The sequence below is a fragment of the Struthio camelus genome, chromosome 2, assembly GCF_040807025.1.
Source record: "Struthio camelus isolate bStrCam1 chromosome 2, bStrCam1.hap1, whole genome shotgun sequence".
Taxonomy (NCBI): Eukaryota; Metazoa; Chordata; class Aves; order Struthioniformes; family Struthionidae; genus Struthio; species Struthio camelus.
Genome location: NC_090943.1, coordinates 94,135,403 through 94,381,930, shown reverse-complemented (window position 1 = coordinate 94,381,930; position 246,528 = coordinate 94,135,403). Strand labels below are relative to the sequence as shown.

Below are 246,528 nucleotides of genomic sequence, written 5' to 3'. Positions count from 1 at the left end.
CCTCCTCACACCGCCCTCCTCGCCCGCCCCCTCCGCGGGGGGCGCCCCTGGCGGCCATCGCGAGATCTCGCGGCGTGACGTCGCCCGGGAGGGGCGGGGCGCGATGATATGGCGCCCGTCATGCCAAGGCACCACGTGAGCACCCAGCAGCCCTGTCCTGATTCGCGTGGAAGGTTGGGTGACGCCTCATTTGCATCTGCCGCCGGCTGGAGGCCCCGCCCACCTCCAGCAGCCAATGGAGGTGAGGCGAGGTCTGGGAGCCCCGCTTCCCATTGGAGGAGGCCGTGGCAGGCGGCCGGCATGTGGCTCACACCTCGCCTCCTCCGGCCGGCGGCCATGTCGGCGCTCGGGGGGCCGCCTGGGTGGGAGCCCGTCGGTTGAGGAACGCTCCGCCACGAGGCCGCCGCCGGCCGCGGCAGCGGTGCGCCGCGCACCTCCGCACGACGCCTGCCACCTTGTCCTTGGTCCGTGAGGACCTGCCCTACGCTGCTGTCCTGCGACAACCTTCAGTCCTCCTCTTCCCCACAAAGTCGGCTTCGGCGCGGACTCCCTTAGCCTCGTCTTCGACGGGTGAATGGCTTCAACTAGAGTTTATTTAAACGTTCCCTATGTGGACACAATGCCCGGCCCGTGGGAGCCGATGGGAATGTTGCCGTTGGCTTCAGCGGCCCCGAGATTTCACCGTTTGTCTCTGTGTCTGTCATTAGCAGATCAACCTGTTGGCCAGCTCCTACCGAAGCCCATGAAAGTCACAGCCGTTGACTGACTGGAATCTTGTTGAAGAATAATACCAATAAAATGTGGAGAGATACAGAAGATTATTCTGTTGGGTTTTTTTTACAGTAAAGACCACAATGACTATTTATCTTTGTATTCAACTTTCCAATAGATACATTAGAACTTCATCAGTTGTAAAATTTTTAGTGTGATACCTTCCTGTTATTAAAAATTGATACGACATGATTTGATCAGTCAAGTATTTGCTATATTTTTATATGTTCAGTAATGGTGTAGATACGTAAAGACTCAAAAACATCAGTGTAAAAAGCGGGCAGCCATCTACAAAAGATAAATTATTCATAGCAGATGTATGACCGCAATATAAAGAATCTGATGTTACTCTGTACCAGGAATTATAACGTCCTGGTTGATTAAAATGTAACATTTATAATAAAGTTATTAGCTTTTAGCTAACAATTCATAAAGTGAAATAATCAAATATGGCCGTATCTTAGAATCGTTTCCAGAAGGGAAATGCCCAGTGGCTTCCACATAATCAATAGCATTAAACTCTTGATGGAACAAAACATCAACAAATAATTAGAAAGCGTTTCAAATAATGAGTGTGTTAAAAAAGATTAAGTCAAATAGAAAAGATAGTTGTGGAGGGGGTCTTTCACAGCCGAACATTACAGTAAAACTGGAATGTCTTAGCTTTCAAACAGTATTTTCTAGCACTGCAGCAAAAATGGGAGCTGCTTTATAAAATGTGCAATTTAGTCTACCTATATAATAACTTAGTTGTATATCTTTATTATCTGCTTATCTCCAACTGTCAAATCCCGCAGTAGGCTCAGCAAATTTGACTCCTATTTCCATTAGTTGGAGTTACTGCTCATTCGCTTGGAAAAAAACTGATTACGTTTTCACACTGCAGGATCAGCGTTTAATTATGCACACTAGAAGTAGGTCCATTAGCCTCCAGCAAACACTCAAGACTTTCCAAAATGAGACCTAAGACTAGAATTCAAATTCTTCTGACCATAAAAAACAAACAGAAACACAAACAGGATAGCAACGTGCAAAGTTAAGAGGAGGACGAGGAAGAATAAAAATGGATAAGGATAAAAGGGAGGAGCGAGTGATGCAGTCATTCTTTCCATAAGTCAACAATAATGTCAAAATATAAAAATAAGCTGTTTTGAGGGCAACATAGAGAGACGAGGAGAAAGAAAGGTCAGAAACACACAATGTAGAGAAGAGAAAAAGACGAAGCATCGATGTGGTCGTTTCCCTTAGATAACAGTAATAGCCTTCATCAGCTCCGTCCATTGGGATTATACACTTACACTGGAAGCAAATTTCAAGTCAAGTAATTCTGCAAGGTGTTTTATATGGCCATCAAGAAATTTGGGGGTGGTATTTTGATTACATGTAGCTTTGCTCTTACACTGGAGTTAAATATTTGTTTGTTTTAGTTTCGCCACTGAACTAACGTGTGTAAAGGCAATACTTCTCGGAACAGTTCCACTGATAGTATTGGACAGTTCACATCTGGAGTAACTGCACCAACAGCAAGCAAGCAAGTGCTTTGGCAACTTTCACTGGCTTGGAAGCACCTTAAATCTGTCTTCCCCTCCCCGTGGGCTACACTCGCAGCTTGAGCTCTTTCCCACTAGCTCTGTCCAAGCGGAACGAGAGCAAATAGTGCCTGCAGGTGCAGAGCCAACAGCTGTGTTGGCAGACGGGAATTCTCTGTGCCTATAATATAGTCATGAGAATCAATTGCTATAGCTGCCTTCCTCAAGTGAGATCCCAAGCCAAGGCTGGCCTAGATGCCTCTTCCAAGGGGAAGTGGATGAGGATGGAGGGAAGTTCGGCTCTTTTACAGGCTTTTTCACCCATGTGTTTCCTCTTATGAACCATTACCAGCTGCTGTAGGTTTAGACTCTTCTAGGCTGCTTTGTATTTATGCACAGGCCAAGCCTGGTGCTAAAGCACCTTAGTAATGTGGGAATTACAGACAGGGATCATGCCTGGACACAGAAAAACCCTGTCCTTACGCTTTATTTAATGCTGCAGCAGCTTAAAATAATGGTAGCAAAATTCTCCTTGCCTTTAGAAACAGCAGACGCTGCAGCACACACCTGTCTCAGCGTTCAGTTTCAAAACTCCCTGATGAATATTTTCATTGACCTATTCTAGAACATTGAAGATGAACGTAAATTACTTCACAAACTCTCTTTCACAAACTCTCTTCCACAAAGTCCCAAGTTCTCCCTTTGCACGGTCCATACGTTTAACATGTTAGAAAAAAATACATATATTTTGTTGACTGTCATAGTGTTGCCACAATTCTGGAAGAACAGAAGACCTAGGAAGAGTTTCCAAAGGAGCTGTGCACCCGTCTCCTGCTGCCGCCCTTCTCCATTCCCCGCTGCAGGCCACATTCTCTAATCCTCCTTCCTAAGCAACACTACCCACGGTTAATGACTCCTGAACTCCTTAGTTCAAACAAAATGATGTATTAAGAGCTGAAGTGCAGTCTTTCTTTTCGGTCCAATAAAAATGACAGGATGTCTGGGTCTGGTGTCGCAGGCTGATAAAACCTGTTCCCTTAGGTCCGTCCCAAATACCTCTGAAGTCAAGGAAGCTTCTTATTGAATGTAATAGACTTTGAAGCAAGTTTCTACCAAGAAGGAAAGAACAATAGCTCTAGAAGATGAAAAAGAAACCAAGAAACAAAGCAAGAAGAAAAGATGGAAGGCAAGGAGAGGCTGTGCGAAAAAATAACCATATTCAAAAAGCCAAGTTGTTCTCACAGCTTAAAGCTCATTACCAAGTCAGTTCTGGAGTAATTAAAAGGGTATGTGGTCACCTGGATGACAGAGTCAAGCAACTGAGTACCCTTGTAAAATCAGCAACATATAGACAAGCTCTTTCCCAGGAGGCTCTTCTCTCTTTTACCATAAAAAAACTTCTTAATCACAATTTCCCATTTTTACTCTCTGCTCTGAGACTCTCTCATACCTAGATGGCATGAGTTTTGTTTTAAGTCCTCTTCCTTCATGTCACTTGTTAACATTTATGGGAACAATTTAAAACCCAGACTCTTATTTGGAAAGTTCACAATGGGTCTTTATTGCTACATTGAAATTAGATGTGTTACTAACGATACAATATTCATCTGCCAATCTCTAGCCTCAGTCTTCCTTAGGCAATATTAACAAAACTAATAGATGATGTCGTATTTTAGAACAAAATATCTAGGCCATATTAGCTCGTCCTTGGTATTTATGCCTAAAATTGGTTAGATTGTATACTTACCGATATTATTTCTCCCTGTAGTTTTCTTTTTAGCTAAAAAAAAACATTCTGCTTTATACATTTCTGCATTCAATGTCTACTTCGTTTACTTATCTTTTGCAACTACTTACAGCATGAGAAAATGGAATACTTCTTCTATATGAATATTCTATATGAATATTCATGTTCTATATGAACATTTGTCTATACGAGCACACATTAAAGATTTCCAGAGGAAAAAATGTATCACAATTAGTTGTTAATTGTCAGATAATGCAAGGTCATCTTATTTACTGAAGAAAACAATAGAAAAATACATTAAAAATTACTATTAAACTATGTAACATGTTTGGCCAAAAGAAAGGTAGGTGCTAAAAACCTACATCGTGCTGTACGAAAAAATTAATGATTCAGACAAACTAAGAAGTAAAGGTAACCAGAAGAGGACGCGGAAGTTTTCAAAATCTCACTACTATTTAATATCTCAAGTGCTAATTCACACTTAAAACTGAGCAAATTTCAGTTGTACAGTTTTACAGAACTGATAATTCTGCTTTTCAGATACCATCAGCAAATTTTCAGCATCCCTTAAATTAAAAGCACTTTACCCATATGTGGAAAAATTATGTCTATGAAGATTAAATATATTCTGTCAAAAAAAAAAATCATAAAATGTGCACAGTAATGCAGCAAATCACTTCCAAATAGGTTCAAATATTTCCACTTTGGAAATTCCTTTGGAAAATGCAGTTCAGTCTGCCTTTCATGGTTTTTAAGATCTAGAAACACTGATTTAAAGTTCAAAAGAACAATCACTACTTTAAAGTCTGCATTTTCCAACACTCAGCATACAGAATACCGATATTTTAATCTGCAGATGTGCCCTCTTCTTAAAAGAGGAAATAAAAAGCAATTTTAACAATGTGTTAGGTCTTGCCAGTCATTGGCTTTTTAATAGTAATCATCCTATTGCCTTCAAGTTTGATCCAATTTTCCCTGGGTTGTTCTGGAAGTACGTGGGAGTGTTTCTACCAACGTCAAAGGGAGCCGAATAACAATTTTTTTAGGAGCACATGCACAGTGTAGAGCTAAGAAGGCTAACGACGTCTAATAGAACTTTAATATTTCTACATTATTTTGAACTTAGTGAACTGAGGAACATCTGCGAGGAACGATCTGTATTTTTCTCATCAGTATTGTTTTTTCCTTGTTTTATCAGCAAGTAAGTTTCCTCTAGTGCTTGACCTTATCCCACATGCATATGTATCACATGAATTTGTGTGATAAGGAAGTGTTTATACTTGCAGATTCTTACTAACCTGCTCCACCTTTCCGCTGTGTTCCACTGAAGGCAGTGTTTCCATCAAAGGAGTATTTTATTGGAGAAAGCAGCAAGCCAGTATCATATTGCTTCTTCCTAAATTACCTATCTATTATCTATGTAAAGATTATAGGTATTGTTCTTTGTTCAGAAATAGCGTTTAACAAATTCTTAGAATAAATATATAGCTACGCTAGTGACCAAACCTGGAGAGGGTGTGGCACTTAATGTAAGGCAACCTTTCAGGAGCTGTGTCCTGTGCAGGCTCAGCTGGGCATTCGATGGGAGAGAAGACAAAAAGAAACATAGAATATCTGGTGTTTAACAAAGCTCCAGGATAATCTTGGAGAGTTTAATAAGACCCAAACATAGCAGCTCATTGTCACAGCACTTAACATTAAGTGGAGTTTTTAAAAGTACCTAAGCAAATAGATAATATGCCAAGCCCTTGATCAGCTGGAAAATAAACATATTTCAGGTAATTCAAGGAAGCTAGGCTAATTTTGGCCATTAGTCACCCAATGTTTTTAACGCTCTTTGAAATGAGTTACAGCCTTATTTTTCTAATTAGCATGCTAGATGCTTACTTTAAATCATTGAATGTTTAAAGATTTGATCCTATGCTTCTCATATAGAAAGAAAATTTCCCATTCTCATTTGAAAGGGAATAGCTCTAAATCCCAAACAGTTGTATTAAATAGGGGGGTATGGACTTTCACGGTCAAACTTGAGCAGTTCAAAGCTCCTTCACTTTAACAATATAATAATCCCATTTGAATATTCCTAGGGTTTAAACTGTTTTCCCCTTTCCACAAGACAACAGGCATTTACATTTGCAATTTTCATGCTTTAGCTACATAGCATCCCAAACTATCCCTACTCTTTGGAGCGTTCAGAAATTAATGAGATATTGCTGGGGGAAAAAAAAGAAACACATACAAAGGAAGGTTACTGTGGAAACGTAGCAGTCTCTCTACACAGCTTAGCCAGTGAGGAGTCCAGCACTGATGGCTGATGAACATGTTCTTGGAAATGAGACATTTCAGCTGCATCAGTGAAAAGATGGTTGTGCTGCTCCCTCTTCCAGAGCTGACAGATAAATCCAAGTCAGTAGTTAGAAGTTAAGAGCTTATCTTGTGTTGCCACCTTTCAGATTCCTGTTTTTGATATATTCCTAAAGCAGACGGAAAGGTTTACCTTATATTTTGTGGGAGGTGAAGTTGATGTTGAATAAGAGAGAGGCACAAGTCAGCTGGCGATACAGCAAGGAGATGGCTTGACCTTTTTTGATGGCTGGTCACGACTAGAAATATCTAGGCTGGAAAAATGAATGGATTGGCTCTATCAATGAAACAACGCAAATGCCGAAAAATTTAGGTTTATGCAACTTCTTTTCTTCAAATTCTAAGTATGGCTTGAAAAGAAGACAAGTTAAGTCACTGATTTAGATGCTACTCCAAGACCACCTTAACAAGATCAGGGTCTTTTTATGTCACACACATGTGGCTAGAGGACCCTGAAGTTCAAGTGCTTTACTGGCTAAAGCAAAGACCACTTTCAGAGATGATAGCGGAGAGGGAGAGGTCCAAATGAAAGCTCTGGGAATCTCAGGAAAATTGTAAAGGCCAAAGACAGAAGCAGATTCATGGTCAGTGAAAAACTGTTTGAGAAAGGTCAAAAAGGAGTGAAATTGTTAGGAAGTCAGGCTTAATGCAGCTGACCAGACAGATTAATTTGGATTCAGTGCCAACAAAGGGGAGCAGCCTGGTGATGGTGAGGAAGTGTGTGTTTCTTCAAAGTGCAGCTCAGAACAGTGATCGCAATGACCGTTGCTCTGATCATGTTTTCAGTACTGGGGGTGTATTTGGAGCTGCTGACATGAATGCCTTCAAAAGATGTCATTTGTTCATCCCGCTCAGGTCTCTGGAGTTCTCATCCTACCTGACTGCTTAGGGACTTTGCCTTGGGGAAGCACTGTTTCACATCCTCCTGGCCAGGCTAACAGATTGTGGAGCTATTAGTGAACTTTTAATCCAACTATGCAAATCAAAGTCCTATTTACAAGCAGACACCAAAGCTGCCTTTCCTAAAGTGGCTGCTACAGTTAGCAGAACAGCCATCAGTGAGATAATTATAGAGTCAGGGAATCCTCAGTTGATGCTGAGGATGTCAGGGTTTAATTGGCTGTTCTTCCTGGTTCCCCTCAGAAGAAGGGGCACCAATGTCCTGAATGAGAAGTAGCCTAGATGAGAGCGAGACGTGTAAGCCAGAAGGGTTTGAGTTCACCGTGAGCCGTGACAGCTGGCCCAAGGTCCTTGCCTCCCTCCATTGGCTGAGTCGGAGAGCAACTTCTTCTTCGTAAAACCCGGAGATAGATAACATTTATTCACCAAAAGCTTATAAGAGAGAATCACGTAGTGGACGAGATGATTGATGAGTTCAGACCTGCAGTCCCAGGGACCTTGGGGAAGGTGGCAGCTGTTGTGCTTTTTGTGACCTTACATGAAAGTATGTTTATTGAAGCAAACCCAGTATCTCTTGGGAGGCACTTGCATACCTGGAGTAAAATCCATGATGATGACATTAGCGTTCATAGTGAAAAGACACACTATGGGCTTGACTAGATACTGCTGGATGGTACTGCAGGCTTCATGTAATGGAAGTTCAGTCACAAAGAAGAGTGTGAGATCTTTGCATCACAGTGACATCTCTTAACACCTATTTAAATGTGACAAAGGGAGTGGAAAGAAGAAAACAAGCAAAGAGGATCAAACAGTTTTGGGAAGAGATGAACTAATGAGGTATGGTTTCCTATGGAAAACGTGTTTCACCATGGGATTTCAGTGTCTAATAAGGTGAAAGCATCCCCCACAGCTTCTACCGCAGCTGGGGCTTTCCGAACACCTCGCTCCTATTTGGATGCTCTAGAGCTGAGCACGCCCTGAGTTCATGCTGCAGTATATTTTGTAGTGGGAGTCCTACCAGCCCTCTCATCTCTACAGGGCTTTCTAAAGACTCACTATTATAGGTAAAAAGATGATGTCGCTGACAGCTAAAAGGAATTGCAAAACAAATAATAGACCTCTGTGTTTGGGCCCTGAGGACAGCAAGAGACTCTGAACCTCTTGGCTCACCTCCCCAAGGGGTTTGGCTGCCTGCGCCCAAGGGTGGCTCTGACATAGTACAGGTGCGTAACCAGGTGCCAACTGCTGGGAAAGAGCTGGGCGAAGAAGGGCTGGGAGAGGCTGTGATGAGGGCTGTACCCCTTGGCCCAGGTACACCTTCTCTCTCAGCCCGGGTCCTCACCTGTGCCACCTATGCTGGTGGCATACCTGTGCCGGGCACCCTGCCCTGCCGATCCTGACCATGCCTCCCTGATCTGGCTTCCTGGCTTGACCTTGGACCTGCCTTGTTGCTCTGGACCTGCCTGGTGATCGCCAGAGGACTCACCTGTGGAAGAGTGCTCCTTGTCAGCGCCCGTGATGGGAGGAAATATGTGAGCCAAGTTCTCTTTCTCGGACAAAAATTGTAGCAGCTGAGAGTAGGAGTCTCATTCTCCACTGCAGCCTTCCTTTCTAGCAGAGCTTAAGACCAAGCAAAGAGCCCTACCAGAGGTTAGGTATCCCCCTGTCTTTCTCTAGCTTCCAGTGTCCCTGGCAATAAATCAAATGGGTACATTCTGCAAATGCCAGCTGGGCACATCACAAAATCCCTGGAGAGTTTGGCATTCAGGGGGTGCTTCCTACCTGGACATGGCAGATAGCTTTACTGACTCATGGCGGTCACTTGAAGATTACTCTTTCTTTCTCGCACCTCTGTATTATCAGCTCCCAGATCACTTCATCCAGCTTGGACAGAGACACGTGCATCAATCCTTTGGGTCCTGCGCTCTGCATCAGGGTCCAGATTGCCGGTTAAAGGGTTTGCCATCCCTTGGGGAAGAAGGGAGAGGGCTCTGAAGTTACTACTTTCAAATCACCCTTATCTCCAGTCAGCTAAAACAAATAGAGAATTTATTTACAAGGCCTAAGAAAGGCAACACAGTCATAAGTTTTATAAAGACAGCAGCTAAAGAAAACTGTGTTTTTATCTACCTCCACTAAAACCTAACCCAACAGGTCTCTCTTTCTCTCCTTCTAGACAGCTGACAACGGCAGATGCCAGATTCTTACCTAATCCACGTGGGCAGTGACTCAGTCCTCTTGTATTTCCCATCCTCTGTTGGCAGAGCAGGCTATTTTTAGACCCAGAGGGTCCAGTCGTATTTGCTTCCTGCCCCCAGAGATTATTGAGATATAATAGCGTCTGGGAGGTCATTTTAATACTTTTAACACTTTTTCCTTATGCTATTGACAGCCTTCACCTCTTGGGAAATGTTCATTCCTTTGGCATGGTTAAAAGTAGTTAATAGCTGTCCGGAGAGTACATGCAGGCAGTCAGCAGTTTCCCCAGCGCTTAGTTAAGCTACAAGCAAATCACCAAACCACTGAGAAGATAATGTCTTTTTGCTCTGCATGGGACCCTATGAAGTTCACTGGGTGAGGTTTGTTTACCCTAGAACCACATACATAACATAAAACATATAATTTGATCATTATGCTTTACATGATCACGAGCAAGGGAGTGCTGCCTTGAGGTCCTGTTCTCTTGAGTGGGACCATGGCAAGGCAGTACAGGTAGAAAAGTGTATAATCTGGACCAGTGGCTCCTAATCTTTTCTACTCACCTCAGTTCTCTGGCCTCTTATGCCTTGTGTTGGACCACTGCTGCTACTCTGTTACACCAGCACACATATACACTTACACATTGAACCCGCTCTGGGCTGGCACTGTCTGCTCTGCATCCCATCCCCCCGTACTCAGCTCCAGCAGCAGCTGCTTGCTCGCAAGGGCTCCATTCTGCTCCTCACTTCAAGTGCTGGCCTGCATAAGCATTGGGAATGGGCATCCAAAGACTGATTCCTCATCCTGCCTTTTGCATTCCCTCGCCGCACGGTGTGTTGCAATCAGCCAGTGCAGTCTGTGTCTTCCTAAAAAGGAGACAAACCTTGTGCTCCTTACACAAAACACAGGAAGAGATAGATTACTCAAAATGGGATTCAGAAATGATCCATAAGCGGGAGACTGTACAGCTGTCCGATAGCCCTTGTTTTGGTTTATAGAAAGCTGCTCTATTCGTAGACAGAGCCATTGCACTTAGGGAGGTGTTTCTTACGCACTTACAATTGTCACAGTATTTCTCAGTCACCCACACTCCCATCATCACCTCTGTGTTTGATCTTCAGCCTCAGTCAGTAACGTGCTGCAAGCATTAATCCCAGCCAAGCAATTCTAAAAGATATGGTTACATATAATACAGGGTTCATATAAAGCAGCTTTGCCTGGGGAGTTGAATGTTGCTCAGGGAATTCTGTTCTGCAGTCGGCTAACAAACTGCTTAGGAGAGAGCCAAGCATTATCTGGCCAGTTATTAGCAAACCCAGTTTGTAGGATGTAAGTGCTTCCACAGTGGGACAACACAGTCCATGGTTATTTGGGAACAAGCTCAAAACTCCTTCTTATTTAACGGAAGGATTAATTTAACAGTTCTCCAGAGGACTGCAGATGGTATGAACCTAAGTAACCCCCAGCAATGACTGAAAAGGACAAAAAGAAGCGGCAAACCCTAATTCCAGATAATCTCCCGTGAAGGTAAGAATGCAGAATTGCTGAATGGCTTATCCATCTGGAGGTTGTGAGCAGCAAGCAGCCTGTCATCTCCCAGGTAGGAGGAAGCTGATCTAAGCTGGAGGAAGATACAGCCATGGCTTTGCTCTCCTTTGATTTCTGTTCAGCTGTTTCTGTAAATTTTGCGCCTCCTGTGTTTGTATTTGCATTTTGTAAAGAAACTGCGTACTTCACATTTACCTTAACCTTAAATATGATGGGTGCTTTCAAGGAGTGGTGGGAGTTTCAATACTCAGTTCTTCTGTGATGCTAAATCTTATGACTGTGATATATAAATACTGCAAAACGGTGCTCTTCTACTCAACTGCCAGGAGAGCTGGAAATGAAGAGTTCTCTGTGGAGGAAATATCTTCTAGGGGTACCAGGTGTTTCCTGGCTGCAGCTGCCCATTGAAGAAAACAAGGAAATTTTGAGGGACCGCTTGTTATTTGTGACAGAATTGTATCCTTGGGTTCAATGTCAGAAGTTCTTCAAAATGCAGGGTGAAAAGCTAGGATGGAAAGGATGGAAAACACATGGTTGTACTTCTACCACAATTAGTTCAATATGCACAATGCCATTATGGACCTCAAGTCTTTATTACATTGTCAGCTGGGTCATGAAGCTGTCAGGCTGTCTGTGGCTATAAACTGAGGGGTTAGGGGGGTGGGAGGTGTTTCATACTTATCCCTGCTGTAGCATGAGCCAGTTCAGATGTCAATCCCGGTGCAGACGTAAGTCCAGTCAGACACACATTTGACTGATCTAATCAGCTTGTAAGCCTGCATAGAATGAAATAGCTCTGCCAGCGACTTCCAGTGATAACACAATAACACTGTTCTAGCCAGTTATGCAGTTAGATACTTTTCTTGGTCAATATTAACCTTTTAGACTTTAGCTAAGTGTTTATCCTGGCTTCACTGTGGTCTGATCTCGCCTATAAAAGCTGAAAGCTAAAAGCTGAGCATGAAGATTGAGAAATTAGTTTTAAAATATTTTTCATTACTTAGAAGTTGTGCTTGAGCTTTTTTAAGAGAAGCAAAGAATGGCTTTTCTTTTCAGCTTTGTAAGCATTCTCCCTACACACTTGTCTCCCTTGCCAACATCTTTTCCTAAAGGAAGATCCCAATGGATCCTGACAGACCGTTGATTGATCACACTTTTTGATGCTAGAATTCACAGAGAGCCCCCATATGTCGCTGGAGACATACTGAGAGTCTCTGGGTCAAGATCGGAAGGGAAAGTAACTTTTGGGATGTTGTGGCGGAGTTTGTTACAGACTGCCTGACCAAGGTGGTGAAGCAGATGAGCTACAAATGACTAGCAGAAGTCCCTCAATTGCAAGCCCTTGTCACCACAGAAGGTTTCAGCCATCTAGTTGTCTTTTAGGACGGCAAAACAGCACTGTGCAAGCAATCCATGAGGTTCCTAGACTGAAGTCATGAAAACTTCTGAATGCGAATGCTGCACAGGCTGCCCAGATGCTGTACTTGACCTGCTTCTAAGGGAAGAACTGCTAACAAATTTGGCTGTAGATAGCAGTTTGGGTTGCTGTGACTTCCTAATGATTGAGTTCAGGATCTGGAGGAAAGCAAGGAAGGTAAGCAGCAGACTTAGGGCTAGGAGTTTAGGAGAACGGACATTGGCTTATTCAGGACAGAAAAGAATCCGCGTAGGTAGATTCATCCAGGAAGCAGACCTGCCTGCTTGGCTGTTGAACTGAATGGCAAAAAGAGCATACCAGAGGGAGAAACAACGGCAGGCCATGAAGGAAAAGTATAAGAGTAGTCTGCATGAAATTAGGAAGACCAAAGCCCAGCTGGAACTGAAACTTGCTACGGACATAAAAGTCAACAAGAAGGGAATCTATAACTCGGTTGGTAGCAAGGATGTCAAGAGATAATGTGGTCCATTGGTGAACGGTGAAGACGACTTAGTGATGGACAGCATGGAAAAGACTGAAGCACTCAATGTCTTTTAACCTCACTCTTCATAGGTAAAGTCTTCTCTTAGACCTCTGTGCATACCAGCATAGTTTGGGAAGGAGAGGGACAGCAAAACAGCAACTACTTAGAGGAGCTGGATGTATTTAGATCTGCGGTGCTGGGAAGGGTACACACAAGATGCTGAGGAGGCGAGACTGGCTCAGTCTGGTGAAGAGGAGCCAAAGGGACAATCTAACAGCGGCCTAGGGCTACTTAAAGGTGAATTACAAAGTTGACAGAACTAAACACTTCTCAACAGTGGCAGATGGTAAAACAAAGGAAAATGGCCACAAGTTGCAGTTTGGGAGGTTCAGATTAGTTTTAGGGAAAACGTCTCCAACATAAAGGTAGCACAGTACTGGAACAGCTTGCCCAGGGAGGCTGTGGAAACTCCATCCTTAGAGGTTTCCAAGGCTTGAGGAGGCAGAGCTATGGCTGGCCTGAAGTAACGTTGGCAACAGTCCCACATCAAACTGGAGGCTGGACTAGGGATCTCCAGCAGTGCGTTCCAACCAATATTTCTGTAGTTCTCTGGTTTATGCTCACCATTTCTTGTACTCTAATCACAATTAAAGGTGAACACAGGATACAGAAGAACGGGTCTCCAGTATGTGCAGTATTTTGTCTGAACTCTGTGATCAGTGTCGTTTTCTGATACGAGAGCCTTACTTCTGTTCAACTTACAGATTCTGTACCCGCCTTGGAAGGGCAGGAAAAAATGCCCATTTGTTAATTTCTCTTATTGTAAGAGAAAAGAGACTGTAGCTACTACCTAAGAATAATATAATGAAGCATTCTCCACAGTTATCATGATTTGAATATTACTGAACATAAATGCACTTTTCAAAACATAAAGCGCATGAAGAATTAGAGCTTGCTGTATATCTAAGGTCAGTCAGCCTGCATGTGCAAGAAGTTTGGATGTTACCACTAACCACAAATGGAAAACATGAGTTTAACTGATCTTTTAGTTTCCCAAATCATTTAAAACTTTATTTCCATTGAAAAAAAAATGTTACCTTCCTGGCTTCCTCCCTTTCTCCAGTGGTTTATAAGCGGCCATGAGTGAAAATATGCAAAACAACAGGACTCCAGCCCTTGCCCCTTTTACCTCTCTGGGACCTGACTCTGGGACAGAGTACCAAACACGCCACAATGAGCTGCAGAGCAAGCAGTGAAGCTATTTCGGCCTCTTCACACTGTTATAGTCTGCATCCAGTGAAACACTTAACGGAAAGACATGCTACCTGTCATTCCTTCTGAAAGGAAGGTGCCTGTGCACCACTGACTCGGGTGGAAGAGCTCCTGTCTCCAACAGCCACACCGTAAGCCGGCTGGCCATTGTAGCAAATGTTACTGCGTTCATTTTACAGTAATTCAGTTGTTGAAGTGACCCTCATAATAAGAACTCTTTTGCAACTTAGACTCAGAAATGCAATTGTGCAATTGAGTTCCTCGCTTTAAAACTACACATATGGATAGATTGATCTGTCCTGGGCAATATACAAAACAACCACACGGCTCATAGTGACATTCATTATTTTAGTCATATATCCACACACTCATCTCAAGACTGGATAGGTTTAATGTTTTAAACCATTTAATATGGGCCAAACTAGCCCTATGGCAGACCAGTACCAGGTGGATTGTGGTTGCAGATGTCATTCCCTCATGTTCTTCCTTAAATAAAAACAGCATTGTCTTGGGTTTCATTCTGCCCTTCATAAACAAGATTCTCGATTCATTTCATTGCAGAACTCCTGTTACTCATCTTCTGCTCTATAAATCACCTACGATCTTCCCATCTAAGCAGCAAGGAGTCTGGTGTTTTTGCTTTTACTTTGTTTTGTTTTTGTTTTTTAATTCTGTGGCCAGATCCTAATTCAACCCCCTTAGGTTCAGCTAGGCAGGAAGGGATAGGATGAGAGTAGCAGTAGAATGGGAAAAGGAAAAGCAAAAGACAACTCAGTTTTATAATCCTCTTGCTATGAAATTCCAATTTACTGTTCTATAAACAGAGCTTTCTAGGTTTATCTACACCGTACAACACTGCAGGATTTTCTGACAGCCATCAATCACTCATAGGAATACTAAAAAGCAGCAAAGCACTTCAGTAAGGTTTGTTGGGTTGCCCCCCACTGACCTCAAGAGCCCTAGTCACGGCTCTCATGCCATGGCTGTTTTGACCTAGCAAACTGCCTGAGGCAGTTAGCCATCATTATGAAACTACAGAAATACTTTGGCTATTATGTCCAGTATTAATGATCCAAAGGCAGACCTCAGGGATAGGCTAGAGGAAAATTCATGTAGTTTGTGTATTCATTTTCTGTGAAGAGCTGTCACTCTTTCCACCCCATATCTTGCATGTGTGAAAACACAGCACAAGTGAGCGTTAAGTGTATTAATCACAAAACAGGGCAAGGCACCATGGAATTTTACGTGATTCTTGTTTTTATTTGCATATAAGAGATTTGAGAATGACTGTGGGGATGTCCGTTTCAGAACAGAAATAGTTCGATGAAAACTGTACAGAATCAGTCTAAATATATCATTGGTTCACATCCAGTTGTTCTTAGTATTCCAGAGAGCAAACAGCTGGTGGAATCCCTCTACTGGATTATCATCTATCTGAAAAAAAAATAAAATAGCCAATAAGATTTAATAATGGAGTAGGCAAGTCCATGGGTCTCCTGAACTTAAGTTGTTTGCATTCACAATCCTCTGAGTCATGCAAGCATGGTGGTTTAGCATGTCTCAATTACACATTTATGGCTCTACTTTAAAACTATTGAACTGAGGCCAAGAGAGAGCATTAGCAGGGTTATCTGGAGCTCATCAGACAGAACTCATGCTTCGAGTAAAAAGAGATAACAATAGGAAGAGATAGCAATAAAAATAAGGAATTTAGAAGAGTAAAAACACCTAATATGCAAATCCTGCAGATTATTACAGTTCTCACCTGGAGCTGACCAACCACCGTACTCAAAATACAATTATCAGGAGCAGGCAGGTGATCTTGGTAAGTTATGCTGTGTTGAATATTTTGGAATTGAAGTCTCTATTTTGAAGACACAAAATTGTTGTATTAGTATACCTCTTCCCTGAGGTAAACATACACATTAAAGCATTTCTTTCCGTTAATGTACTCAGGATTCTCCACCAAGAGGAACATAGTCGTCTCGTAACTCTTGGTGGGAGGGCCAAGAACAGTAAGACAGACATGAGCCACCGGAGTAATAAACTCAAACTTATGCATATTCTGCACAATCTTTGTTGTAGCATTTCTATAATTAGGACAGTTAGCTGTGTGCAACACACCATTGCATTTTAGAAGGTGTATTACTGCAGCACAGCTGAGGAAATGAAAAGCTGTGTTCATACCCTACAAGTAATGCTATAGAGGTCTTAACTGGTAGTTCAGCAGAAGGCATTCCTAAAAATTTTATCTCATGCCACATGACAATATAGTTCTCTAAAAAGGGCCTACCGGTATGATAACTCTAACAAATAGACTAAAAAAACAACAAAAAGTGGGAGTTCTACCAGTTTGATTTCTTAATTTATCATGTTAGTTGACCGCTGTGTACCCCCAGAAAAATTAAACAACGATCTAATTAAGAAATGGCACCTCCTTTTTTGCTCTCACCCCAGTCCTTTCATTTTTCAGAATCATGTATGTGAAATTTCACAGTATGTTTACTACATCCACTTCCAGTCGGCAAAGCAGGCACAACTAAGAGTCTAACGCATCCAACACTGTGACATTCATCCAAAGAACTGCTTTCACCATCTCTTGCGGCAACAGCAGATCCTACAGATACCACAGAGGCCTGTGCGCCTCCTAAGGGAATGGGAAAGCCTCTCGCCAACATTACTCTGTTAGGAATCTGGAACAGAAATACTGTAGATTAAACAGATCTTGAACTAGTTATCCAATACCACAGCAATAAACGTGGACATTTCTGAACCGCAGAAATGCTTTGCAAGATAACCTATGCTAAACGAGTGTGAACTCTCTTCGAACTGCAGTTATCTGGAGAACTTTTTATTTTTGTTAAATAGGCTGCATGGCAGATGCATGAAAGCAGTATTTTGAACTGTATTCTCCTCTTTCTCGCCTACTGCAGATAGCAGCGTACCATCAACTTTAGCATAATGGCTGTTTTTGATATTACTGTCTTTACCATGTCAAGCAAGAAGCATATGTCTGAGGAGAGAAAGAAAAATAAAGACTGTCAAAGCCACTTCTGTGTTAACTCTGTAAAGATAAGGTAAGGTAACAATATTGGGAAGGTAGCCTGAAAAAAAACCCAAAAGCCTGAAACAAATGTGACACAATGTTATTTGGGCAGTAGAAAACAAAAATTTGTTACATCTGAGAATCATCCAGGAGATGGCCAGTATTAAGATATTAAAAATGCTAAGACCTGGAGATCAGAAAGGAACAAAAAAGCACAAGCACAAGCAAATGTTACTTTATAGGCCCGTTCCATTCTGCCCCTCTTCATGTCAACTCACTTCACCGAGATTATAGAATCCCATGCTACTCTTAAATCCATTAGAAATTTCCCCAGAAAAATCAAAAACCTGAAATGGTAGCATAGTCCATAAAATTGAAAGGAGAAACCTACCGGAAAAAGCAGAAGCAAGTCTAACAGCTTGTCCTTTCGAATTTTGGTGTTTCTTCACCATGAAAAGTGTCTCATGAATCTACAGCAAATGGCCTATCAACATAAATAAAAGGAACTCGATATGCAATGCACTCAGAATGATTTTTTTTAAAGAGTATTATCCCATAGATCTTAGTAGAAATGGGGAAAAAATTACCAGGAATCATATACCAAAGGGTAAATAGTCTGAGGATCTGCAGCTGACCCAATAATATGTATTCATTTCTATTCTGACAGAAGAGTTGGCTCTCACCAACTGCTGCAGTTGTGACAGAAATAGAAACAGAATGTCAAGCTGTTAAACAAAGCAGCGAGAAGTACCAATGAGGAAGTTAAAGTTCAAGCATCCAAATCAAAGTGATACTTACGCAAAGAGCACTTAGCTGTATTCTGTTAACGTTCAAATGCTGGTGATACAGATACACAAAGCTCAACCTGCTCCCGTGTAGTTTTTTTCAGCCATTCTTTGTTACAAACTGCCAAGAAAGCAAATACTTTTTAAATTTTAAGTCTAAGTTCCAGGGGAAACTTTGCAAACAAAGGACACTTTGGAAGAGGAAAGAGTGGAGGAGGACATTTCTCCTTTTCTTGCAATATGATCATCATTCTTGCAAATGAGAAGAGGAAAAATACTGAAACTGTTTTCCCATTGACCCAATATGTACAACCTTGCTGCTTCTTATCAGCTGCTCAATTCGTGTCCTACAGCAAAGATTCTTTAAACAAACTAAACTGCCAAGTTTAGGTTTCAGTTTTGCAACAGGCCCAGTATTAGCAGGATCTAGTAGCTCTGGGCTCTGCTCTTGAGCTCAGCTAGTATCAGGCTTGAGCACAACCCTCTGCAGATTCAAGACCAGTGTCTTTTCATTCAGCTAGGGTAGTTTTGTAAACACAGCCACAACCTAATTTGCTTTTATCTGAGCTTGAAATAGTCAATTCAAACTGAGCTTGCACTCATGTAGAATGACAAATTCTTACAGCCCATGGCTAAACAAAAAGCTACCGTGGAGTGAATTGACAGACTTACAAAAGATCTACTATAGTATTAAGAGTAAAATGAAAAAACAAAAAATTTGGTCAGCAAATGAGGAGGGATTAAATGGGTGCTAATAGCACGGTATTTGTTATACAGGATTTGGGAGCATGACCTTGTGTCCCCAGCCCCATCCCAGGCAGGGTGGTGAGGATCCGCACACTGCCATGCTTCATTTCTGCTGTCAGAATTTTCCGCACATTTTCCAGCTACAAAAGCAGCAGCCCAAGACCAAGACCCCAGCAGGCCCTCAGAAAAGCTAAAATTGCACGCTGCCTTGGCACGGGCATCACCCACTGCCCTCCTCACCCTCTCCACATCCAGCCCGGCAAGACATTACTTTGCTTAAAACAGCTTTCTCTTTAAACAGCAGAGAGAAACAATATATAAGAGAAAGAGACACCAGTGTACAGGGAGTAGGGAGCCTGTAGGAGTCCAGATAGGGGTGTTATTGGGGTAGGCCCTTTGAGGTAAAATGAGCGTGCCCAGGTTTAAGGATCCCTTGCTCAAGCGCCATTTCCACCCAGAAAAATGGGTCTGCCTAAGCCTACGATGTGGACAAGCGGTGTGGGGTAGGGGTGGCCTCTGGGTCATTACAATCAGTCTTGAACCTGCCTGGTGCGTTATGCTGTGACTTGCCGTTTCTTTCTAGTAAATGTGAAATGGCTCCGGAGTGCTTCAGAGTGATGGTGGCTCTCTGGTAGGTGCTAAATTTGAATACGTTTCAGGTGAATAATTATATTCAGTCTAGAGAAAATCGTGGTGTGTTTTGTGCAGGGCACAGTACTTGCTTCTACCTCAAACTTTTCCGTGATGAAATCGTATCCTGGGCAACATTTCCTGCCTTCTGTGCTAAATGTCACTGCTTTTTGATCGTAGATAAAAAAGGGTCTTTTTTTGTGCTGCAAGCCTTCCTCAGCACAAGATAAACTATGGGGGCAAATGATGTGGCTCTCCACTTCAGATGTTTTGGGCCTAATGTGTGCTTGCTGGGAAGCTGCTGAGTGCCACTCCGTTTGCCCGTAGTGATTCCTGCAGCGAGGAGACAGAGGCTGCAGGGGCCATGAAGTCACCATGGGGTCAGGCTCTGCCTGTATGTGTAAGAGCACAAAGGCGGGTTTGTGCCATTCTTTACAACCTGGTGTAACGGTGTTTCCTTGACAGCTTCTAGAGTCTCATCAGCTACTTGTACACCTCCACATTTCTTTCAGGGTTGGATGTCCTGCAGTGGTGGCAGAGACCATGTTTCATGAGTCAGAATGTATCACGAATGATTTGGCTCTCATGCTCTTAATGAAGAGGTGGCATCTGAGCCACCTGAGCCACCTCATCTGAGCATCATTTACCTTTCAAATAAACACTTAGGAAGGTGCAAATTCTTTAGGCAGTAATAACCACTTGACCTCCATCCAGCAACACCAGCATTGCTAGCAAAGGCCATACCAGTCAGTAAGTCAGTTCTTTAAATCCATTTTCCGGCTTGTGGAAAGAGAGTATGTGAAGGGAGCATTATGGTGAGTCTTTCATCATCTATGAATCGTGAAGAGTTAGAAGAAACATAGTCTTTATCTTGAGGGAGTTCAGCGTCCTTCCAGGAAAGACTGGCGATCACTGCAGCTATTTGGAGTCCATTAACTGACCACTTCTGTCTTTGTGTTTTGAGGGTAATCGTTAAATCCTGGCTTGATTCAAGCTCTGGAAAAAATGATATGGTCCTCCAGCCAAACACTTGGGCAAGGTAGATTTCCTGTGTGAGCAGCATTCACTCTGCCATTGAAACTGCCTTATGATAGCATCAAAATATTTTTTCATAGATTGTTTATTGCCTGAAAGCCTCGAGATAGGACAAAATTATCAGGCACTATTTTTGGTGCTCAGTTCAGCATTTAAGAAGGTTTAAAATTTCTGTACCACAGCCCATCTTGAGTTCCTTTCTATCCACTGGCCTATCAACTGAGAGACCCAGTTTTCTTTCCACAGCTTGGGATTTGTGCTGGCTAGTTATTTTATTTCTTTAGTTCCACATCTTCTCTAGACATAAGTTTGTTGACTTTGGGATTTTTTGTTACCTGGCCCAATGTCCTCCGGAGTTCAGGAGCGACAGACTATTAAGCTCATCAAGGACTGAGTTATTGTGCCAAAGGTGCTTCTGGACCATTGCTTAAGGAGTTGCTCCTCAGATCAACAGAGATGACCCCAGGTCTGTTGTGCTAGTTTTTTATTTTGTCAGGAGTCACCTCATGTCCCTCTGATCTGATGGCAGCCAAAGAAGATGCATTAGGCGAGGAGGTGGGTGGGCTGCCTGGATTCTGGAGGTAGCAGCTCCTTCCTTGCTCTTTGCTCCAAGTAGATAAACCTTAGAATCGGGTGATGATTTTCTGTTACAAGTTAGCAACATGAATAAAGTCCTGTGAACAGCAACTGTGGCCTTTGCACCCTGCTGCAAAATCCCAAACCAAAGTTTTTCACTGAAAAAGTAACCATTAGTAACATTGAAGTTTGCTTCCTACAAACATCAGTGGAGACACTAGCGGATTTATTTCCTCTCTCTACTGCAAAGAAAGCACCTATCATCTTTGAAACCCTCATGTCAAAGGGAGTAAAAAATGACTTGTGGCTTAGGTGGGGGAGCCAGAAACATATATATATGCGCATTGCTTTCCTTGGAGAGCTGGTCGAGATGCCACCAATTACAAAAGTTTGTGAATCTTATGACTGTAGGTAGTTCAACTAAGTGTAAAGAAAGGCTACAATTGTTATTTGAACCTGCGGCTAGAATGAAATAATCATCACTGGAAATGATGCCATGTTGTCCCAGGTAACTTTCTCAAAACCATGAGAGCCCAGAATCCATGGTCTTTTCGAGAGGCCAAACGGCTCAATGCTTTTGCTGTGGCACTGCCATTTTATTATGCCACATTCTCTATATTTTGTTTTCTGTCATCTCTTGCTTTTCTTGCAAGGAGGTGACTGCATAGTGCCTATTCCTTGGAGCCAGAGAGAGAGTAATTAGCTGAAATGATATGGTCCTCCAGCCAAACACAACTACAAGCTTAACTACAAGCTTTCTCCATTCGAATTTATTTTCCAGTAAGCATGAGCAAAGCCTGCCAAGTAAGGGGGACTCCCTGGAAAACATACTACAGGCAAAAAAAATTGAGAAGTAATTACCACAACAGACAAATATTACATTTTAACCCGTGTATTGAGATACCGTATTTGGTTGTCTATGTGTTTATGAGAATGACTGATCTTCCACCATAATAGACTATTTTTAATAGATTTTAAAGTGTAAATGCATGTAGTACAACTATTTGCGATCAGCAATAACTGAAAGCAATAAAAACGTGTGTAACTCAGTATTCATAGTTAGAAGATTTTCGTTCGGTTTGATAGGCCACAGACTACAGAGCTCTGAGATCTTTAAAACTAATTACAGGTTTTTGTCTTCACTTACCTTATTGCAGAGCTGATTAATGTGATATGCAGGATAGAATGACAAAGTATTGGGCAACACACTCATTTCACTTCGTTGAGCTTTTACTCCATACTTCTTGGCTTTACATACGCAAGCGAGGCTTAACAATACATTGGCTTCCATGATAGATAAACAATTCCTCGGATAGAAAATCAGATCTTTCTGATTTCCCTGGTGTGATGTCATTTTTGCCAGTGGTTATTCTGACTCATATGAGGGAGGAGACTGTGGTCCCCCTTGAGTTAGGCATCTCAGAGAGGGCTGGTAAAGTTCTCACCAAGTCAGGCTGTCTTCAGCACAGCAACGTTATTCAGCAACTCTGGGGGTGAGGCACTTCTGTTCTGGCAGGACATACAGCGCGTAAACACTTTCACAGCAGGGAAGGGGGAGCAGGGGACATCAAACTTATTCGCCACAATAAAATAGAGGAGGTAAGCACCCTCACTTACCGCCCCCCCCAAATCATCACCTTATAGGACTTCAGGAAAAGAGTCAGACTGAAAGAAGAATTGAGGTACTTCACTTTCATTATGAAACTTGATCTTACCCAGAGACTTGTATGAAGCCAGCATATTTGGGAAGGTTTAGTTTGATGGTCAAAGACAGCAAACACTTTTTTTAAAGCTAGCATCGACTATCACATTCATTCAAAAACTATTGGTGCAGCAGATGCCTATGTGGGCATCAATATCCTAAACTCAGCTGTGCTTTTGATTCTCTCACCGTTAAATAAGTTACTCCTATTTACACAAACATTCTTGACTAGGATTCACAGCTGAATACAGGATTACAGCAAGTGACTGTCTTTAACAGTAGGGGACTGAGTTTTGGGGTTCCCAAGAAGAGCCAAATACCCTCATTCCCTCCCCCCATCATCAATCCAGCACCTTATAGGACCACATCTTACAGAAAATAACCAGATTGAAAGAAGATCTATGGTTATAGAGTGGAAAAAAATAGCATCAAGGCATTCAAGCACATGATTAGAGGTCATATTGCTCAGGTAAGTGTAACTTTTCATTTATTGTCTTTCACAGCTGTGGAAGTCTTGAAGTTACCATCACATTGATGATGGGGCAGAGACAACTTCTGACCCTGCTTCCCTTGGAAGTCTGCAAAAACTGAAGCCGAGCTTTAGCGCCGGGGGCAGGAGCTGGTACAGAGCCGCAGCTTCTGCCTTCTGCGTCACTGTCACCCACCCGCTTTTGTGCAGCTCTCCAGATTTCCCCTGGGCCGCTTCTTCAAGCCCTTCCAGTCTGGCTCACAGTACAGTCTGCTCTATTCTAGGGTTTCCATCTCCTCTAAGCCTGGTTGCTTTTTCTTTTTTCTCCCTATCATGAAGTTCAGAAAGGCTGTCCCAGCACTGGAGCCTCCGGTCAGCTGGTAGGCCATCCCTCTTCTCTAACTAAAGTCTGGTTTCTATGACATTGGTGGTGGCAAGCAACATTAATGGTGACAAGCAGAAGACCCAGTAGCCCTCACTTGCCCAAGGGAGTAAAAGTATTAGGGTCTGAGAGTGAGAAGGGGTTTTGTTGCTGATTAGAGTGACTCTAATTTATAAATTGCAGCCTAGTTTACAGACATCCAAATCGTCAGTGAGAAGACACAGGGGTAATCTTTGCCCTCTTTGCTCTTTCAAAAGCCTAATAATAGGTTGTTTCTTCTTTTTTAACCTGTAGGCAGAATTAAGAAAGTCCCACCTTTATTTCAGTGGAAGTTGAAGATGGAGATACTAGTATTTGGTGGATTAGTTCAGCAAGTACCAATTATCAGGTTCCTATCATTCATTCAAAACGTTAAGAGCTTCGTTGCCGAGTTTCAACTAATTCATGGCTAGCTTTAGTAGAGAGGGATATTGTACACGAACAATTTCTGATATAGTAAATACCTGCACTCACTGGAAAACAAACTAAAGCATCTACTTCAAAGCGTGTCCCTCCCAGGGAATTTAGGAAGAACTCTAGATATCCAGAACAAGGCACACTGAAATATAGCGGATTATTCACCTGCTTCAAGTTAGGTGAGTATTAACGTGGGCTATGGCTTCAACACGGATCCTAATAAAAATGATGCACACATGTATAGGTCCTCACCCATTCAATATGAACTTTCAAGTAACTTAAGGGAATATCCTATTGACATTCTTAGCTCCTATCTTCTCCAAGTTCTTAAAAGCAATCCTTAATTTTCAAAATATGCTTCAAGTGGATTATTAAACACACTACAGTGAATTTCAGTGTACCTTACTGACCTGACTTTATCTCATCTACCTAAAAAATTCCTTTAGAACAATTTTTGGATTCTGGAGCCTACACTCAATTGTCTTTAAATCTTTTTGAAAGACTAAAGCAACATACTGTTGTGCAGCCTCCTTTGCATTATCTGTTATTTATTTTGCTTCCTCATTAACTAACAGAATCAAGTATTCCTTTTTTTCGTGTAACTCTTTACTACCTTGTTAATTGTAATTTATTTTGCAGTTTCAGCCTTTCTGACTTCATACACTCATGCTATTATTTGCACTTGTTTTGAGTCAGAGAGCTTTATTTTTGCTTTTCATACAATTCCTTACCCTTTTTCTGTAATCTTAAACAGTTACTAGGGCGTTCAAATTAAGCCCCCTACTCTGCTTCCCTGCTGCCTTTTTTCTGCTTTAAAGCTTTTAAGATTTTTTTTTTTTAAGACAAAGCACTGGCCATTGCTAAATTTAGCCCAACAGATGAGTAGTTCCTAATCCTTTTCTGGTTGCAACTCCCCCCTTTCACAACTGTAGATCTCCAAATATTGACATAAATGAATTGATTTTCTTTCAGGATTGTAACTTTATTTGCCACAACCTCAATGGGTTTCACCCTCTTGTGGAAAGTGCCCCATTAGACCAGGTCCTCTGGAGAATACACTGTCCAGGTCTTTGTGCACTGCAGGCTGCTTTTTGAATTCCATTGTCATTATTCTGCTTCCTTCCTGCCCTTAGAAAAAAAGGCACCATCATTTTATGTTATTTTTATCCAAATCACCCCAAAAGGTTTTTCTTTTAATCACACAGAAACAAGAATAATTTTATTGGAAATAATCAACAGAACTGCCAGAAGTTTTAACTCACGGTGTTGCCCACTGTATATTTTGTTTTTAGCAAACTGCTATCTGGCTGATAGCAGCTATATAGCTAACTATAGCAGCTTGAAAGGTTCTTAACAGATCATTGCAAACATTATTTTCATCTTTCTTACGTAACTTCTGCTAGCAAACCTCAGCATGTGTGGCAAACCCGTTAGTTTCAAAGAGGAAGTGGCGAACAGACTGTACAAACCTAATCTTTCAGTATCTATGTCAGTCTTTTTTACTATTGACAGTCTCCATTTTTAAGGGAGTGGCTTCTTCACTTCAGTGTAACAGTAGGTTGACTTTCAGTTTCGCCATCATCTGCCTCCAATTTGTTTTCCTCTTCCTGTAATTCAAGCTCCAGCTCATAGTCTGAGATTGATTCAGTGCTGTCATCCAAGTAATCAGCTTCACATTTGTCCAGTAAGTATTCCTGTGGTGTAACGTCATCATCAGGAGGATTCCTTACTTTCTTCTTTTTCATTTTCTTCTGAATCATAGACAGCTGCTGCTCCTGCTGTTCCATCCACGCAATGCTTTCTGTATCTTTGGACACTTTCAGTCTTTTGTACTCCATTATCTGCTTATTCAGCAGTTCATGATCAATACCAAAAAGATTAGACCGGATGGGTGAATCTGAAGATTCTGTTGTTGAAGAGCCTGATTTACTGTGAAAAGAAAAAGATTTTTGTGTTTTTTTTTTCTTTTTCCCCTCTGTGTATATTTTAAGCAGCAATGTTGACTGTGACAGTTTGGGTAATCCATAAATAAACTGGAATTTTCATTTGGAGTTTACTAATTCACTGTGTTCAGCATTGTGCTCCCCATATTAAAGAGGAAGAACTACCACTGGACTAAGTTTCTAGCTGTTGTAGAGAGTGGGTTTTGCAGAAGAGCAGGTTACCCAGAAGATGAACAAACATCAGTCTTAAAAGCTTCAACCTGAGAAACTCAGGAGGATGTACAACACACTATCATTAAAAAAAAAAAAAAGTTTTATTGTACTCCAGCCATAAATGTACCTGGATAAATAAAGCATGACTGGCTTTGACATCTTCCTCAAAGTCTACATATCTGTCCGCTGCTACCAACCCTTTGGCCCTGAAAAGATGTACCTGTAAGCCAGAGTATTAAGCTAGGGTTGTGCTCTAGGAAAAGGCACGCATAGACGACAGAGTTAGCACTGGATCTGGGAGCCCCAAGGAAGTTAAGATTACTCCCGCTTCTCTAAGGAGTCGAAAAAAGCAGCCTATACCCAGAACATGTCAGACAGACACATGAACAGTGCAGTACCTTAGGCTGGACCGAAGCATTTCCATGAGACAAACCGAGCAAGCTGTTAGGTGCCCTGCGGCAAAGTCTGTCCCAACTGTGATTTCCTCTCAGAATTTATTCCTGATTTGCACCTGATGAACAGTCCTGGAGCCATTAAGGCACAAAAGGTGACGTTCTTTTTCACCAAGAGACTCCAGCACACAAGTGGAAGGCTCTTGCTGGTTTCAAGAGTATCCAGCCCATATAGTCACTGTCCTAACAGCTTGCTCAACCCAGTCCCCAAGAGCCAAAAATCCCTCAGAGAAGAATGCGAAAATAAGTTATGTTTTATTAACCTAGGTAGGTAGATGTATCAGTAAACTATACTGACGTACATGTACAACAACCCAAACTTACACCACAATAGGAGATGCCAAATGGATAGGATAATGGTATGTTTATGCTGGTAAACACAGGGCTTTTATCTACATAAGGAAATCACCAGCAAGAAATAGCTATTACTGCTATGAGGCATTTTTTTAAATTTAATTATTGCAAATACATTGAGTCCTGAATTCTAAGAAGTTCTAGAAATGTTGCTCTCATAAAATTAACGACACCAATACCAGAACAAGTATTGGGTCCACAAGTGACAAATCCCACGACCACATCACTCAGAGTAGAGCGGTCAGACACTGCTGATTGCTGAGACTATGTTTTGATATCACCTTATGGGTTAATCGCCTCCAAGAGCCTACACACACTGTTGTTACATGTGACAATTCCATCATTCTCCACAGCTTAACAGAGGTCCACTTAAACACAAAAAGTAGATTTTCCCTTTTGTTATTTGCAAACCTGTGGTCTGCAGCAAGATACCTGTGCAGAAGAATCAAAGACAAAATAGCCCATAAAAAACATCTCAGCACTAAAATATAAAAATAAACCAGAGCACATACAATAAGAAATATTTTCTGCTAGTTTTAATAAATGGGTGCTACATTCGTAAAGAAAGTTTAAAACACAAAATAAAAGGCCACCCTCTACATATACATTTGTGGGATGATAACATATTAGTTTTGTCCTTAGTTATTCTGTAGTCTTTTCTGTTACAAGAGGCCCACCTGAGCCTTCTAAAAGCCAAGGAGCCTTACTGGGGTAAGGTCTTCCACAAACTCTCCCTCTTCTACTTTGTACTTCCTCTTGATAGCACTTTCCTGAATTCTGATATAACAACAACATTTTGCCATGTCAAATAATACTCCAGTTGGCAAAGACAGATGAAAATAGACACTTGTCCAATTTTGATTTTAAAAGCCCACCTGGAATCATTTTGAGGTAACTCTTCTTCTTCTTCTTCTGGAGGTCCAAAATCAGCAATTGACAATAACTCATCAATCTGTAAACACATGAAGACAACACATATCAAAGGCCCTGTACTAAAACCTACACAAGAAACAGACAAACATCAAACAGGAATTATAAATTTCTTTTCTACGTGTATGGGATATTTAGCAGAATCATTTCAAAATAGCCTTTTCTTCCATTTTCATTTAAATAGCTACTATGAAATGCATGTTATGGCGTAATTTTTCACTGGCCATGAGATAAGTTGGATCAGTCAACAGATCTCGCACACTTTTTAAGCTATGAGTGTGTCAGGATCGGCTTATCCTTCTTGCCTGCGAATTTTACACCAAATAGCATAATCAATCCATAGACTACACTTCCTTCAAAATTTTTTGTCTTATGCATATTCTGAACATATACTTTTTGATTTGTTTTTACTTTAATCTTGCAAATTCATCCTTATGCCGGGATTTTTGTCACTTCTTCCCTCTTTCTGGAAGTTTTTGTCTCTATCTCACATAAACATTGAACAGTTTTCCCAGCATCCTTTTAACATCATATCCAGCTGGTAAGAGCTACAAATTGAGTGAATCTGATGCTCACAGACTGTACCCATTTGTGAAAATTTTATCAATTTGAAATTTTTATTCCTACTTTTCTTTACATCACTTCCCTTCTAATTCAGGGTGCTCTTCTTCTAGGAGTTGAATTGCATGGTGTTTCCCTGTCTTGCAACACTTAAAAATCAGTTTCTGCTACATTATTTCAAGCCCTGTTACTCAAAATTGTGGATTACTCAAACCACACAGTCTGCGAAGCATGAGAAGATGATCCATCTACGTGTTTCCTAGTGCCATTCACTGAAGGAGGATTTTTTACTTTTCTTGTGTGGTTAGCTTAGCCTAGCATCAAGAAAGGTGCCTGTGCACTAAAACTTGAAGGCAAAGTAGGCCAAGGGGTTTTCTTCTTCAAAGAGAACAGGTGGTCATTTAAAGAAGACTGGGAAACGGTGATTAGCAGAACAGGTTCCATAATAACAGACCTAAAAAGTAGGACTTGCAAAAATACTGTTGTTCCACCTAGATATGCTAATAACAATAGTAATAATGACAAGGTTCCTTCATAATCACAGGTAGATTGTGTAGAAATTCTTGTATTGAGCTGGGGAAGGCATAAGAATGAATACAAGCAGCTTTCAGAAGTGCTTAGTTCATCTTCATTCTTGTGCTTTTTGTTAATCCTAATGCAGATGAGAAAGACGTACAGTATGGATCAGAATATTGGCATGACACCCTTTCCGAATTTTTCTGACCAAAGAAATTTCAAGCAGTTCACTGCACTTCTAGAGAGTAATGAAGTTATCCTCATCTCTTCCTAGGCTGCTAAAATGCACTGTATGAGCCCAGGAGTTATTAATAGTAATTGCATATGCTAGTACTAATAGCAACACATCTAAGAACAAGGCACTTTAAAGAACATTAGCCGAAGTGAGCATATTCACATTTCTGTGCCCTAAATTCACATAAATAGCTTGAGGAGCCTTTTTTTTTTTTTTTTAAATGAAATTCCATTCATTAGTGTCATTTTTCTCTTCTAGAAACGTCACCTTTTAAAAGAGCTTTCCCTTCACTGTCCTAGTAACAGCAAATTCCTAGAATACACCATTATTCCAGAAATATTTCTGCTAGTTAAAACTGTCAATACTTTGAGAGAAAATGCGGAACACTGAAGATTGAAGAAAATAAGAGTATCAGTGAGCTTAATCCTCTATGGAAAAACATGCACTTCCCTAGAAATTTTTTTTAACAATTCATAGATGGAAAAAGGCTGGGGTAAACAACAACAACAAAATCACTAATTAGATTCAATGGCATGTTAAGAACATTTAATGTTTCAAGTGTGGAACACAGTTCCTCAGACCTCATTCCTACAGTAGTATGTGCCAGACAGGAGATAACTGGCTACCTTGACAGTGTAATTTCTTTTTTTAGGCCATTTGATTTACTTATTCTCTTACTTATCTGGCACAAGACTCCCTAAATCACTTGAGAAATTTTAACAGATAAGCATCAACAAAATTCATGAGGACGTAGCCACAAGGATTCTTTTACACTGTATACAAGCATCAGTATCAGTTAAGAGTCTTTACCAAAATGCTTTGGAACATGAGTACGAAGAGGAAAGGTTAAAGACAAAGACTGATTTTTAATGTAGATTGCCATTGCAACTGAATGATCATCTCTCTCTGTATTCCAAAGCACTATGATATGCTAAGTCATCATGTAATGCATATCGTGATATTTGTACATTGAGTCAAGGACAACCATTACCTTTTTCAAAGCTGCTGCTTCTTTGTCTTTTACAAATACTATTGGGGGTACATTTCCTATAATCTGATTACTCATCAGAAGATACCTGGCAAAAATACAACATTCACTTTAATTAATAGTACATTATCTCCAGGACAGGCAAAACATTCGTTACTGAATTACATTAGAGCAGTACTGAAAGTTTAAGGATACGGTCCGGTCTTATCCTTACAGTCCGAAGGGTACTCATTCAGGTTAGCGCTCAGCAATATATCATTGCAGAACCTCAGCTCAGAATGTATATCGTCTTAAAACTGTTAGCTGCAGACCCTACTGAGTATCACTCTTGTCCCCTGTACACACACAGGCTGGCCCAGGTTTTTCCCCACTCCATTTGGCTTGCCCAACCCCACTGTAGTGGCAAGAGCAGGTGGAGGTTACAGCCCTCACCGTGTGGCAAGACAACTAACTAGTCCTCCGTGCTGTCTGCAGGAGGGACTGGCTGTGCCCCCTTCAACTTTTCTCCAGCCAGCAACACTCCTTCTCAAAGCGTGGAAGCTGCCACCCAGATCCGGTTCCTGGGTCCCAGGTGAGGAGTACAGGAGGGTATTGTGCTGGAGTGGGAGTTACACAGCCTTGGGAAACAGGGGAGAAGGAAATGGCCCTTTAAGCATGTTCCAAGGCCACCTTCCCCATGGGGTGAAGTCCTGACACTCCAACAAACCGCCTGGATAGCACAGGGTAAGCAAAGGAAGAGAACAAAATTTGCGTAATATCCTGAAAACTCACTAGTCCCTCTGCCAGAAACAGGTAAAAGTATCACAAAACCTGGTGGTATCCTCACACTTATTTTTTGGTAGCAATATTGTGAAGGATTTCTGCGTATTGGTCATCCCTTCCGGCGGTCCGCTGTCTAGAACGTGCTATCAGTAAGTCATTTCCAGAATTAAAATCCAGGACACTTTTAGCTTGTTAAATAAAAATGCAAGCTACCAGACACCTTACATATGGGACATGGTACAAGCAATACTTGCAGAGGTTACTGCATGCAAGATGTTAATTTGTATACTCAGAGCAATTCTATTAATTTAAATGCAGGTAAAGGAAAAAAAAAAAACATAGGGACAACAAAATGCACAGAAATGTTTACTGAGACGTAAGGGAAAAAAAACACTCTGATAAAATGGCTCTGTGAAAAAACAAACAAACAAAAACAAATTGTCTCCAGCTACCAGAACTGCACAATGAATCTGGAAGGAGGTAGTTCATATATCCAGAAGTTCTCTCTTGTGCAGCACATATCCTGGTGTATTGTAGGGCCTAGTATGCCCAAAACGCCACCACTAATGCAATGAAATCACACTTTTGCTAAACTCCTCTTTCTTTCTGCCAGCCCAGTACAAACTGAGGAAAGCAAAGAAGCCAAGTAAGCCAGCTATGCTCCAACAGGAGAATTCACAGCTGGCCTGAGACTGCCATCCATCCCTGTGAGGTTCATCACAGGAGACACTTTGACCCTAAATATCTAAAAACCTAAAGTATCCCAACAAGTCAGATTTAGATTGTTAGAAATGCTTAAGAAATGTTCTTAATATAGTACATGGCTATGAATTTATGAAGTAGTGTAACAGTTTATGGTATAGCAGTACCGTATACGTGGAGCACTCTTCCGCAATACACTTTCAACATAACTGTCTTTCTCTGTAGTAGAAGTAGGGTTCCAGTAAATACGACATGCTGAAAACTTTGATGCCATGGACACCTGCAAAAAGGTAAACCTTCTTTCAAATTTATACATACCTATGCGTGCGTGTGTGCATACATATATATACACATACTTCATATACAACAAAGCATCCCCTTCATAAATAAACATGCAGCAACCCAATTTGGATATATAAATGCTTAGGAGAACCTTTCCTTTCCCCTTGCTCTTAAGAACCAACAGGACACAGTGTCCTTACAGCAGTATGATTTAACACTGAGTAAGATTCACATTTTGTATGTGAGAGCACTTTTTAATTTAGGAAAATCATTGCCTAATCACCCTCCTTAAGCGAAATTAAATGGAGAAGTCCTTAAACACTTCTATGTTATTGACAGTGCTACATTTACTGAATGTCATGCTACTGCTGTCACCAATAGCCCAGAAGTACTATTTATTGCATGCTATTTTGGAATACAGTTCTTGAAAAGTGCATGTTTCTGCCACAGAAGGAACGGTGACAATATCTGGTTTGTTCTCACCTAGAGTTTGGTTTTGATAGTCACAGAAAAGAGGATGCCATTGTAACTCAAGAGTCTTCAGTTTGAAAGCCCTCATTGAACTGGGAACCTCCAGCATTTGAATCTGTAGCTCATAGCTGTCGTGCATGCAATTGAAAACACATATGCTTCTGTCCCTGCACAACATGAAGTAGGCTGACTACCTTCCTGAAGAATACATTTTTAAACATAAATTGAATTTTGACAGATTTCCATAACTGTCATTCATCTCATCTAGCACTGTCTTAACAAACACTTCACACTGACAGAGTACATTCAGCAGATTTCTGCAAAGCCAGTTCTATTAACCTGTTCAGGTCAACCAAAGAAGAGTTGAGAATGAGGGAAGGAAAAGTATAAACTACCAATTACAAGGCACAGTTCAGAGATCAAGAAGCTGCCTCGTCTAGAAACTCATTCTTCAAACAAACAGCTGTCTACAGACACTAGCAGAAAAAAACAACTCACAGGAAGGATATTCCTAGGAACGAGAACTGCATGACCATCATGACCATTTGTCATCTGCTGTTGACAAATTAACAGCACCTGCTTTTTCCTGTGGCAGTTATTTTAGGGCAGAATGGACTGTCCTCACACATGAGGCTAGACAACGATTGTTTTCCACTACCAAAGAACTCCCCCTTTCAGAAAGCCACCACTCACTGAAAATGTGATCACGAACAATGATCACTAACTGGTTGTCCCTGTTGCAAGATCAGCCTTCCCCATCTCCCAGACTAAGCCTAACATTAAAGCACATAAACATCCCAACCCAAAACAAGCCATTTCTTGATCACATGAGTAATGTAATTGAGTGGATAAAATTTTGATGCATGAAGCTTGAAGAACGATTCTTATCATCTTATATTACTACTAGGTGACTTTGACTTTAGATATGAGAAAGCAAATTCTGCTGTATTGTAGAAAGCCTTCTAAGAGCTTTCTTCTGATAATGGAAATAAGGATATCAGATCACAATTAGCTCAAGAATAAAACAGGACTGAGTCTCTTCCATGTCCCAGTGGAGCAGGGGCAATAAGCACAACGTAGTTACAAAAATATATCTGTACTGTATTTGTAAGAAGGTTGTTTCTTTCCCTCCCTTATTTCATAAGTCAAATCTGTTGTTTCATTTACAGCAAAGTCTCCGGAAAGTGTTGTGACTTGTCTACACCAGCCAGTATTTTTAAGTGTAGACATGCCATTAGGGTTACACAGGCAATCCCCAAAGCCCCAGAGAGAGAAATAACATAAGAGGAATGCTGCACATATACATCCAAAAGGCTACCTCACCCATGTAATTTAAATCATTTGCCTGAAGGCAGAACGGATTCAGCAACCATAAAGATCTGTTTCTATCATAACTGACAAACCCCTTGTCACAGATACAGCTATGAGGTACTTTTCTGTGCTTCTAACCAACAAAGCTAAGTCTATAAAGTTTTTATGCCAAACCTTGCTATTATTTCACCTGAAGAATACAGCAAACACAGAAGAGAAAACTACAAGCAATAAACAAGAATGCTGAGACTGACTTAGTTTCTGAATCACAGCTTTAATGTCCCCCTCCGATCTGTAAATTACAACACTAGCTACAAGTAGGTTCAAACATATCTAATTCTTCTGGAAACCTGTTTGCCAATGCAAATAGAAGGTAAAAATTATTAAGCTCGCCTTCTTTTGAACTAAGCTCATTCACTGTTTAAGCCTTCTACTGTGTAATTGAAGCTGATGAGGGAACAAGGAGGCATCAGCTCTCATACATACAGCTGCATCAAGAAAAGCCTCTGGTAAAGGTATAGTTATGTTGGTAAAACCAGGCTCCTTCATCTGAAAGGGGCAAGGTGAGTAATATGTGTTCACATAACAGAAAAAAAAAGTCATACCAGCAAAACCCACCATTTCGTTGGAGTAAATGACATTTGCATTACTATACTGGCAAACTGCACTGGTACAACAGCAGCAAAGCTCTCCTAGCAGGCAAGGCGAACCCAGTGTCTCCTCTTCAACTGCAGTGCCACAGTTGGCAGGGCTGCAGCAAAGCCCCCTGGCACATGTCAGCCCAGGGGAGCTCCTTCAGCATGCGGCACCAGCCTCAAGGCATAATCAGAGCAGCTCAACACAAGCTGTAGTTTTTGCACTTGCCTTGCAGATTTCTAGCTTGAGGTCATAAAGCTCTTGATTAATTTCACAGGTATTCATCATCTCTGTCACAGCTTTATAAATAAGATTATTCAAGACTCTGCAGCGTATGTTATCTTCTTTTCTAATTTTTGTCTGGTCATCTTTCATCACAGAGGCCAACTTGGTTGGTTTATACATCTTCCAAAAACAAAGCAAAGAAACAAAAATTAGTCAGTAGTTACAAACTTATACTAGGCGATAATACACAGTGTTACTAGGCATGCTCTTAGAGTGCCACTGTTGCAGCTGTGCTGGCCTTATATCAGTCTTATATATCAAATGTTTAAAGAATTTCTCCTCACAAAACTTTTGATCTTTATGAATCATAGTCAAGGTTTCTTATTTTCTTTAGTATTTTGCAGCTAGTTTTACAGCTCAGTAAATCAGTTTTCTAAAACAGAGCAGGTATTAACAAGAAAATATTGCTGTTCAAAAAAAACATAAAAACTTGTTTTCCAGATAAGTCTCATGTACTTCTTTTTTGCAGTGTACTTTGCCCAGAAAGAGAAGTTTGAGCACAGTATAATTTGTAACTAGAAGAAAAACTAAAAAAAAAAAAAAACAACAAACCCAAGTAATTAAACTCAAAAAAAAAAAAAAGAGAGGTTTGTCATTCTGTGACTGGGACCCCGCTCTCCAGACTGATCAGAATTTGCCTCATACCAGTAAGAATTCAAAGCGATTACAATCAGAGATTCTTGCAGCATGGACACCATCCTTTTCAATATAGGAAAACTGGTCTGGAAAGGCTCTCTGGGGTCGTCGAGCCTAGCAGTTCCTTGCAATGGCAAGCAACCATGCTGTGGATGTTTCTTCCAAAAGGATCCAGAGAACATCTACTCCATGTACTGCAAGACTACCTCCCCAGTAACCTTACAGCATCTACCTGAGCCAAAAGCCTCAAAAATTACAGCATGCCATGGTAAGAGAGTAAAAAAGCTAAAGGTATGAACCATATCCATGATCCCTACAACTGCAGAAAAATAAGTGAAAGCACATAGGGGATATCAAAAAGTGGAACATTGTGCCCCATACTACTGTAGGAAATAATGAGGAAAGAATAATAATTCCTGCCAATCGAACATAGAAAAAAATATTCTCTAGTTTAACTATGAGCTTACAATAATTGGCTCTGGAACGTCTTTCAATACCATTTGGAGTATCATCCTGCATCCTTTATGCCTGCAGCTGAACAGGCTTCATTATGGAAGCAGATCACAACACTGTACTTGACCTAAAAATAACTTTTTTTCAGTTAGCCACCGTTTCATGGTTGTTTTAGCTGACGTTAGCCAGCAGCGCCATTTACAGAGGAAGCTGTGGCCCTCCTGCTGAAGGTTTCTTCTGCAGTGATTCCTCCTCTCTGTGCTGATACGTAGCCTAGCCTCATTGAGTGTCACACTGGGAAAGCGATCCAGATTAAAACTAAGCAAGTATACAGAATTTTCAGTATGGATCAGTTCTCTGGCACAGGCTCGAGCGCATTGGTGCATCCGTAACATTTTGCTATTTCTCCACCAAAAAATACTTTTCCCGAAGTTACGTGCAGCGGCAGAAGTACAAGTTTGTTCCTCCTGGCACAGATAAACACAGTACTGTAAAAGCTTGTACTTACCATTTTGGACTCCAAGGCAGGACTGTCATACCAAAACTTCTTTCTTTTGGGGGGAAAAAAAACAAAGGAAAGGAATGCATCTTTATCTTTAAGCAATTCAGAGAAATAACGGGTACCCCGCGCAATTAAAACGTCACCTGCCTGAAAACACACTGACATAACACCCACCACCACCGGATTTTGTGCCCACAAGCTTTCAGGTTTGCACGTTAACATTTACAAGTTGTTTAAGCGGGCCGTGCAGGATGCAACGCTTCCCCTCCGCGCAAGCTGCTCCACGTGGAGGAGGGAGAAAACCAAAAACAAACAAACAAATAAAAAATCACCAAAAAAAAAAAATGTTTGTTCAGGAAGCGATATAACTTGGCACAATATTAAAATACCTCTCCCATAACCCTAGAGCTACCGGACGCTGCTGTTCGCAGGGCAGACTGAAGGTGGCCTACGTCCACCCCTGCGCATATCTGAGGGTATTTGAGGGCCAACAGGGTTTTTACTGCGCTGGCACAGACCGCTCGAGCCCGGCGTCTGGCAGGGAGGCGGCGGCGCAGCCCGCTCACGGCCTCCCGCCCCGAGGCCCCAACAGTCCCCGCCGGGCGGCCCGGCCCGGCCCGGCCGCAGCGAGCGCCTCCGGCCCCGGCACCTACTTGGTTTTGTGGAGCATTTTCTTCAGTAGGTTCCTGGAGCCGCCGAGGGCGGCGGAGGTGCGCAGCGCCCGCCCGCCCTGCGCCGCCGCCGCCGCCGCCGCCGCCGCCGCCCGGGCACCCCACATGGTCTCGGCCCGGCCCGGCCCGGCTCGCGGCGGGACCGCAGCGCCCCCGCCGGAGGCGGCGGTAACAGCGAGGCCGGGCCCGGGGCGGAGCTGCTGCGGGGCCGCCTCGGCCTCCCCCCCGCCCCCTGCCCGCCCCAGAGCAGTGACGCTTCAGCCCGGAGAAGGGTTGTCATTTTTCTGGAGTTTTTTTTTTTTTTCCCTTCTCTTAATTTTTCTGATTTTTCTCTTGTTTTCCTGCGCTTCCTGCTCGCCAGTTAGGGGGAGGCGGGTGCGCGGGCGTGCTCGGGGCAGGGGCAGCCCCGCTGCCTCCCGCACCGCCCTCTGCTGCACCCCGGCGCGCCGGGACACGTAACCAGGGCGGTGGGGCAGTCACTGCGGCCGAGGAGGCGGCACGCAGGGCACCTCCTGTGCCTCCTCAGGCCAGTTTTGCTGGCCCAGCCGTGCAATTTGGCAGTAGGTCTGGGGGTATGGCAGGGGACAAATCATGCTCCCAGCCAACACAGCTAAACTAACCCCAAGCCCTGTGCAGACATAACTTATGCACGGGCTATATTATTTGGATAGCTGAGTTAGCTTATAAGCAAGAATAAATCTGTTTGCTGACATAAGCTACGTTTCCATTAAAGGGCTGTACCAGCAAAGGCCTTGCAAAGGAGTCCGCAGTTACGCATTGCTGCTGGAGTGAGAAATCTCCAGAACAGTCAGTCTAAAATAGTCTGCAGTTGACTGTGCAGCGGAGTTCATTAGTGGCACTGGAACATAGGGTTATGTAATGAGTTAAATGTCTTTCAATTCAGTGTTGCACTGATCTGCGCTTTCAAGAGAACACAAGAAAAATAAATCACACCAATGCTAGATTCTGGACTTTGAGGTTTTTTTACTTAAGTTCGGGATCAAACACTCCACTTTCCCACACAGAATCACTTTTTCTTATTAGAATAAATTAAAACTATGCCTTATACCTCTGTGTTTTATCTGTGTAACACACAGAGGCCAATTACATGATCACAGGCTATCACGTGAAGAGTGACCAAGTTACTATTTCCTCACATCAGGAGAAACATTACTAACATTAATATCATCATTAAATGGAAGCCACTTTACAGTAACACTTCATTAGGGATAGGAAGACCTCTAAGAGCAGCTTGCATGCTTTCAATCATGTTTTCCATCATAAGGCGACGAGTCTCTTTAGTGGCACTTCCAATGTGAGGAGTTACTACAACGTTCTTCATCTTTAACAAAGGATGATCCCTGCAAAAGGAAAGAAATATTGAAGCAGTCACTCACAGAGCATTTATCTGCTATTTCAGAACTTGAAGGGAGCCAGGGATATATTTAAAATAATAATTACAAATAGAAACTAATTGCATGATTCACGCATATTCAGAGTGGAGTTCAAACACCTGCCTAGCTTGCAGTTTTTAGGCAGCAAATCTTCCAAATAAGTCAGTATGAATCTTGTTTGTCTAGGACTGAAGGATTGGGGACATCATTTCAGCAGGACTAGTGTACATGCATTATGTTCTTCTACTAATTATTATAAAAATTACATAACTTCTCATAGGCTCACAAACTTATTGTGAAGTGCACACACACACATTTAGATTTAAACTTAAATGCGTGTTCTACCTTGGCAAAGGTTCAGGGTATGTCACATCCAGAGCAGCTGCCTTAATAACTTTGTTTTGAAGGGCTTCCACCAAAGCATCCTGATCCACAACCAGACCTGAATTATAATTAAAAAAAAGATATTCTTATCTTCATATTCCGTACAGATCTCTCACCACCCTTTCTAGCATATTGTTCAGGCAAATGGTAGAGCTAGTGATGTTCACAAAGCAGAAGTGGCAGCAGAGGGTGGTAAAGGGGTGGGAAAAGCTTGGGCGCTTACATCAGAGCTGGACAGTCAGAGATTTCAAAAGGCAGTACATAGCACCATAAAACAAAGTATAGTGCCAGTCTTCAGGGTGGGCTGTGCCACCTTGATGTATGTTAGCAAGAACAACGCACTAAATAGGGAGGAAAATAAAAGGCTTGGCTAGAAGGTTATACACATATACAAAGACTTCCAGCACTCTAAACTCACTGACATTTTAGAGACCACCCTGTTCAGAATTATGGAAATGCTTAAATGCTTTGCCAAGACACAGCCATGGACTTCTAAATAATCTAGTAATCGGAGATTTTACTGAAAATTTCAGGGTGACAGACTTTATATTAGGGTTGGGTTTTCCCAGGACTTTTAATGCTCCCAAAATTCATAACTGCCAACCAACCATAAAGCAGCTCTATTTACTCTGCACCTCACCTCTGCTGATATTAATGAGAGTAGCTGTGGGTTTCATCAGCTCCAGCTCCCTCTTCCCGATCAGTTTGCGCGTCTGTGGAGTCAGGACCACAGCCAGGATCACAAAATCTGACTGCTGGAGCAAGTCATCTATCTTTTTACAGTAAATAGCTCCAACAGCACTTTCTTCTTCCTTGTTTCTGCAGGGGGGGGAAAAAAAAAGATAAACTCCAGTAGCAAGCAACAAGTTACAGAAGAAGTTCAAATCACCTTAAGAGAAATGGATTCTTAATTGTTTTCTTGCTTCTCCTTTAGAGAGAAGCAGCTAGCTAGCTACTTGGCTGAAACACAGTAAAGAAAAATGTTAATCTCTGTTTCCCAGAACATCAAGCGCTTTGTATAAAAATGTGCAGTATTGTATCTGTGGGGAAGGAAAATAAGAAATGAATACCACATAAATGCACTCAATAAATATTTGTAACACAGCTTCCGGTTGCAACAAGGATTATTTTCCAACCCACATGTAAGACTGTTACGTTTGATGTTAACTCCGTTCCCTATGAAGAGTAACCGATCTGAAAATTGCTGAGAGAGACACAACTGGGCAATGCTTAAATCCTTAGAAATTTATGTCAATAGCAGTCCGCCTGGTCTGTGGATCAGTGCTGGCCCACAGAAACTATATGATGTAGGATATGCCATCACTTTACACCCATTTCAGGACACGATCGGGGCAGGTACTGCACATGCACTTCACACAGAGGATAGCCGAAGGGCTGGCAAGTGCTGCTCTCTTTGTTAAAGACAGCTGATTCGGAAGGGATGAGTTGTTTACACCTGGGTCCTTCCTACATACTAGTCACAGGAGTTAGGTCCTACTGGACTATTCCTCTATTCCTCAGTCTATTGCGATGTCATTGACGTTATGGAAAGGCTCAGGAAACTCTAGTTCAAAAGGAGATCAGTGAGATCTACCAGTTCTATTGTTTTCTGACTTTGTTATTGTATAAATTGTGTAATTAATGACCATCTTGAAGCAAGTGTATGTATTTTGCCACTTAAAATTAACAGCTGATAAAGAGATAGCTACTTACTGTCAGGGAACCAAAGGCACTATCAGACCTTGCTGCCCCTGCTCAGCCTCCCCTGGGGCCTTCCCTTACTCCTGCCCCAGGGCCCAGGATCTCTTTCCAGCCCAGCCCAGGGCCATCAGTCTCTGCCCCAGCAACGCACCCACCCGCAATGCCAGTCTCCAGCACTGCTACAGTTGTGCCCCTGCCTGGCCATGGGCCCTGCTGATCTGGACCCAACCTGCGGACTGACTGCGTGGCCCAGCCTCAACCCTGCCCCAGTCCCACGGCCCTGCCCAGCCATCACGGTTACCCTCATCAGGCCTGATCCTGACCCCAGCCAACACAGCTGACAGCCCAACCTGCCCTCAGCCTGGCCCTGTCCTACCTGGCCATCGCAGGACTTGATTTGCAGATTGACTTCCTGGCTTGACCTCAGATCTGCCTCATCGCCATGAACTGATAATCTGGACTCTTGGCTGAACCTGGACACTCTGTCTGGGCCGGTTCTGCTCGGGTACTGTGGGGCTGGGCCTTGGTCGGTGACAGACGTGTTATTTATTGTACCTGGCTCCCCTTCCCTTAGGGAACAGCCAGCCCTCGTTGCTTCCTGACACTTAGAATAATTAATAATGCTGCAGAGAGCGCATCATCTGGACACAGAGGGAACATAAGATTAGTTTGACAGTGAGAGCTCCAAGGAATTTTTAAAAGCACTGACAAAACAGATTTTCCATGGAGCAATATCTGTTTTTACCTCTGGTTCCTGTTGTGGTACAAAATCTTCATGTCAAAGGCTTTGGCCCTCTGAGCCACTTTGTAGCCAATGGTGCCCATTCCAATGATCCCTAGAGTTGTCCCAGAAACTTCAACTCCCAGCCAGTCAGCAGGGAAATATTCAGTGTCAGGGGAAACTGCCATCTGATAGCCTTGGGGGAAGACAAAAAGGAAAAATGTCACATTAAGGACTTGAATGATCCCTGGCATCTGGTTACCATTGCTTACTTTTTTATGATAACATAATACAGAAGCAGAGGACAGATAACTTAGTGTTACTGTGTTTCTGGCAAAGAAGTTGCACTAGCAACCTGATTCCCTAAATTGATTTCTTGCTTAGGATACAAACAGACCTCCCCCTTTGGAAGACAAGGGTGGTAGGACAATCTGCCTTTGACGTGCATACAAACCTGCTTGTCATCTCTCTCTGCCTGCAATACCAACTACTGTCCCATTCAGTGGCACCTCAAGCAACAGGCCTTCTTACTCATGGTGGTTGGCCCATAGGGTCAAAGAAGCTGGCAGCGCCATGGATGTCACCTACACTGTAGATACTGAATTGTGTAACTGATGAAATACAGGTTGCAGTATCACTGAAAGACTTCCAGTAAGGCCAGAATACGATTCCCGGCCATCTTGAAGATACATCAAAGCTGGCAGGGAAAAGAAACACAGAGCTGGTGGATTGATTTCTGGAGACTGCAGTGAATAAGCAGCATGAGGGAGTGGTTATGGGCTGAGACAGAAGAGATTGGAATTAGGTGTGTCTGGAAGAAGGTACATATCTATATTGCTGATTTGTCTGTGTGGAAATTGTATGGACTGTGTTTACGTTATTGTCAGCAAGACAGATTTATCTTAACTTTTTCCACATCCCTGGATTTTTCTGTATTTCTATTCTAAGCCTATTTTTACCTCAGCACACGTTTTTTTAATAGCATATTTTGAAGAGTCAGTCTTTCCATAGAAAGACTAAAGCCATTTCACTTATTACCTTCCACAAGTCTCCTGGCAGATGCCAGCATCAAAGCCATTCCCAAGTCTGCAGTGTCCGTGGAAACAACAAATGGAGTGTTGGACACTTTCACACCAAAGCTGGAGAGGAGGTTCAGGTCCAAGTGATCTATCCCCACCCCAGAGCTTGCAACTACTTTCAACATAGGCAGGCTCTGGAGCAGCTCTTTATCAATAACGGGCTTGTGATACCACATATAAATAGCTTTGATCTTTTCACCAAGAAACTTTTTGTTTTCCAGATATTCTTTCATGGTGATAAGGCAAAAATGTTTCTTCAGAAATTCAACATGGTCCTCATATACTCCGTGTTTCCCTCCTATACAGTCAATTAGCACATACGGCAGGTCCTGATCTTCCATGTCCTACAAAAGCAATGAGAAACCAAAATGACATCTCCTGTTATGCTTTTTTTTTTTCAAAAACAGGAATGGGTCAGCTCCATTACTTGTTGTTTTCCCACTTTATGACAGAGTTGGCTAAAGCCCAGCTATTCACTCTCACGTACAGAACTGTTCATGTGTTGTTCCTGTTTTATTCTGAAGGATGTTTAATTCTTGTATAGTCTTGTCACTTTTTCTTTCTTGCATACTAGCGGTGCTAACACTTACACAAAAGAGCTACCAGGTATGAGTCCTGTTCAGTTTTCAATCTATTTAGAGGCCAAGGTCTTGAAAATTTAAGAATTTAAATTTTCCCTGTGAGTTCAGGGCTATCTTTCAGCCCCCAAGCTCGGTCCTGATTGATTACCACTTATGCGGCCATGCTAAGTAATTGGCATGAATGAGAATACCAGAGGACAGGTCTTGTTTAATATAATGGAGTTACATACATGTATATTAAAACTTTTTTTTTTTTTTTTGCTTAGTTTCTTTCAATATCCTGACATCTCTGCACTCTGCCAACTCTGGAAAAATTACATCCACTTATTATCTCAGAGTAAAAATGAGAGATTAGCATGTTGTCTCTCAGCTACTTAGGAAAGACAGACAGCGTCAGAGGCACAGAAAAGACAGATGTGCATCGGACCTGATATCAGCTAGCAGTACTTTTTTCCTGGCTAAGAACAAACAGGAATACCTGCTCCAGGACTGCTGGAAACAGAGCACCTCTGCTGCCGAAAGGACAAGCAACACCCCTAATGACAGTCCTCCCCCCCCCCAAAAAAAAAAAAAAAGTCTCCAGTCTCTGAATCACCGTTTTAACGGCTAGTTTTCCAGACTTTAGGCAGGTGGAGCCCTCCAAAAAGCCATTTTAAAGCCATTGGCAGTTTTCGCCGCCAGCCTGCAGGTGGAACTAGAGATAGGGACATGCTTGGGTGACAGCTCGACCTCCCGGCAACGCTTAACTCTCACCCTCCGGGAACAGACCCGGCAAACCACCTCCCCTCCCTTTTATCTCAAATCAAGGGGAGTGTGTGGCTCCCCCCAAGCGGAACCGCCGCCGCGCGGGAAGAGCCGCCCGTTTCCAGTCAGAAAGCGACCGTTGGGGGGGGAGGGGTGCGGGGGGGGGGGAGCAGCCCTCCGGCCGCCGGACCCACAGGCCGGCGCCGCAGGAGGCTCCCCCCGCCCCAGCCCCACACCGACGCGCCACCCAAGGGGTAAAACCGAGCTCGCGTTTTCCGCGGCCAAGCGCAGGCAAGAGCGCGGAGGGACTCAAGAGGCCGAGCACCCCGCGGAAGGGGACCGCGGGCAGCAGCCGCCGCCATGGCGGGCGGCTGAGGTAAAGGCGCGCCACCGACCCCCAGGAGGGGGGCAGCTCCTTTAGCCTCCAAAAGTTTCCCTTCAACAACACTCTTTTCCCCCCCCCTTTTTTTTTTTTAACTTTTATGCCTGCTCAAGCCAGGAGGAGAGGGGCAGACGCGCACCCGGAGCGCGCAACCGCACGGCCCGCCGCCGGGCGGGAGGGGGGCAGGCGAAGACGGTCACTCACCTCGGCGCCCGCGCCGCTCGCAGCCCTGCGCCCCTCGCCGCGCTGCGGCGTCGGCCGGGCCGCGTCGGGGCGGAGCGGAGCGAGGCGGCTCCGCGGGGCTGCCCGGGGGCAGGGCGGCAGCCCGGGGCAGCGGGGACGCCGCCTCGCCGTGAGGGTCCTCGCCGCCGCGCTGGCCCCGTGGCAGGGAGCGAGCCGGCCTTCCTGGGGCTTTTTAGCTCTCTTTCTGGCCATAAAGTATGTGGATTAATGTGGCATAAGGAGTTATCTTTGATCCGCAGACACCAGTAACTGTCGTCCTGGCACACATACCCTCAATACCCATCTTCCACTGAGATCTAAGCGACTGGGGCGGCTGCAGTGGTCGGGTACTGCTGCTGTTATCCCAGTTGCAGGCAGTCCTGTGCCTATGCCAGCTGACGGCTGCTTGAAGGCTTTCCTGCCAAGGTTACTCGCACTGTAAATCCCATCACAGTCACGGAGGCTGCCAAGTGCTGTTTTAGTAGTTCGTTCGCCAAGCCTATACTAACTACAGTGATTCCCCCCCTGTGCAGGTGGTCAGCAGCCACTCGGTGGGTTGCCCGACTTCTTTAGTGAAAGGAACTGAGGAGCCTGAAAACACCACTTCTGCGTGAGGCCAGGGGACTTGTCTCCTTCCAAGCGGAGACGTAGGAGAAACACAGCATTTTGCAGTTGCTGGCTATCTAGTGTGGTAGTTTGCAAGAGACTGGAGTATAAATCATATTTTACCTATTTAATCCCCATCTTGAATTCTGCCAAACAGACCTTGATTTGCTCAACAGCAGGACTATCAAGTTCAAGATCAAGTTCTCTATAAAATAACTACAAAAAATAAAGCATAATGAAATGTTGTAATAATTATACAAAAAAACATACATTGTTATCGATGTCTTTTGAGTATCATTCATTTAAATGGATTTTAAAGTCACACCGTTAAACTTTAAACCGAAAATTAGCTAACTAGAGTTAGAACAAATTAACTGAATTCTTAATTGAATTTAAGGCATCTGTATTTTCTTTTTAAAATAAAGCAACAAAACTAAAAGTGCTTACACATTACCTGTTTCACATCAACTGCTTCCAAGTTTGCCTGATGAGACATAATGTGTGATCTTTTAACTTCTGCTTTCGTAACAATACCTGAGATCAAAGGACCATTGAAGAGCTCCCAATAAAGAGACAATCACTCTAGCTATGAATCTATGAAGGAAGTTTACTACATTTTAGTAGTGAACATAAAAAAGAACTTTGGCAAGAGATCACAGAGACAAAAGCAGACAAACAGAAACCCCCAAAACCGAAATCTGCAAATCTGTTCCAAGATCACTGGACAGCCTGAAGCCCTTTACAAGTTTCCTACCAGTCCAAAACGCTGTTTCCAGCTCTTTGTATAAAACACTCATGAACTGTTCTGTTGTACAGTAGCTTTCTCCTTTAAATATCAAATCAACAAAATGAAGCAGCAATCAGTCAAAGAGTAGCCAAAAATAAGTCAAATGAGTGTTACTCTTTTTTAAGCATAAATCCAGGATGCATATATCAAAGGTCAAGAAAATGGTTGCAGTTATGGAGAGAATCTCATGGCTTCCAAGTTTTCTTGCATAACCTGAACATTGAATTTTCAGATTGTGCTTCAGGAGTTGGTACATCTGTATAGGAGATACATCTGTGTAGCAAAACATGTGATGGAAGAGATCAAGAAATCATTTATATTTTGAATGACTGGACAGCTATTTGAATCACCAGGACAGAGGATATCACTGAGCATAGTAATTGTGGGTAGCGCTCCAACAACAGACACCATAAGGCTAAAGCTAAGCTAAGATAAAAAAAGAGAGTAGTGCACTAATATGTTCCAAGTAGTTTTAATTTGCAAAGTACCTCATAGATAGCTATGAAGTGTTTTAAGTTGAAATGTTTAATATTGCTTGCTATGTGCTGTTAGTTTTCATTAGTGGTATTTTGAGGAGATGAATTATACTAGTGTTGTGACAAAGTTCTCTAGAACTAATAATAACTATGGGTACGGGAAGAGAAGTATTGCACAGTTCATGAACTCCATACTAGCTGAACTATGAAATTGGAGAAGGACATTCACCTCCTATGTCTATGCTGAAAGCAATGTTAGATGCAACCAGGATTCATAGACAGAACAGCAAACCAGAGGCAGGAAATCTATATTCACATGAGTTTGTCTCGGGGAAGGCCAACCCAAGCAATGTGTGCGTTTTCACTAACTCTAAACTATCATCGAGTGTTATCACTAACCTGTCTGAGTGCCTTAGGTAAGGCCTGCTTTCCCGGTAGACAATTACAGCAGCATTTTGTGCTAGATCACGTACTGTTCACCCATCAAAATGTTTTGAACAAATCTGAACCAACAGAGTAAGCTATAATGGATTGGCTCTTTGCATCATGTGGCCACTGTATTTTTTGATCCATTTTTAGTGATCTTAAGGTTAGATGTTCTTTCTCTTCCAACCACAATTTAAATAGGATAACAGAGACGTGAAACAGCATCTAAAAAGCACAGGAAGGTGTCTTGAACTACACATCAGCTAATCTGATACTGTTCAATAAATATTCCTAGATAAAGGAACAACAGGAAACAATGGATCATTTTTGCTGTGTAGTTTGAAAGCAGAGTAAGTTGCTTCCTGGAGACATTTTGATAAGCTGTGCTTTAGGTCGCGATTTATAACCTGTAAGGCAATACTGGGGAGTTAGGTGTTGCGTGTGAATCGAACCCTTAGTCCCAATAACTTACTGGTGTCCTGTTGTCTAGCGTTGTCTAGTGTCTTTGTGTCTAAAGTAACACTCTGGCACGGAGCATTTTTATAGCAAATTGGCCCAGATTCTTGAAATGTCTACAAGAACAGAGGTAAAACTCCAGGCAAATGCCAAGCATGTTTTGTTGTTTTATGCAGTGGTGAAATTAAGTAATCTACCTGCTTAGAAGTTTGTTGCTTCTGCTTCACATCTAGAGAAAAGCTTGTACTTCCAAAGCTTGTCTGGTTTTTTTTCCAGTTTTATGATGTTAGTCTAATAAAAGGTATTTTTTCTCACTGGAAACCACGTTATTTTAGATTCTTGTAGCTTTGTTTTAAACTGTAATTTATTGCTCAGCTTTTTATTTTGAAAGCATAAGCTTGACTTTTTTGTTAAGGTTTTACAGGTGACAGTCAAAGGGATGCTGGGTGCCTCTATCTCAGAGAACAGGGAGTCAGTCTATGTAAAAGGTCCATGAAATTCTTGTCAGCCAACTTGCTCTTCCAGAAAAGCTGCAATGTCTTGGTTTCCCTGAGCTGTAAGTGTTGGTAACATTGTCATATGTTAAGTTGGTGGAAGGAAGTGTGTCTTGGCAAGCACCATTGACAACCTTCTGCAAGAAGCTGGAAGTAGAAATGGCTTTGTAAATATATATATAACAGCACTGGCAAAATCCTAGCTGTAATTAATGGGAATTTTTCTATTAATTTGCTGAGAGGTCAAATAATTGTACTGATCATAAGAGTGATACTACATAATAGAATGCACAGCACTGCCACTTTGAATTATGCATTGATAACTTATTAGCATTTTGGATTTCTATTAAGACAACAGAATACATTAACCCAACATAAAGATCTATTTTCCTAAAAGGCTTTAGTGAAGTGGGTGAGTGTTTTTCTGTTTAAAGAGATCCTTTTCCTGTAGAATGTGAATGCGTAATTGTAATATAGGTACCATTTCTAGTGAAGAAAAGCCACAGAATTTTGCTCTTAATACTCCATAATAATACTTGCAGTAATGAAAACAATAATGAAAACGATTTGTCAAGTTATTTTTTTCTTGTTATAATAGTGAAACTCTCTGTTATATCTTGTTCCAAATTTATTTGTTTTTGTGAATTGCTAGAAGAAGTGGTGCGCAGGAATGGCTTATATATTTGGAATGTTATAGATTTTTTGTGCACAGAATAGCGTAAGAAGCTTACAGGATTCCAAATAGTCTTCCAAATATTTTGCACTAAATTGAAAAATCAGAAGGGTAGACTACAAATAAACATGATGTAACATGGCAGCATGTTCATCTTGAAGTCTGTTTTTTGCTAGTGCTGCTAAAATCCTGTCTTGTATAAGTGGTTCTGAGTAAATTCCTGAAACCTAAATGGACTTTTCCCCTGCATTTTGTCTCAGAAGCTAGTTTAAATGAAGACTTCCATACAGAAGGTCAGTATTTCTAGCCTAGTAGCTTACTTTGTTGTTTTTGATATCTAACAGAATGGGAACAGAGTGAGTTATGTAATTCAAAAAGACTTCTTCTTAAGGACTGCTGTAAAAAATTGGCTGATGACATTTTAAGAATCATTATTTTCCCTTTCCCATTAACTATTTTCCTTAGATTGCAGTGCTATTTCTGAAGCTCTCCAAGGCTAGTACGGAATGTGGAGACATTTTCTCTTACCTAATGACAGTGCGGTTCCACCTTTAAAATGACAAGTCCACTGGAGTGCTAATTTTGAAGATCTGTCATCCAGAAAAGCTAATGTTTGAATCCATTTTTAACATAATAATTAAGAAGGTAAGTTAGGTTTCAACGGAGTAGACCTGTTGTCCCCACCTTGAAGTAGGCAAATTAACACACTGGAAAACATGTAACAGCCCCACTTCATGCTTTCTAGGGAGCCTAGCATGAACTGGAAGTGCCTTGGCAATCAGAGCCACTTTAAAATTTAAAGTTTTCTGTTTAATAACATCTGCAACTCAGTCAAACTTTCCCTGCTTGCTTGGAATAGGTCACTCTCAGTGGGGAAAACAGGAGAATAAAAGCATTTAGAGCTGTGATATCCTTTTGCACATCAGCTTGGGAGCACTTCACTGGGTATAGGGAGACCATTAACTGCTGCTAGGATGCTTTCAACTGCTTCCTCTGTTATCATGCGGGTGGCCTTCTCTGTTTTAATGCCAAGGTGGGGTGTTATAATAACATTCTTTAATTGTAATAATGGATGATCCCTGGAAGAAAAAAAAATGTATATTTAAGTTACCTACTGTTATTCATCCAAATGAAGAGTTTGGCTTTGGCTTTGGCTTTTGCATTGTATTTAAATATGTAGTTCATTTAATATAACTCTACTTAAGTCCTACTTATATCTGGGGAACTGATCATATGCTTAACGGGCACTGATGAACTGCATTCAAGTAATTCTGGGACATGAAAAGGATATGCTAAGAGTTTATACCGTGCTCTTTTGTCAAAGACCAGAAACAGTATTTTGCCCTTAGGCAGCAATTTGCACCACGTCAGAAGAGGGGATTACGCGCCCCTGAAGCATTAGCCCTACACAATCGCCTGAGCTTTGTTTATGTGGCTCAGATAATGGACAGCAATGTCCCTGGCCTGCTGACCTAACAAGCCTGAGCTGCCCCCACCCCAAAACCAGCCAGCACAGTTTACTCTGTGAGGTATCGTTTTGTCAGATGAGCCTTTCTTATTTTTTTTAGACGCTAAACTGCCTCTGCAATTAGAGAGATCTGCAGCACTTCAGCCATCAAGAGCCTTGTTTTGGGGAAACAAGCCTGCGGGGAGGGTGAGGGACGCCTGGGACAAGGCGGTGGGGCTGAGGAGTGGCGACTCAGGCAGCTTCTTCCCCCCATTCAGGCTCTTGTGTCCTCCCTTCCGATGACGAGATTTGTCCGTGAAGCACCGCTGCCGCTTCATATTGTGATTCTGCGGCGGGGACTTAACGCTTGCCTTGGCGTACGTGACCCTCCTGCTGTTTTCCCTGGCGCCCGCTTTCCCTCGGGCCTGTCATCGCCCCCAGGGTCTGAGCTGCCTCCCATTCGCATGCACAGCACCCTCAGCCAGACGTGCAACCCGGCGGGGGGGGCCGCGGCCACCTCCCTGCCCGTCGGGCCTCTCGCAGGGCTTGGGGCGCTGTCACGGGAATATTTCTGAGCAACGACTGCAGATGGCAACCCGGGCAGCGGCTCCGGGTAGGTGACGTCCACAGCTGCGGCCCCGATAGCACCGGCCTGCAGAGCTCTCACCAGCGCCTCTTGGTCAACTACTGCCCTTACGTTGGACTAGGAATGTCTCGGAGTGCCGTTTGCAGGCAACAATTTCAGAGAGAAAAGGGGAAAGAAAGGGAGAGGGAGGATTTTTGTTTTCCGTGGCAGGTCTGTATATTCACCAGCTGTGCAGTTCACGCCGCTTGGTACTGCATGCAGCGCAACAGGAGCTGGCTCATATTCTGCAGTCAGAGCAGCTAGGGATGTTACCTCCGCTGATGTTAATAAGAGTAGCCGTGGGTTTCATCAGCTTCAGCTCTCTTTTCCCAATCAGCTTGTGCCTCTGAGGTGTCAGGCTCACCACCCCCATCACAAGACCTGACTGCTGGAGCAAGTTGTCTATCTTTTCACAATAGATGGCACCGACAAGTTGCTCCTCATGCTCTTTCCTGATGGGGAAAAAAAGGATCACACTGTATTTCAGGCAGGCGGTCTTGGGAATGTTACTTTCTTTCACAGTGTCACTGGTGCACAAACTAAAGGATAGGATTGTCACAAGCAAGTGCCACAGAAGAGACTGGACGGCCTGCCTGCCTCTCAGCTGCTGCAGAGCAAAGCCCAGCGCCTTATTTTACCTCTGCAAGTGGATTGAAGCCAAGCACTGGAGCAGATGTGAGACATAGTCTCTCCTCCAGGGTCCCCACAGGGAAGGTGCACCTCATAGGGTGCAGTAATGGCTTAAACTGGAGCACTGAGGGTCACCAAAACTCATCTGCATGCGCTCTGAGAGAGACTCCGCCAGTGGCCCACAGGGCACTGGCACCCTCCAGCCAGGCTGCCGTTTTGCCAGGGGTGGAACCAGCGAGGCCACTTCTCTGGCAGCTTCGGGCCACTCCGGGCTGCTTCCAAGCTTACACATAATAAAGTGCTCAACACAAAAAGTTACCAAAGTAGAGAGAGACTTTTAGTTTGAACTCTTCGCCGTAAAAAAGAATTGTGGCCATTTCTCTTATTGTTTTTAAACCTAGCTACCTAAACTTTGAGAACTAAAGAAGCACTCACAGGAGAGGGGGATAAAAATCAGTACAATCTTTTTTTTTCCCCTGAATCCCAGAGAATGGCTTTCGAATTATCTTCCCCTAAAGTAGAAAAAAGGAAAGAAGTCACACTATGAAAATAACTTCAGTGTCACTTTGGAACATGTATCTGCTAAAACATTAATTATTTTCTTACAGGGTCCAGGGTTCACCAACCAGGGCCTAAGTGAACAAAGAACAGAATGGAATTACAGCCAGTTTTACAGCATGGAAAGTCTGAATACTCAGATAAACTTAATGTATAAACATACTTTAAAATAATCATGTTTTTCCTTTCTATTGCACTGTGCATTGATTATTCACCACAGCACTCTTTTACATCAATACTATTTAAAAGACTGAAAAAAATGAGACGGAGTTAGTGATAACCAACAGAAGAAACTAATGGGATTTGTGCCTTATTTCCTCTCCTTTGTGGTATATAAAGAAAGCATGAAAGATCTTAAGGAGTTTTTTTTTTTTGTACTTTTTTGTACCTGAATTTGTTCAGCTGTTTTCATAATTTCTGAAGTAACAGGAATGCCAGGTAAGGCTACTTATTTTTGGCCTCATCTACCCTGGTGATTTGGTTAGAGCTAGCTAGAGCAGTAACCCTGCTACTACAGTCCACGTGTGGAGCAAATCACTAAAAGCAACATGTACTCACACTGCAGCTTCTCTCAGTACCAGGGAGGAGTAAAGTCTCAGTGTAGATCATGGTTTACAGCAGTAAACATTTGCTCCACTTGTTGGCTGCATCCAACCTGCTTGCAGTGGTGGTTTCAGGGGTCTCGGTTTGTACTCTAGGCTCTCTCTCACCTTTGCACTGAAGAGCTCTTGTGCTGAGTCTCTAAGAAAGATCACTTTCCCAGATATGCGAGTTAAAAGACACTAGAAACAAAAGGTGAAATGCGGACTCCAGGGAAATATTTGGCAAAACACCTACTAGCTTAAAGAGACACCCCCCCCCCGGGAAACAGCTCTAATTCCTTCATCACTTTTCATATTTTGCTAAGTATACACTTTCTAGTTCTCCAGTCACTCAGTTTCAACAAGGTCCCTCCTGAACTTTGAGATGTTTGGGGGAAAAAATAAAAGATAGTGTTAGGTGTCACTATAGTAAGATATAATAAGAATAAAAAGCTATAAGCTGTATTTTTCTTCTTCTGGTCACATCACCAGGAAACCATGGAATTTCTAATATTAAGCCTAGATTAAGTCTCCAAGTATTGTTTAATCACCAAATAATGCCTTACAAAACTGATCTGAGGCAACTGGTCTTTTTTTCTTTTGTTTCAGTCTTGGCCATATTCTCTCAATTCTTGCAGGAATTATGCTGAAACATTTTCTTGAAAAGAAAAGGGAAATGCTGACCGTCTGAAAGGGAGTTTCTGCTCTAGTTAGGGTCAAGACATATCTTTACCTCCGTGTCCAGTTGTGGTACAAAATATTCATTTGAAATGCTTCGGCTCTCAGAGCAATCTTATACCCAATGCTGCCCATTCCAATGATCCCCAGAGTAGCTCTGGTAACTTTAACTCCCAGAAAGTCGACTTCACAGTACTCCGTACCTGGAGAAACCGCAACATGACAGCCTACAAGAGAAATGTTCCAATATGAGAAATGGACTGGGTCCGACACAGAGGAACAAGGCAAGAGAACGGGGCCTTGAGATGTGACTATAACACACGTTCATACGTTTAACAATTACAAGCACATTGTTTTAGATAGCAGTGATTTTTGTAATGTCCTAGATGGCTCTTGAATATATTGTCTTTCCTTGCTGTGCATGTGACATGCCTCATTTATTTCCACCATGCTACCAAAAAGCTTTTGATGACATCCCCCCTGCAGATCCTTTTACCGCTCTGCACTCATAAAATTGTTGTCCTGTTTTGCAACAATAATCAAAGTAATTATCACCAGTAAAACTGCAGCAGGGTTTGGAAATGCTTGTGAAGAATAATGCCAGATGTTTGTGTTGCTGTTCAGAATAAGAAGAGGTTGCCTGTTCACCTCTGCCATTCTAACTGGAAGAGAGAGTGTGTCTTCTTTTAAAATCACTACCCAGTAATTTCCCTAGATTATCTGTTAAACCTGCAAAATTTTGTATTTCTGCTCAATGCAGAAAATGAGCTTACATGCACAGAGACACACTGCTTATTGACCTGCCAGCAAGGTGAGAGCTTCTGATATTTCAGCCCTCTAAAGAAAAATATTCTATCTGATATTGTCAGCCCTTCTAAAACATAAGCAGAATATTGTGAAAACAACAAAAATGCCTCAGGATAAAACTCAGTCATGTCAAAGCAGAGCTATCAGAAATTCACATAGATAGAAGCAATCATTAATCTCCTTTTTAATCCATCTCCTCCTCGTGCAGCAGAAACAGATTTGGGGGAGACAAGCCTCTCTCCTTTGAGCTGCTAAGAAGCCTATTTTACTGCTGGTGAAGGAAAGGCAGATAAATTTAATAGGATAAAACCGACGGGTTTTTTTTCCTGAAGCAGAAGGCATTCCTGACAAGCCAAGGATAGGTCTATTTGCAGAAAGGCCAAGAAAAATGTGTGGAGCAAACTAGAAAGGATGCTATTAGGAGAAACTGCAGCACCCTGTCTCTGATGGCCCTTAAATTCATCAGTTTTGCACCAACGCATTTCAGTTCCTGAAAATATGCCCGTGTCTCTGTCAGCCCCAGCTTTCAGCTTATGTCCTTATTCTCCTCCATTGACATCTCCCACACTTTAATTTTTTCTGTCTTTCTGTGACCACTGTGATCCCTCCACCAATTTTGGTCAATAGCACTGTAATGCTACCACATCAAGAAACAAACGTCTTAGAGCCAAATGTCATAGTCACTGAAAAATGCACTGCTGAAGAAGGTCATAGAATTTAAAACTTTCATATGTAGGAAGCACACTTCAGTGTGTTCTTCAGTTGAGGCTATTAACGTTAATTCTACAGCCATATTTATTCCAAAAAAATGAATTACAGCTTCTAAGAAAAACATCAAGCCCCGTCAATAAAGTGCAATGTTACACTTGAAAATAACGTAATGAGATTCTGTTCAAATATTTTCAAGCCAAGCTGGTGATCTGCGAAAAATAAACTCATATGATTTTATACTTGCTTGAAATATATGTTACATATAAACTATATCAACATAACAATCATTCTATTTGGCACCCCAACATCTTTTCTGGAACCTAGATATTCACATTTTATGGCACTAAGGATAACTCTAGAAGAAGTCAAGCTAATAGCATGTAAATCTTGTATGATTTCTAGAATCCACAGAAGAATTGGAATGTTACCTTCTACTAATCTTCTAGCAGATGCCAGCAGTAAAGCCATCCCAGTATCTGTTGTGCTGCTGGAAACAGCATGTGGCGCACTAGCCATTTTCACACCAAAGCCAGCTATAAGTTTCAGATCCAGGTGATCCATCCCTGCTCCTGAATTTGCAATCACTTTTAAGTTTGGCAGGCTCTGGAGGAGCTCTTGGTCAATGACTGGTTTGTGTCACCACAAATAGATTGCTCGGACCTTTTTACTCACATGATTCTGTTTTCAAGAAATTCCTTCATGGTGATGAGGTAGAAATGTTTCTTCAGGAACTCCACGGGGCTATGCAGTACCCCATGTATTCCTCCTATTTCATTTACCAAAAGCCCAGGTAGCTCTCCTCCTCCCATGATCTGCAAAAAGAAGAAAGATGCACAGTGCTGAAATATTTCCAGACTTTTTAAAGAATCATCACTTTCCTGTCCTGTATCATGACAACTATTGCAAGAGATCTTACAAATCACATAGTTAAATAGGGAGGTGAACAAACTAAGACAAGAAAGCAGCTCTTATAAGTATACTATCAATTATATGCATCCCCCCTCGCCCCCCAGTATTCACATAATCAAGTCTGAACCAGTTCTGTTGCTCATGGGCTGTAAGGTTTCATATCACTATCACCAGGATCATAACACTAAGAATTATTTTTGATTAATTATTTAGTTTCAGACCATCAATAGTCTGGTGTAATAAATCTTCCCTATGCTGAAATCACAAATTACCATGTGCAAGTAGTTTAGAAAAATGTTGGACCAAATCCAATTCCTGAAAATAAATTGGACAGCTTCATCTTGAACTTTGAGTCACCAAGTTAATTTTTAAATTCTTCTTTACAGAGGTTTTTGCAGTCCCCTGTCCTGCAAATACACCCGTGAATTCTTAATTGCAGTGCATTCTCTTGAGGTTATCATAAGCTAACAATATAATAGCTGCTTAGGCAATTGTTTTCAAACAAGGATACCTAAACTTAAGCTCTAGAATTAAAATGCTTTTTTGCAAGAACCACTGACCATTTGTTTGTGGCTCCCAGAGGGTCTGTGAAATGGCAGCTCTTTTAAAGAAAAATTAGACTGTTTACAACTACCACTGATCTTCCTTTGGAAATTTGTGACGAGCTTGTGTGTGGGGAGGGGGAGGGGGAGTTGTACAAGGGCTGACGGTCTTTGAGTCCTCTATAGCAATACTTGCTGTTTTCTTGTTCATAGCATTTCAGTATTTGCATCTGAACGTCTAGCTCTGGGGCTGTCTACATTTACTGTGCTAGATCTTCATTTTACCATCTTTGCAAGAAGCCTGACCATATTGCAGAATAATGGAAAGGCTTCCTGAATTTGTGGAGGTCACAAGCCTTTCCTTGAGTCTTCTGACTTTGTTGTTTGCTCAAATTCAGGAAAGAGAGTATGGAAGAAGTATGGAAGAGGCAGGAAGAAGCCTACCTTCGGAATGGAAGTTAGCACTGATCACTAATTTTGCTTTAGGCTATGCCTTCATTGGTGTCATTTCTGTGGTAGCGTTAGCCTTGTTTCATGGACAGTGAAGATAAAAGCAACGTATTTGTCTGCATAGAGGAACTATATCTCTTTGGATTTACTTTGGTTTTCAAAAGATCCCCTAAGGAAAATCAATGATTGGCTTCACTTTGATTTAACAGTGTAGATGAAGCTAAGCTCTTCTTACAGTAGAAAACCTTAGGCTTAAGATCATTTCAGTGGAGTCTGCTTTCTTAAGTATTTTGATATCAAGATAGAATATTGCAACATTGACTGAAAAGTGTTTTGGGATATAGTCAAAATTCTGAGAGAATTAATGTTCAATCCACCTTTAATATATCTGAGAGTATTACACAAACTGCTCAGTATGCTTCCTTATCATTAAGTAGTAGCAAGTACTGTGACTAACGCACATGTATTAATTGAAATGCTGAACTGAAGATATCAAAGTATACAACTGCTCAGTTTACAAGTTTCAAATAAATTACTTTTACTTGTTCTCTTTGATTTTTCAGAATTGAAAATGACAATTCAGGGTAAGCTCAGTGGGCCAACAGCTTTGCAGTATCATGACAACAAAAGCAGCGCGGGGTTTTATTTATTTATTTAGAAGTGGTACTGTAGGAAATAGTGTCTTTTCACAGGTATGAGATTTCGTGATGTCATCCGATATACATCATCTGGGGAACACTTCACTGGGAACGGGTTGACCATTGAGAACAGCCAGCATATTTGCTATTGCTTCCTCTGCCATCATACGGATGGCCTGGACTGTTGCAGTTCCAATGTGAGGGGCTATGATGATGTTATTTAATTTTAATAAAGGATGGTCTCTGTAAGAAACAAAAAGAACAGAATATGTTACATAGGGCATTTAGGCTGCTGCTAGCACATGCTAGTTGGAAAGAACTGAATCTCAGGAAACAGCAACCGCGTCCTGAGGTAAAAGGGGCCACAGGCACAGAATTTGCAGAAAGCTGTGGGAAACTCACCCATTTCCTCTTTCTCTGTATAGGTCTTGTTGCCTTGCCTGTCAGCCAGGCTGCCAGATTGCTGGGAAAGGGGGACTCTTTGCCATTTATCTATGTTTGGGCAAGAAAGGTTGAGGTTTTGCCCTTAAAGAGTGAGAGGGACTCCTCATAGAGATAGAGATGACGAGCAGAATTTTACGGACAGTTTAAATCATTTCAGATTAATTGAAAGGAAAACAGGTTCCGCTACCTTGGCAGAGGCTCAGGGTATGTCACATCTAGAGCAGCAGCCATAATAATCTTATTCTGGAGAGCTTCTACCAATGCATCTTGATCAACAACTGCACCTGCATTTAAATCATAATTTCTTGCTATCATCACAAGTTAACACACACATTTTTAACTTTGTGGGTGGAGAAAGGTCTCAAAGCTCTAGCAAGAAAGAATTCTCATCTTGTTAGAAGATAAAATGGCCCTCTAGTAACTGTTAACCAAACAAACTAAAGAGACATTTTATTTATTAATGTTTAATTAGAGGACGATCACGGCCCAGTGCACAGAGCATTTCACGGGATGTGAGAGATTTAAGTCTGTTCCTCATTTTGACGCTGATTTCCCATATTATTATAGACAAATCATTTCAAAGCTCTTTGAGCTTTTTCACTTTCTTATCTCTGCTTTGTCTCCTGAAACTATAATCTCTTTAGGCCTGCTCTTATATGCTCATTTGGCATCAACAGATCTGTAATCTCCTCTGAGGCTTCTTTTCCAGATAGATGTTCCACTTGAGGCTTGTGTTTCTCCTTGTTCCCTGTTCATCATCGATGACGTCAACTATTTCATGATAATAAGGTTATTTCCACTAAAGAAAGTTGTCTTTAGGATAAGGCTAAAGAGATGCAGAGCACCTGCTGAGCACCTCCAAATTCTGCTGGAGGTCCACAGGACCTTGCGTTCAAACACATGGCATCTGATCTGCTAATACATCATCAATGTGCAGAGCGCCATCTACTCTGTGACTCAGGCAATATATGGAGAAAGGCTCAGTCTGAAGTGAGAGGGGGAAATGTCAGCACAAACAGACAAAACACAACCTTAACTGTTGAGCCACAACCAGTGCCTTCAGACCATCCTACCTCGGCTGATGTTTATAAGAGTAGCTGTGGGTTTCATCAGCCCCAATTCCCTTTTCCCAATCAGCTTGTGAGTCTTGGGAGTCAAGTTCACAACCAGCATAACAAAGTCAGATTGCTGTAGCAAGTCTTCCATCTTCTCACAGTAATGGGCACCAACTGCCTGTTCCTCTTCCTTTTTTCTGAGGGAAAACCGCACACTCAAATTGGCACAGCTGCTTAAATAATCAGTTAACCCTGAGAGAGATCTTGAACAGTACAGAGATCAAGAGATTTGTGGCCAAGAGAAAATCATACATAGGTACAGATGGTGGAAGGGAGGAGGGGAAAGATGTGGGACAGAGGGAGCAAGAGGCTAGAGGACTGGTGGGATGCTGACTGAGTCATGCAAATGCGCAAGCAAAGCAAGTAAGTGATACTGAGTATAGGAGGGTAAGGACGCTGCACCCTGAGTAATTACACATAGTAAGGAAACACTTTTACCTCTGGTTCCTGTTGTGGTAGAGAATCTTCATTTCAAAGGCTTTGGCCCTCTGAGCCACTTTATAACCAATATTGCCCATTCCGATGATCCCAAGAGTAGCCCTGGTAACTTCAACTCCCAGCCAGTCAACAGCAAAATACTTTGTGTCTGGAGAAATTGCAATCTGGCAGCCTGAATGTAAAAACATGCTAAACGGGTGCAATCCGACTATAAACTTAAGGTTAGAAATCATGAAAAAAAAAAGTTTCTAACTCTAATAGCAGTAGGGTTCTGGGACACCCCTTACAAAATATCTTAACCAATTTTGAGAGGAATTTTGGTCAGATCAGAGGGTTCAGATGGTGCTATTCCCTGCAATAGCCAGGACGGAAGTCAGTGACCCAGAAGAGTTTTTCAAAATTTATATTTTTCTGTGAGGAATAGCACCTCAGGAAATTAATTCTTCCATAACTGTAATAATCCCTTTGAAGTTTGAAAATAGATTGTTTGACATTTACCATCAGATATTGGTGACACTGACCTCACTGTTTTTAGCTGGGGTAAATCTCATCATCTATCTCAAGGACCAGCCCAAAGCACTACGACTAATTGAGTGGGGGTGAAGGAAAAAGCCACCCAAGCGATGTTGTGCTGCGGTACATTGCAGATTCCAGCTCTGCCAGAGGTCTCTATGAGTTTTTATAACTTGAGGTCCAGAGAGGTGCAACAGTAGGAAAACATCAAGGGGAAAGAGGAGCTACTTTATGCTCAGGGATGGAGCAGCGGTGACAGAAATGCTGTGAGACCCTGGAGAGAGAGGCAATTTCTTGTGACAGGCTCTACTGACACCTTCCTTCCCCTGAAGGGCACTGCGGAGCAAGGGCATGTATGTGGGGAAAGGATCTACCTGTGAGTGCACAAACTAATGTCAGTAGTACAGTTGGATGAACTTTGTCAAAAAGATCATCAACTATTTAAATAATAATGTTGGTGGTATTCTGAAAATAAAGCCCATTAATTTAGATGAACTCTTTTTGGAAGCAGGAAAGAATGAAGAGTTAATCTTTTTACACAACTATAAAAAACTTGCCCAGCAGGTAGCCAGTGGAGAATTAAGCCCCAGACATTATTTCAAATGGGCTATCATAGGTGATTTTCAAATGCTTAATCTAGACAAAGGCCTGACTGTTGTCACCACTGCCTTGAAAATAAGTGAGGAACATGAAAAAGTACAGGAAAAGCAGAACCCTCCGAGAATTCTGAGTCCTCAGAACTCTCTTTCCTGCAAAAGCGTCCCAAAGATTGATTCAGACAGATCACCTGTAACAGAGGAAAAGCAAGATATGCCAAAGACGTAGCTAAGACCCAGGAAAATTTAAAACGTTACCTTCCACTAGTCTTCTGGCAGATGCCAGCATCAAGGCCATTCCTATGTCTGCTGTTGAGTCAGCAACGGCATGCGGGGTGTTGGTCACTTTTACACCAAAGTTAGAAATCATTCTCAAGTCTAAGTGATCCACTCCAACCCCGGAGTTTGCAATTACCTTTAAATTAGGCAGGCTTTCCAGGAGCTCTTGGTCAATAGTTGGCCTGCACTCAAACACGAAAATAGATTGGATTTTTTTTCCCATTTCTTTTTTGTTTTCAAGAAACTCCTTCATGGTGATAAGGCAAAAATGTTTCTTCAGAAGTGCTACAAGGTCTTCTAGCACGCCATGAGTTCCTCCTATATCCAGAATCAAAACACCCGGCAACTCTTTTTCTGCCATGACCTGCAATAAAGGAGTAAGAGAAATACCGCCTTGTTTAGGAGAACATCCTTAAAAGAATGATGCTGTAATAATTGTTTAAATTCACATCTGTAAAACTGGAAACGAATGGATCTCAATACTGCTTTTGATGATGCAGAATAAAACCACGGTCACTTTGTACTAGTGTGATCTTCCACTACAAATCTTGCCAGTATCTTCAGTAAGTGCTGGATCAGGCTCTAGCACCAAGGAATATCCATCCCATTAAATAACAATCCAGTGCAAGTCCTACAAAGTGTAGTTGTCAAGTTAGTTTCATTGTAGTCCTGAATCCATACTGATTTCATACAGATCTGGTAGGTTCTCAATCTTATCCACAATTACTGTTTAAATATAAACAGTGGTATGACATAACAGAGGTTGCTAGAAAGTTACCTAAAATTTCTTGACTATGGATTATGGTTGGGGAAGCAGCAGGTAGTCTAGGGAGGCACTGGGGATCAAAGAGGTCTGACAAACAGCCGTCTGGAATGGTTTAGGTCTAACTTACATGTTGAAGGGCCATCCTCAGACAACTGCTGCACTGGTTGTCTTCAGTGTTTCAAACATTAAGATCTGCGCCTGAACTTACCTCCCCCCAGTTTAGCATTAAAAGCACTGAAACAGTACTTTTACAGCACCTATATGCCGAAACAGTGGTGAAAGAGTGCTAGAGATGCCAGTGTAAGTCCCACTGACAACACAGTCCTTCAGACTAGAGCTTTTGCATGCCCAGGCAGTTCTGAGCCCAGCTCTGTCTGCAAAAGCCCACGCAAATAAATCGCACCCTGCACTAAAACAGGGACTCCACAAATAGCCACGCACCTAACTAGAGGCGAAAATCTGCAGCCCTTATTGGCAAAAATAATAGTTGAAGATGAACCACATGTTTAACACCATTCTTGTCTAATTTCCTATGGTTCTCTTTGCTGTATTCCACTTACTTTAAGTGACTGTCACATACTGTGTCCTAGATCTGGGTCCTGGGAACCTGCCATACGACTATATGAATCAGAACTTATATTCTGCAGCAGCACTCTGATCAATTCTGGGCACACAGTGCTAGGCAGAAACTTCTTGCTGCCCCAGTCTTCTCACACAAATCTTCAGAGATTAATCAGACATTCAGACACTACGAATAACAAAAAGGTGTCAACGTAGAGTAGAAGTTTCTGTCGAGCTGTGTTTCCCCTTGTCCTGAGCAAACCCAGTCTTACCTCACCTGCATCACTTCAACGATTACAACCTCGGCGCTAGTCATATTGCTTTATTTATTGCTTTATACTGGCCTTGATCTGTATTTCTGCCTCAGTTCGAGTCTGCTACTGGACACTGGCTAGAAGGGGTCTAAGTGTTAAGACTGGGCCTTGACCGGCGTGTCTGCAGCTCACCATGAACAATTTATCCATTAACAGCAACTGGTTCTGAACAGTTCTGAATATTGCATTATTCATTCCGAATACCCTACTTCAGAAAAATACCTATCTAATTATTTCTTCCCAGATGACGTATTTTGAACTCTGCCAGCCCCACATGGCTGGAAAAAATATGCAAATTTCCCCACATGCAGTCAGTGTTTTGTAAAGTATCATGCAATATGACCTTTTAAGGATAAATCAAATTCATCCTCCAGAATTAACTGTCTGTAGAATAAAATGTAAGAGCTAATGACACACTGCAGCAGCACTGTCCAACTTCTTGATGAGCAGAACCTGACGATATTGCAGCAATTTATTTAGACTGGGTAGCAACTGAACCGAGCGCCAGATATGATCACTTGACTGGCAGATGCCGGGGAGGCAGTACTATATTACATCATTTGCTTTTGTCACGAGTTTCTCCTTCATTACAACACACTGCTCATGAAGGTCAGAGTCAAACACGCATTTATTTCAGAAGCAGTTCCTGAACTTTGCAAACAAAAAGGTGATTCATGGGGGAGCTAGTGCGCAACACAGTGAAGGCTGATTTAGCTTTAAACTAACCAGCTCATACATTAAAAACAGGCTAGTCTCATACAAACCATCTTCTCAGTACGGTAGACGTGCTGAATGTGCCACAATTTCAGCCACGTTTGATGTGCGTGTGAACCATTCAAACACTGTGGTTTTGGTTCAAAGGCTGGGTTTCTTTTAGTACTAAGTACAATGAGAAATTAAAAAAAAATATATATATATATAGATAGATAGCAGTAAACTAAAAACACTTAAAGGAATCTTGTGCAGGGCAGGGGTCTCTCCAGATACTAACCTTAGTTAGAGGAGCATTGAGTGTTCTTCCTCCAGCACTACTTGGGCCTGTCTTGTAGCTCTGTCTGTAATCCACACTCCTCTTTTGACAGGGATGTACATGAGAAGTAATAGCTGGATGAAATTTATAAGCCAAACTTGGCTGGCCATCCATCAAGTGAAGAGATTTTAACAGACCATATGTTCTGCCCCTGAACATAACTGCTCAGATATCAGATGTCCTGTTCAGTATGTTAAATGTAATACCTGTTAAGGATATGACAGTTTTGGTTTTGGACTAGTGTCATCTGCAGTATCGCGAACTCTCTTAATTCTTCTTAAAGCCTGTGACGCCTCACATTTTCTATTTACATAAGACTGTCTGCTTTCATTTATGGATGCATACATAATGATCTATATTGAAATAAGGTATGTATATGCAGGTCCTTAAGCATTGCAAGGGAAAACTTTGAAAGCACAACTCCTAGGTTGGGACAAACAGGCAAATAAAAGAACGGCGTATAAGTATTCATGTCAGTGTCACCGTTTTTCTAGGCTAGCCCTACTACTTTTGTGGAGCTTGACTCACTACCTTCAGATTTGTGGACTGGCACTGCTGCATCACCAGACTTACCCAAACGACAGCAAATTTTCCTAGCTCTATTTTAAATTCAAGTTAATAGCCTAAGTTACCCAGAGTAAATTCCTCCCACTAACTTATCTGTGGAAGAAAACCGATTATTTGGGTGGTAACAAAAGGATTAATCTGGATGGGTTTCTTTCTAACAGCGTTTCTGCTTATCTTACCGCTTCGCGAGGAATCAACAGTGAACAATTTCCTGATCTTTACGTCGCGGGCCCCTGTTACGTCTGGGTGCCGAGGTCCAAAGGTTGTCCCAGCTCCGCCTGCGCGCAGCTCCACGCTGCGCCTGCTCCTACCCTCGCGGGGAGATTTCAGCCAGCAGCTGCTGTGTACGTTCGCTTAACTCTTGCGCTGCCTGACGTCTCGGTCAGGAGGAAACCTCCCTCAAAGTCTGCGAATATTCCCGCTGAAAAACGTGACACACAGTGGGAGACGCTGAGGGAGTCTAGCCCGCAGATGGGAGGTCACCGGGCGTTGCTGCGGGGCCCTCTGAAGTAAGAGGGCTTTCTCCTGAGACCGGGTTAACCTTCCCTCCTTTCTCACTTTCCCGAAATTGAGTTATCTAGAAAGGAGATTGTGTGAGATGAGGATTTTGATCCAGGTTTCCGGAGAGCTTTGCATTTCTGTGGCAAAGTAATTTGATACAAATTCCATCTACCACTGTAGGACGATTCGCCAATGCCCTAGCTCAAGCTTGTGTGGATTTTTGGTAGTCAAAAGTATGGTTTTAGCCCTATTTCCTGCAAACTAACCTTTTAAATGAGAGTTACCATGTAAAAGTATTTATTTGCTTTTCAGGAAGCAAAAAAGATTGGCCGGGGATGCCCTACCTCAATGGTCAACTTGATTCTGAAACCTAACGATGGCGATGCAAAGCTCATGGTTTCACTGAGGACCACTTCAGCTGGAATATCTACCGAGCGGTGTTCAAGGACGCTCCTTTCGGTTGCAAGAGGAGACAGAACCTAGTGGTACCTAAGCAAGGCTACGGTCGGCAGCTGGCCAGTGCAGTTTCCCGGGCAGACTCCCCAAGCACCGGGGTCCCCCCACTCCGGCTGCCACCGGCCATTTTGGTTACCCTTCAATCCCCTCTCTCCGGCTTGGTACGGGCCGAGCTGTCTGCTCCTCTCCCCCCCCCCCCCCCAGTTTTGAGACTTGGTATGCGCCAACGGGCCTCCCTTCGGCCGGGCCGGCCCCGCCCACGGAGGGAGGCCCCGCCCCCAACCAGGGCGGAAGGGCTGTTCACTCCTCCCCCTTCCAGCGCCGGGCCCGGTCGCGCTAACGCATTTCGTCACTTCCGCCCTTTCCGCCGCCGTTGGTCGGTCGCTCTTTCCCGCTGAGCGAAGGACGCCCCAGGGGTGCGGCGCGGTGCGCGGGTGGGGAGAGAGGGGGAAGGAGGAGGCGCCTCCTCCGTGGCGCGCGGCGCCTTGTGTGCGGGCAGGCGCGAGCCGCGCGCCGAAGGTTCTGGAAGGGGCTGGGTGTGTGGGGTGGGGGTGGGGGCGACGTGCGCCATGGCGGCGGCGCCGCCGCCGCGGCCGTTACGCGCTGCCTTGGGCTTGCCGGGGTGCCGCTGCGGAAAGCTGTGAGCAGCGAGGGAGAGCGGGAGGGCGTTTCTGCCGGGCGGTGGGTGGCGTGTGAGCAGGCCGGGCTGTCTTGTCAGCTGCCGGGCGCTTGCTGTCGTCCCGCAGGCCCGCTCCCTGCCCTTCAGGATGTCGTACATGCTCCCGCACTTGCACAACGGCTGGCAGGTGGACCAGGCCATCCTGTCGGAGGAGGACCGAGTGGTGGTCATCCGCTTCGGGCACGACTGGGATCCGACCTGCATGAAAATGGATGAAGTCTTGTACAGCATTGCGGAGAAGGTAAACTGCAACTGTAACGTCGTACCCTCGCTTCCTGTACTCCGTGTTTCAGGTGGCTAACGGAGGCAGGTTACGGCTCAGTTTCTGGAGAGGTGTTTCTGCGTTTCGAGGCAGCAGCAAAGCTATTTTGTTTGCTTCCGTGAGTGTTTCCTAAAAATGATCGGCTGCCCTGCTGTTTGTAATGCTCAATGGGACAAAAAGAGTGCTGCAAATCCCAAAGTCGGAATTGCTGCTTGTTAATAATTCCTCATTTAATGAACGCCAGCGTTCAAACAGAAACATGCGCTGGGTAGTAGGAATGTTATGATGTTAGGTAACGCAGCACCGTCACTTTACAATTAGAATGCATAGTAGCTGCAGGTTTTCATTTGGATCTAAAAAACTATTCTAATTTGACACTTACAAATGGTAAGACCCTAAAACGTATAGGAAGATGTTGATTAGCATATCAGTGATGTTCTTGGTGTAAACGGATGCCATTCCGTTGAGTTGCATGGGCTGAATTAAATGTTAGGACCTACTGAGGCAGGCTTTGAAGCTTTTTCGTATGGAAATAGTGCCTTCTTACAGTAGGTCAGTCACTTAAGACACGTACACACTGAAGAAGAGTTAGTCTGTGTTAACATACACAATCAGGTATGATTTACCTCTTCATTTCTGTGGTAAGGGTATTGTGTAGCATCATACGTTGAAAGTTGACAGCTCTTCTTTGAACCGTATAGAAAAGGAAGCAAGAAATCTGAGCAACAAGTGTTAATATTTAACCTTAGGCAGGAAAAGGAGTTAGCTACCTTCGTATAAAATTGTGTGCGTATTGCATAACTTGGAGTGAAGTTGTGATCCTGGTGTACTCCTTTCTCTTTTAATTGTATTTTTAAGTAAATAAGCTCCTGTTCTGTTTTTCAGATCCCTAAGGTTAAAGATCTGTACCTGTAATCAAATATTAAGACAGAATAGGGTATGGTGAGGACTGCTGTGACATAGTTTAATTTAGTCATTTTGTATTTAAAGATGGGAGCTTTTTATAGTTGGATACTGTTAGTATCTGCTCTTGGCAGGATGCTTGGCAATTTGGCAGACATATTGGCACTTAAGGGTGATTGGGGGAAGAAAGAACAATATAACTTCTTATTTAAAAATCTCCCTCTGCAGAAATGGCAAATTAAAGGGGGAGATCCTTCCTCATCCTCTTGCTTACAAGCCATGTTTGGATCTCGCAGCTGTTTTAAAGAGTGAGTAAAAGTTCCAATTGTACAGGTGTTTATACTAGAGAATAATACAGAATGTTAACATGCTGTGATTGCATGCTACATTTGAAGAAAATGTAGCTGTATTTTATATTTGGTACCATGGTGTGTTTTTTCTTTTGTTTTTAATCTGCAGCATATTTCTGGGTAGCAGTGATGTTTTCTGTACTTTATACTTTGAAATTAGTTTTTTGTTTGTTTGAATCCTTTGGGGAAAGAGAAACTAGAACGACATACAGAAGTACAAAGCAGGTGATTTTCTCTGATATGTACTCTACATAGAGTTAACCTACGTTATTTTTTTCAGCGTTATATTTGAGAAGGAAGCAAGGCTTCACAATAAATCATAGCTATAGAATGTCTTTTTTGGGGGGAGGAGGGAAGAGTTAAAATCATGCTGAAGCAAAAATCTAAGAACTGAGTTGTCCAAAATTCCTCTGGAGCACTTTCTTTATAAAGACACTTTTTTAAAATTTCACTTTACAATAAGCTCATCCCCTGAAGTGTGGAGCTTTTACTGCTAAATTTCTGTAATACTTTTGTTTTTTAATTGTGATGAAAGTGCTTTAAGACCATGATTTGTTTAGAACATAATAGTGTAAATCAGGTGACCTTTCCTGAAGCCAGGTCCCTTTAACAGATAGGTTATATTGGGTCAGTGCTGGTCTAGAGAGGATTGTTCCAATATTTTGCACTTACTTGATGATAATCAGAAGTGTAAATAGCTGTGATTGGCTCAAACATCAGTTGTTCCTCTTTGCCTTTCTGTTAAGACTGCAGGAAAAGTGAAGAGGGGGAGAAAAAAGGAGGGAAGGGGCCTGTACAAATGGCATTGGTATTAGTCACTGGTGTTTGCAATTAAAGTTGAGGAAAGCTAATCCATTTACTCTTATCCATAGTTTTCAAATTCTTTAGCCATAAGCATTGCTCTTGGCAGGATGTCATCTTTCTCTTCGGACATATAAATTTAACACCTAAACTGCAATATCATATTCAGAATGAGGAAAAAAAAAAGTAAACAGTGATGGAATAGACCTTCAACTTTGTACTTGCTGTGTTTGCAGTCTTTTTCAGTTTAGTAATACAAGTCTGCTAGGCATCTTCAGCTTGAATGAACTGTTGCAAAAACTATTCTCAGTTACTGTATTTTTTTTTTCCCCTGTGGTTTCCATATATATAAGACATCTACACGTTAGAAATATCATCTAGGAACTGGGGAAGAAGGTCAGAAGAGGTATTCTTGGATTTTTTTCCAGGTTTCCTTAGAAATTTTCTGCACATATTCTGGGCCACTCTTGGCCATAAGCTAATGTAGGGTAGTGAGACTTACTTCAAGGGGAGTGGAAATCTTATCAAAAAAAGGAACACTGTTACCCTCATAAGAAATGTAAAGGAACTGCCTATGATTATTAACGTTATTCCTTGTCCTTGTGTTGCTGTGGCAGTCTTGTGTTGTAGGAACGCGCTAATTTTCTGGAATGATTCAGTTTTAATTGCGAGTGTCAGGAGGGAGAGAGGAAAAACGAGATTTATTTTATCTGATGCATTATTTTTTCCTTCATCTGTATTTCTCATTTCCCACCTGAGTGTGATCTTTGCAAGACAGGATTTACAGAATATGTAAGTTAAGTTCAACTGTATCTAGTGTTAAGGGGCCTACAGATTGCTCTGCTTTCCAGTCCTGAGCCATTCCATTTAAACATTTAATAGTAGTCCACCAAAACAGATATAGTTCTGTAAATTATTAAATATTGGCCTGTAACTATGGCTAGACAAAAAATGTACTTTTGTTTTCTGTGTATGCTTATTAAATAGTATAGGCTAATCTGTGAAGCTACAGTAACTATGGGGGGAGGGGAGAAACCAAAGTCAAAACTGAAGCGTAGTCCTCAAATCAGTTGATAAAGTTTTGAATGTGTGCTGCTGCGTGGGTGGGTTTTTTTGTCTTCTATCTTGTCCCCATGGTCAACAGCAGCTATGATAGTCTAGTCAAGCAGAGAAAACTGAATTAAAAGATAAATAAAGTCAAGTTGTTGAAAACTAATACTCTGAGATGTTAATATCTTGCTTGTGTTTCTATTGAAAGTGTTCTTAAATCTTCAGGTGTTGGACAAGTGTGGTCCTATCCAAAAGGAGGCATGTAATGGTATTTTCTTTTCAGAAAGCAGTTTCCCTGCTGCAACAGTTTTATTATATTTCACTATGTGTTACGAGGTTAAGTACTTCGTTTCTGAATACAGTTGTATTATTCTGTGTTCAGCTTCTAAAAATGCCACAATTTGCGCATTGCCTGGACACTAAAAGTTCAGTTTAGGTTAACAACCTCATTGGTGTTAAAATTGTCGTAAATGTAATGGCTTTTACTTAGTGCAGTACGTTCCTGAGAGTTGTATTTAATTCTTGTTCTGAGATTCCTTTGTCGCGTTCCAAGTTAAAATTTATAAGTTGTTTTGATCTTTAGCAGCCGCTGCCCTGAAATGATAGAGAAGCTTGTTGTCTATGGTGATATGATTTTGAGCAGACAACTCTGGGTGATGGATTCACATTCCAGTATATGGGGAGAGATTAAGCTTTGATTTGTCTCCATAGACTTATTAGCTCAAGCATAGATCAACTCCTCCTTCCATGCCAGCTCAAATCCAGAAATAGTTGAATTACTTTTGCTTAAAATGAAGCTTGAACTAAATAAGCCTATGGGTTCAAACTGGCTCTGTTAAAGCCAGCTTAGAGGCTCTGTACTGCTGTTTCCAAGTAGCTTGGGTCCAGTATTGTGTTCGAGGTAGTACATGTCCCTTCAGGCTGTGAAACTGCTTAATGCTGTGCAGAGACATCTGAGTAGTTCTGCAGGGCTTGTCTTGGAGGCATTTAATTTCAACATCATCTCTGAGAAGCATGCCTAGTCTGAAATGGCCACTAAGCAGTAGATATATGGCCACTGCAACGCTTTGGAATCGCCTCTTGTGTTTTTAGACTCTTACCCATGCTTTTATAAATTTCATTCTTAGGCCTGAATCGCAATCTCCTACCTCTCCGTTTACTGGAGAGTTGCCTAGCCAGGCCGATGTCATGGGCAGCCTTGTCAGCCATTGTCAAAACACAGAACAAAACTCATCCCTATCCAAACGTGCTTGCATGCTAAGTGATTTCAGAGCCTGGAAATGCTTTAAAACAGTATATTTTCATTGTGGTATTTGGTTTTCATCTTGTGAGATTTGAAATTAAAAAAACAAGAGAGCAGTTAGTAGCCATTTTTAAGTTCTAGGTTCAAATTTGGGAGTTCTGTATCTGTCTTTGAGCAGGTTACTGCATCATCAGTTTCACTTCCAGTGAGTGGTTATGCTTCTCTCCTTCCCATGCGGGAGATGAGGAAGATTCAGATAACGTCTGAGATACTTGGATTATGTTGGTAACTTGAATACATGCTTTGCAAGGGTGGTTTGAATGATCCAGTCGTTTTGAGTAAGATTTAGGTAATATCTCATTTAATGATTGTGTAAACTATCGCTGTTTCAGAACATTTGCTAACCTGTTCCTCAACTCTGGCTTCTTTTTCTAAAATCTTAGGCTGTTGGGGTTCATTGCTAGTGACAAGCATTTCTGGTTCTGCAGCAGCTTGACTAACTGTATAAAACGTCAAGCTTTCTTTAAAAGTCTTGCTGCTCCAGTACTATGTGGAGCACGCCCTTCTTGCAAGTAAAATCTTAGTTTAGTGATGTTTTTGTAGTTGTCTTCTGCTGCAGCATACAATCTTTTTGGATTTGTCTTTCGGTGAATTGGGGATTTAACATATTCATGTCTGTTTTAACTTAAAGTCATTTTTGATCTCCAAATTAACTAATTTTCCAAAGATGACTTATAGTTTAAGAGCTGCCAAATATATGTTGTGGCACTTTCCCATCTGAGCAAACCGTGCTGTTGATGCTTAAAAAAGTGAGCAGACTGGAAGAAGAAAAAAGAGGAAAAAATGAAAATGGACTCTTCTGGTGCTTTTGAAACCTGTATTCTGTCTCCAAAGGCTAACCAGAGAATAATTGTGGGTGCTTCTCAGTTAAATTACCAACTCTGGGCCTCCTCTTAAGTTTCTCAGAAATTTAAATGCTGCTTGACCCCAGAAGAGATTTGTTTTTTTTTTTTTTCCAGCTAATACTTATTTACATCTTTGAAGCTTTTTTTTTTTTTTGGAAACTTCCTTTAGGAAGAGTCTGTCACAGTGTATTTATTGTACGCTCCTGTTTTAGTTTAGTGTTTTTTTTTGTAAACAAGCATCTCTGTACTTTCACACTTAAAATGCTTGTTAGGATGTTTTAAGTACAAGGTACACCATACAGAATGCATGCATCTCATACAGTCTAATCTAGTTTTGTGGTGTGAAATAAAACTTATTTACATCAGCCAGAAATTACGTTGACCATCATATTTCTAAATGCTTGGTAGCAAAGTCAACGTATTGAAAGCACATTGAGGCAGTAAGTTTGTCACAAATCTTACCAAGACCACATGTGTTGCCACAGAATTCTAACTATGCGTAGTCAAATGGGGAAGACAAACTGTATTTGTATGTCAGGGCAGAGGCAAGGTTGTGCATTTCTGTTATAACGTGCAAGTATTTGATCATATACCTTACAGTTACTGGTTTCTGTAATTTAGATACCTACTGCCTTACATTTTAATTTATACTTATATGTATATAGATAAATTTCTACTGTACCTGTACAGATACAAGTTTAGAAATTGAAACTTTAGTTGTACCAAAAGTCCAACATGCCACAGCTGGTAAACAAAATTATGGCATGATTTTCTTTAGTTTCTTAGTTAATTTCTTCCTTCGTGAAAGGGGAAGGATGGTTCTTGTGCATCTAACTCAGTAACTATGCAAAATGAAGACCTATCTGAACCAGAATTACCGAGAGAATAACTCCTCATTGAGGTCTTTTTTCCTTTATCAATTAAAAATTTCAGTTGCCCATATCTCTCAAAAACCAATTAGTATTATTATTTAACCAGTCTCACTTTAAAAAAATAGATAATTAAAAGGGAAAAAAGATGCCTGGAGGAAGGCAGAAGGAAGGCCATTCTAGACCATTAGTTTTCTCAAGTGTACAAGCTGCTGACAACAGAGATAAAATGTCAGTTGGCTTGCACAAAGCACTTATTCTACTTGTTTGGAGCTGTTCGTGTTATTGCAGCGTCTCAGTTGTCTACAAAGGGCGCTTGTTTCCCTAAATGTTAATTTTTAGCACAGTCACTTCCCTCTTGATACTGGATGTAAAATTAGCATCTTGCCTGTATTTCAAAGTATTTTTCGTGTTAGTGGCTTCTTCTGTGGTTAAAAAGAATGGCAAGCCGATTTACCATTATTTCACGCATTAACATATTGCAAAACAAATGTTGCAATAGTAAAAGCCTATGCCTTTTAATCAGTAGTATGAATAACCAAAGACTTGGTAATATATATTGCTTTATTTCCTGTTTTCTTCTGTTTAGGTGAAAAACTTTGCTGTTATTTATCTTGTGGATATCACTGAAGTACCAGACTTCAACAAGATGTATGAGTTGTACGATCCCTGTACAGTCATGTTCTTCTTCAGGTACGTGATTCTTCTAGAATATAAGTCAGTTGACTGTTTTAGGGGTTTTTTGTGTCAAGTGCAGTGCCTCCGTAGATCCTTTCTGAATGCATATCGGCATATTGATACTTAAATTTTTATTGTTCTACAATGGAGTAAATGGATTGAATAGGAAAATGGCTCTGTTTTCCAGTTAGTCTAGTAACTTTCTTTTGATAAGATAACACTTGTTTCACTTCCTAAGCCATGACTGCCTGCGATCCTAAAACTTAAAAACAGTACTTCTATGAAATGAGATCCTAAAAAAAATTCTAATGGAACTGGGTTTTTTTTGTGTTGAGTTTTCATTTTGGTGTAATTTCAAATGTCAGGAATTACGTTGTCCTCAGTTTTGTTTTTTGTTTTGTTTTAATCTGCAAAAACGCTTCAAGGCTTTGAAATTGGCTTGGTATGCTTATAGTCTATTACATTAGGCTGCCTGGCTTAAATCACTTATGAATGAGCAAAGGCAAGGAAAATTGTTCTTAAGTCCACCCTCGTGGACAATAAGGCAATTCATTTGCTTGTCCACAGATGCTCACATCTAGGTTTGTTTGTTAAGTTTTCCCCTTTCAGCTACTGACCTGTGTGCAGTATTATTATCTACAAAATCATAGACTTAGCAGGTTTATGAACAAGTACAGTAGATGACTTGAAACCCATTCTGTCAGTGTATAACTTGTAATAGCATAAGGATTTTATTTTTAGAATATTTAAATTTAGTCGTATCAACCTATGTATTTGTATTTAAGGCAGAGCCTAGATGTAAAACTACTAGGCTCTAAATGAGCAGTCTGCAAAATCATAGGCAGTGTGGAAATCTAACTGGTAGAATGGAAACCATATGAATGTGTATTTACTAATGAAGTATAAATTAGTGAAAAGGAAATTTTGTATTTATTATCCATTTTTTCATAGTTGTAAATCTGAAATTCTCTGTAGAGATTACTGCAGTAGTATGGCAGTCAAGTTTGTCAATCTTACTTTAAAAGTATATGCAAAACATTCAGGTTCTGGAGCCAAGGCATCTCCTGTGATGAGATAAAATGTACTGCTGGCAAGCCTGCAAATATCTCTGCGTCAGGAGATGGTAGTAGGAAAGGAATACAAACTATGGAGAATACACTGAAGGATAATAGTGCTGAGTAACAATCTTGATGCAGGGGTGCTTGTACTCCTTGTTCTAGCCCTAGAAATAGGCAATAAAATGTCGGCTTGAATATGACAAGAGTAGATACTTCTGTTCCAGGCTTACTTGAAAATCTGTTCATGTTTTAAGGGCTTCTTCTTTTGAATCCTACAAAGCTTTTGGGTGAGGGGGAGGGGTAGTTGAGTTTTCATTGAATTTTCAACTATAATAGTGTATTAACCTGTCTGCTTTTTCTCTCCCGTTAAAGGAATAAACACATCATGATTGATTTAGGTACAGGTAATAACAACAAGATCAACTGGGCAATGGAAGATAAGCAAGAGATGATTGACATTATAGAAACTGTTTATAGAGGAGCCCGCAAAGGTCGAGGTTTGGTAGTATCACCAAAAGATTATTCCACTAAATACAGATACTGACATTTTCTTAAGTGTCTGCTTTTTTTAACCCTGCATCCACTTAAATTTATCTTTGTGTATGTGTGTACATATTAATATGTATATATTAAAAAAACCCAGATCCTACAAATTGGTGAGCATAGTTGGAATTATTTAAAAGCTTTAAATTCTGTTTGAAACAGTAGAAGACATGAAGCTTGGAGCTGTCTGCAGAAATACTGTAGCTGCATTTTTTTTAATTAAGACTTAACTCTGTCTAGTATGATGTATTTTTCTACACGAAAAGCCTATTTGCAGAAAAACATTTCAACTGTGTTTGTCTGCTTTGTTAAGCAAAAATTGGGGAAAAGTGTATTATAGCCTTTTTTTAAAGGAATAAAATGTGTTCCACTTACTTGTCTGTCTTTTCTTCAGTGCTTTAAAATTGAGAATGAAGATGTAATTCCATGCAAAATTGTAACCATGAAGAGGAAGGTTTATCACTTCTTTCAGGATTTTCTTGCGTAGTATCTCAGTCTTTCACATCCATTGCCAGATAGGACTTACTAATATTTAGCAAAACTCAATGAAAACATCTTTCATGACTCTGCCAAAAACCCCCCAAAACTGCTTGAGTTGTGACGATGGAATTTCTTTTTCATGGTGGTTATACAACCAGTTTGAAATACTTCCTTGTAGAGTGTGAGGTAATTGCAGTTTTGGAGCTGGCTGCATAGTTCACATCTGAAGGAGGTGTGAGCTGTGTGTTCTCATTCAGGCTCCCGTTTGTCCAATGGTAGACCAAAATGCATATATATTCATGAGACTAGACTTAAATTTAGCTATGGTATGGCTTTGGAAGTTTGCATTTGCATTTCTGACAGTTCCTGTTTTGTAGTAGTGGAGTCTGTGTGTGTGTGTGTGTGTGTGTGTGTGTGTTCTTTTTTTAAACTGATGAATGTGTAGAGTTACAGAACTAGCAATAAACAAGCTGGACTATGTAGAAGAGAAATACTTGTACTTTGCGTCCAGTTTGTCACAAGACAGTGTTCCAAACAGAACTGGAAATTGTACTTCTGCTGTCAGTTCTTGGCGAAATGATGAATATTAGTCAAACTGTCTGTTTTAAAGGTCTTATCAAACTTGATTCAATTTTTTGACATTGTGTACTAGATCTGTTCTTACAGAGTTACTTCACTGAGGCTAATTAGATAATTCTATTCAGTACTGGTTGAACACACACAGTTCATTAAGAACTGCTTGGAATCTTACTGCATATTGCCAGTCCTTGGAGGCTTATTCATGAGGATAGGGTTTTTGCACTTGATGCATTCCAGTGATGACATGGCTGATCTACAGTGTGATTTGGACTAGTGAGATCATGTTAGCAAGCTTGTTGTAATATGGGTTAAATATGCGTATTTTGGTACTAATAATACAAGACTACTGGTATTGACAACTTTTAAGAGCAGGCTTCTGAAAGAATTTAGAAACTACTGGCTATATCATGGAACAGTACTTTCCAGTGTACCATGTAGCAGAAAGGTTAATACAGCATTTCTATTTCTCTCCAGAGGGCTGCAGAGTAAGGGTAAGGGCCTTTATCTCTGCAAGTAACATCAGTGAAAACTGAAGTAACTCTTTAACATCAGCATCTTTTGGAGTATTTGGAATGTGTGCAAGTGAAGAAGGTAAAGGATGTGCTTCTACTTTCTGCTGTTGGAAGAGACCTGTGGAGGTCTAGTCTAACCTCCCAATCAAAGCAGGTCACACTAGATCAGGATGGTCAGGACCTTGCCTACTTTAGAGTAGCTGTAAGGATGGAGATACTACAACTTTCCTGGGTAACCTGTTCCATTCTTTGTTCCACCCTCCCATATTGCAGGGGGAAAAAAGTTCCTTGCATCTACCTGGATCTTCCTGTATTCTTCCAGCTGTATCCCATCAGCCCATTTCTCCAGCCTGTCAAGGTATCTCAGAATAGCAGCCATGTCCTCCAGCATATCAACATCTCCCCCCAGTTAGACTTGCAAACAATGTCAACTCTGATTGAAATGTTGGTTATAACCATGTCTTGATATCGACAGAGTAGTCTAGGGTGGACTTAAACTTAAAAATTACCAACATTTTTAAAGGCATATGTATTCTTCATTAGCTGTTTTATTTATCCAATCATACTTCAGTTTTCTAAATTTGCTGAAAGAGGCTCCATTTAAGTTTCCAACAAGATCTCTGCCCACAGTGCCAATTTTCTTGGTGGATGAGAACTTGAGAGGTAGGACATTCTGCCCCAAATAAGAGACAGTAGTCAGAATAAGCAAAAGAAAACATTTGTTAACTAGAATTCCTATTTCAAAGTCACTGATACCTGTTTACTCTTTAAAATAGGCTCTTTTCATCAAAATGGCTGATGTTAACTGAAATGGGCAAGATGTGTATACCTGGATGCTGTTACAGGCACAGGTGTGCACAGCTTCAGGTAGGCTTGTGCAATTACTACCCTTTCTTTCAGAGCAGAGCAGTTTATATTCACTGGACATAAAAACTTATAACAAATAGATTATTTTCAACATTTATGTCTGCATTTTACAATGTACAATTCTAAAGGAGCACCAAAGAGGCACACAAATGAAATTGTTATGAAAGCATCTTGTTATTCTAAGAACATTTAAGTTAAAAAGGCAACAAATAAACATAAAAATTTAAAGGTTACAGTATTAGAATAATGGAAATACCCTGTCAAACTCTAAATGTAAGAAAGCATAATTAATTACATAGGATACAGTTTTCTATGCAAAATATTACTATTTTTGTTTCCCCTGAAAGTAGTGGTTCTTTCCCAATTACATGAAAGTGTCCTACTGAGAAGAAGAAACCCAGTGGTTTACTGGAGAAATAATTAAAAAGAACAGGTTCTATCCTGACAAGTGTTTTTGTCACTGATGCTTTTTGAGACTAATGACACTGTAGATGTTGATACACTCCCAGATTCAGTGCAGTGCAGTTTTCCCTTCATCTTTCCTGCTCATAGCCTCCTTTCAGTGCTGCAAAGAAAATAAGTAGGTTAGTGGTTTAATTATTCATGAATGTGATTCAGCATAAAAATAGGAACATCTCTGTACAGTTTAATACATGAGATGGCCTTTCTATATTTGTGAAAATAATTTCAGCTTATCACCAAGAGAAAGGCATCAGAATGAACAGATGTCTAAAATAATTTAGCAAATTTACAGGTAACTCCTTTCGGTACTTGGGTAAGCAGCCTCTAAATGATAAAAAACAACTGATTTGTCTCAGTCTGAATTAGGAAAGCTTGCAACAATAGGAAGATCTCACCAGCACCAAGAGAATGCTGAAGGGATCCCATTTCATAAATACTAAGAACACTGACTGAGGCATCCATATATGGGGCTAGGCAGAAAACTTTGTCAGTCCTCCAATACCAACAGACAATAATGACACAAAATACAGTACACAGTCCCGAACTGCAATGTGATTTCACATGACAGAGTGCTTGACAATACTATTTAAGTTCTCCTTGTGCCTTCCACACCCCTCATCTTACTGCTTCATAGACAAATCGTTCCTCAGTTGTTCTGGGCACAACTGTTTATAAGGTGTGCTGTAAGCCACATTAGAAGGCTGAAGCAGTGTTTAAAGAGATTTATATCAAAGAAATTTAAATGAGGTAAGATTCCTCAGTCAGCTATTCTAACGTACCCAAGGGGCAGGAATGGTGGGCAAGAGTGCTTTAAGCTCTTTAAACACTTTTTTTTTTTTTTTTTAAATACAGCCTCAGTTTACATCTTTGGGATCAGTTTGTGCCACACCTTCTATTTGTCAAACAGCTGTAACAGATGCAGCAAGACAGTTTGTGTTCTTTAAGAAAAAAAAAAAATATATATTCTTAGGCTGCTGGCAAAAACAAATCCTAGGGAATAAAAAGCCAATCTCAGTATATTTTAAATTAAATCCAAATAAATGCAGGTATGATAAACATATAGCTATTTTCCTGCTAGGTGCTGCCTATAGTTCAAAATTAAGTGGAAACGCATCAAATGCAGAAAAACTCAGTTAGTTTCTTTACTCCCAACTCTTCATTGGTGTTTTCTATCCCAGCTTCTGCCATTAGGTCAGCAACATGCTTCTCGAGGTCATCAATGCGCTCACCCATTTCTTCCAGTAAAAAGTTAAAGAGAACTTTAAGTTATAAATAAAAATGCTATGATTTCACAGGGTTTTTTCTCCAGCAATACAAATGAGAAGGTTTTCTAGATACTTTAGGCTCTTACTTATTCATGTTCAACGCTCTTAACACAAGACAAACCATCCAGGAATAGCACAAAATCACATTGTAACGAGACAGTCCTACTTTCTCTTGCAACAGGAAATACATTCAGATTCTAAGTGTTTTTCACATGCTTTCCTGTCTGTTCACCTATGTGGTGGAGTATTTTCTCTATAAAATTGTTTCGTCTTTAAGGAACTATTTTAGGCGATCGCTTAAGGTCTACATACACAGTCAGAACATGAGTGATACTAGAACTCTATTTTGTAATGTTATTCTCCTTTTACACTAAAGGAGAGCCTTCCTGAAAGGTAGGAGTTTCAGAAAAATATAAACTGTAACAAGTTTTCCATTTCAGAAAACAGAAACAGTTCTTGTATCAACATCTGACGAGATCTTAGAGCCCCTTCAGGTCTTAAGTTTCTCCTTCTGCAGGCTCCTCTTCCCACACTCAGGAGGCTAACAGAACTGTTTTTTAAACCAACAACATGCTGTAACGTGCTCGTTTAAGTGGCATTTTTGAAGACGTCTCCTTGTTTAATGGACTAGAAAATTTGCACGTTATTTATTACTTATTCTACTATAATTTAAAAACAAGAATTGCTGCACAGAGGCTAGCATGCTATGACTGATAACACTTTTAGTAAATCCTTTTCTAGGGAAAAATAAACATACGGGGGGGGGCAGTTCAGTTGCCCTTATATCATAGGTGCTTAACAACACTAATTGTTTTTCTAAGCATCAATTTAAAACACGAGCTTATCCCAAATTTAAAAAGCAAGAACTTTTTTGCATCCATTTGGTAACCTAAACCAGTAAAACCGAACTTAGTCCAGTGAAATAACTACAGTTCGCTCCTTTCTAAGAGTTACGAAACTTCAAACGCTAAACCAGTAACACGGGTTAAGAAGGGAGGATATTTCTCAGCGTTATCTTCTCAGTCAGAGCTTGAAAATTCTCCTGCAACTGATATAGCAAGTTCTCCGCCTGGAAAAAAAGGGAGGAAAAAAAAAAAAAGAGAAAGAGAAACTAGTTACAACCCGCACAGCCGGCACTAGGGAAGCGGTACGCGAGCAAACCGCGGGGACGGCAGGGAGCTGCAAGGCGCGGGAGCCGCCGCCGCGGCCCGCCGACACGAGCCGCTCCCCGCGCCGCGCTTCCCCGGCCGGCCGGCCGCCCGCAGCGCCAACCGCCGACTGCCCGCTTCGGCGCACGCGGGACTCCCGCGACCGGCTGCCGCCGCCGCCGGGGGGGGCGCTTGGCCCTCGGGGGAAGCTTGCCCCGCACTCACCAGCTGCGAGAGGTCCTCAGCGCCCGGCAGGTCGGCGGCCGCCATCTCCCCGACCCCGCGCTCGCCCGCGGCTGAGGCGAGGCGGGCAGGTGAGCGGCCACCCCGCCCCGCCCCTGCCCGCCCGCAACGGCCCGGGCCGGCTCAGAGCGGCTCAGACCGGTTCGGGCCGGTCTGGCGGCTGCGGGCTCCCCGCGCGGGGTGGGAGCCCCGGCCCCCTGCCGCCCTCCTCAGGCGGCAGCGGGGGGGAGGTTTTCGCCCCCGCAGCCGGCCGCCTGGGGCGAGGAGGAAGCAGCTCCTGCCTCTGAGCTGCGGGGGGAGGGAAACGTTTGGAAACTTGCGCGAGGGCGGCTGCCTTCCCGGTCTGAGGAGCGACTGTGAGCGGTCGCCGCGCTAAAAAAATAAAAATAATAAAAAAAATTGCCTTGCGCGGGATGAAAACGCGCGATGGGCGCAAACGCTTTTCAGAGAGCTGCTGCCGCGCGGTGCGAGCGTGGGGCTGGATCGGCGCGATTTGAAAGCCAACAGGGGAAACTGCCCAGCGCCTCACAGGGGCTGGGAATTTGGCGGCGTGTAAGCAGAATCCGAGCGAAGCGCTTAGAAAACGTTGGTAGTAGCAGGGTTTGTATGTTAATTTTTGTGTGTAAGCTATTAGAGTCTTAACAGTTTGTAAGTCTTGAGTTGTTTCTTTGCTGTGGGTCTGGAGAGGTATAGCAAAACTAGAAAGGTGGTTTTATAGATGATTATGTGCCCATTAGATGGCTGTATTTCTGGTTAAAGAACTATTAAATGTTGTTTAACTGTGGTATTCCTTTATTTTCCAAAGAAATCGTAATTCTACCGAACAATAATTAAATAAGGATGTTGGGATTTGATCTTCAGGGGTCCTATAACTTTAGAGAACAAAAGTGAGAATTTAAACGAGGAAGAACGCTTGTCTACCAGCAAGGCCCAGGCTTTGACTTTTTTTAGGTTTACTTTCTTTTTCTCATGGAAATAGCTCCATAATACACAATGGTAAAAACACCTGCGCTGGTTGGAAGTTCCTTGCACCGAACTGTCTAAATAGACATGAGCAAAGGCATCGGCAAGAATTGTGTGCTGCCTCTTAAAGTCATGATAACGTTTAGGTCATCCCTGCATTTTTCAGCTTTGTAACATAAAATGCTTCTGTGCATCTATTACAAAGGTCTTTTTCATCGTGTACGCAAAGTGTCCTAGGTTCTGTAACTGTAGCTGTACGTAAATGATGAGGTTTTCACCTTACTGTGCCTATAAAGAGGATACTATCACTTTTGGGCAATAGCTTCTCCTTTCTGAGTCTGTTACTTTATAGATTACACCAAACACATTACAGTGCTTTCATCCCGAGCAGGTTTATCTACCGAGTTAGTGGTGACCTCAAATGCTGGCAAAGTTCTCTCTTGTACTTCTACCCCTTAGTGTCGTTTTTAATAAGCATAATTGGTTTCCCCCTTGACCTTCTCCACCTCACTTAGGAAGGAGCGTTACAGGAGTCTCTGTTGTGAGATTCTGGTGTCAAAGCAAACCTCTGTGTTTTTTATCTGCTTCCGATAATCATTGCTTCTCATCTGTACTTCCTTACCTTCCCACCCTGGCAGATTCTCCTCCTTGGCTTCTTCTTTGTACAAAGAAAAATCAAGTAGTAAGTTTTTCAGGCCTTGAGTGCTATAGCAGCGTTACCACTTGAGGAAAGCTTCCAGATAAAAGTTTGAACAATAGTGCATGTATAGATGTCCTTTGCATTTGTACACAGCCACTAGCTGCATCCACATAGCTTTTTCATTCTGTTGCATGGTTAACAAAAAATGTGTACCTTCTTACCTCTTTCTGTGTTGCTATTAAATCTTCTTAGCCTTAGGGCTGGATATTAAGGCTGTATTTTTTTTTTACATGTTTTACTCTGGATAACAGCTATGGTCTTTCTGGTTTTCCCTCCCCCCAGAACAGTTACAGTTTTTGCTCTTCTTATGTAACAGCATTTTTTACTGGGGGCAGTTGAGGTTCTGGCTCCTTGTGTCCAGGTCATGGAGCCCTATTTGTGGTGGAGAGCTTGTAGGTGTAAAGAAATAGCTGGAAATATGGAGGAACAAGCATCACAAAACCAACAAGCTTGTGAGAACTGCAAGCCCCTTTTTGTGTGCACCATCTTTTAGAGTCCAACTGCAAGGCGCAGCATGTAGCCATAGCTCCTCTTGCTTGTGAGGAAGGCCAGTGGGGTCAGGACAAAAACTGAGGTATTCACTGAGCATAGCAGTGGAAGAAGGGCAATTATAGCGTGAAGGACTGAGGAATAAAGGAAATATTTAGAAGCATTTCTCCCGTAGAAAGCCTTGTTGTTCTTCTATTTTGTGCCCTCCACAGCTAATTTTAATGGACCTTCAGGTACTGAGCAGGGTTTGGCAAATGATCCAAAGCTGGTTAATGGAATAAAAAAAAGTGTCTATAAGGCCAAAAACAGTTTCAGAAAAGTTCCAAAATTCAGAAAAAAACACAGAATAGAAGGGATAAACAGCAAGACCAAAAAAGTACGTTGCTGAATGATGAATATATTTAAAATAGAAGTGGCACTTAACAGCTTTTGTGTTATCCTCTGTTCTGTGCCTCCTTAGAGGGCTTATGTTTTCAGAACTAAGCTGTTACATACATTTCTGGGAAGTAACATGAGCCATATTTTAGCAGTAGTAGTCTATGGTGGTGTGCATCCACGTGCTGAGGGGACCTGAGCAAAAATCACTGAGGTCACTGGGCAATCTTTTGTTGATGTCAAAGGCATAGTTTTAGACAAGAGCCAGTAGACAGCCAGTGCTGCTGGTGCTTATCAGAGCGTTTACCGAAATAAGTAAAGAATATTTCATTTACTGAAAGGGTAGCAGCAAGCTCATGTTGGTAAAAAATATAAAACAGATCTTGAGGGGGCTAGAGAGGGGGATGAAAGAGAAGGTTTGACAATATAAATTCACTTGCCATACCGAAATAGGCTCTATGCTACTTTCTTTCTTTCTTTTTGTATTCAAAAAAATACAAACTTTCAGTCACTTTCAACTTAAGTGTCCTCATCTTGCTACAAAGCCCGTGAAGTAAAAATGAAAAATAGGATGACCTAGAGGCCCATGAACCATCTGCTTGTGTCCTATTTCAGAACTGTAGGCCTGTGCTGTGAACTCTTCAGATTGTGCTTTTATACTAAAGTGATATCCAGAACATAGTTCTTGCTCTTTTTTAAGGAAATTGCAGTGTCTCTCATTCTGGGAGGAGAAGTCAGGGTAGTGGGATAGGACATTAAAATATGCTTAAACATTTATAGTTCTGAGCTCTAAGTTCAATGCCATTTCTATAAAATGTAGGCTGTAAAAGCCTACAGTACGGAGAGATAAAGGAATTGTTTTATACAAGTGTGTTATTCTTCTTGTTTGCGTTACGTAAAGTCACTTCCCTCTCCTCTTTGCTGACAAATTAGATGTTATTTATCAGGGGTCAGGAAACCTCCGGTCATGTATTGCAAGCATATCTGGCTTAGGGCCACTTTGGAATGGCGGCAAGGACGGAGAGTATGACTGGCTTGCTTAGACCTCCTGAAAAAAGGCTAGTATTTTGTGACTGGTAAGGAGGCAAGAAGGCAAGTATTCCTGAGCTCTCATGGCGCAATGGTAGCTGTCTAGCTTTAGATCAGAAGGCAGTGTGTGCAAATCATACTGCAGTCATGTTTTTTGTTTTGTTTTGTTTTGTTTTTTCCTATATTAGTGGTCCCGGCATAAACAGCTGTAAAGGTTTTATCTTGAAGAGGAAAGGGCTAGGTAGAGGCTAGTTTTTGCACCGCGGTAGTGGTGTTACCACTACCAAATTGTACGGTTGGGTATTCGAGTCATGCTGTGCTTGGTCTTTACCTGTCTCTTAGGAAGTTTCTCTTACACTCTAGTTTACAATTGTTACTCAGGAGACGATAGGCAGAAGAAGAGTATGGCTTTGCTAGGTCATCAGATTTTATGGTGAAATCCTAAATGGTGTTGATGTTTCTTGCAAGCAAAGGATTTACCCGTTTCTCTTCACTCACTGTACTCTAGTTCACTGAAAGCTTGTTCCACTGGAATACTTACTGGTGAAGAAACAACTTTTCTTTCATCTGGCAACATCAGTAAAAGTAATGAGTTACTATTAACAAGAAATATGAGGTGGGTGAAATGCAAACGTGGAAAGTTTCAGACTTGAGGAAGGTGGCATCCAGGTCAACAGTATCTGACAAATCCAGGGCTTTGAAAGACAAGTCATTTGAGGTGAATATTAAAAACTGGGGTGTTTGTGCATGGTTTGAAATTCGAGTCTTGTATCTTGGAGGAAAAAAAGGATAATCACAATGCTAGGGAAATCTGATCCGTGATAGAGGTGTTCTGCTTTCAGTGAAATTGTTGTCTTTTGAGACTGCTTCTGAGACTGTTCATGAATTCCCTTCTTGTGAAGCTTGTTCAGTCAGCCCCTTTGTACAAGTTTCTGGACAGAAAATGGACAGGATTGAAGATCATCTTTATCAGGAATTCCTTGTGTGCACTAGCTACATCTTTTATTACTAAGTAACAGTAATGGAAAAGAGTATAATTTGCCCTCTTTGTGTTCTGCACTGGGGATAAATGCGTATTTTGTCGGAGCACCAGAAAGTCTATTGCGGATGCTTTGACTACAGAGATTGTAGTGGTGGCGTTATTTGGCTGTGTGAAGACTTTTATGTAATTTGTGGCTGCATGAAACCACCTGTCTGGCTGCTGAGTGAATTATTACGTGGATATCTAGAATTCTCTGTTTTGCAGCTATGTTTTCCAAGCATGGCTGGTAAAAGATGATACTTCTCATGCTTTTTTCTGCTCCAGCCTTGTCTCCCTGTCCTTTGCACAGTGATGGTAGAAGAGCGTTCATTGTGTAGTTACCTTCCCAAAAGGCTACAAGAGAGAAGTGGAGGTATTTGTCCTGAGTAGAAGAGGGAGAAATGTTTGTTGCTCTCAGTTTGTGGCCCACTGGTGGCACGTCTGAGAATGGATCAGGTTGTGTGTTCAAATCACGCTGATGTCACGCTTCTTATGTTGAATGTCATCAATGCAAGAAGGAGCTCTATGTAAGGAAATACGGTATGCAGCAGGAATTGTGAAGGTAATACAAGGCAGCTTCTGTGGCTACGTGACACAAGGATTGTGAGTCTGATCCCACATGAGAAGGCACTGTATTCAAATCCCACAGCCTCATGTGTCTTTTTTCCACGTACCTCATGTTTCAGGGGAGCATAAGTTTTATGCATTGAGATTAAATGTGGACGTGGGAGTGTATGATGGAAAGAGTATCTTTCTAAATTTCTAATTCAGAAGTTTTCTAAAATTTGATAACAGAGCCTGTGCTGAAAAGGCCGGAACCTGGGCAAAAGAAGGAATCATTCATTTGAAGATGTCCATTTTGCTTTTCCAGAAACTGTGAAGAACCATACGTAAAGTTTCCTGTGAGCAAACTGCAGCTATGTTGGAAGACAATTGGAATGTTTTCCTGGTAAAGACAGTTTAAATTCACTTTGAATTACTAGAAAATACTTATTACAGTTGCAGAAAATGGGGATGGATTGGGGCAAATATTGGGCAAATATTGGGGCAAATATTCTTTAGCTATTCTTGTTGGGGGCGGGGGGAGAAAGGTTGTGCTTTCTTGTCTGAAACAAAGATCCTTGTAAAGCGTGCTTTTGACATTGAAAGCTTGAGTGGTGGTGGCCTGCCTGCTTCTCTTGCTTTCTTCTGTGAGATATTTGTGGCAGACAGAGGAGCTGCTAAGACTATGACAAGTATTTTATGCTGTTTGGCTGCTGTAGGAGGCCCTCCCACCCTTATCTTGTTTAGTACTTAACATGGTGTTTACCAGCAGGCATCCTGTGGGTGCATATTCTAAGCGTGTCTGGCAGAAGGCCTCTGAAATGAAGAAGAAAGTAGGAAGACCTGAATGTACCAACGGACTCCATTGACATAAGCTAGCGCAGCGTTACCTGGGAGAAAAATCTCAAGATATTTGATTCTGGAGAGACAAATAAATGTTTACAGCAATGTGACCTCATGGCGCAACGGTAGCGCGTCTGACTCCAGATCAGAAGGTTGTGTGTTCAAATCACACTGGGGTCAGAAGATTTTTCTGGTATGGCTACTTGTCCTTTTGGTGGTGTTTAACTATGTGTGGCTCTTGTTGCAGATGCTCAGAAGACTTGCAAGGGTGTTTATGAGTACTCTGGGATGAATGTTGTTATACTCCAAAATAATCTATAACTACTGCAACATTTCTGTCTTTTTGATCTAGATATTTGTCTTGGACTCAATTGTTAATAATGCAGCAAGGTTTTGTTTTGTTTTTCCTGCTGTATTACTGGCTCCTGGTAAGGGCAGTGCGAATCCCTGTTGTGTTCTTATATGTAGAAGACAGGTACCGTAGATGCTGAGCGTATCTCAACAGAAATAAACTAAGCGTGTAGTACAGTGTGTGAGTGGTACGAGAAGCACTTTGTCCTAGGAGAGAGAAAAAAGAGTTTGGATGGGGTAGTAGTAGTGCCTCTGGCTCCAAATGACATGGCGGTGTGTTTGAATCATGCTGAGGCTTTAGTTTCTGCATATTTTTTCTTTTGTCCCTCTGCTTCCAAGCCATTCCAAATCGTGATCAGGGAGAGAACATGAGTCAGAGAAAACTAGGGATCATTCTGGTCAGGCTTAAGGCACTGTGCTTGCATTCTCATTCATTCTTCTGTGATAAAGCCAGTCTAAGAATTTCTGAAACTGCTTTTCACTGCCTCTTTTCCATCCCCTTCCCCAGTGTCAGCAGCTCCCTGCTGAATGCAATGATCCTGTGTTAGTAAGCAACAATAACATGAGGAACATGTGAGGAACACTGGAACTGTTTAACAGGGTAACAGGCTGTGTGCTAAGTAGTTCCGGTTCAATTTACTGTCTGTGTGATATCTACCTGTTTGTTCATTTCTCTCTTTTGGCTGAACTTTGCCCATTGTTTCAAAGCTGTAATTTTTGGAAGAAGGGTTTGTGTATTTCTGCCTGCCACTAGGTTGCTTTCTGCTTCTCTAGCAGGTCTGGTTTTGGTCTTTTTCCTTCATTTGCCAGTGGAGTTCTGCAGAGATGGTAGCAGTTTGAATAAAGAGTCTGAAGCTCAGTCTGCATGGTCCAGGTTCCCGCTCGCTGGTGTGGAGCAGGTACCACTGATGCAGAGAGTGGGAGAGAGAGGCCTGTAGACCAGGCACATTGAGCAAAGGACATCCTTAAAATGGAGAGGAATGTTGCTTTGCATGCCTGTAGAGGCTCCGTCCCATGTTCATACTGACTGCTTGATAGGGACGTCTGTCAAGTTACCAAGACCAGTGCAGGGGAGAAAGAAAAAGAGGTGAAGATCTGCAATAAAACAGTATCTTCCATGAACTAGTTTAATTCTGCATATCATATGCCAAAAGAAGGGCTCACGGGTGTTTGATCATATCAGAAGGGAGATTTTGCCACTGACTGCAACTGGGCTGCTTTAGAAAATGCAGAACGGAGAGAACAGGGCAGCTGATTAAGTGGTAACACATCTTAGCAGGAGTGGGCACTTTCAGTGTGCTTAAGATCTATTTAGTTGTTTTACGAACAATACAGTAAATGTTTTAATCTCGCAGAGACTGTTTGTAGTATGAGATATAATATGATAATTGAAGGGACTATTGGTTACCATAGGAATTCATATAATCCTAATGACAGAACATTCATTGCGCAGTGTGTTCAGGGAGCGACTTGCACCTTGCCTGCATTGTACGGCTTGGCCTGTGTCTAGCAGTAACTTCATATGCTTGTTTCAGTGCGACAGCATTTGTTCAATATAGAATATAAAAATATTTCAGCTTTCACCTTTCAGAATCCATTGACAGAACTACAGACCGATTAGAAGTCTCGCAACAGCCTGCTGTCTTTGCTACTGCAAAGATTACATATGCAGCACAAACTGTCCCGCTCTACCTATAAAAAACTGTAAAAAAAAAAAAAAAAAAGTAGCTAAAGCTTCAGTCTTGAAACTTGTCGCATGTCGGGGTGGATTCCTGTGTCCTATTGGCCCTGTTTCTCCTAGGAGTATGGCTACCTAGATCCAATCGTAGAAACAAGGACCTCTTCTTACTCTTCTAATATAGTGGACCTATTTACAAAACAAAATCTGGTGTAATAATTTTCACAACTACTACCAATGTTAAAACATCCCATATCTGCTCACTGCTTTCAGCTTGCTTAAAGCATATCCAGAGACATTATAAGAACCTTTGTTAACAGGTATCATCTCTGTCAGATTTCTTAATCTGGAATAAATCAAAATGTTTGTTATCATTGGAGTTTTAGGGACTACATTGTCACCAACATGTTAACTGCTAATATTTAGTTTGTAACTGGGTGACTAAGGCTGCTCATAAACTCAATTTAAATTATCTTAAGCAGTTGTTATAGCAGGATTCTTCCAAGACCTGGTGTGAAACATACTGTCAGCTTCTGTTTTTTCAATGGATGCAGTGCTAGCAACGGATGAGTTCTTCTTCTTTTTTTTTTTTTAACAGAATTATGTCCGTACCTGGGGAAAAATAAATGCACCTATTCTTTTTCTTCTGCAAGTCACTCAGAAATAGAGGATTGATGTCTGGTAGTGAACTGTTTCTATGGCAGGCTCTGCCTTTACACCCAAGGATTTGATTCTTCTGAATTCTCTCAGAGCTACCAATTACCTGATAAATATAAAAGTAGGTTGATGTAAAACCTTGCAAGGCTGAGCCTCCTCATCTGGCTGCACTCAGATCTGCAGGTTGCTGGACTTTTCCTTGAGACAAGACTCTTTTATCAGCTGTTGTCTTCCAAGCTTTAGATAAATTTTTCCACAGAACAATTCTTCCACTCCTATCAGAGTCTTGCTGGGTCTGTGTGATTGGGTATTCTGTATGTTGGGCTGGAAGTTAGGCTGTAGGTCAATGAACACGGTAAGATGGCACCACTGCCAAAGAAAACTGCCTTCCTATCCCTTGTCCCTGTCCATTTATTCTGATACCAGATCACCCCCTGTCTTGTGCTGGCTTCAGCTTTTGTGCAGCTGCACAGCTCAAAACATTGAAACCAACCTGTCATCTCCCCGGTCCCTCCCAGTGTCTGACATCACAAGTCAGTTTAACTTACATCAACTCCTAAACAATTAGGACATTTTTCAGGTGACCAAAACGGAATTATATTAAAATGGCACTGATAATTAAGCATTTTTACCCTTACAGTTCCACCTGAAGTAAGGCAATTGTCAGTTTGCAGTCACATACTTTAGAATGTTAGTATTTTATGACATCTATTATCACACAGACTTACAAGTTTCCTGAAATTATTCTGGAAGCTAATCTGGAGAACTGGAACCAGCCTGGGCAGTTTCTTGTAAACAGGTAATCATTGCTTAAGAATATTTAGTTTCTCAAGATCATTTCTCAAGGTTTTCTCAGGACACTTATATTACATGAACAAAAGTTGGCCTCTTAGTCCGGCAACAGTCATTTTCAGCCTGAGGCTTCTTTAGACCTTTGTGCTTATGTAAAATTAATCTGGCAAAGGGTCTTGAGAAGAGTTTAGTAAAAGTTGGCATAACCACATGGTTATAACAGTACACAAGTGATATACGAAATATGATCATTAAATATTAAAATATATTTAAAAGTATGCACTCTATATATACATAATTTGATTATCATGATCTCTGTGAATGAGTCTGATGCTCTGAGAACAAGATCTTCAGTCATTTTTGCTCCTCCTCTAAATATCAGAATATAATTAAAGACTTCCACTGTGTATTTTTAACTCTGTTCAGCTTTGTGGAACTAAGTAGGGCCATACTATGCTTTCCTGTAGGGAAGGTGAGTCCGGATGTTATGGCCAATCACTTCATATATGTAGGAGAGAGTTTGGGATGTATTTGTGATAGTATACACAAATTGTATTTGAAAAATACTCTGCAGTGATGTGGAGATGTATATGTTGCAAAACATACCACGTATGCTAGTGTGCTGCAAAAAATCAGCAGGCGACAGTAATAGTGGCAGCTTGGTAAGAGGCTGGTCTGTAAAGCACACTGCCACGCAGAAAGTAAACGGAAGACTTCAGAAGCCCTGAAGCAAACATTTCATTCTATTTTTAATTTCAGATCCTGTTCATTCAAGACTCATAACCAACATTTACAGTTTTTGATACACAACACAAGATGACGTTGAGTTGCAGGAAAACCCATGTCATTTCTGACCTATTTGATGAGCAGCAAGAGCAGATAGATATAAGGAAGAAGGCAACATATCCGTGAAAACATTACAGGGAGCTCAAGGAACAAACTGGGAAGGTAGGAATAAAATAGCTGTACATCATGTGTAAGGTTAAATGGATAAAGCATCCTTCTTAGTGTAATTAAAGTCCACCACCTCCTCAAGCAGCCATTTTAGGATATGGCTTCCATTTTATCAAGCCGCTTTTAACACCTGTGAGCAGCAGTTGTACTCTTCTGCTGGCACAGTTTGAACGACAGTAAAGACTTGCTGATCATTTTGGGTAGAAAAAGGTGCACGTTCTCCCCTCTCCTTTTTTTGTCATTACAGTTGTGGGGAAAACATCCCCCCATCAGGAAGGTGTGCCCATTACAATTTGGTTGCATTTTGTTTGTAGTAGAGGTCAGGAGGAACACCAAATTTCAGAGCCATTACAGTATAATTTTCATGAAGCTTAACAGAGTTTCTCTTAACTCTTCAGCACAAAAATCAGATACACGCGGGCAAAATCTGGGAGAGCCTCTAAAAAGAGAAGCAGGGGGCTGCAGGTATGCCTGGCCTGGCCTGTTTTCCAGGGGAGCCGAGCACCCGCCAGCTTCCCCGGGGCGAGGGGAGGCCGCCTGCCGCTGGCTCGGCTTCCCTGTGCGCGCGAGGGGTGCCGCGGCTTAAGCACGCGGAGCGTCGGTATCAGGGCAGCGGCGGCGGCCCGGGACACCCGCCGCGGACGGGAGCCGCCGCCGCGCGTCTCGCCCCGTCCGGGGCCGCGCCAGCGCAGGGACCCGGCGGCGTCACCGCCTTCGCGGAGTCACCGGGGCGGCTCCCGCGCTCATTGGCGGAGGGGCGGCGGGTCATTGTGGCGTCACAGGGGCCGCCCGGAGCCCCGCCGCCGCCGCCGGCCCCATGCCCCCAGTTGCGGTGCGGCGGCGGGCGGCGCAGGAGGTGGTGGCGGCATGGTGCCAGCCGGAGCTCGGGGAGCAGGTCGGGAGGCGGGAGCGGCCGTTTCAGGCAGGGAGAGGGTCGCGCGCGCGCGCGTGTGTGTGTGAGACTCCGGGGCGGCGGGAGGGCGGAGGAGGTGCGTTACCCGGGGGCGGGCGAGCTCCCGCTGCCGGCCCTGGCTGGGTGCAGCGAACCGGCGAGGGGGACGGTGGAGGAGCCGAGTCGCTGCCCCTCATACGGTGGTGACGGAGCTGGGGACACGCGTGTGCCCCACGGGCGGCACCCGCGGGGCAGGCGGAGTCGGGAAGCCCCCCCCGCCTCCCGGGGGTAGTGGTTTGTGTCAGCCCCGCCGCTACTTTCCAGCCTTTTATTTCTTACTGGCCGCTCCCCCGCTTTCCTCCTCGGGCCGGGCCGCGGCGGTGCGGGCGCCCCGCGCTAACGGCCGCTCGCCGCCTCCCGCAGGTGCCGGCCGCGCCAGGGGCGGCGCGGCGGCGGCGCAGCGCGCCGAGGTGACTCTGCATGGCTGAGGCGGCCCCGCGTCGGAGGAGAGGAGCGGAGAGGAGCGGAGCGGGAGGCGAGATCGCCGCCCGCGCCTGTGGCCGCGCCGGCTCGCCTCCTGCGGCCTGCCATGGAGACGGACGGGCTGGAGTGGCTGCGGGTGCCCGCGCAGCGGCTGGTCTCGTGGGGGGCCGCGGGGGCCATGGTGTTCGGCGGCGTGGTGCCCTACATCCCCCAGTACCGGGACATCCGGCGGACGCAGAACGCCGAGGGCTTCTCAGCCTACGTGTGCCTGGTGTTACTAGTCGCAAACATTTTGCGGATACTTTTCTGGTGAGTTGATCCCCCCCACCCCGTCTGCCTTCTGTGTCCCCCCCCCCCAAAAAAAAAAAAAAACTTCTAAAGGTCTTTTTTTATTCTTGTTAAGTTTAAAGCTTTGGTTTAGGGATATCTGAGGGAATAAGGTCTTTTATTTCCTTTTGCTCCTGCTCTGAACATACATGTCAAAATCCTGTCTTCCCGTAAGTGTGGGTCTGCATTGAGTCGAACGAACCGGGCACAGGAGTGCTGTCTGTCCCAGCTACATCTGATTATCAGCGCTCCGATGTTCCAGAACGCACCTTTTAAACTCATTTGTTAAGAGGAGGCTCGCTCTAGGTCAGATCCCCCCCATGCTGGCTGTACTTTGCATTTCCCTTGGTCCTCCAGCTCAGTCCTTGGAGTGAAGGCCCCAGCCTTGTACGTTGGTTCTAGCGCGTAGCTAGTATTAAAATCAACGGGATGCTTCCCAGATGTTCTTGCGTCTTCCTGGTGTGCCACTGATTTCAGAGGAGGTTCACCCCCCAGAGCTGCCTACACAGCTACAGATGGGGAAAAAAAATCATTCTTAGGAGGCACAAGGTGGACTATCTTTAAAGGCAGGTTTTTTCCCCCAACATCTTGTGAGGTGAGGGGAAAAAAAAAAAAAGTATTTTCAATATTTAAAAGTAAACGCGTTTTGAAATTTGTGTGTTATACTTTCGGACAAAGACAATTTTATTAGGGCAGGTTTTCCACAAAAAAAAATGCCAAACTTATTCCTGTATACCACTTTTAACTTAGATGCTGCAGCATTGGGAACGTAATTGAGAAGCTAAGAATGAAATAGACTGGGTAACGACTGCAACTAAAAGCAGTTATTCTAAGACTATTGGGAGTACAAAATATTGTTCTGTAGTCTGCAGAGGGCTGATAAGTCATAAGCTGCTTCCTTATATTGGTTTCTAGTTGCTTTGTAAAGCTTTTCTGACTCTTAAAGTGTAAGCAACTTCCTCGTTTCTCCTAAAGCAATGTGCAACATCAGTGTGCTGCACTGGAGTGGAGAAAGTGGGGGCCTTCCTTTGAGACCAGAGCTAGCAGTCAAACTGAGGAGTCGTCACTGGGACCAGAACTACTACTTGTACTGGCTCTGTCTTTTCCTGAGCAGGAAACATCTGCAAGAGAAATACATGGAGCAGGTGTTGGAGGAGGCAGCAAACAGCAAAAGGGAAGTAGAGGATCACGCAGGGGGAGGAGAAATGAAAAGCCCAAGCTGACAGTATGGGAGATAAAAATAGTCTAATTTTTTGTTTTACTGAAGAAGGTTAGAATACATGACTGATCTACATGTGAATAGAGATGTAGGCAGTTTCTAGGTAACCCGAATGAAACTGAGGACTACGGAAGAACAATTGCAATTAAAGACTTTTTAGATTTTAAGTATATCTGATTAAAAGATGTGCAAAATAATAAATGCTATGAGTAATGAAAAGTCATTTGCTGTTAACATTAACAAAGTTATAAACTCTTTAAAGAGAAGGCAGTATATAGTATATGGATGTGATTATGTAATTTTTTTCCTGTGAGTATTTAAACAACGTAATAATATCACTCCCTGATGCATCTTTTAGAGCTCCTTGGCAGTGCAGAATGCATAGGCGTGCATGCATAGGTGCATCTGACATGGTTACAGTGGGAGTGCGAGGGATGCTGCTGGTGTATATAGCCATTTCTGTGGGGTAATACTGCAGGCCTGAGCCAGCAGAAACCTTTCTGTCATTACCCGTAATGATTGGACTCTTAGTCCTACTGAACTAAAAGTCAGAAAGGACTTGTGTACTGATAATTCAATGTTCATTGAAAAATAATATTTTGTTTTTCTACTCCTAAAGATTAGGCACCCTTGGTAGTCCACAATAAATACCAGCAAACCATGAAAGCAGCGTTTAGGGTGGATGTTGTCCTTGGGCTTATGTTTAGCAAAATTGAAGCCAGATAGCAGAGCAAGAGCCTCTGTATATGCTTACGTTCGTGAAGATGCTTATAAAGCACCCATATGGCAGCTTGGCAATTTGATTATTTTCATTATTTGTTTGATGTCTGTGGCTGATGATGTGTACCTTATCTGGGGCACAGCGCTCTAGATAGTTTCACATGAACAGCAGAAGTATTTTAACAGTCTGTTGAATCACTAGGAGGAGTTTGAAGGTTTTGTTTTGTTTGTTTTACATTTTATTGGGTAATTTGATCCATCCTTGTGCTGAGACAACTCATTTTCTTGTATGTAATTCTTCCCCAATCTGACTCTCAAAGCACCAACTGATAAGACTGCTCCTTCCCTTTAGCAAACCAATATGGACGTTCACGCAAGTTACTTTTCTGAAATCTTTACTGACGTTTGGCTGCAGTTTTCAATTGTTTTCAGTTTCTGTTCATTATCTGGGTTATTACGCATATAATCTATGCCACGTTCATCCCTCCCAACTTCCCCTCCACCCTGATCCAAAAATCAGTGCCTAAAGTGATATATCTTTGAAGTACTAATAAGATTGTTTTTCAGGCCATAACTATTTTTCAGGATGGTGGGTTGTTTTTTTTTTTTTTTTTTTTAATTTCAAAGACGTTTCTCTAAACTTCTGATCATTTCTGTTATTCCCTCATTTTCATTGACTTGCATATATTACTGTTGAATTTGAGGTTCGTAGAATTGAATGTTACGTGTTTCAGATGCAGAGACAACAGGAATAGACAATTCTTGCCTTTTATACAATGTTTCCTCTGTATTTTCACTTTCAAGTAGTGCTCATCTTTCTGTATCTCTGTCACTCAAGAAATGTCTGTCCCACTTGTCTGAGAGTCTAGTCCTACCTTTACCTTATGGCTCTACTATACTTTGTTCACCTTGGCTGCGAGGGAGACCCTTATTTCCCTTTTGCAGATTGGCAGATCTTGCATGCTCCTAGAGTTGCACTTTTTTGTTTTTTGATGTCTGGTTTTGTATGTAGCGGATGAAGTTTGACCTTCTCTGTCCCCTGCAAATCGAGTATTTACTTCCTAATCCCTTTGGCATACTCTGTTATGTATCAACAGAGTTGCAGCTGGTGTAGCAGCACTGTGATAGGAACTCAGGAACAAAGTACTGCTGAGAGCCAGGATCACAATCCTGTGTCCAGTTACCGCTTTTCACAATGTCTCCTCAAGCTTTTTTTTTAAAGTCGGAGGATTCACTTGCACTACATCTCCTTGTCTTTCTCCCATCTAACCTCTTGTTTTAGGGTGTGCTCAAAGAACGTCAATTTGCTAGCGATGACAGTAGCACAGTATCTATTAAATCTCCTTCCAGGGAGGTGCTTCTCTGTTGCACAGCGTTAGAAAATTTTGTCTTTAAAAACACGTTTACTTTCACTTCAGTGTGTTTGGCCTGATTCTCTTCTAACAGTGAGTTTTACAATATTCCGAACCTTTGCGGAAAAGCAATGGTAGAGGACTAGTCTGCAGGAACGAAAACTATGTGTGGAGAGCAATGGGCATGATTCCACTTTGCTTTGTTTAGGCACACATGGCTTTTGTTTAGGAAAAAGAAAAATCTGTAGGAGTTTGAGTGTGCAACATCTGGCCCAGTACGTTAACTCTGTATGAAGTCTTCAGCCCTTTTAAAGAGGATTCTAAAATAATCATTGTGAAAGTAACTAATCTGTGCTCACAGCATCACACAGTGGGGTCTCCATTTGCCACTTGGAAAAGGAGATTTTGTGCTCTCTAACTTGCTGCAGTTAATTTGTCTTTTATGATGATGATGTAATGCTTAAAATCAGTACTTATTTTTGGGTGCCAGTGTTACTGCTGATCGTAATTTACGGCTGCTTCCTTGCTCTGGGCCATCTGTGTCAGTGCTGCTTTTTCTGTCTGTCTTCTGCAGACCCACAGGTGGTCATTCCTAGCTCTCCACTCAGTTCAACTTCTGAGCTGGTTGGCTTGGAGAGGGGTTGCATTGCGAGTAAAGAGGAAGAGGCCGTGCAAAACTGAATGCCTGTTGTTTACGATCAAATCCTATCATGCCTTGACAGAACCCTAGTTTTGTGTCAGTGGATGAAAAGATGATTAAAATATCTGTGACAAATGCAGTTGTGTAATTCTGACATGTATGAGCATGCATGGCAGGCTCCAAAAAAATGTACCATCAACCTTTTTCCTCTGCCTTTTTAATAAAACACTTCATAACCGTTTTTCCTAGCTAATGCCTTACAGTTCTTGCTATGAGTTAGTTCTGATCTCTTGTTCAAGACTGGTTGTTAAAACATCCAAGGGAGACACTTGAGTCTTACTGCTCCTTGAAATCTGAGGTTGCTAATCGTCTAGTTGGGCTGTCTTATGTTGTTTTGAAGTTGTGGGCTGGCTGCCAGTTTCAGAGCACACTGTGGCACCTGAATTCAGTGGTGACCAAAATGCATATGCCCTCTTCATTCATCTCACCTGCAGTCTGCCAGTTGACTAGTTTTGAATTACCATAATCAAGAACAGGGATAGGAAGGCAGAAGAGTTGTGTAATCAGTTGGGAATGGAAGATGTAGAGAAACATTTACTTGAGGGGGGGGTGTCTGTCTGTCTGTCTGTCTGTCTGTCTGTCTGTCTCTTTTTTAGAGAGCTTATAATGAGACTTGCTGAAGCTTAGTGTATTAAGTATGCCAAAGACTAAAATAACTTATGGCTTGTTTTAATATTAAAATCAGAATAAATAAATAGCTAAAGGAAGGGGAACTGGATATTTCATTGAAGTCAGCAGTAGACATTTTTAGTTGCATCTTGAGTAAGTTCAGCCAAAAGTAATTACACTCCCTGCTATTCCCAGGGGGCTATGGCTTTTTTTTTTAAAAAGCTTTGCAGTCCATATAATGTTTTATGTAGTATTATAGTATAGTTTGCGTATTTTTGAGGGAGATAATATTCTGTGCTTCTAGGATTTCAGCAACCTGGTTCTTCTGGCCTTTTTTTTCCTGTGAGGTGGCTTATGCAAGCAGTCTTTGCTTTGTTTCAGTTTCAAAATGTTTCTAAGAGGTTACTTCTTATAAGTTATTTTAATGAAATAAGCCATATAAGATGTGGGGATTCACAGAATCTACATTTCTAACTTAGCGTGTTAAACTGTTACTTGAGGGGAAGGAGCTGAAGATGTGCTAGTGTAGTTTCTCAAATGAAAAAAAGAATTACTGTTTTAGTATTCCTATCAGGATTTCCCGAATGTGTCTTCTGTTGGCCAAAGGAGTGCTGCACTGGGATGATCTGGTAACTGCTGTCGTATGTTTTGATGTGCTGTGTATGTGGGGTCCTCAAGCCTGTAGAGTTTGTCTTTGACAGTTCACCTTAGTGGGGCCAACTTCTGCCTCCTGTGTTGAGGAAAATGCACTTGATCCAAATCAATATAATCAATGAAGAGACAGTAGTGAACTTGAAATCTTGCAGAACACTTTGGGTACTTACAGATGACACTTCAAATTACGTTTTCTGATAACTTTGAGTAGTTGTTTGCTATTTATATTCAGACTTCTTTCCAGCAGTTCTGAGATGTAGTTCTTTGGGCCAAGGTCCCAAACCTCCAGAGCAGGCAGCATCAGCAAAATCAATACAACGGAAAGTAAAACCTTACAGTTTTGCAGTTGTTCTCAGAAAATAGCTGCCTTATAAGACAAACTCTGGGGACAAGTTCTGACAATCAAGGAAAAGATGAAAACTATGGAGTTTGTTGAAGGTTGCTTTTGAGCAAAGGAACTGAAGTGGAAGGGGTGGAGGGTTACATCTGAAACAAAGGAGGCTCTGGTAACTGTAGCATCACTCAAACGGGGAGCTCTCTCTGCTGGGGTAAGCGGGGGAATAAGCTCCCTCTTACATGTCCTGCTAGTGGAACCTTGCTCAGGTACTGAGAGCAAAAGTGTTATGTGATTCTCCTCCTTTCTATGAACACCAGGCTGCAAGTGTAAACAACCACTGCTTTTTGCACAAAGAGTAAACTAGGGTTTTGTACGCCTACGTGAGAAGCTTCTTCTGGGTACTCTGTAAAGTCATGGAAGTTTCTGTGTCAAGGAGTAAACTGCATCGAGCAGATCCCCTTGTAAAACTAATTCTTGTGCTTCCTGCTGATTAAATATTGTAGCTGCATGGGCTGTCTCTCAGGGCTGCTGTCGTGCTGCCACCTCAGCATGGCCTCATCAGGCTACCTCTCATAATCCTGATGGTATGCAATATCCTGTATACTTTCAATTTTGTATAAAATGTGTATCTTCCCCACAAGCTGAAAAAGTTGATATGGGGCTGTAAGACCTGTAGTAACTTTGGGTGGTTGGTTGTTTCTACTATTACAGTTCCTGGCAGCTGCCTTTGTGAGCTGAGGCTGTGCAGTGTTAGGCACTATACAGCACAAAACAAAAGCAGGGGCCCTGCCCCAGACAGGGCTCAGCTTAGGACAAGAGCCAGAGACCAGTAGGGTATACAAGGAAACAAAATGGTCAGGATGATCGGTGGCGATTTGGTCATACTAACAGCTTAAGCCATTATCAGTATCTTTTCAGAGGCCTTTAGGAAAGGAGATAGGCAAACCTTTCATCTTTGCTTTAGTTTGGGCTTGTTTTGCATAATCTGCATTTACTGTTTGGAGTAGGCTCAGGACTGGAATAACAGGATTATTGCGACAGAATTGAGGTGTACTGATGGAATTATGTGGCTAGTCAGTCTCTGCTTTACCTTGAATGTTCAGTTCTCTTGTGTTCATGACCTTGAACTTGCATTAAATTTTGTTAGTACTTCAATGTCCTTAACGTAATTAAGATCCCTTTCCCCCACCTTTTGTTTTGCACATTTAACTAGCACAGGATAAACTTTTTTTTAAATAGTATTAAGAAAACTGTGAACAACTTTGACGTCTGGGGTCTCTGAATACTGTGAATGTCACAGTGGCTTGCTTCATGGTTATGGGGTGAAAATGCCGACTGGTGATGGGGATGCCCTTATCCTCAAAACTTGAATGTTCTTCTCTCCATGAGCCCCTTTTAGTATCCTAAGGACCTTTCATCTTCCAAAATCAACTCTTAATGTCCCCCTCACCCCGGCTTCATGCTCTGCTTCATGTTCCTGCTCTGACAAAACTATGAATAATGTCTGCTGGGCAGAAAGGAGGAGTAAGCATCTGGAGTAAACAGAACATGGCAACAGCGTGCTCTCCCAGCAGTGACTGCATCTTGTAGCGCTGCTAGCTCAAGTCTGGTTAGTGTTGTGGCCTTGGCAGACCCTAACGTCAGGGTGGAGTAGAGTAAGCAACCTAGAGTGTTATTTGTTCCCATGATCCTGAGCAAAATGAGTGTTCTGGCTTTACTTTTAAATCAAGAACCCAGCAGTGGTCCTCCACGCCGGTGTTTCTGGTCAGTCCTGCAAGCAGTGTGGAGTAGGCCTTGTTCTGGTTGTTCTCCTTGTTGGTCTCTGTTGCAGCTGTGTGGTTTCCTGTATGTGTGACCTAGGTTAGAGGGTTGCATTATCTGTGAGATTTGTTTTGGGGATTGCTGTTTGGGGAGATAATGTTTCGTGTGAGTGTGTCTTGTCCTGTACCTGTTATTTTCTGTGCACTGAAGCCTGTAGAAATCTACAGGTTTTCTGCATTGTTTGAAGTCCCTAAGAATCTTCCCATTTCCAGTTGACCTCTCCTGTGCGTGTGTGTTTTTAATTGTTAAAGGATTGAAGATCTGGGAGTCTGTAATAATACTTTCAGTCTCATGTGAGATAAGCCTGTGCTGATGGTGAATGCTTCTAATTTGCCAACAGGTGGCCTTATGTACGTGTGTTTGCAGTGGGTGGATGTTTATGCTGCAACCCATACTTTTGTGAGGCACCCACAACTGAACAGGCCAATAATCTCATCAACAAGAAGAAACTAACTAGCAGCAATCTGGGCTGGATTTCCCATCTTAATAGTTTCTGGCTTACTGTGCTACTATCTCAGCCCCTCTTACGTGCATTATTATATTTTTACATGCAAATGCATTTGTAATTGGAGATGATTTTCCTAAGCCTACTGTAGACAATTTTAACTGTTCTATAAATCTGACTTAAGTTTTTCCCCTTCCCCCCACCCTCCGTTCCCTGAATAAGAGACAAAAATAACAGTAGCAAATTCCAGTGGTTCAAGGGAACTTGGCCAGGGTCAGCAGGGTGGGCTGAATGAGCTTTGGGATCGTGGACACAGGGCACTGGTCAAGTCTGACTTCTCCCCTGCTTTTTTTTTTTTTTGAATTACAGTAACAGTGTTATCTGGAGTTGTCTCTGCATGCAATTACATGCATCGGTTGAGTACTTTCTTTTCTTCCCCATAGCATCTTCCAAATTTGTTATGACAACATCTATAATGATGTGGGCCACCACAAATCCGTACATGAGAGAGGGAAGGAGGAACTAGTTATTCTTCCAGTAGCTACTGGTGGCTTTGGTAGTGGTGCAGAGGTTCAAGACCTTGTTGTAGTTTGCCTTAGCTGTGTGCCGTTAGGCAGGAAATAGCTGGCCGCTACCATTGGTGTGGGCTACTTGGCTGCTCTGTACAGAAAAATTTCCAAAGAAACTAGTCGAGGACTTTTCAGGCTTTTTACTTTCCCTTATGATGTGCCTCATAAGAAGAAAAAAATCTCTCTGCAGAAATGATTGTAGTGGAAAGGCAGTCCTTGCTTAGCGCTCATATTGTATGATAGCCTGATGCAAGCGTAGTTGGTTTCTTACTGCCACAGGGCTCTGCCACGAAAGTAACCCAAGCATAGGAAGTCATATCTTGCCCTTTTGAGTATGGGGTGTTCTTCATGAGATAATCCCAAAGTATGGGAAAACAGCTGGAGATAGTCTAATGGCTTCTGCCACAGTGTGGTAAAACAGGAACGCTCAAGAATAGGCCAGTTGGTTTGTCCTGCCTGTGTAGCTGAGGTGGGTCATGCAGCAGCACGATGTGCTCAGAGAATGGCTTTAGTGACTAGTGTGTGAGGGATTTCAGAAGGCCTGTGAGCCACATGGTGCAGGCTGAAGGAGCTGGGGAACATAGCAGTGTGCTTTCACCAAATCCCATCCTCAGCATCTCTGTCTTCAAGACATAAAACCGGGCAACCCTGAGCAAAGAGGAGAAGCTCATAATGATGTGTCTGCAGCCTTCCTGTCTTAAATCTCATATGCTATGAGAGCTGCATATGAAAAGCTTCCATCCCCTATCGTTAATTCACTAAATGAGGGTGTCTGGTAGGGATTACTGAGCTTTCAACAAGCAATGCAGGAAGAGGACCTTGGCGAGTAGCCAGTCTTCACTGAAGGAGCTCATTTTCCTACAGCAGAACTTAGTGCAATCACACAAGAGCAAGCCCTTCGGTAAGGACTGGCGACAATCCAAGGTCATCTCTCTGCATTGCATGCAGGAGAGCTCAGCAACCTCTGCCAAACATCATCTGTGAGCAAGCAGGAATTCAATTTTGGGAAACGAGAGGGCAAAGTCTGTATGTTCAGTTATCACATCCTTGTACTTCGCCTCCTCCCCCAACCGTGGTCCAGCTAAGACACAAACTGATGACTTAGTTGGTGTGTTCTGCAGACCCAGCCTCTTAATTGGAATGTCTGGAGGCAGGTAAGGCAAAAGGCTTACTTTTTTTTTTTCTTCTTTTTGTGTAATAGAAACATATTGTATTAAACCTAGCAAGCTAATAGCTGTGAATATTTTTATAGGGCAAATGCTACTGCTTTTTAGTGGCTTCACTTTAACAATTTGATCAAGAGAGTCAAGTTTTGCACAGAAGTCCCTGTGAAATCTATGGGGTGTATAAATGGACAGTGTAACTGGTGTTAGTGCAGCATAATTCTGCTGTGTTTGTGCTGCCTCTTCTTTCAAAATAATAGATCTGCTGTTAGTCTGAGCAGCAGACTCTTAAGCTTGTGCTTTCAGAATTTCTAGCATCAGTCCATAGGGATGTTTTATCCAAGAACCTTATTACACCTGCAAGGGGATTGTGACTCTGAGCTACCGTATGTATGTGTAAAATATAGCTAGTGGTTTTATCTTCTTTGGCCTTTCACGCCTGTTACTGTAAGGGTGATTTAGGATTGTATTTGTCATATGCTTAGATAGGATCAAAGAATGAAAATAACTGAGTTATTTGTCATCTTTGAGATGTTTTATATTTTTCTTTTGCTTTTTTTTAGGTTTGGAAGGCGTTTTGAATCCCCTCTTTTGTGGCAAAGCATTATCATGATTATTACTATGTTACTGATGCTGAAACTGTGCACTGAAGTACGTGTGTCCAACGAGCTAAACATAAAACGCCGCTCTTTCGCAGGTTAGTGACAGGAGCTAGCTGTTGCAGAATGAATGTTTTTAAAAGCATGTTGCATTATGTTTTGGACTGAAGTTCTATCTGGATTGCAACCCACCCCGCCTCCTTTCTTGATGATCCAGTGTAGTTCTTCCTGAACTTCTTATTTGAAACCACTTTCACCCAGATGAATATTTAAAGCTGTAATTTTATTTTTAATGGGTCTTGGTTCAGTCTGGAAATCAGAGTTCTCCTTAATATTTCACACCATGCTCTAGGATACAGAACTAGCTGTCATGCCATTGTGCTAGCCTGGATTTTTTTAAGATATTGCCTTGAATAAGAAGTCATTTTCTTCAGCTGTACTTACTTTCTACCAAGTTCTTAGGTGGGAGATGAACCCTGAACAGATGCTGTTATCTGTAATCTTATTTTGCAGTGGCCAGCAGTGTATCTTTCATATGCAGAGAATGTATTTCCTATTTGCTAATTATTGGCTGTCCAAACAGGAGGTGCTGTCATACCATAGTTGAAAAGTTGTATCTTTTTGTGTACGGTTTCCTTTTGTGTGTGTGTGTGTGTGTGTGTGTGAGAGGTTTACAGGGATTTTCACATTTTTGTTTGTTTGTTTTTGTTTGTCTCATTTTTAGGCATGGATAATTTCAGTTGGAGCCAGAGTATTCTTTATTTAATAAAATATTCTTGCTTTGGGTAAACTGATTGTTTTTTATTTTTCCCAAAAGGAAATGTGAGAGGGGTAGGTTTTGTGTTTCTGTGTATTGACTTTGACTTACAACACTTTATTTTGCAGCTTATTATGATCAAGAACCAAAGCAATACTATCAGCTTTTTGTCAGTTGTTTGGCCAATATGGATATCTAACTCATTCTCTCCGTCTCTTCTCTTCCCTCACTCTCTAATAACTGACGGTCTGATCCAGTTCCAGATATCTGCAGCCGTCATTACAGGCAGCCGATACCGTCTTGTGCAGTAGGGTAATTTATTTAACAGCTAAGGAAGCCACTTTGGTCCCTACTCACTGCACAGTGGGTTGCGAAGCTGTTCAAGTAAGTGACTTCATGTGGAAGAAGAGGTGCACTGCAACTGCCAATACTGCACCCAGATAGTTTTCCCCCTCTCTTACTATCACAAGCTGCTTTGTCCACAAGGGTTGTTAGTCTGGGAGGATGACTGACTTGAAAACTCCTTTCAGAGAGATTTTGACAGAGGTTTAAAAACAAGAAGCTTTTAGGAGGGGCCATTGTATACTTTCTGCCTCCTTTGCCCTCCTTGCTGGTGTTCAGTGAAACAGGCAGAAAGGTTTCTCTCTTCGCCTTTTCTGAAGCGCAGGTTACACACCCTCTGCTCTAGGCTCCTTCAGTAACCTTTGGACAGAAAGGGAGGCTGTTCAGCTTGGTACATGTTCCTCTTTAAACAACTCTCCCTGACAGATATGCAGCCTCCTAAAAGATGATCAGTCTTTTCTTTACCACATACTAGAAGCTCCTCCAAGTTGTATTGTCATTTGACCCTTTTTCTTGAAACTCAGCCTGTCATGTGTTTAATTATTTAGAGAGGCTAATTTTACCTGTTTGTGGACCTTAATTACTTGTTTTCAGCCAAAGGTTTGCCTCCTTCTGCAAATCTGGAGAATGGCACAGTACAGCTTAAAAGTTTCTTCTTATGCGTGATTGATTTTTAGTGAGTGATTAAGTGTTTTTTTCCGAGTATCTTCAGACTGGAGAAAGCATGAGCACTGAGGATATTGACTCTCTGCCAGCTATAATGTGATGGTTCAGAATAAACCTTTCAATGCATACAACACTTCATTCAAGTGAGGTGGAAAGATAAGTTTGTATTTAAAGCAGAAGATCAGTAGAAGTGAAGAGATTTGGGTTTCTGATCCTGCTCCTAATCTTATCTGTTAAGTTTTATGGTGTCCTAGGCAAGCTGATCGATCTCTCTGTACTTTCTTTCTTTCCTCATAGCTCATCTGGGCAATGAGAAGCTAGGCTTGAAGGCAGTGTTTTTGAGGAGTCTTGCAGAATCCTGGGTGTGCAATTTCTGTATTATAATATAATTTATAATTGCTCACATGGCTGATCTTCAGTTTAACTCTTTCCCTTCTGTCATTTCCATCCTCCCTCTGAATGTTCATGCAAAATAATCCAAAATATTTAGAAACTGAAGTTGATTTTAATCTGTTTTCTTCCATTACTAGTAGATGCCTTATTTTCCTCCCTAGTCACATTAGTGTATGTTTACCAGTGTGTTCTGAATTATGTGGGAATTAGCTGTTTTTTCTTGTTTTTATTATTCCCCCAGACAACTTAAGTCCCTTAAATCATAACTAGTTCCAAAAGGATCTACTTAAAAATTTTAAAGCATTAAGGAGCAGTCTCTCCTAATCCTGACAAGCTTGTTCTCTAGTCTGTTTTGTGGGGTCACTAGGTTAAAATACATATTAGTTGCAGTTTAGAATATAGGCATAAAGCCATTGAATAGAAGTGCTTGCACTTTCATTTATAGAGTAAGTGTCATAGCTTGAAAAATTCAGTTTCCCTGGAGACTTTTCAGATGATGTTTGATTACCTCTGGTAGCTTCTTTATGGAGAGCTTATTAGGCAAACTCCTTTCTTCTTTTGTTTTCTGAGTTACTTTTCCATAAGGGGGTTTTTGCTTTTTTCCCTCCCTTAGTCTTGCAAAGTGCAAGTAAGTTAAAAGTAGCAGGGCCGTCTCGTACTGCCGCTGCCTTCTCTGTCTTTTTGTTCCGGATACATGAACTTATCCTTCATTTATATTTACTGATTGAAGTAAGTCCTCTTAAATGTCCAGCTGTTTTATTTTTTTGTTAAACTTGGACTGTATACCATGTTTTTAACTGAATTAAAAAAAAAAAAAACCAAAACCTTTTCCTTTTAACTCTTTAAATGATAGGATAGTTTTCTCTCCTGCATAGGAATCTTATGAAAGCTAGTGTTAATGTGAAGGTGTCCTTAGATAAAGTCAACAGGCATGAAAAATTTCTCATGTACTTTTATCTTGTATTTAACACCATTTTGATTTTATCTTGACTGATTTACTTGTAAATTTCCTGGCACCATTGTTGTGGTAACAATAGCTCTCCTTATTCATTGCCAATTTTTAAATTGATGTCTGTGCAGCAGCTTTATGCTGCTTGTTGGCTCAGTACAGAAATGCTCAGAGTTCAGTGGTATTTTCTTTTGTTAAAGTTGTCTTCATTCAAAGCAGTGCATTATTTCTGAGAGGGGATGGTGCTACTGTGCTGGAGTGTCAAATCTTGAAAAGCAAAATCTGAATTTCTGCATGCCTCATGTCTTGACTCAGGATTCAGGGCCTTTTCAGGATGCTGAAGACAGGTGCTCACAAATACACAACTGGTCACAACTGAAAACAAGTGGTCCTTCTTGAAAATGTTATCTGGCCAGGGCAGTCTCTCATATACTTGCAGAGACGCTCTGTGAACAGTCTTCCCTTCCTTCCCCTAAATGAGTTTTCCCTGCTCTCCAGCAAAGAGTCAATTTCAGTTATGCTCAAGGCATGCTGAGAGACGTCAAGCACCCTGAATGTATGAACTATCCTGAAAACCAATGATCACTTTTTTCAGAAAAGGGCTCTGTCTTCTCTTTTATGGTACAGCCTAGGCTCCCCAAGTAAAGATTGGGCTCTGCTGTTGTTACATCAAGATGATTTCCTCTGATCTTTCATCCAGTTTTGTCTTCCTTACAGCTGATTGTTGGCTTAACTTGTTTTATAACTTGTATCTTTTTATAGCATTCTAGTCTCTTGGAAGAGCTCTGTTTTTGAGCTGCAAAGCACTGTTGCAGAGGAAGACTGGAGTGAAACGTTTTAGCATACGGAATGATTGCAGATGTGGTCTGCTCTGTTTGTCCCTCTTAATACGATTGGCTTAAGCTGAGGCCTTCTGAAACTATTATAGAACAGCGTTTTCCACAAGAAACAAGGCAACTATGTTATGTTATCTGAGTATAAGTGCCTATTTCTTTCTGGACAGTTTCTTCAGTGTTGCTGAGGTAACAGCTTGGGTTTTCGCTGATGATGGAAAGTATGTACAATAAGAGTTAAACTGATGTGAAGAGGGCTACATGTTTCATTGTTTTCAAGTCTTTATTTTCTCTCACTAGATAAACTGCTATTGGGTTGTACATTGAGATTGCTCTGGGACTTCCTACTCCTCAACCCTTTCATCTTGGGGTGGGAGCCTTGTAGAAAGCATGGAAACTAAAATTTCTGGCATGTTTTGTTTTGGCTTTTACTTTTTTGTTAGCAAAATACACTAACTGACTAAACTTGCACTAAAAGACCCACTATTGCATTAAATCATAGAAGCCTATTTTGTCTTCCCTTCCTTTTTGTCTCAACTTCTTTTTTTTGTGTAGCTGCAGATAGTAAGGATGAAGAAATCAAAGCACCTCCCAAGAGATCTTATCTGGGTACGTACCATACAAACCCACTATGCATGAAGTTGTTGTCTCAGCTACATATTTCATGCTTTGCTACTTTTTGTAACCGTTGTCAGAAATGATTGCATGATCATTTCTGTAGCGAATGTTTGCACTGCCTTTTCTTGACGTACTAAAACCTGGTGCATGGTTTTAATTTCCCCCTCCCCGTTTTTAATCCTCATAGAGGAAAAGATGCTTTCAGCTCTGTTTCAGAAACCATTTTTTGCCGAAAATAGTTGAATTCACTCCGTTGTTTGTCTCAGTGGCATCTTTCTTTTTTCTTCCCCAAGCAATAGAAGTAAAATATCTGATACCAGGATCCATTTCTTCTGACCCGTATTCTTCCTCTTCCTGCTCTGACTCTAGAGGAAACTAAGAAAAATAGAGGAGTATCTTTCATTGTTCAGAACCCTAGATAAGAATTTGACACTGATGCTTGATGTTCAGCAAAACGCCTACGTCCTTGTGAATTGTTCTGGCTTGTTCCTCTCTTCCATTAGAGCAGCCTCAGAATTGTTGTTTGGAGGTTAGTAACACTTTATGGTGAGAGCCTTCAATCATCTTAAATTTGAGAGTTGGAATCTATGTTAATTTGCCAAAGAAGAGGTGGAAGTATTAATGCAAAGCTAGATTGCACCTATTTTTAACTCTCGATAGCTGGGAAGGACAATTTCTGTCAAGTCATAGAATGAGGGGAGTAACACCAACTACAGACACAGAAATTGTCCCAGTTTGACCCAAGTCAACTTTTAGACTGATTTTAATTGAAATGATGCAGAATCTCACATTGATACTGATTATTTTGGATTCAGAATTGTTCGCTGAAATTTTCAAATCAGGGTCAATTGAAGAAGTATAGGGTAAAGTAAACTACTCGTATTCAAAAGGAGAATCTCTACTTTTATATTTGTTAACAAATGCAATCAATTAAATTGGAGCTAACTCTGAGAAACACAGAGTAGTAGTAACCTGAGTGCTTTCTTGAATCCACCAGACAGGTCCTTTTAAGGTTACCCGGATCTCTTTTAATGATTCGTCTTCTGGATCTTTCTGAATTAGGGGCAAAACATGCACTTTGGGATATTTATCATGTGCTGGTCAGATACCAGTATTTTGCAAAGCACCTTTTCCTTTTGTTTTCAAAGTACTTTTTACGGACTTGACATGAAGCTATTTTATTTTGCTGTTTGTCTTTTCTTCTAATTTGTAGTCATTCTCACTGGCTTGCCACACTAACTGGTGGAATGTAAACTTTAAACAATCCTACCTTTGATGTGTCTACATTCATGCTGCCTTTAGTAGTATTCAGCAATGCTTTCATTTACGGTGTCAGAGCTAAAAGCGGCTATCTGTGCTCTTGATTGTGGTGGAGTGGATGATTTCAAAATGCTTCAAGTCATTAAAACTAAACAGAAATGGGTAGCTTAATGTGACCTTTTACGCATTTTTGATAATTTCTTTTCATTAAAAGAAATCTGTTGTTTGGTAGTTTGAGCGCTTGAAAAGTTAAGGTTTGTTTGAAAAAAGCCATGCCTCTTAGTCTAACTGATGCAAGTGTGAAACATTTGGTTAATAAACGGTACTTGGAATTGCTTAGCAAAATTGGATGAATCAAATCACTGTTCCAAAGGAAAAGGGCAGTCTTACGCTAGCGCTCAGAGGTTTAACGATTGGAGTGGGCAAGTCTGTTCTCTATTGAAACAGGATAAATCTTATTGGTGTAAATGCATTAGGAGTGTTCTGAGGTGTTTGTGTATAATGTGCATGCACAAGTATATAGATGGATAGAAGAGTGAGACAAAAAGTGCTTTACAGCACAGCATAAGTCATACTTTGCTTTACAGAGGTTTTAACTGAATTAATGTCCCTCAGTGCTGTGTTTTCCTACAGCTCTGGGAAGCTCCCTCAGAGTTTTGGTAAGGGGAGTATCAGCCATCTTTCATATGGGGGATTCCCATGTCTTTTAATGAGTTTTGATGGAGTTGTAAATTGGATTCTTCCTTTACCTTACTTAGTTCAGTGGTGTAAAAATGTTTTTCAATGTTTCTAGGCTTTGGAGGTCATTATATTGCTTTGTTTTTCCTTCCAGTTATGTGGTAAATGTTCTGTATATTGTGTTTGTAACTGAAGACTGGTTCCAGTTATGTGGTAAATGTTCTGTATATTGTGTTTGTAACTGAAGACTGGTTCTCCATGGAAACTATTTTACAGTAGAACAGTTAAACAATTAATCTGAAAACATAGTGCTCTACCAGTAAATTTCAGATGAACTTGATAGATAAATGCTGAGGCATTTATTTGATGCCTCCCCTTTGAATGGGGACTGAGCTCTAGCTATGCTCCTTCGTATTGCTTTTAGTTGTACGTGAGTGTGTGGGGGGGAGGGGGGGTTTGTTTGTTTTTTGTCAGTAATCCAGCAAACCACTTAATGGCACTATTATTCCACGTTATCTGAAAAAGCTTTTATTTGGCACGTGACTTGGAAAACTGGCTTTCTAGAAGTCGGCGCTGAGGGAGTAAGGATGGGAGGAGAGCGTGCTGTGGTTCCACTGACCTGAGTAAAACAAGGATCGTTAACAGTATGGTGGGCCCAAGAGTGCAAGACTTCCTGTTTTCATGCAGAAATAATATTATTCCTTTCTTTTTCTAGGCAAAGGAAGAATTAAGAAGGATTAAGTAGCACCAGTTCTGCAGGAATGTTGCTTTATTCCTTTTGTTTCCTTAAAGCAAGTATCTAGTTTTACCTAATGCCTCTTACTGTTTGACAGCTACCGCTGAGTCTGAGTGGTGTTTTTTTTCCTCTTTTCTTGCTGAAGTGCTTTGGAATAAGTGTGGACAATTGTCTTCATCTCTTATACTGAGACGCAAGTTCCTGCATATGTTTTGAGCCCTGTGAGAGTTGGAGATTGTTGGGATAGAAGTAGCAAAACTCAAGACATCAGTTCAAAGATACTGTGTCTTTGAAGCTATTTTGAATGGTCTCATTTGTCTGTCCCAAAGTGAATACTGTTGGTTCAGTTTTCCAAGTAAATATTTAAACACATCGGAGGACACTTCTGGTAGAAATCACAAGTGTTTTCCTTTTGCCTCTGAAGTTGGTTTTAAAACTTGCTGTCCTACTGAACCCTGAACTCTGCTTGCTTTTGGCCCAGACGAAAAGTTGTCCAAGTAGCAGCATGTTTTAAAACAGCGATAATGAAATATTTTAATAAAAAAGCAGATTCACCGTCTACCTGTTGCAATAGTATTTAAAAGTACTTGTTTGCTTAGTGAGCCAATGCAAGAAAAATCCGTGTAGGTAACTTCACAGAGTTAGTTGCTGCATAAAAACGAAGAGAAAACAGTAGTGTGAATTAAGCAGGTGGAGTCATCTGCTACATGATTCCGCTGGCAGTCTGACAGTTGAGTAAATAATTTACAGTTGCAGCTCTTCTTTTGTCCATATCCTTAACTTCACTCATGGGATCAGCAGGCTGGCTAATAATACAAGGGTTGACATACTCTGCAACAGCACCTGTATCCTGTATGTGCCATGAAGGACATAAACTTTTTTTAATCAGCTCTCTGGCCCCCTCTGTTCAGTGTTTGGATTTGTCTGAGTGCAGCAGGGGCTTCTAGCCTGCAAATGTGGAGGAGAGTGTTATATATTCATCCGTGGGTGCTCTGTGAACAGCATACGTGTAAAATACTTCCCTGTCTAGGCCTCACCCTTCTGATCAGAGCTGAAGACAGAGCAGGGGCACGGTTTCCGTTAGCCAGCTATGTGGGTGGCGCTTTGGTTTCATTGAAAGTATGTCTTTTGTGCAGGGAAATATGTAATTAGAAATCATGGTATAACTGCTGTGCAGTTAAATACATAACAGAGAAGCAATTGTTACTGGCTTGCAGCTGCTCCAGCTGCTGCCTGTGCAGCTCCAGCCGCTGGCCGTGCATAAGTGCATGTGACAAGAAGGGATTTAAATACCCTTTTCCCAAGGATTATATGTTCCCATGTTAGAATGATTATTTTAAAGTGTTTTTGTTGGGGGAGGGGATCAAGGAGAGGGAGCTATAACGGTGTCTCTGTATGGGACCAGAATGCTGAAAAGTTGCTTTTTTTAAATGGAGTTCTAGGTGTTGAAGGATTCGGGTCTACTCTGGCTGAGGAAATGGCACCCAGCGTCATCTGCACTTTGGTTGCAGTTTTGTGTATGGTGGGACTAGTTGTTCCCCTCTTCTTTTTCTACGTCAATATTTGATCTTTTTCAGAAGAGACTTGAAAGCAAAAGAAAGTAAGAAATGGAAGTTCTGAGGGTGAGGGGGCAGTTTTACTTGTCATAAGTAAAACCTTACGTTGAAGATTGTGGAGTCTTTGGCTGTTTACGTGTAATTTGGGTCACTCGGTTGAGGAAACAAACAGAGGTCTGGAACAACAGTTTGTTTACCCAGGTATGGTTCTAACATTGGAAGTCCAAGTTACTATTCAGGCAATTCAAAATAATTCAGTCCAAACAGAGTGGTGTTAGAAAAAAAATCTTTAAAGGAACTGTACAATTTCTTTGCAGGCAGAACAGAGTCCGACAAAGAAAGGGAATAGTTTCATTACAAAAGAATGTTTTTATTGTCATGGGTGATTTGCGTTCCTTGAACCATAGCAGAATTAATACCAAAATACTTTTCTTTCAAAAAGCTCTTGAGAAAATGGATTTTGGTCAGTCTGTTTTCTGGATCCATGTTAGATTTTTCAATAGATACTCTGTTTCAAGATTTAATGTTGCTTTTAGTATAAAAGCAACATTTCTTTCTTCAGCTTTTCAGGCTGAGTATTGAATGAGAAGTTTTACTCTCACCTTTTCTATCCTGTTAAAAACTCCTGGAAACTTCAGTAGGAGCGTAAACCCTTTTGCAGGTAAAATTAGTATTATTCAAGTTATAAAAGGGGAAAAAAAAAAAGTTATATTGCAGAGAGGCTTTTTCTTTTTGGAAAGGGGAGGAGGGGAACCCAGATACTTGTTTATGATTCTTCAGACCTCTCTGTAACTGTTCTGATCTCAGTGATCTGCTCTGACAATTTGCTGTTTCCTTAATGCGTGGGGCTCCCTCACCCCACCCCACCGCACCCCGCCTCCCCCCTGGGTGAGGCCAGTCTGTATGCTGCATGCCTTTGTGCGTGCCACAGGCTGGGAAGTGCAGGCATGTTCCTGACTATGGCACAATTTTTTTTATTTTTAATTCCCTCATTTCCTCATGCTCAAGGCAACTAATTGCTGGGTCCCAGACTGGACTACATAGTTATGTGTGGGACCAAGGAGAGAGAGGCAGATTAAGGAGAGATCTACCCACAGGCTTGCAGGTGCTGTGCTGAGGGATCCCAGTGGGCAGGTGTCTCTGTTAGTGCATGAGCTGTAGCAGCTTTGTATGTGAGACACAGGTGGGGAGATGGCATGAGAGTAAAGGTGATCAGCAGCTCTTTCTTTCCATGGAGGAGCTCAGCAGTAGAAGGGGAAGAGACTGACATTACTTGTGACTGTTGAGTGATAAGCAAAGTTTGAGATGGCAACTTCAAAGCTAATTTCAGAAATATTGCTCCATTCCTAAACTACTTTGGTAGTTGCAGTAAAGCCAGAATCAGGTTACATCCTTATTCCTGGAAGAACTGGGCATGATGGTCGTTACTTTCATGGAGTCAGTTCCATGATTTGCACTGTGTGTAAGCAAAGCATATATATGCTTTTTAAAGTTGTGATCTATTAGTTTCTTATCTGCTTCTTTAGACTGTTTGTTTGCCAGGCAGAGTATTCACGTTTTCTGTGATCAGTGTCCGAACATCTGCATCAAGGCCATTTGTCTAGACTGATTAAATACCAGCATTGCAGTAAGTAGTCAGTTCTTGGACATTCAGGAATTTTTCCTTGCTTAGGCTCGCTTGTTTTCCCCTTAAAGAAAGGTAAGGTGATGGAATGTGGCTTATGCCCAAAAACATTTGGTTCCTCCCAGAGACCTAGTAATGCCGAGGACTTAGGTGTTAGTCTTGCTTACTAGCGTGTGTGACCTATGATGACCCTGTTACTTCATGCTAGCCTGCGGGCTGTTCTTTCCAAGCTGCAGTCTTATAATAATGTTAGTCAGCACAATTCATGATGATTTTTTTTTATTGGTCCTACCACCTGAAAGCAGAATGTCGTGTATGAGCCAGGTAAACAGCTGTTTTGACTGCTGACCTATTCTGTTGTTTGGTTTTTCTCTTTGGAGAGGGCATAATTCAAAGAGGGGAGGGCTCTCATTTGGATAGTAGCACTTAATCCTATTTCCAGTATTTTGGTGTGCGCAGTGATTTCTGAAGGGTTCCTGTTATCTTCTCTTAAAACCAGACCAAGATTGGTAGGCTGAGAGGTAATAACTTTTATGAGACTAATTGGGGTGGGGGGTTGGGTGGGGGCTCAGCCATACGAGCTCTTGTGCTGGTCTGAAACAGAAGCAGTGCACTTCAAGCTTCATTCAGTTTGGAAGCTACTTTTCCAAATTTAACTTGTTTATAGTTTATCAGTTAGACTAGCTAAGTAAAAGAACATTTGCTACGAGTCAGATCCTTGTCCTTCTCTGGGACAGAGAATCAGATAATCACCCTCCACAGAATCTGGATGGGTAAGTTGCATTCAAAGGAGTGTTTTTAACGTGCAGTAAAACCAACAGTGCTAGAGTGTCAATAACTTTTGATAAGCATTAATTATAAATTTCATTTCTAGGTTTGTGTTTTGACATCTTCGTAGGGAAAAAAAAAAAAAAGTTTTCCTTGAGGCTTGAACTGAGAGATCAGAGATGGAGTGTTTGTCAATGAAAAATGTTCTCTTGAGGGTAACTCTTCTTTCCTTTATTGATTTTGTGTGTAGGAATGGGTATATAGTGGTGGTTTGGTTTTTACCCGCACAGATTCCATCGTGCCATTTGATACATCAAATGAAATATCTTACATTGAGTGTGTGTGGTGTCCCTAGGCTTTGATGGCTGTATTGGAAGGGACTTTATGAAAAGCTTTTCAAAGGGCTTGAAAAACTGGAGTTACCAACCCACACTGTGTCTTTTGGTTCTTAAACTGAAACCTTCAAAGCCTGAAGCATCGAACGGGTCATTCTTATCTCATGCATAATATGGACAATAACATTTTGCTTATTTGTTATCGTAATGCGCTTAATAACTTGTAGTCAAACAGGTTCATCCTCATAGTTTAAAAATCTACCTGTTCTTGATCTGGAAAGTCCAAAGTACCACTTCCTTGGTAAAGCGAAATGCTCTCAGCATTTAAATTTTAACTGAGATTAGCTTTGAGCAGGAGACTGGACTATATATGCTCCAGAGAGCTCTTCCGATCTAAGTTATTGTATGATTGTGAATACAGTTCTGCAGATGTTTTATTATAGAACAGCTACCACATACAGTTTGTTAGTATAGTCAGTAAATCCTTTTCTTCCTTTTACTCACTTCTCCATTTCAAAGTGGGATATATATTGGCTATATTGGGTGATGGAGAATACCCCTGCTGACCCCTGATTCTGCAGCATTAGCTTTGTAAAGCTTTATATCCCGCATGTTAATTCTTCTGGCTCCTGTTTAAGGTATGGAGAGGATGCATACTCTGTATACCAATGGCAGGGAGTTGAGAAAGAGGTCTTACATGTGTTAACCAAGGCAGGGAGCTCTGAGGATGCTGCTATATTTTTGGCTTGCACATTTAAAAATTCTTGTTTAGTGCTCTTTATGTCTGCAGCTTGCAGGCAGTAAGGAAAACAGACAGCTAGAGACCTGTAAATTTTCTACGGTATCAGAATTCTTTCAGTAAGGCCTTACTTGGTGACCGAGCAATATGTTCAGACTTGAGTTATGAGCCTTCCAACCCATCCTTTTGCACCAGTCTTGCTACTTGCTTTTGAACATCTTCAACATGAAATTGAAAGTAGGCTGCTCTTTTTATTTACTTTTATCATAGCTTACAGTGCTTCTGTTCGTACTGTTTAAAAACAAAAAAAAAAATCCAGATTGTATGTAGCATGTCAAGTGCTCATTCTGAAAGCCTACCTCCTGCAAGGAGAAGGAGTTTAAGGAAAGGTGACTGGATGGGGACGGAGGGAGGCAGAGTGTTGGATGCAAGTCAGATGAGCTGAGGGTAGAGGAGGTGAGGCTTGAACAGTGGGGAGGTCTTTCCTTTGCCATGCAGCATGAAGCGCACACTGCAGTGGTCAGGGGAGTTGGGAAGGGGGAGCAGGGCTGTTTTTCTCTCAGCCTCTGGGGAAAAAAAAGAAATCCCAATGTACTTCCAGGAAATTAGAATTTTACCTTAAATTGAGGGAAAATTGGCCATTAACTCTGGGAGAAGGGAAAGAAATGGTGAAGGTGGATCTCCCGCTTGGACTGGCAGTATCATAAGAGATGAGGTTGTCCTGCAGTGCGTTTTTGGACTCTACTGCACAGGGATCTTAGCTGCTCTGACTACTTGTGCCTCTTTCTAGCTCTTTGGCAATACTTGTGGAGTTTGTCATGCAGATGTAGTCTTGCGGAAAAGAAAATGCCTTTAACAGGTTTTGTCAAAAGAACTGTGTTGTGGGAGAAATATTTCTTCTGGCACAAGTACAACTTCTAATTGATGGTGTGATGGGAAATTAAATATGTGAATGAAGTGCCTATTTTGCTTGAGCTGTGTGTATTTTAACAGGAGAAATGCTTATGGCAACATCTAGCCACATGAGGGTGCTGGTGGGTTTCAAAATCTGTCTGCTTCAGCCACTGAACTGGAACCTGGGAGGAACTGAGAAGCTGATCTTGTTTTCAGGACTGTGGTTGATAACTGTAGAAATAGTGGGTAAATAGAGGTTTTGGAAAACCTCTTCCTTTGTGGTGGGAACCAGAATGCTTAGTTACACTAATAACCTCGGAGAGGGAACATCTAAATGTTCAGTTGTGTGTCCATCCTGGAGATTAGGGAATGGATGTAGCAAAGGTATTAATTCGGTTTGGTACAGAGATGTGAAAAGCTTTTTCCCATTGCCTGCTTCCTGAACTTGTCACCTACCTTTGCGTGGCTGGTCAAGTCTGGATCAGAATGTTCAGATTTGTGCTTTAAACAGGATCACAGAATAATTTAGGTTGGAAGGGGTCTCTGGGGTCCTCCAGCTCCCTACTGGAAGCCTGAGCAACCTCATCTAATTGGACAGGGCCTTGTCCAGGCAAGTTTTGAATATCTCAAAAAATGGAGACTCCACAACCCTCTGGGCACCTGTGCCCAGTGCCTGACCATCCTCATAGTGATAAAATTTTCCTTTTATCTAATTGAAATTTCCATTATTTCAACTCATGTCTGTTGCCTCCTGTCCTGCACCTATCCAGGCACCTTCCAGAAGAGCCAGGCTCCATCTTCTCTGTGCTCTCCTGTTAGATAGCTGTAGGCAGCAGGAAGCCTCAGCCTTCTCTGCTAAGGTTAAGAACACCCCGTTCTCAAACCCTTCATGTGTACCCTGTACTCCAGCCCCGTAATCATCTTGGTGGCCCTCTGCTGGGCTCACTTTAGTAAGTCAATGTCTTTCTTGTACTGAGGAACCCCAAACTGGACACAGTACTCTACATGCAGTCTCATAGGGGTTGAATAGAGAGGAATGATCTCTTCCCTCCACCTGCTGACCACTTTTTTTTTGCTAAAACACACAGTCCGGTATGCAGTTGGCTGCCTTTGCCACAAGGGCACACTGCTGACTCACGTTCAGCTTCTCTGCCAGGCTCCTCCCTCCCTCCCTTTCCTGCAAAGCTGCTCCCTAAACGGTCAGGCCCCCACACCCCTACTCTGGCATGAGGTATTCCATCCCAGGTGTGCCGCTGTGCCTTAGTTGAACTTGGCATAATGTTCTCTTCTGCCCGCTTCTCCAGAATGAGATCCCTCAGAATAGCAGTGCTGTCCCTCCGTTTATCACTATCCCTCCACCCCACCCCAACAGGTTGGTATCATTTGTGAACTTAGTGAACGTGTGCTCTGTCACATCATCCAGGTTGTTAACGAAGCGTGTAGAGTATTGACCCTAATATTGATCCCTATGGGCTGCCACTAGTTACAGGCCACTAGTTACATGTTTTTCTGCTGGTTACAATTCTTTTAGCCTAATGATCCAGCCAATTTTCCACCCTCTTTGTTGTCAGCTTATCCAGTCAATTTCTCACTAGTAAGGATATCGTAGAGAACTGTGTCAACGGCCTTGCCAAAGTCAAGATAAATAGACTCCACTGTTCTCTCCTCGTCCTCAATGCCAAACATCTCATAATAGAGGGCAGTCGGGTTGTTCAGGCACAGTTTGCTCTTGATAAATCCACGCTGGCTGTTCCCAGTCACCTTCCTGTCTTCATTTGCTTGGAAATGACTTCCAGGAGGGTTTGCTCCATAACCTTTCTAGGGACCGACGTTAGGCGGACTGGCTGTTAGTTCTTTGGCCCTTCTCCTTGCAGATAGGTGTGATCTTTGCCTTTTTGCAGTCATTGAGAACCTCCCACAATCGCCATGACCTTGCAGAGATGATAGAAGCAGCCTTGCAAAGACCAGCTCCCCCAGCGCCCTGAGATGCTCCCCATCTGGTCCCCATGTGCAGGGGACTTGCATAGGTCCATTGCCTTAGGTGTTCCCTAACTCTTATCTTCCTCTTCTGTGGGTAATGCTTCACTCCTACAACTCTGCCAGTAGGCTCAGGGACCTGAGGGGACAGATCTTACCAGTGCAAGCACATTACCACCGAAAGCATGTTAAGTTGTTGTTGATGCAAGAAGGCAATATGTAAATTTAAAGGAATGGAAAGATTTAGTTGTCTAGCTTTTATTGTGCTGTCCTGCTTTGCTGCCTGTCTGCTGTCTTTGATTTGTAAGCAAAATGAGTGAGAAGAGAAACTGTGATTTTCTAGAGGATGGCCAAGTTGCCCATTCAGTGAAAAAGATATCGGTAATGAAGTATTTAAAGGGTAACTCAACCCCTCACAGACTTCAGAAAAACCTTTCCAGCAGAGGTGGTTTTGGTTCTTAGTAGAGATGCGTTGTGGCAGCAGTCTTTCATCAAATGGTTTGTACTTTGGACGACTGGTGTTACACTTAAAGAAGCGTTGTTGTCCAGCATTGCTTGTTCAGACTTAATGGACTGTCTAGACAGTTTACTGGGAAAAAACTTATGGCTGCAGCAAATTTTTAGGATCCCCTTATAAATCCTGGCACATCCATATTTTCATGTCATGTATTTTTAAAGAATGTTATTTTTGCATTCGTGTAAGTGGTTTAGAGTCACTGACGCATCATTACAGCCATGTCTTGCACTAGAGATGAGAGCGTAAACTGCACTCAGTTTCTGTTGCAGATTCTCCTAAATGGACTCCATATGAATGAAGGGCATGCTGTTACTCTGGAAAGCAGCTCTGGTTTCATACACTGAGGATCTGTGAACGTCACTTGCTCAGGACTTCTACCTCCATTTAGAGTTTGTCTTAGTTTGTTGGGAATTAGCCCACTGAGATAACGCTACCCGCTGAGGTATATGGTGTGGGAGGAATGGACAGTGGGGTGACCTGAAGTCTGATTTTTGAGGTGCAGAGCTGGTTGGCAGTTTTCTCTCAGTCCCAATTAAAGCAGTATACAGGGGTCGGTGCTGGCCATTGGTGTGTCTGAGCTGAAGTAATATGCCTAAAACTGTACGTGGAGGTGATTCTGAAGGTACACTTGATTGTTGCACTTGGCTTGACTTTTCCCCCCCCCCACATTTTATGTTCTGTATGTTATACTAGCCTTCTTTTACTTGAAAGTGCACTGGGAATATAAAGTCACTAGCTTCTTCCAAGCTAGAAATAGGAAATGCATTTGATAAGGCTATCTTTCAGAAGTTCTTTATTTATAAATAATAACATGTTAACAAGATGTTTCCACGCACTGGGTATTTAAAGGCACTTATCCCCGAAATATTAGTGCCCTACTATTATCGTTGCTGCAGCATGGGGAACTAAAATAAACCTTTTTCTATTTAGACCTAGATGTCATGCTTTTAACCTGTCACGCAATACACTGAGCATCCTTGTACTGGAGACAATTAGGGATAGCTTTATTTTACCGAAAGATTCCCACCATCCCCAACTATCCACTCCCACTTTGCAAGCATTGGTTAACCAAAGATATATCAGTCTGAGCAAAGTGACTCTTGAGGCCCTCTCTCTGAGGCAAACCAGAAGCCTTGTAGGCTTGAGCCCTTTCATTCAAAAGAAGAGAAACGGTGAATGTGGATCTGAAGCAAGTGCAGTAGCCTTCAAGCTGCTTGTTACTCTGCTCCTCTGTCTTTGAATGTATATAAAATCTGTGAATTCCTCCTGACCTGGAGTGGGGCAACACTGCATCTTGCAGAACTTCCCACTATCCTGCTCCAAGTTTTGCTTACTACTTAGACTTTTGAGACAGTAAGTTCAAAGTTGCATTTATTTCTCTTGTTTTTTATCTGAGTCATTTTTTATAAAGTTGCAGGCCCAATTCATGTTGGAGACCAAAGCCAAACCAAGCACCCCTACTGTGTGAATGCTACATTTTCACTTCTGATGCTCAGCAATTACCAAGTGCCCAGAGAACAACTGACAAATGCTGAAGAGAAGCATTTGTCATTAACAAATGTTTTTTCTTCAGAGATGTTTAAAAAATGTCTAAATTACCTTTAAGGTTGGGAAATACAAATTAATAGCACTCTCATGTTTGGAAAGAAGAACTTGCCCTTCTCTTACATAATTAAATAGATACAAGGTTTTGAATCCTGAGTGGTGGTGTGTTCAGCACTTAGCAGCATTAAACAGCGTTGCTCTAGGCCGCTCATTGCAGATCACAACGTGGGCTCCTAAGAGGGTTGTGCAGGACGTTGCATCGAGGGAGAGAGAGGATTAAGGTGAGAGGATTTTTTTGCAAAAAAATCCATATTATTCTTGAATTCCCTTCACAGTCTGATCCCAGAAACAGCTGTTTCAGTTTCAACTGAGCTGACAGCAGATTGAGGCCAATGGTGTGGGAAAGCGTAGCTGCCGATGGAAGAAGGGGTTGTGAACTGCTTGGAACTCATATCGCTTCCTGATGCTTTGTGTTGCTGAATCATGTGCTTAGCATCAGCAGGGCCATTATCTTTTAAAGCTCTGCACAAAGAAAAAGGAGGGGCATGGATTTTTTTTTTTTTTCCACAGGTTGGCAGTGACTGTGGGGTTGCAGGATACAGACAGTTTGAAAACTTTTTTTTCCTCTGACTTAGTAAGTCAGCACTTGCTGGTGGAAAATGTTTTATGGGATTTACCCAGTGTGTTGCTATTCGGGTGTATTTTAGTGTATGGTAAACTTTTATTATTGATCTGAACTTGAATTTTTTTAGTTTTATATTAATCTTGAGGAAAATCGACACAATATCGTAATGGCACAGCACTGTGGACCCTTTCCTCGTTTGTGCTTAGGATCACACTCCAAAGAACTGTCATTCTGGAATCCCTCAAGGCCTGTACACAATTATTTCTCTGAGTGTGTGTGTATATATATGTATATATATATTTTATTAATGGAAATACACACATGGTGTTACTTTTGGGATGTGATAACTGGGCATGTGCTGTCTGTGTGGTAACAGTATTTAGAGGTCCTCATGTTACAGTTCCCCTCTTGATTTTGATGTCAATTCTAATTCTTTAAATCTACATCCATTTAATTCTTTGCTTCTGATTTCTGTATGGGTAGTCTCTGAGGTTTACAGCTCAGAGGAGTGGGCCTTGTTTCAAGAGTTCAGCTCTTCGGTATCAGACTGTCCCTGTTGCTGTTCCCCAGTTCCTAGATCTCATTATCCCTATCTCCCTGCTGCCGCTGAAGTAAGATAAGACCTACGGCAAAGCTGACTGGTTCTGTTGACTCCCTCCTGTCACCCTTTCCCCATATTTAGCGTAAATCTTACAGAAAATTGTCTGAAAACTCATTCTGTGCTAATAGTAAAACCTGTAATTTTGGGAATATCGCTGAGCTCTGTGTTGAAGTGTCTGACCTCGGTTAAAGTCTAAGAACTTAAACTAAAGTGTCGTTGTAGCAAATTCAACGATGGTTAAGTAGTTACGAAGGTATTAGCTGCTGTTAGCCTCTGTGACTAACTGCTTCAGTCCTTAGTTGCTGTTTTAAGGTCCAAGCCCAGCTCCCTTTTACTTCCAGAGGCTTGAGTTTATTGAAGCTGTAGTGAAGAAGTTTCATTTTGTAAGACTCTCTCCTCTCTCTTTGTGAGAGTGGTTTGTTTTGAAGTTGCCTTTGTGCATCATGATTTAAATTATAAAGCAAGAAATATGGAAGTAAAATTAATTATTTTTTGTTTTTTATCTACTTGACTAAAGAAGGTTTAGTTCTTGTGGAGACTTATGTAGCAAAATAGCCATTATGCTGAGCCAGGTTTTGTTTGCTGATGAGGGAAGTGTAACACTTACTTATGCTACGTTATTACTAAAATATATAAGTGCTCCATTCAAATTGCGTTTTTTTAATCATGTTAGGAATATATTAAATGGTCATGTGGTAGATTCTCTTTTGTTTGTAATTTATGTCAAGTGCTTTTGGGATGACAACTGAGCTTCAATTAGAAGTGTGTAATAACTTATTTAAATTAAAGTGTAAACAAACAACAGTGTTTGTACTGAATGTATGTTTTTCTGGAGACTTTTTTTTTTTAACAACAGATAAAGAGATGCATCTCTTTTAGTTAGTGATTTTCTTTTTTTTAAACTTGCTTTTTTCTGTCATCTTGTCCTTTCATGGTTGTAGACATTATTCAAAGACTGAGAGAGGAAAGCAGGTATTATTCAGCTCCCAATCGTTTTCTTATTGTTTGAATAAATAAGATACTTTTATTAAGCTAAACTGAAGGCTAAATTGTTTTTGCTGCAGATGCAGCCAAAGCAGTCTAAACTGCATTTCCAGTGAATCAACCAGTAATTCTTTGGATTTAATCTTTGACTTTTTAAAGCTATGTAGTAGATGCACAGTGATTTAAGTAATGTTAACAGAGTGGTAAACTTACACCTTAATAGAGGTGTATTGTAATCACATTTTAAATTTTTAATTAGGTTTATTTTTCCTGTTTTTAAGTAAAGAGATAAAATGTTGGACTTAAAATAATTGCATACAGTCTATATCTACATAATGAGATGACATAATACTGATGTTAGGGAAAAGATGTAGCCTAGTTGTGGCAACATGCCTCCTATACCCCCTTGAACCCAGAACAGAAAAGATGGGAAAGTTGTAATTTGTTCTGCAAATCAGGAATTTATGGTCAGGGCGGCAGCATATGCAGTCTGCCTCCAGATACTTGGAGCATGTTTTGCTCTTTGTAGAGGGAACTATACCACCAGGATTCCTGAAGTTATGAACGTCTTTCATGTGCATTTATTATGTGCCCTACTTTTTCTTGCTCTGCTCTGTGATCAGTATGCATTACATCTACTGCATCGGGATCCTGTGTTCCCCCCCCCATGGGTATGGGAACAAATCTGAAACCCAGAATTCACTTCTGGCAGATTTATTTTTACTTGCATTGTACATTTAAAAAATCGGGTCTTGTTCATCCTGGACAATTCCATGGAGACAGAAACTAGTGAAATGAAGACAAAGCCTGAGTAATTCAGAGAAATATTTTTTATTTTTAATAGCTGCTTAAAGCTATCTGTTTTTTCTGTAACTCATTGCAACTCTAAAGCATGACAAGAACTTGGGAGATGAGACATTTTAAATATTCAAAACATCTCTGTTTCTTTGGTTAAGGTATATGACTTTTAGGATGTTATTTTACATCAAAATCAAGACCAGTATTGCTGTTTTTCAAATGTATAGACTTCTTTGTTTTTAAATACCCTTGAGCAGCCTTTGCAGGCTTCCTGCATTTTGTTTTTTTGTGTGTGTGTGTGAGCATAATTAATCTTTAAATATTGAGGTCTACCTTTATATTTGTGAAAATAAGCATTCTTGTGTCCTCTCCTCACTTACAGTGACTTTTTAGTGAATTAATTGGTGAATGTCACATACTGTGCAGTTGTTAGGTAAGGAAGAATTCTTTCTTATTATGATTATTATTCTCCATTTTTGTATAGCCTTTGAAAAGAAATGGTTGAGCTCTTGAAATTCTCTCCTCTGCTTCCTCCCTCCAATTTTTTGGCCCGTTCATACAAGCCATCAAACCTGCTGCCCTCTTTATAGTCTTTCTGCCCCTTGGCATGTAAAAATCAAAAGCAATCAGTTCAGAAAACTTCTTTTACTTTAAATTCCTTGCAGGGGCTTCAGTGGTTTTTGTGTGTGTGTGTGTGTGTGTGTGTACTCCCTCATGCTTTTCTTCACCCCAGGTCGTGAGTAGGATGTAGTAGAAAACCTAGTAACTCTGCACTGAGGGAATAAAGCAAGCTTAATATCAAAATGACTTAAATAGTCTTATCCACAAATTCCTAATTAAATTTCTCTGTAGAGTAAATGTTGAAGACTGTGCAGTTTTGTTTTTTTTTTTTTTTGGTGTGGCTCATCTGTCACAGTTCCCCACATGCCCAAGAGGCTGAGCAAAGGATGTGTAAGGAACATAACAAAAGGGGATGCAATTGCTGCATCCCTCAAGAGAAAGGGACCTTACCCTGTAGTGGCAGAGTCATCTCACTGGTAAGCACTGCCAGCACCGTCTTCTGCCTCTTTTAGTTTGGAGGTAATTTTTTTTGTCATTGTTGCTTAAGCTAATTATATTTATAAAGGGGCATAAAAGCCAAAATGTTTCGCCTCCGGCAGCGGCTGCATGCCAGAACGTTTGGCAGCAATGCCAGCCTAAGTTATTCCTGACTCCTTTCTCTTTTTTTCGCCCCCACTCATTCTTGCCTTCTCAGTTATGCTCCCTTATTTTGAACCAAATAAGGGAGAAGATCTGGCTTAAAATGCAGGCTTGTTCTGTTTTTGCAGTAGAATTTTTAAAAAAGAAGGCCAGAGAAAAGCCCCTGTTGTGGGGCTTCGGTGAGACCCACGGCAGGGCACTGAACTGTTGCGCTGCTGTAGCATGAGGGAGATGAGGGCCTTAAACTTCTGCTTGGGAATAGGAACAACTTGTGAAAGGGTTACCTGTATTGTTGCTGAGCTCTTAATGACAGAGCAACTTAAAATTTACTGCCGTTACCTTTCTTTCGAAAACTTGAAGGGGTCTTGACTGATGGAGCATTAAACTGCAGACACAAGATGTTCAGAGACTCAGTGGTCTTCAGAAGTGTGTCTTGCATAACAACTACCAGTCATGTCAAAGCAGGAATCTGTCTGTGGTCAAACTAAGCAGCTGGGAAGTTGAAGAGGAAATTCTGTTTTAGGGTAGCTCTGTTGCAGTTGGCTCCTCCAGTTACAAGTGGTGTAATCAGTAAGGCAGTTTGCAAGCACTCAAGTGAAACTCTGCCCTGGCTTCCAGCCCTAAAAATTCTTCCTGCTAATGCAGTGAAGTCATTTGTGTGGAAATGCCTCCTGTTTGGTCATTGTAGGCAGTAATTTAGATCTACGGAAATGCCTGCATATATAGAATAACTTTTGTAAGCGAATGCTGCAGACTTTTTATATTTTACTCTTTGTAATTTGAATTTTTTTTTTTTTTTTTTACTAGTACAACTTTCTTCTCCTAAACTCATGGCTCTGATATATCACTCCCTGTCTTTCAGTTATTCCCTCTGGAATGGTGGATGAGACCATATCTCTCCATCTCCTTGCTAATGCTATGTAGATACTGGGAAACCTTTGGCTACCTGAAAGTTCCTTTTCTCCTTTCCCTAGAAAGCCATAGGGGGAGTGAATTTATTTCCAGCTTTATCTACCTGGAAAACAATTTTCTTTTTTCTAAATAGATGTGTTTCCATAGTCGCCTTTACAAATGCCCATACGCTTACACAATGTTAATGCTAACTACTGAGAAATTGCTAGTTGAAGTCTTCCAGATAGTACTAGCTGGGAATTTGTGCATTGATTGTTGGGGAAAAAGGTTGTCAGTGGTGAATGCTGACGTGTTCATGCAAATTGGTTTCAGTGAATTTGTTTGATCAAATTTGTTCACCTAGAAAAGACAGGTTTTACAGTGAGAGGAGGGGCCTCCTGACCTGAACGGGTAACAGCCTAATGACTGAGTGCCTACTTAGGACAGAGGAAAATCTAGGCTGAAAGTCCTTGTCTCAAATCGGACAGGGTAAAAATTTGAACCTGTTTCCCAAATCCCATCTGTCTGTCTCTCTCCTCCTCCTCCCCTGCCCCTGACTTTAAAAAGTCTTGCTTTTGTTCCAGTATAGAACAAAAATTTAGAAATACCGATTTCTTTTTTCAAAATAGAATTCTTGTTCTCCAGCCTGCCCTACTCCTAACTACAGCTGATATTTAAAAGTAAGCTCTGTGGATTGAGTAGCTTGTGCAGTCAGCTTGAGATATTTGTATCTGTAACACCATTCAAATAATTAAAGAAAACACGGCTAGCATTGTCACATGTGAGACAAGGGCTGGAGCAGGGGCTCGAGGCAAGCCAAAAAGACGAAGATTCTTTTGCTAATTTTCTACATGCTTATGATTTTTGAAGTGTTAAACTATTGATACTGAAAAGGAGTCATTCTGAGGTTAACTTAGGCAATCGCCAAGAGATGTTGAGCAGGCTACTTGACATAATTTTAGCAAAGGAGGCGGCTGCACAGAGCATTATTCTTTTTGGATACTAAATTAGCATGGCCAGTTTGGGGGCCAGAATTTGTCTTGGCTGGTGGTGTGTTACCTAGGAAACAAGGATTAAACTTTCAGAAAGAAAAACCAGGAGTGAAGAGAGGAGTTTATATTTTTAGGAAGACTGTTTAGCTTTGTCTTGTGTACATACTTATGCATGCCCGCATGCTTGGCTTCAGTATCTGGAAAAAAAACCCACAAATGCTTTCTTTCTGTGATATCCTTACAATACAAGAGGCAGGGACTCAGGTATGTCAAGCTCAGAGACCGTTTCTCTTTTATGCAAGTTAATGGCTATTCAGCACTTTTCCAAGAGATCTGCAGTTCAAAAGGAGTAGTAATAGTTGAAAGTTACTGCCAAAATTCCTGGGAGTAACTTGCTGTACTATGCATGCAACCTTTGTACTGCCAGGCAATGTGGTGTCTGGGGCAGCCTGCATCTGGGCTAATGCAGTCTTGGCTTTGTAACATTCAGAATAATTTTTGTTCATCTCTTTAAGTCTAACTGCAGTCCTCGAATGAAAGAGAGTATTCTAAGTGCATTTTTTTCCCTAATATTATAATAGTCTCAATACCTTTAGAGACTAAGACTTCAAATGATAAGTTTCAGTAGTATTCAAATTAAACTATTTTCATAGTTTATAACTCCAAACTAAGAGAATTCAGAGCCAAGGTTGCCTGTACTTAATTGATTCCATTGCAGAACAAACAGTCTTTTGTCTGGAGTCCTTTGTGTACTGCCTGATGGGCTTGTGGGTGATAGCTTAGATAAACCGTGCAGAGGATAATGTAAGATATTGTTAAAATGATTATAGAAACAGTAACTTGGTACTACACGTTCTTCTTGCTGTGACGTTCACATCATCCCTGCTTAGCTTGTTGTCAAAAAAATAAGTCTCTTCCTCTTGTTAGCGCAGCAATGCATATCTAGCCAAAGAAGACCGAGCTCGGCTCTAATCTGCTTCCATCGTTATTGTTGGGAGTGAAGGTCTCGCTCAGAACTGTTCTTGCAGGTGAAGAGCTGGGGGATATTTTGTTTGTTTTTGCTTGACTTGTTTGAGGACAAGGAGGTCTTCACGTAGGAAGTGAGGAGCATCTGAGAAGTGTGTAGTACAAGTGTTCACCACCCGCCTTTGTTGAAACTGTTTCTGCTGTAGTGTTCCTGGGCTTCCTGTGTCTCTTAGGCCCATGTGGCTCCTTGAGAGATTTTCCTCCTGAAGTCACTGTTGTATATGTCTCAAGTGGTTTCTAAAGCTTTCTATGCCTCTTTCATTCAAGCTTTCAAATACACAGTTTGTTTTCCAGCTTGTTTCCTGTAGCACTAATTCCTTTGAGTCACAGACACCACATTTCGGTGACTTTCCTCTCCCCATTATCTGCCTAATTATTGGACTGCTGTCCTTTCTCAGTCTTGTAGTCAGCTATTAGCTGCCTTTTCTAGCTGTTGAGATATTCTGATGGAGATATTGACTATGGAGAATGAGAAATGCATTGGAGGAGAAAGAGGAGAGCCTGTTTCTGCTCTGAAGAGGCAAAAGTAGCCATAACGCAATACATAATGAAAGTAGTGATGTTACTGAGAGGGCTAATTTCCACAGAGGCGTTACAGTTCTTTAACTACATTGGTTTAAGTATATTGAGGCTAAAGTTAAGTGCATTATCCTAGAAGCTTTATGAGTATGTATCTGCGGAGGTGCTTATCTTTCTCTCTCCTGATCTTACTAGCCTGCTCTAGGAGTTTGAACTTGGTGTTCTCCCCCAACTGGATTTGGGAAGAAAACAAAGCTGAGTTTAGAATGCATGTGCTGCACGAGGATAAACTGGTAGGGGGTTGCAAGTGCACCCCCTGCAAGATTGCCTTGAAAGCACCTGCCATTTGGGGAACCCCCAGAAATGGTCTTGCTTTGGAAGAGCTGGATTTCCCAGCTTAGTCCGTGCTCTCTGGCAGCCTCTGAGGCCAACCAGTAGAGCCACGTTCACAAATATAATACTGAACAAGCTCTTTGTATTAGAACAAAAAAACTTTGTTTTTTCCCTGCCTACTTCTGTAATTTTGCTTTCTTGTCAACATTTATAACATTAGTAGTAGTGTAGGGAAGAGGTATGTATGTTTGTGCAACCATATGTATGTGTATATACAAATACACACACTCAAAAATTCAAATTTTGGCAGAGGCTGGTCTTTGGTAACGGTGCGGCAAGTCATGGAAACAATTCTGCGTCCCTTTGTAAGACAATGTAAAATGTCAAAGATGAATTAAAAGTAGGTACTTCTGAGTTCTTTCAGCTTAGTTCTGTGGGTTTATATAACTGCAGCTTTCTCTGAAATGGCTTCTTTTTCTTTGTACTTTGATGCTCTCATAAACTTCAGCTAAATACAAAGAAATTATGCTGCTGACAGTGCAGCAGAGGCTGTCAGCTGCACAGGAGGTGCCCAGGAAAAGAATATTTTGTTTTAGGTTTTCATTTTTAGTTGTCTTGTATATTGTTAGCAGCAGGGGTAAAACTTTCAGACCAAGTGTAACTTTTTAATTGGCATTCTTTAGGGCTGACAAAATGGTCAATATAGTTATTACTGTTACTTGTTTATCTCCAACATCACTGTGCTAAGTGGAATTCAAAAGGCTTCCCTTAAACCAAAGGCCTTAAAATCATCAAAGTAGCAAATTAATAGTGCGTTTATGAAATAGACCGTGGTTTGTTTGGCTTTGGTATATACCTGTGTGTGTGTGTGTGTGTGTGTTTTAAATAGTTGTAACTAATATACGAATCCTCCTTGTCCCTTAACTTTGCAATTACTAATTTCCATTGGGGAGGTGACAGAGTGGATCTTACAGGAACTAGATGAGGGGGCAGGGCGGTTGTTGATAGCTGGAGATACGTTGTGCTGGGGGACAGTATGGAAGACACATGAGAAGCTCTGACATGGGGATGGTGCTGGAATAAAAAAGAGGCAGGTTTCATCCTATTCATGTATAATTTTGTTGAGTAGGAGGCAGAAGAGTGGGGAATAAGCCTGTGATGGTGGGGGAAGAAACATGAATGTGGTGTGACAAAACAGAGAGCCAGCATAAGAGAGTATAAAAGCTAGTGGCACCACAGGAAATGAGGCAAAGAGGAAACAAGCCAAGTGGTTGCCTTCAGAGTAGATGTGATGAATAAGGGAGACGGAAGTAATGTTGATGTAGAGAAGGTTTCATCAAACTATAGCTGCTAAACTGGTGCACAGCGTTCCTCCACCGAGTAACCAAAATCTCCAGAGAAGTTTTAAAAACAAAGTGTCTTTGTGTTAGAGTTTGAGGTGTTGAGTCTTTAAGGTTTACTTGGGTCAAGTTTTCAGGCTTTTTCCACACAGTTAAGGCTTTTTCCCCCTCACATGAAAAACTGTTGATTACTTTTGTTAACCCAAGGACTTTGTGCTGGGACATTAAGAAAAGTCAAATACTAAGAGTTGGCGTTGTTGGTAGTCTGACATGAATCTAGATATGGCCAAAGTGGTTAAACTGGATGAGAAAGGAACTGTGTGGGCCAAAGGAACTTAAAAATGGATTTGGTTAGATGACAGTTACTTGCTTTGTGCAGATTAACGTTGATATTTTCTGATGGTTCAAGACCCTCTGGAATACTTTGCCTTGCATCCTAGAAGTGTTAGAGAGAGAGAGAGAGAAGTGATGGTATTTGCATCCTACCTGAGATGAAGGCCAAATAAAATTGCCTCTAGGACAGCAATGTTATAAGATTAAGAAAAATGGAGAAATGCTGAGGATGCAGATACTTAAATATGCAGAGGTACAGAAATTCCTAGGTCACAGGCCTGAAGGAAGAGCCAGAAAACAGCGAAAGTAGCATCTGCAGAGAGTCTCTGGAAGGTGAAGGGTTCTTAATTGTTGTTTGGATCAGTTTTTGGTGCTAAGCTCTCATTTCCTCTTGAGTCCTTCTTCAATCCTAGCAAGTGTAAAAGAAATATTGGCTTCACACAGCATGTTGCTGGTTTCTATCACTTCTTAAGAAAGAAAGAAAGAAAATGTAAATGTATCAGATCTTTCTCTCTCTCTCTCTCTCTCTCTCTCTAATGCTGCCTGCTCTCTTCTTTCTGAAAGGAAAGAAAAGTGCTTAGCTGGATGTATTATAGTTGATGAGTACAAGAAAAGAAGTTATGGATCACGCAGTAACAGTTATGTGGAGCCTTCCACCTCTTGTAGCCCCAGTTATTTCTTTGGTGCCCTATTGGTAGGGGTACACAAATTTCAGCATGGAGGATCTGAAAAAAACTACCTACTAGCTAGAGAGCTGTTTAGAATAAGCAAGGTGGGAAATGCTAGCCAGCATGTTTGTCTCTAATCCTTCTGCTATCTTGACATGAGGCATCCAAAATCAGGATTGTGAGGGAGATAGATAATGCCTGAGACACAGAGGGATTTGTCACCGCTGGAAGACTGCAGGCATCCTCTGCCTGTTCAGAAACCAAAGCCTGGGTCCTGCTCCTGCCTTAAAAATTCTTTTCAGTGGATGTGACAAAAGATTTGCGGGGGAAGGGGTGGTTTCACTTTATTTTAATATGCTACTGCTGAGTGCAGTGCCTGTTGTGTAGCTTAGAGCGTTCAGTCAAGATGCGAGAGATTCGAGTTCCCTTCTTTTTTCAGCCTGGGGATACAGATGTGCATCTTGCAACTGTCCGAAGAGTTGCCCTTGTGGCAGGCCAGGATGAGGAGGAGCGTCATGCTTGCATGCTGCTCGGAGCTGAACCCCTTGTACAGCAGAGCCCACAAGTTATTTGAGATGAGCAAGGGTGAGAGGGAGCCTGCCTCACTGTAGCTCCTAGTTAAGACGTACAGACAGGACATGTGGTTGTAGATTCCAGCTCCTACGTCCTTGAATTGCATGTGAGTTTTACAGAAAGCAGGCAATGGATCGTGGACCTGAAGTAACCTGTAGGCATGACTGCATTTTGTAACTGTTCCAGGTCAGTTGAATTACCGTTATCAGGGAGTTTCACTGTGCCTAAGCGCTTGGGTTTTGGATCCCCATGTTGTGCAGGTAGGTGCTGGGCATCTGACTGCTGAGGCTGCGATCCTTTGATCATTGCAGGAGCAGAAGTGCAGCTGTGACAGGAGCAGCTGGGTAGGATAAGCAGGCACCGTGCTCCAGGGCTGAGTGATGCCAAACAGGTTCTTTGAACAGGACTGCAGTGTCCCAAAGCGCCTGACTTAGCTGTAATGAGGGGAGGAGAATTAACTACCCAGACATCTGTTTAGGAAGGCACTCGGGAATAGAGTGTGTCCAGCATGCTCTCATAATGAATTAGTGATCAGTGTTTTGATAGAGAAGGTCAAGGAAGCAACTAGACTTTAGGGTTTGATTATGGGAGGCAATTTGGGTGAATGGTTATGAGTTGATGATGTTTATAAGAAAGGGAGGAAGAGAGCGCAGCAGAATAATAAGAGTAGACTTAAAAGCAGCCTTCATGAGAAGGAAAGATTCGTATCCTTGATGAAGTATACAAAGGGCTCAAATGCAAACTGTCCCACCTTGTAGAGAAAAGACAGGGAACGTAAGGAGCTTAGTTAAACTGCAAGCTCTTCCTTGGCCTCAAATGCAAGAAGGAAACAAACGAAAAATGGAAACTGGGTCAATGACTAAAGGCGAGTATAAGTAAACGTAGTGCAAAGATGTAGGAACAGAATTAGAAAGGTCAAGGTACAAAATGAGATGCAACTAGCAAGAGAAATTGAGAGATATAATAAATCATTTTTAGGATGTCAAAGTCTTTGCTTCATTTTCCCAGAAGGAACTAACATGATAGTTGGCCTATTGGAAAATGCTTCTTGGCTAAAAATAATGTTACTGTTTGGAGCTTTGTGATATCCTGAAGTGAAAGTTGACACTGTGGAATCTGCTTTGTGTCACATGGCATTTATTCCTCACCAGAATCTTGAATTTTCTACTTGCATTTTGGCTTGGCTAGTGCTAATTAGGGTTATTTGCAATGCTGTCTCTGCCTGCTTTACATTTTTCATATCTGACATCCAATATGTCTCCCAAGAGGAGGCCTTTTAATCTCATCTTTCTTCACCCACAAGCTGTGTAGACTTTTCTCCAATCAGTGCACAAAGGACCTACTGAGCTGGCCCTTCCCCCAGCAATAGGATTTTCCATGATAAATCTCTCATCTGTCAATGGATTAACATGTTTAAAATGTAGCTTGTTGAGTGGATTAAATAGTTCGGGCATGGTAATAGGATATATATCTATACCTTTCACTGCAGTAATGCCAGTTCAGATCAATTCAGGACATTAGTGACTGGGAGTTACCGTTTGCACTGCATCAAGTGAGTATGGCTACAAACCTGTGTCGTGAATTCCTCTCTGGACAGGATGGGGAGCTAGTGAATAGAGTGAACTGTGCAAGCGATGCCTCCCCGTTTCAGAGAAAAGAAAAATGTGTTTTTATATTTACCTTGGACACGTTTTGAGATGTTTGCTGGAAATATATTGGGGTACAGTGGGATTTTCTTATTTTGCCCTTAAAAAAGGGCAGGGGGTGACTTGCAGAAGGGGCAGAAATACCAGTATCGTGTTTGTTTTTTCCCTATGATTTTCTCCGGATGTGGATAATGTTTGCAGTGATTTTTATAACTTCTGTTCCGTTCTGTATCTCAGATGAAATAGCCCATGGTTTTGATTAGTATCTTCAGGGTATCTCCTGGGGGCAGTTGTTGGAGCTGTCTGCCTCTTCCCTGTGCTAGCAATGAGACTGGTCTGCCTGTGTGGCTTTTGCTTTGTTCCTTTTTTTTCATGTGCCTGCCTTGTTTTGTTTTTGTTGTTTGTTTTGTTTTTTAAGGGGTGATTCCCTTTTATCTTTAGGCATTTAAAAGTTTTTTTCCTTGCATATGCCTCTTGCAGTACTCAGTCCAACCAGCATTTGTTTCTTTGAAAGTATACAGCTACTATTCTAGAACTAATATGTTTGGACCCCCTTGAGAAGGGAGCCACATGGAAAAACGAGTCACCCTTTTGTGTTTTCAAACCTTGAAGCGATGGGTGTGTGTGTGTGTGTGTTTTTTTTTCTCCTCTGAATTTTTGAAGCCATTTGTCAGAGATGAGCTTCAGAGCTATGGCTAAAAACAAATGATTATGCAGCAGATCAGTTCAGCAGTACAAATAAGGGCTTGATAAACTATGATCCATGTGAAAGGATAGATGCGCCATCGTCTGTCTGTCTATTACAGAATCTCAGAATGGTTGAGGTTGGAAGGGACCTCTAGAGATCATCTCGTCCAACCCCCCTGCTCAAGCAGGGTCCGCTAGAACATATTTCCGAGGATCACATCCAGGCGGGTTTTGAATATCTCCAGGGAAGGAGACTCCACCACCTCTCTAGGGCAACTTGTTCCGGTGCTCAGGCACCCTCAGAGTAAAGAAGTTTTTCCTCGTGTTCAGACAGAACTGCCTGTGTTTTGGTTTGTGCCCATTGCCTCTCGTCCTATCGCTGGGCACCACGGAGAAGAATCTGGCCCCATCCTCTGGACACCCTCCCTTCAGATACTTACACACACTGATCAGACGCCCCCTCAGTCTTGTGTTCTCCAGGCTGAACAGTCCCAACTGTCTCAGCCTTTCCTCACAGGAGAGGTGCTGCAGTCCTTTAATCATGTTAGTAGCCGTTGGCCGGACTCGCTGCAGTAGCTCCACGTCTCCCTTGTACTGGGGAGCCCAGAACTGGACAGAGTACTCTGGGGGTGACCTCCCCAGGGCTGAGTAGAGGGGGAGGATCACCTCCCTCGACCCGCTGGCAGCGCTCTTCCTAATGCAAGCCAGGATTATCGTTGGCCTTCGTGGTTACAAAGGCACGTTGCTGGCTCATGGTCAACTTGTTGTCCGCCAGCACTCCCGAGTCCTTCTCCGCAGAGCTGCTTTCCAGCAGGTCAACCCCCAGCCTGTGTTGGTGCCTGGGGTTATTCTTCCCTCGGTGCAGGACCCTGCGCTTGCCTTTGTGGAACTTCAGGAGGTTCCCCTCCGCCCAACTCTCCAGTTGGATAATATTATTATTATTATTTTTAAGTTCAGTCATTCTTTTACTTGTTGCTGAGAGTAGCTGATAATGCGGAATCTGATGATAGGTAGTATACTAAAAATATAGACTTCTGCATTTGGAAAATACGTCTATTAAATAGATCAATTACTCATTACATATTGAGTTGTTTTTAAGATAATTCAGATGTTTTTCTGTAAGGCTGCTATGAAGGCTGTACTTGTTTTTGTCTCTTTTTATTTCAGTAAAACATTATGAAGCAAACTGTAACAGAAATTAGAAGTTACTCATAACCTAATGTAGTGAAATGGAGACTCCGTATACCATCATCATAGTTTTGAGCAGGAGGCTGAGAGCCGGAAAGAGAATCTCGGTCTCCTTCCTCTCGTAGTAACTTACTCCCCTGCTTCAGCTGAAGTCCTGTTTCACATGATAGTTTTCACATCTATATATGTTGTTATAATAGAAATAATACTCAAGACTTTCAGACAAAAGCTGATGAGTAAATTATCATCATTACCAGATTTCTTGTCTGCCTAATACTAGGTTCAGGAGTGCTAGTGCTTATGTGAATCGGAACGGACTTCAGTACAGCAGCACTAAAGTGTGCACGTAAAGAGCTGACTTCAGTAGGAAGTTACTTCAGTAGTAATCGTGCATGTAAGTGTTTGCGTGGGTGAGGAAGTGTCCATGGGTTTTGTAGCATGCCTCTCGGTAGCGATGTGAGCAGTGAGTGACTCTTCCAGTTCCATGGACTTCTAAAACTTCCATGCTCCCACATATGTTTAGTTTGTTCGTTTCTGTTATGAAAATGACTTTGAGAAAATACAGATTTGGTATATAGTGATGGGTATTACAGAAAGGATCCTTGAGTATATGGAGAATGCAGGAGGAGAAACACAATGTACGTGGGGCAGCTTTGAGAGCTGGGGGGGGGGGGTTAGTAAGTGATGGTCCGAAGGGCCTGCGTGCACAAGGCAGCACGGCAAGCACAGAGCAGAACTAAACCTGCAGAGTCTAAGACTGGAGGTGAAAGGACTGTTTTAGCTATCTCAAGAGCTGAGAGGGTCACTTTTTTGTTGTTTTTTGTTTTATTTTTAGGGCTGGAACTGTCTGGAAGAGTGTGGTTTATGTGTTCTTACCTGCAGCTAGTTGCTAGTGTGCAAGTATTGCTGGGAGTCAGTACCTGCTGAACGCTGTATTGAGTTGAATGACCCTTGCTGGAAGGTAAATGCAGGTTTTCCAGCCAGCACATTCAGAATGCAGGAGGTCTGAATTTGGAGAAGCTCTTGCCCTTTTAAGGGTGGAAACCCAGTACTTTAGCATGTCTGTAGAGGAGCTAAAGGCCGTGTGAGAACATTTTGGAGTCGACTTTAAAAAGAGATAGTTTGGTAAAAGTACCTATTTAAAAGCCATTAGAAGCTCTCCTTTTCCAGAACGGAGGCCATTTTTTTTAAATGGCCTGTCACTTGGTCAACTTTCTCTCTCTTTCTCTTCATCCACTTTTTTTTCTTCAGGTTTATAGTTCTGTCCCCACTGAAAGCCCAAACAGTGTCTGTTGCTAATGTAACAGATGCATAGTGTCAAATCTGTTATGCTGGGTCAGATGGTTTCCTTGGTATTGCTCCTGAACCTGAGGGCATCATGGAAGAATTAAGGTGAATTTACTTTGTTCCCCCCTCCTGCCATTTTATGTGATGCAGATGTAGGTCAGGTGAAGTGGAAGGGATGGGAAATTTGGGGGTCTCTTATTCCTTCTCACCCTGTCAGGGGTTCTTGTTGACTCTGCTTATCCTTCTCTCCAGAAAATGCCACAGGGAAAAATGAAAATTAATAGTGTGCTTCCTGCATTTGTGATTGTGGTTGTCTTATGCTCTCCGTTTTCTACTTAGTTCTTTTTTTTTTCCCTACGTCTCCACAAAGGAAGGCTTTCAGAGAGCTCCAGAAATGCACGTGTGATGCTTGTAACAGGATGCTGGCGCTACCTGTTAATTAGTCTTGTGTCCCTGCCAGTGAGTTCTGAGGCCAAGGAGCCGCTGCCTTAAATTGTTCAAGGTCAACATTGCACTGACAGTGGCTTTGCTGCGGATTATTTAATTTAGTTCTGGGTGGTAGCTGAGGGGGTGATAATGCTACAAAATGCATTATGTTGCAGGTTGGGTGTGGCTTGTGGCTGTTCTCGTCTTCCTCCTTGTGTGGCAAAGTAAAATGATATAGTTGGACACAGAAGTTGTCTTGAGGCTTGGGTTTGCAGAGTCGTTTTGTTTTTTTTTTTATTTTTTATTTTTAAGGAAGTTGGGGAGAAAAGAATGTCCAAGGGCCAGAGTGATAATGATATTGAAGTATCAAAAGATGCAGAAAATGAAGCTGTTTGGCATCTATATGGAGCCTTATGCACCTTAAGTACCTGTACAGATTTGTCTCCCATTTAATTGAATTTGTTGTTAGTGCAAGTCCATTGAGGTCAACCTTTTGGTTGCCTGAATTAACAGCAGAGCTTTTTTGTAGCACTCTGTACTTGCCATGAGGAGGCAGTGACAGACATCTCCTTAGCGACCTGTGGGTGCATTGTGTATGTTTGGGCTGGTTGAAATATTCCTGTTAGAATAGTGGTTCGTCGTCTCGATGATTAACAGAATCCAGTTGGTCTGAGGTAGGTATTTTCAGCTTCCAATGCTTTTAAGAGCGGAAGACTCTCACAGCAGCTCCAAGTGAGCAAGTGAAGCAACAAGTTATTTCAGAATTGTCATTTTTGAAAATTAAGTTGTTGTTTTGCTATAAGCCCATTGCTATTGTATATACATTATTATTTTTCTGTAAGGCAGCTACACGTCTTCCGTAAGCATGCTGTCAACGTGCCAAACAAATGCCGTTCTCAGCTTGTTCTCTCTCTCATTCTCCCCTGAGAGAGGGTGCTGGGTTTTGTGGTAAGGTGTTTTGTTATGATAGAAGTAAAAAAGTGTGCACCCTGTGCCAGTTTCTCCAGGCAAAGGCAAGAATGACGTGCACCTCGCCCTTGAAGCGAGAAGTGGTTCGTGAAGTCTGTGGGAGGTGTTGTGCTGGGGGGGGGGGGTGTCTCCTCAGTCTTGTGCCTCCCTCAGCCAAGCCTCCTGCATTGCAGCAGCTGCGCTGCCCCGGTGGGACAGAGCTGCAGGCTTTAGGTGACCTTCCAAGCAGCCTAGATGGAGGCAGTTTGAAGGTAAAGGTAATGATCCTAAAAGAGTGAGCGCTTATGCTGACGTGCTTGGGGCACATCGAATGTTACGGAGCTTTTTTTGTTAAGGCCTTTCTGTGTTAACTCTGTTAGAGTAACCTCCATGTTTGATACCCCAAGGTCAATGGTTTCTCTTGAAGTCAGCTTTGGAAGTATATTGGTAGTTTGCAAATCTGTATTTTCTTATTTCTTTATTGAATGCCCTCAGAAAAAACGTTTTCCAAAGCAAGTATTCTATATATATATATTTATATATATATTTTTTTTTAATCCTGTCCTTTGACTTTCCACTTCCCTTCCATCCTCCAGGACTGACAGTAGCTCCCTCGTGCTTCACAGTTATCAATTCTATCCTGGTAAGCTTGGGGTGAGATTTAATGAGCCAAGTTGAGAAAAAACATCTTATTCTTCCTCCTTTCCTATTCTGTTGCAGATTTTGACTTGAACTACTTTTGGCATTGGAGCAAGTTTACAGACTACGTGCAGTGTGTCCTGACCTTCACTGGTGTGACCGCTTACATCACTTACCTCTGGCTTGACTCATCTCTCTTTGTTGAAACGCTGGGCTTCCTTGCGGTGTTCACCGAGGCCATGTTAGGTGTTCCTCAGCTCTACCGCAACTACCAGAATAGGTCTACAGAAGGAATGAGGTATAGTGTTTGTCTTAAATGAACCGAGGTTGTATGGAGGGGTAAATCTTCATGTAGCATGGGAAGACTTTTCTAGGCAGGGCAATGTCGTCTTTCTAAGTTTTACCACAAGATAGAGTGGCTGTCCAAGTAGATCTTTGGCCTGTACTAGTTGGCTGTAGCACTACTGAAGGCAATGAGACCTCAGTTTCACCACTGAGATCAACCAATTGTCTGAGTCCAATTACAAATGGAAACTCATTTCAGTAAAATAAACTTCTAAAACTACTGCTGTTGGCTCCGGATTATTTGCTAATTACTGATCTGCCCTCGGTCCCTGATGTCAGCCCAGACACTGACAGATGGCTCACTCCAGTGCTCTCTGAACTGGGCACGCTGTCCTCTGAATTTTGACAGAGCCACAGCACACACACCAGCCAAGATCCTTATCTTCCGACCCATGTGCCCAAACCTCGTTCCTGTGGAAACAGAAAGGAGTGGAGGCAGAGGAGAAGCACCTATGGTGCATGCTTGAGTCTCATCCTCACCTGGAGTCCATGGCTGGGGAGCCTGGGACTGCAACGTATGCGCATGTCCCTCCGTTTAGATACCGAGCTGAAAGCACAGCATAATGATCTTTGTCAGATGTCTCTGAGAAAACTTTATTTCCTCTTGTTCCATGCAGTTATGCATAGACTAGAGCAATTGCCATGTAACTCTAACTTACCACCTGTATCTTACAGGTTTTGAAAGGCCTCTGAGTGTTTGTCTAAATGTTTTTCCTCTGTTTTTCTTCCTGTCTTAGAAGCATAGATATGTTAGTGGATTTTTGTTCTGCTTTTATTTTGTTTTGTTTGTAGTTATGCCTTGATCTTCTAGACCATCTCCTGATGTGTCTGATCAGACAGGCTCATTAGCTTGTAGTGTTAATGCCTACTGTGCGGTTGTTGGGACGGTGTTTGCAGGAAGCTTCTGTTCATACAGCAGCACAGGTGACTAGTCAACACACCAAGAACTCCTTTCTTACTGCTGTGTCTTGCTAATAGCACTTGCTCATTCATCTAGGGCTGAGTAAAACTGCTAATTTTAGAAATCTGTGTCCCGGTGGTAAAATTGTCTTACATTGATTTGCAGAATATTATACTATACAACATTAATATAAATACTGGAATTCAATCCAAGCTGTATTACCCTAGTAATTAGAAATGGAATGAAGATGGTACTAAAGAGAAAATATTTTAAGTCTGTGGCTAATAACTGTCAGTCTAACTCATATTAACTCACCACTTTTTTGTAATGCAGTATTGGTATATTTAACAAGTGACAGTAGTGTTTATTTTTGTGTACAGGCTTGTAACTGACAATTCAAAAAACCTTAAATGTAAGAAATTTACAGTCATGACTGGGAAACCCTCTGTAAACAAGTACATGGTAGGAAACTTTAATCTTGTGCTCACGGTTGGGGGTGTTCAACTAGATTACCTCGTCAATGCTATTCACTAGATATTTCAGTGATAAAACTAAGGTTGCCAAGTTGCGAAGGGAACTCTTGAAGCTTTTTAAGGGAGAAAGAATTCACTGTGTTGCCTCAGTTCATTAGTCTGTAGAACTGATGCAAATTCAGTGCTGTGATCATTGAGTTTAGCTGTTTTCTCTTTTGTTGTTTTGCCTTGATGTTAAACTTGCTGGAAAAATTTTTGCTCTGGACAAAACAAAACAAAGAAAACACCCTAAACTAAAACAATGATGTCCTGTGTCTGCTGGCATTATTCCCTTTGCTTTTTTGCCTTGGCGATACTGGCATTAGCTTCTGAAGTTCTCCAGCCTGAAATGTTTTTGTGGGAATGTTTAGAAATTTACTTTGCTCAAGGTATCTTCTGATGGGGAATCCCCTTGGCACAAGGTGGGTCAGGATTTGTCAATTTGATATGTCAATATATTTACATATTTTGCGTGCACATGCTGCCTTGGAAAGTTGTGTACTTGTGATACCCAAAAGAGAGTTTACCTGCTAGACTCTGCTTTTGATCTGGTTTAACTCTGGTTTAACTCTTCCCTTTGTTTTTTTTTTTTTTTTTTTTTGTCTGAGACTTAAAATGCCATAATGCAGTATTACGATAGCTGCTACCAGATAGTGTTTTGCCTTAACTACTGTCTTGGGATCTGAGTTTTAGTTTTTCAATTTCCTGTATATGCTATGTAGCAAAAGAGGAAGGAAGGAAAGAGAAGCTTTATGCTGCAAAACAGCAGTTTTCTCATGAAGCATTAAGTACACAGAGCTGCAGAATTCTCATTTGAAAACGCTTGGGGAAAGAGTGCTGTGTTTAGTCAAGAAAAAACAGTATAAAACCTCTTGTTCCCTTACCGCCAAACAGAATTGGGTCCAACGACGTCCATCTCCTTATAATGACGTCCATCTCCTTATCAGCTGCACCTGCAAGTTTTCCCCAAAACGTCCCATCCTCTGGTTCTGCTCCGGGGGAAGTATTTTGTGTGGCATTGGACGCTGATGAATCTGGGGACTGCAGATACAGCTTACAGCTTATGGTGTTTTACTGCAGTGCACTGCAGTAAAACATTTATGCTCTTTCTTTTCTCAGGTTATTTTGCAGTTTCATTTAGCAGTGCATGTTGCAGGTACCACGTGTGCTTTCTACCACTATGTGATCCTGAGTTGACTTGACGGTCTCTAAGCGTTACTGGCCTGTTCCCACTGTAAGAATGACTTCTGCTAGTATGTTACCTTCTGTTGAAGGAATTGTTGGAAATGTTTCCTCTGAACTTTCCTTCCTTTGCCTGCTTCTCTTACTAAAAAGATATTAGAGGAAGAGACCTAAGTCTGGGAAGCACTCAAGTATGCATGTAGCAGCCCCAGCCAGGCTAGTTTTAAGACTAAATTTATGAACTTGTATTGGTATTTACCAGATGGGGGCTGGTTGATGCCCACTGGGACTTATTTACGGCTCTGTGCAGAAGTGATGTGCATGTGGTTGTTTACACTGTGGGAAGCAATTGAGCTGGTGATCCTTTGCCCATCAGCTGGGCCATAATGGCAGCTGCCAGACATGCTCTTAGCAGGCCTCAGTGGCAAGGTAAAATAGGCAAGTTTCAAGTATTTTTGTGGCTTTAAGCATAATGGGGAGAGGAAAGAGAATTAAACTCTTTTATTTAGTGACCTTTTGGACAATTACCACATTGTAGTCGGAGGCGGTAACTTCTTAAACTGCACTAATTCTGTCACTTGTGTTGTATGAGTGGAGCCCATGTCCGTGATACAAGCGTCACAGAGTTTACTAGTGTTGGAGCAAGGGTCACTGAAAGGGACTCAAGACTTGGCTAAGAAAAGCAGCAGCATACCTGTGTCTCTGAATTAGAGCAGAATGGGAAATAGCAGCTGATAAGTGTATTTCTACTTTAGCAAATAATGCATTTTCTAAATGTAAACTGACAGAAAAGAAAAACAAGGTTACAGTGTGTGGCCGCATCTGAGCGATGCATCCTGCCAGACTTCTTGGACATTGTCCTGCTTCTGTAAAAAGAACGCAGACAAATAACCCTACAACCTCTTCATCCCAGCCGCTGCTGTTTGCTTAAATGAGAACTGGAGGACATCCTGGTAGACAAACTGGGAGACCACAGGCCAGGAGAGATGCAAATGGGACATGTGGCTTCAGTGGCAGGCAGAATACCCTTGGGAGTCCGTTTTGGAATGGGCTCCATTGTCTCACCTCTGTATTTCAATCTGCTGCTGCCCAGAAAGCCCCCTACTGAAAATGTGCTCAACATCTGAAATAGGCATCCAGAGAAGGGCAACTGCAGCTGATTGGGTTGTATTTCTTGTGACAGGGCAATAGCTGGAGTGAAGGGAACCTCAGGTATGTGTGTTGGAGTGCTACTGAGAATGACCTTCCCGGTTTTTTGCCATCTCTATTCTGCTGGATAAAGTTCCTCATTTCTTAACTTTTACTTCTGCCCTCATTTCTCTCCTTTTCCTCTGCTTTTCCTTCCTTTTTGTAGCAATATCACTAATAAGTCCTCCAGTTTCCTCTGTTCTCTGAGAGAGCAGAGACCAAAGGAAAAGTTGGAAAGAGATGGAAACAATGAAGACAAGCAGGAGATGCATGCTGAGTAATAGCTTTTGTGGAGAGAAGATAGTCTAGTGTGTGCTGGTGACTGAAGGATGGAAAGTTCCCCACAATTAAACAAACAGGACTGATGCTAGTCAAAGGGCTAGAATTTTCCATGCTGTTCTCTGATAAAGTTCCTGAAGACCTTGGAAATTAGTGCTTTATACGAACTTAGAGCTCTGTTCAAGCTGCAGGGTTGGACAGGCAGAACAGGGGAGAGCTGCCTATTCCCTTCGGGAGCTGCTTCCAAAGCCTCTCCTGTAGCTGACTGCCAGTTTTCAGACTGCTCGAGAGGAATCTCATCGCGGCTCCCCCTCTGTCTGTCGAGTTTGGATGACATTGGGTAAAGGGCTCAAAATTTCGACACGCACATACTCACACAGAGCTGGCACAGTCAGTTAGCCTGCTTTCCTGTTCATATCAGCCTGTCTTGGGGAAATTTGGCCTAAAAAGACTGAATGTGGAAAATTTCGGTATTGCATCCAGTCAGATTACAACACAGTAAGATAAAGAAAGTTTGGTTCCTCCTTTGACAGTACTGCAGGGGCCATTCTGATTATTCTGTTAAAGAACCACAAGTCATCAGAGGAGAAACAAGTGGCATTTATTGTCTCACAAGCACATGGAGCCAAGAATTGCAAATTCTAACAATGTTTTTCTATTCAGAAGTGTTTAATGAGTTGTACTGCAGCTTTACAAGCAGGCATTTGTCTCAAAAAAGTTATTTTCTTTGCAGTTTTGCTGTTTAGAGCAAAACAAAACCCTAAATTAGAAAAAACTAGTGAGAGTTGTGGATGTTTCCATTCTGGCTCTGACTATGCATTTACTTTTAAAATAATGAATAAATTTAGTTCCATTGAAGGAGATGTTAGATGCACTCAAGATCGCCACAGCAACTTTATTTACATGTCTATGCATCTTTGTGGAAGTTCAATAAAGGAGAAAGAAAATTTAACTGAAAAAATGATGTAAAAAATACTAGAATGGTGAAGGAAAATTAAAAGTGGAGGATGCAGGCAATAGCAGTATTGATCTTGTATTTTTCCCCTTTTATTTCTCATTGCTACCGCTTACATGAATGAGAGCAAAATAAAAGAAATGGGAGGAGGAGTGAGAGAGGCCTACAAGAGAAATTTTTTTAAAAAAACTGCCTAAACATAAAGTAGATACTGTCTAGCACAATGGTGCAGGATCAGGGACTGACACCAGGAAAGTTGCTGAAGAGAGAGAACGGTTGGCATCATAGCCTCCAGATGCTGATATAAGATAGTGCTATAGGTGTATAGGTATATGGGAGAGGGCAGGCATTTAGTAAAGAGAGCAGATTGCATTTGTGGCTTCAAATCTTCTGACTCAACTGAGCGAGCAGTTTTTCATTACAGAAAGCATTTTATAAACGCTCTTGATGGACTAAATTATAAAAAGAGAAAGTGGTTTTCAAGAGAATAATTAGGAACTAAAAAGTAGAACTGGGACCATGGCAAATGGAGAAATCAAGGTCTTGAGCATGAGCCAGAAAGGCATTGGGTAAATGCAGAATTATTAGCACCACTTAGAAGTGGTTTGTACTATTACTTAATGTTGTATAAAGCCGTCCCCTTTCCTATTGCAGTAAGTTAATCAAAACTGTTCAGTGTGCTTACAAAATGCTTATCTCAAACTATTCTAACAGTGTACTATACTTCTGTGATTGCATTATTATTTATTTCCTCTTCAATGCCCTTTCTTTCTACTCAGGGCTGTAGTTTTTTCCATGGTCCTGCAAAAATCATTGTCATTGGTTCTGAGGCTTCAGCCACTCGTGATTTTTTCTGGGGCAGTTTTGCTTCCTTCATTGTTTTGCTTCGACCTTTTCATTTCCTAATTCACTATTTAAGCACTGATCATCTGTTTACTATTGTCCTTTATAGTGACCGTTAATAAAAAAAATAGCCTTTGTGGAGTCTCATTTTCAGACTTTGCATACACATCCAAGAGGATGTATATACACATTTGCAGGAATTGGGGGAGTAGCCAGTAAACAATTTTCATGACCAGATCAACCGGATTTTGGTACAACTGCAAGGTTTACCATTTACAGCTGTTGTCTGTTCTCTCCTCCTTTTCATTTATGGTTCTAATAAATAACGGGGACCTCAGATTCCCCTTCCTGAATTTGGCTGTTTTAGAGTAGAAAGGATGAAAACGGTGTTCTTTAGTGCTTGGAAGATTTTTAGTTTCTTCTCCATTTTGAGTGTTACTACATCAGGAAAATATCCTGGTAGTCTCCAGTCAAACAGGCTTGAGTGCAGTCAGAACGAGGTCAGAGTCCTGCCAGCGTGCTGAGAGATAGATTGAAAACCATTTTATTTTGATTCCAGAGAGCAAACAGATTTTCTGTTCTTCCTCCCTCCTCTTTTCAATCCCAACAAAATGTATAATCTTTCTGCCCGTAGTCCCATGTCCTTTCCTTCCGCGTTATGTGCTCCAGATTCAAGGACCTGCTTGACTTTCTGCAGTCACGTGGCCTACCGGGTGCTGTGCTGGGGTCAGCACCATGGGCACCTCTGTGCTTGCCTGCCGTCTCTGCCCAGACCTGTGCTCTCGGGACCTACAGCAGTACAATATGAGGCTCCAAAGACGGTTCTTTGTGCCCTGAGCACTCAATACATCTGAGAGTTTGAGCGAAGGGGAGGGTGAAAAAAGTCAGGAGGGAGTGGGAGACCTTGCTTCCCTCACCCCGCTTCCAGCACTCCTGGCAATATGAGCAGCAGCAGACGCTTAAGCTTCTTCCAATGGCACAGTGCAGATTGCTAAAGCTCTTGTACATGCTGAACTTTTCTCTTTTCTCTTCTCCTGGCACCTCCTCCCATCAGTTCAAAAGGCAAATTCAAAGCAAATGGCTTCAAAAGGAAAGCTGTTGGTCTGTTACAAATAGTTCAAGGCTTCTCTACAGTAACAGGAATAAAACACTGCTGGTGTTTCTCATCAGTGCTCTCTTCATTCGGCACTTTCCTCTGTGCCCTGAAAATCTGAAATAGAAGAAAAAGTTTGTTGTACTCCCGTTACAAAAACACTTTACAAATTCCATTAAATACGGTCAGTTTTCTACTAGCAAGGAGGACTCATGCAAGGTATTTTGGTCAGTTAAGGTCAGGTTTTGCCAAGTTGCAAAGAGTCAGAGCTGGGCTCATGAAGACACCCAAGAGATGAAGCAGTTTTCTGAAAGTGCCTGCCTCTCTCTCTCTCTCTCTCTCTCTCTCTTTTTTTTTTTTTTTAAAGTAACAGTTGTTGAGAACAAAAGTGGCTTGAGTCTTGAAATTGCAGCACCTGTGTGTGGTGTTGTGCCAGAGATCCCTGCAGCTGGTTTTGTAAGTGGGATGAGTTGGATTCCTATGTGGCTGCAGAGTTAGGACCAAGGAGGATTAGAAAAGTGAATGGAAGTGAAATAAGATTCAGTTTTGGAGAAATGCAAATTGAGACATGAGGACGCACATATCCCAAATGGCGATATTGAGATATGTAAAGTGAACAAACTGGGTGAGCGATGTAGTGGTTAACAGATCAGCTGGAACAGCAGGAAAAAGAGATTGGTGGAAGTTAGGCTAGGAAGTGACTTTACAGAATGGTCCAAAAAGACAAGATCTTCTGTTGCAAGTTGGCCTGGGATGGTGCGTTTTTGTCCCCTGCGTCACAGAAAGAGAAGCATATAGAAAAACAAGGCTGGGAAGAGCGCTGACTGACTTGTTGGATGGTCTGCCTGAAAGCTGAGACAGGCAAAGTAGTGCTTGTAACGTCCCAGGGTTGGAGGTAGAAAGAAATTAAGCCTGCTGTCAGAAAAAGCTGTTTCAACAAGGATCAGGGCAGGGTTTAATTTGGTCCTGGGAATGATGTATGTGCATACAAGGGAATGGAATTAAATGCCAGGAAAAATGTCCTGCCATTGTCAAGTGATCGTTCAGTGTAGTGGTGAAGCCCTGTCCCTTTGGACACTAAATCCTATAGTAGCAAATTTCCTAAAACAATAGTTGTAGGGTGCAGAGGGGCAGACGGGGAAGATGCAGGGACTGAGGACAGACTGGGGAGTGGAGTGTCTGTCCCTTTCCAGTTGCAAAGACCCTGCTGTGACTGAAATTTAAAGGTTTGTATGATGTTATTTTCGGGGGGGGTGGGGGTGGGGGTGGCATTACTGCCACGCTTTTATTTCCTCCCCACAGCATTCAGAGTAGGGCTTTGCAGCACTGATTGGGAACCATTGAGCGTTAGCGGTAATACAGTGAACAGCAAGTGGCTTTAGCAAGTATTGGTTTGTGGTGGGCTTTGTCTGACAAAGCAGTGTCTTCCATTTGGATCTGCGAACCCTGGATTTTCCTATGAGAAAGAGCACAGGTACGTGGTGCATTGCTGTTGCTGCGACCTTCGCTTGTGTGTGTGCATGTGAAAGGAAAAGTGACACTTTCTAGGAAGACTTGGATGCTTGCATATCCTTATGTAGAGTCTACAAGGGGTTATTTCCATATAATAGTGAAGTGTTTTTGAGAACAACATGAGTTTCATTTCTTGCAACAACCCAATCCTATTGCCAGGCCACAAGCTGACTGGAAGGTAGTGTTAAGCTTTGGCTCTGAGTAATAGCTCTTATTTTACACGTAAATGTGTTTGGGATTTTTATTTCTGCAGTGTTTTCTTAAAATGTGAGAAGCATTTTAGTAGCTGAAGGATGGGATTAATTCATGAAAAGTAAGGACACTAATATCATTAGATTTTGTTCTCGGAGGCACTGGCTTTGGAGAGAACCACTGAATGCTCGTCATCTAGAACAAGGTGGGTATTAGAGCTAGGCCTCTTTGTGTATGATGCTCTAAGTGATAATTGCAGTTTTAAATCACGGGAGTAGTAGAAGTGTGCTCAGGCTATGTGCTGGTTACCGTATGAAGATGAAGGGAAAAATGTGCTAAAATTACTTCAAGTTAAATTGGATTAAGAGCCTGATGATTTTTTTGTTGTCTAGGGCAGAAGGAAAGGAAAATTTAAGCGCGTTATGATTTGAGCCTTGGGATACACAGCTGTGCTGAAGAAAAGCTCCCTTCCTTCCCCTCTTTTTATTGCTCCTCAAATTTATTGTGTCCCAAGTTATTTAGATCTATAAAAATAAATACTCTAAATGGCATTGCATACAGATGCTATTTCTCCATTTCTTAACAGTGGCCCGGCGGGGAGCAGCAGCAGCAGCAGGGTCCCTCCAGGCAGTGAGCGGGCCGTGGCCGCCAGGGTGCCGAGGGCCAGTTGCCCTGCTGGGAGCTGAGTCACGGGAAGGAGCGTCGTGTTGCCTGAGATTTGCTGCCAGCTGCCTGGCCGCGGGGCTGGCCCTTGCAGCGCCGTGGCGTGGGATGTGGCGCGGGCTGTGCCAGTGACCACCCCCCCCACCCCGGGTGGTGAGAGCGGGGCCAAGAGACCATAGGGCCGACGGGCAGCTTGAGAGTGTCGAGGACAATGTTAGTCCGCGACTGTGCCCACAGCTCCACTGGATGTAGCACCTCGAGGAGCAGAGGTAGAGGAGAACAGGCGCTCAAGAGCAACTCAGCGAGATCCTCAAGGATGGTGTAATTTAGGTGTGCGCTACACCACGTGCATGCAGCTAACACCACTGGGCTCTGTATTGGCAGCGGACTGCGTTACTTTGAGCAGTACGAGTGCAATTTGCTTCCCAGCCCATGTTTTCACCTGAGGAAGAGGCGACTTTCGTGACAATTTTTGAAGCTTCCAAATTTGTCTGTAACAGAACCAGAGTTTTTCCTCATACAGGTTCTTACTGGGTTTCTGAGCAGACCTGAGCTTTTCAATCTGGCCAGTGTCTGTTTGTCTGGCAGGAAGGGAAGTGGTACAAATTGCGGTTCCAGTCTTTCCTCTGATCTGTGGAAGAGATTTTTAAAAAATCTCTGCTGCACAGATCTAGGCTGTTTAGATCTGCTGCCCCTCTTCTGCAGCAGCAAATAGTCTAAAGTTGTAGAGCGTTCCAAATATTTTGTAGCCGTTAAGGGTTACCAGTTTGTGGACCTTACAGACTAACCTGCAGGCGTAGCTGTCAGAAATAGCAGGAGGCCAGAGCAGGGATCGTGGACTCTCCACCAGCCCAGTCCCCGTGTAGCGTGTCTCTGTTTCCCGTTGGCTCTCGTTTTGACAGACACGGTCTAACAAATACTGGCGTTTGAATGTGTGTGCTAAGCGGTGTCCAAATGCCTGGCCCTCAGCTGCTTTTGGAGATTAAAAAATGAATGTTCACAGGGAAAAATAATTGACAAATATCTGCTTATTCTACCTTTTCATAACGCTGCTGCTGTTTTTTTGTGTGCACTTAAAATGTATATATTCAAATAAGAAGCCACCAACAAACACTTTAGACTGCATCTTTGTGGGTTTTTCTCATTGTATTCCAGAGTGGAAATCCTCCATTTCATCTTCCTCAGTGAAGTGTACAGTCCTTGCAAATTACAGAAGCTTTCAGAAGGTTTGATCTTGTAGGCAGCGCTCTGTGGTATCCATTACTCACGGATTTGGCTTTAATACAACTCCAGCGATCCAAAATAAATGCTGGATCTCTTTCTTCCTGCATGCCCCTCTGAACTCTTCTCCTAGCAGCACAGGGCTGGGCAAACAGCTCCCTCTGGAGAGCATCAGCGCCGCTCTGGTGTCGGAGGAATAGCTCAAGCTATTCCGCTAGCTCAAGCGGTGGAAGGACTGAGCACGTAGGGCGGGAGGGCAGCCTCATGCTTGGAGTCTCAGCTGGCTGTGCAGTATTTAAAACCAAAATCTATGCTTGCTCATACAAAAAGACTTATCTTAGTGCATGCACATTTGGTTCCTAGATTTTCAAACTTCAGATGTTTGCCTTTGGATATCTGGTCCCAATATTGAGTAATGCTTTTTTTTTTGTTTTTTTTTTTCTCTCTCTGTCTGTCTCTCTCTCTAAAATTGTTGGCAGTCTAAACAATTTGGTTAGCATCAGAACGCCTTTCTTTGTTAAGCCATATGGCTTTTTGTTAGGAACCAATGCTCTATTTATTAGTTTTTGTATTGTTTTATACAGTGTTAAAAATACCGTGGCAGTCAGGTGTCGTGTTTTCTGGTCTGCATTTCACCGTTGAAAGCAGGCCAGCCTCTGACTGAAGTGCAGTGTTACGGATACTGGCTGTCTTCTCTAAGTAGACTATTTTGGAGCTGCAAATGGGAGCTGAAAGTTTTCCAAAGTCAGGATGTTATAACTGAATCTGCTTCCTCTTCCAAACATTCCCATGCAAATGGGTTGTGGGAGGTAACAGCTTAAAAGGTTGCAAGAGAGATACCTTCTGTCCCCCTTCCTTGCTTCCCAAAACCAAATGCAGTGTTCAGAATACTCATTGACAGGCTTGTTTCGATGTAGACCTCACTCCTGAAGGAGATACCTGCTTGTCAGCTCTTAAATGATTTTATTCTGCTTTTATTTCTCCAGTCATATAAAGAATTGGGTGATTATGAGAGTCTAAATAAAGTCAGATTTTGAATCCAGCATTGCCTGGGTCTTGGTCTAGTACCTGGCCATGATTTTGGGAAGCTGTGGTCACCTTCCACTGATTATTGAAGAAAAAGCGTCCAAGCTGATTCTCCTCTTGCTACCCCCACTTGCTTGGGATAGAAAGGAAAAAAGCAACTTTTAAAGTAGATAAAGGTCAATAAATTACATTCCCTTTTCTGGTATTGGAAATAACTGCTGGAATTTTTGAGTTCATTGACTGTCTGAGCACAGTTAGCACTCGGGTTGTGACTGTAGCAGGATGTAATTACATGAGGGCAACACGTACCTCCTGGTGCTATTTGTGCTGATATGTCTGGTCAAACCACTACAGAATTTCTCAGCGGAAGTCCCTGTCTAGTGTCTGATTCTCTCTGTGTCTTCCAGCTTGCAGGATATTTTTGGGTTTGTGTGTTAAGTTCCAAACATGCAGAGTCATAACATTGATGTGAGAAAACCTTCAGAGCAAATGGGAAGCAAGTCCTGCTGTATCTTTCTTTCTGTGTAGGTTTGCGCTAAGTACCAGCCCCTGTTCTGCAGACTGCTGCTCTGCTGCTCTGCTAACGTGCGACTGTTTAAGTTATTTTGATGGATGGTTACAGCTAGTTTTAAGGCAGGATGATACCACAGGGAGGAGAGGGGGCTTCATGTCTCATTCTTTTACAGCATGGGGTTTTTTTTTGGGGGGGGGGGTAGTTGTGACTCCTTCAGGTGTGAAGGAAGAAGGTATAATGAACAAGAAGTGGCTAGTGCACAGCAGAATGTGCAAAGACTTTGATGGAGAATCAAGGACTTGAGGCTGTCACAGCCAGGCTTCGAGCAGAAGGAATGAAAAAGCTAAAAAGCTTTGATTTGAGTAGAATTTGTTCTGGATTAAGGAGCTTTGAGCCTAAGTATCTGGCTAATCTCATTGTTCTGTAAATTACCCAGCCCCTAACACAATTACTCAAAGTGAAGCAACAAAAAGTTTATTTTTTAAGATACTCTATGAGCTGTTTCTACAGCTGAGTAGTTTAAGGAGTATTTTTTTAAAATTATGCTTTGTTGACTGACCACAGATAAGGTGTGCTAATAGATTCCCTTTTTTTTACCTCTATTTGTTATCACTTTGGAATTAATACACCAGATACAAGGGAACTGAAGCAAGTTGTTTCTTGAGAAAAATGCTGTTTCCCAACGTGTTATTTACTTAGCAGATGAAGATGGGGAGCAGTGCCTTTATGACATCAACTATCAGTGGCCCAAAACAGCAGTGCTATAGGGAGTTTGTTTTATGTTGCCATGTTAAAAAAAATTAGCATTTGGCAGCCCACCCCTTGTCTGGTGTTTCTCTGATAAGAAATTATGGTGTCTTTTGGAGAATTAATTCCAATAGCACAATAAATACTGCTCTTTCAGATTTTAGGAGCAGCTGAAAAATACCCAGTTTTCTTCTTTGTGGTCAGTTACAACTTACAGAGAGTTGACACTGGCTCTTACTACGTTAGCAACTCCTTATAACGAGATCAGCTGCAAGGAGGGTGCTTGTTTTTAGGAGGTTTGTTGTCATTGGATACCGCAGTACTGATTTACATTGCTGGGAAGTGCTATTTTTATTGCAAGTCTGCTTCAGCCTCTGGCAATACTGTCTATTTCAGCGCAGTCCCCCCTCCCGTCCTTCCACTTGGCATCTCTGTTGTCACAGCACCAAACGCTGCCGTTTGTTCCTTTCTGCCTTCCCAAATCCCTCTGTGGCACCACTCATCTCTTGTGCTGCCCCTAACCCACTCGCGTGTTTGTGCGAAGGCAAAACAGCCATTGCACCAGCCTGACTGACTGTATCCTTCCTCGCGACGCGGTGCGTTTCCCTGCGGCTCCAGTTTAGCTTTGGGCTAGTACAGGAGGGGTGTCAGTTTATTCACACCTAAATCCTGTTGTGCTGCACTGCCAGGGCTGCACGGAGCAGCTTTGTTCTCACGGCTCTGCAGATGCCAGGAAGCTAAAGCGTGAAGCTGGGCTTTGTAAGCAGGGTTGGGAAGCCCGTGCTGCACGCAGGCTCCATGTGCCGAGCTGGCTCAGGGTAGCGTTCGTGGTGGGGCTTGATGGACTCTTGCAGCAAAGCCTCCTCTACACTTAGAGTGCAGTGGTTTCTCTTGCACTGTGACACCCAGGGCCGGACATACCCTGAGGTGCGCTATCTGCTGGCCAGTGGCACCCGGCACGTGGCGTGGCTGAGGAGCAGAGCCACGCAGGGGGCTCAGCCTTGCCCCAGAAGCTCGTTCTCCAGCATCGGCAGCTGCGCTGGTGTCTCTGCTGCATCGAGAGGCGCTCTGGGAAGGCTCGTGCTGTTGTGTGACCCTGCACGTAGCTGTCCTCTGCCACGTGGGGCGCAGAGTCCTGCAGGGAAAGCAAGCTGTGGGACTCGTGGGTTGCCCCCTTTGGCATACTAGTTGCTTGTCAAATGTGCCCTGTGCGTCTTGCAGGAAAGCAGTGGAGCTTCATTTTACAAATGGAGGTTACGGTAGAGCTGCCAAAGAAGCACTCAGAGGTGCTCTCCCCTTTTTCCTCCTCCTTCCCTACAGTGAACCAAAATAAACCCGTTTCCTTAGGCAATAAAACCCTTTGGGTCTGAGCAGATACTCTGCTCCTTTCTCCTCCCAGGCAGGTAGGATGGTAGTGGTGGCACCTGATCTGCCCTGGTTGATTTCTTTTCTTCCCCAAACAATAAGAATAAATATAAGAAATAACTTGTCTTCCCTAAGTGAGAGGCAACATTTAAAACCTGCAGGCAAAAGGTGACTTTTCTATCCTATATGTGGCATCCTGACATGATACCTGGAAGTACAACAGCAGTGATGGTGGTGTATCCATGCAATCCGTCATACGTAATCATGCACATAGTTGTGTTACTGCAAATGGCACCTGCGTGTGCAGCAAGAAGCAGGCAATGGCACAGCTAAAATAAGAGGGCAGGACCATTATTACTGCATTCCAGTGCCTGGAAATTAAGAAGTGCGAGAAGCCATGTTGCTGTTGTATGCTTCATTCAGCTCCTCAGACAGCCTCCTAAAACGTGGGCCTGGGATGCAATACTGGAGGCTTCTATATTCTCTCTCCTCAGATGCCATATGGCCGCTCACTGGGTTTATCAGTTGTCTAAAACTGGCAGATAGCGTGTGCAGGCTGGTGCTGACCAAGATACGGGGTAGCTGCCAGCGGTTGTGATCCCCCCTTCTCTGGGGGGTGGGGGGGGGCACTGGAGGGATGAGACATGCACTTAATTGGGGATGGCGCTGGGCAGCATTCAGAGACACTTACAAATGTTACAGTGATGAGGCTGGGGTCCTGGGACGCTGCACACCTCTTCTGCTCATTTCTTGCCTTGCCCTGAATGCCCTTGTCACAGCTGTAGTCCTCAATCTGTCCATCCCAAATTCAGGCCTTTCCAAAGGACCCAAGTTCTCTTCCATTTCCTCTCATTCCCTACCCCATCCCAGCCTCTTTTTCCCACTCCCTTCTCACCTGAGCTCTCCCTGCTCCTCTGATGTCTCCTCGGCTTTCCTCCGAGGCTCCTCATCATCTCTTCTCACTTCTTGTCCAACTCTGTCCCTGATTGTATGCCGAGCTGTTTTTTTGTTACCCCACGCACCTGTAGGTCTATGGTGCACTTGCTGCTTTTGTCCTCTCCCAGTCTCTCTCCTCCACCAAGATGAGGAGTGTGAGCAGCCAGCGCTTCCACAATCACTGATTTGCGCTAAGTGGGCATCTGGGGACTTAGATGCAGCCGCAATACTAAGATTTTTTTGAACATCTTTTTTTTTTTTTTAATTGTGTTTTTTATAGTAGCCTGGCGATTTGCAGGTTTTCTCCTGCTGTTTTGTCCAAGCTACTGGACAGAGGAAAGATGTATATTTTGTGATTCAGTGACAGACTGGTGGTAGTAGCTTTTTAAATTATCCGTTTCATTTTTTTTAAAATCATTTTTGCCAAAATACAATATAGGACAGCTTGGGATGACCCTCTGTATGGAGCATTGTGCTGTATCCTAGTGAACACCCTCAGGGACACCTCAGGGATGTACCAGCTGAAGAGAGGGGCTCTGGAACATGCAAAAGATATGGGAACAGACACCAAATTAATAAATCAGCATTGCAAGCCATCAAGTTCACAGGTGACTTCTTAGCAAAAATCCAGAGTTTGCTTTGGCAAACTCATCACAGCACGTGAGACTGCTAGGGGTGTGCTTCCACTGCTGGGCTCAGGAGGTGCTGCTGAACTGCACGTATCCAAAAGGTTTCCCCCAGTGATTATTCCTTCTTCAGGAGATTAAACTCCGTTGTGGACTATAAACCTTCTGACAGTGTGTGCTTCCTCCTCCATATCTTTACTGCACCCTGGGGTCATTTTTAAAACCCAACTAACTAGCTTTTTCCATGTGGAATATGTGGCAAATAGCCACTGTATATTAAGGCTCCTATTCAAACCTTATGTGGTATCCCTGAACTGTTTTTCTGTTGACAGCAAATGTTTAGTTTGACCTGCCAGGATTAGCATGTGGGTGCGCTTTTAGTGAAGGTCTCCAACCATGCCAGGACACAGTTGCAATTAAATTGTGATCAGCTGCCTAGCAAACATTGGTCAGCTTAGCATTACAAGGAGGAGTAATGCTGGCTGCCTGCAAGCAAGTGCCAGTTTATTACCCTTGGAGTTTATTGCCCTTCCTAAGTGAAAGCAACCAAACAACCCCCTCTACCCCATGCACGTGTAAACCTCCCAGCAGCGTGGTGTAATGTGACTTAGCATGACTGGGAATGCGTGCAAGGCAGGCAGCGCAGGCTGTTTGCGTGGAGCGCGAATGACTGTGTGAGCTCAGTGGTTGTTTTCCTTCTTTTCTGATTATTTATTTATGTTTTTAGAATGACCTTGGACCTGGAATGATTGCTCCCTCAGTCCTATGTCCTTGCTTATACTTCCACACAAACAGTCTTTAGGCAGGTCACGTGACGTGTTACAAAAAAAGGCTTATGTTTCTGCAGTGTGGTGGGTCAGTACAAACTGACGCTCTTGGTGACTCTTCCTATACGGGGAGAGAGCGGACTGCATGTTTTGGCTTGCATTAGCATTGTGTACTTGTGTTCAAAATATGGATTGTCCTAGCTGTAGAGTATTTGGGAAATGAACATTAAGTCCTACCCTACTGCATGTGCATGACGGCATTTGATGGATTGGAATCAGTGCAGGCAAGACATAATTGTTCATAATTATGACAAACCATGTGCAATGCTTATGCTGTGAACTACAAAGCTTTTGTCCACTACCACTTATCCAGCTGCTTAAAAAGCTCCCCAGTTAAAGTATACGAAGCTCAGAAATAGCCTTCAGGAACTCGTTGTTCACGTTTCATCGAAGGCACTGAAGAAAATTGGTTTGAAGCACTTGCTTCTATTCCCCAGAGTTTCTCCTGATGTAGGAGGGCAGGAGCTGGATTGCAGGACGGGGGATGGCTCAGTGAGACAGCAAGATGAAAGCAAAGATGGTTGTTAAAAGGAAATCTGGGCATTGCTCTTGACCTGTGCCCTTGATAAAAATCTCTAGCGATGTTCAGTCTTCCGATAAATAGCTGCAGACATGTCATTTTCCCCTCTTTCTGTCTTACTGGACCATCTGTGTCTTCTGGGTTCTTTGTTCTTGTTTCTTCTGTAATAAGAAATGTTTTCTTGTATCCATCAGAAGAGTTTGTGTTTGTTTCAATAAATGCTTAAAAAAAAAAAAGTGCGTGCATGAGAGAGCATATGTGATACTCTGCATTGTGTGAGCACAAAATTGCACGCTCAAGAAGTAACTGCTGAAGTGAATTGATTTTACGTTTGCACCAAGTTACTTTGTTTTACAGTCGGCGTTGTCAGCGTGCGACAGTCGCGTTTACAGAACACCGCTGAGGTGAATATCCGAGCTGGGTATTTTTAAGCGTTGGATGCCTTGACAGCCGCGGGCATTTGGAGCAGTAATTGCTGAGCTGAGAGCGCTGCAGGCTGTGGGGCAGAGACTGCCTTGTCAGTGCAGCGCTGCGCCTCTTGGCTAGGCGAGCGGCGTGCCCGGCAAAGAGGAGTTTCAGCCCAGTGTTAAGTATAAACCGTTGCTGATAGAGACAGACGCTGCATCCTCCAGCGTGGCTGATCTCCTCACGGTCCAAGTCCTTCCCTTCAGTTATACTTTTCCCCTTCTTTTGTGTCTTATAGCGTCAAGATGGTGCTGATGTGGACAAGTGGGGACACCTTCAAGACTGTTTACTTTATCTTGAATCAGGCCCCTTTCCAGTTCTCCATCTGCGGGCTCCTCCAGGTTTTTGTGGACATCGCTATTCTGCTGCAGGTTTACTTGTACAGCTCGTACCCTCAGAAGCCCGCGTCCCACCCTGCGCACCCTGCCAGCACCAAGGCCCTGTGAGGTGCTCAGCTGGACGGGCTGCAGGTCAGCGGTGCTGCAGTGTCACCTGGGGCGGCTCCTCTTCCATTTGTAAATACTCCTACGTTGCCGAGTTGAAAGCAGAAATGAGAACAAGGATTGGAAATCCGACTGCAGTTCCAGCTCTGGAGGTTTTGGTTTAAATAACTTTCTCTCTCTCTTTTCTGACTTGCTGTACAGACCTGGTTCCTGGTGGGGGGAGGGGCACTTTATTTTTGCATATGTACCCATGAGCCTTATCAATTCACATACGTTTGTATATTTAATCACAAGGGCTGGATGTTTTGTGTTTTTAATGCTATTTAAAAATGTTACACCACAGAAATTATAGGATATTTTGTCTGAAACTTTTACCTATTTATATAATATAAAGTCTGTACGTTGGCAGGAAGCGTGTGGCATATGTTAGCATTCAGTATCACCACGATGTAGGAAGAAGAGCGAATGCAGTTCTCTCTCTCTCTTTTTTTTTTTTTTTTCCTTTAAGAAGGATGTCCGATGAGCAGAGAAGGTGAGGGAGGAGGGAGGCCCTGCGAAGAGGGGAACGAAGGAAATGAATCAGTCCCAGGCAGTATAAAGCATCAGTGTGCTAACAAGTGGAAGGTAGGTGTTCGCCCCTGCTGCGGGATCAGTGTGGTAGGTGAACACGTGACGGTGATGAAGGGGGTCTGAGTATGGGTGATGCCGTAGCCAAATCTAAAACAGATGCAGCTAGTCCACGCGTTCAGCCAAAAGGAGAAGCAAACAGTAGACTGCAGGAGAGGCTCTGGATAGTCTTGCTTTGAAATGGCGGGTTTGGCAATAGCCCACCCTGTGCTCAAGAGTGCAGCACTGCTCCTACAGTGGTGCAGGCGGCAGAGCTGGGCTGTAGGATGCCTGTTGCAAACCAAGGGGCCAGTAGATGTATGTTGCCAGTATTGCCAGGTGAGTATTTCTAGATGACAGTTGAGAGCCATAAAGACAGAAGCAACCCTACTTTCATTGCCTCAGAGGGGAAAATGAAAAAGGTTGAGACAGAGAAAAAGATCATATCCTGTGGAGTATGGCCAGCATCTAACAATTTGATTTGTTGAGGCTGAGGTTCGTACTCAACGTTCTTTGATGCCAAATAAGCCCAGTTTATATTTTGGGACATCTCTTGCATTGGCCTGACAGGAAGGGAGTCCCCATTTTCCTTTTTCTGCTGCTTAAGATCTTCCAGGCTCAGACAGTCTGTAGTTGGACTGAGGGACTGAAAAGGCTAAAAGAGCAGAGAGTTTATTTATAAATATAAATGTTGTCTATAACGGATACTTGCCAGCATAGGTCACTGTGCCCTTTCTGAGAAGCGCACGTGTCTAGAGGCTGCCCGTGGTGTGCAGCCCGCAGGGGGCTGTGACCAAGGCCCTGGGCTCCTGCCAGTTGCCATAATGAAACTGCCTTGGTTGGTAGGAGACAGCTACAGCAAGATGCTGAGTCCCAGGAACAGTTACGCCTGCACTGCTGTCTTCTGTGTGAGACTCGCTCACTACTGCCAGATGAATCCTGTACGACCACAGACAAGGTGTTGGAGCTGGGAGAGAGTTTTGAGAACGTTTTTTTTTCCTCCCAGAATAGCCCAGGAGCTCATATTTTCTTAAGTATGGCAGCAGGTCTGAGGTTTAACAGCTTCAGTGTTTAAATCGGGCACTTTCCCTACTCTGTTTTATCTGGAATCTCATGATCTGAGTCTTGACTGTCTTCGCTGGTGACAAATTGTCCTCTGCAGGAGAAGCCACAGCAGGCCGCGGCAGCAGTGGTGACATGCTTGCTTGCGCGTGTCTGCATATCTTCCCTGAGATAGGGAAGATGGGGCTGGCCCTGTGCTGCTTTACAGACCTGCACCCCTCTCACTCCCCGGTGGGCCCTGAGCTGACATGGGGGCTCCCCCCGCATGTGCGATTTGGTTTTGGAGCTGACGTGCTGGGGGGCAGAGGGCTGAGGAGGCTCGAAGGTGCTGACTGAGCCGTCCTTTGCGCGAGTGCACTGCTGGTGCTGGAGGAAGGGGCATCCCTGGGGACTCACAGCCCCCAGCAGACCCGATGCGAAGCCCAGGAGAGCTGCTCGCTGCGTGTGACGGCTAGGCACAGTGGGCTCGGGCCAGGTGCTGGCTCCGTGCTTTTTGTTTGATACCATACTCTTCTAGGCCTGAAGTGACCTTACAAAGATGATGTACCCGGCATGGCAGATTATGAATGTTTTATTCCTCTCTTTTCTCCAATGTTCTGGTTGTGTTATAAGAACATCTGGGCTTTTGTCTTTTTTAATTGAAAACATACTTAACAACTGGCCTCGCTGGTATGCTGCTTTAATGAGGATTGTATTTCTACTGTATGCAAATGAACACTTGTGTGTTTTAATCGTCTAAAGTTTTTTTAATAACTTGTAATGATAAGATTTTTGTATATGGTGGTCTTTTTCTAATATTCTATGAAACAGGGGTATAAGAAATAAATGGCTGTTAAGAAATAGGCTTTGTATGTTATAGCTTAACCTGGGAATGCACCTACTTGGTCACCTCTTTGGCTTTGAACTACAGGTATTACTGAGGAGAAAACAGCTGCTGTTTTTTCTACTTGGGACTCTTTCACTGTGCAGATTCTTAAGTCTGTTATCAGTACCAAAACCAGTGAGCTCTGCAGATGAGCCTCATTCATACCAGAACTGCAAATGCTGGAAGAGAAGCCAGTGAACTAATGTCTAAAATCATTTTCTATATATGGCATTCAACAAGGTTGGACACTTAGCCAGGAACTCTTGAACTTCAGCTGATAAGATACTTTAGAGACAAAATGTTACAGAACTTCATTTTTGTTCTTTGTCAGGAAATATTTGTATCAATGATCACCTCAGAGAATTAAGAAATCAATTACTTAAATACATCTCTTTGAATGTATGGCACATTTCATGGAGTTTATTTTCTGTCAGTTGCAGTGATTTAAAAAAAATAAAAATAATCTGTTATACATAAATTGTAGTGTTGCTTTGTTTTGTTCAGACCTAAGATACTTTTTTCTTAACTCTTAAAGCTCATCTGATCCAGAACATTGTAGAAATGATGAGCACGCCTTTTTTTTGTCAGACTGGGTGGGTAAGCACAAGGCGCAAGTTGTCCTGAGGTCATGATGCAAGACAGGGTTTGGATTTCTGGTTTCTATCCCCATCTCTTCTATGCTTTCTGGGGTGACCTTATCCTCCAGGTTTCTTAACCCTTTTATGCTTGTGCTGCTCACACTAAAAAGAAAATACCAAAAGGTTATTATGTAGCTTTTAAAAAAAAAAAAAACTGTAACATGCAAATTGTGTAAGGACCTCACGTTTGGAAAAGTACAGAGAGATACAACTGAGGGACATGCTTTTCACAGCATCCACAAGGACGATGAGGAAGTTGGATGTGTCATTTCATGACTGACCATGTGTGCAAGAGGAGTCACGTCCCCCTCCCCTGGTAATTCAGGATGTGACCCAAGCCATGAAATCCAGGCTCAGCCTCACGAGCAGCATGCAGCTGCCCCTGGGCACAGTGCGGGGCAGCCAGCGGCAGCTCAGCTGCTCCTGCTGCTCCGGGGGTTTGCTCTTGCTGCTTTCAGTGCCTGGGGGAGCTGGAGAAGGGGGAGTGGGTGAGGAGAGAGGCTGGGGGCACAGGAGCAGGGGATTTGGGAGGGGATGAGACAGGAAGTAAAGACTGAATTCATGCAGGTAAGGGGCTGACAAGAGAGACTCCTGGAGTTGAAGGAGTGAAGGAAAACCGAGACCTGGGTGGCTGGAGGTATGAAATCCAGTGGAGCTGGGAGGGAAATGGCAGGGTGTGGGAGTAAAGCATAAAGCTGCCTGATCTGTTATGGTTTACGTGCAGGAGAGACTGTGGAGGGCACTGGCCCAGGCGGTTCCCATGACAGATGAGAATATATGCACTCATTGCTCAGAGTGGTTTCACTGTCTACCCAAATAGTAGCGGCGTTACCAGCTGCTGCTCTGGCTCTCGCTGAGGATAAGCTCATGGTGAGACTGAACCTAACTGAAAAAACTGGGAGCCCCTTCAATAAAGGAGCTCTCCTGGGTGCATGTCGATGTTGCACCAGGTTCAGCACAGCGATGAGTCGCCTTGTCCCGTGTCCCATGGGCTGGCGCAGTGCTGGCTGCACTGGCCCTGGACACGGGGGTGCTGCTCTCCCTTGGGCCCCTATAAGGAAAGCCAGCGCCCTGAGCTGCAACTCCACAGAGCAAAGCTCAGATAGAAATGTCATTCTTGTGTGTTTGGGTGTATATATCTATACAACTAGAAGTAATGAAAAACATATTTTAAGAAAAAAGGCAAAGCTTAAATTCTGCTCTTTCAGTTTGCATGGGTTAGTAAAGCAAAATTTGGCCTAGAGATGCTGGTTTTTTAAAAATTTAATTGTGATCCTTTGCTTAGTCTTGAGTACCAAGAAGACTTCAAGGACCTGATTAACAGCTGTGGCTTTGTTGGTGGCTTTCTCTAACAGAAAAAAGACATTAGTGTGAAAGCAAACAATATGCCAAATAAATAAACATACTGCCTGAATGCTTGTGACAGCAGCAGTAAATACAAGAAACTGGACTAGAACAAAATGTGAAGCACAGTCAAAAACCTAGAGCAGATTTCTCTGTAACAAGGCTCGTAAAGCAGCCAGGTCCCGAGCGGACGTTAGCATCTGGAAGTGCCCCAACAGAAAATGCAGATTGATGACCTCCAGCCCCCCCATCCTGCTGGATCTGTGGATCTGTGTCCCAATTTTCTTGTATTTGATTTGTGTAGGTGCTGGCGTACCTGGGCTGGGAGAAGGAAGGGTTTCGTATAGCCTCAGATGGGCCAGCAGAACCACTCTGAATTTCTCTACCCATCATCCTCTTTAGCTGTATCTTTTCTCTCCTGCTCTAGCTCCTTATACTTTCTTTTAAGGCTGTAGCTAGTAGGAGGCAGGTCCTGTGGGAGCTAAGAATGCTTTAATCTCTGTGTAGCATCTGCTCTGGGGCTGCCATGGACCATGCCTCTGGCCTCGATAGTGTAAGACTTACTGACGCTGGCATGTACGTAGAAATGTTTATTGCGGTTATAGAAATGCCCTTAAATCATTCGTATGCAGTGCCAAAGGAAAAAAAAAAACACACACACATACGTAACAAAACCAATGTTTCTCCAGCTGCTGATCAAAAGTAATAAACATCACTCATAATAACAGCTTTACTGGGTGAAACTCATTCTCCTCTGGGTATCTTTTGTGTCTGGCAATTTGTGCATCAAAACTTTATGCAGCTTCCAGAAATAATTTGTTTAAAAGCTTCCTGGTTTATATTTGTTTCCTCATCTGTCATCGCTATAGATAAAGTGGAACTTTATTAAAAGCCCGACCTTGACTAACAGCATAATGAGTGGGTTTTGTCACTTTATTAAAATTCTGTGCATGCTGGAATTAATTATGTGCTTTTTGAAAACATAAAGCCCTCCCGGCTGTAGGACAATAGCAACTTGATGGAGGGAGCACAGCAGTAATACGGTGTGCCATCATTTTGTTTTTCTGCACAGCTGTTGAGCTGCAGTTAGCCATCTCTGTGCAGTTTTTTCCACATTGCAGGGCCAGAAGAGGCGTTCACTAATGGTTACTTGCTAGCACTTTGAGTCTGAAACTTTTCTTTTTGCAGCGAAGACGCCACAACGCAGCTCTTTGAAGAACACGCTAACGCTGCTGGTCATTCATGGGCCTCCCCGTCTTCATGAGCTGCCTGCTGCAGCTGCATGATCACTGTGTTCGCTGCAGCCGTAGCTCTGACTAGCATGTGGTGTTTAGGAAACATGAAATACCTACTGTGAAAAGCTTTCACTTTTGGGTTCACCTGATGAATCTGCTGGGTGTTCCCACCTTAAGTCTGGGTACCAGAGCGCCACCATAAACCACACTGCTCCCTCTTGTCGCCCTGCCATGCCTTGCCCCCCTCCCCCAACTGCTCACTTGGCCGATTTGCGTTTAGCGGGCCACAAATCTGTATTTGTTGGTGCTAAACCTTAATATGCCTTAGTGCAAGAAATGTCTCTGTCACGGTTCTCTTTTAAAAAAAAAAAAAAAAAGAATTAAACTCTGCCATGAGTCACAGCAACCCAGTACTGGTACTGATCTGCCAGGAGGCTGAGTCAGCCTGGAGAAGCAGCCACCACAGCCTGGCCCGCCTCACCTGGCACAAGGAGATTCACTCACTGGGGCGGCAGGTTATCAATGGTGGGCAGGACCCCGAAACAGCCGTATTTCCTGGCCTTGTGATACAGTGCAAGTGGTGCTCTGGAGCCCCAAGTGCAGCCTGCAGAGTGCTGGGCCTTGTTTTTTGCTCCCGTCCTCTTTCACTGCCCTGGCGTGCTGCATGTTACACGTTTGCTGCGCCTTGGTGGGCAAAAAGAGTGTGTCTGGCCCAGGGACCACGGGGCTGCCCGGTGTGGCTGCCCTCTCCTACGGCTCTCCCTCTCCCTCTGCTAGGGCCGCGAGCTGAGCTGTACCAGGGCTCTGTCACCAGGGGCCACAAGGTCCTGAACGCTGTTACTCAGCCCTGGCAGCGAGAGCCTGGCGTAGCCCCACGCCGCCTCACCTCTCCGCCAGCCCTGGAAAAGGGCACGTAACACGGCATTTCCGATGCGGTTACTGTCGGGAGGGTGGGTGGGAAGCCCTCGCCTCCCTGCCGAGCCGAGCAGCAGAGCACGGCTGTGGCCATCTCAAGCAAAGGCTGCTATGCAGCCAGCGTGGCCTTTGCAGGGCGGCAAAAGGTTGTGTGTCCCCTGTTTGGCCTGAGCAGCTGCAAGTCAAAGTGGGACAAGGCGCTACATCTGCTTCCGCCATGGCGCCAGCTCAGCCACGCTGCTAACTCAAAGAGGCGCCGCCTGCCGGGCCGTGCTGCCGGGCTCACCACTGCTCTTCCACATGGGCCTGAGAGGGCTGGTGGCAACGAGCAGCTTTACAGTGGCAAGGAGTAACATCTCCCCCCTTCCCTCTCTCCCCCAAATCTCAAGCAACTCCAGGGGCAACCACTGAGTAACAAAGCTTCCAATTTTTACCAAAATAAAGCGTAACCTTTTATTTTCCCTTGCGCCGTTCCTATGAGGAATGGCTTAATACAGGAGTCCGCTAGTGTAGCGTTGGTGTTACAACATCTGCTGAGGGGAAAAAAATAAACACACCAACCCCAACGCTTTGCCCACCCACCTTCGGTGCAGCAGCTTTTGTTCCGTTGCTGACAGGAGGCGAGCGCCAAGAGCCGCGCTGCATGGTTGGTCCTGCAGCTCGTCCAATGCAAACAGAAGCGTAGGGAAACGAGGTGGGTGTGCGCCGTTTCCTTCTCTCCCTGAATCGTATCCCACGTCTAGGAATACTTAAACACAGCACGCTGGCTTAAGCCAGCTGCACCGCTCTTCCAAGGAGGAACAACACAAGGCAGAGGGCTGGAGAGCTCACAGGATTTGCATCAGTAAAAAAACCAAACATCCACTTCTACCACATGATTTGTTTTCCCTTTAAACTGACTTAAATGTTTTGGTATGAGAACTAGGAGGAAGAGCCAGAACAATAATTTTAATCTTTAGATGATGGGATTTTTCTTTTTTTAAGTAGGAAAAAAACCCCAAGATTATTCCCTAACGTAGGGCACAGCTGCTATTCCGCAGCTTGGGCCAGAGCCCACTGGAGGCTTTTCATGGACTGATTCAAGGGGTTTGGGCTGTTCCCGTTTGCATGGGACTGCAGCCACTGCAACCACCACTGCTGAGGAAGAGTATGCAGAGCTGAGAGTCGCTGCTGTCCGAACACCACCCTCCCCCTCTTGGGCTGTGCCTATTTGAGGTTTAGGCATCTGTTAAACACTTTTTTTTTTTAAGACGTGAGAGATGGAAAGAATGAAAAGGAAGTGGAGAAATGTTGTGATTTGTAAAGATACTTGTTATATTCAACTGTGAACAAAGAAAAAAAATAAAACAAGTTAACATTCAGTACCATAGTTAGGAAGATTGTCTATGTATATTTCTGTCATGGGGCTAAGTTACAAAGCTTACTGTGGTAAATATGCGTATTTGCTAAATAATACATACTGAGCTAGAGCACAAGTCAGAACTGCCCAGACTGTGGCGCCTGATTTATAAAAAAGACACAACCAAGCCCCTAGTGCAAAATAAAGGAAGAGGGACATTTCTGCCCTTCTGTTGCCCCCTCTTCCCTTCCACGGTGCCCCTCAACTTGTCTGAGGTTTGTGTTCCTTGGTGGAGCTGCCAAGACAAATTCCCGGTGCTGGGGGTCTGTGAGCTGGGCACCCCTCCTGTGGCACACTGGACACTGAGTGGCACCAAGCGGTGTGAGGAGGTGGCACACTCACTGCTCCACCAAACGGCACCGGCTCGACTGTGCTGTGCTTCAAGCTGTGTTCTCCTGGCTGGATGCTTTCAACAGCGGCTCCTTGCAGGTTGCCAAAATTACTTGCTCAGTAGAAAAGAAATGCCCTACAAATAGCGATGGAGCAGAGCTGTACGTGGTGGAGTTTCTAGGGACACTTTTCGGTGGGCCCTTATGCTCATTAAGGGCAACCTCCTGTGTCTGCCCCTAACTTAGGCAGTTCAGGAGGCTCTTCTTGCAGAACTGAAAACCCCTCTTGTCCGCTGCTTCTTGTGCTGCCATCTCAAGTCTTCAGCTGTTCAGCGTCAGCAACTTCTCTTGGCTTCTTGGTTCACTGCTGGCCGAACCTCCTCCACAGCAACATCTGGAGGGGTTGAGACACTGAGTCCTTGCGAGCTGTCACCATCGGGGAGTTTGGTACTCTCTTCCAACTGGCGCATCTGCCTGCTGGCTGCTCGTTGCTGCTGCTCCTTTAGCTCACTGTAGGAACGGGAAAAGGTATGAAAGATGGAAGTGACTGGGAAAGCCATCAGCAAAATACCGCTCAAGATACTACTCAGGGCTACCACCTGTCCCGGGATGCTACGCGGCACCATGTCCCCATAGCCAACAGTTGTCATGGAGATCACAGCCCACCAGTAACTGGTGGGGACACTTGTGAATTCTTGCTTGGCTCCCAGTTCGCTCTCAGCCAAGAACACCAGAGGAGAGAAGAGGGCCATGGCCACGCAGAGAAAAAGCAGGAGGAGCCCAAACTCCCTGGTGCACCGGCGCACGGTGAGCCCAAGAGTCTGCAGCCCCAGCGAGTGCCGTGCCAGCCTCATCACATACAGGATGCGCAGAGCCCGCAGGAAGCGCAGCACCAGGCCCACTCGCTCCAAGTACTTGTTGCCAGCTCCCCCACTCGGCTTGCTGCTGTTTTTGGTGGAGACCATATCCACAATGAGAGAGATATAGAAAGGCAAGATGGCCAGGATGTCTATGATGTTGAGCGGGGTTTTCAGGAAAGCACACTTGTTCTCTGCCTGGATGGAGCGCAGGAGGAACTCAAACGAAAACCACGCCACGCACACTGTCTCCAGCACAAAGATGTCATAGCATTTCCGTGAGCATTCACCCTGAAGAGAAGAGGAGCGAGAGAAACACAAAAGGGGGGGAGAAAAAGATTTAGCCAGAGAGCAGACCCAAGAAAAAGAACGTGGCAATTCTTACGGGGAAGTGCCAAAAGCATGTGCAATAGAGATGAACTGCTAGCCACAAAGTAAAGCCATCGCTATGAAGAGCAGTTGGAACAGATAATTAAAAAACAGAGCAACAAGCTACATCAGGCTACAGCCTGACAGGTTAACGACGCCCAAGAATATCCCAGAGCGGCCAGGAATTTGCTGTGATGGTATCAGCTGCTGCCCACAGAGCCCGCTGCTCTGGGATAGGAGTGGCCAAGGGCTCACTCCTAATTTCTAACAGAGTCTTTAATACGCTTTAGAAAGGATTACTACATGATTCACAGATTTTAATAAATGTGTCTTTCCTTCCTCCCTTCCTGATCAATAACAAATTGCTTATGAATGGCTCATAAACACGTGCAGCATTTTAAGTGCAGTGCTTAGAGTCATCTATAATCGTAATTCACAGAGTATAGAACATTTTTGAAATAGCACTCAGCATTTATTAACACACTAACCCTATAATCAAAAGACTATATAAAGCACTGATAAACTTAGGCTTTTATGAAAGAAAAAGTACAATCAGAATAGCAGGAGGGGCAGGAGAGACAACTATTTTTAACCATCTATCCTGAAATAAGTAGTTATCATGATATCCTGCTCAAGCTTCCTGAGACAGAAAAGTGTTTGAAAAAGTGCTCTTCCCTGTAAGTTCACTTAGTGGAAAATAAACAGAAGTCTCTGGCTCTTTAGTTACAAAACTTGTAAACAAGCTAGCCTCGGAGCATTTGAACAGCAATAAATAATAATGGTGATGGTTGTTCTTGGATTGTTAATTCAACAGCAGAAATACGGTGGCAATTCTCTGCTACATCACTGTTAGTAACACCAGCTGAATAATAATCAGCTTCTCTGAATAAACAGATTTTGAGGCAGACAATTATAGGGCTAGTGCTGTTTTCTCTGTAAATGTACTGTAAAAGCGTTAGCGCTTTGGCGGCTGTGAGCGCAAGGGAAGCGTGTATTTACTTGGTGAACCAGTTTGACTCTGAGCAGTTTATGAAAACTCTTGCAACTGTGTAGGAGTCCATCCACAGCAGCAGGGTGTGTAACTCCCACTGAACGCAACAGGTATTAGGTACCTCTGTAACACCTAGTTCTGCTCGCCTGTACTAAATTACAGCAATAAAATCTCATTCAAGAGCGACAAGGCTGTGTAAGGCTGGTCCTCATTTCACCACCGGACAATCTGAGAATCTGGCACATATAATAAACAGCTCTGCCCACACGCTCCCCACATGCATCTTGCACTAGGCAGAGCTGAGGACATTTTTTTTCACTTCGCAGTGCCACTCCGTAACGTTATCGCTCTCTAGGTGTTTATAGACAGCTTCCTCCCTGTTGTGAGAAAACAGTAAACCAGCTGATGGGATTTTTGCTCTGTTCACAGACTAGAACGTTTCCCCACTACGTGGGGCAGAGCCTGGATACATGTTTCAAGGGCTGCTGCACTGCCAGCAGCACAAGTAGTGTCATCACATACGTGTGTATAGATATATATACGTATACACACACACACACACACAAATATGTTTACATATATGCATATATATATATATATATATGTCAAGCCTTGTGTTGCTTAACATGTTAACCGAAATGTTGAGATGCTCTTCCTATTTCATGCCTAAGGAGAAACTGAGACAATGACTAAAGAGATGTCAATAAGAAAAAAAAGTTAAAAAGGGATCTTCAGAGCCTGTGTTTATGGTCCTTGTATTCCCCACTATGAAAGACTGTAGTGCCAGGTATTTATAGATTTTTTTCCCCACATCCAACTGGTACATATCTTTCACTGCTGCTCAAGGGTACAATGATGAAACAGAGGCAGAGAAAAACTACTTGTCCCATTGAAATTGCTGCCAAGGCCTTAAGCATATTGCAGGGAGGGGAGGAGGAAAGGGAGTCTTGTTTTAGTAGCGCAGTAACTCAGATAGATAGCCTGTCTTTAACTTCCGCTCTAATTTTGATAGGTGTGAAGACCAGAAGGAGCTCAATTTATATCTGCCTCACTAAACCAATTTGGTCACAGACAAGTAGTTCTGTCGCAAATGTAAGCAATGAGGCAACAGAGGCTCTTTCTAGGGGCTTCTCTCCTAGCATGTCATGATTAAGGCATAAGGCTCTTGCATCAGATAAAGAACCACAATTTTTTCATATCACCACAGCACAAACCTGCTGCTGGGGGCTGGAGCCAAAGCTCCCCAAGTCAGTGGAAAGCCTCTGCCGGTAACTTCTTCTCACCTCCCGCCCCAGAAACCAGCAAGGAGGCTGCTGCCGCCCGTGAGCCCCGCCGCCCGGGGGGGGCTTCATGTCAGGCTGCGCTGCAGCTCAGACTGGAGGGCGGTGGCTGCAGGGGATTCGCAGCTCCTGAGATGAGCCTTGCCCTGGGACGGAGCTGAGACTTGCTGAAGGCAGCTCACAGGAGAATAACTATGAATAGAGCAAAGCCGCAGCAATGGCAAGAAGGAAAAAAAAAAAAAAAACAATGTGAACACTTCCTTTCCGTGAAAGCTATATTACTACCTGGAATACCACATACTGAGACTAAAGGTAGCTCGCCTTAAGACACCTATCTGGCAGGAAGCTTCCTGATTCTGTCGCACCTGCGGGAGGTAGTGTGTATCTAATGTTCATTGCCATTAACAGATTAAGGAATGCCAGTGAAGCCCATGGAGAATATAGCTTTGGAATAGCCCTACAAAGATACTAAGGTGTTTGATAGTTAATTTGGCACCTAATTGCCCCAGTGCTCTCCATGTGGTGCAAAAGGGAAGGAAAATGCCCCAGGTCATTCTCTATATGGGCCTTGGTGTGGGGGCAAGCAGGCCTGAAAATTTTTCTTCATTGCTGAGCTATCAGTGGAGATAACTTCCAGAGGCAGCTATCTGCCTGTCTGCATAGCAACACGCTTATCCTCCTATCCTACAGCCTCACCAGCCTATAGCTTTGCTAGTTATGTTTCCAACCTTCCTGCAGACCTACATCAAAAATGCAAGCACAGGAGCAGCCCCACAAGCCTTGTTCAGCTGAGCTGCATCTGAAGGTTGGGGCATCCAACACTGCAGAATCAAGCCAGCATCTCTGAACCCTTCTTTGCCGGCACCATAGTAAAGAGATGAAATCTGCTCCATCCATGGCTGACGGTGGGCTCTGGCTTTTCTCCACTCTCCCCACTTTCCACTGTTGACAGCTAACACTGTGAATGCTGACGTGTTTACTTTCAGAAGAGTGGAGCGATAATGCTCTGTTACACAGAGTTCATTTTAATGGGCTGAAACGATCCCCTCTTTTAGCTAATGCATAATTATCTTAGCGAAGTGCTAGTCTTTCTCAATATTGTTATTAACCTATTGCAATCTGAACAAGACAGACTCTCTCCAAAGGCTGTTCTGAGAATAAGAGGGTCTGAATAGGCTTTTAGAAAACAGACCTATGCCTCGATTAACCAGCCAGAAGCCATTTTTTTCATTAATTGAATCTCCTTCTGTTCCCTGGACCATGTTTCAGTAACATCTAGGTGTGACCTCTTATAATCCTGACATGAAATTACAGCCAGTAACATCAAACATGTGTTTTATGCTCTTTGCACTTGCTTCTCTAGGCTGCGACTGCTCTTGTTTCAGTGTTTTTTCCCCCTTGATTTGATATAGATATATTTTTTTTAAAAGTAATTTTTTTTTTCTCTTTCTAAAACTTTCACATTTGTACTCCGGAGTCCAACTCGATGGATTATAACTCTGCTTAGGGTTTTAGGTTTTTTTTCCATTTAAGAAAACAAACAAACAAAAAAGTAAACGCACACACAGATGGAACAAAAACAGAACCAAAAATTAATCAGCCATTGGAATAAAAGGAAAACAAGTGCAAACAGAATGGAATAGCAGCCTGCCCAAAACAGATCTGTATCAAATCCATATACTCTCCAAAATGATCAAGTTGCACCAACTCATGGCCGTAAACACGTACATTAACAACTAGTTACTGACTTTCCTTTTTCCTAAGTAGAATAGCTAACTCCAAGGCTACCTAACCAGATTTCTTAATCTTGCAGTGTGGCACATTTGCATGATTACATGCTCACATTTGCACTGCCATCGAAAGCTAGACATGAAAATGGGCCACTGACAAACTTTTTTTAGTTTTCATAACAATTTGAAAATTTTTGGTTTTAGAGTGCTGAACAAAAGATACTATGAATGGCAACCACAAAGGCAACCTCCATGTCACCTTTCTAATATTAAAAGATTAACACTCTTTTTGCTTAATGTCATTCAATAAACGCTGTCTCAGGCTTTTGATTACAAAAAGCAGTGGTATAATAACAAATACGAGGAGATTGCTGTTCTTTAGAAATGTATGCATATATTTGTGTGTGTATGTCTGTTTCCTTCAAACAGCAGGCAGCTTTTTTTTCTCTTGCGCAAAAATTACTTGCATATGGGGAAATATCTGAAGTTACAGAGCACATTGGGGCCATATACTAATGTCAACTCAGGACACAGAAAAAGAAAAGAAGGAAAGTTTCAATGAGTGATCCTAGGCTGTTAAATTAAAGTGAGTGTCTTTTCCTAGGATTTATAGATATTTGCTGTCAAAAAGCCAACTGCAGTAACTTTCTTGTGGAGAAATATTTTCTTTGCCAAAAGAACTACTGAGAAAATTACAAAAAGAAAAGCTGGTGTCACTGAAGTTCAAATCTAACTGTATTCATTGCTCTCTATGGGCCATCGAAAAATTGCAAGCATCTTTCAGAAATGTTTCGGTTTGGCTTGCAGGGTCACTTTCACTGGTATTTCCCTGTACTGCGCCTCAAAAAATTCTAGACCTTGTAATGTGACTTCTTGACCCTTACTTCGTCCTCTTTGGTCTCCTGAGAAGAAATCCTGATTTTTCTCCAGATTTTCTTGTAGGCTTTGACTCCATCTCCCTCCTCTGGTGTTACAAAATGTCAAAAAGTCACATCACCTCTGGTCACTAGAGGTCCTGTGTTGCTCGGCACACATTTTTGTATGGTCAGCAGCTCCCCAGTGCTTTCAAGGAAGAAGCTGCAAAGTCTCAGTGCCTCCCACTTTACTCCTATAGAGAGGGTTTTCCCTTCATACACTAGCACTGTCAAGCTTACAGGTTAAAAATATATAAAAACATGAAAGTCATTCCATAAAAAAATCTTATGTAAGCTTTAAAATCCTGGCATTCAAAAAAGATATTTTGGATCTCTTCTGCTTGCCTTTTGTTGACTTGAGCCTTTTGGGTCATGTTCTTCAGGTGTTTCTCTGTGCCCATGGGATCAAACACTTCTTAAATAAAAATCTGGCATTTGAAATTCTTATATAACCAAGGTCTCAGCACCTGAGAGCAGTGTCACGAAACCTGCAGCTAAAGTTTCTGAAGCCATCATAAAAGGTCTACTCATGGCCTGAACACTATGCAGCCATGGAGAGACAGCCTGCAGTCCAACGGTTAGATTGTTCTTCTTGGGTCTGTGGGTGAAGTTGAGCTGCTTGTGTCCATATGGAGATTTAGAGGACAGACCCCCTCCCCCCAACTTTGGACTAAGCCACAGTCTAATGGTTACAGCACTTGCCTGGCTTGTGAGAGACCCAGCTCTTGCTCTGAAGCAGCTGGTGTGTAAACCTGTCTCTGGGTCTGCCATAACCTGAGGGAGTGCCTGGAGCACCAGGCTTCTGGTGGAGCACGTTAAGGCCCTCTTTCGTCCCAAGTATTGCTGTGAAATGAAGAAACCTTTCCTGAGAAAAATTCCAGCAAAATGGCAAGTTTCCCAGAAATAAAACCACCCCCCCCCCACAAACCCCTACATTTTGCTCACACTGCTATTTTCTGATGAAAATGTTCAACCAATTGTCACAGTAAGGATGAGTGCATGACTCTTGCTTTGTGACCCATTGCTGGAGTGCTGCCCTCAGGCACAGGCTGCCCTCTTGGTGGTACCAGCTAGGGTCAGTCCAAAACTTGGAGCCAGCCTGCTCTGAATAGTTCTTGTGCTCCTCAGCAAAGATGATTCAGCTACTGCGTAGTTCGACCTCAAAGCTCTCTGGCTGTGAATTCAAAGTGATGGTTTCTGTTCAGAACGTCACCAAGGGGCTACGCAAGAGCCCTCTGGTTCCTGCTGTACATGCTTTGATCTGCAACTAGAGCTTAGTCTGTGCTTCATCTTCAACCCAGCTGCTAGAAAAGGCAGCCAGAGCTTTGCCTTCACTGGAGACGGCTGTCACTGACAGCTTGCAGTTATGTTACTGGCATGAGATAGCTCTTGTACCATTGTTCTTGGGATAGCACGTTTTGCATGGAGAAAACAGGCAGGAGCTATATCTATTTTAGACATAGCTCTGGATTTGCTCTGATCCCACTACAACACAGCCCCAAAGAGCCGTTTTTCAACACGTTGTCACTTCTATTCTGCAAAATGAAGCTGCAAACAAACATAGAACATAAACCAGAACAAGGGAGATGCCAAAGGACTACAGCAACTGTTAGCAGATAACTTTTCACGTATGCAAAATCCACAGCCAGAGTCTAATCAGCTTGTAAAATCACATGCCATGCTGTTCAGCTGCAGTCATGTAGTCAGGGGGTTACTGAGATACAGCTACCTGTATGTGCCTTGCATTTATGTTTCAAAGTGCTCTTACATACAATGACAAAGCCAGGCGGGCATGTTAATAGGCAAAAAGAGCGTCTGGAAATAAATTAGAGGGAAGAGAATATCATGTGTGTGATGAGTTTAATCCCTCTCTTGTGGTAGCCTACAGGAGACACAAAGGCATGACCCCAGAGGCTGCACTCGTCGAGGAATTCAAGCAGTTGTGCTTCTTAGAGTTGCCTGCTCCTTTGGGCCAACTCAGCCCCAAAATGCACACCCAGAATTAGATATTGTAGATGGGATGTAGGTTTCTATGTCATAAATATTGAGCCTTGAGGCCTGTTGAACTGCTGCCTTTCCTTGCAAATGTTGCAGAGCTCTTAACAACTGTACACTGACTGCACAGTTTGGGCGTATATATTTGGATTGTGGAGAAAGAAAGAGACATAGAGGATTTGAGCACCTGCCAGGCAGGACACTGTTGTAGGGATCCTAAGGCTGTCCTCTAGTTCCCTGCCTCCTTCACTTATTGTCCCTGCCACATAGCAGATATATCTTCATAGTCCATTGGCCTGCTTCTTTTTTGCCCCATGACCCTGCCACCCCCAGTACAGCTGCTGAGAAGAATGGAAAGCAGGTAAATAATACTACACACGTCCCAAATGCCCTCTCATTAATACCTTCTCCTCAACCAGCTTTCCTCACACCTGTACCCTCTATTACCACCCATTTCTCCAAAAGCAACAATATTTCTTAGAGTTAACATTATCTGGCTGTGCTTTATGGAAAGCAACCAAAAACTGAAAACTTAAGCAGCAAGAAACATGTAAAGAATAAAACAGACCATAAATATGCATAGAACAGAAGAGAAGTAATTGCAGGAATACCATCCACTCCCCTGCTCTAAAGACGCCTATCAATCAGGAACAAAACAGTATCTCACCCTAAGATGTGTATGTGTTTGGCGGTGGCGGGGGGGAATACGTTAAGCATCTAACATTTTAAAACTCTTCAGACTCTGCGACTGCAGCTGGGAGCAACTCAAGGGAACAGCATGTGCTCCAGCAGCCAGCTGCTAATATCTCCCAGCCTGATCAACTGCACACCAAAGGAGAGGGGCTATACTACAGCTTAAGGAGGTACGATACACTGCGGGTACACTTTCTTAACGTTCTGCTGCATTCTCAGCAGACATTTCTTAAGGTTCTCTGCTGCCTAGGGACCTCCTCTTGGGGCTAGTACTCCCTTCACTTTGTACTTCCTGGTATTCTAGCCTTAACTGCAGTTCATTAAGTTCCTGGCTAGCAAATACACACGTGTGCACCCCCCGCTCTCTCCCCCCCCCCCCCCCAAACTGGCACTTGTATTTGGAGTCTGCTGTCTGCTAGGTCCCAATATACAAGTAAAGGATTCGATTTGTTCAAGAACCACTCAAGTTCAAGAAGGACAATTCAAACTGGAACAAGTGGGGAGAGTAATCCAAGGTTTCTTGGCTGAGTAGTGGAATGGAAAATCTATCCTGAAAGAGACAATTAAATGCATTTGGCTTGTTTAGCATAATGAGGGCAGAGAAGAGATATGATTGCTGTCTGTAAATACATCAAGGAGATAAAGAGAAGCACTCTTTAACAGCATAGTCAAATGTCCTCATTCAGTTCTCTCTCTGGACCTGCTGAAAGCACTGCTATCTTCATCTACTTGTTGGATAGCCACAGTCCCCACAGACTGGGACATATGATCACTCCTTAATCCTCTTCAGTGCAAAGTCAAACAGAAAAGTTCAACTACCCTCAAAGTTTTTTCATGCTACTACAGCTGACTTTGTCCAGGAATGGTGAGAAGCTGCTACACAGATACCACCAAGGTACAGGACTCAGCCGGCGACACAGAAGTGGGGAGGAGAGGGATGTAACACTTTAAGTTTGCAGCAGCTGTTTGCAAAGAGACCATATGACTAATCTAAGGGACAATGTTGTCAAGAGAAGAAATAGCTACTGATTGGCTTTTTGGAAGATGCACATCAGAAGAGAAATAAGGTTCCAATTGTCTTCTTGTAGGAGTAGGAAAGACCAGAGACGTTTTAAGATGAAGCTTCTTAGTGTCTGAAAATGACTGTGTGATGTGGTCACCCATGATAACAGGGGGCTACACTCACTGACCTCAGAGGGCCCCTCCAGATCCTACCTTCCTATGATTTCCAACAAACAAAGGAAATTATGTGCTTGGGCTAAAGATGCGGGAGCTAGGCCTCAGGGAGTTTGAGATCCCTTCCTGGCCTGTCCACAATTTTCTTCTGTGTATGTGCGTAAGATTCTCATAGGCAGGCTATTAGTGATATTTAGAGACCTAAAATCTAAATGTGCAAGAACAGGTTTACTGTCCTTTGTTAGCACAACTCTTCCAAGTCAAAACACTGGTTAGGTGTACTTGGGGGTCTACTCAGGGAGCTTTTGGTCATTTTATAATCTGTCAGTGCCATCTGGACATTGTTTAAAGGCAAAGAATTACAAAAGAAGACACGGACCCATGAGAACAAGATTTTATATTTTAAACTCATGAACTTTCATGACATTTGAGGTGGGATTTCACAGGCCACAGTCCATATGGCTTCCCTTCTAGCAGCACTGCTCTGCAGCAGACCCGTCTGTGGGAAGCACGCAAGGGTGACATACGGTCCAGGAGGATACCTGGCTCCCACAGAGCCTGCCACACATGGATCACGCAGGACCTGCACACCCTGACCTCAGGTGGCTGCTCAGGGCAAAAGACCTGCTCTTCAGTGTCCTTGCTACCTTTAGCAGCAGTAATATGGAAAGAATGACGATTTCGCCAAGCAGTGGTATCCTCCAAAGAACAGGTTCACTTTAGAAACACTGAAGTTCTTAGTGTTTCTGAATAAAAATTATCTCGGAATTTTCTATTTCCAGAATGCTTTTCTTGGGTTTGGTCCAGTTTTTCACTAAAATTGAAAGTCAGAAAGAATGACAAATTAAACATCAGAAGTTTCCTTATTGACATCCCCTCCCCTCAACTTCACATGAACTATAAATCTTCCTTCTCAGCCCTTTCTCTTTTCTAGCGCTGATCAAGGCATCAGAGCCCCTGAGGCCTGGAAAATACAACAATTCTTTTAAATCCATCTTATGCAAACCTAAGTAAATGCTTGGTCCCGAGCTTTTATGTGAAGACGCTCAGTTACCTTGCAAATTAGCTCATGTCCTGATTTATGGAGAATACTAGCTTGTAATTTCTATCCTACTGGGCCAACATGCAGTGAGCGCTCTGAAAATAAGACAGCCTCATCCCTGCAGTCTTGCTTCAATAAACTTAAGTGATGACCCCAGGCATTTACAGCACACCTGCTTCTCATAAGCATAGCAGGACTGTGAAAATATAGTGAGGGGTTATCTCCCATAAGTGGTAGCATAAATCAAAACACAGCAAAAGCAGAGCAGGGCTGCGTCCTCACCAAGGGCACTTACGTGCAGTTTGAACTGTTTCCACAGGGAACGCCAACATGTAGCCCCAACACTTCTACCCAAAAGCCACAGCCCAAGAGAGACATGGCTGTATCACAGAGCAGTGGGCTTCTGAACTCTTTAAGGAATTGGTTCCTCCTCTCTTAGAATGCTCCTGCTATAATCACACCTGGGGAAAAATGATGCTATGGTCTCTAACTATGCTCATAGATACACAGTGTCTAAAACTGTGGTCTGCCTAAACCCAGCATTCTCTCTTTTTTTTTTAACCTTCTTCTTTTAAAGCTTGGCCTCTACACTAAATAAAACCCCTCAGTCTTGTTTTCACTCTCATATACACACATTTTATAACTTACTAACTGGATTAAAAAATCTTATTCTTTACGGCATTTTAAAGCTTATTTTCCCTGTTATACCCCCAGTTTTCCTCTTGTCTTATAGGCTTTTCTCCTCCTCCTGCCTCCTACTCACTGCTGGTTCTATTTCACTGACCCACATCAGTTTTGCTGGTTCCTGCAACCCTGTAACCTGCTTCAAATTTTGGGGGTGTCTTTTCTTTCTCCTTGGAGGAAAGGAGGACAGAGTCAAGCTTATGTTTTTTCTACTTTTTCCAACCTGTTTGTTTTCCCTTTCTTTCTCTTTATCCTATTGTCTGAAAGCAAGTGAAGTATTTGCCTATCTTGCCTCTGGGTAGATTTGCTCTCCTGCTGGTAGTGGCGCAGTAGCAGCTGGCAAACTGCTGCTGCATTGCCCTTGCACTAAAATGCTGTGAAGTTGTATTCCTGCGTTTGTAAAGTGGATGAATCTCTGCAAGGCTCTAACCACTGCAAAATCCTGCAGTCTCTCACATTCCCTGGGACTGCTCAAGGCAACAGTAACAGTGTTTTCTGTGACCACCAGAACAGTATATAAGTGCATGACTTACTCAGGTTTAGCCAATGCTTTTACTGTGTACAAACCTGACGAGCTGTGGACTGGGAGAAAAATATCCCCACCTTCTGCTGCAGAAACCCTGTGCACAGACCTTTCAGAGCCGGAATCTCTGTTCTGTTGTTGACTCTATCCAGGGCACCACGTGCCAAGTTTCAAACAAAGTGTGGGATGTACTGGATGACTGGGACCTTCACACTATTTTCTGCATTTCCTATCAGTTTCCAGGCTCTGAAAACTATCTGGAGCAGAAGGAAAGTGTGTGCGTGTGGGGGAATGTGAGGGTATGGGGGCCCTGCCAGGCCCTGCCAGGCTTCCTGGCATTTATCATGTTTAACAGTGCAGTGCAGCTGCATCATCCTGCTCATGAATGACCCCATCAGTGCAAGATGAACAGCAGATAAGCACTGGAGCTAAACCCTGACTGTAATGTGGCCCGTCCCCTGGTAACACCCTCCCCCTCTCCAAATACAGCCAGCGCTGGACAAGACTCTCTGGTCAGGACACTGCATTCACAGGGCCAGACGCACCCCACGCCCCTCCTTTTCAGACAGCTTCCAAGCTTCTGAGTTTTTTCTGGCTGCCCTTGCCTTTCACCGCAATTATAAAACATCACTGCTCATTTCATCTTATGGATGACTTCAGGTCTGAATGCAAGTGGGCCAAAAAAAAAAAAGCCTGGGCTTATACCATCCTTACTGGAAACTCGTGCATCAGGGCAACTCGCCTAAATGAGCTTCAAAGACAGGATGGCCGATGATGGCTCACAGACTTGTAAGGCCAGACACGACTGCTGAGCTAATCCCCTGCAGAGCAGAGGATTTCTCCAAGTGTCTCACGAATCACATCCACGGTTTCAGTTGAGCTAAAACATAATGTTTAGGAAGACAGATAGAATGTACTTGAAAACTACATGAGAGGACCTCAAGCATCTCTAGGTAAACTGTTTCCATTGTTAATTACCCACACTCCAAAACACACTGTATTTAGAATATGAGTTGTCTAGCTTCAGGTTCCAGTCACTGGTTCACTGTTGTCCACGTGCATTCTTTCATACTGGTGTTTGCTGAATCAAAAATCCTTTTAGTATCTTATTATAAAGCAGTTTTTCTCAGGCTTTAAATTGTTCTTTTAATTTTTTTCCAGCTTTCCTGCTTTAAGGATACCAGATTCGAGCACAGTGTCTCAAGTCTTATGCTTCATCTCTTCTCTATCATGTCAAAATGGGAAATCACGTACAGCATATTATTTACCAGGATCTCTAAATCTTTTCCAAGTCCCCACTTTCCAGAAGTCTTTCATCCTGGGCACACTCTCTATACTTACAGGCTGTGCTCTGCACTGATGAACTTGCATTTAGCTGCCCACGTTTCAAACTAATTCAGCTTACTGTGCCACTTCTGTTACCTGACTAGTGTGTCATTTTGGTGCTATCTGTAAATTTCATTTCAATTATTTGGTATTTTCTCCCAGAACACCAGCAGAGAAGCTAAGTAGCTCCGGGCCAAAATGAGACACACTTGCATGCTTTTCTGCATACTCTGCCACTGGATCATATTTTCTCATGTCTGTTTTCTCCTATGAGAAGAAGATCTACGAGAAATCTTTAAAACATTTAATGCACTAATTCAAATGCATCACAGAAGTACAAGTGCCTATATCAAAAGTTGTTTTTCTCAGACAACTTCATAAACTTACAAAAATTATATAAAGTTTGACTAATAAGTGATTTGCTGCATAGACTAGAATGAAATACGCTGTTGTCCTCAAAAATGTTGCTGATTGCACTCAATATCATCTTTTTCAGTTTTGCTTGGAACTAATGTCATGCTTACCTAATCTGTAGTTAATAATTTATGCTTTTTAACATTTGACAACCTTATAGTTTTCTTCTAGTCCCTTCTTAAGCCTTTGTTAAAAAGCTATTGCAAAACTTCTTTTAACTGTTTTTTTTTCTATTTACATTCCACTCGTCTCTCTTAATTTGTCTCGAATTTAAATGTCTTCACGGCCACTAAAAGAAGTCCCCCATTTCAAAAACCTGTTTTTACCTCAGTCACCACATTTTAAGCAATGAAAATGTAAGTATTTATAATGTTACATGATTTAATGCAATTTTTCTAAGTGCTGCACACATCAATCAGCTCATTACCTCAGCCCAATTATATGAGGTCTGGCCAAACAGAAGTCTGGTTGCTTTCTTTCAGTCCAAATCTCCACCATTGGTAGCAACATTATGCTACCAGTGTAATGCTAGATGTAGTTTCCAGGTGATATTTTTATTCCCAAAAAAAGGACAGATTCCCCCCTCCCAAAACACTGGGACAGTACTGAATAAGCTCACACAGCTCATAAGGACAGCAAGAAGAGCTTCTTTTAACACATCAGCCACAAAAGGAAGACTAGGGAGAATGTGGGCTGACTACTGAATGGGGCAGATGCCCTGGTGATGAAGGATACAGAGAAGGTAGAGATACTGAATGCCTTCTTTGCTTACATCTTTATTTGTAAGACCAGCTCTCAGGAATCCCAGACCCTGGAGATCAGGGAGGAAGTCTGGAGAAAGGGAGATTTTTCCCTTGCTGAAGGAGGATCGGGTTAGATATCATTTAAATAAACTTCACATCCACAAGTCCTGATGGGATGCATCACGAGTGCTGAGGAAGCTGGCAGACATTATTGAAAGGCCACTCTCAATCAGCTTTGAAAGATCATGGTGATCAGGAGAGATGCCTGAGGACTGCAAGAAAGCTAATGATGTCCCTCCAGTCTTCAGGAAGAAGGACCCAGGGAACTACTGGCCTGTCAGCCTCACCTTGATCCCCCCCGGAAAGGTGATGGAGCAGCTCCTCCTGGATGCCATCTCCATGCACACGAAGGATAAGAAGGTGATCAGAAGTAGTCAGCACGGATTCACAAAGGGGAAATCACACTTAACCAACCTGAGAGCCTTCTGTGATGGAATGACTGGCTGGGTAGATGAGGCGAGAGCAGTGGATGTTGTCTGCCTTGACTTCAGTAAGGCTTTCCACTTTGTCTCCCACAACATCCTCATAGGCAAGCTCAGGAAGCGTGGGCTGGATGAGTGGACAGGGAGGAGGACTGAGAACTGGCTGAACGGCAGGGCTCACACAGTTGTGATCTGTGGCACGGAGTCTAGTTGGAGGCCTGCAGCTAGCGGTGTCCCCCAGGGGTCAGTACTGGGTCCAGTACAGTTCAACCTATTCATCAATGACCTGGAGGAAGGGACAGAGCGCACCCTCTGCAGGTTTGCTGATGATACACAACTGGGAGGAGTGGCCGACACGCCAGAAGGCTGTGCTGCCCTTCAGAGGGACCTGGACAGGCTGGAGAGTTGGGCGGAGGGGAACCTCCTGAAGTTCCACAAAGGCAAGTGCAGGGTCCTGCACCGAGGGAAGAATAACCCCAGGCACCAACACAGGCTGGGGGTTGACCTGCTGGAAAGCAGCTCTGCGGAGAAGGACTCGGGAGTGCTGGCGGACAACAAGTTGACCATGAGCCAGCAACGTGCCTTTGTAACCACGAAGGCCAACGATAATCCTGGCTTGCATTAGGAAGAGCGCTGCCAGCGGGTCGAGGGAGGTGATCCTCCCCCTCTACTCAGCCCTGGGGAGGTCACCCCCAGAGTACTCTGTCCAGTTCTGGGCTCCCCAGTACAAGGGAGACGTGGAGCTACTGCAGCGAGTCCGGCCAACGGCTACTAACATGATTAAAGGACTGCAGCACCTCTCCTGTGAGGAAAGGCTGAGACAGTTGGGACTGTTCAGCCTGGAGAACACAAGACTGAGGGGGCGTCTGATCAGTGTGTGTAAGTATCTGAAGGGAGGGTGTCCAGAGGATGGGGCCAGATTCTTCTCCGTGGTGCCCAGCGATAGGACGAGAGGCAATGGGCACAAACCAAAACACAGGCAGTTCTGTCTGAACACGAGGAAAAACTTCTTTACTCTGAGGGTGCCTGAGCACCGGAACAAGTTGCCCTAGAGAGGTGGTGGAGTCTCCTTCCCTGGAGATATTCAAAAGCTGTCTGGAGATGATGCTGGGCAATGTGCGCTAGGTGGTCCTGCTTGAGCAGGGGGGTTGTTTACAAACATGACTGGAGGCCAAGCAAATATTACCATGAGATTTCTTCAAAAGCCTAGATGGTTTACCTGGAGGTTAGGAGAATAAATAAAATAGGTAGGTGCAGATACTTACGGTAGTGGAACCAGAGAAATACGGAGCACATTTGGCTGGGTGAGCCATATTACACCAAACATGAAGCAGTTAACAACAGGACACAGTTACCAATGCTTTTATGGAAGATTCTCAGCTGTTTAATTATTTATCATTAATGTCATATTGCAGTATATTTATGCAATATTTAAAAGAAGACCTGAGCCTACTATTTATTCATGAGAAGATGTACTGTAGACTGAAAGAGTTCATTAGCACAGCATAAAGTTATTAACAAGTCAACAGGAATTTTATCTTATCCAACTCTTGCCTCATCCCCAAGCTCACAGTTTACAGAAATTCTCTCTCTCCATCTTCTGACTTGTAACTCTGATAGCACATAGATTCTCGGGTCCCAAAATTTATATTGTAACCTACTGTCCTCAAATTTTCCATGGTAACTCCCTGTCCCATGAAGACGACTTATGTCTTTATTCAGGAAAAGCAACTCAAGACACTGCACTGAGATCTAGGGTTAAGAAAAGCAATGGCGTGAGCAGCTCAGGCAGTCACTTTGCCGTAATGGGGAATTTCGAGCAGAGGATCTGCAGACTCACTATGTGCCTTTGTGCAAACCTGTTCCACAGTTTCCCTGCCACCTCTACAAAAAAAGCTAAGGGCAACTCTCAATGAAAGAAAATATGATATTCCTCCCAACTACCCTGATGCAGCAGAAAAGACCTTTCTTTTTCTTACTGGGACCACATTTCCTTTATCTTCCCTTGAAGGAGCTGCCGTGATAGAACAACTTGATATAGCTCCTAAAGTTTAAATAGTTTGAATTAAGCAGTAGGGCTGAATGTCTTTTTCAGGGGAGGGAGGCCTACAGAGGATAAAATGCAGCTTATTCTTGATTTTTTTTCCCAAGAGGAGTGAGTAAGCCAAGGAGAAGAAAGAACTGATGAGAGCTCTCCAACAGTCATGACTAAATACAACTAGGTGTTACACAGCACTCTGTCCACACAACCAGTATCAACAATAATTAATTATTCCTTAGAAGACTGCCTATTCATTACTCCCTTAAGATAGTCTTGTAAAAGCGCAGGGGGAGCTATTTCCAGAAAGAGTTGGCCAAGTTGGCCTCTGTTGTGGTATTTGAAGAGTAGTTGTGGGTAGTGGAGTGCAGAGCAAGTGACAACATAGGTGCCTGCCACAGACAGCAGTGCTTTGGGCAATGCTGAGGACCCGTAGCACCAAATGTGTCTCCCTAGACTGTGAATGCAATAGTCCTGAACTCAGTAAACTAAACTGCTACTGAGAGATGTTCTAACATTAACAGCTGGATTTGAATAACCAGTCATGGAAATATTTAGATTGAGATCCACAGAAGGAAAGATTAGCACACATATTTCTTATATGTTAAGGACTGTATCATTCAGATGATTCGTAGGCAAGTACAACTCCCAGTGAAATGATCAAAGCACATGACCACCGCTTCTTGTGATTTGCAAAGAACATTTTTCTGTTAGCGTTATATTTGCAAATTCCATGGGAGTCAGATAAAAGATGCTCACAATTCAAAAAAAACCACACAACTCAACATGCAAGGTTTAGATTGTACGGCACAGAGGTCCTCGTCTCTTTGATTTTAAAGCTGTGTGTGAATCACAGAACACAACTGTCACTTTTATCTCTCAAACTTCATCACTTTTAACTGCTTTCAGACAAACTTGAGCTGTCTGCAAGGCAACAAGCACCGCATATTTCTCTGACCATCAGACAGGAGCTGCGAGACCGCAGAATGATGCCTCAGACTTGCACTGTGCAACTCTGCAGTTGTTACTCTTCAGTTTGAGATTGCAACGACAGCACACAGTGCACCGCTGCATCTTGTATGAACTACAATAGTTTCATTTATGAAAAGAAAAAATTCCTTGCTCAGAAACCTAGCTTGCAGTCTGAGGCATGAGGAACACGCACATGTATCTGAACAGTAGCGAAGACGCAATTTTTGTTTCTCTTATGATAAAGATCATAGATACTCTGTTTAAAAGATATTCTATCCAAAAGCACTTAAAATCTAAGCATGGGCTACACAAAACAGGTAATCAAACTGTATGAGATAGAAGGAACATACAAACAATGAAACAAACTTTTGCTTATCTCTGATGACTAAAGCTGTGGATAAAGGATGCTCCAATGAATGTTAAGTTTATAACCTGGAGTTTATGCTACCTTTATGTAAGCAGTGCCTGAGCAGAAAACCTACCCTGAAGTTCATGAGGGAAAAATAACAAACACTTTTTTAGAGTTGAAATACAGTGCTGTGAGCACTATGTCCCTTAGGCAAGGACATGTGAACGTGAAAGTGAGCATGAATCCTATGAATCCGCACAAACTTCATCATCCACAAAGCTACAGAAAAGGTGGGCAACAATTGGTAACTGTCATCTGCTCTTTCTCTGACCACCAGCTAGCTGTCGCCTGAACTGGCCAGAGCAAACGCAAAATGCAAATCAGCAATGCAGGTTACAACAAGTCAATCAGTCAATCAGTTCAGATGCTGTAACCGTTGCTATCGTTACAGCTCATTGCTTTTGCATTTAAATAGCAGAATTATGAGAAAGGTTTAAAGCTGAAACTCTCAGATGATCCACAGGGAAGTTAGTTAGTCCAATTCCTTAAGATACTTTTAAAAAGTCATTCTCAGTGCCTAGATGTTATAAATAAGTATCTGTAATTCAAAAAAGGAGATTTTTAAAGTATGTATTTTACATTGACTGTGTTATAACTTCTAGAATAGATTATTCTACAAAGAAGAGAAAAACATGGATTACATTTTTTTAAGATTTTCATTCATGGAAACAGATTATCTAAGCATCACATAAAGATGTGGCTCTTTTAGTTAAAAGTTTGAGGGTCTCAGCATCACATACAGAAAAATAGCTGAATAATCACAAAAGAGAGAAGTGCTAGAACAACAGCTCCACAGCAATGGAAAGCTTCATTCAAGAGTGTCAAGCAGAAAGCCATGTTAGGATAGAAAGCACCAACAATAATTGTTTTTATCCCGTTGCATTATTTTTCACGAGATAAGTAAGAGATTTAACCTAAAAATGACAGTTTTTCCCACCTAAAAGTACCTCAAACTGCAAGACTTTTGAGACAACAGGATACCATTTGCTCAACAGATGTTTGACATTTCTGACACTCTGGGGCCTTGAATACTTACGTCTCTTCCTCATTTAGCTGCCTAACTAACACAAAACTTTCCTAACCTTGTCTGAATTTGTTTGTTGTATACCTTTGTGTAATGAAATCTTTTGGCATAAGATTGTTTAAAACTTGCAATCACAATTTACCTATTCCCCATCCTCATCAATATGAAAGCTGAAGTCCAGTGTGTAAATTAAGCTTAGAAGGTTAAATAGTTTCAGGCTTTTTTATGAGCTATTATTATCTTCATTATTTATGAGTCTCTTTGTTGTAATGTTCTTCAGTTGAGGTTATTGAACTGTAACCTCCTATCAGAGTATCTTTAATTAGACTAGCTTTTCCCAATACATTAGAAAGCATAATGAAGAGAGTGCCATTTGATTTTCTGCTGTTTTTACACTACACTACTTCAAATGATTGAGTTAGTGGGACTCAGGTCTATAAAGGCTTTTGTGGAGCAGGACAAAATGCATGATGGAAATCTCTGAGTTCATTACCTTTTTTGTGGTGATGAAAATACTCTAATGAAAGAAAGGAACTTTCCCCTTTAGATAGAAATGGTCTTACTGTTTTTACCATGAAGAAAATGAAGAGTCTAGTCTAGTAGGATGGCCATCTGGCCTCATGTTGAATCTCTCAATGCCTTTTGGTTGCTCAGCTCTTACCCTGCCGTATTCTTAACACTTTTGGTGTAATGTATTCCCAATTGGTTTATTAGCCGCTTGGCTTGAGTCACTCTGTGTTTGCCATTCCTTTAGTACGTTCAGAAGCCCACTTAAAGACACCATATGCCTAAAATGCCTTAAGGATAGCCTATGCCTCTGGCTATTTTTATGTCCTGGACATCATTTTTGGTAGTCTTGAAAGAACTCAGTGCCTGAGGGTTCCTGCTATAATTTTGTCTCAGAAGTATTTTGTCTTAAGAGGGGAATTCTCCCCACTTTATGTAGATTTTATATAGAAATAGCCCAGTCTGAAAATTTTGTCTTAAGAGGGATTTTTCTCCATTGTATTTAGATCTTGTATAGAAATTTCCCTGTCTGAAAATTCTGGGATTTAAAATTATTACTTTGTTACTGTTAACAGAATCCCTGGATTCTCCTCATAGATTTGTTTTCTTTATATATTTGAAGTACCACTTTCCTGAAATTTTCAGAAGCAGTTATATATATTAGTGGATTGATGGGTTTTATTTGACTTTATCAGTAAATAAAGCTAAATGGGAAAAATCTGACAGGATAAAATAAATGTCCTAGTAAAAAGTAGTTTAGGATCCAGTTCTGCCAGTTTTATTGATAACTGTGCAACATCTGAAATCCATGATACTATTTGCAAAAAAGGTAACACTCAAGTTGAATATGGGCAACCACTGATGAGGAAAAGATGGCTATGGCAGTAGGAATGCAATGCTTCCTACTCTTCTGTTAAACCACTTAGGGATTGCCACTGTCATCTAGAACACCTAGAGCAGTTAACAAAGTTAACAAAATCTACGATCTACTCTTCTTGCACATTTTAAGAGAGAGACATTCAGTCCATGAAATAAATCTCCAAAATAATTTGCTCACCCATCTGATAATTATTTTTTTCCTTTTAAGGTTCCAGTCTTACATGTGTGTGACATCACTTACACCTCTATAGGACATCACTCGGTATAGCAGCTGATCCATTCTGATTGTATCGAAGGATCAAGGTATGAAAAATTGCTCTCCAGTACTTTTTTTTTTTAAATTATTGACTCCTCTCTCTTTCCCTGCAGCAGTAACAGGAGAGATAGGTGGCATATAAAGCTTTTATTCTCCAGAGAACATCAGCTCAGGGAAAAGACCACTGCTTGTTAAACAGAGTATCTACCAGGATTCCTCTGACACAGAAACCTAACAATAATAATTCCAGTCAGACAGTTTGGACATTGTATACACTGAATACTGTGTGTCCTTTAAATAATATTTACGGTTTGTTTGTTCCTGAGCCAGAAGGGCTGCAGATACATTTTCTGCTTGTTAGGAAACTGTACAACCAGATGAAAGAGCTATCCCTGGGCACGAATTTTAAACTAGCTACTAGGGATACATCTCAAGATGAGTAACATGACTTTGAATTCACATGAACTCTTGTCTTCCTACTACCATTATTTGATGAGCTCCATCGACTTGCTGATCCATTTATAGATGACATGCAAGGAGTCTACAATCTAGGTCTCAGATCCTACAAGCAACTTCACGTAGCAGATGCTGAAATCTTTGCCCAGCCTCACTGAGGTCAAGAAGGCTCTGCATGGGCATTTACATGCCTTTGTGCAGGACTAAAATCAGCCACTACGCGTGACTCCCGGAAGTGAGGAATGACAACTCAAATAGAGAAAGAAGTGTTGATCTGCACTGATTCAAAAGCAGGTAAGGAACAATGGGGATGAAATAAGCTACGGAAGAAGTGATCCTTCACCTGTCCCCTCTGCCAGAGTACTACCTTTGTCTCAAACACAATAACAATTTCCCCTGTGTCCACGGTCCTCCCCTGTGCAGAGGGCAGAACAACGCTTATCTGCAGAAACTCTGCGCTTTTAGAATTTAAGGGCACAGAAAAACATCAGATCATTTATTCTGATTTTCGTTATATTACTAGCACTTTATCTTTGCACCTCTTAGTGAAACCAGTAACTTTCATTTTTGATTAAAGCAGCATGTGTTTAGCTAAAGGCTACGCTCCAGAAGAGCACTGAGTCTTGAAGTGAAAACATCAAAAACCAGAGAATCCTCCCTTGTCTCTTCCTTGTCTGCCTCAGTAATCAATCTCCAGAGTATGAAATATTGGCACCTGGTTTCCCATATGAATTTATCTGGAATCAGCTTTTAACCATATACCCTTTCTCTGCTTAAGTTAAAAATCTTTCAGTTGATAGAATTCCTTCCCTGTCGCATAAAAAATACTTACTTGCCTAATCAGCTCACCCTACAATCTTCCTTTTGATAAGCTAAATGAACCAAAATATTGATGTGTGTTATTGTACAACATTTTCTCCAGGTCTCAAATTTTTTTTTGCAGCTTCTTAAAAATATGAACGTAAGAACTGACTGCAGTATTCTGGTATCAGTCTCACCAATGCCACAAACAGATACAAAATCATCTTCCAGCTTCTAAACACTATTCCCCAGCTTATATATTCAAGAACCACATTAAGCCTTTTGCCTTAATGCTGCAATAGGAACTTACATGCAGTTGCTTGTCCCCTAAATCCTTTTTAGAATCCCATTTTTGGGAATTGGATTGTCCATTTTTGTAAGAACAAGTCTGCACGCATTTGTCTTTATTGTACAGTTTTGCACTTGATTGATTGTGTGAAAATGTGCTCCTTTTAATGGCCCCAGCTTACCAAGAAATTCAGGCTTCTCTAACATGCTTTCCCCATTCTCATTACTATCCCACTCCACTCAACAAATATTATCATCAGTGATTCTCCATTTAAATCCAGATCACTAATGAAAATATAAGGGGCCTAATTGCTAAAAGATTATTCTGAAAGCAATTGTCAGCTGCCACCTAAACCAGGAACATTTAAACACTAATTACATCCAGTTTTCAACAGTAAAATTTCCCGCATGCTTAAAATTCCAGGATACTAGAACACTGCAGATTAATTTGAATAAAAGGCACAAGTTCTGAAAAACTTTTTAATCATGAAAATATAGCTTTAACTAGTACCTAGTTTAGCTACCATTCTCATGGTAAAAAGCTTTGAAAATAAAACCCGTACAATAAGGCAATTATTGAACAACATCACAGATTTTTTTTTTTTATCATGAACACTTACCATCCACTGGGTCTGATTCCAGATTAAACAACTTGGTTGACATCTAATCTGAGGTACCCACAAACACCTTGTGGATACCTTAGAAGCAACAGGTGAGTTTAACTGCACCTGAAATGCTTAATAAAATTCAGTATGGGGCTCTCTGGAGTTTTTGGACCCGTTGATCATCAGCATGCTTTTTCTTTTCAGCACTGCAAAATACTGAATGTCTCCTGTTAGTTAATGACCTCTCTCTTTTCTGTTACCTGTTGTGAGAGATGAGCCATTCAGCACTTGGAAGAGTTCTGCTTTAGGGAGAGCTCTGCATGGAACTGAGAGGCAGAACAGGACTGGATAAAATACTGGCTTAGTAGGTAAAGTTCACAATTAGGTTTAATGACCACGGGGCTGGAAAACAAGCCCAAACATAAAGCATCTAGCTTGGATTTGAGCAAATCTAAAGAAGCCATAAAACCTTTCCTGAAAGTCCCCACCTCAATCCCATTATGTTGCCTTTCAGCGTACATTTAATGAAAATGTAAAGGTCCTTCTCTCTCAATCTTCAGGCAAACTCACAGACGTATATGCAACTAACCCTAGGAATCTATACGACTTGTATAAACAAAGGAGTAAACCCTTAGGAAATCTGTTGAAATACAGATTAAACAAAGCATCCACAGACTTGATTTTCAGAGGCCTGAAGCACCCACAGCTTAGACTTGAGAGCACTCAGTATATCTGAAAATTAGGATATATGTATGCTCTGCTCCTGCTGTTCAGTTGCTGCCTCAACTTCCCTGCCCATCACCTCACCTATGACAGCAGAATATTTTTAGATGTGTTTCTTACAGTGACGAACGGAAAGTTCATTAAAAGCAGTTTGTTAAAGTACTGTTGGGTAAATCTTATCTCTTAGCTCTTTTATCTTCAAAATGTTGAGCCTCAAGCAAGAGTGATTTTTATAGACACAACAGCTACTTTACCACCGGGTTAGCGATGACAGAAAACAAATCTGTCAGGTAAAGCCACCTGCTGGTGTGAACTGGCAAAGATCTGCTGGCAAGGCAGAGTCTGGCCCAATTTTCCCTCAGTATTAAGTCATGTAACGCTTTCTTTGTTCTACCCCAGCCTGCCCGCCACATCATAAATACTGAATATATCAGCTGCATGATTGCTGGAGTGACTTTGCCCTTCACTTTCCCTGAGGAGATAACAATGAAAAACACTTTACTCCGAGAAAAGCTGCACTCACCCGATCTTCTTCTTCTCTGACATCTGGCATGGTGCTGATACAGAGGCTGACTGCAGTGATGGCAACAAAAGAGACTGAAATACAAGCAAAGATCTTTCCTGGGATCCCTGAGTGGGGGTTCTCCACCATATCCCTGAGCTTTCTCATGCACAAACTCAATCGGCTATTGTCCTGGAAGGCACTTTGCGTAGTTTCACTAAATACCATCTCCCCTTCAAACAGCCTGGCCTCAGCTGCCTCCTCCTCTTTCTGTCGCAATCTCTTTTTACAGCACCACTCCAGGTGCTCCTCTTCTATCCCCCAGTACACAAGCTCCTCCTGAAAAGAAAGAGCACACATCTCCCTGAGAAGCCTCAGCTTCCCAGCTGTCAGGAAAGTCATGATTGTCCTGAAGGCACTAGGATTACGGTCAAAAAAAAATTCATTGCAGCTAACATCATAATCATCGCAGATGTTCATGATCTCATCATAATTGTTGCAAGATTTTAGCTTCCCAAGCCTGGTCAAGGGGCAGTTCTCCAAGGTGGTCCATGGAATTTTGTATTTAATACCACCTACGTTGATGATCACAAACCTGGTCCGGTCTTCCAGGCGGGCTAAGCAGCACAAGTCTTCTCCAGGGTGCAGAAGTTTGGCCTTTTTGTAGAAGAAACCTTTCTTTGTTTGCACTTCACACAGGTTTTCCAAGTTATTGAAGGAGTAAGAGCTGAACTCAGGATCCGCATTCCCAGTGAGCAATGCCATTTTTTGATACATTTGTTGAGTTCACAGGGAGGTCATCTTCACTCACACAAATGCATCTGGTGCTTGACTGGAGAGTCAGTCTGTAAAACAGAATTTTTAAATGACAACGAAATTAGAGCTTTGTCAGGTGAAAAGAAATCCTTCCCTCTCACTCCCAAGAAAGTTCTTCTGTGGCGTTACTTTTTTCCTATTGTTTTAGGGCTATCTTTGCTTTACAGTCATTGGGGAATAGAAATTTAACCTGCAATAAATTTGGAAGCTGTGTCCATACTTCTATGGACATTATTGTGTGCATTATTGAGCATTTATTCAATAAATGAATAGAAATATAGATCATAATTTTCAGAAATCTCTTTTCTAGAGGTTGAGCTATACCCTCTGAAGTCAACAGATACTGCGATGGAAACTGGGTTTTTTGGGTAAATGGTAATTTACATTTTAGCAACTCACTGGAGAAACTTTGTTGTGAACAGGTTTTAATTATTTTGGCTCCTCTATGTCATATATCTACTACAAAAAAGCCTACAGCGTTAGGATAAACCATATGCCTACACTACTGTCAGAGAGGTGACCGCACTTAAATTCATCAAGCTTAGGTACCAATAGCAGTGAATGTGTGGGAGCTGAGAATCAAGTCTATAGGCAGCACCCAAGTAAGTTTGGGTGCTTAAATGCAAAGTGTGTGCTACTGAGATTCAACAGCCACTAGTATCCCAATTTTCTGGATTAAAGTTAAACTGGGAATTTATACCTGATCAGCCACACTTCCAACAGGTGGTCTATGGAGCATCTACCATCAGGGACAGGCATAAAAGAGAAGCTTTTACTCTCGTGCTGTGGTAACTGCCATACAGTCTAAAACCAGCTCCAGAGGGGTACGGGGTGACCTGCCACCTGGCAGCAGGTCTGAAACAGGAGATCGGACCAAAGAACGAGACAGAGCTGGAAGGGATCCACTTGCTGCTCTTACATCTGGATAATGCAGAATCTGACTGATCACACTTAGCAAGAGGTTGGTAAGCGGGTAGTTGTTCTGCCCTCCTCACGACAGACGTTTCTGAACAAACCACGAGGATAAAATCAAACGGATTTTCCGCACTGACCACAAAGGGATGGACGAAAGCGTGAAACTGGAAACAGTGCTTTACCCTATTTTCCCAGTCAGGCCACAAGAACAAAGGGCAAGTTTGCAGCTTCTTAACCTGAGCCAAAAGTTTCTTGATGCAAGAATTTTCGCTCAGATGGCTAAGCAGGCTAATCTGCTGTTGCACTCAGCTTCACCAAATCAAGCACTATGCATAATTCTGGGATTTAATTTGTGCCTTATGCTTATCCCTCCTCCATCATGCCCCAATCCACAGATCTCCTGAATATATTTTTTCACCTGCCATGCCGCTCTCCCACTTTCTCTAGAGCTCTCCACCTAAGTTTTCCACATGCTGTCTCTCCAAAGCAGAAAGAACCAGCATGTGTTGAAACGCTACTCTGGAATTGCATTAGGGAATCACCTAAAACTTCTTGAATTGCTTGAATGTTAAGTAAGTAGAAAGCAACAAATCAGTGTGGGGGTGTTAGGACTCCACACAAAACATGTGGACTGAGAATGGAAGCAGGAATGGGGAACAATCTGATACAGAAAATGTACAAACCTTACAAGCTGACAAAAGACAGGAGAAAAAGCTCCAATATGAAGGAAAGTCTAACGCTATTGATGGCAGAATGGTAACCATGAGGCAGTAATTCCATAATTTATAAGCAACAGTCTCTAATTCCCTTTGAATCTCACATCTCAGCCTAGAGAGAATACTGAACAAGGGGGTGCTATAAAAAATTAGAGAACGCACATGTTAGAACACGTTCCCATAGCAGCATCTCCCTTTATCCGCAATCAACTCTTAGACTTAAATTAAATTAAAACAATCTCCAACAAAACATGATGGATGCTTGTTAGTCAACACCATGAGTCACCCTCTAAATATTCTTACCAGCTACAGTCAACTGAATTACAGCAAAATTACATTCTATACTCAGTATTACAGGTGTGCGCTCCAGCACGGACACAACACTAACAGAGGGAGACAATCAGAAAATCTACTTGCCTTAAGAACCCGCTAACCAAAAATGGCATAGCTTCGCAAAAGCTGTGGGACTTCTGCTGCTAGGTTTGGGTGCGCCTCCAGCCCAGAATGTTAGAAAGGCATTTATTTTGTATCTTTGGGCAAATCCAGAGAAAGGCTGGTTTACATACAAGATAAGGCATGTTCAGTCACCTAAAGATACTTTTTAGTACGGAGTATGAAGATTTCAGAAGCCCTAATGATGTCAAAATGTCTCCAGTTTCACTTTGGGCAAAAAAAAAAACCAATCTGTTTAAACATCCCTTTATGCATGGCAACATGAACAACAGACCACAGCTTATTCCTCTGGCTAAGGGCCAGTAAAGAATAAGTGGTAGCAACATGCATTCTGAGAAATGGGTGCTTTTATAGCACAGGCTTGAGTGCAGCTGGGATCGCAAATACCATTACTGTCACAATGAGAGTGCATTGTCAGCACAGCATATGCTTTAAGGATTTAGTCTCTTGTTGCTTTTTGTCAGTAAGATAAAATATTCACTGCCACTACTCTGGGCATTGTGCTTTTGTTTTCATGCCTCGCTTGTTATACAAGTCAACATATGAAAAGTAATTTACATCATTTTGACATCAAGGTCAGGATTTGCTTTTCTCCTGCCCCCCCAGTAGCAGGTTGTTGCATAAAGGGATCAGATATATTTCACAGAATTATTCTGAATCTAATGTTATATGTGCTTCTTCCAGAGCAAACAGAAATAAGCAGCTAACTCAATGTGAAAACCTGTATGCACATTGTGTACGACACCATTCCACTTCCAAAACTCTGAATAACAAACACTCAATGTTTTTATTTTATGGATATAAAAGTGATGTTGATTAAGTGTAAAGCTTAAGGAAGCAGCTATTCAAACTTTGCTGTAATATCAATGGATAAACAGAAGTTGATATTAGAAGTAGGTGTGGATTGTGTTGCCTTTAGCTTAACAGGTTGATTCTGGACAGTTCAAGTAGTATTAGCGAGTTGGAGTTTAGCAACTTGAGAGAATTTGCCGACCTTGGTCTTCTTTGCGGGCAAACACTCCAAAATCCCACAATCCATAACAGCACACATTATTACTTGTCAACATTTGTTCCGGAAATCTTAGCTAAAAGGTAAGCATTTGAATAGACTTGTATTATTCTCCTTGGCACCTCTGTGAGGTGGTCCCTTTACAACAAGACTGAGGTGTCAATGTGAAAAAGCTTGTACTGCCACTTTAACTGTCCCGTAGAAAAACAAAAGATGTCAGTGTGGGCTACCAATCTGGCATCTATCCTGAGAAGTAAAATAACCCCTGAAGGTTTGCTTCTGATCTTATGTGCATGGAATGTACCACGACCTTCACTGAGTAATAAAGGGTGTTTCAAAATTATGTGGGTCTTAAAATAGTTTCTGCATGCCAGGGTTATCTAATGTATTCACATGCCTACAGTAAAGCACCCATTGAAGATTAACTTTAAAAGCCAATACTTCCAGAAATGCTATTACATTATCATCTAATTGGCATTTCTACCATTTAATCAGGCACATGGGTGTAAGAAAGACTGTTAAAACACAGTCTGCAATAAACTGCCCCTCGCAAGGTCGTAGGACAGAATTTGACTCTACAGTTGACATTCATCGTTTAAAAATGCTATGCGAGAAATGCTGTATAAATGTTTGTTTGATGATCATATATAGGGTGGATTATTGTGGATTCTTTTATTTTTAAAATAGAACCAAAGAATAATTTTTATTCATTAAGCACTTCCTTTTGCCATCTAAACATATGCATATTTGTGTGTCTACACACACACAAAGTCTAGCTACAGTCTGTTAACAGCACACAGTTGAGTTCTTTAAAATACAGATATTTCTTATCAAAGAGTTTAAAGATTAAACAAATGTCAGAAGTGCAGTGTTTCATATTCTTTTTTTTTGGTGAATTACTTTAATCGACTAACATGGGGCTACTTCCCTACTTACTGCCTCTTATCTCTCACCACCTTTTTTCTCAAAAACACTTTTCATCATCCCCTGTTGTATCACCCTTTTTTGCATCTAAGTCAGTCATATATCGCTTTGCATATGGCTTCACCGGTCTAAAATTGCCTTGAGTAGGAATGAAAAAAGGAGCAAAAGCATCCTTGCAAACAGCCTGGGCAGCCTGGTGAGGAGAGCTTTAAACTGAGCAGGGAGATGACAACCCCCAGACAAGTAAGGAAATGGTGGCCGGTGTTGGTAAGTGAAGAGCTCAGGTAATTTGGGCAGGAGACCTCATAATCGACACCACAGAGCTGAATGGGGCCCGCCTCAGGCGTAGACATATAAATGGGAAGTGCCGAAAGGACGGACAGGGAGAGCTCTCGTAGCTCCTCTGGGAAACCAGCACAGCTGGTGCCTCTCTGAAGTGCTTGTGCACTGATGCCACTGCATGGGAGCAAACAGGAGGAATTAGAGGTCTGTAAGCAGCTGCAGGGCCACAATCTCCTTTGGATCACAGAGCCATGGTGGAATAGCTCATTCTGCTGCCCTGGCTGGATACAGGCTCTTTAGGAAGGATAGGCCTGGACAGCGAGGAGGCGGGTTGGCCTGTATGTGAGAGCTGCATGAATGCATGGAGCTCTGCCTAGGGACAGATGATGAGCCAGGTGATAGATTATGGGTCAGGACTGGTGGACAGACCAACATGGGCATTGTTGTGGTGGGTGTCTGCTGCAGAACACCTGGTCAGGAAGAAAGGCGATGGAGCAGCTCCTCCTGGATGCCATCTCCATGCACACGAAGGATAAGAAGGTGATCAGAAGTAGTCAGCACGGATTCACAAAGGGGAAATCACACTTAACCAACCTGAGAGCCTTCTGTGATGGAATGACTGGCTGGGTAGATGAGGCGAGAGCAGTGGATGTTGTCTGCCTTGACTTCAGTAAGGCTTTCCACTTTGTCTCCCACAACATCCTCATAGGCAAGCTCAGGAAGCGTGGGCTGGATGAGTGGACAGGGAGGAGGACTGAGAACTGGCTGAACGGCAGGGCTCACACAGTTGTGATCTGTGGCACGGAGTCTAGTTGGAGGCCTGCAGCTAGCGGTGTCCCCCAGGGGTCAGTACTGGGTCCAGTACAGTTCAACCTATTCATCAATGACCTGGAGGAAGGGACAGAGCGCACCCTCTGCAGGTTTGCTGATGATACACAACTAGGAGGAGTGGCCGACACGCCAGAAGGCTGTGCTGCCCTTCAGAGGGACCTGGACAGGCTGGAGAGTTGGGCGGAGGGGAACCTCCTGAAGTTCAAAGATATGGACAGTACTACTCTCATACTTTGCTTCAAGTTTCTGTTTCAAGTTTTCTAAGAACTATCTTACTGTGTGCTTGTAACCCGCCAAGCAGAATCAGGGTCTGAATTCAGCCTGGTGCTTTGCTACCTTTATGTCATGAAAATGCTGTTTCATAAGGGAGTGGGACAAAGAAGCATTGGTTAAACCAGAGACGTCCAAAATATTATTCTGCAAGTTTTCTGAAGTAAAGGGATTAGTGCGAAAAGTAGTTTTGAAAGGAGCCTAGATTTCCAGCTATCAGAAGACATGCAAATAACTTGGCTGCTGGATATTCTGTCAGCTTTACATCTCAAAACTTTCAAGGAGAATAACAAATCAAAATTAGAGCAGAGTGAAACTATCACAAACTATTAAAGACATACTGCAGAAGACAAAAGGGAGACAGGTTAATTTCACTCACAGTATTTCCTATATAACTCCAAAAAAGTTGAATTCTATGTTTTTCTCTACTTATTATCAATAGACTTCAATGCTCATAACCTGTTAAGCCACTATCATTTCCACTTAGAAAAGGTGATAGCCCAAGAAATTGAAACAGTACTAGAACTGTCCTTTATTTTGTCCATTTCTTCATCATAGTTATGGGAGGAAGGGACAGAGTCTTATGCACTTAGTTGAGATGTCCTTGCCCACTGAAGAAAGGCAGGCTGCTCCAGTAGCAGTGGGGCAGAGTAGCTACGGTAGGTTCCTCCAGAAAATAGTTTGGTGCCAGGGGAGGACGTTGCATCAGTCAATCAAGCAGGAAGCCCAGGAAGAGCTGCACTGTAACAGAGGTTGCAGAGTTCAGTGTGTGAAGCTGGACATTGTCAGCACACCCTGAGAGGACATTTTCTTTAATGATTTCACTAATTTAGTGGGGCGGGGGGAGGGGTGGGGGGGCAGGAAGGAATAGGTTTCTTGTCTGAACATCCCTCATCGCATTTATGCCATGCTACATAATTAGCTAAAACAATTCAATTTGTTAAATGAACAAATCAAATTAACTTGACTCAACACTAATTATTCTGACACGCACACACAGCTATTTGTCTCCATTAGACAGATACTGAGTTATCTAGTGTTACCAGACTTGCTAGAGCTGTATAGTGAAAGTATTATCACTGTGACATTCTTAAAAAAAAAAAAAAAAAAATCAGAGTTTTGGTCCGACTAAATACCTGAAAGTATGGGATTCTTACCTATATCTCCTTAAGACAAAACAACCTTTTCCTGCTCTTCCATAAACTTTTGCTGCCACTGCTCTTTGTCCTTTAAACAGTACTTACTTATTGTTTCTGTAAAGCTATCTGCATATTTCTACTGCATGGTAGAGAAAGGTAGCCAAGCTAGATAATGCATCCTCCCCAAACTTAGAGAGTTCTGTTCAGGCTAGCAAGTTTGAAGATTTCACAATGTGTTAGAGTACTTTTACAGCGTACTCTTCCTCAGTCCTTAAACTGCTGTATTTCAGGATAACCAGTCACTGAAATTGAGGTTTTTTTTTTTAAAAATATCTGCTTCTGGTTGTGATTTTGCACCCACAGCTGGCCTAAGGTACAGTGTGAATGGCACTATCACACGCAAAAATGACAGACCACGTAATATTTTAGAACAGCATTGTTTATTCCTCTCACCCAGGAAATTAAACAGATTGTCTCCTTTCTGTTGCCAAAATCCTGGAAGCGTGAAAAACCTAACGAGTTATAGTGTCTTTGCAAATTACAGAATTATGATTCAGGTGTTCTGGTGGATCTGTGTATCACTGCAGTGGGGAAAGCTGTTTTCAGCATGAGTTCTGTTCCCTCTCCAGCACTGATACTACTGTCTTCTCTTTCTGATCTATCCTACCAACCACTGCAATTCTATACTTAGCAGCTTCCCACCGAGATGATTAATGTGCCTGATTTAGTACAAAATGTAGCAACTAGATTTCTAATTGGAAATAAGGTGGTCTCATTGTGTGATGATGCTTTTGGCCCACTTTCACATTTAGATGTTCATGATGATTTGCTTGGGCTCTTTTCCTAATAAATGGATGGATGTATCTGTCCTTATGTCCCTTTTGGGGCCATTCACAGGTGTGTATGAATGGATATTAAGTGTTTGAATATGATGCTGTTCCTATTATATGAAATAATTCTGTGGGGAAAAACTTTTAATCTCTGTAGGTTCTGCCAGTTTTTTATTGCTTAGGATACAGCAAGTTCCCCTTACTGAAATATGCTGTAAAGATATTCCAAATTTTAACACATTGTGAAATCTTCAGATTCAGCCATTTAAGTAGGGTGTCCAACCAGCACGGATCAAAAATGGGTAAGATAGGAAAGCTAAACAACTGTTTCAAATTGAACCTACCTCGTGACAATCCATCTCACAATCTACTCTATTTCAAGCCCTTCTTGAGGGAGAGGGAAAGGGTCTTTTCCTTGATTCATGGGGAAAAGAGACTGCAGTCCTGGGGCTCTCATTTATCTGACCAGTAAGAACGCAAAACGTGGACAAAACAGAACAGAGACACAAAGAAAAAAAGTGAAAAAGAACAGGACAGAAGAAAAATGCCATGTATGATTCAAGCACAGGAAGGATGGAAAAGAAACAAAGGTAATACAAAACCAAAGGTGACTACGAATTAGTCTTCATTTTGATGTCAAAACATTACAATACATAAGTGTCTCCTACGGTCACACAGGGCGTTTTCATGCCTTCTGACCAGACACATACTTTAGCAGCCTAACGTTGGAGTGATCGGTTTGTATGTAGTCAGTGAGAAGTAAACTCTCGGCTTTTATGTTCTGAAACTGTCTGTCCACTTGCTCTGTGGGGTGGGCTGCATTCTTAATTTTGACCTTTAAATTAAATGCCTACAGTTATATAGCATAAGTATCCCACAGATCTTATTAGAGTCTGCTTTTCATTCAAACCCGCGTGCAGACAATTTATGTTATGGACACCGCAAAAAAGATGATATCAAATCAAGGGATCTAGTCCTGCAGCAGAAATCAGCCAGAGGACCAAAGACTACCACCAAAATAGCTTCCATGCATCCAGCTATGGTAGGTAGGTTCAAGAGAAGATGTAGTTCCTATCAGGAGGGAAGGGGAAACAAATGGGGGTGTGGCAGGAAGATACCTCATATTTGACAAAGCTGCTACTATGGTTCTACTGAAGCAGCCCATGCACCTCAGTGCTCTGTGTTTTGCTGAATGTTAAACTCCCTATGGAAATTAACACATTCATCTGATGGGTAAATCCCAGGGACTGCCTTCAATCCACTCTCCCTATGCCAGCACTCCAGAGCCTCTGACAAAGACATCGAGCATGCTTACTCTCCGTTATTCGCTCCAGTCTCTGCATTACTTGTCTGGATGCATGCTTCCAAAACGCTGGGTCTCAATTCCTGACTCAAGTCAGGACTCGGAAAGACTCAGGACTGGAAGAAAGTCCCCAGACCCAAATATGCTCAGGCAGAAGGATGAGATGCATTGAAATGGTAAACCCATCCGCCCCTCTAAGTCTCGGCTAAAAGAGCAAGGAACCTCAGAACTCCTCTTACAAAGGGAAGACAGGAAGAACGGGCAGGTAAGGACATACGCTTGAAATTCTACGCTACTCAGGGAGCTGGAAGGGAATTCCAACAACTCCAGGTGGACAGGACCCGCCAGAGCCAAGCCCACGTGGAAAAGCAAACGTGGAGCTGACAACTGCCTCCATCCTGAACTCGGATTCCATTTGCCCTACCTCAATCGCATGGTGACTCTTCCCTGTGCCCTCAAACTGAACAAAGATTTCCCAGATTCTTTGCTCTTTTCCCTTGCATCCCATCTCAGTTTATCCTCCTCGCTGACCCAATCTCCTTCCCCTTTCCCTTCCTCCCTCTCTCACTTCCTTACGAACAATCTTGCTGAAGTGATTTGTGAGAATAAGTGTTTTCTGCATTTTCTGCTGTGCTCAGATTACATCTCCTCTCCCTCTGAGAAAAAAAACACTAACAAACAAAGGCTGGAGTTAGATGTCTTTCATCCACTCGTAAGGTCTGACAGAGAAATTAAAAAAATCAACGTTCACAGAACGCAAGGCAGAAACGAGTTCTACTGAATGCTACTCTGAGGAACCCATTTCAGAGGAAAATCAGCTACTCCAAGTCTCTTCCACATCTCAGACTGCATATACATCAGTTAAGCCATTAATGCTAGGCACGTGCCTATAGCAAAAGCAAAACTTCTTTCTGAATTTCAGCACTGCCCTCTAAGGTAGCTCAATCCCATGTAGTAGACAACCTAAATATCAAGCAATTGAACCTATTTGTACACTACTGAATCATTATTTTAACCATTTGGCCTGTGTGCCCAGATGCAGGCACAGGCACACTTCAAGAATCTGTCAACCTTAAAAAAAAAAAAAAAAATCTAGTTTTGAATTCCTTCATCTCTAGAACTCCTTCCTCAGTTCTGCCTAATTTGCCAAAATAACCCTACCTGTACTCGCAGGGACACATGCATTTTTCCACAATATAAAAAAGGCTGCAGTTTTTAGAGCTCTTGAATGAGCTGACCTCTAAACAGAGATGGATTCTTAACTTTACAGCAGAGCTCCAATAAAGCATGTTGCCACATACTCATCACTGGCAATAACGACAAAAATGTTAAAAACTGCTGCTCATCCAGGGAGCACTGTCTGTCCTATGAACTGGGGGTAGAATTCAGGAATCCTGTCTTCCAGATATGTTTTTAAATCGGCAGGCCCTCCAGATCTTGCCCTGTACACAAGTTCCATTTTCACAATTAAGATGCTTTCCTGCCTCCGGTGGGAAGCTTCTAGAGCTCTTCGGTTCTCTTTGGTACTAGCTGCAAGAACCCGTGCAGTTGGCAGCAAGGACTATCTACATTTTGCAGCTTTCAGGTGTGGTGAACTGGAAATTCTGCAGCAGCTTCAATTAAAAAATTAATTTTTTTGCTGAATTAAATATGAAAATGAATAATATAACTAGCAAGGTATTCCTTATGTATTTATTTTTATATTGCATTTAACACAAAATTCTGTTTTAAAAAGTCATTCAATTTCATGACGTTTTCTGTTCTGAATTCCTCCTAGACAGAGGTCTGCGCTGGCAACATCAACCTTCCTAACAAAAGATAATGGGGTAAAGCCAGAGATTTGGGGTGGGAGCACTGAGGCTTTTGGGTTCTGGGAAGGCAGAGAAGATTGGACTTTTTCCTCAAACAGGTGACAGCAGAGGCCTTTGGCACTTTGGGTAACAGTAGCAGTATAGAGGCATCACTCACGCTATCATCCTGCCATGGAAGAGGATGAAAATGACCTAAAAGCTTCCAAGGCATCTTTATATTTCCTCTCATTAGCAACCCACTTCCTTCTGCCTCAAATTGCCATGGCTGCATTCACCAGAGAAACCCTTAAATTCACTGAGCATGCTTGCTCATTTAAAGGATCATCTGATAATGTTATCAGAATTGGATTTCAATGTTTAATAACAAATGGAAAGAATTAGAAAATTTTGCACTCTTTCTATGCTTTTATTTCAGGCACTTGCAGAGCAACGAGGTTAGCATTTCATTTGTCACTTTTTAAAGTTAATTTTTAAGATCATGTTCTCTAGGAACGTGTACTTTAGATGGACTTAACTAAGCAATGCAGCAGCAATGAGTGGGTTCCACGGTGAACAAAGTAGCTTTAAAATCAAGTAAAATAAGACTGCCCCAGTTAGGGGAAACATCTGCAACAATCAAGCTCAATCCTTCAAAAATTGTCTCCTGTGGCAAAAACACGGGAGCCAATGCAAGAGGTAGGCTGACAGGCTAGTTAATCCTGTGTGTAATACATGAAAAAAATTCACTGGCATCTTGCTGGTGAATGTTAGTAGACCGGGGTCAGGAACACACACTCTGGCATAACATTTCTAGAGAACTACTTGACCAGCAGAAATCTGAGATGCTCAATTCTAACAGTAGCCCTTCCTGTCCAGAGGTTTTTGATCCAATTTACTTATTAAAAACATGAATGAGCTGAGCTCTTGGGACAATGAAAGAGGTAGGAAAATACCACCAATATTACGGAAACAGTCCAGGCCTTTGAGTGATGCTTAGGGTGATTATTCATTTACTAATTGTTTTTGTGCAGGTATTTTACTGGGCTAGCAGTTCACGCTCTCCATGTGAGAGCATTCCCCTATTTAGAGCTCCTTCAGCTCCTGCTAAATTGCTCACCGTTGCCCTACTTGAAATGCCAGCACATACACAGAAATGTCAGGATAAAACACAGCTACGGAGTTCATTTTACAGCATCGCTGCTACTGACAGGGTTTTGTTTCTGAGCAGTTACTTTCATGCTGCAAAAGGACATGTTGTTACTCACAAAGCGTACATTACTCTGCAAGTGCTACAAACAATAAATCACTCTGCCAGATCCCAGTAGCTCTGGCACACTCCAAGCCTGCTGGGTTTTTTCCCCTATGTTATCATGGTTTAAATCTTATTATCATCAGAAAGACGGCCAGGACTTTCAAGCTACTTCAGTTCATTGCCACCTAGCCTTCCCTTTCCAAAAGGAAGGCTCCATGATCCATTTCGTATGTCGTGCTCATGATTTAAAAATGGAGAATTAAAAGGTAACTAATCCACAGCTTTTTTCACAAGGTGCTTAAGACTTCTTCACTATTGAATCTGGGCTAGTTCAGAGTTGCCAGCAGAGAGGCTTTTCCATTTGTTTCTAACTTGCAAAGGCCAGCTTTCGTGTTACAGTTACTTAGAGGTAGACTTAAGTGGTGCAGTACAGAGATACACAAACATGCTTTACATGAGCAAAGGCAGTATAACCACACAAATTTATTTATCCTGTACCTGGATTAGGTCGGATGCCTGTGCAGGAGCGTCACTCCAAGCCCGAACATGAACATCACGTATGCCAGGACCATTCCAGTGCCTGCCTGATGACTTTGTTCACACCTGGATCTACAAAGGGCCACAGACCTATGGCTCCTCCCTTACCAATGTAAGAAGGAAGGTCACCAAGATGTTGGGGAACTGGACCTTTGGAGGTGAGGAATTTGCTTCTGTTAGTTCCCTCTTCCCACTTTGCAACTCCAGATCTTACTCCTTCATTCCACCTTTACCTGATATACCAACATACTAGCCAGCCAGTTCATTATGCAGCTTAGAGGCTACATACGACTATGTCTCTGCCTATGCCGTTGAGCAGTGGAAAGCTGCTCTAATTTTCTTGTGTTGCCAATAGCCTCTGCGGGCTCTTAAAGAAGCTGGAGACTGCCAAGTTTAGGAATGCTTTTGCACCTCCTCTTCTTTCAGATTATGCTTCTTCATTGCCAAAGGAGACTCTCTAGAAGGTGCTCTGCAGTTGTATGAGCTGGTCTAATTAATCAGGTCACCGTTTCTTGTTGCTGGTAAATAGCTACACTCCAGCAATGTTGGGGAAGAAAAGCTTGACGTTTGGCTAAATGAGAATGATAACTGAAGTTCTGCAGGTACAAATGAAAAATAAATTAGGCTCCATCTCAGTTTCAGGTCTGTATTTTGAGTGGTAAATATTTGGTTTGCTTTGTCCACTAAAGAATCTAGATCCTAGTCTCCTCAAACGCCTTTTCCTTTCCCCCTCCATTACGACAGTACAGAGTAGCAGTGTCTCTAAGGGGCAAGGCCTGTATTGCCCAACAGTTCTGTCCTACTTGTATCACACAATACAACAGAACACCCCAGATTTAGCTACCTCTATTTTACTTATCCTAGGGCTTTACTTCAAACAGAGCTTCACTATTTTATTCTTTTCTTGCTAACAAGCAACTTCTGCTGTTAACATAGGAGAAACATAGGAGCCATAGGAGAAACATGCACAAAAATAACTTTCATTCTCCCTCTTCCTAAAAAGTCTTGGATAAATGTAACATTTCATAAAATATGAATTCATAATACATTGCTTTCTCAGCAGGTAAGAAGTAAACATGGATATCAGCATCTAAAAATCTGAATAAAGATCAGCAAGTAAGTAGATAACAGCTACTTAATGAGGATGTTTGAAAGGAAAGCATGTAATCTGATTTGTACTGCATAATTCTTTTTGTATTATTTATTTTACACTTTAAATGACCTCACTTTATTTAATGTATTCAGCAGTCTCAGCAGCTCACTGCGACACAATCATTTAGCTTAAGCTCTGATCAAGTAGCTGCTCTCCAGCTTATTTAGTCTCCTTCCCAACAAGGAAATTTACTCTCCGAACTCAGTCCCACAGAACTACATGAAATAAGGATCTGGCTGCTGAAAGCTTCTATACTGTAACAGGAACTTGCAGCACCATGTGGTCTGAGAAACACTGTGCTGTAGCAGATACTCCATAAGCCCTAGCTTCAGCTGAGTCAACAGGAATTGAAGGGGCTATTGAAACAAGCTCCTAGAGAGGTAAATCCTCAGGCTTCCAAGAGGCTGGAACACAGGGGACCACTGGGAACGCTTGCCCGACAGAACTGATCAGCAGGAAAGATCCTACCAATGTTGCATACACCGAGACTAACTCATAATATAAATTTCTGCATCTCTGTAGTCATTATATGGATGTTTTTGTGGCTGCAAAGGATAGCTTCATGATCTAGAAGGGAAATAAAGTGTGAAATAAATATGAGCCATGAGCAAACACAGATGGGTTTACAGAAAGAGAGTGGGAGAGAGCAAGCACTTAGCTAAACCTCTTGTGGTCCACTAAGAAACATGAACTGTACTGTTTCAGATAAAATATGATAATAAACTAAGATCACTTTGTGGATTTATGCTTACAAAGACCAATAAGTCGAAAAGAAATATGTAATTTTCTGAAACACTAGGAAAGAGGAGGAAGAGTGAAAAATAAAAGGCTTTGAGTAGAGACAGTTATGGTATAAAGCAGCTATTATTTCAGAGCCTAATCCAGGCAGATGCTGAGTCCCCTTAGCTTTCAGACAAGTTTGCAAGTGTCACGCATCTTGCGAGAAGCTCTCTGCATCTCACAGAACCAGGCCCCTAGTCTGTAATATCACCTAAGAAAACCATTAACAAGCAATGCCTTGCATAACTGGTACTAAAGCCAGGCTTAAAATTGGTACTAAGTCCAAGCTTAAAAGAATATATATATACACACATATATATTCTCTCACTCTGGGGCAAACAGAAAAAAGGGTTATTCTGAGCCAGCAGAGGAATAACAGACATGAGATCTGAGACATGAAACGCCCACGGGTCTCCAGCACAGCCATCAGGAGTGCCAGGTAGGGAAGGAACAAGGGTCAGATCAGCCATCCAGCTCTCACTGGTTTCCAGGCAGGCACCCACACAGTGGCACCTAGTGCAATCTGAGATGCCCTAGGATAGACTAAAGGAGACGGTAGATGTGACCCAGCAGCAACAGCTGGATGTCAGGCAGGATATGCTAGCACATCTCAAAGAGCACTCGATGCCATGTTTGGGCGACTGAATCCCTTAGATCAGAAGTCAACACTGCAGATCCACTTATCCCTCTCTATGGAGCTAAGATACTGAAGCAGCCGAAGTACCCTTACAAAGCAATGGATTTCTACAGTGTTGTAATGCACATAAACCTGAAGTGTCCTTAATTAAAATTAAGGGCTATGCTTGAAGAAGCTTTCCGTAAGAATTTAGATACATTAAATAGGCGTATTTCTTACTAAATGCTTCTTATTTTATCTAAGCTGAACGTGTTCTAGCAATTTTATATTTGGGAGCATAACTCCTTAAGTTAAACGTGATCACTACACATATTGTTTTTGCATGTGGCCAGACTACGCATATGAATTTCCTGTGCTGTTCATACACAGGTCCTTGTCATGGGAAGCAGCTGGAAATGCGTACCTGCATGTTTATAACTATGTACGTGTACCCAATTTGGAAAACAGAACACATTCCTTGTTCTTGGAGACACCTTGGTCTCACAATGGCATTACAGAAAACATGACAGTCCTCAGGCAACAAAAGGGCTGTGGTTTTTCTTTCAGATCGTACTCGCACTCCTCCTAAGGCACATACATGTAGAAGAACCACCAAGTGGCAGATGAGAAGCCAGTAAAAGGCTCAATGAATGTCAGTTAGTGTCGCTTTTTCTGGTGCTGGCTAAATGATATCCTGCTGTCATCTAAAAATAGTAAATATCCTTTCTGATCCTAAACTAGTAGGGTGAGATAGAAGGATTTTAAACACAACTGCATTTTCCAGGAATTACAACGTAAAAAAGCCGATTTCCCCTAAGCCCCAGAAATCTTACCATTCATTATATTATACAAAAAACAAAGCCCAACCATAAAAATAAGTAAAGCTAATCAACTAGATATCTCATTCTGTAATACATACGTTAGGCTCTCATGCTTTTGCCTCTTGCCTCTGTTTTATGTATTCACTGTATTCCCACTGACTTAAGACAACCTGAAATTTGTCATAGCAAAAGGAAAATCAGGGTCATTGAATTCACCAGTCCATGACAGAAAAACAAGCTACTTTTCATTATGTATGTACAGATATATGAGCATTGATTGGTACCTATTTTGGAATGCTAGTATAGTGTGCTGTTTGTCACACTGCCACAAAATGTTATAAATACACAGCTAATAAAGATGCTCAAACTGTAGATGCAGACTTGCAATACGGACAGCCTACTTGCATCTAAATTAAGTAGGTTCATTTTAATTCTAGATACAGAACAGTGCTGAATGGCACCGTTCTTTTCACGTGTAAATCTGGACAGGTTTTCGGACTTGTAGTATTTTGCACACGGAACCAACGCTCCCTCAGCTCCAGTAGCTCTATAGGATCTCGCGTGGTTCCACTGAATGAAATGAAAAAGGAAATCAAAGAACTACAAACCACTACACAGGTGCTTTCCTGAAAACTGAGTGCAATATAGTAGGGACAAGAGGAAGACAAGGTAGAAAAATTGACAACATGGATCCTAATTTACACTCCCTTCCTCACACTCCTAAACAGTTTTATTTCCATTTTAGAAGGATGGAAATAGTGAAAGCTTCACCATCCCCAGGCAAGTCATTCCAGGTGGACAGTGGGGAGGAACTGTATAGATGTCGCAGGCGTTTTCATTCCAAATTCTCCTGGATGCATCTTACCTGTTGTCGAGCACCTCCTAGTCAGACATTCTCTCTTACACCCTTGCCAGTGCTTACTGCTCTCTCCTCTCAACTAAATTTTGATCTCCTCTTTTACTAAAGCATGAATAAAATACCCTCATCTTTTAGTCTCCTATCTAATACTCTCCTAATAATAAAAAAGAAAAGGCAAAGGAGCTGCCTGTGATATCATTTTTTGCTTCTCATAATCTGGCAAATCTCTCTTCCTTTTAAATAACAACTTCACTCTCTCTCCATGCTATCCTCCAGTAGAGCAATATACTTTTCCTCATTTTAAAAGACCTTTTCACCCCAAATAAATGTTTCACAGTATCAACTCATCATGTGTCAGTTCCACCTCCTCATTACCAGACCCATTTTCTCTTCCATGGAGATGTGCATAATTGCTTTTATACTGTATAGCATATATAAATCACGTGAAATTTGGTCATGTGTTGTAAAAAATAGCCCTGCAATTGTTTTCAACTACAGAACTTCATTCCAATTATTTCTAGCCATCAGATCTAAGTTGCAAAGTCCAAAGTCACTTTTTACAGCCGCTCTGACAGAATATGGATTACTTTTTCCAAAACCCAGCTTCAGTAATTTGACATTTATTTACCTCGGTCTTACTTTCAATGCTATTGTGATCCGAATCCCACAGGCCTTGAAATTGATTTTGAAACAATGCTTAAATCTTTTCAAATGGCAAATTGATTTTGGTACTTGTTTCAGAAGTTGCAGCTCACTCTGCCTTTCCGTTTTCCATGCTGTGCACTGATGTCCACTGTTTACCATCTTGGCTTATTGTATGAACTAACCCAGTAAGAATTGTGAATCACTATTACCACAGAGGGAATATATGGGCAACAAATAGAATTTCCCTGATACTTTTAATAAGCAATGACTAATAGCTTTTTTATTATCAAAATAGTGACAAAAATAAATGATATTTAAGGTTACATTTTTACTGCCTCCTTTTTTGTATGTACAAAAAGATGGCCACATAGTCATGCTGGGTAATTAGCTTTGCAGTTTTTCACATGGCTGTTCAAGTGCAGCTTTATGCACTCAGACGTAAATTTTTCCTATTTGAATAAATGCAAACACACAAACCAGAAGCCTGATGAAGATCTGGCTATTTAGTCTAGAGGATATTGCATATTAGGTAACAAAGTCTAAGTTTCAAAGTTGCAAATTATTGCTATGGTTTCCCTTTAATCATCTACAGTTTCTATAGGAAAAGAATGACACTTAATTCATTGAAAATAAATCTGACCAGAGACTACTGCAAAATTCAGAACGTGCAAAAGCTCCCAGAAATAGAGCAAGAAAACCTGCATAACTGGTGCATTCACACTTTCAAAGTCGTTCTGTTTTACTGATTTATTCTCCTTCTGTTCTTAAAGCCTTTTCCTATAAGTTATCTTATTTTCTAACAAATGTTACTTTAAATCTTCCCATTTGCTTTTGTTTACAAATTTCATTGCTTGAAATTTCCAGTAAATATCTGCAACAGAAACTTTTGACCTTGCATATGCCCCTCTTTATCCTAGAAGATAAAAGACTATATGAGAAAGAGCAGCATCAAATTTCCTTTCCTTTTACTAGGCTCCCTTCTTCCTGCTAGATGGCACACACAACCCTTAGGCTTGCTGTGTGCTAAGTTATCTGTCAACACTTTACAACTTCCCTCAACATCTCTTCCCTCCACAGATTTATCACAGTTGATTACCCCTGGCAGTTCCTAAAAACTTTCAAAATTTGGTCCGCTGAAATTCAATACCAGTGCGAGATGACATAAGGACAGTCTACAACCTTGATACGTAGATTATGATAAATTTTTAGTACACATCTCTACTTAGCCTTGACTAGACTTATTCCATCTGCCATTCAATGCCTAGAAGCATACCTGGGACATACTATATGAATCATGAAACCAAAAGTGTATTCCTTTCCTAGAAACAATGTGTTTCCTTGCCTTTCCTAGTCAATAAGTAAACTTTTCTTTGTTTTTCTTGTACTCCTCACTTCTACAGTGCATCAAGTACTCTGACTGAAATTGTACCATTTGACTGCTTTCCCCAAAGCAGACAGATATAAATTTTTTTCATTTTTTTTTAAACCAGACTTTCTATTAGAAATCGTTTCAATGAGCATGCTATTGCATGCATTATGCAGGCAGAGCAGTAAGACTTCTCTTTGGGAGGGTGGGGCCTGCAAATTTTGTATCAGATTATCAATACACTGGAAAGTCAAAAATTTAAAAGAAATATTCTGTGCATCTCCTGCTCTAATTTTTGATCCAAAAATGAAGGGGCATTTCTCATGTTGATTTGAACATATAAGGGCCACATATAGAAGAAAAAACCTTAGTTACACTGAGCTATTCTTCTTTTATCTGTCCTTCTGCCTCTACTCAAACCACATCGCTCTTGGTATGTCTGTGACTCACTGTCATTTGCTCACCCCCTCATGGCAGCACTCTATGACTTCCTCCGGGTGACTGACAAAGCATGAGATGGAACTTAAAGTAGCTTCATAAGAGGAAAAAAAAAAGTCTGCCACTTGCCACACCAAACGCAACTTCTCATCTCTTCCTACTATGCTCCAGTCTCATACTGCCTGTGCTTCCCCTCTCAGCCTGCAGATTTTTCAGAGCAGAAGAACGCATATTTGAAGCTTCAATCTGCAGATGTTTCCAAGATGTGGCCATGGTTAAGAGATTTTCCTTTGGTTTTGTCTGGCTCAGGGGAAGAGGAAAGCAAAGGGACTTTTTTCAACCATTCTTTCCTCTGCATTCAGATACTTCAGAAACACTTTCCAAATGTTTTCTCAGGGTTTGGCCTAAAATCATTGTGTACTGCATCCTAAAATTCTCCTCTAACATACGTTATTTACCTTAAAGCTGAAAATGTCTTTCCACTTTGGGGGAGAGAAAAAAAAAAAAAGCTTTTATGAAAGCCGCCTTGAGTTTCTTGCTTTTCAGACCAAGTCCATTCAGTTGTCAAGGGAGCAATTAGGATTTTTACGAAATCAAACTTAGTAGGAAGCTGATCCACTAAATAAGGAAGTGCCATTATGCACAGTCTCTTTCCAAGGCCAAATTGCCATATGCTGCTGTTTACTGCTCCCTTCACTCACAGTCCCTCTGGAGAAAGTCTACTCTGCCTACTTCAGTCCGCTAACTCAGTCTTCCCAACTGCGTGTACTTTACAACTGATGTTCAGTTGCAGGCTAATGTGTCTTCTTGCACCCCAAGGTGCTGACATGTATTCTTAGCGATTTAGGCACCCTTGAAAGAAGCAGACGCATCCTTTCCACATATGTATCAGGTGCCATGACAGGGACACAGGCTCAAGTCAGGGTCCATGACAGGATACACCAAAGACACAAGGCAGCTGACTGGGAGAAATAACACTCTCTTGCTCTGTGCACGATCATATCTCATCTCTGACTCCTTGTGAGTAGCAGGGGACAGCTGGGGAAGCGGAGGGGAGGCTATAGCGTTGTTCTGACTCCCTTCCCCTGCATCACAGGAGCAAGAGGGAGAGGCTGTGGGAGAAGAGCTAAAACTCTGTCACCCCAGCCTAAACCTACATGCGTTATAACAAAACAGCAGCTTTACTACATATCATAGAGGTTAAGCAGTACCTTCTGTGTAAAGACGGATTCTTCAAAGGGCTCTACAACACCATTGCCCATAAGGAGTCAGGACTGTCTAGTGCAAAACACTCAAATTTGGGTTTTAGCTTGGTCCCTCTTCTTCTGTAGCCAAGTTTAAACCCCTACACCCAACCACTACCTTCCTGAGTGCAATAAACCTTATCACCTATTATCTTCAAAAAAATCCTTGAACTGAAAGCTCCAGCCAAGATGCGCCTATCACACCCTCACCTAATTCTTCTCTCCTGCCAAGTCTAGCATGCCAGGTCACAGACAGCACACCATCTCCCTGGCTGCCTCCCCGCCTTGTCCTCCCCTCCAAAGGAGCTTTGGCATCACTTGCTGCCTTCACACGCCTCCAAGCAGCTCGCCCCTTGCACCCTTTCCTGCTACCCACCTAAATAAATACTGGGATGGAAGTCGGGGCGAGGTGTACAACTACCAGCCTCAAACTTCTTCCTTTTTCTGACCCCCAAAAGCAGAGGGGCTGCCCTTCCAAGGAGGGCGGACAACACACGCTAGCAGCAGCAAGGACCATTTCAGAGTCAGTAAGCACAACTGCAAGGAAGAAAGCACCCAGACTGACTCTCACGCACTCCCTTACTGAGCTTTATCTTTTCTGTTAAAGATGTTGAGTTTCCTTTAGGGCTACGGAATTAACAGCCTCTGCTGCTGCCACGTTGTTTGCTTCAGGGAAACTTTCAGGCATCTCAGACAAAACACACATAGTCACAAATGCGGATGGGAAATAAAAAATGATAAATGAAACTGCTAATATCATACTTATCGATGTGCTGTTAAGAACCCACTGATGTAGCAGAAATGTAACACGGGTGAGTAAGCAACAGAAAAAAAAAAGTTTTTAAAGCCATCTTCAGATCTCTGGAAACCCACATGTTGTTTCCTGGCACTCCAACACTTACCAGTTGGTTTGTATAAAATTAAGGAAGTGGCACAGGGATACCCATTTCATTATCACATTCATTCATTATCACATTCATTCATTATCTTTCATCCTCGCTCTCACTAGATGGGAGGCAAGCTACATATCACCACCCATACAGGCCCCAACATCCAGGATACTGCATCAGGCTCCCTCTTGCCTTCACCTTCTCAATCCAGCCCCAAGAGTTTCGCAGGATATGTGGCAGAGCTTCAGTGTGAAAGCTGAAGAGGACCCCAGCCTCAGTGCACTGCTGTAGGTGTTAAGAATTATGGTTTAAGTTGCCCTCAGGGCAACTTAGTTCCTAGCGTCATGCTTTCAACTCAAGGGCACTGCTGTCCCACCTCACTGTGCTTTCAAAGAATACAGTGGGCTCAACTCTGTCCTTTCAAAGAATCATCCAAGGCAACTACCCTGAAAGGCCAGCCTGCATTCACAGGACTCAGGGAGGTACCTGCTCACAGCTTTTACTCAGCCTTGTCTATATGGTGGAGATTCAGAAACACTCCTGCTCTGAGAAGTGATAATGACAATATCTAGTCTGGGAGCACCTTCTGTCTTCTGCAACCAGGTGCAAACGCTGAATCTATGCCAGAGATATCTAGGTGCCCATTTTCCTCTCCGTTCCCATGCTCCCTAATACTCTGGTTTCCAGAGAAAGGAAACTCAGCTGTGCAGGCTGTAGAGAAGCTATGGGACATACTATGCAACCCTCATGCTGAGTAGCTTGGGAAAAGGACTGGAGAGCGTTACAGAACGGATCTCTTGGGAATCCTTGTGTAGCACATGTACATTGTAGCAGCAGCAGAGACACCGAATCTGGGGCTTAAGAGCCCATCTGAAAGACTGAAAGTCCAGCATTGTAGAGCCTAACTTTTAAGAACCTATGCCTTTTTTCAGGGATAGCCTGAAGTCTATAAAGAACATGCAGCTGGTGACTTTAGATGGCTCTTCGGGGAAGGACATCTATTAACCCTTAAGTAAATACAGACATATCTTGTTCCTCGTGTTCATGACAACTGAGGACTGAAAATGATGCCAAACATATGGATAAACAACCTGTACAATGTTGTTCTATGTTGACTTAGTACCTTTTTAAGACAAAATATCAGAGTGTGTAATTTTACATTAGTTTCCTTTTAGTGAAAGTAGATCATTATACTTATATTATGCCTATCTGAATACATTTGATGGCCATCTGAAATTCCAGCAATGAATGGCTCAAAGCCAGACCTCTCCTAGTAGCTCTCAGACAGAAACAGGTGGAAGAAATCAGTGGCTGTTATAAGACAATTCACTAGGAGGTTCAAGGAATCTCATAACACACATTAATGACATATCTTGCCTTTAGGGGCAATTTGCTCCTAGACCCAAACACCTCATTTTGGTTTACATTCTGAAAATGAAGGGTCTGATTGCTTTTTATACCTTTTAATCCTATTTAATACAACCGCAGCTGTTTCTCCTGCTTCATTATTTGGCACCAAAATCTCCAGTGATGCATAGAATAACTTTAAAATTGTAGAGTAGAATCATTCGGTGGTACAATCATTTTCTTTTTAATAATGGCCACTTTCGAGAATGCCAAGAGTGGAATAAACTGCCATACTCCAGTGAGTTCTCAAGATTCATGGAAAAAGATAATTAAGAAAATATTTCTCTCTGTCAGGATTGCAAATTATTTCTGTGAATTCCTCTGAGATCTGTACCCTATATCCTCAGCAGTTCTGCCTGCAATTGAGGTTGATTGAGTAAAAGAAGGTACACAGGCAAACTGAAAAGGAAAGAGCTATCAAAATCTTGTTAAGTAGGTCATTATTGGCCTCATACAGCTTTTATGACAAAGTTCAAGGCAAGGACTGCAGCGTACAGTGCCAAGACCCTGTAGAGATCTCCCAAGTGATAGTGGTGAAGAGAACTGGGAAGAAAGACGAAATCTATCTTGTCTAAGCTACTGTTGCTTCTTGCTTTCTTCCAGGGAGATGCAATCAGAGTTAATCAGGTATTAATCTGCACAGCCCATCGCTGCACACACCATCATTTGAGCTTACTGTTTGTCTCACTCTATGTGCTTATTTTATCTTTCTGCATTAAACAGTATCCTTAGTTTATGCGTATAATTGGTTAACTTGCCCATACTTCGAGAGGTAAAAGAACAATTAAACGCTGTCCCTTTTTTTGCAAGGATATTCAAGCATGAAGAATCAGAACAAAGGACACCAAGGAAGGAAAAGGGAGGCAAAGAGAAAACCACGTCACCAACCCTCTTTGATCATTAAACTATGCTTAAAAAAAAAGGCTTCTCAACCAAGCAGGAGGAAAGGAAAGCCCAGGAAAATGCTGATTCCAAAGGCTTCAAAGAAGAATCAGGCTTTTGCCATTATACATAACAAACCCTCATTCAACTTCTGTTCTTCAGGCTGATAACACTGCATATAGCAATATGGCCCCCTTATAACACTTTTTTTTTTTTTTAAAGTAAGTAGCTCAATTAATCCAGTTCATTAAAACATACTGAAGTATGGGTCTCAGATATATTGGTCTTCTCTCATTTAAGCTGAAGGACTATCCCTTCATATGGGGAATAAATTAATTTTAGACCATCAAAAAAAAAAAACTAAAGAAAAAAACCCCTAGCATTTATAATTATAGTAAATCGTTGCATAAGGGGCTATGGTCAATATGAAACAAAAAAGCATATTTTTTATAAGTATGCACTTACGCATGTAAAGAATCTGAACAGGTGTTACTCGTTATAGTCTACCACAGAAGCTGTCAGAGCCTATAGAGAAATACAACGGCTATTAAAAATGATTCACCACACTTATTAACATGACAAAGCATAGGAACTGTGAACTAGTAATTAGAACGCATGAGATTTGATAAATATAAGGTTTTAAATGTTCTTTAAGGACCCATTCTTGAAACCCCTTACTTACAGGAGTCCATAATCACTCAAGGCCAACAGTGTATTCAGTAGGATTATTTGCATGAGTAAGAATTAGTCAAAAAGAGTAAAATTTGGCAGGGTCAGGCACTGAATGTAAGCCCTTTTCACCAATTTTTATTTTAAAGTTAAAAAAAGATGAAATCAGAAGCTTCACCCTAGCTGGGCCCAGGGAATATATAATGCTAATCCAGGACTGTGAGGGTTGGACCCCCGAGTACAGTACAAGTACAAAGAAATACAAGAACAAACTTCGAGGGCTGAGATGTACTCTCATTTATACCAACGTAAATCTGGACTGGCTCCTTTGACTTGCATCAACATAGCCAAGAAGAACGTTCCCCTGCCATCTAGCCAAGGAATTGTTTCCATTGCCGAGCCCTTAATCAAAAGCCTCCAGAACAAATTCAAGCCCTTCTGCAGTCACAAAAAGCCTCCACAGCAGGAAGCCTCAGAAAGCCACCGAGAGGAGCTGAAGTCAGAATGAGGGATTTAGGGAAATACTAAACTGAGAAATATTTTAGTGATATTTACATCGAAGAATATACACACAGTAAGGAAGATTCACCATCTGCAATATCAAATGCTGGGGCTCTCAAAAGAGTGGAGGGTATGCTGCTTCTACTCTGATGCCAATAAAAATAAGGTTGTGCATACTGTGTTTCTGAGCCCCAGTGGACCCAACCTTTCATTTCACAACCAATAGGTACAAAATGGAGCCTTATATCTGCTTCAAGAACACTTGAACGTGTCATTAAAAAAAAAAAAAATTAATGGTTCTTTTTATTTCTCTCTTTCATACATAACCCTGATTAAGTTCTATTATCCATATATATTTTCAAAGGTTTTCATGGATTTTAGTGCCATACTTAAAGATGTGCCTTTTAAAACACCTTTCACGGCTTTACAGACATCTAATAACGTTAACAAATGCTCAAGGCAAGCCTGAATAAATGAACTTGACAAAGATGAAAGACAGACACACTGTAAGAAAACTCTCCTAGGTACAGAGCCTAGAGCATATCTGAACTAGAACGGGTATGACAGGAATTGTTCCTGCCTTTTTGTAGGCTGAAGAGTGGAGAGATTCCTAATGTCTTGTTGTGGTATCGTGACTTTGCCTTAATCAAGGAGCACAAGTTCAACTGAATTACAAGGAGGACAAGATACGCCCACGCAAGCTTGCACATAGAAAATTTAACTTGGTGCCAGCACTTCGAAAATACAAATGTGACTATTTCCGCAAGGACTGTCTCTGTGATTACACGAGGCAGAGTCAAAATTTTCATGTACACATTTGCATACTGAGAGCCATCATACAAACGACATCATTCAAAGTAAGCATACCTGCTCAACAGAAACCAGAAGGAAGCCTCTTGCACCTTCACCGATTGTTTACGTCTGCTATCAGCGGGCAGGTAAGATCAGTCGCTGCTGTGAGCGGTAGGGTAAACTTTGAACTAGATCAATGTGCATTATTGTAACCGATTAAACAGTTTAGCTAAACAATGTCACGCAGCCTCAAAAGCTGGCAAACAGTTCGGTAACGGTAACAAAGCAGTATTAGCTTTCTGTGGAGAGAGACAGCAAGTCTCCTCCATCAGGATATAACTGCAAATTCACTAAAGAAAAAAAATGAGAGAGGCATGAAACAAGGAAAGATTATATCAATCCTGATGGTGTATCACCATCTTCATTAACTAGAAGCACTTTACAGTGAACTCCAGAAGGAATCATTTCAGATGTCAGAATTAGAAACTAAAACTTCTGAGAACGTGTGTTCTACGTCCTGGGAAATATCTGCTTTTTGATATATTTCCTCCTTAATTCAATAACATTATCAAAGGTGGTCTGTGAAGAAAGAGAAGTCATTCTTGAGAGCCAAGTAAAAATTTCATTCCAGCAGGTCAGAATAAAGTAGAATCCTAACCCACACAGACTTTAGCCTAGGAATAATATTTGAAAAGCCCTAAACCAAAGAGCCTTGGGTTTCACTCAGAGTTTTGTTGAATAAATTTATATTATGATCGCAGAGTCTCCGTGGAGGCTCTGGCTTCCTGGCTTTACTAAAGGAAAAATTACATTGATTTTTCTGAAGGAAAACAATTTTCTCCTGCTGTTGTCCATCACAATCCGCTCAGCCTGGAGTGCCTAGGACTCTTGCACTTCACTCTGAGTTCAACAACCCTCATCTTCCTCAGGCTCAGTCTTCTATCCTTTTTACCATCATTTATTTTGACCCTTTCGCTGTTTTCTAGTGATTACGATGCATTTTCCCTGGCAATTATCTTGCTCTCAGTTCCAAAATACGACGGCTCTGTTTTTAGAAATACAAGTAAACAAATGTACATTTTTCCATGCATTAAAAAAAAAAAAAAATCCATTGATCAGCCTGATAAATAATTTCTGACAGTGTGCCAGACTCCTGGCTAACACTGCTTCATACCACCCACACAAGCAACATGACCTCAACTCATTAAAGGGCATCATGCATCTTTTTCTTCATTAATCCGCACCCTTTGTATGGTTAAAAGCATACATACTTCAGAATATTGCTGCTGATGCTGAATATGATGCTCTGATATTATTACTCACCAGTAAAACCAAAACATCATCATATTTTTCCAGTTAGCGTCACCTGAGCTGCAACAAAATTCTGAGTTTAGCTGTGATTGAGGTTGTTCCAGCTCAGGAATCCCAAACCCATTTGGATCAGTTCAAATCAATTTAGGTCAGTATAGGTAACATTTACATCTGGAAAGGATCACACAGCAGGCTTCAGCATACATACCCTGATTCTCCATCACAGCCTAGTAGAACACTCCAGCTTCTCCCCAAGTAAGCCTAACACATGAGGTTAAGGGGCTGTGCTGCCCTGGAAGTGGGAGACAGGCAGCAGGGAGATTTAGTCAAGAATAACAGGTAGAGCACTCCCGAGTTCATCCACTCACACTGAACCAAAGCTGGAAGGGCATGGAAAACATAGCTACTTGTGCTGCCCGAGAACTGCCATGGGGTGCTTTGTCAGGCAGCATGCTGCAGGGTCTCACCAGATGCTGCTGGCAGCAACGCTCAGGTCTCTACCAGGGGAGAAGAGGACCCCAGACATGGCCAGCCCTTTCTCGCTAGAGGCAGCTCTGTTAAAGTCCATTTGGGGCAGATTCAAAACACATCTACCCCAAAGAGTGCCTGGCTAGCGTTCACGAAACAGCAGCAGTATCATGAACTGAGACCAGGGCTGGAGCTCCACAGGCAGGTGAGCCCTGCAGCCAGGGAACACAATCTGGGAAGAAGAGATCAGAGAAGGAACCTGAGGTGCTGCAAATTCTCATCAGTTCAAACAGCCACCATAGCAAGCAGATCTAACCTAAGTGATATCTCGCTCTGTCAAACCAGCAACCAAAAAAATATTTTCCTTAATGCAAAGCTGGTTTGATGTGACAAAGATTTAAAGTAACAGCTTAGGTTCAGTTCTAATCTGAGAAAAAAATAATGGGTAGAAATGAACTTCCAGTTCAGGACCATAGTTTTGTTAATCCTGAATCGAAAAAACTCCCGAAGTCTCAGAAATGAGTTAGACTGGAAGACATCACAGGGATAATTTTCAGGGGTAGAAAGTTTGATGCACAATTATTTTTACAGCTGTGCCAAATCCCTGGAAGATGATTTATCCTCAAACCGATTTTTATTTCTTCTCCTTGTCTGTGCAGGCTCTTTCTAAACATTTTTCAAATTACAGATGCCTTGTAATTCAAACAATGGGGTAAATATCCATAAAACGATGACATGCTGGAGAAACTTGCTTCAGAGCCAACACATATGATGCCTGCTTTACCGTACATCAGAGAAACCTCATTTTCAGCTCATTCCAATAACGTCTCTGACTAGAAACATTTGGGGAAAAAAAAAAAAAATCACAAGATGGTAGAAGATGCATGTGTTCAGGCTGGCTGTTCTCAGAAAATAAATACATTCATCATTCCTCTCAGAAGTTCCCGGAGGACCATGCTCAAACCCTAGGCATATCAAGCAAAGCCAATATATTATTTGTCAGCTCCCCTTTCTATCTGAGGAGGAAGGGAAGGAGCTGTACTGGGCACTGGCCCTGGCACCCAGTTCGAGTGGGGAAGGATCTCACCAGTACGCCCACAGCTGTTTCTCTGGAGCTCCCACTCACCGAAGAGAGAGCTGCAGGCATCCTGGCCGAAGGCAGCACCCATTCTACCCAGATAAGGCTGGAACTGACCCGTTATTCCAGCCGGTATCTATCTATTCTGCTAATAGAACCATTAATAGAAGGCTGAGACAACTGGTTCCACCCGAACTGTCAAAAAAAAAAAAAATCAAACAACAAAAAAAATTACTCTTTACAGAATACTTCTTATGGGTACCATTTCAATCTAAACAGTGCTTGTTTCTTCAAGAAACACAAAGCTTTGAAAAAGAAGACTCTTGAGTAATCTCAATAATCACTGTCACGTGTAATTCTTCACCTTTTGAAAGGACACTGAAAATATGTGACTTTAATGCTATATTTTTGTTTAATTTCTGTTGCTTTAATACTCTTAGAAACTTGAGTACAATTTTTTTTTAAAACTTTTAAACGCTCACGTTCTTTCCCATTTGTCTGATATTGATTTATCTCCTGCCATTTGGATAGAGCATTAACCTAACATGGTTTATTTGGCTCCCTCTTTTCTAATAAACTTCATCACGCTACCAAGACAGCTTAGAGAATGAAAGGTGCTGGTTAACCAAGTAGCATAAAGCAGGGACAACCATTATTTCTGTAGATACCTTGCATAAATAACAGCTTTATGATTCCCAACTGTTGGCATTGCAGTTACCAGTTTTAACTATCCTATTTTAAATTTAATTATTTTGACTTCCGAAAGACAAAGAGAAGGAGATCATTTGGGACTTCAACTACTCAAGAGTAGGAACATTTTAAAGTGACTTGATTCAATTAAAGTAATACAAACTCTTCTGTTAGTTTCCTGTCATTAGGAAAAATATCACAAAGCTCTGCTTTGTTTTAAAATTTTAGATTTTATCATGAATACGGTCATGAAATGGCAAATTTGTTGGTAAAACCTGAACAGTTATCAGAGATGTCAATTCCTGTTAAGAAGTCGGGAAGCTGTATACTTCTCATCTTTTTCTAGGGTGAAAAAAAAGAAATACAGATGATCTTTAATATTTAATAGGAAGAATAATGCTCCAGAAATTGCTCTTCAGGGGAGTACGTGCACCTAAGGTTAGTGGATGCACTGAAAGTTGTTAAATGTAAAGCACTCATCCTAAAGCACGTTAGCTTTTAGTAAGACATTACAGATTATTTTTGATTTGGTAAGGGCAGAAGGACGATATTAAGAAAGCAGCAGGACTCTGTTGCCCTCTCATTACGAGCAACAAGGGGAGCGTCTCCCCATTCTCAGCCGGCAAGTCAGGAGGAAGCCACAGAGCATTCGCCCTGCCTCAGCCTGGAGGACCAGAGCCGGAGCCTTCAAAAATGTTATTTTTTTAATCTCAGTTCTGCCCATTTAACCACACTGCTCAGTATCTCAGTTCACCTTAATATCCTAATCCCACCAGAAAAAAAAATAAGGAGCAGGAAAAAGGTCTTTCACGGGATAAGATACTACATAAGAAGAATAGAGGCAGCAGAGTCTGACCATCTGTATGGTTAAACTGCTTGCTGAATCGGAGCATAGATTCAAATGTGCTACAGAACAAGAATACAAGTCATAACTCGGGAGGAAATAATACCAAGTAACTTGAAGTTGTCAAGTTTAATTAATAGGTACTTAAAAATGCCTGACTGACACAAGCAAAACATTAAGGTCTGATGATTATAAAAGGTGTAGTGATTAGCCTGATGAAGACGCTGATCTCAGTAGGGAAACACGCAAGTCACATAACTCAAAAGTGATGTCTTAATTAAGCAAATAAGCCACTCATCACAACAAAACGCACACGGAATATTTAAAGAGGTACCTGGCCAGAGGTGATGTGGCATTTTTTAGTAGAGCAACAAAAAACCTGAAAAGAAATAATCTGGATCCACTTCACCTACAGATGTATGATAAAGTTTTTGAACCTCCTACTAAGGCTTATGTGTATCACAAATTTTAAAATCTGGTCCTATGTGCCTCTGTCACTTTTAAAGTAGGACAAAGCCTCCTCAATCACTTAGACCTTTAGAAAACATTGCTTAGAGCTCTAACTACCTCCTACTTTTTTTCCTTTCTTCCCTTAATAACATTCAGATTGAAAATTTATTTTATTATCTGTTCAGTCTTAAAATGCTGCCTCTCTTCCTGCCTTGCAAACAATCTGAGGACACAGTGATCGCATCCAACTCTGTCCTTCCCCCAGTCTACCAGGAGCTCAAAACAAACAGAGTTTTTCTACACAGAAGTTAATGAGGAAAAAGCTACACCGAGGATTCAGAGGACCATACTCTTCAGGAAAAACTCACCACCTTGATGCTCTTACTTTGTACCAACAGTGCCCGTACATGATGTTAGCACACGTTAGCTAATGTATTGTCAGTTCCCAGCAGCTTTTCTGGCACTAGCTTCGCCAAGTGAACAGGTCTTGTGCTACAGAAGGATTTAGTTCTGATTTTTACAGATAATCCCCACAGTGTATAAAAATCCATCTAACACTGGCTAGATCCTCAAAGCTATTTTCCAGCCAGTACCGGGTTCGGTGGGAGAAGCCAGACGGTCGGTCTGGGAGCAGTCTCACAGACTGTCCTGAAATCCTAGTCAGGCACTTTAAGTAATTTCTCCCAGAATCAAGCACAACAATAAGAAAGTAAAGGGAAAGCTGAGAAGCATCCAAAGACATTACAGTCCTACTCAAGCACCTTGCTCAGCAACTGTTCTCATGTCTGCTTTAACAACACAGAACTGTTAAAGGAGAAAACAAAATGAACCCATACGTTTTAGGGCTTTAAAATAGAAGACGCATAAACAAAGCAGGGCATTGCTCACAGGGACACAGCTGATAACTCTCACAGAGCCCCAATGTATTAATGTATTCATACACAGGTTTATATCACAATAAAAGCTGAGCTGGACTTTTCTTTTTTGTGCTGTTTTAAAACCATTTCATAATTAAGTCCCAAGAGATGACAGACATTTACTGACAGTTAAATACATCCTGGGAGCGCTGCTTATTAGGCACAAGACCAGAGGCGCAAGGCCAAACGCCTTTAATCTAACAAGTGCAGTAATGTCTCAGCTACATACTGCCTGGAAATACTTAATGACATTTGTTAACATTTTTAAAAAGGCAGAAGTCTTGAGTTCTCATAGAAGCTGATGCACCGATTAAACAACTTAAACAACAGTCACCTGGAAAAAAAAAAGAGAGGCAATTTCCCTAGTTTTGAACTCCTTTTATATCATGTATAAAAAGGACTATCTCCCTTTCCCCTACCTCATTCATTTTTTACTTTAGCAGTACCAAACTTGATCTGCTGTGCTTGACTACAAACCTTTCCAGTATCCAAGTGAATTGGGAACTTCCATCAGCTTTTACTCAAAGCGAAGGAAGTGCTGAATATTCATTCATAGGTTTCCTTACAAATGCTCTACTTGTTTGTTTTAGGGAAGCCTTACAAAAAGCAAATAAAAGAGGTTTGAGATCGTTTGAGCAAACCTCCCTTTCTGTCTCTGAAGGTCATCCTTAAGTAATTTCAGAACCATGCAAATCGCCAGGGGTGGAGAAGCAGACTGGAAAGACACCTTTCCTTCTGAAATAACTTTGGTGCAGCAGGCTGTACTAAGAATATGCTCTCAGGTGGAGGTTTGCTGTTTTTCTACCGACCTGGCCAATCTTCCCCCAGAGAGAGACACACAATGAAATGTTTTTCTTGCAAAAGTAACTCTGGAACAAACACTGCTCGAGGAGAGCTCACCTTTTTTTTTTTTTTTGGGGGGAGGGGGGAAGAAAACTTTACAAGACATCAGGGTCATCAAAGGTCTTACAAACAAGAATCTTCTTCCTCAGGAGAAAGCTGAGCCCGTTTTCAGGGCTAGTCCTTAAGACGGCACGTTAAGCCCGCGGGGTTTAGTTCTGAAGCAGGCAGGCTGCGCTCACTGAGCCCACGGCAGCGTTCAGACCTTTTAGTAACGCCGGTAACGGGCACTGAACGTGCCCGACATGCACACGCTGAACAAATTTTGCTCCGGAGCCAACCTGCAATTCACAATCGCAGTAGCTATATGCACGCTACTTAGCGGATGTTAAAACCTGCCTAAGGATTTAATTCTGTAATTCAGCTGGCGAGAAACACTGAGCGGGAGCCCAAACGGCACGATGCGGGGGCTCCCAAGCGCTCGAGTTACCTGCCGAAGCACCCAACCTCCCTTTCAGCGAGGGCGCGACAAACGCCGCTTTTACAAGGGAAAAAAACAAAAAACCAAAAAACAACGAAACGCCGCCGGAATAAGGCGTCTCCCGCAGTCCCCGCACCGGCCGCCTTCCGCGCTCGGCTCCGACGCCACCGGCCCCTTCGGGGAGCAGCAGCAGCGGAGGCCGAGCCGCGGCGGGGCAGGCGGGCAGCAGCCGGACCGGACCGGACCGGACCGGCGGCTCCCGGGGCACCGCCGGGTGCCGCCGCCCAGCTGCGGTTCGCCTGGCTCAAAGTTTCTGCCCCTTCCCCGCGCGCACGGCTCCGGGCAGAGGCAGCGAAGTTGCTGCCAACCAGCCGCGGGCGGGAAGAACAAGCCTCAGCCCTGCCCCTGAACCGGGGCGACCCCCTGCCCTCCTCGGCGCCGCGGCCGCCCCTCCGCTCTCGCCTCATTCCCCCGTCTCACCTCAGGCGCTGCCTCCTCCTCCTCCGCCTCCTCCTCCTCCCCGCCGCGCCGGGACGGCGGCTCCTGCCTCCATCGCGCGGCGCGGCGCTTCGCCCCGCTGCCGGCTCCCTCCCTCCAGCCGCCGGCGCCCCGCTCCGCTGCTCCGCCCGCCAAAACGCCAGGCGCCGGGAGGAGAGGGGAGGGGAGCGCCGCCTGCCGCCGGGGCCCAGGCAGGCGGCCCCTAGTGCCGGCGGCCGGGCTGCAGGTGCCGGCGGCTTCGCAGCGGGCGCCCCTCCCCGGGCCGCTGCTCGCCAACCGGCACCGCCGGGGCAGCCCGGCCGGCTGCCGCCTGGCGGAGAGCCGTTAACGGCCGGCGCCGGGGGCGGGGGGAGGGAGAGGGCCGGCGGCAGCCCGCTCCAGCGGCCCCCCCCCTCCTCCCCCCCGCGAGGGGGGCACGGGGCTCCGGCACCGCTCACTCGTGCGAGTGGAGGAGCGGCCAGGCGAAACACGAGGCTGAACTCGCCAAGGCCGGCGGGTGCCGTGCCCAACCCGCCCTGCCGAGGGGGCTGCGTCCCCGCCGCCCGCCCTGGGGTCCCCCCGGGCAGGCCCAGGGGCGCCAGGCCCGCCGGCCGCGGGGCACGGGCACGGCCCTGCCGGAAGGCTGCCGCCGGCCCGACGCGCAGGCGAGCGGCCTTTCGCGGCCCTGCCCGGTCTTGTCTTTTTGTTTTTTCTTCCCCTGTATACAGGTGCTGCATCAAATCGCTCTAGGTCACGGCACCTTATTTGCCAAAAGGGTTGAAACGCATTTCCGGAGCCGCTTCCTATTATCTTTTGCCAGTTTCTTCAAAATGTCTCTATGGCTACTATCTGGCTCTGGATTTCCATCAGTCTTTAGATCTTTTAATTACCATGTATTTTAGCATTCATTCCCTTCTGTTTTAGTCGCTCCTTTCCTTCCTTGGGAAACTTTCTGGCATCTGTCATACTTTTTTGCCCCTTGAAGACTGAAGTGAGGAATTATTTATATATTTATTTGTTAGTATCGCTTTGCAGTTAGTGAATCAGCTGCAATATAGGAGCTGTAAAACATGAAAAGAACAGCCCATCTCAGCCCCTCCTCTCTGCAAGGAGAAAACGGCGTGTCTCGGAGCAAACAGCAAACCCTTTCCTGCAGCACGTAGCTATGAAGATAGCTACAGCACTTAGAGGAGCCCAGAGACGCCAGTGGGTTGTGCAGCTCCTGCTGCACGGTGTTTTGTATCCCCTTGTAGTTGGACTTATACTACCTGTAGGCAGTGGGAGAGCTCTCTCGGTGCGGAGACTGATTTCATCCTTTTACTGATCACTGCTTACATTTAGTACAAAATCCATCAAGTTTCAAGGGACTATTTCATCCCCCTGAACTTTCAAGGCAACACGGGAGAAGCATTTGTCAATTTACATATATGCCTTCTAATGTCCTTTCATATTCTTTTGTTCTTGCGCTATGAGAAGGCAAACCAACAGGCCCACCCTTTCTCAAACTCCTGTCTCCTTCACATGGTGAAGCTTTGTTTTGTGCCTCTGCTTGTAGGAGAAGAATAGGAGAGTCACCATTAGTTCTTATTCTTGTTCCTGGGCTTGCCTCGAATGAAAGTAATCAAGGACACCCTTGTTTATGTCCTTCCCAGCTACTTTCTGGCACTATTTCTTGTGTGCTCTCAGTGAATCACTCCCCTCCGCTCTCCTACTGAAGTCAGTGGAAGTGAGACAGGCATCCCAATATCTGACCTTCTTCTTACCAGTCCTAAAGAGCTATTTGAATCCACTTGCCTTTCTCATGCAGCGTGGTCTCTTTATTATGATTTGTTTGCTGCTTGACAGCACGTGTGGGACATATTTCCACTGGCATGAGATTTTCACCCGTTTGCTTTTCGATGTCCTTTCTTTTGTTTATTTATCCATTCAGCTTCACCTGTTTACAACTCACTTTTCCTAAAAATATTCCATGTTAAAAAACATGCAAGCGTATCTTTATTATTATTTTTTTCTCTCTGATTCCTAACCAGTAACTTGGCAAGACTATGGACATTAGGAGCCCAATTCTGTTCACCTCCTGCTGTGGTACTACTATCTTCAGAAGTTACCTTCTGGCTTGCTCGGGGTCAAGCCATGCATGGGGTTAGTTGCATGTCCCCCAAAAGTGAATAGTGAGCATGACTGTATAGGTGAAACCCCACTTCTGAACATGTCAACAGTGCCATTCCTATGGTTATTTTTTGTTCTCCAAATTTAACCGAGTTGCTAGATATCGAGAGAAATTCTTTACTAGACTGAATAATTCTGATACTAAAGAGAACAGGATAAAAAGCAGGATGCTGTTTATGTGGCCCATTCCACTTACACTCAAAAATAATACTGTGCCTTTTCCAGAAGGTGGAGAAAAGGTTGTTTGGAGCAGTAAGCTGATTTGAGCAGGATCATGTTTATAAGTTCCTGGCAGATCTGATTTTGAAAGCCGAGTCTCAAATTCCTGTCTTCTTCACATGGTGAAGCTTTGTTTTGTACCTCCACCTGTAGGAGAAGAGTAGGATAGCCACCATTGGTTCTTATTCTTGTTCCTGGGCTTGCCTGGAATGAAAGCAGTCAAGTTTTGTTTACAGTCAAGCCTTCTGACTGCAATTAGAAAGACATTTCCATCCTTTTCTGTGAAGAATTCTCATCACAACCAAAGTGTGGGTGCAGCCTCTTCATTCTGCCAGTTTAAAAATTCTGGTTTCTCTTTGGACCTGGTCCTGCTCCAGACGAAATCACCGCCTAAAGTCCCAGTTATGTCAAAGGGAGTATGATCAAAATCTTCTCAGATCTGCTTACGTGTTTCTTCCTGATCCTTCCTACAGTGTTCCCATTGCTTCAGTTCCGTGAATGACAGCCACAATGGCCACAGCAGTGGAAATGCAGAAGCCAGGACACACAGCAACGTAACAAGTGCACCATTTGCCGTGTTCCATCATGGCCAGCTGGTCAACCCCAAGAAACAGGGCAGGCAAACACTCGCTATATAGTAGCTGAACCGCTATCATTATGTCCCTTTTGCAGATGTGGGAATACACAGAGAAGAGAGGTTGTCATTATTACTACATTTGGAAGACATGAGCAACTTTCTTCGTATGCTTGCAGGGCTCGCTAAGAGCTACCTTCATAAAGCAAAAAGCAGCTTGAAGTGCTGAAAAGGTTTTTTTAGCTGACAGCTGAGAAGAGCTGGGCTGCCATGCTGTATGTAGACTTAGAATAGCATGAATCCTCAGCATGATTGTCTTGCTGATTTCTTTGGATTATTTTATCATCTCAGTTGTTATTGCAGCCATGATGAATTCAGTTTAGGATTTATATTGTCTAACCTCAAAAGCATTTAACAGTTCAGTAAGATGTTTCAGCTAGATGTCAAAAAGAGCTCTTCAACTATATTCAGCTTCTCAGAACTCCTTTTGGGATAAGTAATGTTAGGTATTAGGGTTTGTGTAGGTATTAATACAGCTGTTTTACAGATGAAGGAACTGAGTCATCATGGTTAAATTGCTTTACTGGTGACCAAAGAAGTGGGACATGGCTTTAGGCAGTACGAACCTGTACTAAGCTGCAGAGTAATTTTGTAAGATTCACCTTGGTGTCGCTGTCGGTCGGGTTCTATTAGCTGCGAGTTGGGTTATAAAAGGATTGCCTCTGTCTGACTCAAAGGGACTGAGCAGTAAATTGGATGGCTTGTCAGGGGACATTCCTGGAAACAGTGGCACCAGGCAGAAGCTGAGGTTTATGGGTTATTCTCATGTAAAAAGATGAATCACAAAAAGGGAGGGAAGGTGATGGGTGAGCGTGCATTATGGACGCCTGGGGTGTGTGTAGACTATGGAGACGAGTAAAGAAACTCTCTCCTGAGAATCAGTGACAGAGATGAAGGAAGCTCCAGGAAGCCTGACTCCCACTCCTCAATGCTAATAGTAGCCAGACTTCCCAGAGATGGGTAAGTGAATGTGTCTGTGAAGACTGTGTCGGAAACTATTACTGCAATGATTTTGATCAGTTGTCACAAAGTCTTGCCGAGTATGTTTTTGAAGGGAGAGAGGCAGACACCAAAATTTTGGTACCTGTCATGGAGATAATTATTTTTGTAGCTGTAGGGAGGGAAAAAGATGGGGAAAAATCAAGAAAGGGAAATGAAGCATCCTTGCTTCAGGTAAGAGTGATTTTTCAAATAGGAAAATAATTAAGCTGAACTTCTATTTACATGACTGCAGTTGATTCCATTCAGGGCAGCTGATGTGCACAAAGTTGTTAGCGCAAAGAAATTATACGGACGATAGCAATGTGGTGGGGAAGGATAGCAGAACTGTATTAAAGACTGCAGTCCAAAAATACAGTGATTTTCCCCTCAAGTTATTTTTGAGTAGTGTGGTCATGTACATGTACGAAATATTAATGATGTACTATAACAGTGGCTGTGAGTATATGTTACATAAAGATAACGTTTACAATGTATTTACGTAGCTTTGTTAAAGAAGGAAGGTGTAGAGTTTTCTACAAACTATATATAGAAATTATATAACCTGCTGCAAACAGGATGTACTTTTTATATTAAAGCCAACTTTTCAAATTATTTCAGGGAAAATTGCCCAGGTTGGAAAATCACAAGAGTTAAATAAACAAGGAAATTAAGCAAATCACAAAAGACATCATAGAACTACCGTGGTGATGGCTTATAAGCACCTCATATCCTTTTTGTGTGGAAATAATACTGCTTTGAGTTACAGCTCTGGTATTTCCTCTTTTATTAGACATCAGGTTATGTTACTGCAGCTTTGCTGAGCGTCACAGCAATGAATTCAGGTCTCTATAATGGTTTGTATCCAGTTCCAGTAGCAGAGTCATAACAGATAGAAATACAAGCCATCTTCAGTTGAAGTTAAATACACTTTTAAGGTAGTATATACAAATCTACCCTGAAACAGAAACCTCATTAAACTCATTGTGTATGAAGGTGTTTATTTTCTTCTAGTTGTATTTATCTCCAGAGTAATGAGGGATGGGGGAGAGGGTAGCTCTGCCAAGCAAGAAACTCTTAGTACTTGACTCTCTGCTTCAAAAATGAGACCTAAGCATACATATTAACAACATTTATCAAAACAGGAACCTCATGAGAACAGTATGTATAGTTATATTTCAGCTGCTTTTTCTGGAGCAGATGGAAACTTACTCTGTAAACTGTCCCCATGTACAGAGCTGAGCAAGCTGCCAAAGTCGGGTGGATGGCAGTGTTCCTCCCACTCAGACAGCAGTACTGTCTGATTGTAGATCGAGCCACATGTTCAGATATTGCTAGTCTACAAAGGGTTTGGATGTAGAAATCAGCATATGTCAGCCTCTATGTTGGTATAACAAATCCCAGCAACCGCACTGAGGCTGAGAAGATATATTGCTAGTGTCAAAATTTGCCCACTCAAAATAGCAAGACAGAAAACATTCTATAAATGGAAAGAAATACAATTCCTAAATTGCAAGCAACTTGGAAATCAGATTTCATCTCTGAAACCAAACACAAACTTCCAAGACTCCTAAATGAAACAGTATTTACTGAATAAAGATATGGTCAGGAAGCCAAATAAATTGAAAGAAAACGGTGCTCCGGCAGTGCTAAGCATGATTCTGCCCTGCATCTGGAAAAATTTCAGCCTCAAGGGACAATGCTTCTTAAACACATTTCATTGTGTAAATTCAACATCACGCCTACAAGTGTTATATTTGCTGCATTACTGGCTTTGCAGTCAGAAAGGTTTTCTTAAGTCATTTGGCTGAAAATCAAGGACAACGAGAGAAGAATAGTCTCAGGATGATGTCTGTGGGGTTTATCTACACTATGGTACTCAGAAAAAAAATCAATCCAAATTTATTGATTTCAAATTGTGAAAATGCATCATTAAAGGAACCTAAGCTCCTATGATGAGCTGCTTATTCAGAAGTAAAATTTTCTCAGGAAGTGGTAATTCATTTTGGAAAAAAATGGAAATACAGCCTCTTTAGTTCTGAATATGAGTACAGAAGAATTTTATACAGTTTAACACCACCACTTTGAAATTTGATCCAGATTAATATTTCGTATTTCCAGCGTTGCTGTCTCCTGGAGGCTTATGAGCATGGGAAACTTAATGTGCTGTAAAGTAGCATTTCAATTCTCACTGAAGGACAATACTCCCTTTTCAAGAAGGACGAAAATGCCACTAAGAGTGATCTACAGAAAGAGTATACAGTGAATTTATACCCCCCATTCACTAACTTCACCGGCACTTCCCATATAGACATACATCCAAATAGATAGGACTTCTGTATTACTCAGCCTGCTTTGTGCATAGTGCAACACTTGGGCTACAGAAAGGATCTGAGCGCAAACAGTAAATGATGGCGATAGCTACGTTAGGAGCTGATATGTAGAGCAAAATGGTGCTGAGGAACTAGCATCCATGCGCCGTGCGTTTCAGGAGTTTTACTTTGGACTAACTGCTGCGTGCACCCATGGACTGAATGCCCGTTCATAGCTGGAGCACATTTTCAGTGCTGGTCCTCCAGAAGAAATCTAGGAAGCCCAGTAAATGGAGAGGATCGAGAAATTATTTCCAAAAGCGCGCTCCTTGTCAGAACTGAAATGCTAAGGTAGACATAGCCTAGCAGCGCATGGCTCCGCAGAAGTGGTAGTCTGGGGGTGCTGACAGTCTGGAGTGACCAGTATCCTGGAGGCCTGCTAAAAGGAGGGCTGGGGGACTCCCAGAGTCAGCACAGAGGTTGCAGTTTTCCATTTTATGGGAAAAAGACACAGAAAAGCACTCTTCATCTTGATGCCTGTGGCACCGTTCAAACTGTCACAGCAGTTGATGCAGAAGTAAAAGGGACTTTGTTCAGAGCAAGCACAGCACTCTGTTATAAAGACCATGTTATAAAGACCACACTGAGAACTGACCCTGAAGGTTTTCTTCTTCCAGCCTGTTTGCAGTGAGAAACAATGAATGAAATAACAATGGAAACACTGGACTCCTATATCTAATGAACATGCAGCCTGCAGAATTCACTTTGGCAAGAGTTCAGTGGGATTAATAAATTTGGCTGGGTCTTTTTTATGCCTTTATATTATTAACAACATTTTCAGCTTCCTTGTGTAGGCTGAAGATACTGCAGAGCTTTGGAAACAAATTTCAGGGTTCAGGAAGGGATGTCCTAGCGCTGCCTTTAATGTTGTACTTGTCAGCCATACAGATGCTGTGACTGTCATCTTTTGGCTTTGAATTCCCTTCCCAGCAAACAGAAAAGAAACAGGTAAATGACTTGCTATTAATTTCTTAACACAGTGCTGGCATATGTGGCATTTTTCCGTAAGAAAACAACAGGCTCCCTCTTCCAGCAGCTTGCAACTTAAATTAGAGAAAACTGTGGGGTGCAGCTGATGTGGTTCTGCTTTTTACATGGCCAGTAAGATAGAGAGGAAAAGAGTCAGCCACAGGTGAGTCCCCAATAACTGTGGTTATAAGCTGTACATGATCCTGAAATAGCTACTTAAGGCGCAGTTACTGTTGTGGATTCTGGTGGCTTCTGAGCAAGACTGGGCAATTCCAGAAAGCCCAGTGGGCTCTTGGTAAATTAATCATGCGGATGCTAGCCTGGTCCTACACATTACAATAGCCTGAAAGGGAGAGGTGGGAAAAGCTGTCAGAAAGTGAAGGTCAGGGCAGTGAGATGCACATTGTGTTATCTGCAAATCCTGTCAGTTAAAGGTTTAGAACAAGATGCGAGAGTTAGAGTTTGTGGATGAATATATGGATGTGGACATCTAGAAGGGGGTCGTTCGGAGGAGGAGAAGGGGGTTACCCCATAATTTCTGCCACAGTTCACATTAGCAGCATGTTTTTAAAGAGGGAATAGGATATTGTTAAGGTATGTAAAGCAAGGTCTGACATACGTTACGTCACTCGCTCAAGCTGAATGATATTTTAAAAAATTTGGCACATGCCAGTGGCTCAACTATAGCTCAAAGCAGAACAAAGCCACTGCAGTGAAGAACATGAATAATTTCAGCGATATTACCGGCAGAATATTTAAGTAGAATTGTGTGATAACTCGGGTTTTTCTCACAGTGTTAAGTCCTGATGAGAACAAGACTGATGTCCTATCTCCACTGCTGATCGCATTTTCTGCTTAATAGCAATGGAGCTGTCCAAAACAAGCAAACAAAAAATCATCATGAAAGTCTAGTGATTGCATTTGCACCTAATGAATGCTCAGAGTCGCCAGCAGTGCTTTTGGCAAGGAAAAGATACTTCAGACTTCCCAGAGACTGAGGTGATAGCTCTGAAACACAGACTGGGTTTCTTTCAGAGGGAAACATTAAAAAAGGATCTGTCTGCCTTTTGGCTGCTTCTTCCTCCTTGTAGTGAAGGAAGCTTTTTCACTTTCCTAGTGCAGGAACTGTCACCCAGCAGAAGGAGGGACAAGCAAGGAGATGGAGTTCACCTATGCGTCAAGGACCTGCAGCCATCTTGGCTGTCTTTTCACATTTTCTGAAGCACAGCCAGCTTTGAATGAAGGTAGTTTGGGAAAGAGAAGGTGCTAAGCTGTTTGGGAGGTGGTGGGCTGCTCCTGCTAGCCTTGAGCTCGAAGATGAAGCTTCTGCTTTTTGGAACAGATATTGTCACCTAATGGTCATGACCGAGGTGGAGCAGAGGTCTTCTGGGAGGCACAAATCTGACTACCTTACACAAGTGGTAAAGCGCCCACCAGCGGTCGTGCCAGCTTATCGAGCCCTGCTGCTGCCTGGGGCATCACTGAGTTGAACCAGGGACCTAAAGGCAAATGATTTCACTCATTTTCCATCACCATCTTTCAGCTGCTTTGGAGATATGATTGTATTAATTCAAACAGAACTGAACAAACCTTTTAATACTTTTTAAAAGCCTTTTTCTAGACAGATGCACCCTGGCTTCTCATCAGGCTTTTTGTCTAATAGTGTGCATTGAGCAGACAACTTTGCTGAACTGTTCACAAAGCTCTCTCCAGGATTTTTTTTCTTTCTTTTTTTTTTTTTTTAATGGGGAAACGGTAGCTCATTCAGAGCCTTAACAGCGTGCCTGAAAAATTCAAATAAGTTCTGGCAATACACTCTGACTGAGCCAGCTCTGGGTACAGCATTAAAAGCAGGGAGTTTGCTTTGCTGAAGAAGGGTGTCTTATAGTAGGACATCTCTCCTTCTCTTACCTATCTGTCTTCAGTAAAGCCAAGGTGATGAGTTAAATGTCACCAACAACCTTTGCGCTTTTCCTTTTAATTAACAGCTCTCTGAGTGACTCACCAGACACAAGGCTCATATTTGTTATGAGTAATCTGCTATTAAATTCTATTTCATTGGTGCTCATTCATTCTATTTCAGTGGTGCTGTTGCTTCTTTACAGCACACATTGCAAAACACCCTTTCAAAGCCCAGACGGAAATTTAAATTAATTAAACACACAGTGCAGTGCTGAAAGCTATATGAAGATTGAGCATGAGTATCTTTAGAAGCTAGAAATGTTATTCTAAAAATTATCCTTCTAATGACAGGTTCTCTACCCCTATTAGAGCCCAGAGAAGGATGTCCTTGCTTTGAAAGATGCTAACTTGGAAGACTAAGCAGGTCTCACTGCCAAATTAGCCAGATAAGTCAAATCAGATGGCTGGAGCTCTAACCTATGACCCGAGAGAGCCCTAGGCAGAATCCATACGTAGCTGGTAGGCAGTAGGGTCCTTTGGGGTGGCAGTCTTGTCCCTGGTAATTTTAGGAGAGCCTTAAGTCTTGTCCTAGTGCAGAACATAACAGGAAACCATTTGCAATACTGAAAAGTTTTCATGCACTGCTAATGAATTTGATACAGACGCTGACTAGGAACCAGAAAGTTTCTGCGGAAAGGACAGTGTTTTTCCTTCTTCATCCACCCCCAAATTACCTATAATTTCTGTAACCACTCTCTGGATGCATTCTTCATTAGCAGGCTTGCAAAAAGTATTACTCCAACACTTTCTAGCTAATAGTAACATTTCAAAAAACTGAACAATAATTCAATTATTTTCTCAAGGCAGTACTAGCCGGACACTCTTACCTTATTCACCATGGGGCTCCTGAGCTGTAAGGAAAGCAGGTGGTAGATCAGTTAGATGCATGTTTTTCTTCCTTTCCATTCTCATTTTTTTGCAGACTTATTTTGGTAGTACTGCTTGGTACCCGCTGCCTTTGAAGCAGAAATACAGAGAAAACAAGGCATTTAGTTTTACTGTGAGAAAAAGCTACTACTAAGCTGATGGCAACTGTGAAGACAAACCCTGATGTAACAGAGAAAAAAAGACACTCTCCGATGTGTCAGGAGAGGAAATATGCCCCTCCCAGAGCAGGAGAGCTGCAAAGGAGACAGTGGTGCTGAGGCACTTTCTGCGATGACCCTGTGGCTTAGAAAGGGCTGGAAGTAGCTACAATATCCTCCCTTCAATTGGCCATCAGGTACCAACCTCAGCACAGTTGTCTTTCAGGGCTACAATTTTTCCTCAGGTTAGACAGCTTTCTTTTGTAAGGCTTATTCCCAGAAGAGCCACCGTATATTGTAATTTCTCTTTAGGAGAAATATATTTACATTTTTTTTCATTTATGCTGTTACCAAAGATGCTAGTCCTCATTTAATTTTTTATTTTTGAGAAAAATACCATGCTCTACTGTAATCCCATTGAAGCCAAGGAATTATGCCATTTCAGCTGTATCTGTGTTTGTTTCTCATCGTATTGCTCCTCTTGCTGAAATAAGTGCTCTCTTTCTCTGTACTCTGGATAACTTTATAACACCAAATTTTCAGTTTCACATGACCAGTTTGGCTCCCCCAAAAGGCCGATTTATAGGTCTGTCCGGGGCAGTCTTGTGGGGGAAGAGACCTCCTACAGCTGAGTCTGAGGGTCCAGTTTTCCTGATGTCAGTCTGTCAGCCATGCCTCTGCTCCCTGCTCAGAAGCTCTAGAAAGAGCCACCTCGAGGCCATCGAAGGACCATCGCATATCACAGCCCACTCACCGGACAGACCTAATTCTTGCACTACTACATCTATCAGCTAGCTTATCTGTGAGAAGAAGAAACCATTCATCTGGGATATCAATTAAACAAACAAAAGGAACAATAAAGCCAAAAGCCTAAGGCGAACCCTGTGTTCATAGGACATTTTAAGTACTTTTTTTTTCACACGTCTAAGCAACACCTGTCCAAATGCTCTTTTTATCCTACTGCTTAATTAAATTTACAATAATGTAACAATTGCTGAGGAACATGAAAATGTTCATATGCAGGAAGCAAATTAAGTCAGTACATTACTGACAAAAACAAACTAAACATTCCCCCCCAATAACATCCTCTCAACTGTTATCAAACAAAAGGATACGAAACCATGCAGTTTATTGCAGCATGCAAAAACCAAATATTTTTATCTGTACAAATACTTCTTAGTTGCTCTTTCTTGCATATAGATTGCAGGCCATTAGCTACCAAATAAGAAATATTCATTCACATATACCGTGCGTAGTCATCTTAAAAGCGACAGTGGACTGGTGTGCCTAATGAGGTCATCCTGGGAAATTTATTTAGAGGCAAGCAAGTCTGATGAACAAGTTTACAGAAACCGAGACGGTGAGAAGATACTTCTGTTTCTTCTTCCCTTCTCAGGCTAGGCTGTACAGATGGCACTTATTCCAAACTGTTCCACTTTGCGTTTGAAAGCTTTTAATATGCAAGTTCAAATCTATTCTATTCCAGGCTGAGCACATTCAAGAACCTGGATCAAACTAGTCTCCAGGAAAGTGTTAGAACAACACTTGCAGCTTAACGTTTCACCACAGACCCTGGAAGCTATCTTCAGACTTGCTGCTTGCAATACAAGTTTCAGTGAGGGTGGAGTTAAGGATTAAAGATGATGCTGGGATTTTGACACATCCTATTTTCTTCATCGTAAGTGATCTGCTTGTGGGGACACAAGATGCTTGTGCTCTAATAGATATTGAGTCAAGCTCTAGCATAGCCTAAACTATATAAAGTGCAATGGATCGGCCAGCCACCTGCCTACTTAACAACTTGCTATGTCGTAAAGCTGGGGATCCCCTCCCTTTCAATGCTGTTTTAAGCATTTAAGTTTACGTTTTAAGTCTGGATATTCCTGATGTCCACAAAGTGACTGACTTCAGTCTGATTCTTCCTAAATCTTTACTTGCCTTGATGTCACTGTGTGGCAATGAACTCCACAGTTCAAATGTACCTTGTCTAAAAATAATCCTTTTTTATCAGTTTGATAGAGTTAAGGGCTTTGTTTAAACGTCCTTTGTTCTCTGCCATGAGACAGGGTGAAGATAAACTTCTTATTTTGCTACCTCATTTCAATGAAATACCAAATATTTTGGCTAAATGTTTGCATTGTGAGATGCCTATTCACTTTTGCAAATTTGGAAAAATACACTGCTTTTTTTGAATGGAGCAATTCTGTGTGTGTGTGCGTGTGTGTGTGTGCGTGTGGTGCGTTTGCATCTGTGTGTGTGAAAATGCTCCTGCAGTGCTTATATATACATCAACTTCTAAGAGCAAAAGAACAAGACAGTACCAGGGCACCAACACACTGGCTCAAATGATTGGATGTGGAATGACTCAATTGCCTCAATTGGACTCAAAGTCCAGAGGCTACGGGCACGTGTAAAAATAGTAAAAATCACCCGAACAAATGCCATTAAGTGGCCTCCTCCTTTGTCAGCTCAGCACAGTGTTCCCAGGGCAATGGAGAGAGGTTGGAGGCAGCAGTGGCTGGAGGACCGCAAGAGAAGAGAGTTTTATCCTGAGGAAAAAGAGTGTAGGCCTATCCAAAGGTGCAGAATGAAAAAAATGAGGTAAGTAAGTAAGTGCCAATGGAGCCAGGTAGAATGGCAAGCTCAACTTTGACATAAGATAACATTGCTGGTCTTCAGCAGAAATCTGAATAACAAGGTATTAGTTGAACAGGAAACTACAGTTACAGACAAAAAAATAACTGATCTGAGTTAATCAAAAGTAAGAACAAAATTCCTGAAGAGCTGGATATTATATCAATTCCTGGACTGCCAGTGAAAAATCAGGAAAGTATTTTATATCTAAAATGGAAGGTACCCAACTTCCAAATGGAAGCTAAATAACTTACAATTTCATTATGCATCAGACATTATTAATCTACAGGTAGAGATGATATTAGGTGACCTTTACCCAGTAACAGGTAAACTCTGAAGAAAAGCCATCATAGACTTTTAAACAGTGGTGAATTGCAAAAAAGGTAAAACATATCTGCAATTAGATTGTAACTCAGATATAACCAAGTATACACAAAGTAAAATAAGCTCTGGTTCAGCTTCTCTGAGAAAATTAGATAGTTCTACTTCAAAAAAAAAGTGGGAGAAAAATGTACCCTTTTGCAGATGCATTTTTCTTCATTACACTTTTAACCACCAGCTTTTAAATCATGTCTGAAGAGGCCAGGGAGAACACATTAGCACCGTTCCGCAAGAGCTGTGTTTGAACACGGTTGGTTTGGGGCGAGAGGAAACGAAAGATTTCTAGACTCAGTATAGGCAAGGCCTAAGGGCTGTTGGCAGAAGCACAAAGCCAGAATAATGATGCAAGAAATGGAAAGAAAGTGCCTTTAAAGCAGAATTCACCAGAAAGACATTAAACAGCAAATAAGAGACAAGACCTTAGAGAGCAGTGTTTAATAATTAGGTCACTGCTCAATTGCGAAGCTCTTTTGTGAACTATGAATATATTCTAAAATAAAAGTCAGAAACTTGCCAAAAGCCAATTTGCCTTGCTATTTCACAAACCCTCCTGGATTCCATTGATTCAGTTTTCACCATTGTAATTATCAGACTGCCAATGCAACTGATAAAGCAAATTGACTATTAACTTCCAAAGTCATTAGCTGCCGGTCTTAAGAGTTAAAAGAAGTGCTCTGGGAAACAGGAGTTGCTCGAGCGCTTCTGAACAACTTGCGGCGTTGCTCAGAGAAGAAATGACTGACCTACAAGCTACTTTTGTGTCGAGGGATGCAGTGCAATGCAAAGTTACCAACTGAATTTAAAAAGCCTTGCTTTCTATGATTATTACTCGCCTCTCCCTGTCTCCAGGTCAGCAGAGCACTCGCACACATACTAGATTTTAAAGTACTTGCCAAGGTCCTACGTGCTATTCTGACTTGGGTTTTATAGACTCTGGCAGGCAGCTCTGTCAGAAACTGCATCCAAAGGAGTATTAGCCAGTAGCTACGCTCTGAATCCAAAAGAGGATTTCACATTTGAAACAGAGGAAAGACGAGGCTGATGCATACTACCTGAGCGCTGCTGCAACAGGGGTGAGCGGAGAAATGCCATCGCTGCACTACAAGAAGCAGCGTGCCAGCAGCCCCTGAAGTTTTAATGAATGTTTTTAACATGTCCTTTTTAACAGCTTAAATATTTTTTTATTTTCAAAAAGGAGACCATGTGGACAATACCAGTTGCGTGAGAAGGAGAACCCTTCATATTTTCAAGGCCGTCTCTAGGTGGGCGAGATGGCACCTGAGAGGCAGGCAGCGACAAATTTCCAGTCCAATCCGTTCTACCCATTAAGCACCAAGCAGCAAGCGAAATTCAGCACAGGTTTCGGCAGGCTGGTTTTTCAGCTGGTCGGCTTTGGGTGCCCCACGGGTGTTTGAGCCCTCTCAGGCCGCTCTTCTGCCCAGGCTGTCATTGTTTTAATCTGGTAGGAGCTACACTGATCTCCCACGGTCCTTCCTAGAGCCATTAAAATTTTATTTCTGTTTTATGGTGAAGGAAACGGAAGAAAGTGGTAATAAACCTCAGAAACTCTTCTTAGGAAAGAGCATTATAGGTAATTAGTAGGTCTCATGATTTTATATTAGATTTTTTTTCACGTTATGATGTGGGAATTACTTTAAGGGCTCTGTGTTTAAAAATATAACTTACAGAACTTGCTTTTTTTTTTTTCCTAGGCTGAGATGAAGCTTTCTTTTCCATTTTTGACCTAACACTGTATAATCTTGATTATTACTAAAGTAGTAGATTTAATTGATGGAGTACTCTTGAGTTTTTGCTGTTTAATCTTACCTTCCTGTATAAGTTCTGCTTCAAACCCTCTGAAAACACTGCACAATGGAGCTTACTGAACTGCAAGAGTCAGTCAACTGTCATTGGTCTCTGTACCCTTAATAGAGATAAAGAAAGTGCTGACATATGTACTTGCCCATGACATAAACTGTTCCTAAAAGGACTAGTTACTCATCAGCTCAACATCTGGGATTGATAGGCCTTACTTATTACCGAGGAGGAATGACTAAATAAAGTTCAATAAATAAACGGCAAATTTGCCTGGTAAAATTGCAGATTATCTTTTAGTGAGCTCTCTTCAACAGGAAATATTCACTGAACTGAATGAAAATAGTTTTTTTGTCAGCTCGATCCATTTAATCTATGTAATTAGAGGCTAAAACAAATGTAGGTACACTGACAGCCACTTACTGCCTGTGGATCTCTTCAGCGGTATACTGTCAACAGCGTGCCACTGTGGCAGTTTTTCAACGTCGTTATTTATTTTTGATTGATTCCAGGCATTTCTGACACTGCTTTTTTGCTGTGAGTTAGATTATACAGAAGCAAATCAGGTCTGCTTTGGAAATAATGCTGCTTTAGGGCTTACAAAGCTACAGTTAGAACCATCCTCTGTACATGTGGGTATTTAGGTAGTTTAAATCATCTTTTTTACAGTGTTTGTGCGAGCAGTTCTGCAATGTCCTTTACAGATTATGAAGGGTCTGAAATTAATGATGAATGGAAAACGGCTGAGATGCTGAATTCCTGCTTAGAAAAATCTTCCATCAGAAAAGAAAATAGGAAAGAGAAACGTGTGGTAGATGTACACTGCTTGCACAAAATATAGGTTCTGCCTCTAAATGAGCCAACTATGGTAATGTGAGAAGTACGGGGTATTTTACCCTATTTATAACTGAGTAGGGAGAAAAACATTCTTAAAAGAAATATTGATAAGAAATCGCAAAGACCTAGAGATTTTTAAGATGTTGTTCAGTGTAAGTGGTATGTATCCTAGAGGGTCTGAGAAAATGTTTCTTCTCCCACTAAGAGTGAGAGTCAGTGAAACTTAACTGAAGTCTAGCAGTATCGGCCAATACGCTCTCTAAATCACTGATTTCAAATTTGGGGTAGTGTAGGGATTTCTAGAAGGTCAGAGGTTAGTAAAAGCACTATAGGATTTTCAGATATGCTCTGCCTTCCAGCTCTGGCCAGGGTATGTATGAACACCAGCAGAGAAACAGCAACTCAGTTTAATGCAATCATGAAAGACTTTGCAAGCAGTTCTGACAACATGAAATCTGGGACACCACAAGCAGGATGCGCCACAAAAACACGAGGAGAGAAATTAGAGATGTGTAAGAATAACCACTTTGCCACCACTAAGGAAAATGCAAGGTTAAATGGAGAAACTTTGGGATAATTTGGTCCTCTTGCACCACTTGGAATTACTGACCCTTTTTTGCAGTTTTGGGATGGTGGACTCAAAACGCATGGCAAAATTTTTGTTACTCTCATATGTAAGACTTGAAATAAGGAAAAATATGGGGGGAACTGATCTTTTCCTAGGAAGTTCTTGCAGTAGCGCAAGAGGAAGAGGCCTTATACAGAACTCTGAGTGCAGGCACTGTCCTAGCTTAAAAAAAGCAAAAACGAGGCAGTCTCCAGGCCTGGAGAAGGTAGACCACCTTTACATGGCTGCAGCCCTTCATAGCTTCTTGCTCTCAGTTCACATGTAACGTGATACCCCTGTGAGGGCTCGAAGGCTAGGCTGCTGCCTGCTCCAAGGATCGAGCTGTCCCAGCTGCTGCCCTGGCTTGGGCTGCAGAAGACCAGGATTTCACCTTTCATCAGTGAGGTTTCCATACGTAGTCAGCAGGGGCCAGATTTTCTACTGAGTTCATGACTTTGGTTGTTCGTTTCCAATGAAAAAGCTTTGCTGAGCTCACTGAAGCCAGAAACAGCCATTTCTAATTTTCAGCAATCTGGTACAGTTTTGTAACAGGGATGAGACAACCTATTTTTCCTTTGAAAGTTAATGTCCTTTCATAGCCACAGAATTTAATATTAAAAAACAAAACAAAACAAAAAGCACAGAAATCTTATTTCTTTCTGAGTACACTCTTCTGTCTCAGTTAATGGATAACAGCAAAATTACAAAACAAAAGGCCCTAGGACAACAACATATGTAATGCAGACTCTGCAGCCAAAGACGACTACTCTGGTCATCTTGTCTGACCTTCTTCTACTGTTACATTTGGAGTTATTTGTGGAATTTTTTATGACAGTGTGATATAAGCATCATTTACTAGGGTTAAGAGGTGTTCACTTTTTTTTTAAAAAAACAAAACATTATAAACAAATGTTATTGTAAAGACCTAAAGGTCAGCAGGGACACTACAGAGACTTTTGCTAAATAACTTACATCTGTTCATTTATGCTTTATTAATTTTCTAAAGCTATCTAAATTATTTACTATCTGAAGTAGAGAGTAAAGAACATATTAATAAAACTCCCAAATATATTAAATTGAGGGAAATTAGTAATAAAAAAAGGGGGGGGAGGGGGGAGGAAAGAACTCGACCAGGTTAAAAATATAGCTAGAAAGTGATAAAATGGCATGCCATTTAACCCAATAAAAATGAAAAAAACTGTTCTAATTCACAAGGGGAAAGAGCAATTTAAGATACGCACGATCAGATAAACGTGCAAAGAAATGACAAGAAAAGACTCTTAGGAGACTGTATTTGCAATGCAGTATAGCAAGATAAAATGGCCAGAGCAACATATAGTGAGACTGGAGTATATGTATATAATCTTTCCACAGTCACACTTGGAATAGTATCAGATGAGAGAATTCACATCAGAACAGCAAGCATATTCATCAAAGTCCAAAGATTTCCAAGGAAGAGTGAAAAGACTTCAAAATGTATACTTAGACTAGGAGGCAAGCGCAGCCTGGGGAACAAAGGAAGAGTCCTCAAATACATAAAACCCATCAATAATGTAGAGAAAGGGGCTTACTCAGTAAATTCAAAGCAAACATTAGTAAGGTGAAGCTAAGAAAAAATTCAGACCAAATGTCAACAGCCTCTTTCCTAATAGCAAACTCTACTAGTTTATGCAATAATCTTGCAGAAGATACAGTGAAAGAAATATTACTTGACCCATTTGAAACCAGGTAGAACACTAATAAGTGTGCCAAGAGAAAATAGCCTGGAGTCAGCAGATTTGGCTGCTCTGCTAGCTGACCAGAATTCAGTAGCTGCCCTCCCTCAGCACCATCATGCTTGGCTAAAGGGATGTCACAAGCATGAAGCCAGTAGCATACAAGAACCCTGGTTAGGTGATATCCACGTACCTACTCTGCCCACATCTTTGATTAAATGAAAACCCAGTGTAGACACTAGTCCAGCATACGTGCAGTCTATTGCAAACCTAACTACCCTAAAGTCAGACTGTCCAACAGATGCTAATAGGATTTCTAAGAGTGGCAAGTACAAGATCATTAGCTGGAAACAGTGTTAATTTTGAAAGAGGAGTTGCAATGGGTCAGCTACAACACTGTCCCTCTCTTTGGGAAGAAAGGCAATTTTATGAGCTGTTTTGCAAAGCAGATGAGAGCAGCGGGTAAGATTTGAATTACAAATTCAGGGAACCAAGAGTAACACCATGGCTCAGTAACTTGGTAGTGCTGAAACTGGAAAATGCTTATTAAATGTCTTGGCATTCAGTGACCTGATGAGCAGTTAAGCCATATAGCAGAAAATGCCAGTTTTGGGAGCTAATGTCTGGTTTGTCCATCCCTCCGACCCAAGGCAATCTATTCCTCAAACTCAGTTTTCCCTCCAGGCCAGTGTTTCAGCACCAGCGCTGCGAGAATGGCATATTCGCTCATTAGCCTGGACAAGTCCATTTCCTATACAATGTGCCCCAACACACAGTTTTTGGTTCCCTAAAACAACCTTTCTGTAGCTATTGGTAAGGACATCATGTTATTCATTAAACCTTTTACTAACATGCTGCTGGCTTTCATTGTCTTACAGCACCCACTGTGTTAATGATTATACAGTGCAACATTGAATATGTACTGTGGGAAATAATGCACATAATACAGGCAGGAGGGCAATTGATTGTACAGTGTAATCTGCTAGTTTATTCCTCCGCTACCATTAGGAAGTCAATATCATTGAGAGAAAATGCCAAGACGTCACCTTATGAGAAAGCTTGCCTTTGATGGGATTTAAAGAAGCAGTGAAAAGTAAAGAGAACATTAAAAGTAAAACACTACTTACGAAAACTCTTTCAAACCCAAATTAGTCATGCTATGTTTGCAGGTAGTTATTGGTTTCAGGCACTACATTTATACAGTAGAGCTGACTGTCTTTCAGCTTCATTTACAGGATGAAATAAAATGCAGTGACCTTTCAATGTTTTTTCTATATAAGCCTGAATCAAAATCCCAAATCCAAACACCCCCAAAGGCTGGGGACATTTGGATCTGATAGACAGATTAGCTAGGTAGTTAAGGATAAGTTTAGATATTTGTGGAGGAGGGAAAAGAAATCTTCCAGTGCTGTTCTAATGTGCGTAACCATAACATCTGCACGAGAAGAGCACGTATTTGAAAAGGGAAAGATGACTAACAGAGAAAGAGAACAATAAAAAAGGAATACGTGCGAGAGGAATAGAGTTGTCAAGACACTGGAGAAGGCCCTGTGACGGGCACAAGCCACTTGACCTGCTGCTAGAGTCCAATGTCCAGGCAAGGAGATACAGCACGTGGAGAGCAGCAGGTGAGACGTGAACTGAAGGGACGTGGGACCTAGGTGCAAGCAAGTCCCACCTTCAGGACAGCTGCTCAAGCAGGTCTGCTACCTGGTGAGAAGCTAAACAGCAATAGCCAAGGTTGGGTTGGATGCTTGCAACATCACCTTACTCAGCAAGGGAAATAAGCTTCTCACTTCAGGATTTATATTAAACCCTTTTCAGCGCTGCTTTTGCAGATGGACAACATTAGTCTGGCAGTGTGGATATCCCCTTTCACTACTCAGAAGAGGAATTACCATAAGGGGCACTGTATGAGTCCAGCAGTATTGCTTCTGAAGTCCCTCTTTATTTTCTTGGCTTTGCGCTATCAGGGAGAAGCTGGAAAAACAGGAGCAGAACCAAAAAGACAAGCCATTACAGACAGTCACGGGGGGTGAGCTTCCCAGGAAAGATTAAGAGCTGAAGAGCCATAAAAGGTTGGCGGGCTTGTGGCTGCAATGCCCTTGCCATCTGAAGAGTGCAAGCAGTGAGGTTAGCAAAACTAACCTTTAAAAACTATTGTTCATCTGATGGGAGGAAAAAATTCCTGAACATCATTCGAGGCGACTCCAGCAAATATTGTTCTGAGGAAATGGCTGAATGTTATTATTTAGGATTCTTTGCACTATCTCAGCAAAATATTTAAGAAATTTTTTATAAGAGAATATTAAGCAGGAGAAGGAATGGGTAAACATTAATGTATTTCTTGTAACAGCTCTATATTTTTACGGACATTTCTACAAAGATCTTGGCCACTATATGTTAAAGGGCCTGAACTCTACCTCTAATTGCACATATGCAGTTTGGTACAGAAAAACAGCAGGGTGGATTTTCTTTCTATCTGGTGGGATAGGACTGCCTCAGTGCAGGAAGCGTGCTTGGACAACGCGACGCATGCCTGCAACAGGGGCTACTGACATCTTCAACGTTTCAAGGAAATGACCTGTATTGCTGGGGGGGGATGGACGATGACTTGTTTCCATCCCTACTATCTGTGATGCATTTGGAAATGGGAGGTCAAGCTGCTGGTAGGCCCAGAAGCTGCTGGATATCACTGTATTTTAGAGCTTTCCTTTAGGCAGCATCATTCCTGCTAGCCAAAACAATAGGGAAGCCAAGAGTCTAAACCCCTCAGTACCAACACTGCTTCTCATGTTGTCATTTCTTAGTGCTAAAACCAGAAATGACAACCTATTTCTTTCCCTTATTTCCTTCCTTTCCTGCTTTGAGAAGAAACAACTTGATTAGATTTCATGTGTGAACACGTGAGCAAGACACCCAGAGGCCGTTTGGGCACGCTGAGCACGGGGAGGTCTGCAAGCGCGCCTCTGCGCGGGTGCAGGCTATGCCCCAGCTCTGCGCCGTGGACGGGCTCAGGGGCCAAAGCTCCTGCAGGGAGCTGGGATGGGACGGGCCTCTTGCCAGGAAGGAGGAGAAGCTGCACAGAGGGGGTTTGTACTGAGAGCAGCACAAGAAGGAGTTTTCCAGCTATGAGTTTAAAACTTGGCAGGTTGTGAGAGCTGACATGTAGCTGTCCAAAGACACTGAGGGAAAGGGCTTTGCTGAAATCAGTGGGATGGTGGCCTCGGGTTGGGTGGGAATTTGAGTCGCATCTACTGTGTAGAAAACATGGCAAATAATATTTACCAGCCAGCGTGACTAGATGGTTTTGTCTTGGAGGTAACCACTGTCTCAGTGACCTAGAAAAATAGGATCTGCAAATGCCAAGCACCTCTGTAAATGCAGGCTTCCGGGAGGGACTGGAGCTGAGATGTACAAGGAGCATGGGTTTCAGCCACACTGCTTGGCTGATACTTTTATAATTATTCTGTGTTATAGTTAAAAATCCAGAGCTTTTCATTCTCTAACAGTCCAGTGAAGATGTGCTGCAAAAATCAAGAGCGAATGTTGCACAGGGAAAAAGAAAGCTTCAGAAACAAACTAGGGAGCTTGTTTGGAGGATCCATGGGGAGAAGCGGCCGCTTCAGGGACCTGACGAGGCACGTGCTGGTCTGCAGCAGGGTCAGCCTTGGCATCAGCAGGGCTTTCCCTGCCCGGCACGCATGTCTGGTAGACAGAATGAATCAAAATCCAATAAGAAATCATTGTGAAATGCAACATTTCCGTATGAGTTCCTGCACTGGGTACTGCAGGCGACACAGCTAAATGCCTGCCAATGGGTTCTTCATGTTAGAGCCAAACCTGCCGCAGAGTAGTCCCCAAAACAGGCTCCACGAAGGGGACACCAAGCAGGCTGTTTCCTGGGTGTAGCAGCATCCACTCCATGTCTCTGAGAAACGATGTCTGTGTCAGAGCACAAAACCCTTCACGCAACAGGAAGGTAATGCGGAGTCCTCATGGTCTGCAGAAAAACCCAGAGGCTGTCGCCTTGGCTAAACAGTCAGCTACATCCCATCAGACTCCAAGATGCTTACACACATTGTGCTGTTATCAGCTGGTGAAAACAACAAATACATTTCTTTTTAACTCTCTGGTCTACCTTTGAGCATGAACTCTACTGCATTAGTAGCTTCACTGCCTGCTCACTTACTAGGCCTGCCAGGCCCTTGGGGTTTTGTACGCTCGTTGCTGTCCCAGGTGGAAAACAGACATGCCTTCAGCAGAAATAGGTGGAAAAGCCTGGGAGCACCAGGCGCATCAGCGACTTTGAAACATCCCCTCTAATGGGGCCACTCTTTTTCTTGCCTGAGAGCGGTCCCTGCTTAATGCACCGAGAGCCGGGACTCACCGTCCTGTCTATAAAAAGACGATTGCAGTCACACTGAAGTAGGAGAAGGTCTGCGCTTGTCATGAAGGGCTACAACGAGCTACTGCGGGCTGCCGAAGCAGGATGCCCCCACTCCCTCCACGGTGAGGTCTGAGCAGTGAGGTGGTTCACGCTTTTTCCCACAAGGAAGGGGCTGGCAGCCCGGTAGGGACCCTCCTCGGGAGATGGGGTGCCAGCGGGGTGTGGATGGAAGTACCTGCTCAACGTGGGGAGGCTCTCACTCACAAGTGCCTTACGTTCAGAAGACCTGAGCCCGCGCCTGGGCTCACGGGCCCTGCCTCATCGTGCTCTTTAGTGAAACAAGCAGATGGAGAAAATGGAATAAAATTCAAATCAATTATGCCGTTCAAAGTCAGGCTCTAAATTAATCCAATTATGCTGCAATAATCTTTGCTGAATGCCTAGAAGCTAGGAAATTATTGTTAAAGCAGTGGTTTGGGAAATTAGTTGATAATGAGAATAACTGACAGTGGAAGATGCTCTTCTGAAAGTAAAGTGTGGGGAGGAGAAAACATTCTATTATTTATCCTTCAAGAGAAGTATATTGCTTAGCTATTAAAGGATAATGTGCTAGAACTAACCAAACACAGTGCTGCTTTCAGGTCTCGGTAAGGAAGAAGTTGAAACTTGCTTATCATTCTTCACTAAGGAAACCTCCCAGCACTGTTATTATAGAAGTGTAGCCTTTAATAAGTCATTCCACAGTCATCTTCTGGAACAAGGTGCCCACACAATCTCTCTGCCTCTGTCAGGCAGGCTGCTAAAAACCTATTTTTATATTTTCAAAATTTAGGCTTTAAAGCAACTTGGAACAACAGCTCAACTTCAGGGATTTGTAATTTTAACAAAATTGGTCGGATTGCAGTTCTAGTTTGGGGCCTGAAAAGAACAAAGAATAGCAGGTGCAAACAATTAGTCAGTTTGTGGGCAAAACAGCTAGTGAGCTGAACCTGGACCTCTTGAAAGCCCTGAGAAAGAATTGCCTCTTGACGATCGCACAAGGCATGGCGTTAGAAGCATTTTAAAACATCTGGCCCAGAATGTCCGAGTGATGGATAGCGAATGCTGAGCAGAAGCTCTGCTAATTGCCCTTGACAAATTTGGCTCACAGGCTTCATCCCAGAGAGTCTTTACAGAGGTAAGAAATGACTGAAACGTGAAGGATGCTCACAAACCTTGCGAGAAACCTATATTCACCCACTGCATTAAAGTCACTAGTATTTTGGGTGGTTTGCATGCCTCTGTGAACCCAGCTATCTCTGAATCTTGGTCTAGCTCTCTTGCAGGACACTTCATAGTGAGACTTATTTCTGAGCTCTTAACTCTTGTCTTCCAACTACGTCGTTCAGATCCTCTCTGCTGGAAAACAGATGCATCCTCCAGTGCCCCATCTCACATATCAGAACATAAAGAAATATATTTATAAGCTCCTGTGCTCTGAAAATGCTTGGATGTAACTTCTGAGGCAGGATGCTCCCTTATTAACGCTGGAAGAACCTGTTCCCAATGCTGCAGCCCACATGCTGCTCTCAAGTCGCTTCTTTGCGCTGTGTTGATTTCACAAAGGACGGGAAGGATTCGCATTTCGGCCCAGCTGGGAAATCTCACATTGTTTACACCTTTACACCTCATTGCCTCAAGACTGCTATTACTACTCTTAATCATCACATTCAAAATTACAAGTAAAACCGCACAAAGCTGTGAGTTTAGCTTAAAAATCAGCAGGTACTTGTTGCTGCTGTGGTTTTTCACAGTACAATCAAGTCATACTTTCAAACTTTTCAAAAGCTGAAGGAGTACAGGAAAAATTTCCTTTGAGCACTTTCCTTTGGCTGCAAATTGAAATTCTTATGGTTACTTGACTCCAGAAACTGCAGTTTTAAGTGGAAAGAGAGCTGGCAACCATTGGCTTGGTACCTAAAGTGTGTGTTGCAAGAGTCATACAGTTATATTTTCAGATACAAATGTATCAAATTATACCCACTACTTAAATATCTTCAAAGAAAACTAAGTGAACACCATAATGCAAGAACTATAGACATCAAGCCTTCAATATCACACCAGGAGACCTTGAGCAAGGAAGATATTTCCTACTTTATGCTCTCAAGATTTCCAAGTACTGCGTGCTTCCATAATGACCCAGAAGAGTAGCTCGGATTAATTCTGAATTCTGCTTCTCATCCAGAAAGTGATATATAACAGCTTCCAGAGCTGCCAAACAGCACATCGTTAGCTAGCGTGAACCTGTTAGAGGGTTCAAGGGTTTGCATCAAAGGAGCTCGGGTAGTAGTAGGCAGCTGCTCCCTTGGAAGCCCTGTGGCATCCTACAGCTCTCCACGGCACTAGGAATAT

General features: G+C 42.4%; 7 protein-coding genes, 1 long non-coding RNA gene and 2 other non-coding genes across 30 annotated transcripts; 4 read left to right on the top strand and 6 right to left on the bottom strand.

Annotated features, from left to right (window-relative positions):
- Positions 1 to 15,481: 15,481 nt before the first annotated feature.
- Positions 15,482 to 25,101, bottom strand: LOC138065964 (nuclear transport factor 2-like). Of its 5 annotated transcripts, XM_068931629.1 has the most exons (6): positions 22,198 to 25,101; positions 18,076 to 18,183; positions 17,669 to 17,761; positions 17,177 to 17,244; positions 15,997 to 16,095; positions 15,482 to 15,665 (listed from the first exon to the last, which is right to left on the bottom strand). In XM_068931629.1, the coding sequence occupies exons 3-6, from the start codon at positions 17,727 to 17,729 to the stop codon at positions 15,594 to 15,596; spliced, it is 300 nt and encodes a 99-aa protein (XP_068787730.1). In that variant the 5' UTR covers positions 17,730 to 17,761; positions 18,076 to 18,183; positions 22,198 to 25,101; the 3' UTR covers positions 15,482 to 15,593. The 5 variants fall into 5 exon arrangements, 3 of the variants coding, with proteins under 3 accessions (XP_068787730.1, XP_068787729.1, XP_068787732.1); XR_011139025.1 differs by lacking the exon at positions 22,198 to 25,101 and adding an exon at positions 18,376 to 18,537 and having other exon boundaries at positions 15,997 to 17,244; XM_068931628.1 differs by lacking the exons at positions 18,076 to 18,183; positions 22,198 to 25,101 and adding an exon at positions 17,865 to 18,008.
- Positions 25,102 to 25,244: 143 nt separating this feature from the next.
- On the bottom strand, positions 25,245 to 37,110 carry RBFA (ribosome binding factor A). Of its 2 annotated transcripts, none has more exons than XM_068931626.1 (7): positions 36,945 to 37,110; positions 36,298 to 36,340; positions 34,644 to 34,820; positions 31,883 to 31,995; positions 30,255 to 30,339; positions 27,897 to 27,973; positions 25,245 to 25,988 (listed from the first exon to the last, which is right to left on the bottom strand). In XM_068931626.1, the coding sequence occupies exons 1-7, from the start codon at positions 37,067 to 37,069 to the stop codon at positions 25,598 to 25,600; spliced, it is 1,011 nt and encodes a 336-aa protein (XP_068787727.1). In that variant the 5' UTR covers positions 37,070 to 37,110; the 3' UTR covers positions 25,245 to 25,597. The 2 variants fall into 2 exon arrangements, with proteins under 2 accessions (XP_068787727.1, XP_068787728.1); XM_068931627.1 differs by lacking the exon at positions 36,945 to 37,110 and adding an exon at positions 36,681 to 36,926.
- Positions 37,111 to 37,923: 813 nt separating this feature from the next.
- LOC104153045 (probable 2-ketogluconate reductase) lies at positions 37,924 to 44,188 on the bottom strand. Its single transcript, XM_068931625.1, has 6 exons — positions 44,153 to 44,188; positions 42,201 to 42,585; positions 41,187 to 41,358; positions 39,381 to 39,559; positions 38,702 to 38,798; positions 37,924 to 38,323 (listed from the first exon to the last, which is right to left on the bottom strand). Exons 2-6 carry the CDS (start codon positions 42,580 to 42,582, stop codon positions 38,170 to 38,172), a joined length of 984 nt encoding a protein of 327 aa, XP_068787726.1. The 5' UTR covers positions 42,583 to 42,585; positions 44,153 to 44,188; the 3' UTR covers positions 37,924 to 38,169.
- On the top strand, positions 43,543 to 45,057 carry LOC138065963 (uncharacterized). The gene is made up of 2 exons (XR_011139023.1): positions 43,543 to 43,942; positions 44,704 to 45,057. It is a non-coding gene; the product is annotated as an uncharacterized lncRNA (long non-coding RNA).
- A 309-nt stretch (positions 45,058 to 45,366) lies between these two features.
- Positions 45,367 to 55,338, bottom strand: LOC104153044 (probable 2-ketogluconate reductase). Its single transcript, XR_011139022.1, has 7 exons — positions 55,307 to 55,338; positions 54,554 to 54,937; positions 52,663 to 52,834; positions 50,434 to 50,612; positions 50,132 to 50,228; positions 48,617 to 49,167; positions 45,367 to 47,562 (listed from the first exon to the last, which is right to left on the bottom strand). It is a non-coding gene; the product is annotated as a probable 2-ketogluconate reductase (transcript).
- Positions 55,339 to 56,388: 1,050 nt separating this feature from the next.
- Positions 56,389 to 63,631, bottom strand: LOC104153043 (probable 2-ketogluconate reductase). 4 transcript variants are annotated; one of them, XM_009688706.2, is made up of 7 exons: positions 63,467 to 63,631; positions 62,682 to 62,926; positions 60,029 to 60,413; positions 58,662 to 58,833; positions 58,182 to 58,360; positions 57,296 to 57,392; positions 56,389 to 56,907 (listed from the first exon to the last, which is right to left on the bottom strand). In XM_009688706.2, exons 2-7 carry the CDS (start codon positions 62,877 to 62,879, stop codon positions 56,751 to 56,753), a joined length of 1,188 nt encoding a protein of 395 aa, XP_009687001.1. In that variant the 5' UTR covers positions 62,880 to 62,926; positions 63,467 to 63,631; the 3' UTR covers positions 56,389 to 56,750. The 4 variants fall into 4 exon arrangements, with proteins under 4 accessions (XP_009687001.1, XP_009687002.1, XP_009687003.1 ...); XM_009688707.2 differs by having other exon boundaries at positions 58,662 to 58,809; XM_009688708.2 differs by lacking the exon at positions 62,682 to 62,926.
- An 872-nt stretch (positions 63,632 to 64,503) lies between these two features.
- On the top strand, positions 64,504 to 73,959 carry TXNL4A (thioredoxin like 4A). 4 transcript variants are annotated; one of them, XM_068931620.1, is made up of 4 exons: positions 64,504 to 64,660; positions 64,991 to 65,164; positions 71,896 to 71,999; positions 73,415 to 73,959. In XM_068931620.1, the coding sequence occupies exons 2-4, from the start codon at positions 65,012 to 65,014 to the stop codon at positions 73,584 to 73,586; spliced, it is 429 nt and encodes a 142-aa protein (XP_068787721.1). In that variant the 5' UTR covers positions 64,504 to 64,660; positions 64,991 to 65,011; the 3' UTR covers positions 73,587 to 73,959. The 4 variants fall into 4 exon arrangements, with proteins under 4 accessions (XP_068787721.1, XP_068787723.1, XP_068787725.1 ...); XM_068931622.1 differs by having other exon boundaries at positions 64,608 to 64,670; XM_068931624.1 differs by having other exon boundaries at positions 64,646 to 64,763.
- Positions 73,960 to 85,212: 11,253 nt separating this feature from the next.
- Positions 85,213 to 85,284, top strand: TRNAW-CCA (transfer RNA tryptophan (anticodon CCA)). Its single transcript has one exon. It is a non-coding gene; the product is annotated as a tRNA-Trp (tRNA).
- Positions 85,285 to 90,348: 5,064 nt separating this feature from the next.
- SLC66A2 (solute carrier family 66 member 2) lies at positions 90,349 to 157,683 on the top strand. 8 transcript variants are annotated; one of them, XR_011139021.1, is made up of 8 exons: positions 90,350 to 90,431; positions 90,852 to 91,220; positions 101,391 to 101,524; positions 105,922 to 105,975; positions 136,399 to 136,615; positions 154,468 to 154,824; positions 155,184 to 155,296; positions 157,251 to 157,683. XR_011139021.1 is itself a non-coding variant. In XM_068931615.1 (6 exons), exons 2-6 carry the CDS (start codon positions 91,018 to 91,020, stop codon positions 154,673 to 154,675), a joined length of 816 nt encoding a protein of 271 aa, XP_068787716.1. In that variant the 5' UTR covers positions 90,349 to 90,458; positions 90,852 to 91,017; the 3' UTR covers positions 154,676 to 155,040. The 8 variants fall into 8 exon arrangements, 4 of the variants coding, with proteins under 4 accessions (XP_068787716.1, XP_068787719.1, XP_068787715.1 ...); XR_011139020.1 differs by having other exon boundaries at positions 155,181 to 155,296; XR_011139019.1 differs by having other exon boundaries at positions 155,184 to 157,683.
- KCNG2 (potassium voltage-gated channel modifier subfamily G member 2) lies at positions 157,454 to 231,677 on the bottom strand. 3 transcript variants are annotated; one of them, XR_011139017.1, is made up of 4 exons: positions 221,434 to 221,559; positions 187,766 to 188,589; positions 161,920 to 164,213; positions 157,454 to 157,945 (listed from the first exon to the last, which is right to left on the bottom strand). XR_011139017.1 is itself a non-coding variant. In XM_068931613.1 (3 exons), the coding sequence occupies exons 2-3, from the start codon at positions 188,519 to 188,521 to the stop codon at positions 163,401 to 163,403; spliced, it is 1,569 nt and encodes a 522-aa protein (XP_068787714.1). In that variant the 5' UTR covers positions 188,522 to 188,589; positions 231,561 to 231,677; the 3' UTR covers positions 161,776 to 163,400. The 3 variants fall into 3 exon arrangements, 2 of the variants coding, with proteins under 2 accessions (XP_068787714.1, XP_068787713.1); XM_068931613.1 differs by lacking the exons at positions 157,454 to 157,945; positions 221,434 to 221,559 and adding an exon at positions 231,561 to 231,677 and having other exon boundaries at positions 161,776 to 164,213; XM_068931612.1 differs by lacking the exon at positions 157,454 to 157,945 and having other exon boundaries at positions 161,776 to 164,213.
- Positions 231,678 to 246,528: the final 14,851 nt, after the last annotated feature.

Coding starts and splice junctions, on each gene's coding strand:
- TXNL4A (XM_068931620.1), top strand. CDS start 65,012: ATGTCGTACATGCTCCCGCACTTGCACAACGGCTGGCAGGTGGACCAG. Junction 65,165..71,895: donor TGTACAGCATTGCGGAGAAG/GTAAACTGCAAC, acceptor TCTTCTGTTTAG/GTGAAAAACTTTGCTGTTAT. Junction 72,000..73,414: donor ACAGTCATGTTCTTCTTCAG/GTACGTGATTCT, acceptor CTCCCGTTAAAG/GAATAAACACATCATGATTG.
- RBFA (XM_068931626.1), bottom strand. CDS start 37,069: ATGTGGGGTGCCCGGGCGGCGGCGGCGGCGGCGGCGGCGGCGGCGCAG. Junction 36,341..36,944: donor AAAATGCTCCACAAAACCAA/GTAGGTGCCGGG, acceptor TCCCCCCAAAAG/AAAGAAGTTTTGGTATGACA. Junction 34,821..36,297: donor CTGCCTTGGAGTCCAAAATG/GTAAGTACAAGC, acceptor TGTTTTTGGAAG/ATGTATAAACCAACCAAGTT.
- LOC138065964 (XM_068931629.1), bottom strand. CDS start 17,729: ATGGTGAAGAAACACCAAAATTCGAAAGGACAAGCTGTTAGACTTGCT. Junction 17,245..17,668: donor ACTTGCTTCTGCTTTTTCCG/GTAGGTTTCTCC, acceptor TTCTCTCCTCAG/ACATATGCTTCTTGCTTGAC. Junction 16,096..17,176: donor CCATTATGCTAAAGTTGATG/GTACGCTGCTAT, acceptor TCTTCAAAATAG/AGACTTCAATTCCAAAATAT.
- LOC104153045 (XM_068931625.1), bottom strand. CDS start 42,582: ATGGAAGATCAGGACCTGCCGTATGTGCTAATTGACTGTATAGGAGGG. Junction 41,359..42,200: donor TGCCAGGAGACTTGTGGAAG/GTAATAAGTGAA, acceptor TCTTCCCCCAAG/GCTATCAGATGGCAGTTTCC. Junction 38,324..38,701: donor TACCCTGAACCTTTGCCAAG/GTAGAACACGCA, acceptor TTCCTTTTGCAG/GGATCATCCTTTGTTAAAGA.
- KCNG2 (XM_068931613.1), bottom strand. CDS start 188,521: ATGTATCAAAAAATGGCATTGCTCACTGGGAATGCGGATCCTGAGTTC. Junction 164,214..187,765: donor TCAGAGAAGAAGAAGATCGG/GTGAGTGCAGCT, acceptor TCTTCTCTTCAG/GGTGAATGCTCACGGAAATG.
- LOC104153043 (XM_009688706.2), bottom strand. CDS start 62,879: ATGTTCAGGGGCAGAACATATGGTCTGTTAAAATCTCTTCACTTGATG. Junction 60,414..62,681: donor TCAATGCTCCTCTAACTAAG/GTTAGTATCTGG, acceptor CCTTTATTGCAG/GTCATGGCAGAAAAAGAGTT. Junction 58,361..58,661: donor TACCACAACAGGAACCAGAG/GTAAAAGTGTTT, acceptor GTTTTCCCTCAG/AAAAAAGGAAGAGGAACAGG.
- SLC66A2 (XM_068931615.1), top strand. CDS start 91,018: ATGGAGACGGACGGGCTGGAGTGGCTGCGGGTGCCCGCGCAGCGGCTG. Junction 101,525..105,921: donor AAAACGCCGCTCTTTCGCAG/GTTAGTGACAGG, acceptor TTTTTTGTGTAG/CTGCAGATAGTAAGGATGAA. Junction 105,976..136,398: donor TCCCAAGAGATCTTATCTGG/GTACGTACCATA, acceptor ATTCTGTTGCAG/ATTTTGACTTGAACTACTTT.